The 242,571-nt window shown below is 39.9% G+C and overlaps 2 protein-coding genes and 1 pseudogene across 8 annotated transcripts; 2 read left to right on the forward strand and 1 right to left on the reverse strand.

Moving 5' to 3' along the window:
• Window positions 1-37,148: 37,148 nt before the first annotated feature.
• On the forward strand, window positions 37,149-37,242 carry LOC131505927 (small nucleolar RNA U13; annotated as a pseudogene).
• A 56,982-nt stretch (window positions 37,243-94,224) lies between these two features.
• On the forward strand, window positions 94,225-242,181 carry NEMP2 (nuclear envelope integral membrane protein 2). Of its 5 annotated transcripts, XR_009256744.1 has the most exons (15): window positions 94,225-94,606; window positions 104,211-104,326; window positions 110,328-110,559; window positions 110,698-110,770; window positions 111,808-111,901; window positions 112,976-113,090; window positions 114,892-115,117; window positions 118,942-119,118; window positions 160,870-161,716; window positions 161,966-168,123; window positions 169,542-169,656; window positions 198,757-198,935; window positions 209,295-209,515; window positions 219,126-219,300; window positions 241,178-242,181. XR_009256744.1 is itself a non-coding variant. In XM_058711215.1 (10 exons), exons 1-9 carry the CDS (start codon window positions 94,498-94,500, stop codon window positions 145,978-145,980), a joined length of 1,179 nt encoding a protein of 392 aa, XP_058567198.1. In that variant the 5' UTR covers window positions 94,225-94,497; the 3' UTR covers window positions 145,981-145,989; window positions 150,831-151,898. The 5 variants fall into 5 exon arrangements, 3 of the variants coding, with proteins under 3 accessions (XP_058567198.1, XP_058567208.1, XP_058567189.1); XR_009256743.1 differs by lacking the exon at window positions 241,178-242,181 and having other exon boundaries at window positions 219,126-219,391; XM_058711215.1 differs by lacking the exons at window positions 160,870-161,716; window positions 161,966-168,123; window positions 169,542-169,656; ... (2 more) ...; window positions 219,126-219,300; window positions 241,178-242,181 and adding exons at window positions 145,944-145,989; window positions 150,831-151,898.
• On the reverse strand, window positions 127,366-207,205 carry MFSD6 (major facilitator superfamily domain containing 6). Of its 3 annotated transcripts, XM_058711180.1 has the most exons (8): window positions 186,560-186,580; window positions 178,623-180,231; window positions 153,840-153,937; window positions 133,967-134,128; window positions 132,964-133,062; window positions 131,565-131,845; window positions 129,598-129,622; window positions 129,299-129,442 (listed from the first exon to the last, which is right to left on the reverse strand). In XM_058711180.1, the coding sequence occupies exons 2-8, from the start codon at window positions 180,167-180,169 to the stop codon at window positions 129,432-129,434; spliced, it is 2,223 nt and encodes a 740-aa protein (XP_058567163.1). In that variant the 5' UTR covers window positions 180,170-180,231; window positions 186,560-186,580; the 3' UTR covers window positions 129,299-129,431. The 3 variants fall into 3 exon arrangements, with proteins under 3 accessions (XP_058567154.1, XP_058567145.1, XP_058567163.1); XM_058711171.1 differs by lacking the exons at window positions 129,598-129,622; window positions 186,560-186,580 and adding an exon at window positions 207,067-207,205 and having other exon boundaries at window positions 127,366-129,442; XM_058711162.1 differs by lacking the exon at window positions 129,598-129,622 and having other exon boundaries at window positions 127,366-129,442; window positions 186,560-186,579.
• Window positions 242,182-242,571: the final 390 nt, after the last annotated feature.

Genomic DNA, 242,571 nt, shown 5'->3' on the forward strand with positions numbered 1-242,571 from the left:
GAAGTTGTGGACCTTGTTCTGCTAAAGAGAAAGTTAACAGGTTATGAAATAAAGACAATTTCTTGGAAAGATACAGGTTAACAAATTTTCAGGCAATGAAATCTGCAAAATTCTAGTTTCTGTCTGGAATACTCATGTTTTGCAAACATTGTTGGTTCTGAATAGCTAGAAAAAAATAAGTTTCTTCCATAAGTATGTACAGTTAGTGGTTCACAAGTCATGAAATGAGCAGTCTTAACCTGGACTGTTGAGCCTCCCAGTAGAATTGTTTCCAGAGTTGGTAGAAATGACATTAAATCCTTTTCCTGAGCCTTTGTATGTTTGGCCAGTCTTGAACATGCTGCTGAAAAGGAAATATGTCACAGCAGATATTTTTTCTTCCGACTTGTAACTGCTTATAGTTGTTCCCCCTCACCCATGGGGATATGTTCTAAGACCCCCCAGTGGATGTTTGAAGCCGCAAATGGTACCAAACCCTATATATATTATGTTTTTTCCTGTATATATCTATGATAAATTTATAAATTAGGCACAGTAAGAGGTTAACAACTATGACTAATAATAAAATAGAACCATTATAATAATATACTGTAATAAAAGTTATGGAAATGTGGTCTTTTTTTCTCAAAATATCTTATTGTCCTATACTAACCCTTCTTGGGATGATGAGATGAACTGAGGTGAATGACTAGGTATTGTGGCATAATTGGCCTTCTGATATATCAGAAGGAGGATCATCTACTTCTGGACGATGGATTACTGAAACTATAGAAAGTGAAATCTGGGGCTACCATATTTCTACAGTTAAACACTGAAAACCTTCTTGTTTGTTTTGTGGGCACATTTAGGTAGTCTATTCTTCCATCTTTGCATTGCCTTAAACACTCTATGGTGCTGGGGTAAGTGATGGGAGGAAGGAAAATGAAGAAAAGATAAATTTTTAAGCTTTTAGGCATCAATTTCTATGCTTGTATAGTGTCTATATGACAACTATATAGCCAACTAGTCAGTGTGGCTGCTCACAAAGAGAATTCATCTGTATCTGATAAAGAAGCATGATTCTTGAGGTGCCTGGGTGGCTCAGTCGGTTAAGCATCTGACCTCAGGTTAGGATCTCACGGTTTGTGGGTTCATAGCCCCCTGCTTCTGATGCTGTGTCTCCCGCTCTCACTTTTCCCCTCCCCTGCTCACATTCTGTCTCTCTCTGTCTCTCAAAAATGAATAAATGTTAAAAAAAAAAAAAAGTATGATTCTTACTTACCTCCATACCACTTGTCATCCATACTGCCCCAAACACCACCTCCTGTTCCACCTCCACCCCACCCCATGTCCAGACACACACAGTTATCTTCCATTGCCAGGCCCTGGTGGTTTGTTAAGGGAAGACATTCCATCCCCTATGGTAAAAACTATAAATTATGATTGTTCCATATTCCATTCCATCTTGTAAGTGTGTCTTATACTTCTCTTGAATTCAATACATATGTGTTTAACAGGATCTAAAAAAAAATATGTTATCAGAAATTCTTCAGTGATTGGGGCACCTGTATAGTTCAGTCAGTTAAGCTTCTGACTCTTGATTTTGGCTCAGGTCATGGTCTCACAGTCCTGAGATCAAGCCCTGCATTGGGCTCTGAGCTGAGCGTGGAGCCTGCTTGGGATTTTCTCTCTCTGCTTCTGCCCCTCCCCTGCTTGCACAGTCTCTGTTTCTCAAAATAAATAAATAAACATTTTTTAAAAACCAAAAAAATACTTCAGTGATTAAAGTGCATTTGCACAAATAAAGAGTTCTTTGGACAAAACCATTTCCACATTATGAAACTAAAAAAGTTTTTAGTAAAAAAAATGTAAAGAGTTGGTAGTGGTTCTGACATTTGAGTGAAAAATTTTGCTGAAAGAGCATTACTTTATTACTTTCAGAAAGATTTTTTACTTTAAAATGCCTCAGTGATTCAAAACAAAAGAATTCATAATATATTTAAAATGTTCTTAGAGGAGAGAAAGAATAGCATTATGGCTTATGACCTACAAGATTTAAGATACAATATAATGCTATCCTCCAGATTTGCTATTACTGCCTCAGAACAATTCTATACTTAACGAATTTTCCACTCTATGTGGTGGTGGCCCTACTATTAACTGAGTCATGTGTAATATTCATATAACCAGAAATATAATTAAAACTATCCTTATTTTACAATAAGAAATTTAAAGCTTTGGACGTGTACTATAAATTAAGTAGATTTTTGAATGCGTGAGAGTTGAGTATTTTCTCATTTCAATGAGACTTGAATATTTTAAAAAAACAAGTTTCTTCAAGGTAAGCTAATAGGAATGTGTTTCATAGCTGGTAATTTCAAGAGCTTGCTCTTTTTCAAAAACTAAGCATATTTTTGCACATTGCATTTTATTATAAAACACTAAACAGATCTTAAGATGTAAAGGATTATAAAGTTCACCAACCTAATTCAACCTCTTGTGTATATTCAAAGTATGTTCAAATACCTTGCAGAAACTCAACATACAATTAGTTTAGTTCAAATAGCTCATTTATAAGTTGGTTATTTTGAACTTGTATTGCCATTCCTATTGGGGAAGAAAAAAAAATGAGACTGATTCCCAGCATGGGAATCTACAAATGGTTATAAAGTGCAAGTTAAAATACAGAATTACAGACTTTGGGGGGACAAGGTGGGCTCTTAGAGGTCATCTAACACAATTGACTTCTACAGTTAAAGACATTTACACTATACATTGCTAATATGAAGAGCAGAAAAATACTAATATAATATTAAATAGTAAATACAACCATTTAATTGAATGAAGAGTAATTTTGGTTTTGTTTTTTATTTTTTTTTAATGTTTATTTATTTTTGAGAGAGACAGTGCATGCAAGCAGAGGCAGAGCAGAGAGGAAGGAAGGCACAGAATCTGAAGCAGGCTCCAGGCTCTGAGCTGTCAGCACAGAGCCCAACGTGGGGCTCGAACCCACAAACCTCGAGATCATGACCTGAGCCAAAGTCAGACACTCAATCTAGTGAGCTACCCAGGCGCCCCAATTTTGGTTTTATTTTTAAAAAATTGTGTTTAAGGTAGAAGGGAATGTAAATGTAAAGTTTTGAGAAGACTTTCCAAAGAGAATTTCTGGACACTTTTTAAGGAATTGGGACTGGTTTTTCTTCCTTCTTTATCTTCTCTGGCAGTAGTGATTACAACTCAGCTACTCTTTCTCTTCCTATCCTTTTCCTTCTCTGACATCGTCCATGCAGGATTTGTACAGTTAACTGTTTCATAATGCTGTTTTCAGGTCTCAACACTGACTACTGTCCACCTATCCCTGGCTGTGATGAACTGAGTGTTTGTGTCCTCCCAAATGTCATTTGTTGCAATGCTAATCCCAACTATTAGGAAGTGGGCCTTTGGGAGATGAGTAGGTCATGATGGTAAAGCTCTCAACAATGTGAGTGCCCTTGTTAAAGAGACACCACAGAGTTCTCTTGCCCCTTCTAACATGCGAGGACATAGCAAGAAGATAGCCACCTATGAACCAGGAATGGCTCCTTTTAAGACACCAAATCATCTGTCAGTATCTTGATCTTGGACTTCCAGATTGTGAAGAAATTAATGTTTGTTGTTTAAGCCACTCAGTCTATGGTATTTTTGTTATGGCAGCCTTAATGGACTAAGACACTGGTCACTAATAATTCTCAGCTAACTACACAAGGCAGAGGGTGGAGAATGGGTGAAATACTCTGCTCATAGTCTCTGGAATTTATCCAAATTGTCTTCCATATGCACACCTCATTCTGGGCTTTCTCATTCCTCACAATCCCATGTTTGGCTTCTGCTCTCCACCCAATTGACTGAGACTGACAGAATTCTATGCTCAGTCACCCACCTTTCTCTGAGCTGCTCTCTTACTTCAGGTCTGCACTTTGCAGGAAGGAGACCCTCTTTTTTTTAAATTTATTTATTCATTCAGAGAGAGAGAGAGAGAGAAAGCATGCACACAATTGGGGGAGGGGCAGAGAGAGAGGGAGAGAGAGAATCTTAAACTGGCTCCACACTGTCAGCTCAGAGCCCAATTCAGGGCTCAAACCCACGAAATGTGAGATCATGATGTGAGCCAAAATCAAGAGTCAACTGCTCAGTGCACTGAGCCACCCAGGGCACCCCCAGCTAGTGTACCTCTTTTAAGCATTACATATGAGGGTGGATGAAAGATTTTGGTATTTTCCTTGCCAAAAGTGTGTTGACTTGTCAGCCAAGATACGGGGCTTTTTCGAGTTCATGAAAGGAGGAAGGGAATAGGAATAGCATGTAAGGGAAGAGAGCTGTTCTTAAGGTAAATGGGCAAGAGTTGGAAGAAAGTGGAGGGAGAAAAAGAGACAAAGAAAATAACCATGCACCTGTGAGAAGCTGACTCAAGTGGACATAACTATTCTGAAAGAAGTAGAAAGAAAGAAAGTACTGAAGTGCATGACTCTGCTGAAGAAGAAAAAGAAGAGACAGAGAAGAGATCATCCCGACATAAATTCCACAAAAGAGTGCTCTTGACCTAGGACAAATGGCAATGATGGAAGGGAGCATTAGGGATTGATCCTCAGGAAGTAGGGACAGAGGAAAAGTGGTTTTCCTGTCCCCTTCACTTAAAGAGAGCCTGTACGTTATCTTTGAGTTGGATTGGGAGTGGTGGTGTATATTTTGGGTATATGTATATATCAGAAAAAGAAAAGAAGAACAGAATAGTTTCAAAGAATACCCACCACACCAAGTGCTTTCACCCTGCGATTATTCAAATATAAGGAAATTGAGTGTGTTAATGAGTTGAGCTACTTGTCACAACAAATTTCTCAACACTGACTGCCTTCAAGGAGCAGACACTTTGAAAGGGCAATGCATGTACTGAAAAATAAGAGATTTAAAATTATTGAAATAAAAGTAAATCAAACACGGTTCTGTCCACATGTAATTTCCAAGTTACATCTTTATAGTTTTATAGAATTATATTGTTGTGCACACCCAGACTTATACTTTGTGACCATCAGCTTGCCCGGGATTGGCAATAATTTATGGTAGTCAAAAAATATAAAGACTTTGATTTCCTCATTTTTTGTCAGTATATTTTTTCATTTCCTACTGAAACAACAATCTGTAATAGTGACAGAGTGAGAATTTTTTCCAGCCATACAATATATTCCTTAAATAAAATTCTCCAAATCATCCTGCTCTTGGTAAGGTTAGAGGCTCCTATGCACATGTCTGATAAAAAGGAAAACAACATTTTAGCAGGGCGATTTGGCAAATCGAACCAGTAGTTTCAAAGTGTTCATTCTATTTGACCCAATAGATTCACTTCTAGTATATTATCCTAAGTTTATAAACATTTAAGAAGAGGATATTTATCACAGCATTATTTATAAATTTGAAAGACAAAACACCCCAAATAGTGAATTCGTTGAGTTATATCACATCAATGTGATAGAACATATTCAATTTAATTTAATTCAATTAATATTTAATTTCATTTTAATTTAATTCAATTTAATAATACTGGGAAATGCTCATGATATAATGTTACTATGCAAAATAGAACAGAGCAGAATAATCCACAATCTCTCTACCTCAATACATATGGGAAAAAGTTTACGAAATGTTAGCATAGTTATCTCTGGGTGATGGTATTACAGATAATTTTTATTTTTATGCTTTCTTAATTTGCAAAAATTTCAGCAACAAACGTATTACTTTGAAAATCGGGGGGGAATTTAAGTGTTTAACAAATATTCTGGTTCAAAAGCAGTTTACAATGAAATAAAAATTAAAACAGAATTGTACTATATTTTTCTACTTCTTTGAGGAGGGCAACAAAAATCAGGAACTTATTCAGCAAATATGTATTGAGCCCTTTGTACGTAATCCATCGTGTATAATTATGTCTTGAAAGTCTACCATGTGTCAGATAGATCTAGAGATATAGGCTTAGCTTGATTGCACTTCTTTAATCGGATATTACAAACACAGTCATATCTCTTTGTTTTTGTCTGATTAATCATTCAAGTATGTGTCTGCTTGTGTCTTTTTCTCGTGGCTTCCCCCTACTCCAGAGACTTCTGCAGCCCCAGGCTTTTGTACAGTGATTCAAAGAGTGGTGTTCCTTTCTTTCATATTGGTTTCCACATCTCAAGAGTGACACACTTGGTGTCTGAGCCGCCTCTGTTGTCACTGTTTCTCACTGTCCCTGTTTTGCTGCAGAAAGCTGGCCAGAAAGGGGACCAGGTCCAGTGCTGGTCCCCTGCTGCTTGAGACCCTTCTGTAGGTCACTGTGGTTCTTTAGGGGAGGACGGAGGAGCCCACTCTCTCCAAGACTTCAGTTTGCAGGTCTCTGGTCTTACTTCCTTTCACAGATGCAGCTGTGTCCCAAGAATGCCAGTTCTGTGCTGGCCCTTGCTCACCTCCAAACTTAAAGCCACCCCTACCCCCCATCCCAGGGATCAAACCGTGGCAATGACTCTTTCTCAGACGACTTTTTGATAGATTTAAAATTTATTTTACTGTATCTTTTCTGGATTATATCAGTTTTGAGTCATTCTTCTCATTCCTGTTCTTCGGACCTCTCAGTGTCCCTAACAGTGGAGGTTCATTTGTGTAAGGACTATTTACATTGCTGCGAAGGTTCCTGTGGCAGGCTGCCCAGATGCTTAGGATCCAGATCCTCGGAGCACCAGGGCAGTTACACAAGGCCCTTCTGTGTGTCCCATTTTCGCCCTGCACTCCCACTCACACATACTATGGATGGGTAGGAGTATTGAAGAACTGAACGCTCTACCTTCATTGTATGCCAAGGTCAAGAAAAAGGCAGGTTACTTACGAGGTGGCACTTGGCAAGCAAGAACAGACACTCAGAAACAGGTAGATAGTCTGGGGACAATTAGAGGCAGGAAAAGGTATTGTAAAGAAGTCTGGGCAGTCTGGACTTCCCACACGGCACAAGGGCACAACGCTCTAACAACCAGAAGTCCTGCCTGAGAAAAAAGGGGGGACTCAGGCCAGGCGGGATCGCGCCCTGCCCCCACCCCAGCTGCCTGGAGTGGTGGGACTACTCCTCTCTCCCCAGGGCTCCACAGAGATCTAGGCAACGTCTGGCTCCCCACCTCTCCCTTTGCATTTCACCCTACTGCTTCCATTTGCTTTCCCCTGCCTCCCTGGCACCCAGTGCTCTCCTGACATCTGAGTTTGTTTCCTGACAAGGAAGGACATGATCTAATTCAGATATACCTGGAGGTGTTAGTGTGTAGAGGCACAGATGTTCATGCCTGGAGATTATTTGTTTGTTCAACAATTAAGCACCTACCGAAGCACACACATGAAGCCTACATGCTCAAGAGAATTAAAAAAGAAAATTCTCGGGGCGCCTGGGTGGCTCAGTCGGTTGAGCATCCGACTTCAGCTTAGGTCATGACCTCATGGCTTGTGAGTTCAAGCCCCTTGTTGGGCTCTGTGCTGACAGCTCAGAGCCTGGAGCCTGCTTCATACTCTGGGTCTCCCTCTCTCTCTCTGCCCCTCCCCCGCTCATGCTGTCTCTCTCTGTCTCTCAAAAATAAAAAAAACATTAAAAAATTTAAAAAAGAGGGTGTCTGGGTGGTTCAGTCGGTTAAGCCACCAACTTCAGCTCAGGTCATGATCTCACGGTCCATGAGTTCGAGCCCGCGTCAGGCTCTGTGCTGACAGCTCAGAGCCTGGAGCCTGCTTCGGATTCTGTGTCTCCCTCTCTCTCTGCCCCTCCCACATTCATGCTCTACCAAAAATGAATAAACATTAAAACATTTTTTTTCTAATTTTTTAAAAAGAAACAAAAAGAAAATTCTTGGGGCGCCTAGGTGGCTTAGTCAGTTGAGCATCTGACTTCCTCTTGGGTCATGATCCCGGGGTCTCTGGGTTTGAGCCCCGCATCAGGCTCTGCACTGACAGAACAGAGCCTGCTTGGGATTCTCTCTCTCCCTCTCTCTCTCTGCCCCTCCCCTGCTCTCTCTCTCTCTCTCTCCCTCTCTCTCTCAAAATAAATAAACATTTAAAAAAAATCCTCTGCCCTAATTCCTGGTCTAGGAAGGGGAACAGACATGCAAAAGAATAGTTAATCCACATATAAGATGTTCCTAGTCGCACAATGGAAAATATGATGGTTCTGCTCCAGATGGGGCAGAGGGACAAACATCAGGAGGCTTATAAGAAAGTGACAATTGGACAGGTCTTGAAGGATCGATTTAATAGTAGGACTTGGGAAATACAGGCACTCCCCAGCAAGTACAGAGGCAGTGAAACAGCATGAAGCAGAAGCAGTGAGTTAGGGCAGTAATTGTAAAATGAAACATAACTGGCTCGAAAGGACTTGAGAATGACTTGTGAAGAGGGCAGAGGCAGAAGCCACAGTTGCAAGACCAAACCAGTGTGGATTTTAGTTTGTCACTGTAGTTCTAGGCTTCAGAGAGTACCGGAGTCAAGTAGTGCTAGACATTAGGTGAGTAGTTGGAACTGGGAAGAGGGAGGTGATTGGAAGGGGAACAAGGGGGGGGGTGGGGGGATGGGGGGTGATTCTGAAGCGCTGGCAGGGCACTTCCATGGGTGTTTACTTTGTAATGATTTATTGGGGTGCCTGGGTGGCTCAGTTGTTTGAGCTTCTGACTTCAGCTCAGGTCATGATCTCAGTTTGTGGGTTCGGGCCCCGCGTTGGGCTCTGTGCTGACAACTTGGAGCCTGAAGCCTGCTTCGGATTCTGTGTCTCCCTCTCTCTCTGCCCTTCCCCTGCTCATGCTCTGTCACTCTCTCTCTCTCTCATAAATAAATAAACATTAAAAAATAAAAAAAAATAATTTGTTGAGTTGCATATTTCTGTTTTTGGTTCTTAATGTGTGTTCTATTTCTCAGTTGCAAAAAAGAAAAAAAAATGAAGCTGGGTAGTTTGTAGAAAATGAAATTCCAGGGCTCAGACATTCTGATTGAGTAGGCCTGGGCTGGGATTTAGGAATCTGCATTTTTAAAACAATTATGTTAGAGGATCTAAAGCCAAAAGGGACCCCTAAACCACATTTGAGAATGCTAGGGCTGTCAGGGAGTGATCCAAAAGTTTAGGCAAGAAATGAAGAACAAAGATTTGCCTGTCTGAATGTGCTAGATTAGGAAAAGAAAGATGCTGAGGATGACTTTCATCTTAGACCCAATAGAACTTATAAGTCCTATGTCTCATCCACCTGTGCTATTGAAAGATATGTGACAAATAAGGCATAGCGATTTCTAAGTACTGAATGTATTTTTTTGAGATGTCGTTTCTTTGCGAGGTTTCTTAAATATGAAATTTTTTGACCCCCAGTACATTAATTTATAATAGTCTAATTTAAGGCATGGAAGAAGCCCCTGCAATAGATATTGTGGGACAAGGAGCAGCTTTCAAGAATTTTTTGAATGAATGCATTCCCAGCCTGTGAGTAATAGTTGTTGAGTTACTGACCCATCATCATTGTGGCATGTGCTTAGGGATAGCCGATTTGCAGGGATACAGCTAAATTCTTTTTCTTGTGCTCTTTATAACCAGAGGGATATTTTTGTGACATAAAGCAACCAACATAGTATTCCTCCAAACCCTAATCCCTACAGACAAAAAAAAAAAAAAAAAATGGCAACTTTTGTTTGACAGCTGTTTTTTTCTTTGGTGTTCACAGAGTTGGAAAGAGGAAGGGGAAACTTTACTTGGGACAGTTCAAAAAGCTGAGACAAAATTTGCACATATTTTTTCCTCATAATTGAAGTACTGAGGAAATACCATAAAGGTTTCTAATTGCCACAGTTATTATTTCTTTGTAACCAAAGTGCACCCATTCATCAGATTAGCAAAAATGTCAAAGTCTGACAACACAAAATGTTGGCTAGGATTAAGAACATAGGGACTCATATATTTCTGGTAAGAGTATAAATTGAAACAATCACTTTACAGAGCCATTTGGCAATATTTAGTCTAGTTAAAGGTATGTATACTCTTTGACCCAGAAATTTGTACTCTTGGGTATATTCTGAGATCAACCTCAGGAGTTACGGGCCTAAGCAGATATGTACAAAAATATTCACAGCAGCCTTGGTCTCCATAGTAAAAAGTTGTAAACAACCTACATTAGATGAACAGAAGAATTCATGAACAGATCATGATGTATTTATATAGTGGATATAGTGTGAAAATAAATGAAATAGATCTACATATCTCTCTGGAAGATTCTCACAAATATGATATTGAGTAAAAAATCTAGTTGCAGATGAATATGTACAGTGTGATGCCATTTATATCCAGGTTTAAATTTGTAAATACAAATGTGTGGGAAATTACCTTTGCACTATGGAAGTCTTTAAGTACAGTAACAGGCAAGCTATCCAAGACATCGCCGAACAGAAAGGCTTCCAGACCAAAAGGAGATGATTAAATCTCATGGTTTATTAAATCAATTGAAAACATACAGCAAGATGCAAGGTGAAAGAGATAGGTTAGGTCAACACATTTAAAACATGATGTAGGCAGGGTGGAAAAATGACACTCCCCGGTCTTCAGTCCTTTCTGTCTTCCTTGCTAAGGGTATGCTTGCAAGGACCAGAACTGAGATTTGAACCAAGTAAACACTACACTCAGAAGGTGTTTGGAGTCAAAGCACACACTTCCTCTATAGGTTTGGAATCAAGTGCATCTGCTTGATGGCTGTAGCTCACATGTAAGCCTGATGAGCAGCTATGGATTTTATTTTGCATTACTTGTGCAGCGGATGTGAGGAGCCAGTGGTTGCCTGAATTAAGACCTTGTTAATAGCAAGTGCCTCATATTCCTCATGTTATCTTCAGTGTGTCATGAATATTTGATGATTCACGATCTCATATATGTTTACTGTGTCATGACTACTAGGAATCTCTTCCTCTTTCCATCCCTTTGTAATTATGTTCATTACACAAATGCTCTACTTACTTTACCTAACATATCTAATAGGTTACTAACTTACTTATTGAACATATATTAATATTTTGCTCGCCTCTTTAGCTATTTGCTTCAGTTTTTAGTTTCATTCTTCTTCCTATGTATTCGCTTCTCTTATTTTCTATATCAGAATACAATACTCTTTTTTTTTAATATTTATTTTTGACTGAGAGCACGAGCGGGAGAGGGGCAGAGAGAGAGGGGAACAGAGGATCCAAAGCAGGCTCTGTGCTGACAGCAGTGAGTCCAATGTGGGGCTCAAATTCACAAACCATGAGGTCATGACCTGAGCCGAAATAGTTCACTCAACCAACTGAGCCACCCAGGTGCCCCTATCAGAATCTAGTATTCTTAAATAATTCAGCAAACACAGATTATAAATACATGTGTAATATGGTTAAAACAAATGACTGGAAAGAATAACCCCCAGTGTTCTTTCTTAATATGGGTGGTGGGTATATGAGTATTATGTTATTCTTCATAATTTTTCACATCTATGCTTTTTCCAAGTAAATTTAAGAAAAGTTTGAAATAATAAATACCTGGTGTCTTACATGTAGTAGGCACTTGATACTTATCATTTTGATTTTAATAAAGTTAAAGAATTTGGGCTAACTAAATTGGTATGTCATCTTTCTATAGCTTGTGCATACATATATTTTCCAATAAATGTCAAGTACGCAGTATTTGCAAGGAAGACATTGCCACAATTGACATGGAGGATGAAAATTTGAGTAAAACAAAATTCTTACTTGAGAGCAAAAATAAGAATACAAGGGCATAAAATAAGTGCCTCCAGAGAGGTACAGATTGGGGGGTTAGAATATTCAGAGCCTCCACCAGAGGATGAGATCAGAGTGAAGTGACATTCAATCTGGGCCTTGAAAGAAGTATGTATCAATGGGGGAAACAGTAAGGAAAGCATTCCAGGAAAAGGAAATACAGTGGACAGAGAAAGTAGAGAGCATTCAAAGAGCCAGCAACCTGTCCAAATTGTGTCACGGATGGATATGGAAGAGCAGTACAATAGGGAGTTGGGAAGGTAAGTTAGGACAAGAGTCTTTTTACACAACAGTGGTTATCTATGGTTGGAATTACGGATAATTTGGATGTTTTTCGTTGTAATATTCTATATAGTCAACTTATTCTATGGTGGCCACCTATTGGCACACATTACAGTGACCTTAATAAAACTGATTTCTGATGAAATAGCAGGACAGTTTGAGTATGGAGCTTTGACCATCTGGGAAGGCAGGGACAAATACTTATTCCTGCTCTTTTTGAGATTTACCAAATCTGGTTAAAGCTCGTTATCATATAAGAATAATGAAGCCCTGAAATAAAATTATCTCTAGAAATGATCAGACCTAAGTTGGTGTTCTGGCTTAGACATAAGGGCCTATGCCTTACTGGAGGAAGCTTAGCACACAGCTGAGCTGGAAGTTCCTCAGGACACAGTCACCCTGGCCCAATGTGTGAGTATGTGACTCTAAGAAAGCTGTAAGTATGGGACTCTAAGAAAGCTGTAACTGCAGAGCCCCAGGTCAGGCCCCACCACGTCTGGACAGTGGCCAGAACCATCATGGGCATTGCCACAGCATGGACTGTGCAACAGTGAAAGGGTCTAGACCAATTCCCTCTAGGCCTGGCATTGGAACTATAACTCAGCCTTATCTACATTTGGACTAAGCCCCTGGAGTCTTTAGACAATTTGGGGAGAGTCTGTATTAGATTTTGTGCTGATAGAGCAAGTAAAGATCTAAAAAACATAAAAATAAAAATTATGACTATCGCAATAAAATGGTTTTGTGGATTAAGTCATACAATATTTATTTAAATATTCTGCAATAAATATTTGTTAATTCATAATCAGGTAAAAGTTACTTTTATAAGTCCTACTCTGAATACCAAATTAACTTAAAAACTGCATATGATCTTTGGTGCATAATTAGTATAAAAATAGTAAAATATTAATACGAAGAGTTACATTACATTGATCTAATAAAATCAGTTGATGTTATAAGTGATCTTTGACAGTGTCTAAGTAAGGTTTGTTTCCTTCACATTAAGGACTTTGCTATACTGTAAACATAGAGAACCTGATAAAAAAATCCAACGTGATCCTATCAAAGTTGGAAGTGTACTGTATGCCCCATTCCTTACAACCAGCAGAGGGAAGTTAAATTGTGTGTAATCTGCTTCATCAGGTTGGATGCATAAGCATCTTGAAAGATACTGTTTCTTCCTTGTCTAGAACCCTGCAGCATCCGTCCAAAATCTTCTAAAGAATTTAAGCTAGTCATACCTTCAAAATTCTTGAGATTTTTGTAGCTAATGCTCATGCTTGTCCTCTTGAAATATGAAAATAAAATCTGCAAAGTAGTATTATTATTTCTTTTTTTTTTTTTTTTTTTTTTTTTTTAAATTTTTTTTAACATTTATTTATTTTGAGACAGAGAGAGACAGAGCATGAACAGGGGAGGGGCAGAGAGAGAGGGAGACACAGAGCCGGAAGCAGGCTTCAGGATCTGAGCCATCAGCCCAGAGCCCGACGCGGGGCTCAAACTCACGGAACATGAGATTGTGACCTGAGCCGAAGTCGGACGCTTAACCGACTGAGCCACCCAGGCGCCCCTTTTTTTTTTTTTTTTTTTTTTTTTTTTTTTTTTTTAATTTTTTTTAACATTTATTTATTTTGAGACAGAGAGAGACAGAGCATGAACAGGGGAGGGGCAGAGAGAGAGGGAGACACAGAGCCGGAAGCAGGCTTCAGGATCTGAGCCATCAGCCCAGAGCCCGACGCGGGGCTCAAACAGTATTATTATTTCTTAATCAACACTGAAGTTTTCATTGAGAACGATATTAGAGAAGACTGAATTATCTCACCAGTGTGCATCGGGGAAATATGGCGCACTCTTCTTATCCAACTTCTTCATTAGATTGAAAGCTCCTAGGAGACAGGGGCTGTGTCATGATGGCTTTCAGACCTTCAGCATTTGACCTGATATAGAACATGTAGCAGCTGCCCAATAGATATTTGGTGAATTACTGTGTTTTGAGGAGGGGATAGCTGGAAGTGTTGGGCACAGCTAGGAGTGATACTCTTCACCATTCTGGACCGAAAGCACAGCTTTCTGCTACTTGGATATGTGTTGTGATTACTTCTGGGTTCTTGTAGTTCAAATTCTTGCGAGTTTGGATAATTGAACTTGGTAAAAGGATTATGATTGTGCTTTGTTGTCAAAACACTTGCAAAGTCAATGTTTTAGGAAAGACTTTTTGTTGCATATTAGAGAGGTGAACTTCAGGCCAAATGTTGGAGGCAGCCCAGTATCCTGAGGGACTAGACCCAAGAGCCAGCACGCCCGTAGGAAGCCAGGAAGCATGCTCTCTCTCTTGTTCTCCTCTCTGTTTTTCTCTCTGTAGATTTGTTTTTCTTTTCCTCTCTCCCCTGCAGATGTTTTCACTGCCTTTGGGTGCATAGCCCCAAACACTGCTAATCCACACCTCCCCAGTGCACAGGCAGATGAGCATTTCTGTCTCGATTCCAAACTCCAGTGAGAGTGACTGATCTGCCCAGCTCAGGCCAGGGGACACTCTTTACTCAGTGTTTTGTGTGATAACAGTCTGGGGCAAAAGGCATTACAAACCTGATTTTATATTTTCTAAGGAAAAATGTGTACTGCTTACATTGCTACTTAAAACCATGTTACACTGTTGGGCTCTATACTCTTAGGAGTCTCCAGGATTTCCTTCCTTGCAGGGTGAAGAGCAGTAACAGACAGGCCTTCTCCATGGACTCCATCTCTCCGGGCACCTAGAACCTTCTCTTGACCTCCGCTTTAGGAAGAGGAGGCTAACTGCAAGATATTGCAGCAGTTTGCTGATCCCAGTACCTTCTCTGAGCCCTTTTGGATGATGAAATGTGAAGTCTAAAATAAAGGCAATAATCAGCAAATGTTCAGTGGTGTAAAAGAAGCCAGTCCGAAGTCACTGAGCTCTGACACGCTGTGATGCTGTGATTTCCAGGACACCCAGCAACACCAAGCGGCACGACAGGACAGCCGGAGAGGCTGGAGTGCAGCCGGCAGGGGAGCAGCTGGTGGGGCTGCGGGCAGCTGGGGGGTGGGGGCCCAGGGAGTAGGACAAGCATGAGGGGGGTGGGAGCCTCCTCCCTTCAGTCTGTTTCCCTCCGCTTACTAGGTTGGCACACGGATTGAAAAATGTATGTCTAAATCTATTTCTGGCTTCTAAATGTGTGAAGGAAACACAGAACTTTATTATTTTATTTCTGTCAAGTTAGAGACAGATGCCCCTAAAGCGTATGCATTCTGTAAGAAGTTCTTATTCTTTAGGGGCGCATCTTTGGAAGCAAAAATCTCTAAGTTTTCTGCATGAATACTGGCAGTCAAAAGAATAGAGTCAGCACTGGTAACTAATGGAGAGGAGGGGAATAAAACCAGGGCAGATTGTTAAAAAAAGTTTTTTAAAGAACTTTTAAAGGAAAAACAATGAAGTGTTGATGGAATGTAAATATGTTATTATTTGTTAAATACCAAAAATACTGCAGGTATAAATAAACTTCAAAGTTAGTGAGAAACACTTGGACACTCTAGAAATTCTCTCACCAGAGGTATTTGGAAACCTTCAAAGCTTAATGTATCCTTTTGTGAATGGCCAGTCAGTAACTTAGGAATGGAAGAAATCTGGAAAAATAAAAACACATTGCCAATACAACAGATATATTCCTGGGAAGGGTTTTCATGTTAATTTTAACTTCAACTGTAGTGCCTCACAGCCAAAGAAAATCTTTTAAAACAGAATACGGTAGACATTTATTCAAAAAAATATTTTTGGATAAAAATACTATGTGCCAGATCCTGTGCTAAGCATGGGGAACATACTGGTTAATAAGATGGAGACTGTCCCTACATGCATGTCCCTGTCCACCCTTTGAGATGACCCAGGGAAATATAATCACCAATTCAAATCGCTGCATAGAATCTAAGAGCTCAGTTAGTCCAAAGTTTTATTTTACAATTGAGGAAACTGAGGCCCAAAATGTTAAGTAAAACTGTCCATGCTCTTGGCTTCTCAATTTTTGCTTTCCAAAAAGCATTTCTTGTTTTATAGATCCTTCTAAAATTCTCAGATTGTATGACATATAACAAATGTAGATGCTAATCCATTTCAAAATACTCTTTATAGGTTTTGAATACTCTTGTGCTTTTCTGGAAACAAAACAGGAAATCAACACCCCCCCCCCAAAAAAAACCCCCAGAAAACCCTGAGGTCCATTTTTCAATATCTAGTCCAGTTTTTTTGAAGGAAGTGTTAGCCATGTGATTCTTATTAACATCGAAAACACTCATATTGTGACTTCACTCATTTGAGGACTTTAAGATACAAAACAGATGAACATAAGGGAAGGGAAGCAAAAATAATATATAAAAACAGGGAGGGGGACGAAACATAAGAGACTCTTAAATATGGAGAACAGAGGGTTACTGGAGGGATTGTGGGAGGGGGAATGGGCTAAATGGGTAAGGGGCACTAAGGAATCTAATCCTGAAATCATTGTTGTACCATATGCTAACTAATTTGGATGTAAATATTAAAAAATAAAAAATAAAATTAAAAAAAATAGAACTACCCTGCAACCCAGCAATTACACTACTAGGTATTTAACCAAGGGTACAGGTGTGCTGTTTTGAAGGGGCACATGCACCTGATGTTTATAGCAGTGGTATCGACAATAGCCAAAGTATGGAAAGAGCCCAGATGTCCATCAATGGATGAATGGATAAAGAAGATGTGGTATGTATACACAATGGAGTATTACTCAGCAATCAAAAAGAATGAAATCTTGCCATTTGCAACTACGTGGATGAAACTATGCTAAGCGAAATTAGAGAAAGACAAACATACGACATCACTCATATGAGGAATTTAAGATACAAAGCCAATGAACATAAGGGAAGGGAAGCAAAAATAATATAAAAATGGGAGGGAGACAAAACATAAGAGACTCTTAATTATAGAGAACAAACAGGGTTGCTCGAGGGGTTTGGGAGGGGAATTGGGCTAAATGGGTAAGGGGCATTAAGGAATCTACTCCTGAAATCATTGTTGCACTATATGCTAACTAACTTGGATGTAAATTTAAAAAAGAAAGTAAAAAAAAAAAAAAAAAAAAAAGGAAAACAAAAAAAAAAACCCACAAAAAAACAGTCATATTGTGTGATAGTGACCATCTGTTTAGGATATGACTGACACATTTGGAATATCCAGAGTAATGGGAACTCAAAGCCATCATTGGTTAGAAAGGTTATCAGTCCAAGGAGATACCACTTTGGTCAGATGTACAAGAGGCATTATTAGATGCACCTCCTGGATTTCACGCCTACTTGCACTCTAGACCTCATGCGATAACTCTGTGTCCTTTGGCTATCTGACCTGCAGTTGTATTGCACTGGTTAGCACAGCACTTGCCACCCACAAGGGTGTTGTGACAATTGTCGAAGTAAACGCTATAAAGCATTCTGAGCACTTGAAAAGAAGGGTGCTGCATAACTACCTAAAATCATTATACACCCACAAGTACAGCTCTTTTTTAATATACTCTTAATATGATAATATAAAAGGGCATTCCTCAGGGTACATTTGAATGTGTGTTTCATTCCATTTGTTATTCATTCTAACTTTTAAATTGATTGTTATTTTCAGATATTAACCTGGCACTAAAAGGAACCTATCATTAATTTAATAATTCTATATCACCATATTTGGAAAAGAAACATTTCGGTCTCTAGAGTCCCCCTGTCTGTTAATCTGTGACTAAAATGAATTTGGTCAGGGGCTCCTGGGTGGCTCAGTCAGTTGAGTATCTGACCCTTGATTTGGGCTCAGGTCATGATCCCAGGGTCATCAGATTGAGTTCCATATTGGGCTCCACACTGAGCATGGAGCTTTCTTGGGATTCTCTCTCTCCTTCTCTCTCTGCCCCTCCCCCACTCATGCTCTCTCACTCTTTAAAAAATAAATGAATGAATGAATGAATTTGGTCATACTTTTCTCCCTAAATCTGGATTACTTGGCCATGGACTCAGATATGTTACAAACACATGTTTGAGAATACATTTGGCTGGATGACTTGGATTGAAGCCTCAAAATGTAAAAAGATAAGGAAAGGAAAAAAAGAAGGAAGGAAGGCAGGCAGGCACAACTAAACACAAGCTAACAAATGCAAATACTTGACAGCATTGAAGTTGTTAGGGCTGATGGTGACCTAAATAGACCATCACAGATTATGTACGGCTCACTTTTTCTTTCTTCCTTCCTTCCTTCCTTCCTTTCCTCCCTCCCTCTTTTTCTTTCTTTTTTTTTCTTTCTTTTTTTCTTTCACAACAGGTTTAATGAGATGTAATTCACATGCCAAAAAATCTACCCTTTCAAGTGTGCAATTCAGTGTTTTTGGTGTATTCACAAAGTTGCCCCATGATCAGCACAGATTCCATAACATTTTCATCACCCCAAAAAGAAACCCTGAATCCATTAGCAATTACTCCCCAATCCCCTCTCCCAAACCCTGGCAACTACCAATCTACTTTCTGTGTGTCTCCGTGGATTCTGGAAATTTTATAAAAAAGAAATCATACAATATGTGGCCTTTAGTTTCTGCCTTCTTTCATTCAGAATGATGTTTCAAGTTTCATCCATGTTTATTCCTTTTTATGGCCAAATAATATTTCATCGTATGAATACTGCATTTTGTTTACTTATTCATCAGCTGATGGACATTTGAGTTGTTGCCACTTTTTACCTATTATGAATAATGCTGTTACGAATCTTAGTGTACAAGTTTTTGTGTGGACATATGTTTTCAGTTCTCTTGGACGTATACCTAGCACTAGAATTGCTAGGTCAATGGTAGCTCTGTATTTAACTTTTTGAGGAACAGAAACTGTCTTTCAAATTGACTGTGTCATCTTACATTCCCACCAACAAAGAATAAAGGTTCAAATTTCTCCTTATACTTGCTAACACTTGTTATCGTCCAATTTGTTTATCATGGCCATCCTAGTAGGTGTGAAGCAGTATCTCATTATGGTTTTGATTTGCATTTCCCTAATGACTAATGATGTTGAGCATTTCTTCCATGTGATTGTTGCTCATTTGTGTATCTACTTTGAGGGAATATCTATTCAAATCTGTTGCCTATTTTTAATTGGGTTATTTCCCTTTTTATTGTTGAATTTTAAGAATTCTTTATATATTCTGGTACAAGTCCCTTATCAGATGTTTGATTTTCAAGTATTTTGTGCCATTCTATGGGTTGTCTTTTTATTTTCTTGAAGTGCAGCACAAAAGTTTTTAATTTTGATGATGTCCAATTTATCTTCTCTTGTTGTTGCTTGTGCTTTTGGTGTCATATCTGAGAAACCTAAGTCAAGGTCACAAAAATGTATTCCTATGTTTTCTTCTAAGACTTTTGTAATTCTATTGATTCATTTTGAGGTATCATTCTAAACGGTGAAAGGTCAACATCCAACTTCATTCTTTTGCATGTAGATACCTAGTTGTCCCCTTGAATTGTCTGGCTGGCTTCCTTGTAGAAAATCAATGGTCATATATATGAGGGTTTATTTCTGGACTTTCAATTCTACTTCATTGATCTATATGTTTACCTGTATGCCACTACTACATTGTCTCGTTTGCTGAAGCTTTGTAGTCAATTTTGAAATAGGGAAGTGTCAGGCAATTTCTGCAAAAAGAGCCAGCCAGAATTCTAATATGTATTATATTGAATATGCAGACCAATTTGCAGAGTATCACCATTTTAACAATATTAAGTCTTCCAATGTATGAACCTGAAGTGTCTTCCCATTTAGTTAGGCCTTTATTTCTTTCAGTATTGTTTTAGAGTTTTCAGTGTACAAATGTTACACTTATTTTGTTAAACTTATTCCTATTTTATTCTTTTAGATGCTACTTTAAGTGAAATTGTTTTCTTAGTTTCACATTGTTAATTGCTAGTATATTGAAATATACTGAGATTTGTATATTGATCTTGTATCCTGCAACTTTTAATATTGTTTATTAGTTCTAATATTGTTTTTAATAGAGTCCTTAGGATTTTCTATATACATGATCATGTCATCTACAAATAGAGGTAGTTTTACTTTTTTCTTTCCAATATTATGACTTCTGTTTTTTTTTTTATTTTTTTTTCCCCCTGCCTAATTGCCTTGTCTAGGTTCTTCAGCACAGTGTTGAACAGAAGTAGCAAGAGTGGATATCCTTTTCTTTGTCCTAATCTGAGGGCGAAAGTATCCAGTCTTTCACCATCATGTATGTATCGGAGTTTTTTGTAGATGACCTTTATCGGGTTCATGAAGTTCCCAGTATAGCTCTCTTTAAATTCCATTGATGGGCACAGCTGAATTGCTAACACTAATGAGATCTACAAGTTCTTTTGGGACTTCTTGTCCTTTTCAATATTGTAATAAGATGTGGAAACAATGCCCACTACAGGTTACATATTTTCTCTGGAAAAGGCTGAGTATTGCAAAAGGAAATTTTCTGTCTTTTCCTGTCTTCCAAGCATTCTTTTTTATCTCCCACCACCTGAGAGCAAACAACTGGTTGTGGTAAGTAACTACAATAGCTTCTTTCCATACTCTTCTGATGCTTGTAAGGATACAGTACCTTTGTGCACAAATTTTAATAGCACATATGCCACAGATGTTTATAAAATAAGCTGCAGGAAGTCAGTAAAGGTGTCAACTTCGGAAAACCTTCTCAAAAACCTTCTGAGAAGAAAAGATGCTATCATATCCGACCAAGAGTTTAGTTCTCAAGGGATCTGGCAAATCAACACTTGCTCTGCATCCTGGGAAAATAACCACTGATTTGATGATGATAGTGATGCCAGGTGCCAGGTAGTACCTTTAAGAAGCTGAGGCCCAAGAGCCAACGCAGGACTGGCCACCCAGGCAAAAGCAGTCCCAACTAGGGAAGATACAGAATGACAGAATTAATTGAATGGCTTTGGTTCTATTTTCTAACTTTTAATCTCTGTTTTCCAACTGCCTACTGCCTAATAGCTTGCCCTTTTTCCCAGTGGCCATTATTCATCTCTCACTGTCAGCTTTTAGTACTTTGCTCTTAGTTCTATGCCATACCTAGGGAACAGTAAGTATTGCCCTTGGCTGTCTCCTGAACCTCTCCCTTAGATTGTAGAAACCTGTCTTTTGTTTCTGGAACTGACCCTGCACACACCCCAGGTTTGATTCTGCTCAGCCATGCATTATTTGTGTATGACAATTACGATCTGAAAAGCAAACCATTAAAAAAAATTTTTTTAAGTCCACCTCTTGTGCTTTAAGAGCCAAGCAACAAATGGGTTACTATTAGTCTTAATAGCAAAACCAGTCCTGCTCTTTGAATTGAGAATCAGCTTTGCTACATTTGATAGAAGAGAGATTATTCTTTGCTAACTTTCATTCTACCAACTCCCAACATTTTAGACATTGTGGGGATAATAAGAACTTTAAAAGAATAAAGAATCTTCTATTTTCAGACAACACTATAACCCAGTCATAGATTAAGTTAGAAGTTAATAATTGGGAAGGGTGGGGGTTGGGTGGCTTAGTCGGTTAGGCTTCCGACTCTTGATTTCAGCTCAGGTCATGATCTCCTGCTTCATGGGATTGAGACCCACATTGGACTCTGCCTGACAGTACAGAGCCTGCTTGGGATTCTCTCTCTCCTTCTCTCTCAGCTCCTCCCCGTTCATGCTCACTTTCTCTCTTGCCCTCTCTCTCTCTCTCTCTCTCTCTCAAAGTAATAAATAAACTTAAAAAAAAAAAGAAGTTAGTAATTGGGAATTATCTCCTTTGTTGAAGATGACATCATTTATTCCTATCTAATAACTTCTGCTTGGTGGAAGGGACGAAAGGAATGATGGTGGGAGAAGGAATTAAGATACATAAAATCTCACAGCAGTACTATACCTTTGAAGGGTCTCAATGGGGGAAGTTTGGGTGTTTCTCACGAAGTGCTAATGATCCCTAAGAGATATACTTGTAGTGCTCCATCCTGGCCTGGAGAGTCTAAGAACTGCTTGCTAGAAACTGATGATAAGGACAAAGGAACTGCCTGGAACACCTGGGAAAAGGTGAAGAACTGATAGACAAAAGGAGAGAAGACTAAAAAGAGATTTGTAGTTTGGCCACACTAAGCCAACAGTGGGGCAAAGCCACGGAAAGGCAGGATGATAGTGCTTAAGCCTTGATGAGTTATGCTGATGAAGTTGTTAGCAGAGTGGAGAACCTGCTCAGATCTTGGGCTTCTGACCTAGTTCTGTGATCTTGAGCTTGTAACCTATGATGAGATAGCGTATCCTTGGAGGCTTCTCATGTGACCTTCCTAAGAATCCCAGGAGAGGGATTTTCCATTTAGCTACTTGATACTAAAATTTAAATCCTGATTTTCGGGCAGTTTAAAAAAAGGACAATAGCTAATGTCATTGTAAAAGCCTGAAAAATGGAAACGAGGAAATGATCACAAAACTCTAAAAACCATTTCCAAGATTGAATCATAAAAATGTAGGCTAAAAACTTAATAGCGATAATCATGGTGATGAGGATACAGAAAACTAATGCAAGTGAAGAAATCCTTCAATTCCCCCATGGCTGTCCTAAGAGAAATGAGGCTCTAGTATAAAGGAAATATCAAAACTTGTTTTTAAAGAGTGTATAATCTCGTTATTTTCCAGATAATTTGCATTTGGAGGTCTATTCAGAGTAAATTTCCTCAGAGAAATGTTATTTTTTCTTAGTCTGAAGATATAGACTGCAGTAGAAATAGGGTCAGAGAAAGTATTGGAAATGACACTCAAAAATGAAACAGAGGTCAAATGGAAATTCTGTGCAGGTGAAATGTTTTCAATCAGTATATATATTACTTACCTCTCTTATAGGGGTAATTTAGTTTGGGGCGAGAGTGGGGGTGGGATGCAGTAGGGTGAGAGTGGGGGGAAATTCTGGTATCTTGGAGCCATACAACTAGGAAAGGAAGAGAAGAATATAAAATCTGCATTTTTTTTCTCCATCTAGATTGCCCTAAACCATTTCCAAATAGATAATACTTTTTCAAGAATACTTCTTAGAAAAAAAGATTACTGAACTTCCAAATGAAGTCTGACTTTAGATGACATAAAGGCCTTGGGTAGTGGACTTTCATTAAAACCAAAGAGGAGTAGGTTACCTAAGGGCTAGGAATTGAAATGTTCATAAATCCAATTATTCAAATATTCTAAAACTTATTTTTAGGGAAAAGTCACAAAACATAGTTACACTATACAGATAAGATGACCAAGGGGAAATTTGTATGAGAAGCAAATCTTAGAGTTTAGGATTAGGAACTCAGTACAATAGGTTCTGTATCTGTGAGAGCCAAGGGGCCATGGGAAGGATCCAAAAGTACCCTTTTCTTCAATCTAAAAGAGGATGCACTGTAGTGAACATTCCCTCTGGTGTTTTGGGTTTGTGAGCAGATCTCCATGCTATGTGAACCACAATTTATAAAGCCCCATATTTGTATGTAAGAGTTTACAGTTCTAATCAAATACAACTAGAAATAAAGTATTAACACATTTAAGTTTGAACACATTTTATTATATACTGAAGTATTGTGCTGGATAGCGATTAGACATAAATATTAACTTTGCATTTTTTTCTCATTTTGCCATTTTTTTTTAACATCTAAAACTAAGGTGAATGTTTATTATGTCCCTAACGTCAAGTACTATTTAACTGTCATCGTTTTTCTTCTTAATGTTCTCATCATGTACTTGCTTATTTGATTCAATATCCTCTCCCTCAGTACCTCAGCTCCTGGTATGGGACACTCTGTGCATAAGTACTTTATCCCAACATTTCTCTGCTGTTCTCTCATGCCGTCCACCCATACCCCAGGATTTAAGCAACCACATTCTGCTCCCGTTCCTGCTCATCATGTCTTGAGCAATAAAAGGCTTGAGGTGGAAGAATGCTGGGCCATGACCAACAGGAGGGCAACAGTAATGTTACTGTGTTGTAGGTGGGGAAGAGAGAGACCAGGGATTGAAAAATGAAGAGTGAAGAAGAGAAGGGAGAGAATGGGCCAGCAATAGGCTGGGGATTCCTGATGACCTTAGATACTTCCCTAAATTATAGTAAAGTTCCAGTGGGCCAGGAGCATCAAAGCAAGCAAGAGGAGACCTCTTTGGGACTGTAGTGGATGGTGATATGTCACCCAGCTCCCCTTTACCAGGAGGGGACCAGAACAAGCACCAGGAGACTAAAGCAAGCAAGAGGAGACTTCTTTGGGAATGTAGTGGATGATATGATATGTCACCCAGATTTCCTTCCAATAATGAAGACCAGATGCAGGGAGTGCATGTGGCCAACAGTTTTCAGCTGTCAGCCTTCTTTGGCATTGCCTGGCCTGAAAAGAGCTGCTTTACTCTTGGTCATAGCCCCTTCTGGTAGTACCCCCTATCCAATGACGGGTCAAATATAAAGGCTGTCCCTTTCACCCAAATGAAGGACATCTCTGAAGGTTCTTCTCAGCTTCAGAATTCATTGTGATGATCAGTTGAGTCTTTCCTTGAGCCTTCATCACAGCCCAATTTCTCCTGCTGCCCATGCTCCTTTCCCTTCCCTTCCACAGGTGGTGATACCAAGAGTACTGCCTAAAATACCGTATATACCAGCCTCCATCTCAGTCTTCTCTATGGGGAGCCCAACCTGTGGTACTTTGTGCACACATTTGCAAAACACAGGGGTGATGACATTAAAAGTACAGGCAGCAAAAGAAAAAAATAGATGAAATGAACTTCATCAAAATTAAATACTTTTGTGCATCAAAGGATACTATCGACAGAGTGAAAAGACAATGAGATGGAAGACAGTTATGCTCACCACTATACCACTAATGCACACGACAACTAGTGAAATGGGAGAAAATATTTGCAAATCACATATCTGACAAAGGATTAATAACCATAATACATCAAGAACTTATACAAAAAACCAACAACCCAATTTTAAAAATGGAAAAATTACTTAGACATTTTTCCAGAGAAATACAGGTGGCTAATAAGTACATAAAAAATGTTCATCATCACTGATCATTAGGGAATGCAAATCAAAACCACAATGAGATACTATTTCACACCCATTGGGATAGCTATTATAAACACACACACACACACACACACACACACACACACACTCTAAACAGAAAATAACAAATATTAGTAAACAAGTGGAATAATTGGGGGGGGGGGTGCCTGAGTGGCTCAGTCAATTGAACATTTGACTTCGGCTCAGGTCATGATCTCACAGTTCCTGGGTTCAAGCCCCATGTTGGGCTTTGTGCTGACAGTGTAGAGTCTGCTTCATATTCTCTGTTTCCCTCTCTCTGCTCCTCCCCTGCTCGCATTTGCTCTCTGTCTCAAAATTAAATAGACATTAAAACAAAACAAAACAAAACAAAACAAAAAACTTGTGCACTGCTGGCGGGAATGGAAAATAGTGCAGCTGCTGTAGAAAACAGTATTAAAGTTCCTCAAAAAAATTAAAATAGAATTACCATATAACCTAGGAATTCCACTTCTGGAATTGAAAACGGGGACTCAAATCAATATTAGTACACCCATTTATACACCCTTATATGGGTGTAAGTTTCTGCTGGTGGATGAATGGATCAGATGTGGTATGTACATGCAGTGGAATATTATTCAACCTTAAAAAGAAAGGAAATTATGACACAAGCTACCACATGGGTAAATCTTGAGGATATTATGCTAAATGAAATAAGCTAGTCACAGAAGGACATGTACTATATGGTGCCACTTACATGAGGTACCTAGAGTAGTCAAATTTAGAGACAGAAAGTAGAATGGCTGAGGGAGGGAGGAATGGGGAATTAGTGTTTAGTGGGCACAGAGTTTCATTTTGGAATAATGAAAAGTGATGGTTGGACAACAATGTGAGTGTACTTAATGCCACTGAAAATGGCATACTTGAAAATGGTTAAAATGATCAATTTCATGCTATGTATATTTTTCCACAATAAGAAATTAATTAATTTGAAAAACACAGCTCCCACTTCCCCCATTCTGAAGGTCAATGATTATCACATCGTTACCTTCATAGCTGAATTTGGATTGATATGATTTTGAGGACTAGATTATATAGCAGCTCTCAAATTCAGCTACATATTAGAATCATTTGGGGAACTTTAAAAAAAAAATGAAGCTTCAGTTCCACCCATAGTGGTTTATATGTAATTGTCTAGGGGCCTAGGCTTTGGTATTTTTAAAAGCTCCCAGTTATTCCAGTATGCAAACATAGCCGTGATTTCCCCCGGGCTAGAAGAACCCCAGCCCACATCTTTCCCACCTACTTGCTATTGCCCCTGAGGATTTGGCCACCCGCTTACCTTTTCTAGCCTCATCTTTCTGACTCCCCTGCCCCCGCCTACATGCACCCAGGCTACAGCTGAACCAAATGACTTGTCATTCGTCCTCTCCTGTCAAACCCTGTCTGACTTCTGTCCCCTTTGTTCATGTTTCCTCTAACATGACTGCCCTCCTCTGACTGATTTCAGCCCTCTTGGAACCCTTCTTTGGGAAACTTGCCCTCAGCACACCTCACTATATCACAAAGGTGGGAAATTCCACTCCCCAGTGCTAGGATCCAGTCTTTTTCCTGTGTTCTCAGGTGTGAAGCAAGGCACCAGGGAAGCTTCAATAGATACTAGTTGAACAAATAGGTTTCTTTAATAAGAGATCATGCATTCCATAATTAAATAGCAATTTTTAAAGTAAATACATTGGAAAGAATTAGCATATTGGTATTAATAAGGCAGTCTTCTTTTAACATTAATTGGGCCATTTTTTGTAATGTTTATTTATTTTTGAGAGAGAGAGAGAGAGACAGAGTGTGAGTGGGGGAGGGGCAGAGAGACAGGGAGACAGAATCCGAAGCAGGGTCCGGGCTCTGAGCTGTCAGCACAGAGCCTGACATGGGGCTCAACCCCAAGAACTGTGAGATCATGACCTGAGCTGAAGTTGGATGCACAACTGGCAGAGCCACCCAGGTGCCCCTTAATCGGGCCATTATTATGTGCTTAGGATAGTGCTAATGCTTTATGCACAGTTGTTTGTTTGTTTTTTTAAACTGAATCTCCATGGCAACTCTAGGAGGCAGGTATTTTCATATCTGTATTATAAATGAAGAAACAATTTCAGACAGGTTAAGAACTTGTCCACAATCCCAGCTAGTGTGCAGTAGAGCTGAGAGTTTCAGTTCTGATACAAGTGATGATTCTAGATCCTTCCTGATTTGGAGAAAGGGACAGAAGAAATGTAGGTGGTCACTGGGGATCTAAAAGGAGAGGGGCTGTTACTGATACGAAAAAGGGACTAAAACAGAAGAGGTCACACACATAAAAGACAAACTTTGAAAATCGCCTATTTTGCTCAGGCCTCAGCTTAATCATAAGGAGGTATCTAAATCTCAAATATAACCACTATGAGACCGTTCTTCCTCTGATGCATTCCAATTAAAACTAGCTCAGCGGTATTGATTGAGGATCTACCATGTGCTAGAAACAATGCAAGATGCCTTGAGTTCCAAGCACAGACAATATAAGACCTTTGCCCCTATATAGAGTTCTGTCTCCGGTGGGGGGGAGATGTACTCTATCAACAGACACTCCAAGAACAGTGGTGTATGTTCTTACAATCACTGCATGTATCGACAGTGGTGGAAGGTGCAGAGGGACCGAGTTTTCCAGAGAAGTCAAGGAGGGTTTTATAGCACCACATGTGTATTTGTATGTATATGTGGGAGAAAGAATCTATAGGACTTAGTGGCCAATTTTTTAAAAAGAGAATGACAAAAAGGGGAAAGTCAGGAGTCCCAGGTTTCTAGTGTAAGTAGCTGACTTGATTGAATTAAAGGCTAGGAACATAGGAACAGTGTTGCATTCAGTTTTGATCACGTGGAATGTGAAGTTCCCAAGAGACATTTAGGTGGAGGCAGAAATAATATAGGGGGCATGAGGATATAATCCAAGATTTCAGGTTAGGGAAGCAGCACAATTAAATTGTCAATTTTTAAACAAAAAAATGCCAGACAGCCAGACAACATTAAAAATCCATCTGGGAGTAGACATGGGCTTTATTGCTGAAGACACCCAAGCTTCCTGACTTGGCCACTTAATGTTATGAGCTTGAGGATGTCCCTAGCCTCCCTGAATCACACAGGTGAAATGGAAACAATGTTAGCCTGTCTTGCTGGGATGTTGATGCCTTCTCCACATCTCTTCTGTAACACAACAACCTCTGCCTCCATTCTTGGCCCCAGCCAGGGAATTGCATTCCCTTAGCCACAGTTTGTTCACTGGGGCATGGACTAGAAGAAGATGGGTCAATTAAAGCCTTCACCAAGGAAGCTGGAGAGGGGCGATTTTAGATTTCTGATGACTTGGGGGCACTCTCTGGATTCCGCACTGCTTGTGGTGGTTAATATAGTCTTCCAGGACTGTTTTCAGATTAGCAATATTTGCAGACTCCTAGCAATGCACAGAGTTGGCACATGGTAATTAAAAAAATTTTTTTTTAATGTTTATTCATTTTTTTTTTTTTTTTTTTTAATTTTTTTTTCAACGTTTTTTATTTATTTTTGGGACAGAGAGAGACAGAGCACGAACGGGGGAGGGGCAGAGAGAGAGGGAGACACAGAATCGGAAACAGGCTCCAGGCTCCGAGCCATCAGCCCAGAGCCCGACGCGGGGCTCGAACTCACGGACCGCGAGATCGTGACCTGGCTGAAGTCGGACGCTTAACCGACTGCGCCACCCAGGCGCCCCAAATGTTTATTCATTTTTGAGAGAGAGAGAGAGAGAGCGTGAGCCAGGGAGGGGCAGAGAGAGAGAGAGAGAGAGAGAGAGACACAGAATCTCAAGTAGGTTCCAGGCTTGGAGCTGTCAGCACAGAGCCTGATGCAGGGCTCAAACTCACAAGCCATGAAATCAGATGCTTAACCAACTGAGCCACCCAGGCCCTTCCGGCATGTGGTAGTTTTTGTTAAAGCCCGTGGATGACAAGAGTTGAGTTAAAGTTGGGGGAGGGGACTGGCCTGTGTTCAAAAGAAAGAAAGATATTTGCCTAAAGTGGTTGGGGTAGGGCAAAGTGGACTTACAATCCATAGAGAAATGGATCTCCAAGATCCATAGCTCTTTCAGGTCCTGGAAATAGATGTTTGGTATATGAAAAAGTGCATGACCATCTTTTTTATTGGATGCCTTCTAGTCACCCTCAATGGCTTAAAGTCATTGTACTGTAAGGGGTGCTCTATAGGGTGGCCCTGTCTATGCCTCTTTCCCACGTACTCCCCAAGAAGGAAAGCAGAAACGGAAGAAAGGAGGCACCCATAGATGAGCAGAAGGACCATCCCCATCTGCTTATTCATACCTGGCTTTCCTTTTAGAGTGTAACACATTTTTTCATTTTATAATCAAGAAAAGTCAAATGAAATTCATTAATTCCAAATTATAATCAGTTGACTAATTTACAAATAAAAATGATTAAAATGAGGTTCTTTCCTATTTTGATAAAAGGAAGGAATGGAAAGGGTAGGGGAGATCTGAACATGAAAAAGAGAAATATTAAAAAAGGGAAATTTAAAAGAGGTGAATAGGGGTGGGGGGAGCTGGGCGACTCAGTCGGTTAAGTGTCCAACTCTTGATTTTGGCTCAGGTCATGATCTCATGGCTTGTGAGTTCGAGCCCCGCATCCCTGCTTGGGATCCTCTCTCTCCTTTTCTCTCTGCCCTTCCCCTGCTTTCTCCCTCTCTCTCGAAATAAATAGATTTTTTTTTTAAGGTGAATAGTGGGGATATAGGAAACATACTTCAGATTTTGCCTAGAGTTGGTTTCCAATATTTGGCAGATATTAGCGCACGTAAGATTTTTGGTATAAGCAGCTGCCAGTAATGACAGCTGTGCATTTAGAAATCTGTAAGGCTGTTGTTATAATATTGTTGACTTTGTTCTAAAGGAACTTTGTTTGCTGAGAAGTTACAGAACTATCATAGCATTCTCTATCTTCCTAAATGGCCAGGATCCCCAGATATCAATGTTCAGTTCAGCTCAACACACACGGGTGCACTGTGCTATATGTCAGAGACCACACCAGGGAGTAAGATAAATCAAAAGTAGTCTCTATCCTTATGGAGTGTGTGAGACAAGTGGGGGTAGCAGCCTTGGGGATGGAAGCAGGAGATGAGAGTAGGTGAGGCAGATGAACAATGGCCATATAAACAAATACATTTCTTCATTCCCTGATATGACTGGGGCCTTGACCCATTCGTAGCCATTATGTAATCATTGAAATAAATCCAGCTAAATTATTCAGAAAAATCTCCAAATGCCAATTCCATTTAATTTTAAATAACAAGCATCCCTGAGAGGGATGATTTTTGTAACGATGACTAAGGGAAAATATTTTTCTAGCAGGGTTTCTGCACAGGAAAGAATTCATTGCTTCCATCCCCACATCCCACACCCCACATTCCACACCCGTTGGTGTAAAAATATTTGTATTTAAATAATTTTAAATGTCATGCATTTATAATTAAAAGCAATTCTGTGTTCAGAGGAACAGAAATTACTGACTTCAAATCAATGAGAAAAAGTAAATTTTCCTCAAAGAAAAATTTCATGAGATTCAAAGGTAGTTTAACTCAAGCTAATGTGATACATGCCCATCAGTTGCATTTGATATCTGATGTGACCACTGGAAAAACTGCCCACCTCCAGCTGCAGGAGCATATAGGACATTCCAGCAAGAGCCCTTCTTTTCTCCCAAAGAGTCTCTCCTCTCTCCCTTCTGTTTCCCACCTTTTAAGTACTCAAGGTCTAGATATGCACAAAATGTTTTCTTTTCCTTCCCAAAATGACACTCCCCTGTCCCTTACTTCTGGTGGGTGGGATCCCTCTAATTGAACAGCTCCTGATGCCCTCTCAACATCCCTTCTGTAACACAGCAACCTCTCCCCCCATTCTCAGCCCTAGCCAGGGAACTGCATTCCCTTAGCCACAGTGTTTGTTCATGGGGCATGACTGGAAGATGGGTCAGTGGAGGCCTTCACCAAGGAAGCTGGGGAGGGGTGGATTTTTGATGATTTGGGGGCACTCTCTGGATTCCACACTACTTGTGGTGGTTAACTTTATGTGTCAGTTTGCCTAGGCTGTGGTGCCCAGTCTTTTGGTCAAACACTAATCTAGATGTTTATGTACAGGTTTTGTTTTTTGTTTTTGGGGGGTTTTTTTGTTTGTTTTCTTTTGCTTTTAATGTGATTAACTTTTAAATCAGAGTTTGGGTAAAGCAGGTATCCTCCATAATGTGGGTGGCCTCATGGAATCATTTGAACACCTTAAGAGCAAAGACAGATTTCCCAAGAAGGAATACTTCTCAAGACTACAATATAGAGACACTGCCCGAGTTTCCAGCCCTCTGCCCTGCAGAATTCAGACTCAAGACTGCAACATCAACTTGTGACCAAATTTCTAGCCTGCCAGTCTGCCCTACAAATTGCCTCACAATTATGTGAGCAAATTCCTTAAAATAAGTACATCTCTTTTCTCTCTTGTCTGTCTCCCTTTCTCTCTGTATCTTTGGTTTTTTTCTCCTCCCTTCCTCCCTCTGTCCCCTACCTTCTGTCCTTCCTTCTGTCTCTCCTATGGATTCTGTTTCCCTGGAGAACCTTGACTAATACACTACCTGAGTCCTACTTGCACCCTTGAATTGCCCAGGGTTTTATTTGTGTGTTTGTGGCGGGAGGGCAGGAATGCTGGCTGCGTTGCAGAGCTAGGGACACGTTGCTATGGTCCCTACCACTTGGGTCCATGATTGCTGCCATACAATCCTACAGTAAGCAAGTAATTTCTATTCCAGTGGCCCCAGTCTTGCTCTAAAATGAATGCTGATAACCCTCCCCGTGAGCCCTCCACTAGCAAGTCTCTTTCCCTTCTCCAGTATCTTCTGGTTGCTTTTTAACCTCTCTTTTCTCCCTCTGTGAAAAGAATAACCAAGAAACAAGAATTAGAAGCAACATAAAAAGAAAAGAATGAGCAGAAGAACAAGAGAAAGTGTTTTTAAAAGAACAGCTTTTGGGGTGCCTGAGCAGCTCAGTCAGTTAACCTTCTGACTTCCACTCAGGTCATGATCTCCCAGCTCGTGGGTTCGAGCCCTGCATTGGGTTCTGTGCTGACAGCTCAGAGCCTGGAGCCTGCTTCGGATTCTGTGTCTCCCTCTCTGTCTCTTCCCCTCCCCCACTCAGTCTCTGTCTCTCAAAAATGAATAAATGTTAAAATAATAGTTTTTGTTAAAGATAGCGAATGTATTGTTGTCTGTGCTATCTGCAGCTGGGGTTAGAGCCTCTGAAAAGTAACTTTCTGAGGCTCCAGTTGCTTTGTACCATTCAGACCAGCTAGGGGTGTAGGATGTAGAGGTGTGAAGATGACACTCAGCCATGGGAGAGGGCGGGGGCCGCTGTGCTGCTGCAAACTCTCCATGTTGGTCAGGAAGACACCATAGAGCTGACTGTTGCCAAAGACATTTCTCCCAAGTGATTGGGGAATGGGTCTGGGATTCGGGAGGCAGGAGACCTTGGAGGAGGTCAGTGAGCTTGAGGGGACGGCTTGCCTAAGGGACACCGCAAATAGGCCCATGTGCCATCTTTGTCATACTTGCTATATAGGTCACAGACACCTACTCTTGGAAAGCTTCCAGTGTAGTCCCTGATGCATAAAGAGCTGTGAACACCTGGCTTATATCAGTTGGATAATTTTACATAACTCCCACACAGCCAAGTAAATCAACACAAAATTGGAGACCAGGCACCTAACATAAAAGATGCAGAATCTAAAAGCAAGTAAGAATTAAAGTTAAAATCCTTAAATGCAATAGTAATATTCACACTGTTCCTATTTACTGGTATTTAACATATTATAATAAAACAGTAGCAAATATGGAAAAACATGATGGACAACTTATAGGCCAGAAAGTGTATATTTTTACCAGAACTCACTCATCTGAAATTATAGGCATTTCAAGAGTTTAACCTGTGATATTCTGGGCCTGCCATCTATCCAGAAGAAAATAAAAAGTTAGCCTGAGAGTGTCTGTTTTTTTGTCCACTTAATGCCAAATAGCAAAGTGATAAGAAACAGAATTCTCACCACCTATTCTAATCTTATAATATTATATGTCTGGCTTTTTAAAAACCCAGTCTCCCTTTTGTAGATTCCCTCTCTTCTAGTCTTTTTTAGTCCCGCATTTATAGATGGAGAAAACATTACTTTTGTGGTAGTTAATCTTCACTAATATCAAAATAATAGAGAAAAGATTCATCACAGCACAATTTTAAAAGAAATATATCTGATTTTACTGCAAAAACAAAATCTGCTAAAAACTGGCATAAATCCTTGCTCACAGTCAGTGTTCAATAAATGATGTTGAAATAAATTCTGGAAGGAAAGTCCTGGAGTGCTACCACCAAGAAACAAACACACACACAAAACCCCTCATCCTTTGTACTGTTTTCCTCTCCTTTGGAAGTAAAATACAAGTCAAGATAAGATATAAACACTGAATAAGGGCGTATTCCTTAAGCTTCAGATTAAGGTATATTAATTCTCGTCACATTTACTTAAGATATTAGGTTCGGTCATAAGGTTACTTGGTAAGGTCAGTGTTGTATCAAAGTATAATTTTGCTACTTGCAAAATATTTTAAGACTGTGTGGCAAAATGTCAAAGTGGACCTAGGTAACTATGCCTCAATTACATTCAGATTAAAAATAATTTCTCTCCTAGCAAGTAGACGAAGTGGGTTCTTTGACAAGTGCAGTTAAAAAAAAAAAAAAAAGTTAGTCTGCTAAAATGTATCTTCAGCAATGTATCAAAGTGGTTTGCAAAGTTTGGGGGAAAACCAGAGCACTACTTGATGCTATTACAAGGGGAAGGCCAGCGGTGACCCAAGTTGTGAAAACAACAAATGAATCAACAGCATTCTTCAAGGCAAATGCTTGAATCCATGAAGACATGCTGTAGAAAGCGGTTATGAGTTACAGTTTAAAATAATATTTGCAATATTTGGCTTGTTTGGAATGACAGCAGCTTCCCAAAAACACTTATAAGCATCTTCGAATAATTTCCATAAATAGAGTAGCCCTGAGAATAAGTATCTGAATCCTAGAGAAAAGCCTCATGTTACTCACTCTCTGTCTTTCTTTGCTCTCTCTAAAGATCCTTATCTCAATAAAAAACATTAAAAAAAAAAATTTAAAAAAAAAAAAAAATGGGGCGCCTGGGTGGCGCAGTCGGTTAAGCATCCGACTTCAGCCAGGTCACGATCTCGCGGTCCCTGAGTTCGAGCCCCGCGTCGGGCTCTGGGCTGATGGCTCGGAGCCTGGAGCCTGTTTCGGATTCTGTGTCTCCCTCTCTCTCTGCCCCTCCCCCGTTCATGCTCTGTCTCTCTCTGTCCCAAAAATAAATAAAAAACATTAAAAAAAAAAAATTTTTAAAAAAGATCCTTATCTCAGCCTGAAGTTTTCAACCAAGGGAGATTTTTGTCCCCCAGGAGACATTTGGCAATGTTCAGAAATATTTTTGGATGTCAGGGAAGATGGGGATGCAGGTAAAGAGAAGGGGGAGATAGCACTGGCTGCTAGTAGGTGAACTGAGGCATGCTCACAAACATCCTACAATACACAGGACAGCCCCAGAATAAACGATTAACTGACCAGGGGCACCCGGGTGCCTCAATTGGTTAAGCTTCCGACTTCGGCTCATGTCATGATCTCGAAGTTCCTGATTTCCAGCCCTCTGTTGGGCTGCCTGTTGTCAGCACAGAGCTTCTGTCTCCCTCTCTTTCTGCTCCTCCTCCTCCCCTCTCTCTCTATGTCTCTCAAAAATGAACACTAAAAAAAAAAAAAAAAAAAAAAAAAAAGACTTAACTGACCCCAAATATCAGTAGTTCAGAGATTGAGAAACACTGGCCTGGAGATATAAACGGGGCGGGTGTGTGTGTGTATGTGCACAGTACTGGCACACAAACAGAACACATCCATACTTGAACTCTAAGAGCCCTTTGAAACCCACATAAACTGGTGGCCTTACAGATCAGCAGTTCCAGTAAAGAAATTCTACTTTCAAACTAGATGTAAGGCAAGCTCAGAAAGGATTTTCTTATTCTTCGCTCCACCCCAACTCCTCAAGTAAAATGTCTAAAGAAAGCATTGTGATAAACAATTAGAGGGATTGTTGATTTTATTCTAAGGTTTTAGAACTGTGGCTGAGCCTTAGCCTGGGATTCTCGACCACAGTATGGGGCACCTCTATGAGGGTTTTCCTTCTGTCATGAAAGTTTTAACTGTCTATTTCAGCAGTGACTGACACATGAGCATTCTTTGTGTTATTCCTTTCGGTTGATGTCCATTTTTTCTTCTTACCCTCCAAGCCCTTATTCAAGGCAGCAGGAAATTTTCAGGCAGTGTGTTTCCCTTCTCAAGAGTTGCTCTGTGGATGATGATGAGGTCTCTAGTATTCACAAGATTTACAGGACTTCAGCATAATTTTATTTTCACAAACCACTGATCACTTATGGCAAGTACTTTTTCTCTCTTGAAAACCATACTGCACACTGCCATTTCCTCATCCAGTCCCCTGTCTGTCTGGCCAAAGCTCTGAAGTGACTGTATTCTTCAGTATGGTCTCCCTGAGACAAGTCACCAACCACCCCTTTTATGAACAGTACCATCCACAGTAAACCCACTTGAGAAGGGTTTCAGCCTAAGTCAAACTTCAACCAGCATCAGAGGCTTGCAGACGCAACTGACAGATAACTGGAAACGTCAGTCATGTTGGTAGATACCACACAAGAAATTTCAAGCAGGTAAAGAAAGCCCCATTTAGGAAAACCACCTACCAGCATCCTTCAAACAAACAAAACGACAAGAGAAGAAAATTAGCAGTAACCCATATAATTAATCTGTGCAAAATAACACGATTAATGTATTCATAGTAACAATCATAGAATGCTAGGCTGGAGGGGACATTCTGTACTGCTTAGGGGAGCTACGTGATGTACTAATGCCAACATCTCTCTCTCTCTCTCTCTCTCTCTCTCTCTCTCTCTTGTTTTATTTTGGTGATGAAGAAACAAAGGCTTAAGGAAGGGAAGTGACTTGACCAAACTCATACCAGTTGCTGGGCAAAGTCAGAACCGGAAACACAAGGTACGTCTTCTTCTGTGTATGTAAAAGGCTGAAAACACAAAAGACCGTGGTCTTTATATGCATTTGTGTCCAATTTGTTTCTAGTACTTTTCTTCCCCCACTCTTATCTTTTCACCCAAATTTCCCAACTCCTCACATAGACTATTTTGGAAATTAGAAAACATTTTTAATGCAAATAATGCCTTTTTTAAAAAAGTTGTAAACACCCACAACATCTTTATGCTTAGTGACTTGATGCCAACTATATATACTTATGGGTGGATGGGTATATCTGGATCTATAAATGGCATTTGTATATTCATATACATTTGTATACCAGATTTCCAAATCTAGTTGTTTTCCCCCACCTTCCGGAAAGAAAGCATCCCTGACATTTTGATAGCATAGCCATATCTGTACAGTTCCATCATGGCAGTTTGCATTACATACTTGTTTGTGGTAAAGGCAAAAATAAATCTTGATAGTTTTCTTCCGTTGATATTTTACCATCTTTTGCTAGGGAAGATGAAAGCCCAAGCAATCAGTGCTCTTCTGTGGAAGGGAAGAAGAGTTAATTAGATCTAAATAAAAATAAGCAGCATCTCAGGCTTGAAAAACTTTTCTAGAGAATTCTTTTTTCCCATGCTCTCCAGAAAGCCCCTAGCATGGAGCATGTGTCTGCCAGCTAATAGATGTGTCATGCAAAACTTATTCTGTGCTTTCTCTAATCACCACCTGAAACATAGAACTAAAGCACACAATCTAATTTATTTTAATGTTTGCCCTCATACTTGAAAACAAGCATTATTTTGGAACTTTGATTGGGTCGTCATGCTCTTGTGTGACATGAGGCTCTCTTAAACTTTGTTACTACCTCAGCATATTACTTGTCTGACATAAAATTAATCAATCAATTAATCAAACATTCCTTGTGAGTATACTTGGCAAGTTTTCTATTTAAACTGCACATAGAGACAAAACAAAACAAAAAACCTAGATTATTAAATGCAAAGAACAAATTAGTGGTTACCAGAGGGGAGGTGGGTAAGGGGATGGGTGAAATAGATAAAGGGGATTAAGAGTACACTTACCTTGATGAGCACATGATGAGAAATGTGTAGACTTGTTGAATCATTACATTGTACACCTGACACTAATATAACACTGTATGTTAATTATACTGGAATAAAAAAATAAAAATAAATACATCTCATACCTAAAAAATAAATAAGTAAATAAACTGCATATAGGCATACATGTGAGTTTGGTTCCAGATCACTTCAATGAAGCAAATATTGCAATAAAGCAAGTCAAATGAATTTTTTGGTTTCCCAGCGTATATACAAGTTACGTTTACACTATACTGTGGTCTCTGTGCAATAGCAGCATCTCTTAAAAAACATTGTATACAAAGCTATCTACACATTCAATGCAATCCCAATCAAAATTGCACCAGCATTCTTCTCGAAACTAGAACAAGCAATCCTAAAATTTATATGGAACCACAAAAGGCCCCGAATAGCCAAAGTAATTTTGAAGAAGAAGACCAAAGCAGGAGGCATCACAAGCCCAGACTTTAGCCTCTACTACAAAGCTGTAATCATCAAGACAGCATGGTATTGGCACAAAAACAGACACATAGACCAATGGAATAGAATAGAAAACCCAGAACTAGACCCACAAACGTATGGCCAACTAATCTTTGACAAAGCAGGAAAGAACATCCAATGGAAAAAAGACAGTCTCTTTAACAAATGGCGCTGGGAGAACTGGACAGAAACTGGGCAGAAGGTTGAAACTAGACCACTTTCTCACACCATTCACAAAAATAAACTCAAAATGGATGAAGGACCTGAATGTGAGACAGGAAACCATCAAAACCCTAGAGGAGAAAGCAGGAAAAGACCTCTCTGACCTCAGCCGTAGCAATCTCTTACTCGACACATCCCCAAAGTCAAGGGAATTAAAAGCAAAAATGAATTACTGGGACCTTATGAAGATAAAAAGCTTCTGCACAGCAAAGGAAACAACCAACAAAACTAAAAGGCAACCAATGGAATGGGAAAAGATATTTGCAAATGACATATCGGACAAAAGGCTAGTATCCAAAATCTATAAAGAGCTCACCAAACTCCACACCCGAAAAACAAATAACCCAGTGAAGAAATGGGCAGAAAACATGAATAGACACTTCTCTAAAGAAGACATCCGGATGGCCAACAGGCACATGAAAAGATGCTCAACGTCGCTCCTTATCAGGGAAATACAAATCAAAACCACACTCAGATATCACCTCACGCCAGTCAGAGTGGCCAAAATGAACAAATCAGGAGACTATAGATGCTGGAGAGGATGTGGAGAAACGAGAACCCTCCTGCACTGTTGGTGGGAACGCAAATTGGTGCAGCCACTCTGGAAAGCAGTGTGGAGGTTCCTCAGAAAATTAAAAATAGACCTACCCTATGACCCAGCAATAGCACTGCTAGGAATTTACCCAAGGGATACAGGAGTACTGATGCATAGGGGCACTTGTACCCCAATGTTTATAGCAGCACTCTCAACAATAGCCAAATTATGGAAAGAGCCTAAACGTCCATCAACTGATGAATGGATAAAGAAATTGTGGTTTATATACACAATGGAGTACTACAGGGCAATGAGAAAGAACGAAATATGGCCCTTTGTAGCAACGTGGATGGAACTGGAGAGTGTGATGCTAAGTGAAATAAGCCATACAGAGAAAGACAGATACCATATGTTTTCACTCTTATGTGGATCCTGAGAAACTTAACAGAAACCCATGGGGGAGGGGAAGAAAAAAAAAAAAAGGTTAGAGTGGGAGAGAGCCAAAGCATAAGAGACTCTTAAGAACTGAGAACAAACTGAGGGTTGATGGGGGTGGGAGGGAGGGGAGGGTGGGTGATGGGTATTGAGGAGGGCACCGTTTGGGATGAGCACTGGGTGTTGTATGGAAACCAATTTGACAATAAATTTCATATATTGAAAAAAAAGCATTGTATATAATTAAGAAATAGTTTATCACTAGAAAATGCTAACCATTCCATCATGTGTGCCTTCAGTGGGTCCTAAATTTTTTTTTTTTTTTTTTTTTTTGCTGTTGGGAGTTCTTGCCTGGATGTTGATGGCTGCTGACTGATCAAGATAGTGGTTGCTGAAGATTAGGGTAACTGTGGAAATCTTTTAAAATAAGACAACAGTGAAGTTTGATGCATTGATTGACTCTTCCTTTCATGAACAATTTCTCTGTAGCATGTGATGCCATAGCATTTTACCCACAGAACTTCCTTCCAGATTGGAGTTATTCCTCTCAAACTCTACTGCTGCTTTATCAAGTAAGTTTATGGAGTATTCTAAATCTTTTATTGCCATTTCAACTATCTTTATAGCATCCTCATCAGGAGTCTATTTCATCTCAAGAAACTACTTTCTTTGCTCATCCATAAGAAGCAATTCCTCATCCATTAAAGTTTCATCATGAGATTGGTAGCAATTCAGTAACGTCTTCAGGCTCCACTTCTAATTCTAGTTCTCTTGCTATTTCCACCACATCTGCAGTTACTTCCTCAACTGAAGTCTTGAATCCCTCAAGGTCATCCATGTGGGTTGGAATCAACTTCTTCCAAACTCCTGTGAATGTTGATATTTTGACTTCTCCCATGAATCATGAATGTTCTTACTGGCATCTAGAATGGTGAATCCTTTCCAGAAAGTTTTCAATTTACTCTGCCCAGATCCATCAGAGGAATTACTATCTAAGGCACCTATAACCTTATGAAATGTATTTCTTAAGTAATAAGACTTGAAAGTCAAAATTACTCCTTGACCCATGGGCTGCAGAATCGATGTTGTGTTAGTGGGCATGAAAACATTAATCTCACTGTACATCTCCATCAGGGCTCTTGGCTTAGTAGGTACATTGTCAATGAGCAGAATTATTTGGAAAGGAATCTTTTTTTCTGAGCTGTATGTCTCAGTAGTAGGCTTAAAATATTCAGTATATTATGTTGTAAATAAATGTGCTGTCCAGGCTCTGTTGTTCCATTTATAGAGTACAGATAGAGTAGATTTAGCATAATTCTTAAGGGCCCTAGGGTCTTCAGAATGGTCAATGAGGATTGACTTCAACTTAAAGTCACCAGCTGCATTAGCCCCTAAAAGAGAGTCAGCCTATCTTTTGAAGCTTTGAACACAGACATTGACTTCTCCTCTCTAGCCGTTAAAGTCCTAGATGGCATCTTCTTCCAGTATAAGGCTGTTTCATTTACACAGAAAATCTATCACTTAGTGTAACCACCTTCACCAATTTCCTCAGCAAGATCTTCTGGAGAACTTGCTGCAGCTTCAACAATCAGTGCTTACTGCTTCACCCTGCACTTTTATGTTATGGAGACAGCTTCTTTCCTTAAACCACATGAACCAATCTCTGCTAGTTTCAAACTTTTCTTCTGTAGCCTCCTCACCTCTCTCAACCTTCACAGAATTGAAAAGAGTTAGGGCCTTATTCTGGATTAGGTTTTGCTTAAGGGAATGTTGTGGCTGGTTTGATCTTCTTTCTATCCAGACCACTAAAACTTTCTCCATATGAACAATAAAACTGTTTCACTTTCTTATCATCTGTGTGCTCACTGGAGTAGCACTTTTAATTTCCTTCTAGATCTTTTCCTTTGCATTCACAACTTGGGGAGCTGACACAAGAGGCCTGGCTCTCAGCCTGTCTCAGCTTTTGCTGTGACTTCCTCACTAAGCTTAATCATTTCTAGATTTTGATTTAAAGTGAAAGACTTACAACTCTTCTTTTCAACTAAACATTTAGAGGCCATTGTAGGGTTATTCACTGGTCTAATTTCAATATTGTTATGTCTCAGGGAGTGGGGGTGGGGCGCCTGAGGAGAGGGAGAGAGACAGGGGAACAGCAGGTCGGTGGAACAGTCAAATACACACAGCAGTCATCAATCAAGTTCATCATTATATGGGCACAGTTTGTGGTGCCCAAAAACAACTATAATAGTAACATCAAAGATCACTGATCACAGATCACCATATTTGTTATATTTAATGAAAAAGTGTGAAATATTGCAAGAGTTACCAAGATGTGACACAGACACGAAGCGAACAAATGCTATTGGAAAAGTGGTACCAAAAGATTTGCCCAGTGCAGGGTTGCCTCAAACCTTCAGTTTGTGAAAAATGTAATATCTGTGGAGGGGAGTCTGGGTGGCTCAGTCGGTTAAGCGTCCGACTTCAGCTCAGGTCATGATCTCACAGCTTGTGAGTTTGAGCTCCGCGTCGGGCCCTGTGCTGGCAGCTCAGAGCCTGGAGCCTGCTTCGGATTCTGTGTCTCTCTCTCCGTCTGCTCCTCCCCCACTTGTGCTGTGTGTGTGTGTCTCTCTCTCTCAAAAATGAATAAACATTTAAAAAAATTTTTTTTAAACACAAAAATGTAGTATCTGAGAAGTGCAGTAGAGCAAAAAACAAGGTATGCCTGTATATGGTATAATACCAATTTTTACAATTGTATGAGTGTGAGCATATAGGAAGAAAGTCTAGGTGAGTATTTACCAAAATGTTAACAATGATTTGCTTTCAGTGGTAAGACTTTTCCTTATACTTGCCTATATATTTTACAACGCTTATTGAATTCTTTAATGTTTAGGAAAGTATTAACTAAAAACAAAATACTTATGTAAAAGCCTTTTCAAACGGCACTCCTTATCTCTCTGAAGCACTGGATTTGTAGCTAGTTCTATTCATTTAATAAAAATTTACTGAATACCTACACTGTTCAAGGACCTGTACTAATAGCTATGAGATAAATCGTTTTACTGTTTTACAAAGATCCAGCCTGTCAGCTAACAGATAATTACAGACCGCCTGCTATATGTTCATAGGGCCATGGTGCCTGCTAAGAGCTGTTCACGGTGGTGAACAGTATCCTATCTCCAAAAGCTTATATACTATAAACATGTAATTAAATAATAAAATGATAGTGGTGGTGATGCAGGTGATGAAGGAAATATTTTGGGTTATGTGACTGATGGTGACTGAGAGGTGAGGGAGCTTTGGCTGGAATGTTCATGGAAGACCTCACTAAAGTGGTCACCTTGGGGTTGAAGCCCGAATATTAGAAAGAGACAACTTTGTAAAGATCTGGTCTCTTGAGCAGAAGGAATAGCATAAGGGAAAGAACCAAGATGAGGACAAGTTTAGTATATTCAAGGAAGAACAACAGCCAAAAGACAGTGGCAGAGTACAGAGAAGGAAAAGGAACAAGCAGAAGACAGGAGGGCAGCATTCCAGGCCACAGTCCAGAACTTAGATTTGATTGTCATTGCGAGGAGAGGTTTGTGGTGAGTTCTAAGTAGAGAAGTGATGTTGTCTAGTTTGCAGCTGTTAGAGATTCTGCTGACTTGAGTTAATGGTGGATTTGCAGGAGGCGAGGGGAGAGATAGGGAGGCCAGTCAGGGTGCTTACTGTAGAGGATGCAGCTAGGAGCTGCCACAGAGGAATGATAGTGGGAGAGACATACTAAACACTTTAAAATGGAAGAATGCTTCCTGACTGGGGACTTCCCCCCAAAAAGGGGGGACAGGGGGAGGTTCTGCTCTTCTATTACCTATCTACTCATCTCTTCCAACTTTTCTCTTATGGAGTGTGCATGAGATTGTTTCTCAGGATCCTTTCTCCTCTGTTTTGTAATAGAGCTCCTTGATTTCTAGCTAGGCTCATGGCCATTAGTTTATAAACTACATTTCTCAGCTTTCCTTGGTATTAGGGGTGACCTTGTGACTAAATTCAGGCCATTGAGAAATGAACTAATGTATGCACTGTCTAAATTATCTCCTTAAGGACACAGCCACTTGGTAAGACTTTCTTACTCTTCTCTCTGGCTGAAACTCAGACATGGATCAACCAGCTTTAAGCCCAGGGCATGAGAATATAACCCCAGGGCATGGTAGAGCAACAAGATGGAGAGACAGACTTCCCTGAATGACCTCATGGAACAGCCCTCTGGCTGGCCCCAGTGGTCTGCTTTAGTCTATATCACATGAGAAAAATAAACTTTCTTTTTAGAACTATGCTGTATTTTAGAGTCTTTGGTTAGAACTACTTATTTCATACCCTCAGTAATATGAGGAGCTTTGGGAAAGCCAACAGAAGCATTGATAACAGAGAAGCTAGGGCAAGGCAGATGTCTTGGGGCTGATCAGAAGTTTTAAAAAGATAAGCTAATGTCTTCCCTTCAGTGCCCTCTGGTCTGATGTAGGAAGAAAGCATAGCTGACTGGGAGAAAAATTATTTTGATACGGTAAATCTACACCAAAGCCCTAGAGCCATATCCAACCCTTGGGGAGAGCTCTGACTTCCAGCTAAGATTCAGGGTGAGAGATAAAGGAACATTCCAATCATGAGCTCTGTATAACTTTAAGGCTGTGATATGTTGATAAAAAAGAAACCAAAAGATAATATAAATTTGTTTTCTTTACCCGTTGTTTAAAAGAACCTTTAGCGGCACCTGGGTGGCTCAGCCAGTTAAGCATCTGACTCTTGATTTTGGCCCAGGTCATGATTTCACGGTTCGTGAGTTCAAGCCCTGTGTCTGACTCCACGGTGACAGTGCAGAGCCTCCTTGAGATTCTCTCTCTCCCTCTCTCTCTCTGTCCCATCCCACTCTCAAAATAAATAAATAAACTTAAAAAAAAAAGAAACTTTACATTTACTCTTAATGAGGAATTATGTGTATACTATATGTATATGGAAAATATACCAAGCTCTCGGTTAATTGAGCACATGTATACACGAGGCCTTATTCCATCAGTACTGGATGGCAGTAGCCAACTATTCTCATCTGTTTGAAGTGTACCTGAATTTGGGACCCTTACTAATTAAAAATAACAACAACAACAAAAAAAACCACACCTATCTCAAGGTTATGAAGGGTAATACACACACAAAACAAAATGAATTAAGTAATACTAAATATTATAGTAGGTAATAAAATTATCTCCAATATGGGGAAAACATGACCTCCCTTACAGGGTTTTTTGAAGATTAAAAAAGAGAATTATGTAAAATAACCAGCAAAAAGCATTCTTGTTTCCCCTCTCCTTATACTCACTCAATTATTTGGCTTTCAAACTGCAAAATACCCTGGCCTCTGCCACAAATCCCTGAAAGAATGACCAAATGATGACTCCCAGTAAGCTGGTAATTTGGCTTTTCTACATCACTTAGTACAGGAATAAGGGGTGAATGGTAAGAGGGAAGAGGGACTAACATGTATGGAGCACTTACTTTGTGTACGCAGTAGATTGGTCATTTCCTTTCTTTAAAGAACATTTGTTTATTTTTGAGACAGAGAAAGACACAGAGTGTGAGCAGGTGAGGGGCAGAGAGAGAGGGAGACCCAGAATCCAAAGCAGGCTCCAGGCTCTGAACTGTCAGCACAGAGCCCGGCGTGGGGCTCGAACCTACGGACTGCGGAGATCATGACCTGAGCCAAAGTCGGACGCTTAACTGACTGAGCCACCCAGACACACTCCTGAGACCTCATGATCCTGAGATCAAGACCTGAGCTGAGATCAAGAGTTAGACGCTTAACCGACTGAGCCACCCAGATGTTCCTAGATTGGTTATTTCCTCCGATCCTCATAATTCAGTATAGTGATATAAGCATTCCTACTTTAACAATAAAGATACCAGATTTGACAGAAGTTAATTTCCTAGTCACAGAACTAATAAGTGGTTGTTAATAGTTGAGCTGAAATTCAAACCCAGGGCTGTGTGACTCCAGAGCTCACCTTCCTGCCTGCACCTCTGAGGAGGTCTAAGCCTCATGGTGCACAGAATGCAAAGTTAAATGTAACACTCCCGAACACAGTACCGGACCTCAAAACCACTTTACACTCTCAATTTTCTCGTTCAATCCCAGGCAGAGTTAATCATTTCCACCTCTTTATTCCCATTTAGTATCTTGTATGCACATTCACATGTAAGAATGGTTATTGGTTTACAGGCCATTTAATGGTGCTTCCACTAGATGGACAGCCTTTCATGGACAAATGTTTTAGCATCTGTGTTTTCTTAGTGTCTCCTACAATACCTGCAGATAGTAGGGTTCAAGAATTCAAACATTCAATAAGTGTTTATTGAATCATCCACAAACTCCCCAACAGCACTAATGTACCCTAGTCCAGTTGCCCATGACCATTTCCAGGGATATCGCTGAGCCATCTTCAGTCTCCAGGGCCCTCAAGCTTCATGAGGTTTCCGTGAGCGTCAACAATCACACACACGTGTGAAAACATGTGTAGCACTGTGTGTCAGAACTGTTACGCACTGACTGATATAAACAAAGACCTTCTGAGGTTGTGCTTTATGATAACCGCAGAAGCCTTTCTTAGCAAGTGAGAAAAAAGCTCCTTCACTTTTCCTGGGTTTGAGGAATTAATATGTTCTGAAGGGCAGCCTATGTGCACATGCACGCACGCGCACACACACGCTCACACGGTGCGAGCTAGCATTATCCCTACTGTATCAGGAACCTCCTGAACTGTAATCTCACAGCATGGAGGCTGAATCATACTAGTAAACATACGAGGAGCTTTCACAACAAGTTCTTTAAACATATTCATGGCTATCAGCAATGATATTAAAATTTCAGTTAGGCAACCCTGATTTGAGCTGCATACCATCGTTACTGTAATGAGAGTCTTTGTTGTACACATTGTCACCGCGGAGGAAAGGTCATTAGGAAGCACACTCTCATGTAGATAATCACACCCTGGACCCTGTAAGTGTGATGGTAACTGGCAAAGAAAATCCACAGGTTCTTGTTCTGCATGGTAATACAAAGGAAACAAATAGTGCCTGGATCCTACTCATTCCCAGTTTTTTGTCAAAACGTTCTTAGCATAATCTTGCTGAGTCCGTAAGAGCATGTAACAGAGTCATCACCCTCAGTTTGACAACACTAGGCAGAAAGGTAAAAAACAAGCATCATTTCTTTAGAGCTGTGTGCTGTGAGTGTTTTACAATCCAGACTGCTGTTCAGTGTAGGATAGTGTCAAGGACTATGAAAAGTCTGATGTTGTACCCTACTTGCAAGCTAACAAGTTAGCCTCGTATAATTTCGTTTATTCTAGCAGAAGAAATAAGAAAATAAGAAATCAGAGACAGAAGACGGTTTATTATTTACAGCAATAGTAGGTGAACCGACCAGGCTAGCCTGAGGTTGCCATGAGGAGAAAAGTAAAAGTATCTTAACTGGGAATGGCAAGAGTAGAGTCTTGAGTTTTCTAGTTAGGACTATATAACTTCCTACCCCTTGCATGCTAATCATTACCCAGGAAGCAGCTGAGAGAAAATTATCCCCTTCTGGGGAGATTACATTCAGTGATCAGATTGTCTTACTAATGTGTGTGGACGAGGAGGGGATGAGGGAGGTAGAGATGGAGGTAATATTGAGCCAGTTACTGAGGAGGCCATTCCAGTGCTCAGGATGCAGGATGGCTTTCAGATGCAGAAAGGCAGGGAGCATGGAAGGTCCATCAAATGCCTTGACTGTCAGCTCATTGTTGAATGGCTTGTGATAGAAGACACACCATTGTCAGACTGCAAATGGTCCAGACAGCCAAAAACTTGACATGGATTAGTTTCAAGGGTAACAGCAGTGTGGCTAGAATTGGTTGACCGGACTAGAACAAAAACACCATCACCTGAAAAAGTATCAGTAGAAGTGAGGTCCCGTGGGTAACGCTGAGAGGGAATGAAAGGCCAAAAGCAGTCAGTCTACTAGGAGTGGGTGGAGTCGATGCCCCGGGTGATGTGTCCTCCCTCATTACAAGACAAATGAGTCAACTTTGGCAGGAGCTCCAAGTCTGGCATGCAGCTGTAGCCTCTGCATCAGAAACATAGAGGCCTTTACTTTATGCCCAGTCTGTGATGGTAGATGTGTTTCCATGTCTACTATGGGGATGGATCCAGGCATGGATGGTAGAAATCTGGGCAGTGCAGGCTTAGCTTAGTCAGTGACTTGAGTCCAGTCAGTCTCAGCAGAGACCAGATTCTTAGCCTGGGCTTAATCCAGACAATTCTATCAGCAGCCACAGTTTATTCACACAGTTTATAGCCCCAAAGAGGGGTGTCTTTAATCTGTCAGTCTTTAGTTTCTAAGAGGCAGATCAAATAGCTAGACCATTGACAATGGCCCAAGAGTCAGTAAAAAAATATGTATATCAAAGTTCTTCAAAGACAGTATTGCCCATTGCTATGAGAACAGCCTTGATTTCAGCCCAATGACTAGAGCAACTTCCTTTATTTTGGGCTTGCATCATTGGCACTGAACTTGAACAACCATAGCAGCCCTATGAATTACACCAAGTTTCAGCCTATTGGAATAGTGAGGCTCAGGCATTTAGGGAAACTGCTGTGAATTAAGGGCCCTATAGAGCCAGTGACTTTGCCTTAGTTGGCATAGTGGGGAACAGTTTTCCCCCAAAGAATAGGTACCATTGTTATATGTAAAGTCTAGAAGCTGCTGAGGCCAAGCTGGCTGTGTTCTTGACTATACCATTTTCACTTGACAAGTGAAGCTTGTTGGGCCTGAATCTGAGGTGGCTCACCCAAAAATAGGAATATCACATCAGAGAGTTGTAAGGCTTCTGTGGGTCAGGTGTTCAGTTTTAGCAAGCTAATAGGTATTTGTCAAAGGAATTTTCCTGATCGTTGCATCATGAAGGTAATGAATCTAAAATCCCAAAGGGGCATCTCTGGGTGGAGGCTGCCTCCCTGTGCTAGAGGCTCTAATCAACAAAATCATCAGGCACAGAGACTTCTAGCTCAGAGGTGTCTTTAAAGTTATGGGTTAAAGTTATAACACTTTATGTTGTAACTTTCTGGATAGCTTCCAATGCAGTCTAGTCATTTGGGCTCCACTCAAAGGATGTTGATTTGCAAGTGAACCCATATGAAGAGCCAAATAGAATCCCCAAATGAGGCATTCACTGTCTCCAGTACTCGAAGTATCCAACATGGGCATCCTTTTGATGGCAGCTTGTCAAAGAGATGGCAGTTTTCCCTTGACTGACAGAAAAATTGAATGTTGTGAATCCACCCACATAGCTTCAAGAAACTACTTGGTCAGCAGGCCCCTGAATTTTTTCAGGGTTTATCAGCCACCTCTAAGAGACATATGATAATACTGTAGTCACAGTGGTTGAACTGAGGCTTCTGATTTGCCAATTGATGGAACATCACGTAAGGAAAGCTTTGGATGTTAGAGGCTAGAGGTGCTCACTAAATACATACGTCCTGGCAACTGAATTCAGTTGTTGCCCCCATTACACCACCTGTGCCAAGCATTGTGACTGCCACTGGATCCATTTTACAGACTAATGGCACATCTTACCACTGGCACTTGTAGGTCAGTCTCCAATATGTTTTTAGTGCCCCTCTGGGAGTACCTAAATCCCCTAGGCATCACTATAAAGGCTTGTGTGTCATCTTAACATTCTCTACATGCACCTCTTCTCAACTGAGGAGAATCCTCTCTGATACTTATGGAACAGAGAAGTATAAGCATCAATTCTCATTGACATTAAGATGTAGAAGCAGCGGGGCGCCTGGGTGGCTCAGTCGGCTGAGCGTCCAACTGGTCATGATCTCACACTCCATGAGTTCGAGCCCCGTGTCGGGCTCTGTGCTGACAGCTCAGAGCCTGGAGCCTGCTTCGGATTCTGTGACTCCCTCTCTGCCCCTCCCCTACTCATGCCATGTCTCTCTCTGTCTCTCAAAAAGAAACATTAACAACAAAAAAAAGATGTAGAAACAGCAACAACAGTACATTGAATTGGCTAAAAAGGCAGCACCCACAAAGTCAGGCTAGCTTCCTTTCCCCACTATAAACCCTGCCCAACTCCATTAGGTGAATCTGCATGCCTTTTCCTTCCACTCTTGCAGGTAGGATAGTGAGTTAGGCTTCTGTACCAATAGAGTCATAAAAGTTTTACTTCACTCCAGGACTCCCCAGCTTACCGAAATGGATGTGTATGGCCTTTAATCCTCCTTGGAGATAGGAAGGGAAACGTCAGCCCCTACCTCTAATGGCTTCTCCTTAATGTGGTTGAGGTCAGAGAGGGTAGAGAGAGATCATTTTCTCTTTCTCATTTATTAACATTATAAACCCAATCCAGAGAAGTAAGAGCCTGGACCTTAGTCAGTGCCTCATAAATGGTTTTTCAAACCATTTCAAAACAAGAGTTTTTCTGTCTCAGAAAAAATCTCCCAAAGAAGGCCAGTATTCCCTTATAGTAGCCAGGTTTCACTGCAAAAAAAATTCTGAGACCTTTTACTGTCATCTCCAAATGGATCTAAAATTAGCATTATAGATTACAGGAGGCTTTGAGGTATAAGAAAGCACAGTTGTTGCATTCTTCCTTGATAACCGTTATAAACCCCACCCCCTCATCCCCATGTGACCAGTAGAGGCTCTAATGACCCATCTGGTTTTTGCCCTCGGTGGTAGCGAATTTCCTTCCTTTCATGCTCTTTGTGGATACGTGTCTGTGTAACTTGTCTGCATGGGGGTGGAAACTTCTGCCCACCCAGGATAAATCTTGGCACTGGCTGTTACACATTCAGTGTTGACCCCTCGGTTGGTAAGGAAGTTCCCCCATCCAGGGGAAAGGTAGCAACAATCAAGGCACTTAGGCAACTATCTCTGAAACTACTTCCTGATATTCAGCCTGCAACCACCTTTCTAATTCCTTGTCATTATCAGGCAACAAAGTAAAATAAACAAACATCTATTTCCTAGTTGGCCACAAAATTTAGTCCATTCACTAGTGATTCCCATGGACTTCCCTCAAATCCTGTTAATTGGCCTGTGAGGCACTCATCCGTTCCCTTCCAGAAGGCCGTGTCTTTTATATCAGCACCCACCATCATTGCCAAAACTGTCAAGAACTGTGAAGGGTCTGACATTTACCCGACTTGCAAACCAGTAAGTTAACATGCCATAGTTTCATGGATGCTAGGAAAACAACAACAACAACAACAACAACAACAACAACAAGATTCCTAGGTCAGAGATGAAGGAGTTTATTACAGCAATAGTGACGGCCAGAGCATTGGCATTTTAACATCAGCTCCTCAGTCCCAGTTCTCACAGGGTGAGGGGAATATGCCAGATGACATCACCCTGTGCAGTGCTGAGTTACAGGAGATGAACCCTGAGCCCAGAATCTGTAATGGTCAATGAGTATTCCTGCTACCTCTCACTTTGAAGGCTTTTTGCCGCATAAACATCCTTTAAAACAACAAAGGGCAAATCAGTGCTTTGCTCACAGAAATACGATTGACAAGTATCCAGTAACAAACAATGTGAGAATGGCACTCAAACAGCCTGTGATTAGGAAGTCCACAGCCTATGTCATTCTGTGGATAATACAGGTGGATATGTTGGGAGCTTATGATTACTTAAATAAATTTTCAACCTGCCACAAGAGGTTAAAATAAAAATCCCCACAAGAGGAGGAAGAACATGATAATTTCAGGAGCAGAAGGGACAACAGATGTCAAGGCATGTTAAAAACAAACAAACTAACAAACCACGGTTAAATTCAAGAGCAGCTAAAAACTGTTGAAGCAGGAACATGTGTATATGTTGGGGTTCCTTTTACTAGTGACTCTATGTGTTTAAAATTTTTTACATTAATCTTTAAATTTTTTAATTAAATAATTTGAAAATAGCAGAATTCCCCATTGAAGAGAAAAGTGCTTATGATAAAAACCTTTATTAGTTGAGGTTTGTATAGAACTTTTCTCCCTCAGAAAACCCCTTCTATGATAGAATTGGGGAAAATATGTAAGCGTCTTATCTAAAGGTAAGATTGAAATGGAACTGTTAGTTTTAGAAATACTTAATATTTTTTTTTAGTGTTTATTTACTTTTGAGAGAGAGAGAGAGGAGAATGTGAATGGAGGATGGGCAGAGAGAGAGGGAGAGAAAATCCCAAGTAGACTCTGCACTGTCAGCACAGAGCCTGATGCAGGTCTCGAACCCACAAACTGTGAGATCATGACCTGAGCCGAAATTAAGATTCGGATGCTTAACCAATCGAGCCACCCAGGCGCCCCAATATATTTTAAATATGGGAACAAAGACCTGGGATGAAAGAAAGCTGAACAATTAAATTTCACTGGATGACTGGGTGCAGTATCCAACATTCTAGAAGGATCTAATTACATAACCCATGCGTCACTACAGTCCCAATGTTCACTGAGCAGAACAAGGAGAATGAGGGCCTTGCAAATGTGTACAACAGAGGCTGCTTCTATACAACAAGTGAAACCAAAACAAAACTGACTTTAAGGGGAATCTAGTCATTTATTCTCTCACTGGGTAACAACCAAGTGTCAGGCCCTGGGGTAGATGAGTGGAGGACAGGCTTAAAGCCTTTTTTTTTTTTTTTTTTTTTTTTTTTTTTTTAAGGAAAGGGGAAATAAACTCATGGTCTTCAGTATTTGTTTGTAAGTGGTGTTATCCTTATTGCTAGTCCCTGTATTACTTAGGATTCGAATATGTTTTTGGAAAGGAAATAGAGAATGAAATCAGAAGAGCGACAGGTACAGGTGGTACAGTTCTGCACTGATGAAGATAAAATGAAGAGAGACCTCATCAAGCTCGGGAAATGGATAGAAAAGTATCCGGGAGTTCTCGGTGTGGGCAACAAGCAGACGGTAAGTCTGGGGCAAAGGAATCTAAACTATGACTATAAGATGATCATCTCTGAATTATCCACTTGAAACCCTGGAAATAGAATTTATTATTGACTTGTTGCTCTGGCCTCTGTTTTGTAGCTGCTCTAAAGCCCAGCAGCCTGCTGACAGTCACTGGATCCTGAGGGTCCCAGGAAGAAGGCAGAGAGTGTCTGGGGCTGCTCCTCAGCCTGAACCCCACATCCCAAGAAAGGCAGAGAAGGCTCAATAGCTCTAAATTGGGAACAAATAGGAAGACTAAGATATCTCAGGAAGGCAAAACCGGAGAGAGTTTATTATCAAAATCTGTAAAGTCTTTAAAGGATCTATGTGGTGAGGTTCAAGGCTGCTGCATGCCATTGTACCAGTTGGATGCTGCAAGGGCACCTGGCCAAGAGCATAGTGAGGAATGGGGGACGGAGCAGGGGCCACACTGGTTCTGAAATCTAGCCATGTTCTGCTCACCGAACCATGCCCCTGGAACAAGGCCACATCTGCCTGAAAGGCGGAGCACCCATTCCGAAACTGAGTGCCAGAGGGTGCTTTTTCCTCCTCTGCATAAAGCCCTGTCTGTGCTAGCTGGGGCCCCAGAGTGAGAACATCCTCAAATCCTGGAATGCTGAAACTCAAGGGCACCCATTGAAATTCTATGAAAGTAGTTTAAAGATAAATAAAAGATGGCATTACTTTATACAGTGGGTAGTAAACATATGGAACTCATTATCCTCAAGATGTTGCGTAGTCCACAAATATAAATAGGATAAAGAAAGATTTAGATAAATTCATGCTTGTTAGATTCATATGAGCTGTTAGAGCATTGTTAGAAACACACAGGGAACGTCTCCAAGTGCTTTCAGGGAAAATACCGAGATGTCCTATAATGCCAGTGCCGTGAATTGGATACGCAAAAATAACTGTCCAGGTTTTTCAGGGAAAAATAGCCAAGGTTTCCAGATATCTGAGAGTGAAGCTACTATGTCGTAAGTACATTCTTTATATTTCAAATTTCAAATTGTGTAAAAATCTGTCTCAATGGCAGTATGTACTTTGATGTGATCTTAAACTGAGTTTGTCCAACTCAACTTTTTCTTAAGAACTTGGAGTTTTCATGACAAATGCACAATATTGTACTGGGCTGTAAAAGAGTGCATGTCACTGTTTGACTATAACCTGGTCCCATGGAGCTATTGCATTAATTTTTTTTTTCATTGCTTTGAGTATCTCTGCTTACTTTAGATAAAAGTTTTGATCTTCTTCCCTGTAGTTCAGGCTTCTGTTCTCAGATTGTGATTGGCTTCCAGGAAAAAACCTTTCCTTCCTAATATGCTGCCCTCACCTCTTTGACTCCAGAGGAAAGCGCTCACTCTGTTCTGTGTCATTTCATCTCAGCTGTGAAACAGATCTTCCCTTCATTCACTAGAGCCCCCGGAGACCAGGCTGCATTACTAACAAGCTTAACTGAAGGTTGGGGAATAACAGAAGAGGAGCACATTGTCTAACTGCTGCTAGGTTTGGCTGCCAGATGTGCTTACCCCTGAACTCAGGGAGGCTCAGACCCATTCTGAGTTTATGCCTATTTGGTTCCCACCCCAGTGCAGCTCACTCCAACCGCAGAAGCGGATCTAACAACCGCACAACTCCAAACACAAGCCCAAGCCAAGCTCCAGAGATGGAAAGGAGATGTTTCCTCCTTCCAGTTCAAGGCCAGCCTTTCCAATCATCGCTCATTGGTACCAGTATCTTACTTGTCCCATGGTTCCCAGTAGGATAATGCATCAAAACACAACAGCCCAACATCAATACACTCTAGACAACTCAAACTTATATTGCCCACAGGCACTGATAGTCCTGGCCTGGTTGAGTCCTTTCTGCTCCTTTGTGTGGTCTGTCCACTCATAGGAGGCCCTGCCTGCTCATTCTTCATGCAGTCTCCAGATTTTGCTTCTGGACAACAATGCGCACAAATCTCTAAGTGAATAAGTGATACTTTTCAGGCACAATATAGTCTAAGTTCATATGCTAAAGAAAATAAATATTTGTCTAAGGGAGATACAATGCTCAGAGATGCAACTCTGCAGATTGCAAAACGGGCATTTGTTGTTGAGTTATAACACAAGGATGTTTCGCAACACAGAGTAACCAATGTAAGACAAAGCCTTTGCTTATGTATGAACACCTAAATGACTCATTCTGATTATTTTTCCAAAATACGAAAACATTCTGTCCTGCAGGTGAATTCCAGCTTCCATCTTTTGAGAGGAAAACAACGTATAGCTTTGAAATCACTGTGCTTTTCTTCTTCTTTCTGCTCATCATGTTTTCAGAAATCTTTAAGGCTAAGGTTTAGTCATCCCTCTTAGTTAAGTATGATATTTAATAGGGTCTAAAATACATTTAATCTATTTATTTTGTATATTCAACATCTCTATAATCAACATATCTTACAACCTATGGCTTCTCAAATCACACTCAGCCAAGCAGGATTCGTGACACAGTTGCCTCTATCTGTGAGAAATTAGTCCATTATAAAACCGAGCTCACTGAAAGGATAGTGACTTGGTTTTTCCTGTCAGGGTCTAACTGGACAACTGCACAGCTCCAGACAATGTCATTTGAGGATACTTGAGGTGGGAGTATAAACGTGTGGTCTGAAAAACTTCCATGAATAGCTTCCAGTAGGACCTATAAAGCTCCAGAATTAAAACTTTTATAATGGGTGCCAGTGGTTTGGAAAAAAAGTATTAGAGACAGTAATGGAGCCCTCTTAGGAAATGCCACCTCGCTCATGTTCTTGGTGGCACAGTGTCTGATACGCTGTAGAGATACCAGTTGACTCTGCATCCAAAAGTGATTCAGAGGAACCAGCTTCTACACGTGAAGAAATTTTAGGGAGTAGTTAAACCAAGCTGTTTTGACTAATTTACCCTTTGGTATGCATGATAAATGATTTTCTTAAATCTTTGTCCAGGGGCACATTGGTGGCTCAGTTGAGAGTCCTGCTTTTGATTTCGGCTCAGGTCATGATCCCAGGGTTGTGGGATGGAGCCCTGTGTCAGGCTCAGTGCTGAGCGTGGAGGCTGCTTCAGATTCTCCCTCTCTCTCCCTCTCCCTCTGTCTCCTGTGTGTGTGCTCTTTTTCTCAAACAAACAAATAAACAAACAAAAACCCCAAAAAACTATGTATCCAAATAACCCATTCTATGTTATAATAAAAGCCTTAAGTCATAGTTTAATTGGTATTTTTTTTCCCTCAGAAACATATAATGTAATGGTGTGTGTGACTGGACCAGTGGTGCTTACCTAATATGTTCCCTATGCTTCCCAGGGCTCTTTTAAGTAGGTTGTGCCACATGACTAGTTCTGGCCAGAGGGATATGGGTGGAAAGTGACTTGTGTTATTTCTGGATCAAAGTATATAAAAACCAGGTCTTGACTTTCAAATGACTTTTCTGTCAGCACAGTAAACCCTGAAGCCTCTTATAGAGGTGATGGAGACTTTATCAGCATATGGCTCCTGAGTGACCCAGTAGAGGAGAAGCCCCAAGTGACCCTCATTGTAGCATGAAATAAGCGTTCATTGTGTAAACCAATGATGTTTGGGGATTATTTTTACTATGACATACTATAATCCGCCCAACAACCAATGGTATCTTACATCTGGTGAAATACCGTATAGGCATACTCAGTGGTAACTCAACTGGTAAATGCTTAGCAACCAGCTCTCATGGGGGTGGGAGGAGTCCCTGATTTGTATCATTTGCCTACTTTTGTGGTATAAATACTCCCACCATGGCCAATTTCAAATTACCAATGTGATATCAGCCAGCTTGCTAAATTACTGAAAATTTAACCATTGGTTCTTGCAAACTACTATAAGTAGGCTCCAGCATACCACTAGACATATGCCACAAACATCTCCCCAGTGAACATTTTTCTCATAGAATTTCCTCTTGGTTTTGACACCCAAATTCATATATATATATATATATATATATATATATATATATATATATATGTATATATATATATATTCTATGTTCTATTGAGTTTTCAGTATGTAAATACACGTTTTTCCCATAAATCTTCGGATAAGTGTATATTTACATACTCAACACTCAATAGAACACTTTTAAAAAGCAGTAAGTGGGAAAAGAAACACAACTGATAGAAAGTCAGAATCATGTGTACACACTTTAAAAAGTATATATTGTCAACAAAGGTAATTTTCTCTGTCACGGGTACTAAGAGAGACATCCCAGCATACAAAGCAGCTGTTAAAAACCGTCTCAGTTCTTGGATGATCAACAAGCATTGTTTAGTCATTTTACATCATAACATGTACTATACACATTTTACCATGTTTTCATTCCCTTTTAAGTAATTTGCTGGTGGTTTAGGGCTGATGTGCAACACATTATAATTTTTCCCATTTGAAATAATGAGAAATAGGCTTCCAGTCAGCTTTGTTTACATGGAACATCTTATTGTCACTAATGGATTACTGACATTAAGTGGGAGATACTGATTATATGAATACCAACACCTTTAGCTCTCATGAGCTTTCACATAGGAATTTAATGGCATCCGGTTTGCTGGTTCAGGGAACTTTTTGCATAATTCTTCATTTGTATTGTGTCCTGGATGGACAGTATTGCTGGAGAGCTAAGCTGTGAATGGATGAAGCCAGTAATTCTTACATTTCTGGTATAGTTAAAAATATACGGTATGACATTAGTTGCTCTCTATTCTGAGGTGAGAAACAGGGTCGAATCTAATTATTTCCGATTCATTGATGCAAAATAAATAAGTAACCATTCAGAGAATGGTTAACAATGACTCTTCCCAATACCTACTGCTCCCCACTCCTTTTATCCTGAGTCAGGTCAGCCTGTGGAAGAAGTAAAAGGCTATTTAAGTAAGCCCTCAAAATATACTTTTATATCAAAATATTTTATATCAAAATATACTTTTATACCTGTCATAGTTCTGACATATGCTGATAGAGCTTTATCCTTTTGTGTCTAGAGTTCCCTGGGAAGGGTCACACCTTAAATTATTTACCATCTGAGTCCTTAGAGGAAATGAAGAAAATTAGTTGAGGTCAAAGTCCTGAGGGAAAAGTTCAATGTTCCCTCTTATAGAAAGGTGTGTTCTGAGAAGGAAGAGACAAAGGGTAAGAGGGGACTAAAAAAACCAAAGTTTATCTACTTGACAGAGTAGTCTGGAATTCCCAAGAAATCCCTGACATTTATCCTAATAGATCATACTATCACCACCGTAAGGAGAACCCCGTCTAGCCCACACAGATCTGATACTCCCTCACATAATAAATTTTTGGCCGGTGAAAATAACCAAATTATGTTTTTTAGATGGCTTTGCAAGGCTTTTCTCCTTTTGTACTACTAATTTTGTGATTCTATGGATGGGATAGAATTGAATTTTATCCTTCTGATGCACTGTGTGCCCTTGCCCAGGAAAATATGGGAGTACTTGTAATTTCCTGACAGCCTTCATCCATAGTCTTGCTTCTTTGATGAACATCATCAGCATCTCTTAGAAATAGGATCTTGGGGCACCTGGGTGGCTAAGTGGGTCAAGTGTCTGACTTTGGCTTAGGTCATGACATCGCGGTTCATGAGTTCAAGCCCTGCATCGAGTCCCGTATCGGGCTTCACACTGTCAGTGTGAATCCCTGCTTGGGATTCTCTCTCCCTACCCCCTCCGCCCCGCGCCTCCCCCACTTGCTCTCTCTCTCAAAAAAAAAAAAAAAAAAAAATTAAAAATTTTGAAAAAGAAAGAAACAGAATCTTAGGCCTTACCTCATACCTGCTGATTTAGAGTCTACATTTTAGTAGGTCCCCATGATTAAAATGCACATTAATGTTTGAGAAACCTTATCAACAGTTTTTAGAAGCTAAAGAAGTTCTAAAGAATTCTGTACCAGCTCTCAAGCAAACACCTAGTATGTGTCTGAACTGGGTGGTCAGCAAACATCTGAAAGTTTTAATCACTGAAGAGGAAGCTTCTAGCTTTCTTTCAGTACTACGTAAAGTTGGACTGGATCGCTCTTAGAAACAAACTATTCAGGAATGACTGACGAGAGTTCTAGCCTGTTTTTATTGAATACTTCTCCTTGGTGTATAGCATAGCCTTCTTCTCTGTATTTAGTTTGTTTAAGGGCTACAGTGAACAACTTGGACCTCAGGTTCTCTCTACCTTTATGCTGTACATAGAGCCTATCCAATAACAGTGCTAAACAGAGACAGTCTTTGTTAGTTGATCATTTAATGCTTTGGTTATTCCATATCCAGGGCATCTTAATATTTGAAATAATTCTGTATTGCTTAAAGTACTGTGTAATTCTAGAATTATGGGACACCTGGGTGGCTCAGTCAGTTAAGCACCCGACTCTTGATTTCGGCTCAGGTCATGATCTCATGGCTTGCGAGATAGAGCCCCACGTCGGGCTCTGTCCTCACAGCACAAAGTCTGCTTGGGATTCTCTCTCTTCCTTTCTCTCTGTCTCTCTCTCTCTGTCTCTCTTTCGAAATAAATAAATAACCAAACAAACAAATAAACTTTAAAAATAATAATAATAATTCTAGCATTATAACGTCTCAGAGTTTTTGCATAACTCTTTGGGTACCTTAAGTATCTTAAGTACACCTTTTATTTGCTTCGGGAATTCCCCCTAAATACCTAACAGCTGCTCATCTTCTGTCCGGATACTTCTAATGACATGATGCATACTTTCTCCTACATCAATTTCTCCTAGGTTTGAACACTTCTAAGTAGTACAAGTTCTCTCTCATACTGGATTAAAATTTGTCACCCATCGGTCCTTATAATTATTTCGTCATTGCAGTTATTAATTCTACACCACATTTTCCTCAGCTGGTTGATATACTCTTCCTTGTTACTAGGAAAATTTAGAATCAAGCACAGAAATATTATGGTAGGGTTCCAAAGGCCATCAAAAAGCACACAATGAAATCAAGACTAGAAAGTATTTCTTTCTGATTTACTGTTCTATTCACTAGACTGTCTGCCAAGAAAGGCTGCTCTGTGACCAACGCTGTGATAATACCCAAGCAAAAACATCAGTCCCTGGGAAAGATCATGGATCAGGGTGTGGTAAGAACCCAGAAACTGTGTTCCTCCCTTCATGGGTCAAACATCTGGCAAGATTCCTGGGGTAGGATCTGTGGCCAAAATCCACTGTGGGGAGCCGATCCGTTCCCATAAAGGAGATTTGACTCTCTGGCAGCTGGCAGTTTTCCTCTGTGGAATGGGTGTTCCTGGCACTCCATACAAGTCCTCCCTTGCTCCTCACTCTTTTCTCCCCACCCCCACACTCCACACCCTACTGCACACACCCTCCCACTCCTACCTCAATGAAACCCCTCCCTACCGTGCACTGTGCACACACACACATGCCCCCACAGCTTCCTCTGCAAACACACCCACATCTCTCTCAGACACACGCCCAGGCAACACAAGACTTTGTCTGGGGCCCTCGTCCTGTCTTCCACACAGCCTTTTCCCACACCTGAGCACCATATCGACCAGCCTACTTCCTCTTCATCTCATGATCTCCTCTGCTTTCCTTTCTTTTAGGATTTTCCTTCACCTCATCCCAGCTCACCCCACTTTGCTGCTGGGGCCTGGGAATGCTGGTGTTGTAATCTGGTTCTGCACATTTGTAATCTGGAGCTGTCACAAGCAGGAAAGTCAGCTTGCATGTGCCTGCCTGTTCTTCTCCCACAGCCAGGCTAAGACAGAGTACGGAAAGAAGCTGGCAATACGTCCTATTTCTGGAAACTACAAACACTCTTGGTTTCCCTCTTCAGATCCCCAGAGGAGCCAGTGCAGACTCTACAGGGGTCATCACCTTTCGTTCCACCCTCCCTCTAACTGCTGCACGGTTTTCCAGTCCTTTCTTGAGTTGCTCTCGTACAGCACAGTACCTGTGGTGGTGTCCCTCACATCCTGTTCATTACAGCAAGTTGCCTGGGGCTAGGGGACCCTACAAACCCACAGATGATATAGGGGACAAGAAAAGAGGGGAATTAAGGTTGATTCTGTTTAACCAGAATCTTAGATAATTTAAATATATGTTAATCACCTGGAATCTACCTACAGACAAGACACTGAAAAAAATGCTGAATCAATGGAATACAAAACATACGAATTTATACTGTTTCCATGCTGGGTAGTACTTGATAGCTTCACTAGGATTTAAAAGTGCTCTTCCTGGGCAAATGATTTGCCATGTTGCCTAGGTTTCTTATTTTTCCTTGGTGAGGTGAATTTTCCTCTAGTTTAACTAAATGAATGTTAAGAACAATGGGGGTCCTTTATTCCTTCCATTCTAAGAACACATGAATTGTTAATAACAGCTGCTGTTTACATGGAGTGAGTATTAAGCATAGCCTACCACACTGCATTGAACATTAAACAAGCAAGTAAGATAGATACTGTTTTTGTCCACTGAAAATTTACCATCTAAGGAAAGATTGTATCAACAGGACAAAAAATATGTGACTAAATAGCCAGAAACAGCTCTGATTGCTTTTTTTCCACGTTAAAAACAAAACAAAAAAATCGGTGAGTCCCTTCTTTCCAAAGAATAAAGTCCTAACGTATAACTTTGGTGTTCAGGAAGCTACCAGTTTGAGTCCTCCTTTCCAGCTCTGTCTTCCATTCTCCCCACCAATGTAGTAATCTATAGGCTGAACTCGTTGATTCCCAGGCACAGTGTGCTTTCCCTCGCCATCTCGAGACCAGGACTCCGGTCATTTCTATATTGTATCCCTCACAGTTCCTAGCCCAGTGAGTTATGCATAATTTTGTAGTTGCTGAATAAACATTTGCTGAGGGTAAGCTTCATGAGAACAAGGCAGTTGTAATTAGGGCAGAATTAGAATTTGCAAAGCTCATTGAAAAACATGAAAAGGTATACCATATCCTCTTTACCAATAAAGTGTGTGCTTTCTCTTTAGATTAAGCCATGACCCCTTAAGCGTTCTTGTTCATCAACACTGTTTTTTGCATTACCATACCTCCCCAACATTGTTACTATATTTCATGTCTCTGGGATATGCTTGTTCAGCCTCGCGTGTCCAGGCTTCACATGTCTTTGGACTGGGTTTTACCACAGACTAAGAGGTTGCTATCACCAGACGTTTCCAAAACACAAAAGACAAGTCAGCACAGCACAAGTAGAGACTAGAACCAGACCCTCCCCCCATAAACTAGTTAATTCACCCTCATTTCAGTATGTTGAGGAAATACTGTCTTCAAGGGTGTATACGCATTCACGCTTCATTAATTTCTTCCTTCCTAGGGAATAACTCCCACCTCCCCTGCTCTTAATGTTTAGCTTTATTTTGTTGCTTCCTGCTTTATTTAACAGCAGTAAAATGTATTAGCATCAGTTCTGCCTTCCATCAACAAACTTTGGAAGTTGGTACTAGTTCTAGAAATTATTGTTTCCAGCCATATGATTCAAATAGTTTAAGAGTCTCAGGGTAACAAATAGAACCCAATTCAACAAGTTGTCAATAATTTTCCATGGCCATGAGCATTATAAAAGGTAAATCAGATATTCCCCATAGTAATTGTGAATATAAGTCACTAAAATTCATAAATGATCCTTAGTACTCTTTTTAACCATTAATTTCAAGTTTTGCCTTTCTCCTAACCAACACTTTTTAAAAACCAGGATCATATAAGAGAGCAGCTTTAATTTAATCTTATTTATTTGACCATTATATATAAAGAATTAGTGGTACTAACAAGCTTTGAAAAGGCTCATAAGAGAACAGTGAAAGAGAAAAAAAGATTTTGTGGGTTTTTGGGGGGGTTTGTTTTTAAAGTTTTTTATTTATTTTAAAGTTTTTATTTATTTTGAGAGTGGACAGAGAGAGAGAGAGAGAGAGAGAGAATCTCAAGCAGGCCCTGCACTGCCAGCAAGGAGCCCAACATGGGGCTGGAACTCACAAACCGTGAGATCATGACCTGAGCCAAAATCAAGAGTCAGACAATTAACTGACTGAACCACCCAGGTGCCCCTGCAATGAAATTCTAAGTTTGGTGAAGCAAGCAAAAAAGTTTTTAGAAAAAATTAGTTTTTGTACCAGATACTTCAGAATTTGAGCTTTGAATTAAAAATAATTGAGCAAAGCTTTGCAGAGTTGGGAGTGGGGCTGGGGGTAGGTGGGAGGAAAGATCATTTGTTGGGAGTGGCTGGAAACTGACATTTAGACAGCCATGTAAAAAGAAGCAGAGCCCAGAAAGTAAATTAGTAAGTGCCTAGGGCTGGAGGGTGGGGTGAGGAGTGGATGGGAGGATGGGCGACAGCTAAGGGGTGTGGGATTTCTTTTTGAGGTAATGAAAATATTCCAAAATTGATTTGTGCAATGGATACACATCTCTGTGAATATACTAAAATCCATTGAATTGTAACTTTACATTGTTGAATTGTATGGTATGTGAATCATATCTTCACCAAGCTATTGAAAGAAAGAGTCCATAGATGTTGGATTTTAGAATTTACTTCATCTAATCTAACTCATTCTAATCTGACTCATTGCATTCCAATTTTAAAACTATTTTTTTCCTTTCATAGGCATATAAATCTTAACTGCTGTCAGGTATATTCTCAGGCCAAGAAAAATATAAAGGGTACTGGGGTTCATGAGGTTTCTTCTGGGGAACAAGCAGGGGCTTGAAGAGCAAGCTACTGAACCTTTGTCTCAATTTTTGTTTATCTTGCAACAAGTTTAAGAAAATAGAAGTTTTGTTGCAGAAATACATGCAAAGTTCATAACCAAAGACTGTCGAGAAATTCACACAGTGCTGTAAATAATAATAATAATAATGCCAAAAAAAATCCAAACACAAAGAAAATAGATTAAAATGGGAAGAAATACACCAGGATTGAATTGCAGCCCTGCAGCTTTCTAGCTGGATGATGTCAGGTAAAACACTAACCGTTCTGAGCTTTGTTTCTCTCCTTTATAAAATGGGGACCTTTATAATATGCAACATTGTTTTGAAGATACGTGATAGTGTATACAAACGTCTGGTATATAGAAAGCACAGAATGAATGGTAGTAATTATTATTGCAAAGGACATATATTGAGGCTCTTCCTTTGGTTCAACATCTTGGACCAAATAATAACATGCTTATTATTTTATTAATCCTGAGTAAATCTGCAGTAGTCAGGATAGGCTACATTATGTGGCGATAACAGACAATCCCAAAGTCTCAGTGGCTTAAGAAAAAACAACAAAGATTTCTTTTTTACTCAATTTACATATCCATCACAGCTTGGGGCTCCTCTCTGTGCCATGCTTATTCTAGGGCTCATTTAAGGAGCTAGTATGATCCAAAATACTTCTGACCACATGGCAAAGGGGAAAAAAGAATGTGGCAAATCACAAACAAGTCTTAGAATGTATGCCTGGAGATGACACGTGACTTTTGCTTCCATATCACTGGCTAAAGAAAGTCACATAGCCATATCTATCTTCAAGGGATCAGGGAATTATATTTTTAACATGTGCATAGAAGATGATAAGACAGAAGATTTGTTAATAGCCTTGATGATTACCAGACAATCTTATAAGGGGAATATTTTTATCCTCGATTTTAACGGAAGGAATCTGAGGCACAGGGAATGTAAGTACTGGCCTACAGCTAAATAGCTAGGAAATGGCAGAATAAGAGATTGAAACCCAAGTCTTGGGTATCCTGACCGTTCCAGCCAGACTCTGAAAACTGAAAATATTCTGCCTATAAGGATATGTGACCGTGTCTCCCTCGCCACATTCATAGGAAAAAAAAAATGCGCATATTTCCTTTGGGAACAAATTGGTACTGCCTTCTCAGAAGCCAATTTGGAACAAAAACATTAAGAATCATAAACTGTTCACACACTCTTTTGACCTAGTAATCCCCAGTTCCTGGAATTTGTCCTAAGGGAGTCATCTCAAGAAGATGAAAAAATTATAGTCACAGAAAGATCTATTGTGACATTGTTTTATAACAGTGAAGAAATAGAAAGAATCTACATTTTCAATAATAGGAAGAGTTAAAGAACTTATTGATTATCACTCAATAAATTATTATAAAGCTATTTGTTGCTTATAATTATGAAAATCATGCAGTAATGTGGGGAAAAAAAGCTTTGATATAATGCTAAGTAAAAAACAACATAAAATTGTTTTTACAATATTGCAGCTGTGTGATACAATCGTGTGGCAAAGATTGCTAACACACTCCAACTTTGTCCTCTCCTTCCTCCTTTTAGTAATAGGACCCCCACCTCTAATTTTAGCCATTCAGAGGGACACCCAGCTATGGACCACATTTCCCAGCCTCTCTTGAATCCAGGTATTGCCATATGACTAGGTTCTTGCCAATAGAGTAGAAGTAGGAGGAATGTATGCAGTTTCCCAGTTTTGCCCAGAAAACTGACAGGGCACATGTTCCCTGTGCCTTATTTATCCCCTCCCACTAGAAAGGAAATGGCAACCACTGAAGCAGTCGTCCCGGGTCCAAAGATGAAAGCCATACGTTAATGGAAATATGAACTTTTTATTTTTCTGAAACTTCTTTAATTATTAAAAGAAGATGATTGTGTGTTAGCATAGTTTTAATGCAACAAATCCTCAAAATTTCACTTGAATATTGTTTTTTCCAAAAGGAAAATACATCCTCTCACATTTGTGGAAATGTTTGAGGAAAATCTGGGGAAAGAAAACAAAAATAATAGAGATACACACATGTAAGTGACCTTTTCTTTTTTAATGTTTTTATTTATTTATTTATTTGTTTGTTTTTGATAGAGAGACAGAGCATGAGCAGGGGAAGGGCAGAGAGAGAGGGAGACAAGGAATCCGAAGCAGGCTCCAGGCTCTGAGCTATCAGCACAGAGCCCGATGCCGGGCTCAAACTCATGAACTGTGAGATCATGACCTGAGCCAAAGTCAGATGCTTAATGGACTGAGCCACCCAGGTGCCCCTGGAGGTTACATTTTTGACCCGATCTAGGACATTTATAATTTTTTTAAAATTTTATTATTTTTTTAAATTTACATCCAAATTAGTTAGCATATAGTGCAACAATGATTTCAGGAGTAGATTCCTTAATGCCCCTTACCCATTTAGCCCATCTCCCCTCTCACACCCCCTCCAGTAACCCTCTGTTTGTTCTCCATATTTATGAGTCTCTTATGCTTTGTCTCCCTTCCTGTTTTTATATTATTTTTGTTCCCCTTCCCTTATGTTCATCTGTTTTGTCTCTGAAAGTCCTCATATGAGTGAAGTCATATGATTTTTTGTCTTTCTCTGAGTAATTTCACTTAGCATAATACCCTCCAGTTCCATCCACGTAGTTGCAAATGGCAAGATTTCATTCTTTTTGATTGCCAAGTAATACTCCATTGTATATATATACCACATCGTCTTTATCTATTCATCCATTGATGGCCATTTGGACTCTTTCCATACTTTGGCTATTGTCGATAGCGCTGCTATAAACGTTGAGGTGCATGAGTCCCTTCGAAACAGCACAACTGTATCCCTTGGATAAATGCCTAGTAGTGCAATTGCTGGGTTGTAAGGTAGTTCTATTTTTAGTTTTTTGAGGAACCTCCATACTGTCTTCCAGAGTGGCTGCACCAGCTTGCATTCGCCTAGGAAATTTATAATTTTAAACAGCCCTGAGGCAGTAGGAGACCTCAGACTGCAGGGCTGGTGGGGTGGACTGCCATCAGTACAGTCCACTCAAAGGCAGAAGTGGGAGACAGGGGAGGAGAAAGGAGACAAACCAGTCACGGTTCAGTTTGACCAATACCTAATTCCTCTTTCTTTCTCGCCCTTTCTGTGTGTGTGTGTGTGTGTGTGTGTGTGTGTGTGTGTGTCTGTCTGTCTGTCTCTCTCTCTCTCTCTCTCTGTTTTTTAAGTTTATTTCTTTTGAGAGAGACAGAGTCAGGGAAGGGGCAGAGAGTGAGAGGAGAGAGAGAATCCCAAGCAGGCTGTGCATCGTCAGTGTGGAGACCCATGCAGGGCTCAATGGCTACACCTGAGCCTAAATTGAGATTCAGTCATTTAACTGACTAAGCCACCCAGATGCTCCTCTTTTCTCTCTCTTTCTTTTTCTTTCTTCTTTCTTTCTTTCTTTCTTTCTTTCTTTCTTTCTTTCTTTCTTTCTTCTTCCTTTCTTGCTTTCTTTTTAATGTTTATTTTTGAGAGAGCACGTGGGCAGGGGAGGAGCATAGAGAGAAGGAAGCAGAGGATCTGAAGCAGCCCGCACAGACAGCAGCAAGCCTGATGCACTGCTGGAACCCAGGAAATGCCAGATGAACCAAAGAAGACACTCTGATGCTCAACCTACTGAGCTACCCAGGCGCCCCCCATCTTTTCTTTTTCTTAATGTTACTATGAAACATAACACTTATTAGCTCAAGTAAAGCCCTATGGTTTTACTCCAGGGATCACCGTTTTCAAGCATCTACAAATGTGAAACCAGGAAAGCATTTCATACCTGGAAATTCTTAATGGAGAACCAGATTGTCATAGCTACATATGATTTTAAAGAAAAAGATTTCAATTTAAGTAAAAGATTTATTAATAGCTAAGATTTGTTGAGTACTTACTATATGCCAGATACTACTCTAAGTACATTACATGTATTAACTCATTTAATCCTTCAAATTTCTATCAGATAGGTACTACTATTTTACCTTGACCTTACAAAAAAAGAAAACTAAGGCATAGAGCACTTAAGCAATTTTCTCAAGCTCACACAACTAATAAATGGAAGTCAGACTGTCTACTTTGGAATCTGAGTTTTTATCCCCTAGCTACACTGTCTTCATCATGAATTATTAAATCCAGCAATAATATGTAATCAGGATGTCAAATAATGAATTTCCTAATTCATCTTCCTTAATGCTTATTTCAGCCTTTCTAGCAGTATATATTAAATAATTACTTGACAGATGGTTTTTGTTTGAAATTAATTACATGGCAGTTACTAAAACATGTGAAGACTGCTGTTTGCCTACAAAATAATCATTCTTCTCTCTCTAATAAATCTCCCATTTCAAGCTAGACACACTGCCAACAAGTTAAAAGACCACAGTTTGCGACCATGCTTATAGCTGTGTGGTCATGTGACTAAGTTCCACACAATGAGACCTAAATGTAAATAGGGTGGTAACTTCTGGAAAGTCTTCATAAAAGGAAGAGGGCACACCCTTCTTCTTCCCCTCCATCCTAATTTTTGGGGTGTGGATGTGCTGGTTTGTGCTCCCTGAGCTGAGACTCATGCCTTAACGATGTAAGACCAAAAGCTAAAAGCAGCCAGATCTTTGATGATGATGATGAACCACCGTGCTAGCCTTGGGCTAGCTTTCTCCAGAATTCTTTTTACTGGACAGAGTAATGATCTAATTGCTTAAATGACTGTCTTGGGGTCTCTGTTAAGTTAATTGTAGCTAACCTTGATAATCCCAACTCATACATAAACGTAATGTTACATAATTTCCACTCAGATTTTGGGGACATCAAAAACTCATTTAAAGACACGTAAATTTAACTACTTCTCTTATAAATTGAATAAGGAAGCAACTGAAAAAGACCTTACCTAAATGGCTCTCCATCCTTACAGTGGATTTTTATGGCACCTCTTTAAGGCAGTACTTCCCAACCTTTTTCATGACATGGCACTCAAAGGAAAATAGTAACAATTATACAGTGCTGTATGAAACAGTTAGGCTGATCCTGGCCAGGGGCTGCTGATCCAGGAAGCCTGCCTGCCCCAAAAAATGTAGGGTTCAATTTCTCAATCCCTCACTCCTAACCTATTCGCCACAGCCCAGCTTTAATGTCATTCTACAATGGACGGATTGGTTCTGTTTACTATTAGATAAAATTTGAATCTGGAACTCATTCAAAAATCATTAAAGCTTGAGAAGAGTCAAACTATGTATTGCATAGTTTATTGTTGAAAAAATGGATGGATTGCAAGGTTAGTCAGATTACACAAAGGACATTTATTATTTCACTTAGGATTTTTTTTAAATGACTTCATTATGCACGTGTACACTATTTCTTTTATATTCAAGACATAATGGAAGGGTCCTTGTGAGTCCAGGAAAGAGAAGGGTTTCAAAGAATGAGTTTATACTACTGAAAACTCGTGCCCTGGTTTTAGCTGTGAGAGGGAAAAGGGGAACATTTATTGATCATTTTCAATCTACCAGGAGGTTCCTAATGTATTTTCTCATGAATTCCTTACCCTTTGTAAGGCAGACATTAAAGATTTTAAAAATTAGGAACTTAATCAACTAAGTAGGCAGAGCTAAAATTCAAAACTCTTCCTAGGTGTTTACATGCCTGGATTCATTCTTGCAATTATTTTTATTTAAAATTTTCCTTTAGGGGCACCTGGGTGACTCAGTTGGTTGAGCGTCCAAATTCAGCTCAGGTCATGATCTCACAGTCGCATGAGTTCCAGCCCCACATCAGGCTCACTGCTGTCAGTACAGAGCCTGCTTCAGCTCCTCTGTCTCCCTCTGTCTCTCTGTCCTTCCCCTCCCTCCCCATCTCTCTCTGTCTCTCAAAAATAAATGAACATTAAAAAATAATAATAAAATAAAAATTTTCTTCAATGCAACCTCGTCACAAATCCACAGAATCAGATAGGGCTTACAGTGAAAATCAAATCCAGTCCCACTCCTCCAAAGGAAACCACTTTCAAGCTTTCCCTTTAGCTTTTAAGATGGTTGCCTCCATATCTCAAAAATAATATGCCTGTGCTGTCATTTTTCTTTCTCCAAATGTTTATATTTTCATCTAGGTTAGAAATGTGCAAAGTTTTAATAGCTATGTATCTCTTTAAAGTCTAAAAGAAAAAAAGTAGCCTCTTTCCCTGTCTAACCTGCAAGATCTGCTTCCATTCCCAAAAGCAACCACACTCAACTCTTTCAGCTGTTTCATCTGGTATTTATCTCCACATTTTTACTGCTATTTCTTGATTTCTCAAAGTTCCACATATTATCTGTGACTCTCCTCTAGGGAAGATATGGATTTAGTCTCTTCTCTCCTCTGATTTTCCTAATATGGTTACATACAATGGCTTTATCAGATCACTGATCAGTTTTTACATGATTAAGATGACGTAAATATTATTTAAAGCTGAGGCATATAATATACTATGATTATATTGCTTCTCTGGGCACAAATTTGTTTTCCTGAGAATTGATGATTATCTCATTTTATTCGTATGCTTACTTTTCTGTGTACCTGTCAAAATTAATTCCTTAAGAAAATAAAAACACTAATTTGAAAGGATAATACACACGCCCTGTGGGGTTTTTTATTGCAACATTGTTTACAATAGCCAAATTATGAAGTAGCCCAAGTGTCCATCAAGATGTGAATGTATAAAGAAGATGTGGCATACACTTTTATTTAACATAGTACTGGAAGTTGTAGTCCAATTAAACCACAAAAAGAAATAAAAGGCATTCAAATTGGTAAAGAAGTAGGATTTTCACATTCTGCAAATGATGTGATATTGTATGTAGAAAACCATAAAGACTCCACCAAATAAACTACTAGAAGTAATAAATGAATTCAGTAAAGTCACAGCATACAAAATCAATGTACAGAAATCTGTTGCATTCCTATACACTAATAATGAAGCAGCAGGAAGAGAAGTTAAGAAAACAATCCCATTTACAATTTCACCAAAAATAATAAAATTCCCAGAAATAAACTTAACCAAGGTGAAAGAACTATACTCTGAAAACTATAAAACATCGATGAAAGAATTTGAAGAAGACGCAAGGAAATAGAAAGACATTCCATGTCCGTGGATTGGAAGAATAAATATTGTTAAAATGCCTATACTACCCAAAGCAATCACACATTTAATGCAATCCCTATCAAAATGCTAATAGCATTTTTCACAAAACTAGAACAAACAATCCTAAAATTTGTTTAAAACTACAAAAGACCCAGAATAGCCAAATCAATCTTGAAAAAGAAAACAAAATAAGAAGTTTCACAATTCCAGATTTCAAATTATATTTTATAAAGCTGTAGTAATCAAAAGAGTATGGTGCTGGCACAAAAATAAACACGTAGATCAACAGAACAGAATAGAAAACCCAGAAATAAAACCACAATTATATGGTCAATTAGTCTTTAACAAAGGAGAAAAGAATATGCAATGGGAAAAAGACAGCCCTTCAACAAACAGTATTGGGAAAACTGAGCAGCTACCTGCAAATGAATGAAACTGGACCACTTTCTTACACCATACACCAAAATAAATCCAAAATGTATTAAAGACCTAACTGTAATGCCCGAAGCCATAGAAATCCTAGAAGAGAACATAAGCAGTATGTCGGACATAGCAACGCTTTTCTAGATATGTCTCCTAAGGCAAGGGAATTAAAAAAAAAAATAAACTATTGGGACTACATCAAAATAAAAATCTTCTGCACAATAAAGGAAACAACAAAACTAAAAGTCAAACTACTGAATGGGAGAAGATATTTACAAATGGCATATCTATTAAAAGGTTAGTGTCCAAAATATATAAAGAACTTCTAAAACTCAACACCCAAAAAATAAATAATCCAGTTTAGAAATGAGCAGAAAATGTGAACAGACAGTTCTACAAAGAAGACATAAGAGATGACTGACAGACACATTAAATGATGCTCAGCATCACTCATTATCAAGGAAATGCAAATGAAAACTACAATGAGATATCACCTCACACCTGCCACAATGGCTAAAATAAACAACACAAGAAAAAATAAGTATTGGTGAGGATGTGGAAAAAAAGGAACCCTCTTGCACTGCAAACAGTGGTGCAGCCACTGTGGAAAACAGTGTGGAGTTTCCTCAGAAAGTTAAAAATAGAACTACTCTAAATTCCAGCAACTACACTACTGGGTATTTACCCAAAAAGTACAAAAACACTAATTTAGAGATACTTACATCCCTATGTTTATAGCAGCATTATTTACAATAACAAAATTAGGGAAGCAGCCCAAGTATCCATCAGTAGATGAATAGAGAAGAAATGGTATATATACATAATGGATTATTATTCAGCCATAAAAAAGAATGAAATCTTGCTATTTACAACAACATGGATGGATGTAGAGAGTATTATGCTAAGCAAAATAAGTCAGTCAGAGAAAGACAAATACCATATGATTTCATTCATATGTGGAATTTAAGAAACAAAACAAATGAACATATGGGAAGGAAAAAAAGAGAGAGAAAGAGAAACCAAGAAACAGACTCTTAATTATAGAGAACAAACTGATGGTTACCAGAGGGAGGTGGGGGATGGGTAGGTGAAATAGGTGATAGGGATTAAAGAGTACACTTACCGTGATGAGTGCTGAATAATCTATAGAACTATTGAATCACTATATTATATACCTGAAACTAATATAACACTGTATGTATGGAATTAAAAAACTTAAAAAAACTCCCTATTATCTTCCAGAAATGTAAATCTCTTAATACATTGATATTTATGAAAGATTCTATAAATTTCTTTATTTTCTTGGAGATATCCTTCCAGAAGCCCTTTATCCTCTTGCATCAATCTGAACTTGTTGCTCATTAGGCTTCTTGAAGAGCTGCTGTACCCAAATCACCTTCACCATGACCATGTGGGTTCCCTTTTCATGTCAAATGTAATGGATCTCCTATTTCTTAGATCTAATGTCTTTCTCTTTCTTGTTTTCTTCCCCTTATTTTTCTACACAATCTGCTGTAGTAGCTTGCTACAAAAGATACATGGGAGATAAATTTTCTGAATTTTTCTGTATCTGAAAAGTTTTTATTCTGCTGTCACACTTTGATAGTTTGGCTGGGTATTATATTCTAGGTTTAAAAAATTTATCCTGCATACTTCTTAAAGCAGTGTTTGATTGCTTTTTCTAGTCCAACATTGTGGTTGAGAAGTCTGCTGATTCCTACTTTGTAGTGTAAGAGTCATTTGCTTTTCTATTCCTGGAAGCTTTTGAGGTTCTTTCTATATTCCCAGTGGTCTGACACTTCTCAATGATGTGCCTATTTTCATTTGTTGTGCTGTACTTGGTAGGCACTTTCAATTTGGAAACTTATGTCTTGCAGTTCTGGGAACTTTTCTTGTGTAATTTTTTCTCCATTTCTTCTTTTTTGGGAACTACTTCTAGTCAGATATTGTACTTACTGGACTGAATCTCTAAATCTCGTATCTTTTTTCTCATTGTTCATCTATGCATGTTTTGGTTCTGTTTTCATCAGATTTCCTTGACTTTGTCTTCTGATTCTTCTACTGAAAATTTTTTATTATAATATTTTTCATTTCCAAGAGCCCTCTCCTGTTTTCTCCTTAATTGTTCTTTTATCATAGCATTCTGCTTTTATTTTAATGAGTTTTCTTGTTTTTAATATTTTATTTATTTTTGAGAGAGAGGGAGAGAGACAGAGCGTTAGTGGAGTGAGGGGTAGAGACAGAGGGAGACACAGAATCTGAAGCAGGCTCCAGGCTCTGGGCTGTCAGCACAGAGGCTGATGTGGGACTCAAACTCATGAACTGTGAGATCATGACCTGATGAAGTCAGACACTTAACTGACTGAGGCACCCAGGCGCCCCCTGCTTTTATTTTATATATAAAATCTTTTCATGATTTTTGAGGTTATAAGTTAGGATATGAAGAGTGCTGTTTCTATTCTCTACAGTTTCCTCTTTTATTCTTTGTGTTTTTCAAACTGAGTTCTCTCTTTAAAGTTAGAGGTTGCCTTACATGCCCAGTGGTCTTTTTGTTGTTCCTTTAAATTTAAGAATAGGTGCTAAAAAGCGGATGAGGAACTCTGTATGGGCAGATGGGGTTAGAGAGTGACGGGCTTCACTTGTGGATTGTGGAGAAAACATTTTGTTTCTTCTCTGGGTCAGTTTAGCTTTTCAGAAAGCATTCCACTAATTTCTTGCCAAGGAAAGTGACTTATAAACATTTTTGACAGTAAGAAGTGATTTTCCATCACACTCCAGTCCACACACACATACATATACATAAAGGCAAAAAGCTTTCATGCAAAAATATTTACTTTGTCTACATGTAATGCACTCTGATATTTTCTACCCAGTCTACTGAACTTTATTTTCTTTAATGTTTCTGAGAGACCTTGTGAAGTATCATTCAGATCCCTCTGCAATGAAAGACTGGTTCCCCAGCTGATGAGAGTGTTGCTGGTGGGCAGTCTGCAGCTGTCAGCCCTTTAAGGGATTGCCTCAGTGCAGAGAGCTGCCATGCCCAAGGTCACATTCCCTGGGATGGCCACATCCAATGTGGGGGCTGTAGTAATTTGTTCTGTTTTCTTCTACAGGTATTGATCCCAGGGGCATGCCCTAATAAATATTCTGAACTCATAACTGAATCCTAGAGTCTGTTTCCTGGGGAACTCAACCTATGACGGTGTTGGTTATGATCCATTAAACTGATTTCATAATCCACTAATCATAACTGATTTCATAACTCACAGTTTGAAAAACACTGGCCTAGAGGTTAGTTGCTTGATTAACTGTTCTTTGATTGTGTGGCAGGGGAGAGAACACAGATAATCCAACCATTCCCAATGTAGACTTCTTTTTTTTTTTTGTATTTTTTAATGTCTTTATTTATTTTTGACAGAGACAGAGAGAGAGAGAGAGAGAGAGAGAGCGAGGGAGGGGCAGAGAGAGAGCAAGACACAGAATCCGAGGCAGGCTCCAGGCTCTGAGCTGTCAGAACAGAACCCGACACAGGGCACGAACTGATGAACCATGAGATCATGACCTGAGCCGAAGTCAGACACTTAGCAGACTGAACCACCCAGGTGCCCCCTCAGTGTAGACTTGTAATTTGTTCCACTGTTTAATCGCCATGCTATATCCATGTCATCTGCCAGGCCTGGTTTCTCTGATGCTCAAGCCTTTGCTACTGAGTATCTCCAGGAAATAAACCTTCTATCTCCTCCTTGGGTGAGGGGGTAGCATGGCTGCTGATTTTCTGTGCTGAAAGGTACAAAAGCAGTTGTCTGTTCTTTTCAAGCTTTCAACTTATCTCATGCTTTACACCACACATCTCACTCCCACTCTGCCAAATCTGGTGATTCCAAGTCCTGAGCCTCTTTTAGGTTCTTCAAGGCAAAATATCTTGCTTATCTTCAGTATGCCCCACTTTACACACTTTAGACTTAGAGGCTTCCTCCCCAATTGGGCCATTAACCCTTCTTAATTCTCTTTCCTTCAAATATTTGTTGAAATCTCTCACCTATTCCTATCCCCTCTTCTGGCCTCTACTGAAAGGACATATATGCCTGGGTTCATTTACCATCTTTTCTTTTTTTTTTTTTTTAATGTTTATTTTTGAGAGACAGAGACAGAACGCAAACAGGGGGATGGGCAGAGGGAGAGAGGGAGACACAGAATTCAAAGCAGGCTCCAGGCTCTGAGCTGTCAGCACAGAGCCCTACGTGGGTCTCAAACTCACGGACTGTGAGATACTGACCTGAGCCGAGGTCGGACACTTAACCGACTGAGCTACCCAGGCTCCCCCATCTTTAGCTGGAAGCCAGCAAGTAGAAATTTACTGGTAGTCATATCACCACTGTGGCTGCAGGAGGTGCAGTGAGGTATTTGCACCTGGCTCACATCTTTTTATGCAAGAAGCTTTTTATGTAAGAAGCCTTGCTTTATGTGAGCATATGAAGTTAAATCATATAGCACTCTATCTTAAAAGTCCTTATGAGCCATGAAGAGCTCTAAGATTAAAAATGATAAAAGAGAGAAAATGATGACTACTTAAGAAAACAGGTGCAGTGTTGTGAAACAAACAAAGAGTAAATTAGTTGTGTATATAAAGTAGAATAAAATTGCCCCCAGGTCTTAGTGATGACAAGAGAAATTACCAGGGACAGGAAGCAATTTTCCAGTCATGGGCTGAGTGCTACTATATGTCAGGTATGGTGCCACACCTCAGAGAGATTAATGAAGAGGAGAAATGGTCCCAGCCTTCTTTCAAGGAGTTCATATCAATTATAACATTGGAAAAGCTAAACAACAAAACAAAACAAACCATACCAACACAAATTCAATTGTGCGCTCCTTATTAAAACCCACTATTATGCTCATATTTCCTATTAAAGAGTAGATTTGTGGCATTGCAGAATAGATTCTGTTTATGCCACGTAGTATATAATGTGAACTCTATGAAAAGATAAAAACAGTTGTCATGAATGGAAGAAAATCCAGCATCTTTCTAATTCGTCATACTATAAATGCTGAGAAGGTTCAGGAATGGCTCTTTAATGCTGGAATTTTAGGCATAGCAACATAAAGGTGAGGATGATTTAGGGAAAGCCTTTCTGGTAACCTTAAAAACATATATAAGTAGCAGAGACGGGCCTTTCTGCCTCCCCCAGGGCTAGCCCCACGGGGTGGGGAGTTCTTGGCAGGTTTTTGATGAGTGGGCTGGCCCTTATTTCTGGTACAGGCTCAGGCATAATTTGCAGCTAATTAATCTTGTCAGACTGCCTATTGATTTCAGCTATAGCTCAAACACTGTCGTTGCAAATAACCATCCCAATGAGCCATTGTCCCATTGGTACACCCATTCACTCGAAAATGTGAGTAAAACATTTTACTTTGGATAAAAAATAAGAGCATCTGTTTTTGCTGAAAAAAAGTTACAACACTCAATGTGTCTACATTTTGGTAGAGTTCTCGAAAATAGAAAATCCAATTATTGTGTATGAAGGAGTTTTAAAAAAATAATCTAAGAATAAAAGAATTGTTTATCAACTAATTTGTGGATAGAGCTTATTAATTAAAAAAACAAACCATAATGGTCATTGGGAAAAAGTATTCTTCTTCCTCCCCACCCCCAGGCCCTTATTTGGCTTTGGCTGCTGAGCAGTGGGAGTATGAAAATGTCTACCTGTATGGAGGAGAGAAGGTGAGGGGGTGGATTTGTGGGAGAACAAAAGAAAGGGTGGGTAGCGGGCACCAGGTCACTGAGCACTTGTGTGGGAAGAGGCTGGGCCCCTGAGTCAGCAAAGAGTAGGAGGCCAGGTTTGTGTGGGTGATGAGAGAGCCAAGCAGAGAAAACAAAGCCATTTTACAAATGTGAATGTCTTAAGAAAATATCCATAGGACGGTAAAAAGAGCATTAGAAAACAATTCATTAGCAATTCTAATTTTAAAAAGCAAAACTTGCTGATGATGCCATCTTACAGATAGTAATTTTGAATTTTAAAAATTACCTCTTCGAAGAATGTTTCAGTTCATATGCAGTTTTATGAGTGATCTGGGAGTTGCCTTCATAAACAAGAGTGGCCCAAAGCAGAGCAGAGGAACATGTTGAAGGTTCATGGTTAGGTGAACTTAAATTTTCCATCTAAAACAAGCGTGAAAACTCTAGGAAGAAAGGGATACCTTTCTTTCCTTATTTGTTAGCCCCAGGCATTTATATTAAGTTTCTTTTAAAAACTGTACTTGGGATTATTTAAACATCTGCATTAAAGTCTGAAACTGAAGCACAGACTCCTATAACATGAGGGTAAAGACAGATCATAGAGGTCATCTTAATGCACAGCCAAGCCACATTTACTGCATGAGCCACACAGATTCCACTGCAAAGGACTTGGCCAAGGGACAGGGTGGGAAGTCTGTAACATTTGATGAATCAATCAATCAATCAATCAATCAACAAACAAGGTGGGATGAAAGGGCACTGGCCTCCACCCATAGCAGCTTCCAGAAATAAGTGTGGAGTGTTCATGACTCCCTTGAGAGGCACATGAACCGGGACAGTGGGATGCAGAGTAGAAAGTGCCCACTCTGATGCTACAGTGCATTTCTTGGGCAACTAGGAGGGGACTGGAGACACCTAGTCCTCTATTTAACAATGGGAGCTTCCTGGCCAGGAAGTAGTCTTCTCAGACCAGAGCTAGTGAAGGAGTTTGTGTCCCATTTCTCCTGGTCTTTGCCTGTGCTTTCCCTTTGAGCTAATTCAGGTCTGCTGGGCTTGGTCCCTGATGGACTTGCCAAAGAGGGAAAGGACTGTTTGAATTTTCTCTTTTAGGTCAGCCCAGTGAATCCCAATTCAAAGATTTGTCTTTCTCTTCCCTTTTACTGAAATCTCTTAATTACCCTTTAAAAACTAGGTTTTCATACAAAATTTTTCTATGTGTTGAGGACATCCAGTCAAAGGCAAGATGAAACAGTTGGGCAGCAGTGGCTGCACAGTAAAATAAAAAGTAAGACCCTCTTAGTTTTTAAAAAATAAAGTTAATAGCCTCTAAGACTATTCTAGAGGTCACTAAAATAGGAAGTCTATCTATAATGTACTTAAGTAACTGACCTCATTATATTATGAAGAATGCTGTGATGTTATTTGTAATACTGGTATTTTGACATTTATTTTGTAGAATACTAAAATGCCTGTATTTTATTTTTAAGAAATAAACCTATTTGGTGCTATGGACTGAATTGTGTCTCTGCCCCCCAAATTTATTTGTTGAAGTCCTAACCCTTAGTACCTCAAAATGTGACTGTATTTGGAAATAGGACCTTTAAAGGGTCAATTAAGTTAAAATGAGGTTTTATGGGTGGGCCCTAGTTCAACTCTATTAGTCTCCTTAAAAGAAGAGATTAGGACCCAGACACACACAGAAGAAAGACCTTGTGAAGACACAGGGAGAATTCGGCCATCTAGAAGTCAAGGAGAGACCTCTCAGAAGAAACCAACCCTGTTGACATTTTGATCTTGGACTTCTAGCCTCTAGAACTGTGAGAAAATAAATTTATGTCGTGTAAGCCACCCGGTCTGTGGTATTTTGTTATGGCAGCTCTAGCTATCTAATACATACAGTCTTCATTCTGTGCCACACTTTGCTCTCAAGTGTTCTCTGAGAGAAGACTGCTGTTTAAGGCAGGGATGACCCTTTCCCACTTTTTGAGTCCTCTCACATAGGGTGATTGGAGAAGGGGACAGGATGTAAGAAGATGAACACTACTGAGGGGAGCAGAGAGAATCCAGCCCCTGAGGAAATGGTGGTATGGGGTCTGGGAACATCCCCTCATCTTCCTGCCCAGTAGCAACTTCTAATCCTCCTGGAAGAAGCATTAAAATGTTCTTAATGAGTACAGTTCTGTTCCATTTGCAATAGTAATGCAGTGTATAAATTCTCTGGATACCTGTTGCATAAATTATCCAGATTTGTCATTTTTTTTAAATACTACTGATATTGTAAAAAACACAGTATTTCAGTACTTAAAAATTGCTTGGAATACAAACACTGACAATTGGATCCCTAACTTTACCCAGGTCCATTCAGGTTATAATTGACAGGAATAAGTCAATTTAGTGGCCATACCTCCTATGTATGTTAACGATCAGCTATGTGAATGAACTGAATTCACAATACAGTAGAACCTTGGATTGCGAGTAACTTGTTCTGTGAGTGTTTCTCAAGACGAGTGAACATTTCCAATAAATTTTAACTTAATAAATGAGTGATGTCTTGCAATACAGGTAGTATGTGACACCGAACAACACATGATCACAACTGAGCCAACGGTTCTTGAAATTTGCTTTGATATACAAGTGCTTTGGTTTACAAGCATGTTTCCAGACAAATTATGCTTGCAAACCAAGGTTTTACTGTAAATGAATGGCACTTATAAATAACAGCCAAATTTAACAGTTTTTGGGGTGTGCGTTAATAAATATAAACTCCTTGCCCAGAGCAGGCTCTCCATAAATAGGTATTGAATTAAATATAAGTTATCACCTAAAATCACAATAACACCAACACGTACGTGGCATATTTGTCCTGAAGTTCAAAGACTTAATCCATATGTCCAATTTGTTTTTAAAAGAAGGTGATCAGGGGCGCCTGGGTGGCGCAGTCGGTTAAGCGTCCGACTTCAGCCAGGTCACGATCTCGCGGTCCGTGAGTTCGAGCCCCCCGTCAGGCTCTGGGCTGATGGCTCGGAGCCTGGAGCCTGTTTCCGATTCTGTGTCTCCCTCTCTCTCTGCCCCTCCCCCGTTCATGCTCTGTCTCTCTCTGTCCCAAAAATAAATAAAAAATGTTGAAAAAAAAAAAAAAAAAAAAAAAGAAGGTGATCAGTAATGGAGAACAAATGTCCTATTTTTTTAAATTTTGGGATATGCATACCATTAAAGTATAATTTTCAAAAAGATAAAATGACCAACATGCAAATAGCATATGAGTATGTAGAAAGATTTGATTCAACATGTTAAAAATGAGTGAGCAGGAAGGACGATGCTCAAACCAGTTCAGTAGTACTGGTGGAGCAAGTGTCTATAGGCAGCTGAGTAAAGGAGGGAGAAGTGTGATCGGAAGGTGCCCCCAGCCCGCCCGAGCCGAGCTGCAGCCACTGCATTCTTCACCTGCCTCCTGCTCCCAACCCCCTACAGTATGCTTGTGTCAGCGGCAGGAACTGCTGGACTACGACCTGCAGGCTCTTACCTTAATTCAGAGTTCCTTCCAGGCTGAAAAAATGCAGTTCTTGTCTGAACACTTGCAGGACTCAGCATTTAAGTCACCTGACTTCCCGCTTTGCTCTGAACCTTCCACCCCATGTCCTGAGTCTGGCCCACCCAATGTACACTAAGAGTGGGTGGCTGCCTTAATCTCTGTGCCTCAACCACAGTCGAACCTGGCTGCAACTGTCACCTGCTTAGGATTCAGGTCCTGCCTCATGCTGACCATCCTCCTTTTCAGAAACCGGTGACTTACCCCTGAGACACAGCGCAAGTAAGTCTGCAACTTGCTGTCTGCTTTCCTGGGTACCAGCCAGTTACCTCCCTGAAGCGGCCAAACCTTGCTTGCTCCCAGACCCTCTCAGGGATCAGGGTACCCTTCTCCACCCACTTCCCAGGACTACCTATAATTTTTTGTGAAGTGTCTTTGCTAAGCATTTATGACTGCTTGCCTAAATCACTACCCCCTTTTGTTGCTATCTCTCAAGATAGAATGCCCTTCTGGTTGCTAAATTGTATCTTATTAGACTTTCCTCCTGCATTGGACTCTGCTGACCACTCCTTCCTTGAAAATTCTTCCTTTGGTGCAAGTGACCCTCTGCTCTTCTGTCTGTTATCAGTTTCTGTTGCAGGCTCTTCTTTTCTGCCCTCCTTTTATTTATTTTTATTTATTAGAAAATTTTTTAATGATTATTTGTTTTTGAGAGAGAGAGAGACAGAGAGAGAGAGAGAGAGAGAGAGAGAGAGAGAGAGAGAGAGAAGCATGAGCAGAGGAGGGGCAGAGACAGAGAAAGGGAGACACAGAATCCAAAGCAGGTTCCAGGCTCTGAACTGTCAGCACAGAGCCTGACACAGGGCTCAAACTCACGAACCTCAAGATCATGACCTAAGCTGAAGTCTGGCGCTCAACCATCTGAGCCACTCAGGTGCCCTTCTGCTCTCCTTTCAAATGAAGGTGTTCAGGTTCTGTCCTTGGCCCTCCTCTCATTTGACTCTTCCCACTTATCCTGGCAGTCTTGTCCCCATTCCCCGCCTTGAATTAAGACATCTATGCTCAAGAGTCCCAGATCTTTCTCTCCTGCTCGCACCTCCTTCCTGAGCTCCAAATCTCCTACCCAGCTACTTACTAGTCTTGCATGTACTTCAAACTCACTTCCAACTGGAATTTATTATTTTTCTTTCTGAACTTGTATCTTTTGTTTTCCTAGTCTCAGTAAATAGGATGGACATTCACTCAAAGCAGAAACCCCAAATCACTTTCGTGGGCAATTAGTAACCAATTTCTGTGGATTCTAAATGCATCCCCACTGCCACTGCCTTGCTTTATATCCTGATTATCCTGACCTATTTACACTTTAAGTGGTCCTAATATCTCCCTTCCTCCGTACTGCCACCAAAACGATTTTTAAAAAAAATTGCAGGGGCGCCTCGGTGGCTCAGTCAGTTAAGCGTCTGACTTCAGCTCAGGTCATGATCTCACAGCTTGTGAGTTCCAGCCCCACTTTGGGCTCTGTGCTGACAGGTCGGAGCCTGGAGCCTGCTTCGGATTCTGTGTCTCCCTCTCTCTCTCTGCCCCTCCCCCACTCACACTCTGTCTCTCAAAAAATAAACATTTAAAAAAAAGTTTTTTAAATAAAAAAATTAAAAATTGCAACCAGTTTAATGAATTGCATTAACTTTTTCTAGATGAAATAGACTAGAATGGGAAGTATTAGGATAATGTTTCATCAAGTTTTTGTTTCATATATGTGTCTATATACACATTCATATATGTGTATATGCACATACAGTCTGCATATGAATCGCCATGTAAAATGTATTTCTTACTATAGGTGATGATCATAGAAGTTCAAAGCCATTCCTCTAAAACACAAAATTGACCAGGTCAGTTTCTTTCTTAAAATACGTCATTGGTTTCTCAGTGTCTACAGAATAAAGCTCAAACATGTAGCAAAACCTTCAAACTCCCATGGTAGAACTGCATGCAGCCTTCTTCTTCCACTTCCTATGAAGCTTTCAAACTTTAGGAGTATGTGGTTATATGCCAGGGGGCACCAAGGAGCCACCGGACAAACAGTCTAGGTTCTCCGTATAGCAACGATTTTACTTGCTGGCAAGTATGGGAAATGCTCTTTTTGTATTCAAATAGCACAGATATATTGCAAAGTAAAATTTTAAAGTTGCACAAATTTTAAGGTGAAATACTAGGATGTAATGAAAGACTTCCTGAAGGTTTGGGACAGGATTCTCTTGTGAACATTGGAGAAGTGCTGCCAGAAGCACCAGAAATGCCCTAGCCCTGTCCGTTCACATCTACCTTGAATCGAAGTTATCCAACAACATGCAGGTACAGCGAGGCCACACTGAGCTACTCAATGTGCTGCGGGTCACACAAAACATACGGCTGAAACTGATGTCAGCTGGCAGAAAAAAGCAAACCTTTCAAGGGGTCTAGAGTCCTAAGTTCAGGTGCCACTGTGTCGTTTACAGGCTGTAGACAGGCTCTTAACAGGACTGTGGGAGAGAACCAGACTGTGAGAGACATCCACCTGCATCACCTGCTACCCCTGGGTCCTCAGGAAATATGCGATCCCTAGAGCTGGCTAGGCAGGTTCCTCTTCCTTTCACGTGCCCCGCAGGGATCTCTCTGAGGCTGAGGCCTTGGTGGAAGAGTAAACCCTTTATACGTAGATTCTGTCTGCGAAAAATCTTAAGTCAAATCATCGAAGTCCTCTAAGTTCAATTTCTTCTTCTGAAGAGTGGGACTCATAATAACATTACCTCCCTAAGGTTATTTTGAGGCTGAGGTGAGATACTTTTTGCAAAAACACTGTAAACACACCTCCTCCTATACAACAGTTAGAATTATTACTTTTATTATATTCAGCTTATAACCTGCTTTGCGCTGAAGTTTTATGTGAAGTTGGATTTTCCATTAATACCTGGAGCACTTAATTTCTTAAACTGGGTTGAGGATATGGAAATTTTCTCTCTTTAATTGTGTGAGGAAGTAGACACAAATACATGCCTCTGAAGCTCTCAGAGGATTTTCTAACATTGAGAAGACATTCCCTAAACCCTACTAAAATTATAATAAAATTATCAGAGCTTAGGAAGTTATTAGCACTACCATTTCCAATTCGTGTCAAAAGGTAGATTCTACTTAAAGAAGAGAATATTTTAAATCTGTTTGGTGGGTTCTAAGAAGATGACTACAGAGGCAGAATAATTTTGAATCCAAGTCTCAACATAAAAACACACAGAACAACTCAATAAAATCAAAAGCCCATGGACAACATTTACACTGATGCTAGGTTACAAGGCATCCACAAAGACTTCAAAATACATGTGAGTAAGGACAAACCACCAGCAGCCACAAGACCTGAATCATATCAACCTCTGAGCAGGAAAAGCAGAGAGAAGCAGGGAAGCTTGGCAGACTTTGACAGACTTGAGACTGGGAGAAGTCCAAAGTAGCAACTATTTCTGGAAAATGTGGGTAGGTTTTGCCCAATCCAGTAGATGGTGAGTGCACCAGGTCTGTTACAAAGACTGAAGGTATTTAAGCAGTGCAGGCCCTACGAACTCTCTCTAGACACCTTCCAGAGCTCCCATCAAAGGACTGAGCGTCACACAGAAGAGAAATGAGAGCGGAATCACAATTGAGCTGGACAGAGACAACAGAACAGAGATAGAAGGAGGCCCAAATAAAAATGTCTTGGGAGGGAGGCAACAGGACCAGGAAATGTCATAAAGCAAGCTGATCCTTCTTAACTTCATGAAAACAGCAGACGATGGAGTTTGTGAAGTTAGAGAAGCTACTCAAAAACCACATCTCCTACTAAAAGTTCTAGAAAAACATTTTCACATAAAAATGAGAAACAAAAAAAGTATTGAGGCCAAATCCTTTGCAAAGTCATATCTGAGAAAAGTAATTAGTAGAATAGTATCCCTATGCCAGAAAGAGACCCAGAGAACAAATCAAAACTATAGCCTTCTATCACAAAAGAAGCTAAAATACATTAAGAAAATGATAAAAGACATGAAATAAAAACAATCAAAATTTTTTAAACTCAGAAAAATTTAAAAACACTGCCACTGAGGTGGCAGAACTCAGGAGACAATTAGAAATTGAAAAAAAAAATTTCAGGGGCGCCTGGGTGGCTCAGTCAGTTAAGCGTCCAACTTTGGCTCAGTTCATGATCTCACCGTTAGTGGGTTCAAGCCTGATGTCAGGCTTTGTGCTGACAGCTCAGAGCCTGGAGCCTGCTTCCCATTCTGTCTCCCACTCTCTGCCCCTCCTCTCCCCCATGCTCTCTCTCAAAGATAAATAAACATTAAAAATAATTTCAGAAGTGACAGTAAACTAGAAGGAACACAAAAGCAAATATAATTAAACAGATTATGCCTAAGAGAAATAAAATATAAAAAGGAGAAAATTTTTAACAAATAAAAAATAAAAAAAATTTGAGAGAAAGTGACAAAATAGTGAAGATTGATAAAAGGATTCAAAAACAAGTGACCAGAATCTTTGAAGAAGAGACACAAAACAAGGTGACAAAACAAATACTAAACACAATAAAGAGAACTTTTCATTAAATAAAAAACAATTTGAAACTATGTGTTGAAAAAGCACACCAGGTAGCTGAGAATATTGACCCAGAATAATCAACACCAGGACATAGTTCCAGTAAATTGAATGAACTTTAAAGAAAATGAAAATATTCCATTGAGTATGCAGTCAAAACCACCAAGTAACTTACAGGATAAGAAAATTAGATTATCATCAGGGTTTTGTTTTATTTTGTTTTGACAGCTATACTTTATGCCAAAAAGAAAATGAAATAACATGTTTAAGAGATGCAAGAAATAAAATGTGAACTGAGGATTTTATATCGTGCAAAACTGACTTTTTGCTGTAAAAAGCATAGACCGGCAGTTACCAATATGCAGGAACTCAGAGAATATTGTTTTCATTAGCCCTTCCTGAAGAATCTAGTAGAGGATGAGTTTTAGACAAAATGATTAGGGTGACATCCATATAAGGATGGGTCGTATATAGTAAAACATAGTTATCTGAAGAAATATTATTAAATGGGAGCTAAAAGAGAGTATATATGTAAGAGCTATATTCTTGCAGAATATAGAAATAATATAACTATAAAAAATTGAGTGAGAGTGGGGAGAGCATATAAAGAATATTTTAAGCTGTTCCTTGTAAGTATATTGGTGGCAGTAATATGTATGTTGTTATTCTAGGCCTGTCATGTGTACAGTGTGGATGAGTAATTATTAAATATTCTACTTCCATCGTCTCCTATATCCTTGGGAACCAGAAATCTTGTTATGGAGTATTAGAGATACAGATGTAGTAAAAGGATAAAAAAGGCTAAGTAAAAAACCCCACAGTTCTGAATTTTAATTGGAAATATCAGTATACCAGGTATTTTTATGTGTAAAATCATATCAATCGCATACTTATCAATAAATAGATTTCCTAGCTCTGCCACTGGAAAGGCCCAGAAACAATAACCACCCCTGGAATGATAAGTATTAGCACCTAGATTATGATCTTGAAATTGTATAAGAAATCAGAACTTTTGGAAACATGACTGTGATTCCATGTCTGGGACAAGTACAGGATGAACTGACCTGGACCACTGATATAAAATATCAAAGAAGGGGTACCTGGGTGGCTCAATCAGTTAAGCATCTGAGTCTTGGTTTTGGTTCAGGTCATGATCTCATGGTTTGTGAGTTCGAGCCCCAGGTCAGTGCAGAGCCTGCTTTGGAGTCTCTTTCTCCCTCTCTCACTGCCCCTCTCTCCACACTTCTCCAAACAAATTAATAAACTTTAAAATAAAATTAAAAATCAAAGAAGTTATCCAAAATTAGTATGGTGTGTGGAAAGGGCTCAGAAGCCAAACTGAAGAGAATCCTCTTAGCCAAAGGACAATTTGAGCTTCAAACAAGAAGTAATTGCCATTGATTGAAACCTATCCAATATGTTGAAATCATGAGTTCATGATAATATTTTTTAAAATATAGAGTCACCTTCAGAGGAAGGTAAGAAACCAACTTATTCTCTTAAAAACTAGTAAATAGGGGGCACCTGGATGGCTCAGTCAGTTAAGTGTCAGACTCTTGATTTCAGCTCAGGTCACGATCTTACAGTTTGTGAGTTTGAACACTTTGTCGGGTTCTGCATTGACAGTGTAGAGCCTGCTTGGGATTCTCTCTCATCCTCTCTCTATACCCCTCCCCCACTCTCTTTCTTTCAAAATAAATAAATAAACATTTTTAAAAGACAACAGAAAAACCTAGTAAATAGAAAGAAAGAACCAAGTACTTGTCCTACCTTTTCTTAATGAACTGTACCACAGAGTAACCACATAATACATAAGGAAATATATTTCCTTATTAAAGTATCCCAAACAATAAGTGACAAAGAATTAATGGAATTTGAATATCACCATTTGCAACCCCCCAGTGAATTAATGGATCCAGAAGATATCAACAGTTAGTAATATCACAAAAAGAGAATCAACCAAACATCGTATGTCTCGTGATGAAAGAACACAATACAACCTATCATCTTGCTGAAAGAAATAAAACCCAAGTCCAGTGAAGCTTCTTAAGCCAGCTGCCAGTTTTCAGGAAATACTGAGGACAGAGGAACATGCTGTACTGCACCATGAGTATGAAAATAGCAAATTTCCAAATGGTGGAAGGATGAACCTGTAGAATGAGATTTTAAAGATATATTAAAAATATTTAATGGGCATGGGTGGGTGGGTGACTCGGTTAAGCATTAGGCTTGATTTTGGCTCAGGTCATGATCTCATGGTTCATGAAATCGAGCCCCATGTTGGGCTATGCTCCTATGCTCTGACAGAGGGGAGCCTGCTTGGATTTCTCTCTCTCTCTCCTCTTCTGTCTGCCTGTCCACCACTCATGTTCTCTCTCTCTCAAGATAAATAAACTTAAAAGAAAATTTAATGGGGGGTGCCTGGGCGGCTCAGCTGGTTAAGCATCCAGCTTCAGCTCAGGTCATGATCTCACGGTTCATGAGTTTGACCCCCCACATCGGGCTCCATGCTGACAGCTTAGAGCCTGGAGCCTGCTTGGGATTCTGTGTCTCCCTCTCTCTCTGCCCCTTCCATGCTCATGCTCTATCTCTTTCTCTCTCAAAAATAAGTTTAAAAAAAAAACATTAAAAGTTTTTAAATTTAACGGGCAGAAACATAATGTCTATGGATATGCACTTCCGCTATATAACGATAAAGAAACACATGGAAATAATTACTACAAAGATTAGGATGGGGGGTCCTTTGGGGAGAGGTAGGTGGTTTGAAATTGATGAGGCACATGGAAAGCTTCTGGAATAGCTGGAAAATTCTGTATCTTGATTTGGGTGTTGGCTACAAAAATGTCTGCCTTGTAATAAATAACTCATAAAGGTATACATTCATTTTGTGTTGCTTTATATAGTTTTATTTTATAATAGATATAAGGATTAAAACAACTAAAACCTATCTAACATAAATAATACCTATCACAACAAAGGGAGAGTTTCAACAAAATTCTTTCTTGTCTATTATTCAAGATCGATAAAGTGTTAAAAAGAAGCTATAATATTTCTGATGATTATAATATCTGGTAAGGAGTAGAAAGGGGGAAAACTAGGAAAAAGCAAAAAAGAACCAGGTGAAATGGTAACATGGAAGGCAGGAGGAGTAACCTCTCAATCCTAAAACAAATTCAAGAAATATTAATGGGTTTATCTTTAATTATTGCAGAAACAAGTTAAAAGCCTTAAATATTTAGATGGATTATTTTAAGCATTGTTGTTGGGCAAAATATCTGTAAGTGAAAAAAAGAAAAAAAAAAAAAAAAGGAGTGCCAACCTATATTAACATGCATTTCCAGGGACACACCTGTGGTTGGGACAGACAAATTCTAACCTGCAGAATGCATGCCTGAAAAAGGAATTAACTCCCTCCTCCTTTCTCTCTATTTCCTACAGAGTCTTAATGGCTCATCCTGCCCTTCATTCCAAGTGGCAAGTGACCTAGTTAACTGAACTCTCTCACATTAGACCATCCAGAATAGTCACTGCTCAGTACTCTACCCTTCCTTGTTTTTCTTTATCTACCATTCTTATTACTGTCCCCTTACTCTCCCTATAATAACCCATACTCCTTTGTTTAATCTTTTTCTCTTTCATTATTAGAATAGGAAATATTTGCTATTTAGGAAATTCAGTGTTTTAGAATAAAGATGTTATGTAAATCTACAAAAGAGCGACAGAAAGAAAAATACTTGATGTAGAAGCAATTCCCATTTTGAGTCCATGTGTAAATTTCAAAAAGAAAATACATTTATCAAAGTTTGTGATAATGAATAAAACTTGTTTATTAAGTCAGCGTAAATTTCAATTACCATCTTCAGAAAACTCTGAAAGCATTTGGAAACTGTCAGAACTATCACCATAGTGATTTTATTCCCTGTCTATTGCTATTCCAGTTTTTGTCTTCTGTGAAACCACTTCCCACCATGGAGGCTGAAAATGCCAGATACTCACTCCACCCCATTTAGCAAGGGCATGGGCTAGTCACTTCTAATAGGACCAGCAAGAGACGCTGCAGGGAGGGTGAAGGTGAGGGTTTCTAAGAATGGCTTTACTCCCCTATTCAAGAGATGGAAGGGGAGTTGGTGCCCCCTGCCTTTGGTCATGGTTGTGTCAGGACCCAGCAGCAGGGGCATTGGCAGCCTTTTTCCGTTATGAGGAGAAAAGCTTAAAGACAAGCTAAGAGTGGTGAGTGAAGTAGAGAGCTGAAAACAGTCTGAGACCTTGATAGCACACTTAAGCTGCTGAATTAACTTGCCTTGGGACTTACTTCCATGTGACATAATAAATGTCTTCATGGTTTAAAACACTTTTAGTCGGAAATCCTGTTACTGGTAGTTGGGAACATCCTAATTAATACATACTCTGATAATATAGGTGGAGTTTTTGACCCAGTCAATAAGGACAGAGCCCATAAATCACAGCGAAGAAATATAATTGAGTGAGGGGAAAAGTTCCTGAAATGTATTGAATAATAATTTTTTTCATCTAGCTTTATAGACTTTGCTTAATGTAAGTAAAATTTCAGGCACATAGGCTTTATGGGCAAAATATGATCCATAACATTAGCAAAAACTAGAAGCAATTAATTGAATTATTTCCACTTTCCATAATCTCCACTGAAACATGACTAATCTAGAAATTATGATTGTGTTATAGAAACAGTTCAGAACAGACTCTCTTGTGTCAGTTTTCCTCATAAATAAAATATTGTTTTCATTATAAATAAAACATTATAAATATCTTCCCAATAGTTGCTTACACTTTGTTTCCACTCCCATGATCAACAATAGCATTCTGGAAAAACAAAGGAAGTCAAATATTTTTACAACAATTCCATAATATACTTGGATCTAGCCCGATATAGATACAAGGAGACAGCAATATTGGAAATAGAAGTTATTTATATCTGATTTGGAGAGCAAGAGGGGGTGGGGAGAGAGAACATACACGCAGAAGAGCAAAATCTGAGACTCTGTTATATTTATCTTCATCTCCCAGCCCCCACATGCCCTTTTTAAAAAATATTTGAGTTCTTTCCAAAAACACATGAAAATAGATTGAGGAATTTTCTGGATAGACTGTGACCACTGGGGGCATTCTGAAGTAAGTACATGATCAAGAACTGAAAGCAAGAAGAGAAAATCCCTTTTAACTGAATGGAAGGGCTCCTAAATCTTACACAGATTTTTTTTCATTGTCAATAAATAACCAATAGAGTCAGTTAAGGAATATAAATGAAAAGGACATCTGCAGTTTACAGCTTTCCTGGAAAGAAAAATTGATTTTGAAATATAATGATCTCACTATAATCGTTTTATTTTTTTTTAATTTTTTTTAAACGTTTATTTATTTTTGAGACAGAGAGAGACAAAGCATGAACGGGGGAGGGTCAGAGAGAGGGAGACACAGAATCTGAAACAGGCTCCAGGCTCTAAGCTGTCGCACAGAGCCCGACGCGGGGCTCGAACTCACGGACCGCAAGATCATGACCTGAGCCGGAGTCGGCCACTCAACCGACTGAACCACCCAGGCGCCCCTCACTATAATCGTTTTAATAGAAATTACTCCAGTGGAGCGGGGGGAAGATCTAGATTATAGAGAATGGTCAAATTAAAAATGCTTCCTAAGGGTGTTTTGGCAGCAAAGAAAATTTTGGTAGAATTTCCTTAGGACTCAGGTGATGTGGAGTGGTAGGATTGGATGGTGTCCAGGTGAGAGATTGCTCTTTTCTTTGAAAACATAATAACTGGTTTCCAGTTTTCTATATCTTGGTTCTTTAAATTAAGTCTTAGAAAGTTCTAACTCTTCCATCTTCTTTGTTTTCAGATAAACCAAATACATTATTTTTTTTCTCCCACAGATACTGTTTTCTAACCATCATTTAGTCATCAATCACTTTTTAGTATTTTTTCTTTTTTTCTTTTTAAAGAACAGAACTTTAATATAGTATAGACAAAAGACTATTTGACTCAGAATTATCAAGATTCCCAGGCCATACACTGGACCTACTGAATAGCAATGTTTGGAGATGGATGGGGCCTTATCCACACGACAACTTGAGAACTACTGTCTTTAAAAAATTTTTTTGTAATGTTTATTCACTATTGAGAGAGAGAGAGAGAGAAAGAGCAAGGGGCAGAGAGAGGGAGACACAGAATCTGAAGCAGGCTCCAGGCTCTGAGCTGTCAGCACAGAGCCAGACATAGGGCCCCAGCTCACAAACCGTGAGATCATGACCTGAGCCAAAGTCAGGCGCCCAACCAACTGAGCCACCCAGGTGCCCCAAGAACTATGATTTTAAAGAATTCCACATCTCTCTATTTGAATTGAAACATTTGAATTGAATTTGGCAATTATTTTTTACCATGAGGTTTACTAATTTAGTATAGAAGACATATTATCTTTCTTATAAATTATATTTATTCTCATACTTCCTAATATCACTTAGTCATACTGAAAAGTTATCTCCCTTTTAGTTTTGACATGAGTTATTCCTAAAATTACTGAACTAGTATATGGCAAGTCAATTTCAAAATATCTCACAAATGAAATCTGCTAAGAAAAACATGATCCAACAAGTCAACTTCTTTCTTTGTTTCTTTTATGGAGAGGTCTTGAACAGCCTGTTGGTGGTGGTGGTTTCTTTTTTTTCTCTTATATGTAGAATTCTAAAACTGGGAACTTCTAAAAAGAAGTTATGAGGGCACCTGGGTGGCTTAGTCATTTGAACATCTGACTCTTGATTTTGGCTCAAACCATGATTCCAGGGTCATGGGATTGATACCTGTGTTGGGCTCCATGCTGATGGCAGAACCAGCTCAAGATTCTCTCTCTTTCTCTCTGGGGTCCTGAGCGTCTGACTTCTGGTTTCGGCTCAAGTCATGATCTTAGGGTTCATCGCATCAAGCCCCAGAGTGGCTCTGTGCTGACAGCGCAGAGCCTGCTTGGGATTCTCTCTCCCTCTCTCTCTGCCCCTCCCCCCACTTGTGCTATCTTTGTACCTCTCAAAATAAATAATAAGCATTTTAAAAAAATTCTCTCTCTCTCTCCCTTGCTCCTCTCCCCTACTCATGTGCTTGCGCTCTCTCTCAAAAATAAATAAATGAAAAAAAAGAAGTTACGACATATAGCCTATGTAATCTTTATGACATTGGCAGGTATCATTGCAGTAATACACCAAATCTTTCTTTATGAAAGAGCCCAAAGTAGTAGAACTTTATTTTATTCTAATTCGTTTAATTAAATGTTCTACCTACCTAGAAACCAAGTGAAAGTTCCTAAATAATTTCTGACATGAGCTAAATTTTACTTCTGATTCATAATGACTGATTATAACACTATGACAGTTACAGAAAATTAATTAGTTATGAAGAACAAGAACTCTAGAAATAAAAATGCAGAGGCTGAAAATTGAATTATAATCTTTTTTATACCGTGTGAAAATAGTCATATGGAATTTAAAAACTCAGGTCATGGGGCGCCTAGATGGCTCAGTTGGTTAAGCATCCAACTTGGTTTGGGCTCAGGCCATGATTTCACAGTTCGAGAGTTTGAGCCCTGCATTGGGTTCCACACTGACATCTCAGGGCCTGCTTGGGATTCTCTCTCCTTCTCTTTCTGCCCCTCCCTTGCTCTCTCTCTCTCTCTCTCTCAAAATGAGTTAATAAAATTTAAAAATAAAATAAAATGAAAATAAAAATTCAGGTCATTAAAATAATACTAAGGAAGCTCTTTGTTACACATTTTCCCCCCAAATATGTCATGTTAAAGCAATATGAATTACATAAAGTACACACACACAATATTTTAGCTGTGATTACAAACTTGCTGAAAAAGCCACTTCCTGTCAAGCATGAAACTTATAAAACTCAAATTTTAATTCTAAAGATTTTGAATCATTTGGGGTGCAGATTAAGAAGGTATATTTTGGGCTCTCCCCAGATGAACTGAATCAGTCTCTAGAGGGTATGTCTTGGGAATCTGCATTTTCATTGCTAAACATTTACTTATTACCCACACCAATAATAGCATTCTGGAGAAAGTGCCAACTTCTTCATTATCTGTGAGATCCAGACCCCCAAGCCGTAGTGCTTCATCCCATCTTAGAGGTGGACATGGGCTGTTTACCAGAAGTCCACAGCTAAAATCTGTGCCACTATTGGGCAACTGCCTTAGGAGGCAATGATTTTTTTTCCCTTTTTTAATCATCTCTTTTGGTGTAGAAATTTATGAGCTGGCGTTATTATCCAGTTACAATTGTTTTACATCCTCTTGGCAAGTTTAATGGTGATTTCAACTACAACTTTCTCACTTCACTGACCTACTGATGGACAAACTTTTTCTCTATTTTCTGATGGATGGAAAGATAGAAAGCAAAAACTTTTGTGTATGATGCGAACTTGTAAGATCTACTCATAGCAACTTTCAGATATACATTACAGTATTGTTAACTTTAGTCATCACACTGTACATTTCATCACCAGAACTTATTCCTAATTTAAATATTTATTATACTGCTGCCTGCTCCTTTCTCTACCAGATGCTGCTGCAGGAAAACACATGTATCTACCTGTTTCTTTTAGCCACTTTTTATAGTGCCATCCAAAATTAAATCAAAATGAATGTGGTTAGAAAAAAAAGTCATTGTGCAAGAGGCGAATGCACACCTCACACTTGGACAGTCTGCAGCGTCAGACAAGGTGGCAGTTTCATTAATAACAGTTTATTTGTAAAACTCATCCCCTTGAAGAATTCCTTATAAGGAGATTTCTGAACTTCCCAAACCATCTGTGGGTGCACACACGGTGCCAGGGGTTTGAGGACAGTTGGTTAAACCTTACTTTGAAGCCAGGGTAAGTCTAGTCCGTCCTACTCATACCTTTAGGGAAAATGAAGCTAAGTTATTTTTAGAGGATGATTTCTGTCACAATTGGCTTCCCTGAGGTACATAACCAGAAGACCAGAGTTAGAAAAGAGGAAATGAACTTTTGTTCTAATAAGTGTTTGGTATGAAATATTGAATCACCTTCATGGGTTTCTAGGGCCTGAGAAAGTTCCGTTCTTTAAAAAGAAAAAAAAGCTACAGTATATATATATTACTTAACTGCAAGTTCTCTACTAATTATCAATATTAAAGCCACTCAAGATATTTTTCCCAGTTTTATTGAGATAACTGACATATAATATTGTGTTAGTTTTAGGTGTACAACATGATTGATATATGTATATATTGCAAAATGATCATCATAGTAAGATACATCACCTCACATAATTACAAAGACTTTTGTGTATGGTGAGAACTTTTAAGATCTACTCTTAGCGAATTTCAAATAGACATTACAGTATTAACTTTAGTCATCATACTGTACATTTCGTCACCAGAACTTATTTATAATTGTAAGTTTGTATTTTTTTGAACTGTTTTGCACATTTTGCCCTCCTTTCCCCACCCCCTCCCTGTGGCATCCATCAATCAGTTTTCTGTCTTTTTCTTTTTTTAAATGCAAGCTAATTTAAGACATGCTGTATTGGTGAGGGACCATTTTACAGCCTCTTTATACTGAAGTGTGGTGTGTTGATAAGCTTGGACATATAAGTATTACTTAAGCAACCATATTGCCAGTTTGTTATTGTTACATACACAAAGGAAAATGGGAGAAAAAAAAGGAAAAATAAAGAAACTTTGATTTGTGAAAAAAAAAAAAAAGGTGTGGGGGGGGGGCGGGGGAGTTGTTCCTGAAGGGCCCTTCAAGAGGTATCGCTCAGGAGACCTCTGAGAACTGAGACCTAAAACGCCGCAGGTCACCGGTCAGGGAAGTTTTAGGCAAAATTCACAGAGGAGCTCCCACCCCTCCCCCCGCCGCCGTTTCCACCCTGGCGCAGGGACCGACGGGACTGGGCCACGGCCCAAGTGCCTCAGGGGAAGACGAGGCCCGGAAGCCCCGAGGCCGGTAGGGGCCAGAAGAGGGTTACAGGGAGCCCCCAGGCCTCTACCAGCCGTCGCCCGCAGCCTAGAGCTAACTCCTCTGCCCCGGAAAGGCGGGGCCTCCGCCTTTCCCGCGTACGGGTCTCGCCGCCCCGCTCAGCCTCCTCGTAGGCCTTGCGCCATTGCTGCTACTATCGGCCGAACGGGGGCGCGGAGCTGGCCCCGGGGCGGGATGCGGCCTCCCCTGGGGCGGTGGTGGCTGCTAATCTGGCTGCAGCCCTTGTCCGCGCCGCCCGCTGGCGCGGTGCGCGGAGAGGAGGAGGTGGCGGCGGCGTTGGCAGGTAACCGCGGGCACTCGCGGCCGGCGCGCACGCGCGCTCCCGGACTCCTCGGTTCGTAGGTCTTGGCGGCTCGAGGGCGCTCTCCCTGCCCTCGGCGGCGGCGGTAAGGCTCAGGCAGCCCGGTGGGCGCTTTCTCGTCCCCTAAGGCTCGCCGGGCGTGGCCGGCGGCAGGCCCAACATCCCTTATCGCCTGCTTGGGTTTCCCTGGTCTTCTTGCTGTCACTTGGACACTTTTATGATTTTAGGAGTAGAAGCAACCGCCAAGCTCAGTCTAGCCCAGTTTCCTCGTTTACGAAGCAGCAACCAAAGCTCCGAGATGTTTTGATTTGTCTGAGGTCACACAGCTTGTCACTGGCACAGCTGACCCTAGCTAGTCTCCCGACTTTCAACACAAGACTTTTGTACAGTACATCGATTTGTGTTGAAAACCTCAGTATTTCTCTATATACCTATTACTTTGGACTCAATAGAAGAGCTTTAGCTTTAGAATTAGACCGAAATTCCCTTGCCTCTGACTCGCTCTGCGACCTGGAGCAAGGCACGCTACTGGTCACATGTAAAGCAGATCCTATCTGACGGGATTGTTGTGATGTTTAAAGTGTGCACGATGTTACATAGGAAACAAGAGATGGTAGCTCCTCATATTGTTTTTAAGGGCTATCTGTGGAGTGCTCTCAAGATCCTGGCACAGAAGGGAGGTCGCGAGTGCCGACTCCAGAACTTCTAGTAATATGCTATGAGCTTAACATTTCTAGCTCATCCCCACTCCTCGCGTAAAATCCTTTAAAAGATTTCCTGGAATTTCTGTCCACCAGCTTCTCCTCCTCTCATTGGTAACCGCTGTTTGCAAGGGAGGCACCCAAGTGTGATCCTTTAGCCCCTCCAACGAGATCAAGGTTCTTTGTCTAAGGATGAAGACAGTTTTCCGATTCTGCCAGAGCTGCCGACTCATGGGAATCTTGCAGTGCGTTAAACACTTGGGGAACTGTTCGGTACCAGTTTTCATTGAATGGACATTCCTTGAGTGCTTCCTATGTGTTAAAAGTGCTTTAAATGCATAATCTTTTTTTAATGCCCACAGTAACCCTATGGGCTTAAGTACCATTTACATACCCATTTTACAGATGAGGAAAGTCAGGCTTTAGGAGTAAGAAATGTAACCAGTCTATATACCGATGAAAAAATAAATGACAGATGTTTCTAAGAGGGAGGGTTTCTGAGCATAGCAGCAGCCAGAAAATTGTAAGTAGCCTTGGACCAACACCCAGAACCTTGAGTTCTAGTTACTCATTACATTTCCCCACTCACTTGCAGAATTTACTTTGGTCCCGGCACATAATCTTTATGGACAATGGTTTTCTCATGAGTAAAATAAAGTTCTTCTGTTGCTGAATGGCTTCCAATATTTTCCTCACTTTTTTATTTGCTTCAGTCCACCCAATATTTCTCATATTTCTATTACATTTAGTATTAACTATTCTTCCTTCTATTTTGTTAGCCAAAGACCCACGGAAATGCTTATCAGAGCTACTGTTCTGCCCAAGACATGCAGGATGCCCACTGAGTTGATAGAATTCTAGCCCACAGCTAAGAAAAATGGCAATTTACATAGCCTTATAGTAACACTTGCCATTCCAGATATACTATACAGCAGAGGCTATGGAGCATCCTGGATCCTGTGAAGGTTCTAAAGACACCACACTGGAACCTCTGGACTAGACTAGGTCTAAGGAACATTGTTGCTCCAAAAGTGGTTTTATGAGTATCCCTGCGGTCAAACAGCTGGTACTTCCTTTCATGAAATAGGGCCCATCTATAACATGAGAAGCTTGGATTAGATGATACTTACTGTTGTAAAATTCTGTCTTGAATGTACACACCCTTCCGTACAATAGAGAACGTTTAGAGCGAGGCCAGCTTTCTGTCACCCTATTTGGATGAAAGTCAGAGGCAAATGACACAGGAGAAGCAGATAGTTGTCTGGCTGAAAGGAAGAGTTATTCATAGTTTGCAGCCAGTGGGAGAGGGCCCTAGAGACCACATGTCCTATGATAAAGTTCAGGCCATTGGGTTGAATTCCCAGGCTTGAACTATATAGCAATAGGCCATTTGAAACTACAGCTTTCAAGGTTCTTCTCTAAGGAGAAGAAAAATCAGTTCTCAAAGTTAAAATTAGCCTGAATGTACATCAGCATGTGCTAATTTCAGATTCATTCTCTATGCACATTCTTGGAGAAATAAAAATCCAGATTGATATTCAAGTCCGGTTAAAAAAAACTAGGGTTACTAGAATAGGAAAGTTACCTTTGTAACTTTGGTGCTCCATGCTAACTCCTTTGAACCTAGGAATTTATAAAATAATACCCAGAAAAGTCCTTCTTCCTTTGACCTTTCAGGAGCTAAGTTTTGTTGGTTTTCCTTTTTGTTTTTCCTATTCTTCTACCTCCCCTTCTTTGTCCCAAAAGAAAAGCAGTGATAGGCCAGATGGAGAAAATGGCAGTCAATTTAATAAGTGATTTTATATTATAGTTTCATCTGAAGATATTTATTTCCCATATGAGGGCCATGTAAGGTTAAATTTTTAGGAAGAACGTTGCTGAAATATTTTTATGTTGGAGGTTGTTTAAGATCTGCTAGGATTTGAGGAGTGTTTGTGCTTTTTATTTTTAGCACATGCTATAAGTAGGTTTAAGTACTACCTGCCCTTTTCTGAAGTTTTGACTGAATATTTTTACCTTACATATGACTAAATTCTTTAACTTAAATATATCCTTTTACATTAGGAAAACTAAAAAATGACAAAAGTAGTACAAAGGAGTAATTTTAAATGTAATTTATTAGTTAAAGCAGGTGATACCCATCTGTCCCTTTTTTATATAAGCTATGTAATGTTAAAATTAGATTCATTGAATATTTATAAATTGAGTGGACTTTTTAAAACATTTTTTTAATATTTATTTATTTTGAGAGAGCAAGCAAGCACACATGTATGAGCACCCACACTGGCAGGAGAGGGGCAGAGAGAGAGAGGGAGCTGTCATGACATAGAACCTCCATCTCAGGAACTGTGAGATCATGACCTGAGCCGAAACCAAGAGTCTGACACTTAACGGACTGAATGACCCAGGCGCCCCTAAATTGAGTGGTATTTAAAATGAACTAAGGGGGCACCTGGGTGGCTCAGTCTGTTGAGCCTCCAACTTCGGCTCAGGTCATGATCTTGTGGTCTGTGAGTTCGAGCCCTGCGTCGGGCTCTGTGCTGACAGCTCAGAGCCTGGAGCTGCTTCGGATTCTGTGTCTCCCTCTCTCTCTGCCCTCCCCAGCTCATGCTCTGTCTCTCTCCCTTTCTCTCTCATAAACATCAAAAAAAATTTTTTAAATAAAAAATAAAATGAACTAAGGAATCTCATTGGGTAAGGTAACCCTGACTCAGATCCTTTGGTAATGTAAATAATTGCGCTTCGTCTTAGCCGTTTGGGCACAATTGTCCAGAAATATATTCTACGGAAGTCAGGTTTATTGCAGAATCAAGAGAACCTGCTGAGGACTGCATAGAGTTACAGAAGGCAATGGTCATTTTGCGACTTAGAGTTGCAGACTTGCTGGGGTAGGCATTGTGATGATGGCATGCTGGGCTGGCCCTGTAGATACTCCCTAAGTGCTTAGGAGATGAGGCAGAGCTGGGATAGCCCACACTTCCAGAACTTTCTCTGCATCTGGAATCAGGTGTGAGGATGTGAATACCCAGGTTATGGGGCACCTTCTAGGGTGGAAGCATATTTCAGCCTCAGGTGGAAGCAGTAGCTGTCCCTAGGCAGGTATTGTTCTCTTCTGATCAGATGAATGATTATTATTAAGTTTTTATGAAGCCCCAGAAATTCCCTTTTGTTTTCTTGATTATATTGTGAAGGGATTTTGTCGGTATCATTGTGATATTTTTGGGTTTCCCTACATCTGCCTCCAGGAAGTTCCATCCTAGCAGAATGAACCAGCATGACTGAGGCCACATAAATAAATGATACCTATAGACATCTGGCAGCTTCACAGAGTTCAGGTCTTGAAGTGTCAGGGCTTGAACAGCCAATAGAGTTCAGATTAGCTGGCTATGTTTTCTATTTCCACCCTTAGGTGGAGATGGAGGAGGAAGAAACTGAATAATGAAATGTTTCTAGAAGATTATTTAAGGGAGGAGAGACCTAGGAAAGATAACCTTTATAAACAATCTAAGATTAGAAGATCTTGTTATCTCTAGGAAGGCAGTAGTCCAGCCTACTTAACAATCTCTATTTATTTATTTATTTACTCGCTTATTTTTTATTTTAGAAAGAGTGTGCACACTTGGGCAATAGATAACAATCTTGATTGCTACAGTATCTTACGCTTAGCCTAGCTAGCCCATGGCTTATGGTTTACATGAACTCACTTGAAGTTAGGCATGTTCTTCCTTAGATATTTCGGAGTTCTTGTGTGGATTCAATGAAATTCAGCTCAGAAGAGAGTTAATAACAATGAGGGCAGCCAGTGGACACCATGAAATACAAACACCTTATCTATCATATCTCATGTATTGTGTAAATTCAACATCAACTTGACCTCAAAAGCCAGAGGCCACTCTGGAGAATTCCAGGGGGAACACTTTGCAACATGCTTTTAGTAGTGTTTCTATTGAAATCAATAGCCAGAGCAACCTACCTCCTTCTATACTTTACTTAATCCTGTTGAGGACCAAGGAGAAAGAGCAAGTTATTCTCTTCTAACTGGGAGGCCTCCTATGTAGAATACACTGATGTACCATATATGATAAAACAAAAACTTATTGCCTCTTGCATCTCTCTGCCCTTCTCTAACCAGTGAGGACAAAGAAGAGAGTCCCTAGTCCAAGGGATCTTAAGGATTACAGCTCTCAACCCTCTAGTTAAGGTATATTGATGATGGAGTAGGGTAGGTTCTGTAGGTCCTGTGGGTTCTGTAGGTGTGATGGCAATGACACAGACTGGATAGGGTGTTTGTTTACATCATGTTGCTTCAAAGGGAGGGACAAAGTGTACCTCCTTTTATTGTGCTGACTGGTGCTGGCCAGACTTTTACTAAGATTGGTCAGGCTTTCACTGTCTGGGCTATGCATGCCCAAATAACTCACCCTCTGGAATTACAACACACACACAGAAGACAGATATTTAAAGGCTGGAGATATGGTAATGAACTTGCTGTCCCTAACTTCATGGAGAGACAGAGTATAAACGAATAATAACATGAAGAAAAAATAAAGCAGAGTGAGAAGAAAGTAGATAAAAGGGGCTGGAGTGTGCCATTTTAGACAGTGGGGTCAGAGAAGGTCTTCCTGAGAAGGTGACATTTGGGCAAACATATATTATCAGAAGGAGCAAGCTCTGCCAAAATCTGGGGAAGGCAGATTTCAGGTCAAGGAATTGGCAAGTAGGAAAACTTGAGGCAGAAATGGTTCAGCATCTTGAGGATGGGAGGATTGGTGTGGCCTGAGTAGCTGAGAGGGGGAGGGGTAGAGGAGAGAAGGTCAGAGTACTAGGTCCTTGGAAGGGAGGGTGGATTTTATTATGAATGCAATGAGAAGTCATTGGTTTTGAGCAGGTAAATAATCTGCTCTGATGGATGTTTTTGAAAGATCTATATGCTGATGGGGGAATTGGTCTAGGGAAATGTCATAGGAGCAATTCTGGAAGCAGGGAAACCAGCTAAATGGCTATTATAGTAATCCAAGTGCAAGAAGACTGGTTTGGACAGCAGAGAAGCATTTACTTCTAAATTCAGATCATTGCACTATATTTAAATTGCACCATCTTGCTCTTAAAAGTTACAGATACCAAATGATTTAAGGAGACAGTCTTAGGACCAAGGGGGAGCAAACTCATTTGAAGGCAGTATTTGTTTGTAAAGCTCAGGTCCCAGAAAGAGGATATTCCCTCAAACTACTAACAAGAGTAGTTCACTGTTCTTACAGGAATTGATTCCTTGAAGTAGTGGAGCCCACTAGGAGAGGCGATGCAGGGAGAAGCTCCTGGCATTGAGCACAAGTGTCGTATTAGGAGTAGCCCTGAAGAAACAACTGGCTGGAAGTTAACATTCTTACAGTGGTCTGGGGCTGCTGGGGTCTGTGGACCTTAAGCCTCACCCCCTTTACCTGCCTGGTTGGAATGCACTCCCATTTCAACAATAGGTAGGGATTCCCCTCTTTTACTGAGGAATATAGATGTCAGTATAAAGTTGTCAACTCTAGCCACCCGGTAGAGACCTGTTCCTGCTCAGAGAGCCAACAGGAGGGCTGCGTAGAGGCAGAACATAGGATACCAGAAGGCCAGTCGACAGCCCTCCTTCTTTTTTTTTTTTAAATTTTTTTTTCAACGTTTTTAATTTATTTTTGGGACAGAGAGAGACAGAGCATGAACGGGGGAGGGGCAGAGAGAGAGGGAGACACAGAATCGGAAACAGGCTCCAGGCTCCGAGCCATCAGCCCAGAGCCTGACGCGGGGCTCGAACTCACGGACCGCGAGATCGTGACCTGGCTGAAGTCGGACGCTTAACCGACTGCGCCACCCAGGCGCCCCTCGACAGCCCTCCTTCTAATGCTTGTTCTCACTAGCTGAGGGCTTTTATGTGTTTCAGTTGCTTAGGTGCTCCCAGGTTCTACACTGACTTTGACATTGTCTCTTCTACAGCTAGCTGCCAGCTCTTCGATGTCCAGGAGTGCTTTCTCCCCTGTGTAGCCCTTGGCCAGGAGTCATTTGCATCTCAGATATATCCAAGAATTCGCCTCAGCAGTTGGTTGCTTTGTGTGTTGGTAGCACTGGTTCTGCATTCCCCTTTTGGTCTTGTATATAAACAGGCTGTGCCGAGGGATGCATGTTTTAAAAATGTTTAAAAAATGTTTATTTTTGAGAGAGAGGGAGAGACAGAGCGTGAGCAGGGGAGGGCAGAGAGAGGGAGACAGAATCTGAAGCAGGCTCCAGGCTCTGAGCTGTCAGCACTGAGCCTGACATGGGGCTTGAACTCAGAGACAGTGAAATCGTGACCGGAGCTGAAGTCAGCTGCTCAATGGACTGAGCCAGCCAGTGGCCCCCTCACCCCCAGGGCATGCAGTTTTAATTTTTAGTAGTTTGTATTTAGCAGAGAGCTTCTAGAGCTTCCTTTACGTGCCGTTTTGAGACCTGCCTCTTCACCTGGATTCTTGTATTTCCATCTCAGACTCTCAAACTCTGCAAATTTGTTGGTATATTTAAAAAACTGTGCATTTCCTCACAATGTTAAGAGTATAGATTCGGGGCGCCTGGGTGGCTCAGTCGGTTAAGCGTCCGACTTCAGCTCAGGTCATGGTCTCGTGGTCTGTGAGTTCGAGCCCCGCGTCGGGCTCTGGGCTGATGGCTCAGAGCCTGGAGCCTGCTTCCGATTCTGTGTCTCCCTCTCTCTCTGCCCCTCCTCCATTCATGCTCTGTCTCTCTCTCTGTCTCAAAAATAAATAAAGGTTAAAAAAAATTTTTTTTTAAAGAGTATAGATTAAATGATTTGACAGTGTCACACTGGAAGATACTGGGTTCTCATGTGACTTTCCTGCTTTGTGTAGCTTTGTGACTTCCATGCAGTTGCATTGGTGGGTATTCTCTGCATCTTCTCCCCAAGTCTGTCTTCACTTCCTTTAAGCTTAATGCTTAGGATGCTTCTAGCTAGGACACAAACCTATGTGGGCTTATTCGATATCATTCCCTGAATGGATGTAATTGTTGACTAGTTTTTAGTTACTCAGTCCTTCCCCAACTGTGGTGCAGCAGATTATTCTAACTTCACTTGATGTTTTTATGGAGCAGCTGACCACACTCTCCTTAGAGGAGTTGGGGGATGGGCATGAGGCCCATTTCTCTGTGTGCCCATAACATTCTCTGTGCCTGTTTCCTGTTGACACGTGTAGTGGTGACAGACACCCTGTCCTGGATCCAGAAGAATTTATGACTTTCATCTCACTTCACTTTAAATTCAGATACGGAGGCAGCCACAGAATAAAATGAATCCCATTACTTTACAGTTTTCATATGGCATTTATCCTCTCATAAAGCACCTGTCTCTCTTCCTCTGTATATTAGATTATGTTGTGTTGTATTAAATGTTATTTATATGTTGTATATAACATACAGATGCACATATATTTATATATGCAGACACATATGTATCTACTTCTGTCCCCACATTTCTCCTGTGTTGTAGATCTATCCGTCTTCACTTAGTCCCACCAACCAAAACTCAGTTATGTCCCAAATTGAACTCATCCCCCTTTCCCTGCACAGGCTTGCATCTTCTCCAGTGTTCCTTTTCTGGGTGAGGGACCTCACCATCTTTCCACTCACCAGAACTTTCAGGTCGTCTTCTTGCTCTCCCTCATCTAATGAATCTCCAAAGCCTGTTGATTTCAGTCCTAAGTGGTCTTTTATCTGTTCTTTCTCCCTCCTACCTAGTTCATTTCTTGCTTGGACTCCTTGAGTAGCCTCCTTAGTGGTTCTTCTACTTTTAGTCTTCCTCACCTCTAAAATTGCACATTGCTTTAGAATTCTTTTTCTAAAACACAACTGTGTACCTGTTATTTCCCTATTAAACTGGTTATTCTCTGTTCTCACAGATCCGTTCTGTGCCCCTCTCTTCCCTGCTCGGTGTCTGGAAGTGGACATCTGTGGACTGCATCACCTGGGCTTCTTTGCCCTCCTGCTTCCCATTGCATTTGGCCAGTGAGAGGCACTGATGGGAGGGCAGGAGAGAGAGGTTGAAGTAGTCATACCTTCATCCCACCGTTCCACATTTTGGCAGGGATTGCATCCCATGACGCTACTGTCCTCTGGGCTTCAGCAGCTCTGGTAACACTGGGCCCTCCTCCCTTTGCCATTTCAGGCAAGGATGTTAAAGGCTTCCTGCTGTTGTTGATGTGTGGGAAGTTCACAGCGCCTTATTGTTAATGCCTTAACTCTGCCCACATCCTCACTGAACTCTTCAGTTAAACCCTTTTGAGTGTCATCAGTTTCCTGCTGAGACTTTGATGCTTACCTAAAATCCTTCAATGCTCTGCTTTCAGCATGAAGTCCATACTCCTTAGAGTAAGTAGTAACTACTGCTTACCTCTCTAGCTGCAGGTGTTGAAGCTGCCACCAATTCTTGCCCTCTACTTCAAGACTGAAGTGCCCATTCTGAGTCCTTTTTTTTTTTTTACTTTCACTTTTTATTTGAACTCCAGTTTGTTAACATAACAGTGTAATATTAGTTTCAGGTGTAGAATGTAGTGATTCATCACTCACATACAACACCTAGTGCTCATCACAAGTGCCCTCCTTAATACCGATCACCCATTTAACCCATCCTCCTGCCCACCTTCTGTGTTCTTATAGTGCCTTCCATATATCACAAGAGTACTGACACTAGACTAATTTTTTGTCTGTCTCCTGTAGGTTGGAAAGACGGAGGGACTATACTTACTATGTAGGAGAATTCATTTAGAGAATGTAAAATGCATTATTATTGTGAATAAAAGGAAAAAAAAGATAAGATTGCGGGAAATTAAATATTTAGGAAATATAATCGCTTTTCGATCTCTCAGTTCCAAGGTGTAAAGCTCTGAAGGAAATGGATTTAATTAAAACTTCTGAGTCAGACTGTTACTGCTACAATCGAAATTCCCGAATGGAGTGGAAATACATGTGGTCAACTCTGCAGGTAAGAGCCTATGTTTAAATTATGTCTGAGGACTATAGATGCTGGAGAGGATGTGGAGAGACGGGAACCCTCTTGCACTGTTGGTGGGAATGCAAATTGGTGCAGCCGCTCTGGAAAGCAGTGTGGACGTTCCTCAGAAAATTAAAAATAGACCTACCCTATGACCCAGCAATAGCACTGCTAGGAATTTATCCAAGGGATACAGGAGTACTGATGCATAGGGGCACTTGTACCCCAATGTTTATAGCAGCACTCTCAACAATAGCCAAATTATGGAACGAGCCTAAATGTCCATCAACTGATGAATGGATAAAGAAATTGTGGTTTATATACACAATGGAATACTACGTGGCAATGAGAAAGAATGAAATATGGCCTTTTGTAGCAACGTGGATGGAACTGGAGAGTGTGATGCTAAGTGAAATAAGCCATACAGAGAAAGACAGATACCATATGGTTTCACTCTTATGTGGATCCTGAGAAACGTAACAGAAACCCATGGGGGAGGGGAAGGGAAAAAAAAAAAAAAAAAGAGGTTAGAGTGGGAGAGAGCCAAAGCATAAGAGACTGTTAAAAACTGAGAACAAACTGAGGGTTGATGGGGGGTGGGAGGGAGGGCAGGGTGGGTGATGGGTATTGAGGAGGGCACCTTTTGGGATGAGCACTGGGTGTTGTATGGAAACCAATTTGACAGTAAATTTCATATATTAAAAAATAAAGAAAGAAAGAAAGAAAGAAAGAAAGAAAGAAAGAAAGAAAGAAAGAAAGAAAGAAAGAAAGAAAGAAAGAAAGAAAGAAAAGAAAAAGAAAAAAATAAATTATGTCTGAGGAGCTGGGAATTAAAATGTACTTCTTCAAGAATACAAAATAGCTTTTATATGACATAGAGATGTGTATCAGTATGAAAGCTAGCTTGGGAATCACATCCAGTGGCCCAAGGGAAAGGGATATGTGGAAGGGTACATTAACTCTTCATACGCTTCATCAGCCCTTCCCCAAACTACTCCAAATAAATATGGTTTCTAAGTGAGCACAGTGTGCTTGCTATTCAGATACATACTTTCCAAAATCATTGCTATCCCAAGCCCCTCTCTGATTCTAGGTATGGCCAAGATAATAGTTAATCTCAATAGCCCAGTACTTTTCCTTCATTAATAATACTTATTAAGCACTAGTTAAGTGCCAGGAACTATTATAGGCTCTTAGGATACATCAGTGAACAAAATAGATCGCTGCTCCTGTGATGTTTATACTCCTAGGGATAGGAGATAGGCCATAAATGTAATAGAGAAGAAAATTATAAAACTAGTAAGTGCTATGAGAAAAGAAAATGTAGAGTAAGGTAAGCGGAATGAGGAAGGTGGGGAGCAGTATAAAAAGAGTGATCAGGGGGCGCCTGGGTGGCGCAGTCGGTTAAGCGTCCGACTTCAGCCAGGTCACGATCTCGCGGTCCGTGAGTTCGAGCCCCGCGTCAGGCTCTGGGCTGATGGCTCGGAGCCTGGAGCCTGTTTCCGATTCTGTGTCTCCCTCTCTCTCTGCCCCTCCCCCGTTCATGCTCTGTCTCTCTCTGTCCCAAAAATAAATAAAAAATGTTGAAAAAAAAAAAATTAAAAAAAAAAAAAAAAAGAGTGATCAGGGTAGTTCTTGTAGAGAAGGTGATATTTAAGAAAGACTGTAATTTTTATAAATGTTTATTCGTTTTTGAGAGAGAGACACACAGAGAGAGAGACAGTGCAAGTGGAGGAGGAGGGGCAGAGAGAGAGAGACACACAGGATCCAAAACAGGCTCTAGGCTCTGAGCTGTCAGCACAGAGCCCGACGTGGGGCTCAAACTCATGAACCAGGAGATCATGATCTGATCCAAAGTCAGACACTTAACTGACTGAGCTACCCAGGTGCCCTGAGAAAGATTTTAATGAAGTTAGTGAGTTACCAAGATAATATACCAAGAAAGAGCGTTCTAGGCTGAGGGAAAAAGATGGGACAGCATATCAGAAGGCATATGATGTTGATTTGTACTATTACTGATAATATACACCATTTTGATCACCTGCTTAAGGTGGTGTTGTCAATTTACAATTTTACCACTGGAAAGTGACCATTTTCCCCTTTGTAATAAATGAGTATTTTGAGGAGATACTTTGAAACTATGTAGATACTCTTTTCCTTACCTTTCACCCTGTAGTTTTATCGTCCATTGATGATGCTTGCATGAACCAGTTATCATCATGCTGTTTTATCAAATGGTGATTTTCTAATTCCATTACTCTTTCCTCATTCATCAGTATTCTTCAAGAAGGAAGACTTTTTCCTTCTCCAGTTTATTTATATTCATGTAATATTACAGATTGCCAATTCATTCAGTGGATTAGAATCCATTACCTCATAATTTATTTTGATATTCAGATTATCCTAGATTTTGCCAGTAGGAGTTCCTTCAAAGTATCTCATGTGGGAGCACCTGGGTGGCTCAGTCAGTTAAGTGTCTGACTTCGGATCATGTCATGATCTCACAGTTTGTCAGTTTGAGCCCCGTGTCAGACTGTGTGCTGACAGCTCAGAGCCTGGATCCTGCTTCGGATTCTGTGTCTCCCTCTCTCTCTGCCCCTCCTCCACTCACGCTCTCTCTCTCTCTAAAAATTAAATAAAAACATTAAAAAAAATTTTTTTTTAAGTATCTCATGTGTCCTTTTAATTTGTGCCTATCATTTGAGCATCTCTGGCAAACAGTATGCTCCAGGCTTATCTTGTAATTTCGTAAACCCAGCTCTGGAATCCTACATTTTTTCAAGGAGCATTCAGAGTTAGGTGTGTTTATTAGTGCTGGGATACCATTGTCATATGCATACACACAGAGACACAGAGACATATACACCCCTACACCTGCACATGTATCTATTTCTGTCACTGTTTTTTTTTTTAATATGTGTTTTTGCAAGAGAGAGAGAGAATCCAAAGTAGGCTCCACACTATCAGCACGAAGCCCACTGTGGGGCTTGAACTCATGAACCATGAGATCATGACCTGAGCCAAAGTTGGATGCTCAACCAACTGAGCCAACCAGGGGCCCCCTGTCACTCTATCTGTTAAAAAACATGCATTCTGGGGCACCTGGGTGGCTCAGTTTGTTGAGCTTCCAACTCTTGATTTCAGCCCAGGTCATGATCCCAGGGTTTTGGACCCGAGCCCTGTATCGGGTTCTGTGCTAAGCATGGAGCCTGCTTGGGATTCTCTCTCCCTCTCCCTGTGCCCCTCTCCCTCACACACACACACACACACACACACACACACACACACACACACCACACACACACACACACACACACATATTCTCTCTCTCTCTCTGAAATTAAAAACAAAAACAAAAACAAAAAAACATGCTTTTTGATATCTCCCATACTACTGGGTTCATTCTAATCCCTCTCCTTGTCGTATTTGTAACTTTCTTCTCTGATAATGGGGAACCTGGTTTTCATTATCCTCAGTATATTAATTTATTTGCTTAATGCTAGGGTAGTAATTTGTTTATTTATTATTTATTTGTCAACGTTTGTTTAGAGTGTGTTTTATCTCTAGTTTAAGAGTACATAGTCTAATACTATGCTCCAAAATTACTTAGGTTAATTCATTCCCACCCATCCTCCTTCAATATGGTTATATTATTCATTTGAAATATATTTGGTTTCATTCATTTCCATTTTCATTTGAAATATATTTGTTTTTATTTTTAAGGGTTTTCCCCATCCTAGTTGATTTTCTTATAATTATTTTTTAGTATGTGCAATATTAGTATGGTTTAAAATCACAGGTCTACACAGAAGTATCCTCAGAGAAGTATCACTCCCCCTCATTTCTCTATCATTCCTATCCAACCCTTGTGGGTAGTCAATATTACTAGCTTCTGTCTTTCCTGTGTTTCTTTTTTCAAAAGTAAGCAGTGATGCATGTTTATAGACAGTGCTAAGGAGTGGGTTTAGATGGAGGACCAATGGCTGAGCCTGGGTCAGTCTTATATGAAGAGGTCAGGGAGGAGGAAGAGGCCAACAGAGGAGAGAGAGAGAAGGAGCAACAGGTGAAGATGTCCAGGACGCTGTGGGAAGAAGTGTTACAAGCAGGGCCAAAATGCCATTGGTAGATCAAATATGATGACAGAGAATGCATTGGCCATTTGATTTAGCAACATGGAGGTCCCTGGTGACTTTGTCAGGGACAGCCTGTTGGAAACGACACATTGGAAGAGGGTTAGAGAGAGAATGGAGAGGAGAAGAACTGAAGACTGCAGGTATGGGCAACTTTTTAAAAGAATCTGAGTGCACTGGCAAGCAAGGGGATAGCTGGAGGGGAAAGTGGCTTTTTTGTTTTTAAATGGAAAAGCTTCAACATGTTTGTGTCCTGATAGGAATGGTGTAACAGAGAGGGACGAAGTGCTGGTAGGCTGTCCTTGAGTGGACAGAGGTGGATCTGATTCTGTGCCTTGAGAATCTTCTTTAAGTCTCCTCTGTGGCAGAAAGTTCCTCCCCACAGGCAGGAAGCGGAGCACGTGCCTGCAGGTGCTGCCGGGTGGGTGGAGGTGGGGATAGGAACCTGTTGATGTTCTCTTCTGGCTTCTTTCATTTTCAGTGGAGAGTGAGGAAGGGGAGGAGGTATTGGTGTTGAGGAAGGAAAAGCTGTGAAATCTTTGTTGAAGAGAGTGGAGAGTAGATAGGAATGTGGTGTGATCGCCTATAGCTGCAGGTCCCACTTCAGGTTCCCATTCAGGGGCTTGAAGTCAAGCTACTGTGTGTTTATCTAGCACCATTGGGTGGTACAAATGCCAAGAGTAGAATGGGTGGAGAGTTGGATTTTGCAGGTGGATGTGACAAAGCAAGAGCAGTGCAAATGAGTCGGGTACCTGCAAGAGAATGATTTGTAATGATCGATCATGGAATTTAGCTGGATTAAGAAGGGGCTAAGGACATCAAAGGGGTGAGGAGCAGGGGAAAAATGGCTTGATCCATGGTGGGGTCAAAGGCTTAGTGGGGTCGAGGTACTATACAGGGCATGCTAGAAAGGTAGGAGTTGGTGGTCAGCCAGTGGGATGCATGAAACAACCTGTAGAGGGGCTGTAGTTTGGTATGAACAAGGTCCTGGGTGTGGCCGTGGGAGTAGTTAGCTGAGGTGGGGCAGAGAACAGGCATAAGAGGGTAGGAGCTCAAGATGCTGAGAATCAGAGCATTGGAAGGAGTTTGGCGTACATAATAAACACATTGAACCCTGAGAAATATGACAAGAAATAGTATTAGAGAGAGAGCATCAGTGAGCCAGGAACTAAAGTCCAGGAGAAATGAGTGTAGGTAATGGGTTATATCACCTGATGCCCTGTCTTCAGAGTTGGTGATCTCACTATCCTTTTCAGGCTTGCCTTACTCTTGGACAGAGAAGAGGAATAGAGAGGGAGAAAGGCAGCAGCAGAATTGTTCTTTAATGAACACTGGATTGTCACTGTTTGCTTGGTACTGTAGCCAGTACTTTGTTGTGAGACTGGAATAGGACCTGTGGTTGGATTCTGGTCCTTCTTCAGGAGGCATGGGGAGAGAAGCCTGAATTACATATGCTCAGCTGATCCAGAAGGAAGTGCTTTTTCTCACAACACAGTAGAAAATGGTAGAGACATAATTCCTGTTCTCATGTTTATAACCAAATAGTTGGCCACCTATTACTTTTGTCATTCTTTTTCACATGTCCCTTGACCACAACAACTTGCTACAGGAGGGAGTTAAGTCACCTACAACTCAGGGGAAGAAATAACCACTTTCAAAAGTCTCTGTGCTCAGTGCGTTTGAACTAAACACAGATCTGTAGGTCCATCCCTGGGATCCCTGGGATCCCTGGGATCGTGTATATCTGAGTGTTCTTTATCCAGTTATCTTGGGCTCTCTTTACTCCTCTGCTTATGATTTGAAGGAGCTTATGAGAAGTTTTAACTTCTGTGTTTATGGATTTCTTTGTTCTTATTTTATAGGTGAAAATTACCAGTTCAGGCCTGCTCAATATTGCATATATCACAGGAAGACATAATTGTCAGTATCCAGAAACCATTCTATCTTTTATCAAATGTGTGATTCATAATTTTTGGACACCAAAGGAGTCTAATGAAGTTACCATAATCATCAATCCATATGGAGAGACCATGTGCTTCTCTGTGAAGCCTGTCAGGAAGATATTTATCTATACAATTAGTGTGAATCGAAACAGTAAGTCTGTTTTCATTATACTTGATTTTATGGATTTAGTTTTTCTGGAGTGACATTTCAATAAAGTGACTTTTCTTTTACCAACTACATTGACACAAAGTCTTTGTTGTGTATGTGTGTGTGTCTTTTTTATTCCAGTTGTGGATTTCAAACTCTTCCTTGTGTTTGTAGCAGGTATTTTCCTCTTCTTTTATGCAAAGACCTTGAGTAGGTAAGTATCCCTTTTTATTGTGTTAATTTTGTAAATTAAAAAGAGTATAGGACAATTTTGACCCTATGCTAAGTATTTCCACACTAGTTTGCAGTTCTTGCTTTAGGTTTTACAAACAGTAGTTCTGAAGATAGTGCTTGAAAGGCCTTTTAAAACCAGAAACAGTACACATGATATATAACGTATATATTACAGCATGCTTTTACATGCATCATTTTGTGTTATGTATTAATGTACGTTTTTTATTTGATCCTCTTAATTATGTGAACTTTGCTAGGGCCGAGATTTATATTCAGGTTTTCTGATGCCAGATGCTTGCTCTCTCTATTAGATTCAAGCTGCCTCCAAAATTTGTGGCTCTGATACAAAAGGTTGAGTTTAACAAATATTTGACTCTTGGATAAACATAGCATCCTGATATTTTGTTTATTACAACTTCTCTCATGAAAAAGGAGTCCTTTGCCAATAATATTTTACTTCTTAGCTTGCTATTCTTAATATTGTTCATCTTTCTTGTAATGCAATTAAGTATGTTTAATGTAATCCATGGCCTTTATAAAACCAATATTACTTACATAGCCTGAAGAGTAAAGCTTGGACTCAGAGGAGCTGGGCTATAAGCCTGAATCCTCCAATTGGCAGATACTGACTTATGGAAGGTCTTTAACTTCTTGGTGTCTTAGCTTCCTCCTCTGTAAAATTTTGACATGGATAACTATATTACAGGGCTGTTGTGAATGCATGCAGAGCTCTCAGACAAGTGCCTGCTACATGGTAGGCACTCAGTAATTATTCTTGGATCAGATTCTAAACATAGATAACTCAGACATTTTGTTTTGAGTTAGTGGCAAGCTATTGACTATAAATTTCAAGTATAGAAATTTCATTTTTTTAAGAGTATAGGATCTAATTAAAACTAACATCTGAGTTTTTCTTCTTAGTATTCTTTATAGTTGCTATCATCAGGTTAAACACAGTTTTTAATACTGAAAGTGCTGCTTGGCATTTAAATGGCTTTTATTTGCTTGTTTTGACAGAAGTCCTATTTTCTTTTACTCTTCTGGGACTGTGCTAGGTGTTCTAATGACGTTAGTCTTTGTCCTGCTTCTGGTGAAAAGGTTTATTCCTAAGGTAGGCATACTGTGTATAAATGAATAAAAGAGGGAAACCATGATCTCATAGACATGAAAAATGGATCAAAGTTAATCACGTTGATTATGACAGTTCCAAATTCAAACTGTATTTCTACACTGTATTACAAAACTGGCTTTAAAATGTATCTTTTTCTAGAGATTCCATTTTTATTTGTTATTATGTATACCCTTAAGTAAATAACTTTTGGTGATACTTTTTTGAGACCCCATTATTTAAAAACATTTTTTTTAATGTTTACTTATTTTTGAGAGACAGAGAGAGACACAGAGTGTGAGTGCGGGGAGGGGAGGGACAGAGAGAGAGGTAGACACAGACTCTGAAGCAGGCTTCAGGCTCTGAGCTGTCAGCACAGAGCCCGATGCAGGGCTCGAACTCAGAAGCTGTGAGATCATGACCTGAGCCAAAGTTGGACGCTTAACCAACTGAGCAACCCAGTTGCCCCAAGACCCTTTTATTTTCAGGTAGTAGATCTTTCTTAGGAGTGGTGGGGGCTGATTCTATGCTGAGTAGAAATTTCTCTTATCTTGACAGAGCTGAGGAATGTCGTGATGCTGAACCATCAAGGCCTTGAGTAACAGTATTGCTACAACTGGGGATTTCTTCATTATTATTAGTTCCGCGAAACACCTTTAATGAAAGAATTCCCTGCACTTAGTTGAGGATAAATATTAGTTAATGTTGATAATGTTGCAGATACTCTGATTAAAGCTTGCAACACCAGCATTATTTTGAGATAAATTTATTCTTTAAAACAGTGCCTCTCCACCTCCACCTTTAGTATACATGCAAGTTACCTGAGTATTATCCTGCTGAAATGCAGGTTGTGATTTGGGAATCTGCCGTGGGGCCCAAGAGTCTGCATTCCAGCAAGCTCCCGGGTAATGCCAATGCTGCTGGTTCATGGGCCATAACTTTAACAAGACACCAGAGAGCACCTTGAATTGACCTCAGTGCAGTGTGATGTAGAAGTTTCTAATAATTTAAAGGGTTTATTTGTTTCCTCCTATTTTTGTGAGAGTGAATGTGTCATTTATTCTCTTTTATACACAGTATAGCACCTTTTGGGCTCTAATGGTTGGTTGTTGGTTTGCTTCAGTTTATGTTGTATGCCATTTGATGGAAGATCTGAAGTGGCTATGGCATGAAAACAGAATATATATATTAGGTAGGTAATTAAAAAAATATATATATATATATACATGTATTATTGACAAAGCTGAAAGTATAACTAAGAGGCCTTCCTTTGGAAGTATGTTTCTCTCTAGCATCTAAATTTTCCTTTTGAACTAAGGAGAAGTGCTGTTAAAAACATTTTATTTTATTCCCACAGTTGATGATTTCAGTTCGTTAGATCTCTCTTTTTCTTTTAAGTTTGTTTATTTATTTATTTGGAGAGAGCATAAGTGGGGGAGGGACAGAGAGAGAGAGAGAGAGGGAGGGAGGGAGGGAGAGAGGAGAGGAGAGAGACAGAGGGAATCCCAAGCAGGCTTCTCCCTGTCAGCACAGAGCCTGATGGGGGGGCTTGAACTCACAAACGGTGAGATCACAACCCGAGCTGAAATCAAGAGTCGGACACCCAACTGACTGAACCACCCAGGTAACCCTTTTAGATCTCATTTTAGTCTATTTCCCAATGACATCTTTCTTAGTTTTCTGTACTAATGATGAAAAGAGCAAAAAAGTATTTGTCCCTTTTGACTGCTTTTATGCTTTGAATCATGACTCTTTCTTTTTCTTAATGTATTCAGCATGAAAGGTGAAAAATCCTAAATATAAATTACTAATGAAAACTTGAATTTTCAGAAACAGAGAAGCTATTAAGAAACCACTTGTTCTTATTTCCTGAAAGCAAAAACAAATGAACAAGTTTTAAAAATTATTTATTTGTTTTAATTGGGGAATAATGGAGAATGGGAGGGTCAACTTTCTCCTAAGCCCTTAGTGCCAAACTTCTCACATAAGTCCACCCACCCAAAACAGAAGCAATCAATTTTTGTTTTAATTGAAGATTTTTATGTCTTTAGCTCATTTTTCTTTTTATGCTTAAGTATTTTTAAAGTAAATTACAGATATCATGGTATGTTCTTCTAAATATTTCAGTAAACATCTCTAAAAAAAAGAGCATTTTCTTCTATAGTTAAATAACTGTTAAATCTTAAAAAAATCAATAATTACATAAATTACACAGGCCATGTTCAGATTTACCCAGTGTCCTTGATGGTTAGTCTGTATAAGGTGGGATATAGTCCAGTACCATATTTTGCATTTATTATGTCTTGTAGGTCTTTTTTAATCCATAACAATTGCTTTTTTCATCATAGTGCTCTGGTGAAGAGACTAGTTGTCCTGTAGAGTGTCCCAACTGTCTGGATTTTTCTGATTACTCCTTTGTGGTATAATTTAACTTGCTCCTCTCTCCCCTGTATTTCCTAAACTGAAATTAGATCTTGAGGCTTTCTTAGACACAAGTGAACCATTTTTCATAGTATACATCAGAGGAGATGTGTATTTCACATCAGATCAGAGGGAGGATGCAGAATATCTCATCATCCTGTCATTATTAATGTAGAAACTGAGCACTGTATTAGGGGGGGATATAGACTGATCCCTCCACTATATTTTCCTTTTTTGACTAGAAAGTAAAAATGAAAAAATAGGGTTTGTAGCCAACTGTGACATATGCTGAGGCTTATTCCTGACCAAAGGAACTATGGTAACATTTGCCCATCTAGGACTCTGAACTAAAAAATATACATATCATAATAATTTATTACTAGACAACCTTAATTATCACAAAAAGCACAGTATCTCACATTGAAGGAATAACTACCCCTCTAGTGTTTTTCAGCCTTACTTCTTTGGAAAAAGAAAACACAAATGAAGGTTTTCTGCTTAAGTCAAGGCTCTACCAGGATCTTTCACATAACTTTTCAGGTTCAGATTTTCAAGTTCTTCTGCTTTTACAGGCTATGTTTTGGTAGCTGGATTGCTCAGCTTTGCTGTTTGTTATAAGCATGGGCCCCTGGTTGATGAAAGGAGCGTGACTCTTTTGACGTGGACACTGCGGCTCCTCGCCCTGGTTCTGATCTATTGTGGAGTCACCGTGCCCCAGGGCTCCTATGCAGCTCTGATCCTCATCCTGGCCTCCAGGAGTCTACGCTACCCACTGAAGGCGTTCACTTATATGAGGTGGTGCGTATCTTTTTTCTCCTTGTAAATGTGACATTTTGAGTTCTGGTTTTCTTTATTGTTTGGGGAAGTTTCTTGGATGTGTCCTATTTAGTCTCACAATTAACTACATTTCATCTGGGGATTTGGGAGAGAAAGCGGATAGAGAATTTAAGCATCTAATCCCATCTCCATTTCTAGTCTTCATTAATCTTTCAGAGGTCTCCCCCCAAATACTAGGTAATTACAGCTCACCTAGAACTTACTGAGATCAGGGGCAAAATTACTTGGGTTCTGGGTTGCCTACAATTTCTACTTTATTCTACATTTCCTTTCATTAGGACCCAAGATTGCTTTAAAGGTATTTGTTGTGCTTATGAAATAGAGCTAAATGAATGTATTGTTTATGCTTAGGACTTTTTGGGTTTTTTTAGGTTTAAAGTTAAGGCTTAAGGGGCGCCTGGGTGGCTTAGTCGGTTAAGTGTCCAACTTCGGCTCAGGTCATGATCTCCGGTCCATGAGTTTGAGCCCCACGTCAGGCTCTGTGCTGACAGCTCAGAGCCTGGAGCCTGTTTCAGATTCTGTGTCTCCCTCTCTCTGTGACCCTCCCCCATTCATGTTCTGTCTATCTCTGTCTCAAAAATAAATAAACGTTAAAAAAAATTTTTTTTTTTAATAAAGGCTTAAGCCCTTGAAAAATACAGAAAGAGAGATGAGGTAGCTTCTGTTGTCACAACTGTATTATGTCTCTCCTTAGTCACTGAGCCTGAACACCTGTTTTTGTGTCAGGTGCACAGATGAAGGAGATAGTCCCTACCCTTGAGGTGTACTTGCTGCTCCATCAGCATGCGTTTCTGTATCTTTGGAGTGTTAAAAATATGCCTGTTCAGGGACTATGGCACATAGAGTTCAGGAGAGTTCCTGAAAGAGATATTACTGGGCTGAATCTTAATGAATTAAAACAGCCGGGTGAATAAATGTGGGAAGGACCTCCCTGACAGGGGGAAAGCCCAGTTTGGTAGCATCATGAGGCAGGCAAGGGAGGTGGCCGTCGGCCAGGTTGTGGAGGCATCACAGGCTGTGTTAAGGAATCTAGTCGCATCCTGTGCACAGTGGAGGCAAGAAGCCATTCTGCAATGCAGTCAGCATTCTCTGCCTGCTGCCTAGACCAGACTTACAAATCCAAATGCTTGGGGCTGGTCCTGACTGGGTGATGCTGAGCAGGGGTGAGTCAGTGGGGCCATCATGAGGACTGTGAGAAATTCTACAATGCAACCTCATCAGTAAGGGGGCAGTTACTACTCAGCTTGAGCTGATTATTACCACATAGGAATATGGGCTCTGCCTTGCCAGATCTTTTGGGTTTTTTTAGAAAAGCTGGAAATATGGATTTGAATGTGAATTCTTATTATTTTTAAATGTTGGCAACTAATCTAAAAATAAAAATACAGTTAACACAATCAAAGCAGAGACCGTGAACCTCATTGGGTGGCAGAATGTGGCCCATCTGCCTTCTGGCACAGAGGGTGGATGTAAGCGGGAGGCCCTGGGACAGTGACATCATAGCAGTCCAGGCAAGAGGTGATGAGGGCCCAGAGTCGGGCAGAGAGACAGTGAGGGAGTGAGGGTGTTAATAAATATTTATGAGGTAAACCTGGCTGAGAGGAAGGAGACTCTGGTAACTATAGTCTATGGATCTGCTACTATACATCATAGCCAGTGACAGGACAGGGCCCTTGTGCAGAGAATGTTGGCAAGACTGCAAGGTAGCGAGGCTGGGACAGAGGGGCTGCTGCTAGCTGCTCTCTGCACTGCCTCAGAGGCCAAAGGTGCCTGGGACTACCAGAGGTCCCTCTGCTGGGAGGAGGCTAGCCATCCACATTCCCCAGGCCTGGGTCCTTTGCCAGGCTTGTGGCTTGAGGAACGCGGGTTAGCATTTGGGCCCCTTTTGTTTTAAACCTCCAGCTGCCTCACCAAGTGTAAGGTGTGTCCTGTTACCTGTGTGATGGTCCTTTTATGCATTTGCTGTGCGTTCTGTTAACACAAACCTAATAAAATGTTTTGTAACTTCTTTAGCTTTTCATTTTGCTAATGAATAATTATGTGAACAAGTACAAGACAAAACAACAACAAAACAGGAACATAAATAACAAACCAGAGAAATAATACCTTGATTTGTACAGTATTTTAGTTTTACAAAGAGCTGTTTGAATATATCCTAATATATGGTAGCTACTCTCTTGATTATCCTTATTGAACACTTACTATAGGCCACTCGCTTTACACAAAATATCTCATCTAACCTGTATAGTGACCTAATGAGGTTTAGATGTTATATTTAAAAAAAAATTTTTTTAAGTTTATTTATTTATGACAGAGATGGCAAAAGTGCACAAGGGGCAAAGAGCAAGGGAGACACAGAATCTGAAGCAGGCTCTGGGCTAAGCTGTTAGCACAGAGCCCAACACGGGGCTCGAACTCACAAACCACGAGATCATGACCGGAGGAGCCAAAGTTGGACACATAACCCACTGAGCCACCCAGGTGTCCTGTGAGGTAGATGTTGTTGCTTTCACTTTGTTCATATGAGCCAAGTGAGGGTCAGAGCTGTTAATAGTTGCCTCAGTTGATACAGTGGGTGAAACTCAAAGCCAGGACTGTGTCCAGTCTTCTGCTCAGAGACCAGAGGTTTTCCTCTAGGGAGACCAGGCTAGGTGTTCAGACAAGGAAAAGGAAACAATATTGGTGGTTCCTCAATCCGACTCATCATCCACCACACAATCTTTAAAAGACTTTTCAGGTCCCAACACTCCAGAAAATATATGTTTAACCACCTCCTGGTAATTCTTGTACTCATCCAGATTTGGGAATCTCTGGTTAAATTTTAAACCACCCAAGAACATTTTTAAAAACTCATTGATAAATGTAACATATGTGTTAAAACCTTATCATCATTACCATCTTTATGAGATTCTCCCCTTTAGGACTTTCCTGATTCAAAAAGAAAATTCCAATAATGAGCCCCTTAGCATGTAAGCAAAGGAGGAATTATAAATTATTGTACACAAACGACCTTTGTATGGTATTTACTCCCTGTCTCTAGGATTAGTCAGAATCACCACCACTAGGTGGAGGTGATATCCCACAAATCTTCCTTTTTTTTTTTTTTTTTTTCCTTTAGGTCTAGCAAGTAAGTGGCCATGAATTCTACCAGGTCTCTGTAAAACGGTATCTCAAAAGATTTGCTACTGTTCGTGCCCAAGATAATGAGCAGGCCAAGCATAAGGAAACCAGACTTTTAAATTTTTTTTTTTTTTTTTTTCAACGTTTTTTATTTATTTTTGGGACAGAGAGACAGAGCATGAACGGGGGAGGGGCAGAGAGAGAGGGAGACACAGAATCCGAAACAGGCTCCAGGCTCCGAGCCACCAGCCCAGATGCCTGACGCGGGGCTCGAACTCACGGACCGCGAGATCGTGACCTGGCTGAAGTCGGACGCTTAACCGACTGCGCCACCCAGGCGCCCCAGGAAACCAGACTTTTAATGGTCTGATTGTGCGATTAAAAATTACTGAGAATACAATTAACATGTCTATCAGAAATTGAGTCGCAAATTCCTAAGAACATTATTTAGGATGGTCCAGGAAGAGAAGAAATGTACTATTAGCCCAAACTGCATGTTCTGTATTCCATAGTCACAGTAAGAACCATAAAAAAGTATAGTGTGGTGTCAAGGAAGTTAAGTATTACTGTTACTTTCTAAGAAATGTAGTTTTATAAATCTTAAGGGTTGAATTGAGCAGTCAAATATGACCAGGAATCTAGCAACCAAATGCCACATGTTTTAGGAAAATGAAGAAATGGTGGACATCCAAGAAGCCAGTGTTTAAGTATCTTACTGAAGATGAATACCGGGAACAGGCTGATGCTGAGACAAGCAGTGCCCTGGAGGAGCTGCGTGGAGCCTGCCGCAGGCCCGACTTCCCCACGTGGCTGGTAGTCTCCAGACTCCAGGCTCCTAACAAGTAAGCCCAGCTCAGCTGCCGGGACCACACTGGGGTTGGGATGATTGTGAAAACACTGTGACGGTTTGCTACAGGTACTTCACATTAGGAACAGACTGCTGCCCAGGAGAACCCATGATGCGGAAACTGTCAGTGGCCCTGCTCTTTCTTCAGTGCTCTGACTTGCACAGAGCTGCTAATGTCAGGACAAACAGTGACCTGATGTTTGATAGGGAAGGTCATAAACATAACTTCCACATGAGAAGTGACCGGTGTTGAAAGTAATTGTCAAAGCTTACCAGGAAAGACATCTTTGTCCCAAAATCTTTTTCCTTACTGCTTCCCTTCCTTCATAGTTTTATCTAAATAACAGTGCCCTCAAATTAAACATTGAAGGGGGAAAGTATTGATGTACTAAAATAATGAATGAATAATGACTCTAATAAGAGAAAAGGAATTAGAAAACAGGACTCGTTAGGAAAGGCAGCAGTCAGTGCTCGTAAGTCGGCCTCCTTCTCTGCTCTTTCTCTGAATATCTACAGAGGGATCACCTAAGCCATTCCCATTTTTACACCCAATGTATAAATGCCATTCTCTATTGATGTAAAGTCAAATTTAATTAAAAAGAGGATAAATAGCAAGAGAACATGTTATCTTCCACATAAACCTTTCTGTGATAACATTAACTTTATTTAAAACAAAAAAACTACTTATTAGATTTGCAGACTTTGTTCTTGGAGGAAGCCACTTGTCGCCTGAAGAAATTAGTCTGCATGAAGAGCAATATGGTTTTGGGGGTGCCTTCTTGGAAGAACAGCTTTTTAACCTGAGGACTGCTTGATGACCACTGACTTCATTCTGGACAAGAAATGGGTTAAGGGCAAGGATCCTATTAACATTGGGCAGAACGGTTCTAGGGAACAGTGGCAAAAGCATTTGCTATGGAGAAGAGTCATACTGGAAAGGAAAACTAAACACTATTGAAGATAACTTCTCGTTCTTGGTGAGTTCTGCTACTTATTGTAGTCATCAAGATTTTGTGAGAGTCATTGCCACTTCCCTTGAATGAAGACTTTCATTAGGAGCAAGAAAATCATGTTGATCTTCAAAGAGCAAGTTAACATGAACATCTGCCTTGTCAACACCAGGCATTAAATCTTAACCTCAGAACCTGTGTCTGAAGACTGCATATAAGTGTTGGAAGAGACCTGAGATATGCTGGACCAGTGTTTTCCAAAGTATAATCCACAGGGTGCTAATAAGTGCTAGTCAGTAAAGGGTTTGTGAGGTCAACTAAGATAGAAACAAAGTTAAACAAATGTACCGCAGGACTTCTCAGAGCCTTTAATACTGACGATGCACATTGTCAATCTCCTGGATAGAAACTGTGTGCTGCCATTTCTGACTCAATTTGACCACAGAACCCTTTTCCGTGAGATTGATATTCCTTGGAGCAGTTTGGAAAATGCTAATGATGGCAGAATTGAGATTTGGGGAGGTTCAATAACTTGTCCAAAACTACAAAGCTATTTAGAGGCAGCACTGGGACTAGACATCAGCCCTAATGTTACCTACAACTCAGGGTTAAGAAGAGACCTTCAGAGGTAAGCCTAGGGGCCATCTCCCCACAGCCTTGGATCTCACAGTATTGGTGACTTTTTTATTTTTTAATAATGGACAACTATCTATTTGATAACTATGATAGAGAAACATTTCCTAAGATTATATTTTAAAGTTTGATAAGATTTTTATAGACATATAAATTTTAGAAAGAATTCTTTTCTATAATTTTTTGTATATTGCAATTGAAGACACTTAACCTCTTGTGACATTTTGAGTTGACTGGTCCATTTTTAAAATTTAGTTATATATATTTGTAACAGTTTCCTACACAACAGACTTGTGATCTTTCTTCAGAGAACAAATATTTTTTTTCTTGATTCTCCAGAGTGAAATGACCCTGAGCTTTGACCCTGGGGAAAGAAGGCCAAAACTAAGAGCTGAGAAAAGATCTGAACATGGCAAAACAATCTAAGGGTTAAGATGTGCTAAATTGATTCACTTAAAGAAGGTTTTGCTGTGTTGAGTTCTTAAAGAGGCATACAGAATGAGGAATCTCTTTTTACTAGGAGGGATGTGGATACGGAGGAAGGACATTACAGAAAATTTAGGAGCTGTTTTCCTGAGCCAAGATCAGTAGAGTGTTTCTAATTGTTAAAACGAGAGCATGGCTACCCATTTGGAACTTTCTAGGTTGATTTTCAAATAATATTTTCTCTTTGAAGCAGTGTGTCAGTATTTTAAAAGTTCCTCTTTTTACAAGACACCTTTCATTATTAAGAGCTCTGCAGTCTTTGTGAAATGCACTAAATTCAATCTGTGCTTTCACATAGATTGATTTCAAATATCAAAGAATCTTCCATTCAAATTTATGATGATTATGATGATGACTGTTTTGTAAGTGTAAACAGGTCTGACACTTTTGTTATAGTTTTATCTGAATTTTTTATAATTAAATTTATTGTCAGTATATTATGAATGTGTCAGATGCATCAGTGCTGTGCTCACCATGTTCACCTCCCAGGAGGCAGTTTTTGGCAGAATGTGTGTCTGAATGATGTGTGCACAGTCAGCTGCAGTCTGGGCCTTACCTATGCCATGTTGAAGAGGGGCTGGCTGCAGAAGGAGGCCCTAGTGGGTCAAGCTGGGTGGGACCATCACAATAAAAACAGCTAAAGAGAGGAAGAGTACAAGAGTCTTCTGGGATGCTGTTTTTCAGGTTTATTTTAGAGGAAATCATGGATTTGTCAGTTTCTGTTATGTGAGTACTGTGAAAAGCAAAACAGTTACAAGCATTAGTTGTGATACATTTGGTGTATTTCTGTTGTGTTCATTTGATTTGGGGTTTACTATAGTGCTGATCACAGTTCTAATCCCTGTGAAGCAATACACCGATGACTCCCATAGGAGAGCTTTTTTCTCTTCTTTCCTTTCTCCCTTCCCTCCTCTCTCTTCTCTGTCTTCCCCCTCCCACCTCCCTCTCCCTCCTTTATTTAAAGTCCTTTAAAAAAAAAAAAAAAAAAAAAAAAAAACGTTGAAAAAAAAAAAAAAAAAAGGGGCACCTGGGTGGCGCAGTCGGTTAAGCGTCCGACTTCAGCCAGGTCACGATCTCGCGGTCTGTGAGTTCGAGCCCCGCGTCAGGCTCTGGGCTGATGGCTCGGAGCCTGGAGCCTGTTTCCGATTCTGTGTCTCCCTCTCTCTCTGCCCCTCCCCCGTTCATGCTCTCTCTCTGTCCCAAAAATAAATTAAAAAAAAAAAAAAAAAAAAAAAAAACGTTGAAAAAAAATAAAGTCCTTTAAACTGTTTAAATGACCATTCAGTAAAATGGCTCTGCCCTTCACGGTTAAAAGTTGGCTTCGTGCTTCATATCGCCATAGGTGTGCAATTATGGAACAGAACAGACGCTTTGTGTTAGTGCTTATGCAAGGTGCCTCATAAAAGCTTACTGTTGTTAGCAAGTTGGGGCTATTTGACACCAAAATGTGTGGGTGAGATTTAGCGTAGGGGGCCATGCTTAAACAATTATATCATTCAAATGTTATTTTTTAAATGTTTTAAAACACATTTTACATATCACAAAAATTGCTTTGTGAATTGGTTGTACACTTTGCCAATAATACTAAGGGCTGAATCAGAGGGGAATGTCCATCTGATGTTTAGGACAGTGTTTCAATTTATGACCTTTTTTTAAAAATCTAGAAATTTAAGAGATTTCAGTTTTTAAGAGGCTTGGAATAGATGATGGATTATATCAATATATCGAAACAAGTTCATAAATTAAGACCCCTGCAGTTGTGTTAAGAAAAGAAAAAGGATTATTGTGTATGAGGTTATTTCCTAGAGAAGTACAGTTTTTTAAATCAGCCTTTTTTGTCCAGCTGTTGCATAAATAACATAATGGGTGTAGAATTTCGAAGATGCCTGCATTAAGATAGAGAGGTGTTTGTAGGTGACCCCACTGCTGCCTTCTGAGACCCCCACCAGGAGGTATGACACTGATGAGTTTACCACATGAGTTAGCCAATTCATATAGTGTATTTAGTGACTCACAGCCAAAAATAAAACTAGCATAAGGATAAAAACACTTGAATTCATAAGACCAGCAGATTCTCTCCCAGAAGACAGATCTATGAGGGGTCAAATAGTAGGAATAAGGTTGCTTGAGCAGAAAGAGAACAAAGGGAGTTTGTTACATAATTCAAGTGTTTGATGTCACCAGGCCAAAAAGTCTAATTTAATCCCTCAGTGGGACTATCCTAACGTGATGAGGTACTAAATCTTTTGGCACAGGCCTCCTTTATGCGGACCCTGCCAGCTTTTCCTCTCTGTGCCTGTTGTCACTGACCAGCATCTCCACCCCCTTCTACTGGGCATGTTCTTCATTCAGATACATTCTTAAAATCTTCAGTCTTTCTCTGGCTTAGGAATCTAGTTACCATTTTAAGGTAACTGCATATTTTTGCTATGGTCTCTGAATGTGATGCCTTCACAGGTCACAGGAGATTTGGGCTGAGTGTATATTTAGTAGGATACATCTTGGAAGACACATTCAATGGGATAGCTGCTCTTTGTTTATTGTTTCAATTTTTTTTTAATATTTTTAATGTTTATTTATTTTTGAGAGCAAGAGAGACAGAGCGCAAGCAGGGGAGGGGCAGAAAAAGAGACGGAGACACAGAATCTGAAACAGGCTCCAGACTCTGAGCTGTCAGCACAGAGCCCGATGCGGGGCTCAAACTCTGGAACAGCGAGATCAGGACCTGAGCCAAAGTCACTCAACCTACTGAGCCACAGAGACACCCCTTGTTTAAATTTTTTTTTTTTTTTTTTTGAGAGAGAGTGCGAGCACACACACATGTGAGCACAAGCGGGGGAGGGACAGAGGGAGAGAATCTTAAGCCGGCTTCATACCCAGCAAGGAGCCCCACAGGGGCCCCCCACACAACTGTGAGATCATGACCTGAGCCGAAATCAAGAGCCGGGTGCTTAACCAACTGAGCCACCCACTATTTTAACCACTATTATTTAAATAATTTGGGAGAATCTATTTTTTACATTTGGTCCATTTTCCAGAAAGGAATAATCAAAAGGAGAAAGGGGAGGAGAACCAGCATTTATTGGTGATCTGTCAAGTACTATACTGGGCACTTTCTATGCCTCTTCATTTTGACTTACAATCACTGTAGTATACTTTAGCATTATTTCCATTTTTCAACTGACGACAAACTCGGAGAAGGTTGCTAAAGGACATAGGTAGCTAAAGTGGTATAATCAGAATGTAAGGCTCAGTGTGTCAGGGCCCGTGCCCTTGCTATTTCCTTTCCTGCCATCTTTAAAAAGACAAAGTCAAGTTAAGTGGCTGATCAGTTGAAGAAAAGACTACATCTCCTGAATTTATGTGTGTGCCAACTCTGGGGCAATGGACCAATTCCCCCGCCTCCAAACTACTGCAAATCTGTACTTTTGTACACTAAAAGTAAATTAGAATTGAGTAGCACTGGTCTACATGTTATTTTTTTGAGACCCTTCCCCCCCTACCCCCATTGAGATTTTCAGGGAACAAAAAGTTCCTGACCTTTTTAAAATACAAGTTTACAGGTGAAGAGAATAATATCAGCTGACAATTTGGAAAGAGGGTATGTAACTTGTTAAATGATTATAAAACTCTTGCTTACATCTTTTTGACACCTCTTAGACAAAAAAGAAATATTGAAACTGTGGAACAGATATCCTATAACCTCTCCTGTCTATGGCTTTTGCACACGATAGATTTGGCCCTTGTTACTTGTCATTCTTTCCCAGCTCAACTTATATTTTGCTTAATTTTGTCCCTTAATGAACTCATATCTGCAACCAACTTAATGATTATAATTCACGTTGGAACCAAATGCTTGACTATACAACTTACTAGGTGTCGGCAAACATCGTAACATAGCACTGTAGTCCGGGGGAATGCGATCTTATTATAGATGTCAGTGTTAACAAACTATGAAGAGAACGGGGTGCTGGTTGGGGAGATGAGACTGCACTCCTCTTGCCATGGGCTCTTGGCCACACAACGATGGCAGTATCTATAGTGCACACTGTGTGTCAGGTACCTCTGTGTTTCAACATCAAAACAACCTGAAGGCAGATACTACAATCACCGTCATTTTACAGTGACTCTGAGGCACAGAGAGGTTGTGAATATATGTAAATTTCCTCTGGCAGAGCTGAGACTCAAGTCCAGACAGTGGCACTCCAGAACCTGCAATTTACCCCCAGCGCTGTCAGGTTCCTGGGTTGCCATCTAAAATCTTCCTGGAGCCACAGTGGTGCAGATGGTCTTGCATTAGCCACTTGAAGCAGATGAGAGCTGAGTGAGAGCCACCTGGACTGGGCTCATTTCTCCCCCAGTCCAGACATCAACATATTTCCAGTTACTCTCTTAAGCCACGGTTTGTCTGGCATAAGGTAAATTACTTTCTGACTTGAGAAACCAGTCTCCCTTTCTCTCACCCCTTTATTTGGTCCCACTGTCTCCCCATCTGCTTGATGGTTTGGAATTCTTGAGTCAGGTAATCTTAGAGCTTTGCGGAAATGGCACAGGAGCGTTTTGGGGCTTCCGAAGTAGCTTTGTCTTATCCCCACGCACCAAAGGACAGAACTTCTAAAGGGAAAATCACTTTTCACTTCCCTGTAGTCAGCTCTGACACAGCATGCCTCATCTTCACAGAATAACATAATTTTAGGGTCCAGCCTCTCATACTGAAGATGAGAGAACGGAGGCCCAGAGATCACCCCAAAGTGATCTCTTCCTCTAGAACTACAGTGTCCAGGTATGGTAGCCATGAGCCTCATGTGACTGTTTAAATTTAAATAAAATGAGAAATCTAATTCCTCAGATGCACTAGCCACATTGCAAGTGCTTAATAGCCACCTGTGGCTAATGGCTACCATACCAGACGGTGCTGCTTTACCAAAGCCGTTGCTCCTGGGTACTGGCTTGTCTTTCCTGACTCCTGTGACATGGGCCTTCAGGGTCCCGGCCAGCCTCCCAAATTTTGTCTACAGAGTTGCCAGACTATCCAAGTCACCTCCAGAGTATAAGGGGTCTGACACTCATAACTAACAAAACACCAGGGGTTTGAAGTTACTGGATTTCTAGGTATCTTGGAATATCTAGAAATCCTAATGGAAATAGAACCACATACACGAATCAGGCACAGGTGCAGGCCAGGGCTGCTCTGTAGCTTGTTCTACCACAGCAGAAGCATGGAGTGGCCTCCCCACCTTCTGGGGGAAGGTGCTGGGTGGACCTGAGCTTTGGCATCAGGCAGGTTTCAGTTTGAATCCTGGCTCTGTGATCTCGGTTCCATGAGGTAAGCTCTATTAGCTGCAGACTCTTCCTATTATAGGAGTTCCTATTCTAGGAGCTACACTGGGTTGTTTTAAGGACAAAAAGTTAAATCTCCTCGGCACACAACCAAACCCAGTAACTGTAGATGTGGTTCTCCTTTTCCAAGATTCACTGCTTAACTCCAGATTGGCTTGAAGGAATACTGCTTAGGTAATGGTCCCAGTACCACCAGCAGCCCCCACCCCACTTTACTGGAGGAACTGCAAATCCGGGAAGTGTTGAGGCAATCACTTCCTGTGGCCCATGGCGAGAGTAGTAAGCCAGTAAAGTAGTGTTGTTCTTCCTATGAATAACTTAGGCTATTCCTGAGGTTTACCGGCTAGTGGATCTATGTGTGTTATAATCATCTAATATTCTACTTAAGGCTTTGAATAAATAGTTTGATAATTAGCAACTAGCCTTTTTGGATCCACACAAGCTCAGGACTCCGGTAATTTACTCTTTCTACACTCATAAGAGAAAGAGTATGAAATAAGACTTAAGACAGTGATCATATCAGCCCAGGTTTTGTGACAACTCTGGGGATTCCCAAGGAATCTCAACTGGGGTTATAAAAGTATCAGAATTTAATTTGAATACACTTTAATATTTTTTAAAATGCCACATGGCACTTTGAGGACAGCAAGAAAAAGTTACAAAGTGCAGAAACCCATGAAGGTATCTTCCCTAAAAAGGCTAGAAATTACTGCATCAATGCATCAGCGTTCATAGTAAATGTTCCATAACAAAGGCCTGTTGAATTTGGTCTCAATTATTCCAGAGTAAAGGGCTTTTATTTGTTTGGTCACATCTTTATCATTTAAGAAATATTTAAAAATGATATTTATTTTTATTTCAACATGTCAACTGTGCATTTCCAAAACAGCAGGCTTTTCAAAGGAATAAATCAGAACTGTAAACACAAGACACAGTATAAGTTTTTGACTTCCTAAAGTCAGTGTCACAAATCCACATACTGTACATTCATAGGTGAGGTTCAGCCTGTCAGCCACTTCTTTATTTCTATAGTTACATAAGCATAATAAATACATCTGATTTTAAAGGTCACTTAAAATGAGTCATGATAATTTACAGTACAGTACGTTTCAGTTCAAGTGCAAAAATAACTATTTGCTTAATTCTATTTCTTTCCATTATTTTATTTTTAAGCTGTGTTTTGTGGCAAAGCTAAACATCCAAGTATAGACTTTCTTCTCCCAGATGCAGTATTGGGCAGAAGTATGGTGTCGTGGAGAGGCCCTCACTTTACAACTGATCTTGTCTAATCAGGGTCAGGAGGTAAGGTGAGTTTCTCATTTTTAACTCTGTTCTTTTCTTTCCTCTCTCCTGTGCTCACTCACAGTTATTACACATACCATTGACCTTCATTCAGCTAAAGCAGTGCTTTTTCCACAGCCCTCCCCCAAGGCTTCTTAGTATCCTTAGCTTTTCATTTTTAGCAGCAAGCTTTATGCGTGAGTCACCTAGCCACTGTTCTGACTGTAGGTATAATATTTACAGTAGCACACCCCTGTCTCATCTGTCCAGTGTCTGACTGTATCTTCATGAAAAGGAATACACTGAGATTATTTCTTTAGTCATTGGAAAATATAGTTACTTCTTAATCCTTTCCATTCCTGGCTTCCTGTTCACCACCTTTTCCCTTCACCAAAAACAAAACAAAAACTTACCCATTGTGTAATTTTTAAAAATTATAATCCCTCTCCCAGGCACTTAAATCTTATACTGTTATTTGTAAATAGTACTGCTTAATTAAAGAAACCCTTAGGAATTCAGTGATTTTTTTAAAAATTCCATCAGCTATTTAGAGCCCAAATCACTATAAAATTGTGAAATAGTGATAGAGGCTATTTACAGTATCAATATATTTGGTAAACCCTTGTCTGTCAAGCCATAGGATACTGAGTTGGTTGGTTTATTTGAAATATTCTGTCCTCTTGTCTTAAAGCCCATTTAAAAACAAAAGGCATTTAAAGCTCAGCTTAGTTTGTGGTAGTCAGTACGGCTTTTGCTGCTCAAAGAATGGACTATTTTCATTATATACGACATACATATAAAAATATATTTGCTAGAGATATGCCAAGTTTCTGATGAAACTTTTTCCTGTTTCTCTGTTTTGTTTTTTAAACAAAAGCATATAAGCTAGTAACTTTTATCTGGCTACTTCTTAAATATGTCTTGTAATTTTTTAAATAGCTCTCTTCAAGAGAAACAAAATTATAGATATATTTTATTTCTTCCCAGTTTGCATTAAGAACCAAATAATTAGAATAAATAATCAAAAGAGGGAAACTGTATCAGCATTCACCTTGAAACACTTTCTTTCCCTCCACTTACTTAGTGTAACTGCTGCTTTCAACCCTAACTGCCCTGGCAAAGAAGTCCTACAGTTCTTAACCTAACCAACCAAAGAACTGAAGTCCTTACCGAACTCTTATTTCCCTTCTGTGATTCCAGTGGGATTATAGAAATTTACCTGTTTCTGCCAATATGTACTGTAGCTTCTGTGTGTGTGTGTGTGTGTGTGTGTGTGTGTGTGTTTCCATGTTGATGAGTTCAGGTATTTAGAAGAGTATATAGTGCTATGCTTCTCAAGGTGAGGCATGTCTTGGGTTCAGGGAGCCTCTCCCTCTGTCCTGGCAGAGGGGCCCAGTTCCATGCAGGGTGGGAGATGAGTGGGAGCCCTCAGTGTCCCCCAGCGGCAGGCTGAGCCTGCTGGTCCTCCTTCTCCACACGCTGGTCCACACTGGGGTGAGTGGGGCTGCTCTGTGTCCGAGATGCTGCTGCTTGAGGGGATGGCTGGTTTCTGGATGGGTCAGAATGAGTCTCACATGGGACAGGCCGGACTCCACCAGCTAGAGAATTTTCCCGATTCTCACTGGTCCCCTGGAAGGAAAAAAGAAAAGATGTTTTGTAGTCGGTGCTAACAAATAAATCCAACACTTTTTATATGCTTTCAAGTAAGATATAGGAAACATGGGGAGATCATCCTGAAGTAACTTCAAGGAACAAGTAAGAGGAATAAAGATAGAATGTCTTACCTTTCATCTCTTTTCCTATGTGCAACTGCCAAAGCCGCATGAAAAACACAAACACTGTAAGTAGACGTATCTTGTGGATAACGGAACATCACTACCAAAATGCCTGTTACTACTAGGAAAATAATTTACATCGACAAATGTTTACTGAGCCTCCATTACTGTGATAAGTCACTGAGCAAGCAGCATAGAATTGAAACTCAGGTCATTTGCTGAGACTGCAGAATTCAAGAGCTGGAGGCACTTGTCTGACAGAAAGTAAGTAAGGCTTCTCAGCCTCAGACACAAAGCCAGGAAAGAATGTCCTGAAATTAAGAGTCCTGATGTATATTTGGGGATTTAAAGTGCACGCTAAAAGTCAAACAACACAGAACATCTGCGTGAAAAAAGAGAATGGCAACAACCACTTAGGTCATACACTATAAGAAACTAGGAGTACACGCATACCCCAGCGCATCACCCACAGCATGTCTGTAAGATGTCATGTTGCCACATTCCGTGATACATTCTGACTTATACAAATCAGGAAACATGTTTTTCTAAAAACAGATTTTCCGGGGCACCTGGGTGGCTCAGTCGGTTAAGCGTCTCTTGATTTCGGCTCAGGTCGTGATCTCATGGTTCCTGGGATTGAGCCCCGCATTGCTGGGGATTCTCTCTCTGTGCCCCTCACCTGTGCGTGTGTGCTCTCTCTCTCTCAAGATAAATAAAGAACCAAAATGGATTTTTCTCTGAATTAGTACATATCATTTCAAATAACTGAGCACCAAAAAAAGTTTTATTTCTGTGATTGATTCTAAAATGTAAAGAAATCTTAATATAATGACTTCTTATTCATAAGAATAACCAAGCCATACCAGCCAGTTTTTATTGATCCTAACATGCCAGAAAAAAAAAAGTGCAATGATATATAAGCCTAATAGGCTTCCATAAAAATAAGGTTGAGTACCCAAAGTAATGAAAACATTGCTATTCAACCAGAAGATCTCATCCTTTCTCCTGCTTCACATCCTTTATATGCACCTCCCACCCTGATACTCTCCATTTTGACTGGGCAGGGGATTCATGTGAGTTTATAATCTTGATAAATGAATAGGATCATGTATACACCAGGATGCATTATGATTATGGGTGAAGAAATCAGATTTGGTTTAAATTATAGAAATATTACATGTTACATGTTTGCAAAGTCATGAGAAATTGAACATAGTTCAAACTATTTTTTAAAAAGGAGATTATCCAAATTACTCTTTATTTTTGTCTTTCTTATGTGTCCTCGGAAGCTACTCTAATATATATAGCTGACCATGACTCATCAAGTAAAAGGACATGATTAAACACAAGGAAGTAGACTCATTACTTTAGCCAGACTATTCATAGAAGTCACACTTAATCATTTCCAAAGGCAGTATATAGCTTTAGTTATGATTACCCCCAGTTTTATCAACATGATTTGACTTTACTCAGGAGAGACCACGTCTCCAGGGATAAGAAAAATCATACTTTTTATTTTTCACATGAGGCCACCAGCAAAACACTTCCACTAAGTTGCGTATCCCATTAGACTCATACAGAATTCATTAATTCATCACATTATTTATTGAAGTCCTATTATATATAATGTCCCCACTAGAATTTTAGAATTACAGAAATTAATAGTTAACGGTCTCCCATGGCAAGAACCATATATGCTCACTGGAACTGGTACGTGTCAACACTGAAATTTTAAAGAAATCTACAATTTATTGGATTTTTAAAATTTTCTTTCAAGAAATGTCTTCTCTGTGAAGCCTTCCTGTGCTCCATAAGGTGAAATTTTCCCTCTGCACAAACTTGTATACACCTCTATGATGCACTTGTCATAGAATACTAAAATTATTTGTGTGTCTTATTTTGCCCACTAGACCTACCATAAATCTTGGTGAGTGAATAATTAACACAACTGAGCCCACTTAAGGTAGGGACTTTACCTGCAAAGGCTGTATCTCAGGAGCACGGTTGTCTCTTGTTAGCTGCATCATCTCTTTAATTTGGTACAGTGCATAGACAAAGGTCACCCAGGGGGAGGAGCTCACGCCCCAGGCTGGCTTGTTCACGTCCTCCTGTTCTTCCTGGTGCTTGGTTTTCTTGGGAGGAAGTCTGGGCTCAATGCGTGGCATGACGTCTTCGGTCTGTTGCTGTACCAAGTCAATGGTGGCTATGGGAACAGGACTAGAGGGCACGGGAATCCTTTCTGCCAACATTGTCTTGTCTGGAGAGAAAATCATGTTTAAATCATTTTTTGGAGTTTTCGTCACAAAATAAGCAGACAATCCCATGAGCCCATGCTAGTGTACTTGGCAACATTAATAAATTGCTATGTATCAGGGGCCTCTTGGTGCAGGTACTGAGCAACAGATGTGATGTTCATCTTGCAGGATCTCTTTATAGGGATTAATAGACATTAACTTGTATTTGTTTATGAAATATATTTTTCATTAAACTTAGATATAACTTAATCTGTGGGCATGGGTTATAATGAATGTGGCCTTAGGCCCACTTACAGGACTGAGTTTTTAAAGATAAGCATCAAAACAGGAAATGCCAGAAATAGCTGCTCCTGTTGGCCTTTTACTGGAGGCATAGACCATTTAGGATCATGAGGAAAAAAAATGTGAGAAAGACCAGTATTGGTCCTCTTTTCTGTATAGCTCGTTAGCATTAAAACCGGCCTTGGAGTTTTCTGTAATAAGCTAGTTTTTCCCTTTACAGAAGCATTTTAGGTACTTGAGGCAAACAAATGCCCTTCAAAGGATAGGACAAAGAAGATGAGCCTTGTTCTGGGACCCATGAGTTACGCAAGAATATTTCCATTCTACTAGTTGGCTTTCTTCATTAAAAAAAAAAAAAAGTTGATTCAACTTGTACATTATATTTGATATAACCTCCTTTGTATATAACAATTTTAATGAAGGCCATGCCTGGTTAAGGGAAAACTTCAAATTTAAATTTTAAGACACTTTTTTCAAATGAAGGCAAAAACATAGTAAGTAATACCACTCCCTATCCCTAGTAGTAAAATTACTGCATAGCTTTATATGTGCAAAATCCCTTTAGAATACCAGAGAAATTTAAAACCAGTACTTCCTATACTACTTTGTACTATAAAACAAAACAAAAACAAGAAAACCCCCAAGCTACTTAAAATGGCCAGTATTCTTTTCAACATAGGACACAGCTTCTCTCTAACAATGGTACACATCAATTCATTTTCTCATATACCACTGAGAAAATCCAGCCAGGCAGGTCTGCTGTGTATTCTGTGACCACCTCTGGGTTTCTCCATGGCTTCAACCTTTAGAACCATTCAGAAAGAATAGACAGGTTTACCTTCCTCCTCACCGGGCACTGCCAGCCACTGGATCAGGGCAAAAAGCAGGAGGATCACCAGGCAGGCCATGCCGATTCCTCGAAAGGTTGCGGCAGCCCCTGTGAAAACAGAGCACTGCATAGAGTAATTCCAGGAACTGCAGAGAGCCCTCATCTACAGCTGTCAATGTGCTGAAGTTCAGGGCAAAGGCAGCAGAGCTTAGGACAAACCAGAGAATGACAAATAGCCAGTGGCTTCATAGAGTGGAAAAACACAGGCCTGGTAGGTCCCAGGAGACCCAGATGCTGGTATTGGATTGGTCACTCATCAAATTTTAAAACTATATTTATAAAGGATTATCTCTGAGTGCCTCTTACCATAAAACTCAGTGGTGCTCTCTTCTTTGAGCACCATTTACCTAACTATTAAACAGCCCTACTAATCTGTACTTGGGATAGCAGAGCTCAAGTAGTGCTATAAATTCAGATACCCTGGGCCCACCTTCCATAGATGACTGATCAGTCCAGATCCCTTGAGCAGGGTAATCTTATCTCCACCCCACCCTGTGTATTTCCGATAAGGGAGACCTGACAGGGCAGACAGATTGTGTTATCAAGAGATGTAGTGACATTACCAAAGCCAGAAAATAGCTAGATTTTTCTGGAATAAGGATGAATTTTCTTTCTTCTAGCATTAATATCAGCAAGGTTAGGGTACTTTGCTTCAATCCAAAAGCACATGCTGTCCATTCATTTGTTTGGCTACTTTGAGGTATCTGTAGCATCTCATTAGGCTGTTTGTCACAGACGTGTGCACAGTTACAGGCTGGCTCTAATCATCTTAATGACTTAAGAACTCAGCTTTACAATTATGACTACCATGAAAGTGAGGAAGATAATATGAATACTGGAGTTTTAACTTCTGGCAATCTTCAGTAATAATTTAAGTGTTTACTGAGGTGTTGCTAAAAAAAAATCATGTTTTCAACAACGAAGGAAAGGAAAAAGAGAAAGTCATTCTTACCAAAATAATTGACTAATACGCCTCCGATCATGGCACCACAACCTCTCCCCAAACCTAGGTGAAGGCCCTGCAGGATGCCCTGAGCAGACGTCCTCAGCTCAGGGGGAACTGCTGCACTGAGATAAGAAATGCACGCTGCCCAGATGGCAGCATGTGTCACTCCTGGAGAGGAAGAAGAGTGGGAATGTCTGATCAGCATTGCCTAGCCAGCATTACTCTTTTGTGGAGAGTGAATTATTTAATTACACACACACACACACACACACACACACACACCCCTACCTAATAAAGACATATATCTGATTTATGGTAAAATATACATAACATAAAATTTACCATCTTTAACCACTTTTAAGCATTAAAGTACATTCAAAGTGGTATGCAACCATCCATCTCCAGATGTTAACACTGCAAACTGAAGCTCTGCACCCATTAAACAATAACTGCCTCTAGGCCCTGGAGACCACTATTCTACTTTCTGTCTCTGAATCTGACTACTCTGGGTACCTCATATAAGTGGAATCATTTATCAGTGGAATCGCTATTTGTCTTTCTGTGTCTGGCTTATCACTTAGCATAATGTCTTCAGAGTTCATCCACGTTTGTAGTAGGTGTCAGAATTCCCCTCCTTTTTAATATTCCATTGCAATATTCCATTGCAATAATTTAATATTCCATTCCATTCCATTTGTTTACTCATCTGTTGATGGACATTTCAGTTGTTTCCACCTTTTGGCTACTGTGAATACTGCTGCAATGTTTATGGGTGTTCAATATCTGTTTGAGTCCCTGCTGTCAGTTCTTTGGTGTGTTATACCTAGAAGTGGAATTACTAAGTCATACAGTAATAATATGTTCAACACTTGGAGGAACTACCTGTTTTCCACAGTAGCTGTACCATTTTACATTCCCGTCAGTAATGCACAAGAGTTAGTTCCAAGTTCTCCACATCCTCACTGGCACTTGTTATTTTCCGTGGTTTTTTTTATAATAGCATTCCTAATGGGTATGAAGTGGTATCTCATTGTGGTTTTGATCTGCATTCCCTACTAGCTAGTGAAGATAAACATTTTTTTTTTTTAATGTGTTTACTGGCCATTTGTATATCTTCTTTGGAGAAATGTCTATTCAAGTCTTTTGCCCATTTTTAAAAATAACTTATTAAAAATTATTTATTTATTGATTTGAGAGAGAGAGATAGAGCATGAGTGGGAGAGGGCCAGAGAGAGGGAGGGAGGGAAAATTCCAAGCAGGCTCCACACTGTTAGAGCAGAGCCTGATGCAGGCTGGAACTCACAAGCCACGAGATCATGACTGGAGTCAGAACCAAGAGTTGGATGCTTAACTGACTGAGCCACCCAGGCACCCCAGCTTTTTTTTAAATGTTTATTTACTTATGAGAGAGAGAGGGAGAGAGAGAGAGAGAGAGAGAGAGAGGACAAACAAGTAGGGGAGGGGCAGAGAGAGAGAGAGAGGAAAACAAAGAATCCCAAGCAGGCTCCACAAGATCATGACATGAGCCGAAATCAAGAGTTGGATACTTAACCAACTGAGCCACCCAGGCGCCCTGGCCAATTTTTGAACTAGGTTGTGTGGGGAGTTTTGTTGTTGAGTTATAGAAGTTCTTGATATATTTTGGGTTTTAACTCCTTACCGGACACATGTTTTTACCTAAAATTATTTCCATTATGATAAGCACCAAGAATAACATTCTTAGTGGGGCGCCTGGGTGGCTCAGTCAGTTAAGCGGCCGACTTTGGCTCAGGTCGTGATCTCGCGGTCTGTGAGTTCGAGCCCCGCATCGGGCTCTGTGCTGACAGCTCAGAGCCTGGAGCCTGTTTCAGATTCTGTGTCTCCGTCTCTCTGACCCTCCCCCATTCATGCTCTCTCTCTGTCTCAAAAATAAATAAACATTAAAAAAAATTTTTTTTAAAGAATAACATTCTCAGAGATACAGCTTTTTTTTTTTTTAATTTTTTTTTCAACGTTTTTTTTTTTTTATTTATTTTTGGGACAGAGAGAGACAGAGCATGAACGGGGGAGGGGCAGAGAGAGAGGGAGACACAGAATCGGAAACAGGCTCCAGGCTCCGAGCCATCAGCCCAGAGCCCGACGCGGGGCTCGAACTCACGGACCGCGAGATCGTGACCTGGCTGAAGTCGGACGCTTAACCGACTGCGCCACCCAGGCGCCCCAGAGATACAGCTTTTTACATAATCTGAGATTATTTATTTGGCTATAGTTCTATAAATAAGGCTAATGACTCAAAGGATATAACAATTTTTATACCTTTTATATATAGTTCCAATTGGTTTTCTGAAAGAGCATAGAGACCATTTGCAATGCCTCAATACCAGTTTCATTATATTTTCACCATTTGTCGGAGGGAGGAAAGGATAAAGATAACAGGTGAAAAATAATTTGGGTCATTATTTTAAATGTACAGTAACTGCATTGTCTAAATTTAAATCTCTATTAGAACACTGCTTTATATTTAATAAAAAAATAATAAATAAATAAATACATGTAATAAAAAGATACTGTCACAACAAGTTTTACTGAGAAGGGGTTAAGAAATCATCTGATTCTGCCTAGATTAAGTAATGAGCTTGCTGCCTGAAAAATAATCCTAGTTGGAGATACTGTCATCAGAAACTCATAACCTAGGTTTTGAAAAATTAAACTAGAAGATTAATAATCACTTAATATTTAATCTGACATTAGTCTGCTTCTGACAAAAACGAAATAATGGACTGGATTTGCCCTCCTTCTGAAACAACCAAAAATTGGACACAATATATGAAATATAGTTCCCAAGACACTGGATATCAACAATAATGACTGATCTCTGATTGATGGGAAACAAATGAGGAGCCCCAGCTTACTGCCTGGTTAGAGTTCAAAAGCCTCAAGGCAGGGGCGCCTGGGTGGCTCACTCAGTGAAGCGTTGGGCTTTTGGTTTTGGCTCAGGTCATGGTCTCATGGTCATGAGTTAGAGCCCCACTTTGGGCTCCACGCTGGGCATGGAGCCTGCTGAGGATTCTCTCTCTCCCTCTCTCCCTGTCTTTGTGCACCCCCCCTTCCCTGCAACAAATAAATAAACTTAAAAAAAAATAGCTGCAAGGCATAGAGGGGGAGCTACTGAGTTGAGATGAAGCTAACAGTCTGGAGAGACCAAGGCAGCTAGAGTTCTAGGGCAGAGTACCAGAGAGGAGAGAGCTTTACAGAAACTAGAGGGATTGGCAGGTACCCTCAAGGTACTTGAATACCCTCAAGTATTCAGCAGAGTGCTGCAGCAAAAACATAGGTACAAACTATCCACAGCCAGGGAAGAACCATCCAAAAGCACCGCAGACAACAGTACTCAGAACCCATACAGGGCCAGGAATAGTACCTATTTCAACCACACAGGGAAGTTCATGATTGGTAGAGTATTCAAAAGGGTCTTGTGTTAGTATTATGAAAGAATTAGAATTACTGGGAACACTGCTCTGGTCCCACCTAAGTAATCTTCAAAAGCAAAGCCCAAAAGGATCATACTATTTCCAAGTAATTTATCTGTGTCCCAGAACAAAGCTGAAGAATATTTATAAGAAATACAAAAATATCTAGCACCCAAAAAAATAAAATTCGCAATGTCTAGCATACAATTAAATTACCAGGGATGATCTGCACTTAAGTGGATTCCACTATTCAATAATGGAATAAACACTATTTTTGCTGGATATGTTAGATTATATGCTCTATAGTTAACTGAAACAATAGAAATAATTTTTATGAGGTTTATATATGTTTCAGTAATCATTTCAACCAGGTTATTTAGATGACTAGAAATAGTATGCATACTTAATTTCCACAGAAGTCAAATGAAATATTTGCTTTATCTGACTAAACAACTGCATGCAGTACCTTAGATAATGCCAGCTTTCTCAGAACTGAGTAATTCCTGGATAGTCTTAATTATAAATGTTGACACAGTAGTACACAATGGAAATACTTTTAAATACTTCCCTTTATATTATTAAAGATCCTGCTAAACTCCATTTCTTCTCAGATACATGTTTTTCTTCATTAACAACACTAAGGAAAAACTCCTATATTCCAAGAAATAAAATGAATGTATTCAAAAAAAATTTTTTAATGTTTATTTTTGAGAGAGCGAGTGAGCACATGAGCAGGGAGGGGCAGAGAGTGAGGGAGACAAAGAATCCCAAATAGACTCCATGCCGTCAGCACAAAGCCCGATGTGGGCTCAAACTCATGAACCACAAAACCACAAGATCATGACCTGAGCTGAAACCAAGAGTTGGACACCTAACCAACTGAGCCTTCCAGGCACCCCAGATATATTCAAAATTAATTAGATTCAATGGTAAAATCCAACACAGAGGTGGAAATCATTTCTTAAAAATGAATCATCAAAGATCTGAAACCACATCAAATGACTATAAATTAACTTTAATAGTGAAGCCAAATCTATCGTTTTGTCTGTGTCTGAGCAATCAACTGCAGGATTTACAAGCAGACAGAGATGGGCCTATGTATTTATGTGACCAAAACAATAGCAAATATATTTTTGCTGTAATTCTAGATCAACTTTAAGTCTAGCAGTAAATAGGGTTTCTTTCTTTTTCTTCAAAATTCTAAGTGTTTTCTAAAACGCTGACTCTTCTAAGATAATTAAAGCATCTTCCAGCAGGATGACTTAAGTCAGGATTCTTAAAGGTTCTAAACTATTAGAATTTAGGGGGTGGTATTAAGTGGCAGTTGTAAAAGCTTCTCTATAGTTAGATTTCTAGAGTTTCTTTACTGTTTTTGAGGACTAATAAGATAATTGGGAACCACATTCCGTAAAGCAACTCAGGGCATTAACTTAAGGCAAATATAGTAAACCATACAGTAGAAATTTTTTCTTTGGAACCAAATGCAAAAGAATGAAAGCCATTCTGCCTGTATGCTCCAACATTTTCCAGGGAAGATATAAAACTAAAATTGGTTTCTCTGAGATACCTTATTTCAAAATATCATGTAAACAGAAGAATCCATACCACTTCCTAGAGAAGAAACTAGCAAAACTAAAAAATCCACAAGAGGGGACTGGGTTGGTTAATAACACCTTTGTATATAAAAGACAATTATGGAGTTGTGATTCTTATTCTTAAATTAAATATGCAAACTTCTAGTAATCATATTAATTATCTGAAACTCTTGACAGTGTTTTTAACTACAGTTGTATTCTGGCCCTCTAATTTCAAAACAAGGAAAAAGCAATCTAGAAACTTAAAAACCCTCTGCCATTTTTCTTATTTGTAAGACAAAGAAAATCGTAGCAATTGTGCTACCTGAAACTCTCCTGTAAGAAGATTTAGGAGGTAAAAGATAGAAGCCGAGAAAAGAAAATGCTTCCATCCATTTTACCTTTTATTAGAGAACTATGAAAAAAGTAGTAGCTGATTATTCTCTATATGATGAAAAAAATTATTCAGTGGCATGGGTAAAAGTGTTTTCACACTAGAGCTTTTATAAGTTTTTAAACCTTTTAGTATGAGATAACTAGGTTGATGGATTAGTCTAAGAATAAAAAGATGTTGCCCCCTGACTGGTAATAGTAACAAAGGTACTTGAAGTGACTCTCCTTCCTTGGCTACTTGTCAGAAAACTACTGATATTTGTGAATGGCAATTCAAACACCCAACTCACATAAGAGGTGCTTAATATATATGTTTGAGTGGCAATTCAATACCATATGTTAACTGGCAGTGAATGACTCTCAAAGACCACACAAGTCACAGAAGCTTCTTAGTCTCTCAGTCAATTCCTTACCTTTACTAGCGTCCCACACGATTACTTACAAGGCCTAACAGAAACACAGACATAGCTTCACAGGACCTACATCCAAGACCTTAACTGTTTGGGAATACACTACATTTGAATAACCAAGAACCACTGGAAATAAGTATGACTCACATTAAATTTTTTTCATTAATGATATAGTAGTCTACCAGGAATTGTGCTGTGTTTTTTTTTTTAAGTTTATTTATTTTGAGAGAGAGAGAGAGAGAGAGAGCAAGAGCATGCGTGGGCAGAGAAAGAGGGAAAGAGAGAATCCCAAGTAGGCTCTGCACCATCAGCACAGAGCCCAGCGTGGGGCTCAAACCTACAAACCGTGAGTGAGATCATGACCGGAGCCAAAATCAAGAGTTGGACACCCAACCAACTGAGCCACCCAGGTGCTCCTGTGCTAAGTGTTTTATATAGATTATCTCATTTATTCTTCCCAGTAGTAAGTACTATTTTTATTCTCCCTTTTCTAAAAAAGGAAAGTAGGCACAGAGAGATTAAAGTGCCTTGTCCAAAGTCACATAGACAACAGGGTAGTAGAACAGGATTTGAACCGAAGGTATAGTAGTGCTTAAGTACTATACTATATACCCTCATAACAACTATTGTAAGTATTATATAGTAAACATAACTATCTATTTTGAGAAGCTTTTTGATAATATCAAACATGCCCCCAAAAATCTACTAATTAAAAAAAAAATGTATAATCTTACCACCTACTTCCCCTCCTTTTCCAAAGAGCTCAGATCATTGATATTATCAAGTTTTTTATATGTCTCAAATAACTCTTTACCTTATAATAGTCAAGATTGGTATCTGATCCTGTAACATGAATTTCAAGATTGTTCAGTCTTGTCCCAGAAAAATGCTCTACTGCAATAAATGTATGCAGGTATTAGCAAGAAAAAAATCCTTCCTTCACCAGTAGACAGCTGCTCTTTGTAAAATGCTGCCTGGCTTTTACAAAGCCATCGTAATGGCTGGGAGGGGTGAGAACTGACAATCAAAATACTGGAGAACTGGGATTTTTTCTTTTGTTTTTCTTGCTCTGCCACTGACTTATGCTCACTAAACAAAACATAAGTATCCCCAAAGCACTGGCACACCGAATCAGTTGTGACAGACCCTTTCCATTGATGGACCAAAGCATACATGTCCGTTACTTCAAGGTACTTCTCAAATGCTGGGCTTAAAAAAAAAAAAGTTAAAAAAAGCTTCTGAAAGATCCATATAGTGAAAAGTAAGAGACTGCTCTTTCTAAAAACAACAACAACAACAACAAAACAAAAACCAAAAACCAAAATCTCCACTGGGCTGGCAATAAAAGGAGTCTGTATTGGTTAAGGTAATGATAGCTGTTGTAATGGATAAACCTTGGAATCTTAGTGGTTTCATACATTAGATGTTTTATTTTCTTGCTCATCTAAAGCCCAATGGGCATGGGTCAGGAAGAGTAACAGCTGTGCTCCATGTAGTTGTTAGGGATGCAGCCTACAGAGCTTCAGCCATCTTCAACACCTGGTTACCCTGGGTACATATATCCAGCTGGCAGAGTAGGGAGTGGAGGAAGGCACATGGAAAATTTTATGGTCTGGGTTTAGAAGTGAAACATATCATTCCTGCTCACAGCCACTGAACAGAATTAGCCAAATGGTCATACCTAACTGCAAGGGAGGCTGGGAAATAGAGTCCAACTATGTGTCCATGAAGAAAAGGATACATTTCTTATCAGGTGAAAAGGATACATTTCACATCAGGTAAAAAGCAAGCCCAGTGTCTCTTCCAAAGTAAGGGCCACCAACAACAATGGACCTTTTATTTTATTTTATTTTATTTTTCTTCAACGTTTTTTTTTTTTTTTTTTTTTTTTTTGGGACAGAGAGAGACAGAGCATGAACAGGGGAGGGGCAGAGAGAGAGGGAGACACAGAATTGGAAACAGGCTCCAGGCTCCGAGCCATCAGCCCAGAGCCTGACGCGGGGCTCGAACTCACGGACCGCGAGATCGTGACCTGGCTGAAGTCGGACGCTTAACCGACTGCGCCACCCAGGCGCCCCAACAATGGACCTTTTAAAAAGCACAGAACCTTACAGAGAGCAGTTGACCTATCAGCAGCTGCATGAACCATATGTGTGTTGCACAAAAGACACTTTAAATATGACATACAACAACATTGTTAAAGATCAGTGCTCCCATATCCACCAACATATAGCACTACAAGAATCACCTTCATGCTATTCATTCAATAGCACTTACTGAGCACCCAGACTATGTGCCAGAACCCCTGCTCTGCTTTGAGAATCTGATAATGTACACATTAAAACACCTCTTTAACCACCATGGAGTTTATAGTCTAATGGGTGAAAAGGGCCTGGATTTACCTGAAAGAAAAAGACATTGAATTCCTTGAGGAGAATAAACATATCCAGCACCTAGCACAGGGCTTGACACACAATGGCAGCTGAGCAAAAGAATGGTGAAATGAAATGAAGCAGGCAGTGGTCACATGTTGCGGTATAAGGAAAAAGCATTTGGAGATAAAAGGTGCCCTGGGTAAGGTTGGAGAAAGATTCCAAATCCCATGTATGAGTAAAAATGAACAGAGGAGGGGCGCCTGGGTGGCCCAGTTGGTTGAGCGTCCAACTTTGGGTCAGGTCATGATCTCATGGTTTGTGAGTTTGAGCCCCGCGTCAGGCTCTCTGCTGTCACTGTGGAGCCCACTTTGGATCCTCCATCTCCCTCTCTCTCTGCCCCTCCCCTGCACATGTGTCCTCTCTTTCTCTCTCTCAAAAATAAATATTTTAAAAAAGAAATGAAGCTTCTGTAAGTCTCTATAAGCTTCACTTTACAAGTTAAAAAGACATGTGAGTTGCTTTTTAAAAAAAAAAGGTCTATAACTGATATAACAATATTTTATGGGCCCTTGTGAATTTCACATGGAGGCACCATTGCCACAGCATACCTTTAAAAAGGTTTTAGGAGGTTACCACCAAAACTGACTGTGTTTAATGTCAAAACTTGCCAACCAGTGTATGCCTCATGCTCAGTGATTCCCCATATCAAGCTACACATGAGAACTGGTGTTATATCAAAGACAGTAAAAATTTCACTTCCCAAAGAAAGCTTTAAGAACAGTGTGCAGTGACTAATCATTTATGGCCAGGCTTTAATGCATAATTGCAATTTAACCTCTTTGAGGAGAATCTTCTAAATTATATTTCCTTTGGTCCTGATTTTTATTTATTTATAATTTTTCATTTTACTTTTGTTATATTATCTAACATTTATTGAAGGTAACTGTGTGCCGTGTAATATGCCAAATACTTCACATGCATCAGTTTATTTAATACTCATATGAGTTTGTTCCATAGCACAAGAGTCTAAGGCTTAGCATCTTGCCTCAAAACACATAGTTTATAGGTGAGAGCTGGAATACAAGACAGTCTAATTCAAGCCTAAGCACTTTATAGTTTCTATATATTATTATATTTTGGTAAGTTGTCTTAAATAATTTATAGAATGAGGTGGGAACATAAGTAAATGATTAAAAACATACTGATGTTTTTATAGATATGCAATGGAGACAGGATGGTATTCTAGGAAAAAAGTTATCATATTGAAGATTCAGCTTTTAAATTTAGTTTTCAATTTTTCTTTACATATTTATAAATTTTTGACATAGAACTTCCTGTATTATTCAAGAACTTTAAAAATTAGAAAATACAATTACAGTACATTTTGCAGATTATAACATCAAGTGTATCTTCCTATGTGCGTGTTTCTTTGGAGAATTCAAAAAGTGTCAGCATGGTCTTTGAATTTAAGATGTAAACAATATATCTGAACAAGAATTTAGAACAACAGTCATAAGACTACTAGCTGGGCTTGAAAAAAGCATAGAAGACACCAAAGAAGCCCTTGCTGCAGAGATCAAAGACCTAAAAAGTAGTCAAGATGAATTAAAAAATCAATAGCTGAGATGAAAATAAACTAGATACAGTGACAGCAAGGACTGAAGACAGAGGAGAGAATAGGTGAAATAGAAGATAAAACTGGCAAATAATGAAGCTGAAAAAAAGAGGGAAAGGAAATTACTAGATCACTAGGGGGCGAATGAGAGAACTAAGTGATTCCATGAAACAAAGCAATATCCGTATCATAGGAGTCCCAGAAGCAGAAGAGCAAGAAAATGGGGCTGACGGTTTATTTGGATATAACTGAAAACTTCCCTAACCAAGCATCCAACTCCAAGAGGCACAAAGGACCCCCTTCAAAATCAATAAAAACATGTCAACACCATGACGTGTCATAGTGAAATTGGCAAAATACAAAGATAAAGACAGAATTCTGAAAGCAGCCAGGGACAAAATGTCCTTAACCTTTTGTAGTGTAGTGTAGACACATAAGGTTGGTAGCAGACCTGTCCACTGAAACTTGGCAGGCCAGAAGGGAGTGGCAGGAAATACTCAATGTGCTGAATAGGAAAAATATGAAGCCAAGAATCCTTTACCCAGCAAAGCTGTCATTCAGAATAGAAGAGATAAAGACTTTCCCAAACAAAACCTAAAGGAGTTTATAACCACTAAACCAGCCCTGCAAGAAATTCTAAGGGGGACTCTGAGTGGAAACCAGCAAAGACTACAAAGGACCAGAGAACATCACCATAAACACGAAATCTACAGATAGCATAATGGCACTAAATTCATATCTTTCAATAATCACTCTGAATGTAAATGTACTAAATGCCCCAATCAAAAGACACAGGGTATCAGAAGGGATAAAAAAACAAGATTCATCTATATGCTGCCTAAAAGAGGCTCATTTTAGTCCTGAGGACACCTGCAGATTGAAAGTGAGGGGATGGGAAAAAAAAAAAAAAGTGGGATGGAGAACCATCCATCATGCCAGTGGATGTCAAAAGAAAGCTGGAGTAGCCATGCTTATATCAGACAAACTAGATTTTAAAACAAAGACAGTAACAAGATATGAAGAAGGGCATTAAATCATAATTCAGGGGTCTATCCAACAAGAAGATCTAACAATTGTAAATATTTATGCTCCCAACTTGAAACACCCAAATATGTCAATTAATCACAAACATAAACTCATTAATAATAATAACATTATTGTAGGAGACTTTTAATACTCCACTTACAGCAATAGACAGATTCATCTAAGCAGAAAATCCAACAAGGAAACAACAGCTCTGAATGACACACCAGACCAGATGGGCTTAGCAGATATATTCAGAATATTTCATCCTAAAGCAGCAGAATACACATTATTCTAAAGTGCACATAGAACATTCTCCAGAATAGATCATATATTGGGTCGCAAATCAGCCCCCAACAGATACAAAAAGATAGAGATCATACCATGCATATTTTCAGATCACAATGCTACAAAACTTGAAATCAACCACAAGAAAAAATCTGAAAAGCCTTCAAATACCTGGAGGTTAAAGAACATCCTACTAAAGAATGAATGGGTTAACCAGAAAATTAAAGAAGAAATTAAAAAATACATGGAAGCAAATGAAAATGAAAACATGATAGTCCAAAGCCTTCGGGGTGCAGCAAAGGCAGTCCTAAAAGGAAAGTACATTGCAATTCAGGCCTATCTTAAGAAGCAAAAAAAGTCCCAAATACACACTCTAGCCTTACATCTAAAGGAGCTAGAAAAGGAGCAGCAAATAAAGCCCAAAGCCAGCAGAAGAAGGGAAATAATAAAGATTAGAGCAGAAATAATAGAGAATCCAAAAGAGCAGAACAGACCAATGAAACTAAAAGCTGGTATTTTGAAAGAATAAACAAAATTGATAAGCCCCTAGCCAGACTTCTCAAAAAGAAAAGAGAGAGGACTCAAATGGATAAAATCATGAATAAAAGAAGAAAGATCACAACCAACACCACTGAAATACAAGTTATAAGAGAATACTATGAAAAAACTATATGCCAACAAATTGGACAATCTGTAAGAAATGGACAAATTCCTAGATACTCACACACTACCAAAACTCAAACAGGAAGAAATAGAAAATTTGGACAGGCCCAAAACCAGCAAAGAAATTAAATCAGTTATCAAAAATCTCCCAACATCCCTCTCTAACCTTTTTTTTTCTTCCCCTCCCCCATAGACTTGCGTTAAGTTTCTCAGGATCCACAGAAGAGTGAAAACATATGGTATCTGTCTTTCTCTATATGATGGGGGGTGGGAGGGAGGGGAGGGTGGGTAATGGGTATTGAGGAGGGCACCTTTTGGGATGAGCATGGGATGTTGTATGGAAACCAATTTGACAATAAATTTCATATTTTAAAAAAATGCAAAAAATAAAAAAATAAAAATAAAAATCTCCCAACAAATAAGAGTCCTGAGCCAGATGCCTTCACAGGGTAATTCTACCAGACTTTTTTTCTTTTAAAGTTTATTTATTTTGAGAAAGAGAGAGAGAGACAGCCAGTAGAGGAGGACCAGAGAGAGAAGGGGATAGAGGATCCACAGAGGTTCTGTGCTGACAGCAGAGAGCCTGATGTGGGGTTTGAACTCATGATGAGATCATGACCTAAGCCAAAGCTGGACACTTAACCAGCTGAGCCATCCAGTTACCCCTTCACCAGACATTTAAAGAAGAGTTAACACCTATTCTCCTTAAACTATTCCAAAAAAATAGGACTGGAAGAAAAGCTTCCAAACTCATTCTATGAAGCCAGCATTACCTTGATTCCAAAATAGACAAAGACCCCACTAAAAAGGAGAATTACAGTCAATACCCCTGATGAATCTGGCTGCAAAAATTCTCAACAAGATACTAGCAAATGGAATTGAACAGTATATTAAAAGAATTATTCACCATGATCAAGTGGGATTTATTCCTGGGCTTCAGGACTAGTTTAATATTCACAAATTAATCAACATGATACATCACATTAATAAAAGGATAAGAACCATATGATCCTTTCAATAGATATAGAAAAAGCATTTGACAAAATACAGCATCCATTCTTGATAAAAATCCTCAAGAGGATAGAAGGAACATACCTCAACATCATAAAAGCCATATATGAAAGGCCCACAGCTAATATCATCCTCAATGGAGAAAACCTGAGGGCTTTCCCCCTAAGATCAGGAACATGACACAGTTGTCCAGTCTCACCACTGTTCAACATAGTACTGGAAGTCCTAGCCTCAACAATCAGACAACAAAAAGAAAGAAAAGGCATCCAAATTGGCAAGGAAGAAGTCAAACTTTACAGATGAAATGATACTCTACATGCAAAACCCAAAAGACTCCACCAAAAAACGGCTAGAGCTGATCCATGAATTCAGCAAAGTCGCAGGATATAGAATCAAGGTACAGAAATTGGTTGCATTTCTATACACCAATAATGAAGGAGCAGAAAGAGAAATCAAGGAATCAATGCTATTTACAATTGTACCAAAAACCACAAGATACCTAGGAATAAACCTAACCAAAGAGGTAAAAGATCTATATGCTGAAAACTACAGAAAGCTTATGAAAGAAACTGAAGACAACACAAAGAAATGCAGAAACATTCCATGCTCATGGATTGGAAGAACAAGTATTGTTAAATGTCTATAGTACACAAAGCAATCTATACATTCAATGTAGTCTTTATCAAAATAGCACCAGCATTCTTCACAGAGCTAGAACAAACAATCCTAAAATTTGTATGGAACCACAAAGGACCTCAAATAGCCAAAGTATTGTTGAAAAAGAAAACCAAAGCTAGAGGCATCACAATTTCAGACTTTAAACTGTATTACAGCTGTATTACAAAGCTGTAATCATTAAGACAGTATGGTACTGGCATATAAACAGACCCATAGATCAATGGAATAGAAGAGAGAACCCAGAAATGGACCCACAGATACATGGCCAACTAATCTTCAACAAAGCAGGAAAGAGTATCCAATGAAAAAAAGACAGTCTCTTCAGCTGGGAAAACTGGACGACAACATGTGGAAGAGTGAAACCGGACCACTTTCTTACACCATACACAAAAATAAAGTCAAAATGGATGAAAGACCTAAATGTGAGACAGGAAACCATCAAAATCCCACAGAAGAAAACAAGCAACAACCTCTTTGACCTAGGCCACAGCAACTTCTTACTTGACATGTCTCCGAAGGGAGGTAAGGGAAATAAAAGTAAAAATGAACTGTTGAGACCTCATCAAGATAAAAAGCTTCCGCACAGTGAAGGAAACAATCAACAAATCAACAAAACTAAAAGGTAACTGAAGTAATGGGAGAAGATGTTTCCAAATGACATATCAGATAAAGGGTTAGTATCCAAAAACTATAGAGAACTTACAAAACTCAACACCCAAAAATCAAATAATCCAATTAAAAAATGGGCAAAAGACATGAATAGACACTTTTCCAAAGAAGACATCCAGATGACTAACAGACACATGAGAAAATGCTCAACATCACTCACTGTCAGGGAAATACAAATCAAAACCACAATGAGATACCACCTCACACCTGTCAGAATAGCTAAAATCAACAACTCATTAAACAACAGATGTTGGCAAGGATGTAGGAAAAGGGGAACCCTTTTGCACTGCTGGTAGGAATGCAAACCTGTGCAGCCACTCTGGAAAACAATGTGGAGATTCCTTAAACAATTAAAAATAGAACTACCCTATGACCCAGCAATTGCAGTACTAAGTATTTATCCAAAGGATACAGGTGTACTGCTTCAAAGGGGCACATGCACCCTAATGTTTATAGCAGCACTATCAACAATAGCCAAATTATGGAAAGAGTCAAATGTCCATGGACTAATGAATGGATAGAGAATATGTGGTATATCTATATCAATATCAATATAGATATACATGTACATACATACAGTGGACTATTACTCAGTGATGAAAAAGAATGAAATCTTGCCATTTGCAACAATGTGGATGGAACTAGAATGTATCATGCTAACCGAAGTAAGTCAGAGAAAGACAAATATGATTTCACTCATATGTGGAATTTAAGAAACAAGACTGATGAAGATAGAGGAAGGGAAGGAAAAACAAGATAAAAACAGAGAGGGAGGCAAACCATAAGAGACTCTTAAATACAGAGAACAAACTGAGAGTTTCTGGAGAGGAGGTGGGTGGTGGTGGGCTGAGTGGGTGATGGGCACTAAAGAGGGCACTTTTAGGGATTAGCACTGGGTGTCATACGTAAGAGATAAATCACTGGGTCCTACTTCTGAAACCAAGACTACACTGTATGTTAACTAATGAATTTAAATAAAAAAAAATAAAGAATTAAAACTAAATCATGAAGTTCAACTAGTATTTGTAAAATAATTGGATAGCAATTAAGTACTAAACTATATAACACAGTCCATAAATCTAAGAACAATTCAGAAAAGGAAGAGCCAAGTATGGGATAAAATGCCCAGAAGAGGATTCTAGAAGCAGAAGACATTTAAAGTGAATTTTAGGTGGACAAAATAATGCCTATTTCAAAGAAAAAGTTATTTAAGAGTTTTAGTAACTAAATAAACCATGGGAGTGACACAGAATAAAATTGCTCTACTGAAATTTATAAGACAATTCTGATTTAAAAAATGATTTTAACAGTTAATACCAGTGACTTTTATATGTCAGTTTATCAACTGAAAAGCTAAACCCAGAGCATTTTTTCTATCCTACATATTCATGTGGCAAGCGACTTGTGTTTCAAGGGTTAAGCCAGACAGACAATTTCCAATATTGATGCTAACAGACTAGAGTCATGTCTAGAATTGCTGCTGTCAGATAAGGACTGCACTATCCTTTCATAATGTCTCCATGATCTTCCAGAACATAAGAGGAAGGAAAACACAGTTCTTATTTGGCTGAATTGGCATACTAAATAAGAGCAAAACTTCATAAATATCAGTTCAAGCCCTCCTACTGGTAAAAATGAAGAACATCTTTCATCAAAATCTTAACCCAGCTCCCACTGATAGAGCATCCTGCAGAGAAGGACCTGACACAGACCTCATTTGCACCTGTCAGTGCTTAAACCATTCAAGTACGTCGAAGGACCTCTTTTGTTACAGCAGCCCTACTACACTGGCCTTACTCGCCTTAAATGCATTTTATAGCAAGAATAATTTTGATCACATTCATCTCAAAGTTAGTAAGGATTCACAACCAATACCTGCATAGGAAGGAGCATAAAATATCTGTTTTTGATCTTTATAACAAATAGATATGCTTGATCACAACCATGAATGTTTAAATGTTTCTTGTACAAAAGTAACAGAGAAAATTCCTATAGGTCTTTAAAAATGAGATCTTGAGAAATATACATAAACTCTCCTACTCCTTCCACTGTACCCAGCAATACTTTTAGGGACTTAGACCCACTGTCTCTTTTTAAAATAAATGGCAGGCTCCTTATGGGCAGGAAATATGTCTTCTGCTTCTCTATATGGTGCTGCCAATTGCTTACAGAACAACATGTTTGCTGCAGATGGTAGCTGAACTGCTAAAAGGATAAGCCTGCAAGAGAATACAAGAATACTGGCCACTAAATATAAAAGATCTTGGGAAAAGAAACATCCTCACAATTCCCACCATTATCCAACAGTCTTACCTGTTACATTCAGTCCCAAAGAGGGAGAGACAGGCAGTGGAAGATAGGGAATAAAGCACATCCCTTGTCTCCTCCTATTCTGTTGTCCACTAGGTGATACTAGTTCTCATGGTGTTCTGGGGATGAGGCAAGGGGTAACAGGATGAAGAGATAGACCTCACCTCTATTTTTTTTTAAAGAAGATTGTCTTATATGGCACTGGCTGGGAATGGAAGTGCTGACTATTCACTGTCAAGATGCTCTGCCCCCCCCCCCGCCCCCACCCCCCCCGGCCAAGACTAGGTCTCTGGTAATCATCAGTAACAATCGCAGTCAAGGAATGAAGGAGCATCTATTATGATAGTGGGCTTGTCCTATAATTAACTCAGTGTTTTTTCATCATTTTTTCTTGTCTTTCCTACATCCTAAGTAGAGCTGCCTTAAGCACAAAGACTTGAAAGCACTTGGACGACACCTGTAAAGGTGGAAGAATCCAGACTGGCAAAACAAACCTCTTCAGTCAGAAGTGCATTTCTGTGATGCAGGATTTATTCCACGTGGGTGATCCACTATTTTCTGTGGGGAGCGCATGGGTCTAACAAAGGCAAGGGATTTTGTTTCCATTGTACAACCAAAACACACTCAGCACTCACTTCTGCTAGGGTATCAAACGGTCTCCTCCAGTCTTAGACACAAAGCACTCTTAGAAGTGGTCACAGAGCCCTCTGTGAGACAAAGTGACTCTAGGTATTTACAGATCCCCCTTTCACTTGCTTCAGATCAGGAACTAGATTTCTAAGAGCACAGGGGAAAATAAAATGAACGACAGAGGTATAAACTATAGCCTGCCATGGGAAGCAGAATTCCTGTTTGGATTCAAACATGGCCAGCTCCCTAAATCCTGGGATAACCACTCTGAGGTATCCATAGTATTATGTAAATATGTCCTGGATTGGCAGTTTGGGATGATGATGATAAACCCATCAAGCTCTAGCCATGGCATACACTTAGTTTCCCTGAAGTTGCCATTCTGCTTTCCATGTCTTAGCTCTGACACATGGCTCTGTGACATTTTCTCTATGCCAGAGTGGATTCCTATGCACCCTTCAAACTCCAGCTCATAAGTGATTTCCTTGGGAAATCTTTAAATAATATCTTTATCATTCCACTCCCTGCTCCTTCCAAGGAGCTTCTCTGTTACCTGGTACATTTTTCTGATTCCATCTAACATGCTGTGGTAATTATGTGTTTACATATCCAGCTTCCAGAACAGATGGGGAGACCTTGGGGCCCTAGTTAATATATTATTTTTTATTACATTTTATTACCTTTATTACATTCCCAGCATGCTACCTGACTCTTGTAGTTATTTAATATACCTTTGATAAATTAATAGGAAAAAAGTTTTTTGATTCATAACATTTATTTTTTCCCTTTTATAAAATTCCTCTTTTGTTCCTTTAACCATTTAATTAAAAAGCTTCTCTTCTGCTCTCTTTTCTTGAGTCACTTATGTAAGTTAATTCACATCAAGTTAAAAGGAGAAAGAAAGATATATGCATATATTATTACAATATGCTTTGTTTTCTGCGGGCATACCAGTTAGCTTTTTAATGTAGAGTCTGCACACTGTGGCATACCAATTAATGAAGAGGCAAGAATCCTGCCTCATACAATAGGACTAAAAATGGGATATCAAAGAACTGTGTTGCATTTGCCATGTTATTACACAAGTCTTTCCTGCAGTCCATATTTAGTGCTTTGTTATTCTTAAATGACACAATGCTGAGATATGTGCTCTGCCTCAAGACTTTCAGAGGAGCACCTGTGTGGCTAAGTTGGTTAAGCACCTGACTTCAGCTTAGCTCATGATCTCATGGTTTGTGAGTTCGAGCCCCTTGTTGGGCTCTGTGCTGATAGCTCAGAGCCTGGAGCCTGCTTTGGATTCTGTGTCTCCCTCTCTCTCTGCACCCACCACCCCCCCTCTCAAAAATAAACATAAAAAAAAAAACTCTTTCAGAGTTCTAATTATTATGAACAATAATTTCTTATAAGACCAAATTTCCATTTCCTATTACAAATAAAATCCCCGGGGCGCCTGGGTGGCTCAGTCGGTTGAGCGTCCGACTTCGGCTCAGGTCATGATCTCACGGTCCGTGAGTTCGAGCCCCGCATCGGGCTCTGTGCTGACCGCTCAGAGCCTGGAGCTTGTTTCGGATTCTGTGTCTCCCTCTCTCTCTGACCCTCCCCCGTTCACGCTCTGTCTCTCTCTGTCTCAAAAATAAATAAATGTTAAAAAAAAAAAAAAAAAAAATTAAAAAAAAAAAAAAAAAACAAATAAAATCCCCTTTCATCAATTATACTATTGCGCCAGACCTGAGAAAAGCACCTTTAGATTATGTATATATTTTAATTTTATTATAATGTGAATATAAATTATGTTCCCTTTCAATAAGGATAGTTTTTTTTTTTTCAATGCCACAATGGGATTTGGTGTTTGCATTTTATACATTTTGTTTCATCTTACAGATCATGATGAGAAATTATGTTGATTGTGCTATATTTGTATCCTCAGTGTTGGAAAATAATAATGGCGGTCTCTAAAGCTAATGAAATTGTGTATAATCACATACTATTTAGTACAATTAATGATTTAGGAGCCTGGGATGTCCCAGAAGACCTCAACTCCAATCATCTTGTCCTGAACCTTTATTTTAATCATAATGCCAACCACCAAATGGCTCAGCCAAGCAGCTAACAAGGGTTTTCAATACACAGTCTAGATTATATGAGCTAATATGGCAATGAACTTTGTATAGAAATCCAAGTTTTCATTGCTCCTAAGGCATATGGCCAGAGCCTCCTAAAAATTTTTTTTCGAAGTTGTATGTTGAAGGGAAACAGTCCAATGAAGCAAAGAGAAGCACTCACATCAGGATATTTGAGCAAAGCTTTTAAAAGTTCATGGGAAAATAATAGCTTGACTGTAAAGCTTTAGTTGTAAATCACTAGATGTGATCAAAGTAACTGAAGAAATAAAATAATTATGACAACCTTTTCCAGTATCTATAGTTAACCTACAAACACCAAAATACCAAAGTCTTTAAAAGATAAATCCTTTTATACTTAAAACTACCTTTGGATGTGCATGCCTAACAATTGTACATAACAGTTTATTCCAGAGTTCCTTTTTCTTTGTTTAATCACAAGGGTGTGGGACAAATCCAGCTTTGTTTGGCTCAACAAACACAGAACACTCAGAGTAACTGAAGAGCCAACTCCCCTGATGTCACCTCTTCCTTAACAACCATTTCAAAATCCTATAAAACAGTAGGTCTGCCCTTCCTTCACAGAGTCACATGCCGAAGGCCACTCAACTTTTACACAGTCATAGCACAGTCAGGTAGAAAAATAATTCTAATTCCAGCTGTTAACTTACCTTGAAGAACTTCCATGGGGAGAACAGTCCAGGCATTTTCCAGGTAGGAAATATAAATATAGCGAGCCGTATTGCAAGCCAGGCCAATGTACAGAACCCTAAAAAAAAGGGGGGTAGGGGAGAAGAAGTTGAGGCCCTGGAATGAGGTATAAAGCATGCAAATATTACCTACGTCTTCCCCTGCCCAAACCATCCATCATCCATCCAGCAGTGTTCAAACTTAGGAGTGGGCAAGCTAAAAGACAATTCAAGTTAACCAGGAACTCTTAGGAGAAAGAAGGCTGCTTCTAACGTATCTGCCGTCAGCCTTTTCAAAAACACTTGTTAATATAAAAGTGACCATCACCCTTCCTGAAACTTAATTAGGAGCAGAGCTGATGCTTTTTTAAGATAGCCTGGGCACACTGCCATGTCTAATGACATTACTGGCTTCCTTCCAGGTGGCTGTAGGGTAAACATGCTGGGATTATAGCTACTTCACTCTGATGGGGGAAGGACAGGATAAAAATGAGAACATGAATATGAACTTGGTCTCACATGCAATATCGAAGACACCCAAGTTTTATAAGGAGACTCTCAAGGTCATCGAAAACTATCATCCGATGATGAATAATAAACGATTTGGAGATCAAATACTTTTTCCTGTCAGTTCAATTGACACATCTTCATTATTTACAAATAAATCCATGATATCATATGCTTACCAAACTAATAAATATATATCAACATCACTTTCCCCCCTCATAAGTACCACCACCAAAATTGTGAGAAAAACAAAATAAATAAAGGCCTTAAGTGGTACATTCTTACATTCAGACATACAAGACATTCAGACATACAAGACATTCAGACATACAAGACATTCAGACATACAAGACATTCATACATAAACGATTTGGAGATCAAATACTTTTTCCTGTCAGTTCAATTGACACATCTTCATTATTTACAAATAAATCCATGATATCATATGCTTACCAAACTAATAAATATATATCAACATCACTTTCCCCCCTCATAAGTACCACCACCAAAATTGTGAGAAAAACAAAATAAATAAAGGCCTTAAGTGGTACATTCATACATTCAGACATACAAGACAGAGAAGGTTACATTCTCTGTCTTTCTGAACTGGATGAGCTGGTTTGGAAGTAAATGGTGGTTGTTTCTTTGTATAAAACACAGCCTGATGGTAGAGATTTCTCTCTTTTTTTTTATTTAATCTTTTTTTTTTTTTTTTGAAGTTTAGTTATTGATTTTGAGAGAGAGAGAACAAGTGAGCACACACAAGTGGAGGAGGGGCAGAGACAGAGGGAGAGAGAATCCCAAGCAGACTCTGTGCTGTTAGTACAGAGCACCATGTGGGGCTTGATCTCACAAACCATGAGATCATGACCTGAGCTGAAATCAAGAGTCAGATGCTTAACTGACTGAGCCACCCAGGCACCCCTAGGGATTTCTCTTTCTAACTTGTTTTCCATTTTCTTTAATTTTCTAATCTTAATGCTTTTTTTTTCTTAATTCAAGTGAATGAAAATTCAAAGGTAAAAGAAATAAGCCGATATAACAGTCAGTGGTATTTTCCTCATCTTGCTCAACTATATTTTTATATTAAAATCATCCAATAAACATTGTTCTCTTTTCCCAACACTGGATCAAGGAAAGGAAATGCTTTGAGGCATCCAGCTGATATTAACCACAAATAGGGAACAGAAGGATGGGAAGAAAGACAAAAATGGTTGAGGGGCAGGGATGGGATAGGAAATAGATATTAAAAGAGATTTAGGAGATCTTCAGTGTTGAAAAGGTCTGGGTTATCATATTCTGTGGACATTATGTTCTTTGTATGTGAATGTTTTGAGGAAAAAAGCATATGTTTAGATCCTGTTTGATAAAAATTTCCTGAAGAAACTTGCTATACAGATCCATCAACAAGGGTCCTTCTGCTGGGAAACAACAACAAAAAGCCCACAGGAAATTAAAATGCAAAATACATCACACAAACATACAAATGACACAACCCATGTCTCCTTTTTAAGTTCTAATCTAACTCTGTTGATGACCTTGACATTGCCTCAGGGGTCAGTGAACATTTTCTGTAAAGGGCCATACGATAAATAGTTTAGGCTTTGTAGGTCTGTTGCCACTACTCAACCTTGCCACTGTAGTGTGAAAGCAGCATGGACAATATGTACATAAGGGAGCATGGATGGCTGTATTCCAGTAAGATTTGAATTATGAACAGTGAAATCTAAATTTCATAGACAGCTGACCTCTAAACAATGCAGGGATTAGAGGTGCCAACCCCCTGCATAGTAGGAAATCCACATATAACTTTTGATTCCCTTAAAACTTAACTACCAATAGTCTACTATTGACTGGAAGCCTTACCAATAACATAAACAGTCAATTAATGTATTTTATATGTTATATGTATTATATACTATATTCTAATAATAAGATAAAGGAAATGTTACTAAGGAAAACATAAGGAAAATACATTTGCAGTACCATACTATATTTATTGAAAAATTCTGTGTATAAGAGGACCTGTACAGTTCAAACCCATGTTGTTGAAAGGTCAACTGTAGTTTTTATGCAACACAAAATATTATTCTTCTTTGACTTTTTTCAACCACTTAAAAATACAGAAACCGCCTTTAGTTCTGGGCCATACAGAAACAGGCAGCAGGCCAGATTTGGCCCAAGGGCTGAAGCCTGCTAAGCCCTGATCTAGCTCATTAGTTCTTGGCTATACATCAGATTTACTCAGGTAACTATTAAAAATGACAGATGTCAAGGCCCATGCTAGTCTCAATAAAGATCTCTCTGGCTGGAACCCACGCACTGTGCTTTACAAACCTCCCCAGTTTATTCAGATACTAAGCCAGGGTAAAGAACCACTGGTCTAGGTCATGCCACACAGCTTCCCAGTGATATGTCAGTTTAAATATCCCTTTCACGTATTAAAGAGATTCTTAGGTTGCTTTTCAGTGACTATTCAACAAATAACATATCTAATTATTTTCCCTTTTCATGGGTCAAAATGCTGCCTTTCTGCTCACAATTCACAATTTTACTCTTGCTGATTTCTTGAAGCAATGGCTACCCCAGAATGGTTGATGAGGACGAAATGATAGTGTTCCTCTCTCTTTTGGAATTCTGGAATAAAAGTACTGTCAGAAAACAAGAGGGTACTTGGATGCTTTTCTTTAAAATAATTACTACTACTACTACTAATAACAACAACAATAATAATGCTACAATTTATTGAGTGCTTATTTTGGGTGATTCACTGTGTTGTAATTATCACAACAAGCCTGCAGAGTAGATGTTATTACCCCTGCTGAAGTCAGACGTTCAATTTTAAGATTAAAAACAGGCAGGGGCACCTGGGTGGCTCAGTCGGTTACATGTCCAACTTTGGCTCAGGTCGTGATCCCACGGTTCGTGGGTTCGAGCCCCGCATCGGGCTCTGTGCTGGCAGCTTGGAGCCTGGAGCCTGCTTTGGATTCTGTAGTTCCCTCTCTCTCTGCCCCTCCCCCACTTCTCAAAAATAAATAGACATTAAAAAAATTTTTAAACTGACATTTCATTCACTGTTATGGGCTGAATTGTGTCCCCCTGAATTTCATATGTTGAAGTCCCAGGTCCTAACCCTCAGTACCTTGGAGTGTGACTATATAAGGAGATACGGCCTTTAAATACGTATACGTATCATTAAATACATATCATTAAATATGACATTTAAATGATATCGCATGGGTGGGTCCTAATCCAGTATGACTGGTGTCCTGATAAGAAGAGAACAGAACAGGTCAGAGACAGGCACAGAGAGAAGGCCGGGATGAAGTCAGTGGAGAGTTCCTCAGAAGAAATAAAACCTGCTGACATCTTGATCTTGGACTTTTAGCTTCCAGAACTGTTAAGGAAATAAATTTCTAGTTGTTTAAGCCATCCAGTCTGGGGTGCTTTATTGTGGCAGCCCTAGCAAATGAATTCATGCACACCTATGAAATTAAGGATTTGGAATAAAAAGAAATTAAATATGTTTTACTAGATCATCTTCTGGATGGTCAAATTCTTTATACTGAATATAGAGCACATGTTCAGAGTCCTAGAATATTCCTGAGCACTATGAGGTCTGGAAGTACAGAAGAATAGGGTGAAAAATGCTTCTCACTGAGATACAGATACCTAATGAGCATCTATAATGAAGAAGCTCAGAGACAGCCTCATCATTTTCCTATTTCACAACAGGAAGTCAGTAAGCATAAAATTAGGCAAGAAATAAAGGCTATTTTAGAATAGGTGGTTGATATAAGTGAACTTCTCTATAAAGAGGATGAACACGATTGGTAGGAAGCAAATGCTTTAGCAGAAAACAACTACACCATGGAAAACCCAAATCACTTGTCAAACGTGTGACAAGTGTCACCTTGACAAAGTGCCCCTGCACCTTGATTCTGTATTTGAGCAAAATATAACAGGAGAAAAAAAGTGTTTATGACATTATAATTTCTTATACAACCACAATTCACAGTATTGGAAGGAAAAATTGGTGGTTATTTTATAAAAAAACTAGTACTTTTTTGGGCTCCTGGGTGTCTCAGTTGGTTAAGCATTCAACTCGACTTCAGCTAGGATCATGATTTCACAGTTTGTGGGTTCAAGTCCCACATTGGGCTCTGCACTGACAGTGTGGAGTCTGCTTGGGATTCTCTCTCTCTCTCTGCCCCTCCCGTTCTCTGTCTCTCAAAATAATTAAAATAAACTTTTAAAAAATTATGAAAACAATATGATATCCTAGCTACTATTCAATATTATTGCTATCTTTTGAATTTGTTGTGAGATTGAATGTAAGTAAACCATATAGACACAAATAGTTAAGAAAAGGACATAAAAAATCAGCATCACCATTATTGTATTCTTCCTGGACAAAGGAAATGGCAGTCTCTCTCTAGAGACTTCAGGAAAGTGCTTATTTACTTCAAGGACCACTTGGATCATCAGAAAATGTATGTGACACAATGGGAACCTTTGAAACAAAGCAGCTGATAGAAACAAGATTCTATTATAAAACATGTTTCTCTGCAGCCTATCTGGTACAATGTTCTGCTTAGCTCTCTGTCCTCCAGCCACACAAATGCCAAATGGACCCACTGGGCTATTGTCCCAACCTATCCCTCAATATGACCTGATGTCCGACCCTTCCTTCTGATCTCACTCAATTCCTTTATATGTGACCACAGCTGTTACCATGTGCCTCTCCTCATAATTCTTATCTCAGTTGTACCTGTGTGTCAACAACCTGGCTGTATGCTTCATGCAGGGTGAGATCAATCATGTAATATTGGCTAGGTTTTATCCCCAGTGCTTGGCACACAGTAGGCACTCAATAAATATTCAATAACTAGAGGGAAAATATAAATACTTTAAACAGAACATCACTCAACAAATATTTACTGAACACACTGTGCTAAGTGCCAGGGATACGGTGATGAACAAGATAGGAACTATGAAATATATTATGCTTATAATTTTATGTGTGTGTGTGTATGAGAGATAGGTATGTGAAAGAATGATTTGATTTATAAAAAAGACCTGGAACTAGGATGATTAAAAAAATGGATGTCCATATTTGTCACCATTTGTGATTAATGTTAATAGACTATGGTTGAAGATAATATTAAGTCATTTCTGTGAACAAGCAATAGTTCAATGAACAGCTGTCTGTTGTTTGCTTATCTGAGGGCCTCCTGAAGCATCATGCAGTGAATCTTCAACACATGTGCACTAGCAGATAACAGGGTTCTTGGGTACCCACAGACCCATCTCACTAGAGGACTAAGAGTTAGCATACATGCCACAAAGCTCAAAGAATCAGTGGCACTCTCGTACCAAACACAGCACAGCCAAGGGGATCATCAATAGAGACACCAAGTCACCAAGCTCCTATCACTAAACAGGCGTAGCTGGCTACGGACCCATCCTTGTAGAACAGAGCATAAGAACCATATTGTATGTCCGAAGAGTGATTGAAGGAAAAAGACTATTCATTTACCTATGGTTTGTACAGCTACCAATACTTCCTTTTTTTCTGCTAGAAAAAGTGAAGTCTGAGCCTCTGTTGGTGTTAAGTCATTTTTTATTTAGCTGCCTTCAAATATTTCCTCTCTCAGTGATTGATAAGCTAAGAGTATAATTATGGCAATCATCAGCTGGCTCACTGTGCTGGTTCCTGGCCATATTTACTCCTCTCTATTGTCCCTTTAGTTTATCTGTCTACTTTTTCTTAAGGTTGTGTGTATCTTAGGTAGAAAAATAAGGATGTTCAAAGCAAAACAGAACCTTAATTAATGGAACCCAACTACTTGGAAGACACAATATGCTGTTTTGTTCTAGTTTCCATTTGGGTAAAAGTTAGATGACCAAACACACACACACACACACACACACACACACACACACACACACACACATACACACACCCCATATAAGTTTTTGTTTAAAAATTTTCCATGAGATGACCTGAGGTATATATAAAATACAAATTCTATCATTTCCAAACAAGAATCATTGACATTTAGTATAGCAGTTAATTTGAAAAAGGCCTCAAGAGTTTTAGTTGACCCTAAGCTAAATTTGAGGGAGTTAAACAAGTTCATCAAAATTCAGGCAGAAGGAGTATCATGACCAAACCAAAAGGAGATAACAGTCTCACTGTTCTTGACTTTGGCCAGACCACAGGAGGAAGTGGGAACAATTAAAAAGATCACTGGAAAAAAAGAAAGGAGCCAGAATAAGGAGGGGAAAGAATCGTGGGGAGTCTGGGATAAGATGCTCCGTGGAAAATCCATGAGAGAACTGGAGAGACAAAGCTGTATGAGGGACATTCATAAAGGCCTTTTCTGCTGAGGAGGGAAGGGGCTATGTTAACCCTAAGTCAGACCTGTGAGCAGTCAGTACAATAGAAATTGTTTTAGCTGCTAAGCAGAAACTAAGAAAATAAAGCATTCTCTCTTTTCAGCTGGATCTGATCCTGGACCGACCTGGGACTTCCAGCATAGGCATAGGAAGCCTACCCAGTAGAAGGCAGAGCTGGTAGACGAAGAAACCCAGGTTCTGACTGCACCATATGAGCTCCGATTAAAGCTACCCCTACAGGTATCTGCTAGACTTTGCAGTTGGACAATACATTCCTTGTTTTCCTTAAGCCCCTTTGAGTAAGGTTTTCTGCTTCCTCAAGTGAAAAGAGTCCTAAGTGAGACAAGATCTTAGCTACCTTGTGAGGTAGCAAGTTCCACATCACTAGAAGCGGCCAAAGACTAAGTAACCATCTGCCGAGGATTAGGGGGAAAGAAATCTAAACTGGGCTCAAGCTAAGCCTATGTGATGGTATTAGTTTGCTAGCTCTACCATAACAAATACCTCAGACTGGGTGACTTAAACAGCAGAATTGATTTTCTCACAATTCTGGAGGCTAGAAATCTAAGATCGAGGTATCAGCAGTATTAGTTTCTTCTAAGGCCTCTTTCCTTGGCTTGTAGATGGCTGTCTTCTCCTTGTGTCCTCACATGGTCTTTCTTCAATGTGTGCCTGTGTCCCAATCTCCTTTTCTCATAAGGACACCCATTATATTAGACACTGGTCTATGCTAATGACTTCATTTCAACTACCTTTTAAATTTTTTTAAATGTTTATTTTTGAGAAAGAGAGAGATAGCCCAAGTGTGGGAAGGCAGAGAGCAAGGGGGACAGAGGATCCGAAGCAGGCCCCACGCTGACAGCAGAGAGCCCAACATGGGGCTCAAACCCACAAACCACATGATCATAACCCAAGTCAAAGTCAGACGCTTAACTGACTGAGCCACCCAGGTGCCCCTCAACTTAACTACCTCTTTTTTTTTTTTTTTTAATTTTTTTTTCAACGTTTTTTATTTATTTTTGGGACAGAGAGAGACAGAGCATGAACGGGGGAGGGGCAGAGAGAGAGGGAGACACAGAATCGGAAACAGGCTCCAGGCTCCGAGCCATCAGCCCAGAGCCTGACGCGGGGCTTGAACTCACGGACCGCGAGATCGTGACCTGGCTGAAGTCGGACGCTTAACCGACTGCGCCACCCAGGCGCCCCTTAACTACCTCTTTAAAGACCCTGTCTCCAAATGCAGTCACATTCTGAGGTATTAGAGGTTAGGAGTTCAGTATATGAATTTGGGGGAGGGGACACAATTCAGGCCACAAAAATGATCTCCAAGGTTACTTAGAATTCCAACAAAATTTAGTATAGAATGCCGTGCTTTACTCAAGAGCTATTTATTCCGTGGATCAGAAATAAAATGTATGATGCCAGTGGTAGCTGCCCTGGGCTTCTGAAGTCAGCATGAGGCTGCACCCTTAGAAAAGAATTGTTAGCAGTTTGTACAACCCAATCCAACTATATTTATTCATTTATGTTATCTAGGGGACTGCTATTTACTTTTCCAGTGGTTGATGTAGAGTGAAAGGCTTTGACAAACAGTGCTAATTAATACGTTTTTACAACAGGCAGCATGGTGGGGCCTAGGCTGCACCTTGTCTGAAGTGATGTCATCCAGGGCACAGACATACTGGCAGTAGACTTTTCTCAGGAATGGTCATAACTGCCTTCACTAGCATTAAATAAAATGCAAATAAAATAAAATGCAAACATCTCAGCAAGGGCAGCCAAGTCTTTTACAAATTCTGAGCCAGTACATGGATAAATGTTCAAGTTTTATAGTTCTAACTTCCATTCAAATCTACTGGCCTTCCAGAAAGAAAATCCTCTATACAGATCCACTATCATAAATCACATTGCCCATCTCTGACCAGACAGTCTGTTGTCACGGCATCGCCTGGATGAATTTGCATGAATGGCAGTGTGCACATTTCTGATTTCTCAGCAAAACCCATTCAGAGTCTGAGTCCTTGCAGGGGTGGGCAGGGAGCAGTGAGGTCTGATGTGTGGTTTTTCACATACTAAAACCAACCACAGTAGAAAGTTAGATCATTAGAGTCAGAACTCAAAGAAGCCACAGCCATTAAGTCCAACCGTCTTATAAAGACAAGGAAATAGAGGTCCAGACAGGCAGAATGGGGGCCTCAAAATCCATTAGCCAGTGAAAGTCAAGGTCCCTGCTCCCTTGCCCTTTGGCTCTTTTGGTAGATAATAACAATGTGCTGTGTTCCTACTCCAGGGTTCCTACATGAAGTCAGACCTAGACTTCTTCACAGGGCCTGAAGAAACGCCTGTGGATTGGACCAGTAACGACAGGGCCTGGTGACGCTAGTGTGGTTATGCCTATGGTATGGTATGGTTACCATACCATAGCTATGGTAACAGCTATGCGTTTGGATCAAGGAAGTGGGATATATGTTTGAGTTGACTTTAGAAGACAGTTAACATTTTAAACTTTGATGAATCATTAAGAGGAATGGCATAAGAGGAAAGTAGTAAAGCAAATGCCAGTCAACAGCTGCCCAATATCCTGGATCAAAAAAGAAAAGTTAAGAGGAAAATTTTGTTATGAGATAAAATGGGTCAAAAACCTATTTCTCCTGAGGTAGCCCGAGAAAGTTCAGGTGTCAATGCTAAGGCAGCACACAAGGTGAGCCAGGATTTCTGTCCCCAAGCAGACAGACTTTGAAACCAAATAATCAGAAATTGACTATCTGGCTTGGGCTGGGTAAGGAACAGAAATTAGGGAGGGGCACCCCCCCCACACACACACACACCCCTAACAGGATTGTAAGGGGAGAGCAAAGACAGGGGCTAAGAGTCTCCATCTTGTGTAGGTCCAACCGACTCAGGCTGTGTTCATCAACACTTCAGGTCTCTAGACCCGCCTGGGAGGTCTTTGAGATGGGCTTAGCCCACCAGGGGGTTGAAAGTTGCCCGGATCTTTTCCTTTCCTTGATCCCTAAAGTAGCTCCACAGAACCCACTGTGAAGAGTCAACTACTCTACGTACCAACACTGAATTTGAGCTATCTCCCTCTCTTTCTCTCTTTCTTGAACTTTCACTAGCTTTCAGACTTAATTCAATGTAATCCCAACTCACAATGCTAAACACTTTCCCTGAAGTGAAAATTAGGTTATGGGTTTTTCAAGAAAGAACAAAAAAATACAATTTCAGTAAACTCCTGCCCCAAACTTGTCAATTAATACATTTTTATGACTAGAAATTTTGTTCCATTCTTTTTCAAAATAGGAAACTGTAACTGAATATTAGATTCTGTCCAAACCCACTCCTCTTCCCCCTCTTTTGTGACATTAAGGAAAAAAGACCATCAACCTCAGTGGCCTTGAGACCTCTGCTTACTGCAGGCCCCTCACCATGCCTAACCCTTCATACTAGTGTTTCTATAATGTTCTCCAATTCTTTAGCATTTTTCCCACTTACTATCTCATTTGTTCCTGCCAATAATCTTCTGAAATAGGAAGGGCAAGAGTTCTCATGAATCCTATTTTGCAGCTAAAGAAATCAAGGCCCTGAAAGGTGAACCAAGTTGCCAGAGTCACAAAACTAAACAAATCTCAGAACCAAGACTCAACTTGAGGACTTCTGCTGTCAAATCCTACACCCTTCCCATAGTCAGCAGATCTCCTCCACCCTGACCATGAGGATTTGAGGCAAACAGAGAAATTGAAAGGGTACTCTTTTACACACACACACACACACACACACACACACCAATGACCATTCTACCTTAAAAATCTTGTTTCACAAAAATTTGCTGTGATATTCTACTTGCATTTGAAACATACTAGATTTCTAACAAAATCTTGTTGATAGAACTAAGAATAACTTAATAGTAATAACTTAGTAGTAACGAAAGAGTATTCATAATTAAGAGTAACTTGGTTAAGAGTAATCAAGTAATAATGAAACTAGTCTTCATCTACTTTGATGGATGCCAACATTATTATCTGATTCACTGAAAAGAGTATGGGATCTACCAGCCAGAGACCTGGGCTGAGTCCCCACCCCACCATTCAGAAGGGCAGACCTTGGGCAATCATAGCAAATCTGTTCCTTCTTAGTCATGCATGGTGGATCTGCCCATCCAACCAATGTAAACGCCACCAGGAATGGAGTACACATGCAGAAAAAGAAGTTTACCACTGCTTGACTCACTCTCACAGTCATCCCAATGTTAAGCCACACATCACTCCTACTCCAGTATCCTCTGACTCTTAGAATCTTTGGGAATCCCAGCCCTCTCTAACCTTCTCAGGCTCTCCTTGCTCTGTTAGGACATAGTCCATATGATAGCCTTAGTCACCTCAGGCTATCATAACAAAATACTACAGAATGGGTGGCTTAAACAAGAGAAATCTATTTTCTAACAGTTCTGGAACATGGAAATCTGAGAACAGGGTGCCAGCACTGTTGGATTCTGCTGAAAACCCTCTTCTTGACTTGCAGATGGCCACCTTCTCACTGTGTCCTGCCATGGTGGAGAGAAAGAGCCAGAGCAAGCTCTCTAGTGTCTCTTCTTATAAGGGTACTAATCCCATCATGAAGCCCCCACCCTCATGATTTCATATAACCTTAGTCACCTCCCAAAGGCCCCATCTCCAAATACCATCACACTCGGGGTTAGGGCTTCAACACATGGATTTCAGGGTGGACACAATTCAGTCCATAGCAACAGGACTCTCTGTTCTTTTTTTTTTTTTTAATTTTTTTTTTTAAGGTTTATTTATTTTTGAGACAGAAAGAGACAGAGCATGAGCAGGGGAGGGTCAGAGAGAGAGGGAGACACAGAATCTGAAACCGACTCCGGGCTCCGAGCTGTCAGCACGGAGCCCGACGCAGGGCTCGAACTCACGGACCGTGAGATCATGACCTGAGCCGAAGTCAGACGCTCAACCGACTGAGCCACCCAGGCGCCCCTGGGCTTCTCTGTTCTTAATACCCATGTTCTCTGACACAATTAGGAACCTACCCTGGGGCTCCATGAACCCTGGCTGCAGGTTCTCAGGTGCTCCACCCCAGGCCCCCAGGGAGTCAACATGTCTTTTCCACCAATGGAGATTATCCGGCTCTCATCAAGCCACTGTAAAATGAATATAACAAAACTTAACTGTTTTGTCAAGTGGCTATAACAATAAAAATATTTATGAAAACTGTATAAATTGTAAAGCCTACAATATTATTTCCATTTATTTTTATTGGTGATCTAGAAATTAGAAATGGAAATAATGATTTTCTAATGTAGTCTAATTAGGAAACTGAGAATAAAATGGTTCCCTCTAAAAGATACAAGAATCTGTGGAATAAAGTATATTCCAGTTATCAGTGGCATTCCTCAGTTAAGGCAATAAAAAATAATTTTACCTTCAGGCATGTGTATTAAAAAATAGTAATTGATTTGTTTGCTGGTCTTGGTTTGCTTTCTTAGTTTAAATTGCACTTATCAAGTAAGCCCTAAGCACAAAAAATCACACCTAAGCCATTAGGCTATTTGGGGCATCATATTCCCTCCAGTACTATGTTTCTCCAGTCCCATGGAAATGCAGGGGCCACCATTCCTAAGGGTTAATAGTGGCTCACTCTAGGATGAAGGCCTTGAGTTATGAGTGAATAACATCAAGAGAACATTAGAGAAATAATCATCAAGACTTCAGGTTCTGACTTTAGGATATAATTTTCATCCCCATCTTAGAAGCACTACGTTTGCCTCTTTTCAATAGTCCTGCTCTATGGTAGGCACTGCTTCCAGAAGTAACACTGATAGTAACACGTTCCTTATTTGGGGTAAATGGTTTCCCAAAATGGATCTACTAGCTGAAGGGAGGTAGAGAAGGAAGATGGTTACAGAAAACTGAAATCATGGGATGGAGCTAGTTGTCCTACTTACATGCCAGTCAGTGTTCCCCAAAAGACCTCTCTCCAGCCTCCTCCTCTCTTCCAAGATCTAGACTTACAAATACAACAGTGGGCATCTCCACTGTCTCAGAGGCTTCACACAAGGTCCATACTCCAGTATCCTCTCCCCGCCTCCCTGGGTTCCCTTCCTTGGTGGGTAGCACCACCACCTATGTGGTATCTAGCTCACAAAATAACTTCTCCCTTGCTCCAGCTACAGTAAATCCTGCCCAAAAGAACTTTCAGTTTTACTTGCTTTATTCTTTTCCCATTCCCAATGTCTTAGGTGCTTAAGTTAACATTTCCGTAGCACCCAACACTTTTGTTTGTTTTATGGTCTTCCACACTATGTGAGCCCCCATGATAGAGGTGCTGTGTCTATCTTGTTCAACATTGTATCCTAGAACAGGATCTGGTCTTTAATAAAGCCTTCTTTTAAAAAAACATTGAGTGAACATAATATTTGTGAATTAACTCTATATGATACACAGCCATCATGAGAAACATTAGTTTTTTCCACTTATATTCAGTGTGAGTTTTATATTACTCTGATCCTCACACTACTGAAAGGCAGCTAATCTGGAGAAATGTGACTTTCATCGGGGGTAAAAGGAATAATTTGAGAGAATGGGGCATTTTAGAGGAATGGAGGTCTTACCAGGAAGATAAAGGAAGGTACTTGAAACAGGTGAAAAAATTGTACTGACACTGGTCATCCACAACAGAAAAGAAGAAGACTGAGAGGTAAGACTGGGTTGCATAAAGGGGCAATACTTGCCACTCTAAGTCTGTGCCCATGAATCTATAAAGTAGCTGAGATCATGAGCTTTGGGACCTGAATGGCTTGGGTTTGGATCTTACCTCTGCTGTTAACTAACTGTGTCACCACGGGCAACTTTTTAACTACTCTGAACCTTTCCTCTTTGAAATAGACCTACCAATGCTTAACTCACAAGGCCACTAAAAGAGTTAAATGAGGGTGTGGCATAGAGTATTTAGCACATGCCTTCGTAAGCACTTTTCTATAATAAGCACTCAAATGGTAGCATACCAACTATTATTATTTTTGTAGTATCATCCTATAATTATATTTTTGTTAAAGTTGGAGATTTTTAAATGTTTAATGTTTATTTTTTGTTTATGCTCTAGATTGCATGGCTATTCTGAATTGTGAAGTTGCTAAAAAAAAAAAAAAAGAAAGAAAGGAAAAAAAGAGAAGAAAAAGAAAACCCCACAAAAACTCAAAACCTTCATCTGGATTGGTGGAGGGCATTAAATCAACAAAGGTAGTGCATGGATTACCAGTTTATGACTCAAGAAGAAAACAACTTATAATTTCTCTGTAACTCAGAGACTGAAGTAAATTGGGACCCTTCTAAAGTAGAACAAGGTAAATAATGATGATAAATTTACCACTCATATAGATATTTTTAAAAAACACAAAAGCAGAAATCTGTTCATATCACCACTTGCTCAAACTCGCCAATGGCTCCCACTTCTCTTAGATGTGTCACATGCTATCCTTTAATGTGGTCCTCAAGGCCTTGCAGGATCCCTGTCCACCTTGCTGACTTCCCGTTAGTCCTCACTCTCACATTAGGCCATTCACACTTGTGGTTTCCTCGGTGCCCCAAATCTTCACTGGGTGGCTTCTATTCAGGACTCTACTCAAATGTCACTTCTTCAGAGAAAGTCACTTCTCCTAGCCCACCCAAGCTAAAACAGTCTCCTCAGTCACTCTGTGAACCCTCATCCTGTGTTATTTTTGCCATATATTACTCATTATCCTCAGAAATAAAATAATCTGTTAACTGCTTATTGTCTACCCCAACCGTATGTTAGTTCCTTCCATGAGGAGCCTGTGTTTATCTTACTACACGCTTGATATAGCTCCAGGGTCTAGAAAAGTCTCTGTCATCTAGTATGTGCTTAATAAATACTTGTTGAAGGAGTCAATTAATAATAACAGTAACAATACGACCTACTGTTTATAGTTGAGCACTTAGCATTGCTATCCATTATGTCATTTAATCTTAATCACAATGCTATGAAGCTAAGTACAATTATTAACCCCATTTTATAAATGAGGAACCTAAAAGGCTTAACAAAGCTAAATTGCTGCTTAACCAAGGTCAGACATACAGTAAGTGTGAGATCTGAACCTAGGTCATGCACACACACACACTCCCTATAGGTAGACTGGCAAAAAGAAGAACAAAAGGAAACAGGATAGCTACCAGACTACCCCACAATTCTACCAGGGCTTGAAAAGGTGACTGAAGTCAAGGCTAGACCAATTTGCTCCCTTCTCTTTCTCATTCTTTTTTTTTAAATTTTTTTTTTTTCAACATTTTTTATTTATTTTTGGGACAGAGAGAGACAGAGCATGAACGGGGGAGGGGCAGAGAGAGAGGGAGACACAGAATCAGAAACAGGCTCCAGGCTCCGAGCCATCAGCCCAGAGCCTGACGCGGGGCTCGAACTCACGGACCGCGAGATCGTGACCTGGCTGAAGTCGGACGCCTAACCGACTGCGCCACCCAGGCGCCCCTCTTTCTCATTCTTCTAAATGGAATGAAATGTCTGGCCAACATTCCACAGTCACAGCCAAGGACTATGGCCAACACTTCATCCATGAGGATTCCTCACGGTACCCAGTGGTCAACTTCAAAACACCGCGGCATGGTTCAAAGATACAGTACCTAGACAAATGTAATAACATTTACTCTTTTTGAAAATGTCTGAGCTTCAATCTGTGGATTATCTTTTTCAGGAAAAGTTAACAAATTACTGTTTGTCTGCTTATAGATTACTATTCAGAGATGCTATTTTCAGCAGAGAAAAGGTGAAGAAAAGACGCTTACTACTTCAGCAATAAGAACGGAGCAGTATTCTTCCTTCCAGTTGGAAAGGCTTTGGACAGGTATGCTTCGTAGTAAACTTCTAAGAAAATTTCTTTTCTTATCCACTCTTGAAAGTATCCTACACAATTATATAATTGCAGTCTGGTAAATATTTCCATGGAGAAGTAGAAATATAATTAGATTACTTAGATTTTTGACTGCACACAAAAAAAGGCAGTAAATGGGCACTGTATGACTCAAAATAATTAAACTGCTGGTACAAACACTCATACTTGGGCTTACTGCCTGTAATAAACTTTATGGTCTTTGGGATTTCACTTGTCTTTTTGGTACCTTAATTTCTTTTTGTATATAAAGAAATGTACTTGCTACCCAAAACATGGTTGTTGGGCAGTTTGATATTAATTCCCAATAAGATAGTATAAATTTGCATCTGATCTCATTTGAAAGACCTTAGGCCATGATACTTATATAAAATACACTTTTAGTCATTTATATATATGCTACTTAGGAGTAAACACATGGGCAATGTACATATCAGGGGCACAAATTCTCAATGTTTGACATATTGGTATATAATACGTGTCTATAAAATATATACAGTTACACTAACACACAATTCTATATAAGTATAATTATAATGATTCACTATAAGTAGACAAGCTTTCAGCCATTTTCCAACAGAAAATCCAGAAAAAACCTGCAAGGTATATATCTAGCACCAAAAATGGAAAATTATGAGTATTTTTCCATATTTTCTTTAAAAATTAAATATTATAGATAGAGTGGAGGTTCTTCTTGTCCTCTTTGTTCCCCATCCCAGTCACCTCCTTTCTACATCCTGTCCAGGGCTAATAGGAATTTGAAATATATTTTTCCTCTCCAAATTTAAATGTCTTTTGATATAGATATACCCATAAAAATGTGTAGCTTTTATTTTTTTTAATTTTTTTAATGTTTATTCATTTTTGAAAGAGAGAGAGACAGCGTGCCAGTGGAGGAGGGGCAGAGACACACACACACACACACACACACACACACACACACAGAATCTGAAGCAGGCTGCAGGCTCTGAGCTGTTAGCATAGAGCCCGAATCTGGGTTGAACTCATGAATGGTGAGATCCTGACCTGAGCTTCATGAAGTCAGATGCTTAACCGACTGAGCCACCAAGGCGACCTTAAAATATGTGTAGCTTTTAAAATGCATTGTGAAGGGGCTCCTGGGTGGCTCAGTCTGTTGAGCGTCCGACTTCGGCTCAGGTCATGATCTCACGGTCTGTGAGTTCGAGCCCCGCGTCGGGCTCTGTGCTGACAGCTCAGAGCCTGGAGCCTGCTTTGGATTCTGTGTCTCCCTCTCTCTCTGCCCCTCCTCTACTCATGCTCTGTCTCAGAAATAAATAGACATAAAAAAAAAATTAAAAAATAAATAAATAAAATAAAATGCATTGTGAAGATATGCATAAATGTACCAAACTATGTATCATTCTGAAACTTGCTTTTTCCCCATTCAATATATTTCTTAAAGATTTTATTTAATGTTTATTTATTTTTTAGAGAGACAGAGAGAAAAAGAGAGAGCCGGGGAGGGGCTGAGAGAGAGGGAGACACAGAATCTGAAGCAGGCTCCAGGCTCTGAGCTGTCAGCATAGAGCCCTATGTGGGGGTTCACAAACTGTGAAATCTTGAACTGAGCCGAAGTTGGACGCTTAACCAACTGAGCCACCCAGGCACAACCCCCCCATTCAACATATTTTTGAGAGCTTTCCATGTTGGCATATTGATCTAGTCCATTCCTTTTACCTTTTGCATAGGCTTCTATCTTATGACTATACCATATTGAACATATTTATTCTCCAGTTGATAGATATTTAGACTCTCTTTTCCACTGTTAGAAAGCTGCATAAGCAAGTAAGTGTCCATATACATGTCTTTCTGCATGTGTTTAAGTTTTTCCAGATAAGGCTATACCTTAAAATGCAATTTTCATTCCACAGAAAATGTCTCACTTGAGCACCCCAGGGGCTGCAGAACTGGTCCCACAGTGTGGTCTAGGTAATGAATTTGCAGGAGCGGTGTTTACTCTTGCTGGTGCACACCCTGACAGACATCACCTCAGCCTGTGAGATTGCAGGGGCAGGAGGCTGTCCACAACCACAAGTTACAGCTCATACAGAGTGAGTTCTGTTCTCTTTAACTTAGTGAGCACCTGGGTCAACCCAGCCACCAGAAGTAGAAGAGAAAATAAACCAAATATGACACCAATAAATAAAAGTCCTGGATTCACTTACACTACCTTACCATAATGGCCTTTGTTCTGAACTATGAATGGCTCAATTATCAGTAATGCTGTTATTAACAAGTCAGCCTGGTAGCTATAACATGGTAATGTATTTCTTTGCAGAGTTGCTCTTTTCAAGGGACTATAAAAAGCAAATTACTCCCTTTCAACTCTTGATCGTAAGTTCTACTTTTGAGATTCTATAGCTCACAGCTTTTTAATAATGAGAATCTATACTTGCTTGTAACAGCTCTAAAAGGCTTTTCCTATAAAAATGGATATCAATGTCTTTGAAGGTAAAGTGGGAGAGAAATAGAAAAAATAGAAATCTATCACATATAAATAATGACAGTTACAATTATAATCACTCTGTATGTCAGCTATTACAGAAATGGTAGCTTATACTTACCAAACCCTAAAAAATGGCACCAGAGAGTATATAAACAGTCTATAGTCATAAAATGGGGAGGGGGAGGCGGAGAAAAACTCAGTTTGATCAAAATGTTTTTGAAAAGAGTGTTAGTTTTGAAAATTTTGAAAACCACAAACATTTGGGCTTTGCAGGCTTAATGACCTGTACACTTGTGATACTGTGCTAAGCCCCTGCGTTTTTGTCATAGTCAATGGCTCTTGTATAAGCAACACGATATAGCCGAGGATTGACCAAGTAATAATTTTAAAAAATCAACTGAACTCCTAATATATGCCAGCCACTGTGCTAAGCACTTGCCCTACTTTATCTCATTAGTCTTCATTAAAAGAAATAAAAACAACAATTAAGATGTAGGTACTAAAAGTATCCCTATTTACAGATGACAAAACAGAGATGCAAAAACTTACATAACTTGTCCACAGCCACACAGTTCCAAAAGGCGAAGCCGGGCTCTGAAACCAGGCAATGGGACTCTAAGCCTGTGTCTGGAACCACTATGTGGCAGTGCCTTTCATGAATAAGGACAAGAAGAAACCATCCCCTCCCCTCGATAGAACAGCATTTCCTTTCTCTACTTTTCTTTCTTTCTATTTCTGCTCCTTACATTCCTCTCCCTTTATTTTTCTCTCTTCCTTGTTTATGTTTTAAGTCCACTTATAAACACTCATAGAGGGTGCCTGGCTCAAGAGATGGGATTGGAGAAGAGCTCAGAAGGTCATTTCCTCCTAAAGCAAGATGGAAAAAGGTTACAGTGAATACCATACCGCACACTCGCCCAGCACAAAATATTCTTAAGCATGAGAATACACACTTTAAGCTATAGAGCATAGACCAACATTTCAATAAGAATAAATCTTGGAGACCACCGTAATTGACTTTCCTCAGCCCATTTCTCTTCTTTGACCACAAAATTTCCTTGCTGATCTTATCTGTGTTCACAGTTTCAACTGTCCCAAATTGATATCCCCAATCCTAAGCTTGGAGATACAGCTTAAGCTTCAGGCTTGGAATAATCAACTCTCTGTTAGACATTCCCAAATAGATGTTCCAATTTCAAGCCCAATTATGATTCAGATTGCATTGCCCCGAATCTGCATCTCCTTCCTGAATTTCCTGTTGGATTTAGAGGAACCACTAAACTGGACACTGGATACCCAAACTGGAAACATGGGGAACTCTACTTTATTTCCCACATACAAACCATTCTGTTAATTTTACCTCCCAAATCCATCCCTTCCCTCAATTTCTGTTGGTGCTGCTGTAGTTCAGGTCTGTATCATTTCTCCCTGTTCAGCTCTCCCTTGGACTATTTTAAGAACCCTCTCAGTGGGTTCCCTGCTTCAAAGTTACCTACTGCTTTGCAAGTAAATAAAAATCTATGACGCTCCCCTGCTCTGAACCTTGCAGTGATTCCCTACTGCCTCCAGGATAAAGTTTGCATTCCTAATCCCAGCACCCACCTGGCCTCGAATCTCCCAGTCCTTTCAGTGGTAGGCCCTACATCCCATGAACCTGCAGTTCTCTAAGCCTAAATAGCCGTTCCGCTAAACTGAACAAATATGCAGGGTTTTGATCTTTAAATAAGAGAAATACTTGCTCCTGTAGAGAATATATTACTTAACTACAAATTTACTGTGAAAATTAAGTCTCCTTTAAAAAATGAGAAGACAGGGGCACCTGGGTGGCTGCGTTTGCGCCCCACGTCAGACACTGCACTGACATTCGGGAACCTGCTTCGAATTCTCAGTCTCCCTCTCTCTGCCCCTCCCTCGTGGCGTTGGTCGGTCGGTCTCTCTCTCTCTCTCTCCCAAAAACATATGAACATTGAAAAAAATGAGAGGAGAAAAAAGTTGCTTAAGGTCCACACTCTTTTTTGCATTTTCACCAAGAACTGCAAGGAAGTGTTGAGAAGCCCAGGTGAGGGAACTCAGGCAGCCTCTGGCAGGCCCATGGTGGAAGGCTGATGGAATGGGCATGTTAGCAGGGGTCAGGGCCACCCATGGTGGTGGGCCACAGGGAGGTACAGCAGCTCTGAGAGACGCTGCCTGACAGGGCACAGGGGTCTTCAGAGCTGAGGAGAAAGACTGAGAGTCTGGGGGGCAGGGTAGAGACTGAAGAGGGCTGTGCGGAGAGCCACAGTGGCTGAGCACTGATCTGCCTCTGAGGAAAGTCCCCAAAGCTGGGAAAGATCCACCTGAAAGGACTGAAGAGAACAGTTGCCAAAACTAAACAGAAGACACTGCAGGAGCTAAAAAGAAGGAAATTCCCTGGATTTTTTCCCTTCCTCCCTCCCTCCCTCTAGTCCTCCACTTGTGCCTCTCACCAGCTTGGTGGTTAGCAATCTTGGTCACACGATGAAATCAACCAAAACCAACCAGGGAACTTGAAGAAGTGTGAATGCCTGGGTTCACCCTAGGGAGCCGTAAGTAACAGGTCTGAGTGCAGCCTGAGCAGCAGGAGTCCTGAAAGCATTCCTCCTATGTCTGCTGGTTGAGAACTACCGGATGGGCTGAACCCACGCAGAAGCCAGGAGACTAGGTCCTGGGAGAAGCAGCCTGCAGAAATCAGCACCCTGCCACGGAGGGTGAGAATAGGATCTGACAGCCAGCAGATCTAGACTTAGCTAATATAATGGTAGAACAAGGGAGAGGAGAAGCAGTGAAACTTAAGTAAATAAACACGATCTTCTCTAAATCCTTCAATGGCAGGCTCAAATTCCGCCTCCTCTGTGAAGGCTTCCCCGAGCACCCCACCTCGACAGTAGTGTTTCCTCCTTCTTATAATGCTGATTGCTGTTCCTCCAATGACAAAACTTCACGTCCTATGTCCTGTGTCCTCAGCTGGTAGCCCAGCGTCTTGTTCTCTGTTCTTGGTCTTCTTGCACCAGGAAAACCTGTGCTTTCTTCCTCTTGCTGTTTGCTTCTTTCCCAAGCTGACTGGCTAGCTCGTTGGGATACTTAGCTACTATTAAGTAGTAATTAATGGCTAAGCATGGTTAATCTATAACCCCTTCCAAATGACATTTGAATGGCAAAACTGACCTTGAGTGCAAGAATTTTAGGGCAAAGTCAGAGTTGATTGAGTAGATTTTTGTATCCCTTAAAATTTAAACAAATTTAAATCAAATAACATACGTGATGGCCTAATACTGGATAGCAATGATTTACAAATTTACAAATGATTAATTGCAATGTATTTTGATCTCAGCTCTACTCACAGCTGTTAAAACATTCAGCAGCATAAATGTATCCTTAAGATACATTTATATTTCTAGTTAAAGAAGTCTAGTTATCACCTTTGCATAAATTAGCCTAGAAATATACTTGCTGTAAATTCCAAAGTCATGTGATTTCACATCAAAAGAAATTTACCTCTTTTAGTGGAAATAGTCAGCATTATCCTATTTGCCTGAGAAAGCTACTTTCCAGAGAAGAACAAAATCCAAGATCAAAACCAGAAATCACTTCTGTGTGTGTGTGTGTGTGTGTGTGTGTGTGTGTGTGTGTGGTTAGACTGATAGTTTATCCCCTGAAAAACTGGACCCAAACTGTGTAACTATTAAAATGCTAAGTACTTCAAAAGCGGACATGTTATTTTATTATTTTTTACAATATTTTTCTTCTAATGTTTATTTATTTTTGAAAGAGAGACAGAGAGAGAGTGGAGAAGGGACAGAAAGAGAGGGAGACACAGAATCTGAAGCAGGCTCCAGGCTCTGAGCTGTCAGTACAGAACCTGAAGCAGGGCTTGAACTCACAAACTGTGAGATCATGACCTGAGCTGAAGTTGGGCACTTAACAGACTGAGCCACCCAGGTGCCCCTGGACATGCTATTTTAAAAAACTGTTTTCTGGTATGATATTTTTCTTCATTATGAATCTATATTAAAAAGTTGTGGAAAATCCACTTTGCTACATTAGGGTATTTACCATCTTTATGGTGGTTCAGACTCCTAAAAACAAACAATAAGACAGTCAGAGTATTGAAAAAAAAACTATATGTGCATACATAAGAGCCACAGGGAGATCCCTCCTTATGATCCTATAAGGAATACATAAAAGACTATCAATTCATAGAAACATAATCTCTTTGTCAACTATTGACTGTATGGCAGAATTCCAGTGAAATATTTACAACTGTCATCATCACACTTTCAAGCCCCCAAATCTCAATCACCACCACCTGACTGGGCTCCCCAAATTCTCATCAAAAGAAACATATCTGTTTACTTGAACAGTGAGCATAATCTCGCTACAGCTATTAGGATCTTACAAAAGTAGTGAGGATAATACATTTAATGGACAGAATCAAAACCCAAAAGAGGTAAATGACCACAAATTAATGAATGGAATCCCAGGAGACTCTTGGGGGCAGCAATGTGACCACAAGAGCCTTTTTCTTCCATCACATCATTAAATAAGAAAAGGAAGATGTTTTCTGTACATAAAAGCCAGAAAATTAAGGTTAACTGAGCTGTAGGTTTTTAAGTAATAAGTAACTAGTAATGCTCAGGAAAAAAGGAAACACAACTAAAAATGCTCAGGAAATACAAGGGTAAGTTTCATGTAATTACCAAAATTAGTAGTAAATCTCCCAGGATTTTATCATGAAAATATACACCTTAGACAAAAGGCAGAGACAGAGAAGAAACTTTTCTTAGCATGTGAGAAGAGCCTAACAGTTTTTTTGAAAATAGAATGCACACTCATACTCTGTACTGAGTCAATATTCAATTATTCAAATTAATATTCAATATTCAAATTAATTGATTAAACCATGACATCTAGGAACACCACTCACTCATAAGGCCTGAGTACCTCTCTGGGAATAAATGACTGTTATTTTTTTTTTAACATTTCACCCACCCCCCCACCACCCCAGGGGGCCAGAGGGGAGGAAGGGAGGCCCGGGTGGCCTCGCCTCCTGCCCACACGTGCCCAGTCCAAATGACTGATTTTAAAGATGCTATTAGTTGAGGAGAGAAGTCACTCATACACTCCTGCTGAAGACAAGTATCCTATGCATCATGGTGAATCCACACAGCTCAGAGAATGTAAACACTACCTGGACAAAGTTAAAGGACCTTCCAAGTCTTTAATATTCTAAGACTCTTTTCACATTGGACCCACTGAATATGCCTTGGGGACCCTGTGGGTCTGGGAACCATCTATACAATGCTTGGCTTTGTTTAGTGACAACAAAGGGGTCAAAGATTTGAGAAACAAAAGCAGTAGGACACAGCCTCCCAAAGCAAAAGCAACCAAACAAGAAAAAAATATTCACAATTGTTTGGGGGAAAAGAATGATTCTAGGTTGAAACTTTAAATCAAATTACTTAAGTTATTAACTAATTAAAATCTTCAGTTAATAGAAGAGAAAGGAAAGGAAAAAAGGTCACTGTTTCTCAAATCTTGTCAGTGCCTATTTCTCCTTTTTAATTTCTCACAGAAATAGATTTAATGATTACCACACAGACACACGCAAACACGCGTGGTTGCTCTCTTTCAGTCATAGCAACTTCAAATTTTAGGGTCAGACATGCCATACTTTTCTACTTAAGAAGGCTTAAGTGTAGCTAGCTGTACATTTTAGACCAACAACAGAGAAGAAAGACTTATAAAGAGCAAGGTTCAATCAACTTCAGACAAACATTAATGGTGAGGAAAATTACACAAGAAACAGCAGGCATTTATAGATTTTTTTTGGCTAAAAAGATCATACGGGAAATTTAGGTGAAAGAAAGATTTTTAAATGTCCCATGTCTTCAGGGCAGACAAAAATGCAGAGACTGATGTAATAATCAGGGAAAAAAATCATGTAAGAATCTTCTCTATGTAGTATCATGGATTAGGGATTATGATGGGTCATATCACAGCCTAATTAAATAATTTGGATATCTTCATAAAACACCATATATAACAAGGGCTGAGAATAACTGAAGGCTGAAAAAACCTAATCCACTTTATCCACTTAAACCCTCCTTCACAAATGCCTGGGACAAGTGGACCCTTCGGGGTCCACAGCATAATCTAGTTCACTACATTGGTGCTCCTATACCTGAAAACATTTATTCCAAGAGCCTCCTGGCATACAAAGAGGAAGCAGCATTTTTTGTTTGTTTTAGATAATCCAAGTAGGTTCATTACTTCCTTCATTTTGTTTGTATTTTGAGGAGGAAGAGCAACAGGAAATCTCATTCCCGTTCCAGCCTTACCCCAACACAAATTACAGTTTCTATGTGCTAAAAAGAGCTGTGAACTAAAAAGATGAGGTTCAGTTGCTGAGGGGCAGCAATAATAAGCATGTTCTTACCTGATATGGCCAATCAATTCAATAAGCTTGTGACTAAAAAAATAAGCTGTCAGCTCAGACACATGACTCAGGACTGAACAGACCCCAAAGAGAGTTGTAGTTCCATTCAAGTCTTCCAAATGCCAGTAGAGAAAGGTGAACACAAAGCCATATCCAAAACCCATAAACCATGCCACGAACAACACCGAGCCATACTGCACACTGCAAAGCAGTCTGATTAAGTCCCAAAAGTTGAAGGCTTGTGAGTGGCTTGTGGTGGTTGGTGTCTCCTCAGAGGACTCTGTAGAGCTGTTTCTCTCCACTTGAGGGATCTCCACCTCTTTTCCTTTATTTTCATTGTTTTTGAAATGGTTGTAGCGGAACCGGAACTGAGTGGCAACAATCAAAGCCATGGTCATGAGAACCCCAAAGACAATAAAGACGATCTGGTAGTTCCGATATTCAGGGGGTTTACACCCCTTTCCATCAATGATCACTTCTATGTGTGTGTAGTCAATCCCAATGCCCACAGACAGCATCGCCAGGCCCCAGCCCAGGGAGCCCCACATACGCTGCAATCCATAGCGATCTCTGTGTTTTCCCAGATACTGAAGTGTTACAGTGTCCACAATGGTGACAGAAGAGGCACTGAAAAATTCTCCTATTATGACAACTACCAATATCACCAAGAATATAGCCTCAACTTCTTGTTGATCATAAACAAGAGTGACTTGATCAGAAGGTAAAGATTTGGTGGTAGTGACAATAGCGGTGGTCGTCTCTCTGGTTACATTTCCCAGGAAGGCAGGGGTTGCCGTGCTCGGATTCAAGGTCAAGTCCATAATATGGTCAGTAATTTCATCTGTCTGAGGTTGTGGGGTGGGTGCACTGGTCTTGTTTGGAGCTGTCGAAAAGATGACAGTTTCGGTGACATTGGGCTCTGTTTCTAATATCACTGGCCAAGTGGAAGGGAGCAGGCTCCTTTTCTCACGCATTCTTGGTGATGTGGTAATGGAAGAATTGGTTGGCGGGATAGTTAACAGATGACTTGAGTTGGTGGGACGAGACGTTGGGGGAATCTTTGGTACACATCTCAAGGTAGCAGGTTTGACAAATCCAATGCCCAAGTTGAATAAAACCCAACACAAAAGAGAAAAGAGGAGGACAATTTTGCCTTTTCTAAAGCGATCTGCAACTACACCCCAAAATGGGGCACTGCAGAATTCAATGAAGTATCGGATACCTACTAGCAATCCACTCTGGCTTGGTGACATTCCCAGCTGTTTATAATACACAGGCAGAAGTGGGTAAAGAGAGCCATATGCAGAGTAAAAGAAAAAATAGAAGACCTTGGATATCAGAAGATCATTGTTTATTTTAACACAATGTTTCTCTATCCAGTCTACTTCCTCCTCAGGAAGAGCAGATGTTTCTGTGGAGGTGGGTGTTTCATTTGAAGGTGGTTCGGGTTCCCTGGAAATACCATTAAAGGGATCAGCAAGCACGTATTTTCTCTTCTGTTCCTCTTCATCATCGGTTAAGATGGCAACTTTATCATCTGCCGCCATGGCTTCTCACCACCATCAGAAAATTTTAAAGTTTTGTGACTTTCAAAATTTTTATTGTTGATCTGTAAAGTAAAATTTAAAAGATGGCTTAGTATGAAAATAACATTTAAGCACAGAGCTTCATCTTGCAAGAAACTGAGGAGTTTCAAACTACTAAAAATAATAATTATGAGAGAGAATTCTCCCATTTGTCACTTGCAGTCATACAATACTAAAAAAGAAAAATAGCTTTCAAAACATCAAATACTCTTTGTGGCCACTGACTGACAAATTACATGTTCTAATGGCAAGTTTATGGCTCCGGTTCAATCTCAAATCTTTTTCATCGATGTCTAGTGAAAATGTACAAATGACAGGGATTATGTCTAAACCAAATATAGAGAATTGAAAATAAATAGTCCTTATAGTTTATTGGTTTTACTTTCAAACAAATCCAATGCACTATGAGGTACAGAATTTTTAGGAAATAAAGGTAGCTACAACCATTAAGTTTCTATAGAAAAGTAGAAATAAGCTTTTAACCACAACCACAAATGTAATGAGAATGAGGGAGCAAAATGCACATTTGCAATTGGAGTTGGTCACTACAGCTATGACAGATACCCTGGTAAGGAGACAGTCCTCACACTGTTTATACTGCATATGTTTCTCCAGCTGTGCTTTTATGGATTATAGTTTTAAAAAATGTCAGGAAAAAAATGGCAGATACCATTTATTGAGTGAGCACTTACTCTATGCCAGGCAACACATAAAGATCTTTAAATGTATTAATTCATACTGATCACAAAGTCCCTACTATCTTCTCCATGTTGCAGATGAGAAAAATGAGACATGGTGAGCTTAAACAACTTGTGTAAGTGGTAGAGTGAGGATTTGAACCCTAATATTATGGCTTTAAGTGTGTGCTCTAATAACCACAATAAACTGCCAAATGTTACATTCTGGGCAATAAAATGTTGCCTTTTTATAAGACAGAGTGTTTCATACAAAAGATAAGTAATATATCAATAGTATAAATTTATAGGAACTGTGCCACATTCCACCAGAATTTCCCTTTCTTCCATTATACAGAGAATTAAAGAGCCAAAAGGTCCTGCTTGCATCAAGATCTGTCATGCTGCAATGAATATATTCTGATGTAGGAGGCATATACATTAAATACGTATTACTTCCTTTCACCTTCTAAGCCGGAGAGAAATAACTTCATTTGGCTACCCCTTGGAATAGATCTTGCTTTCCCTTTTCCCAAAACGAAGACTAACTTTCTGAAAATCTTCCAGAATCATGCCTGTAAACATTTTAAAAATAGCTCCTAGGCAGACAATAGAAACACAACTTAATGAGACCAGTGTAGTAAGTCAACTTATCTTTTACCCCCAAAAGCCAGGTGTCAAAATAGCTGTTAAGTTTTGAAAATGTTTGTGTGTTTCTTATGTTTAGATTTAAGAAAATTTTTTATTTGAGGTAAAATTCACATAACATAAAATTAACCATTTTATGTAAATGATTCAGTGGAATTTAGTGCATTCACAATGTGGTGTCGCCCCCACTAGTTCCCAACTCATGTTTTTCCTGGAGTGAAAGGGACCTTTTTTCCCCGCAAAACTTGAAGGAAAAGCAAAATCCAATCTTTTGCTGTCCAGCTGAAAGACTTTCCTCAATGTTCTATATTTATTTTTTTTTCATCATTAGTGCTTTCACCCATCCCAGTCGGTTCCAATTCCATCTCATCACCTGAAAATAACAATAATTCTCCTTTGGACTTATTTTCTAAATTATTTTCATTTCTGAGCTCAAACTTTAAAGAAATATTTGTTCTTTTTCAAGTGTATAAAATTTCATGGCACTTCAGGGTGAAGATGGCAGGTTGTGTACATCTGGCCTCCAACCCTAAACCCCACTAAAATGACCACACACACACATACACACACACACACACACACACACACACATATTTTTAAAGTCAAAATCCAATAGTCCAAGCTAGGAGAATTAAAGCGCCTGTAAATGGAAAAATAAAATAAGATTCTGGAAGCCAGAATACAGTTAGACAATTGGTAAATAACTTAGTAGACCTAAGAAAACAGAAACCTTGGCTGACAGTGGAATAATTTATTACTCAGAATCCTTCAAAAGCTCATAGGTTGGCCATATCAGGTTGAAGTGCAAGGAAGTGTGTGTGTGTGTGTGTGTGTGTGTGTGTGTGTGTGTGTGTGTATAGAGGCAGGGAGGGGAGGCTGCTGTCAATGGAGTTGACTGAAAATCTGAACACCAACTCAGGACACCCAATCCCCTTCTCCACTCCATGTGGCTCACCAAACAAGTAGAGGTTTTTTCCTCTGGAGAGGATAAAACAAGTTCTGTTGTCATACAGAAATAGCTGGAGTTGAGAGTAGGGGTACCATACTGAAAACAGGGCAGGAAGTGAACATATACATGCTGATTCCAAGCCTTAGACCTGTCCCAAATCTCCATCCCATTTCTCTCAGAAGGTTCCCAGAAGCTGGCAAGGCTTTCATCCTCCAGGCAGGAAACTGGAAGGTTCTTCTCTGGAGATGCTGATACTGAAGCCTCACTAACTAAACATCCCACCAAATCCCTCTACATGGAAGCCCAGCATCATCAAGCCCTGTCACTAGATATGATCAGTCACCCAGAATTATAAGACATTTGAGGAAAGTACCTTACATGAAAGATAGAACCATGGGGACGCCTGGTGGCTTAGTTGGTTGGGCATCCGACTTTGGCTCAGGTTATGACCTCACAGTTTGTGAATTCAAGCCCCACATTGGGTTCTCTGGTGTCAATGGAGAGCCTGCTTGGGATTCTCTGTCCCCCTTTTTCTGCCCGTCTCCCACTCATGCTCTTTCTTAAAATAAATTTAAAAAAAAGAACCAAAACAAACAGCAAAAACAAAAAAACACATGGGGAAAATAGGAGCTATGTGGGGAGGAAAATACTTCTAAATATGTTATCTTCAGCAATAGGAAAAGAAATGCAACTATGAAAAATAATACATATTTTTATTTTATTTATTTTTTTTTTTAATTTTTTTTTTTTCAACATTTTTTATTTATTTTTGGGACAGAGAGAGACAGAGCATGAACGGGGGAGGGGCAGAGAGAGAGGGAGACACAGAATCGGAAACAGGCTCCAGGCTCCGAGCCATCAGCCCAGAGCCTGACGCGGGGCTCGAACTCACGGACCGCGAGATCGTGACCTGGCTGAAGTCGGACGCTTAACCGACTGCGCCACCCAGGCGCCCCTGAAAAATAATACATATTTTTAAAGAAGGAAGAGGAGGGGAATGAAAGGAATGCCTGAATGAAAAAGTTATGGAAATGTTTTTGTGGAAAAAAGAGCATAAATGTCAAAGTAAGGGATGATATAAAAGAAAAATTTGAGGCAACTTCTTAGAGAAAAGAAAAAGAACAACAACAAACAGATCTTCCACTTCACTTCATATACAAAAATCAATTCCATATGGACTGTATATCTGAAAATAAAAGACAAGGACGCCTGCCTGGCTCAGTTAGTAGAGCATGTGACTCTTGGTCTCAGAGTTGTGAGTTTGAGCCTCATGTTCGAGTAGAGTTTACTTTAAAAATTTTTTAAATAAAACATAAATAAAAGTAAAAGATAAAGTAACATAATTTTAGAATAAAACAGAAAAATATCTTGAAGAGTTTAGGATAGAAAAAGACTTATTCATAAATGCAACAATACAACATATTCCCCAAATGGCTAAAATAAATAGGAAAGATAATACCAAGTGTTGGTGAGGAGGCAAAGCAACCGGAATGCTCACAGATTGCTGGTAGGAATGTAAATGGATACACTACTTTGGTAACAGTTTGGGAATAGCTATCAAACCTGAATGTATACCTGACGACAAGTCCTAGATACGTATTGAGTAGTAATCTATTCACCAAATGACATCTACAAAAAATGTTCACGGCAGAACAATTTTAATGGCTCAAAACTGGGAACAACCTGTCTACAGCAGAATACACAAAGTATGTTATATTCACATAACGAAATACTGGATAGCAGTAAAAATGAACAAACTACAACTTCATGCAATGACCAGGATGAATGTCACAAACGTAATATGGACTGAGAAAAGAAAGAAGCAAAAGAGCACACACTGTATGATTCCATTTATACAGAGTTACAAAAGCAGGCAAACTAACTGATGGTATTAAAGTCAGGATACATTTTTGCTTCCAAAGAGATGAAGTAGACACACTTTTCCATACTGCTCCTGCTGAGTACAACTGGGACATTATATATAAACCAAATACAGAAGACTCTGAAAGACAGACAGAAGGCAGACCTGCTAGGGACCTTGGTACCCAAAGAACATGGGGATGAGTGGGGCTACAGAACTTGGAAATACCAATGAATGCAAACCAAAACCAACCAACCAACCAAACAAACAAACAACAAAAACCAAAGTCCTCTCTGGCTTAAGGATGAGGGAAAATGCAGCCTAGAAAAAATAGAAAGCTTTAGGTAATAACTGCTCTACTCCAGCCAAATACCACAGAAGGAGATCAGGGTAATGTGGCCTTACTCCCACCTCCACCAACAAAGGCTGCACAGGAGCCCAGACTTCCACCCTCACCAGGCTACAAGAGGGCACCTCAACCCCTAAGCTGAGGTGGCATCAGAGAACACCAAGTAGGGCACTGGGACTTTCATCACTGCTAGGTGGTGATGGGATACTAGGTGGTGATGAGATCATATCCCCACAACAGCATCAGTGGAGAACACAGGGGGATCCTGGACTTCCACTCCCACCTGTTAGTAACAAGATACCCCTACCTTTCCCACCTGAGGTGGTGTCAGAAGAGGTCTAATAGAGACTCATGACTTTTGCCACCACCCAGCACTACGGTGTCAGTGGAAGCCACACGGGGAGCAGTAACGAGGCATTCCTATTCCTTCCAGCCAGGAAGGTATCGGTGGACACCTAATGGGGTGTCAGAACACCCATCTCTACATCACAGTAACAAGGAGCTCCTTCACCCTCAGGTGTCATGAGGGGCTGAGTGGGGAACCTGGACTTCTACTTCCATCTGGCAGTGCTGAGGCAACATCTCCAATTCCCTTGCTAGCGCATGTCAGAAAAATCCAGCTGGAACAGAAGGCTTAAATACAACCCACAGTTTCATAACATAATACCCAAAGTGTCCAAATTTCAATAAAAAATAATGCATACCAAGAACCCACGAGACTTCAAAAAATGCTTCAGCAAGTGATTACAAACACACTTAAAAAAATGAAAAGAAGAAAGCTGAAGCACAGAAATAGAAAGTCCCAGCAAAAAATGTAATATATAAAGAGAGACAAAATGGAAATTTTAGAACTGGAAAAGACAATAACCAAACTATAAAAAACTCAATGGATGGACTCTACAGCAGAATGGAGGAGAGAGGGAAAATGAGCAAACTGAAAGACAGAACATAGAAATTACATAATCTGAACAACAGAGAGAATAGACTGGAAAAAAAAATTAACAGAGCCTCAAGGACCTGTGGGATCATGAAGATTGAACATTCATGTCATCAAAGTCCTGGAAAGAGAAGAAAAGGGCACAGATGAACTACTCAAAGAAATAAAAGATGAAAATTTTCAAGCTGGCAAAAGACCTACAGATTCAAGATACTGAATGCGCTCCAAACAAGAGAAACCCACACCAAAACACATCATAGTCAAACTGGAAATCAAAGACAAAGAAAAAATCTTGAAAGCAATGACACAGGACTCACAACTTACCAATATTGGAAAAACAAATGATAGCAGATTTCTCACTAGAAACTATATACACCAGAAGGAAGTGGCATGATATATTTTGTGAAAGAAAAGAATTATCAGGGTGCCTCGGTAGCTCAGTCGGTTAAACATCCGACTTCAGCTCAGGTCATGATCACACAGTTTGTGAGTTTGAGCCCCACGTCAGGCTCTGTGCTGACAACTCAGAGCCTGGAAGCTGCTTCAGATTCTGTCTCCCTCTTTCTCTGCCCCTCCCCCACTGGCACTTTGTCTCTCTCCCTCTCAAAAATAAACAAAACATTAAAAATATTTAAAAAAAAGAATTATCAACCCAGAATCTTATATTAAGACAGTGCAAACACCAGAAAACTACAGACCAATATTCCTTATAAACATAGACACAAAAATCCTTAGCAAAATATTAGAAAAGAAAATTTAGCAATATATAAAAAGAATTGTACACTTTGACCAAGTGAGATCTATTCCAAGGATACAACGCTAGTGCAATATTTGAAAATCAATCAATGTAAATCCACATTAAGCTGAAGAAAAAGAGTATCATAATGCTGTTAGTCAATGCAGAAAAAGATTTTGACGAAATTAAATACTCACTCATGAAAAGTCTCAGAAAAACAGGAAGATAGGGAAACTTCCTCAATTGGATAAAGATCATCTACAAAAACGTACAGGTAACATTACACTTAATGGTGAAAGGCTTTTTTCTCTAAAGGAGCAAGGCAAGATCATCTGGTCTTACCACTCTTATGCAACATAGTGTTGCATATTTCTTTTTTGATCTGTCAAAAATCAAATGGCATTTCAATAAGGACAAAAAAGAAAACAAAAGGTATACAGATCAAAAAGAAAGAAAGAAACTGTCTCTATTTGCAGCTGACATGAGACTATGTAGAAAATATCAAGAAATCTACAAAATCTCCTAGAAAGAAGAAATATTTAAATATAAATTGATGCATAGGACTATATGTTAAAAACTACAAAATGCTGATGAAAGAAATAAAAATCTAAATAAATAGTGGGGGCCTGGGTGGCCCAGTCATTAAGCATCTGACTTCAGCTCAGGTCATGATCTCACAGTCCGTGAGTTCGAGTCCCACAATGGGTAAGCTCGAGCCCCACTTTGGGTGAGCATGAGCCCCGCTTCATGTGAGCTCCGCTTCTCTCTCTCTGCTCCTCATTCACTTGCGCCCCCTATCATAAAGAAATAGGTTAATTAATTAATTAATTGGAGAGACAGACCACGTTCATGAATTGGAACATTCAACACAGCAAAGATTTCAATTCTCTTAAAATTTATAACAGGTTTAACACAAACCCTACCAAAATCTGAGCAAGGTTTTTTTGTTTTTGTTTTTGAAATAGACATGATTATTCTAAAATTTACATGAAAAGGGAACAAGAGGGGCGCCTGGGTGGCTCAGTCTGTTAAGCGTCCGACTTCGGCTCAGGTCGTGATGTCGCAGTCCATGAGTTCGAGCCCCGCGTCGGGCTCTGTGCTGACAGCTCAGAACCTGGAGCCTGCTTCTGATTCTGTGTCTCCCTCTCTCTCTCTGCCCCTCCCCCCCGTTCATGCTCTGTCTCTCTCTGTCTCAAAAATAAATAAACGTTAAAAAAAATTTTTTTTAAATAAAAAAAAAAGAAAAGGGAACAAGAATAGCTAAAGCAATTTTGAAAAAGAAGATTTATTATGGCTACACAGTAATCAAGTCTATGTGGCATTGGCAGAAGAACAGACACACTGATCAATGGAACAGAACAGAGAGCCCAGGAATAAATCCACCCAAATATGCCCAACCGATATTTCACAAAGATGCAAAAACAATTTAATGAGAGAAATATAACTTTTTCAATAAATGGTGCTGGAGCAATTAGACATCAATAGGCAAAAAATGAACATCAACCTAAGTTTCATGCCTTTTATGAATATTATTAACTCAAAATGGATCATGGATTTAAATGTAAGATGTAAAACTACATAACTTTTAGGGAAAAAACCTGGGAGAAAATCTTCAGGCTCTAAAGCTAGCCAAAGAGTTCTTAGACCTAACACCAAAAGCATGATTTATAAAAGGGAAAATTGATAAATTAGATTTCATCAAAATTTTAAAAATTTGTTCTGTAGAAATCTCTACTAAAAGGAGGAAAAGACAAATTATAGACTAGGAGAAAATATTTGCAAGACACACTCAACAAACGGCTAGTATCTAGAATATATAAAGAATTGTCAAAACTCAACAGTAAAAAACAAAAAACAAAAAACAAACCCCAAATAATCCAATTAGAAAATGCACACAAGACATGAAGAGACATTTCATCAAAGTGGAGATACAGGATATACAGATGCATATAGATAGAGGAAAAGATGTTCATGGTCATTAACCATCAGGGAAGTGTAAATTTAATGAAAAGGTATCATGACACGTGTTAACAGTGGCTAAAATACAAATAGTGACAACATCAAATTCTGACAAGGATAAAAAAGAAACTAGATTACTCCTACATTGCTGGTGGGGATGTACAGCCACTCTGGAAATAAGTTTGGCAATTTCTTAACAATTTAAACATGTGACTACCACATGACCCAGCAACTGCACTTTTGGGCACTTATCTCAGAGAAATGAAAAAATTTCACACAAAATACTAATACACAAATATTGATAGCACCGGGTGCTTGGGTGGCTCAGTCGGTTGGGCGTCCAACTTTGGCTTGGGTCATGATCTCACGGTCTGTGAGTTCGAGCCCTACATCAGGCTCTGTGCTGACAGCTCAAAGCCTGGAGCCTGTTTCAGCTTCTGTGTCTCCCTCTCTACCCCTCCCCTGCTCACATTCTGTCTCTGTCTCTCTAAAAAATAAATAAACATTTAAAAAACCCCAAATATTTATAGCAGCTTTATTTGTAATACCCCCAAACTGGAAATAACCAGATGCCCTTCAATGGACTAGTTCAACAAACTATGGTACATCTATACCATGGAATATTATGCGGCAATAAAAGGGGAACAAACTATTGGTTCATATAATAACCTGAACAGATCTCAGAGAACTGTAAAGAGTGAAAAAAGTCAATCTTAAAAGATTACATACTGTATGATTCCATTCCTGTATCATCCTTGGAATGATGAAATTACTGAAATGGAGAACACATAAGAGACTTCCAGGAGTTAAGTAGGGAATAGAGGCAAGAGGAAAGTGGCAGAGTGGCTACAGAAGGGAAGCATGAGAAATCCTGGTGGTGACACAGTGTTCTGTATCTCGACCATATAGATGTATCCTGGCTGTGCTACTGTACTAAAGTTGTGCAAGATGTTACCATTGGGGAAAAGTGAGCACAGGATACACAGGCCATCTCTGTATTATTTTTTTACAACTGTATGTGAATCTACAGTTATCTCAAAACAAAAACCTTAGTTTTAATAAAAGTTTTCTTTTTAAAATAGTAGTTACCCTTGGGGGAGGTAGTGACTAGAAGGTGCTCTAGGGTGCTGATAATTTTATAGTTTTTGATCTGGCTCTTTATTATATGGATGGGTTCAATGTGTAAAAGGTCACTGATTTGTATGATTCTTTTTCAACAAAAAATGAACTTGACCTAAAATCTGAAGAAGAAAAAAAGAAAACAGATGAAAGTAGGACAGAAATGACATGACAAATATAGGATCATCCAGAAAGTCAAGTATCTACAAACATTAGAACTCCAAGAAGAGAAAATAGAGAAAATTAAGAGAAGGAAATTTTTTTAATTTGAGAAAATTTCTCAGAACTGAAAGCTATGAATTGTCTGACTGAGGCAACCCACTGAGCACCAGGCACAGAGAATAAAACAGACCTGAGCCAAGGCACATCATTAAAATTTCAGAACACTAGGACAAACAGATGACCCCACAAAATTTCAGAGAATAAAATGTGTCACATACTAAGGATCAAGAACCAGAGATGGCTTCAGATTTCTCAACAGTAACACTGGAAGCTATAGCCAGCTAAATTATTATTCAAGTTTCTAGGTGAAATAAAGAAAGACATTTTACATATGCAGTTTCTCAAAAAAATGTACCTCTCATGTTTCTCAGATTGTGTGTGCCCCGCCCAAAAGGGGGGTGGACTAAATGAAGAAAAAGACAGGGGATATAGGACATTAAAGACCTGATGTGAGGTTGGCACCCTGCATTGGGCTCTGTGCTGACAGGCCTGGAGCCTGTTTCAGATTCTGTGTCTCCCTCTCTCTCTACCCCTCCCCTGCTCATGCTCTGTCTCTCTCGGTCTCAAAAATAAATAAACATTTTTAAAAAATTAAAAAAAAAAAAAAGACCTGATGTGGGAGACAGGCAAAGGGACACAAGCACACTGGTGACCACAGATCCCGGCATGACAGCTGTGCACCAGATGGAGAGGGCAGCAGGTCTAGCAGTGGCAGGTCTGAAGGCTCCCCGAGAGCTCTGACAGCAAAAGGACACTGACAGAATAACAAGACATCTGAATGTGTCAAGAGGAACTCAACGGTGAAGAGACTGGGGATGAATTAGTGGTAAGCAGAGAGAAAGTTAGGTAAGCAAAACATCACAAGAAAACAAAAAGTGGCACAGGAAAAAAAAATAACCATAGTTTACTACATGTCTCAGCTATGATTACACAGTCCTACTAATGTAAAGTCCAACAACAGTGGGAAGATAGGAACTGAGAAGATTGAACAGGTATAGAGAGCTGAGGCAGGAAACAAGAGTTAGTCCCATACCTTCCAAGGTGAGAAGACAGTAGATAATGCCTACATTTAAAAATCAAGAGGGGCGCCTGGGTGGCTCAGTCGGTTGGGTGTCCGACTTCAGCTCAGGTCACGAGCTGGTCTCGCGGTCCGTGAGTTCGAGCCCGCGTCAGGCTCTGGGCTGATGGCTCAGAGCCTGGAGCCTGCTTCCAATTCTGTGTCTCCCTCTCTCTCTGCCCCTCCCCGTTCATGCTCTGTCTCTCTCTGTCCCAAAGATAAATAAACGTTAAAAAAAAAAAAAAACAATTAAAAGAAAAATCAAGAGCTAAGAATACGAGCATTTTATTTAAAAATACACAGATAAATATCAAAATAGTGGCCTAAAAGGCAAGAAAGTAGTTGCCTCTGGGACAGGAAATGAGGAAAGGTATAGAATCTGGTGTTTTACTTTATAAACTTGTTCATTTTTTTAAAAAAATGTTCATCTTAAAAAAAAAAACACTTTGTATTCTGCTTTAAAAAATAAAAATGAAGGTGTGCCTGGGTGGGTGGCTCCGTCGGTTAAGTGTCCGGCTCTTGGTTTCAGCTCAGGTCATGATCTCACAGTTCATGAAACTGAGCCCTGCGTTGAGCGCTCTCTCTCTCCCTCTCTCTCTGTCCCTCCCCCACTCACACTTACTCGTGTGCACACTCTCTCTCTCTCAAAATAAATAAATAAAAATAAAGAAAAAAGAAATACACAGTCATATGAGCTTTACCTTTACAAAAGAAAGTAATTTAAAGCAGCTACTTGTACCCTTCTATGACAAACTAAAGATAGTTTTCAGAATTGTACAAAATGCATTCTGACTATGAATTCTAATCAGGTGGCCTTTAATTAATTATCTTCCATAAATCAACCACTGAGTCTTTAACAAGGAGGTCACAGAAGGACACAAAGTCCTTTTAAAAGGGTACAAGTCTCTGAATTGTCCACGTGATGATGAGAACTGATGCCCAAATGCTAATTCCACGCTGCAAAATATCTTACGTTAGTGTGTTGATTTAAACCTTGATGAGGGACTTTCTTCCAAAGCATTCTTTCCTCTCTATCTTATTCAAATGATTTTTTATTATCATAAGGTTATGCAAGGTGTCTCCTGTTACAGGAGTCCAGATGTTAAGTAGTCCTCAAAGTATAAACAAATGCAAAGTAGGTAAGGGAATGTTCCTGTATTATAACACCCTGTACCTTTATATGAATGTCACATTCAGTAACTTTTATAAGAATTTGAAATCTAAAAATATACACAAACAAAAACTTTCACTTTCAATTCAGGACATTAATGTTTAGACAATATTTTCAGGTTATACTTAGATTTTGAGGAAAAGGAACCAAAATAATCACAGTTATTTTTTTTAACTTTTTATTTTTATTTACGTATTATTTTAAGTAGGTTCCGTACCCAATGTGGGGCTCAAACTCACAACCCTGAGATCAAAAGTCACATGTTCTACTGACTGACCCAGCCAGGCATGCCAAAAATAAGCACATTTAAAACACAGTGACAAAATACAGTTTAAATATATTCATCTGTGCGATCATAGGATCAGGGACAAAAAGAAGCATATAAACGAAAACAACCTCTGTATTTTAGTAAAATTAAAATATGTCCCAAAGTAGGCCATGCTTTGGCTGAATTAGATTACATTTAATTTGCTATAAGGATTGATAGAGCAAGTATAAAGAGCAGTAAAAATATTTATATGTTGGATGAAGTACTTAATCTCTTTACAAACCAAGGAGGGATTTTGTTTATTAAGTAGTTTAACAACATGAACCCATTAAACTAACATTTTGTTTAAACCTCTGAGTCTTAAAGATTTGTTTAAAAGAGGGGCGCTCAGGTGGTTCAGTTGACTGAGCATCCAACTTCAGCTCAGGTCATGATCTCTCAGTTCGTGGGTTTGAGCCCCACATGGGCCGGGCCCTCTGCTGTCAGCACAGACAATGCTTTGGATCCTCTGTTCCCTTCTCTCTGCCCTTCCCCTGCTTGTGTGCTGGCTCTCTCAAAAACTAAATGAACATTAAAAAAAAAAAAAAAAAAAAAAAAGCTCATTTGTTTAAAAAAAATGATTTGTTTAAAAGAAACTTTTTAATGTTTATTTATTTTTTAGAGACAGAAAAACAAAGTGTGAGTGGTGGCGGGGCAGAGAGAAGGACACAGAATCCAAAGCAGGCTCCAGGCTCTGAGCTGTCAGCACAGAGCCCAATGCAGGGCTTGAACTCAAGACCGTGAGATCATGACCTGAGCCGAACTCAGATGCTTAACCAACTGAGCCACCCAGGTGTCCCTAAAAGAAACTTTTAAAAAGGAGAGAAGACATTTCAAATAGTACACGGAATTAAAATTTATTAACTTCTCTGGGAAATCTCTATTGTAGGATTGCTGTTAAGCCAGCTTGGATAAAAAGGGCTTTTATCTATTAGGAAAGCAGAAAAGTTTTCTCATTTAGCTCTCTCTAATGCTGGTAACAACACAGCCTTTTAAAACCTGGAAAGACATTCTACCAGTACCTACCCTGAGTCATTCAAATAGCAGGTATTTCTGAATTATTGATGACAGGTGATGAAATAATCCTTGTTAAAATTGATAGCTTTCTTCATTATGTATGTAAATTGAAACTGCTTAAACTTATATTGAGTTATCCACAAATATATGAGTATGGAAATGGATTCAACTTTGAGGGGGGAAAAAAACCCTTAAACTTGAATATGTTCTTTGGAATAATAATTATCAAAGGTCAGGGGCACCTGGGTGGCTCAGTCGGTTAAGCATCGGACTTCAGCTCAGGCCATGATCTTGCTGTTTGTACGTTTGAGCCCCGTGTCGGGCTCTGTGCTAACAGCTCAGAACCTGGAGCCTGCTTTGGATTCTGGGCCTCCGTCTCTCTGCCCCCTCCCACTCATGCTCTGTTTCTGTTTCTCTCTCGCAAAAATGAACATTAACAAAAAAAAATTTAAAACAAATTGCCAAAGGTCAGACTTGCAGGCATTATAACGTAGCAACATAACCACAAGCGATGGAGAGGAAATAATCCCTGGATGACACAGAAAGGACATTTCCCTGGCACCATTGCCATCATAACTCAGTATTGCCCAGAGACCCGTACTGAAGCTGCAAAATGGGAAAATCCACTTTCTGGACCCTCAGAGCTACCTCTACACTGTCAACTGTTATTGATCATTCTCTCTAGCATTGATCAATGTGAGTCCCAGGGCAGGTCTCTAACTACTGCTGCAATCTATTATGAGCACAGACATAGAGAAACCACTCTAAACAAGTCTTAGAGTCCTGGTATTCAGGCACTACATTCTTGAGCATTCAGTTCAACCCCCAGAATTTTCCAGAAAGCGCTCTCCTCAGAGGACAGCATTCAATGTCAATTCCAGCAGATCTTTTTCAATAAGGATTGTTTTAGCATCTGCTAGACCTTTTGCCAATGTCATGAAAAAGAAACATAAGGTTGGTTTTATAACAGTTATATAAGCTACAAGGGCATTAAGATGTACAGAGGTGAATGTTTTAGAATCTTTCTCTCTCTTTTGGAGCATTTTGACATGGCTCCTTAATGGCTCAGCCAAACTGTAAGATCAAAACTGGTTCTAGTCCTTCCAGCCCAGCTTGATTCCCCAAAATCCAGCTTGAACCCTCCAGATACTCAGTGGTCCCCACAGTTGCTGCCAACAGTATTCCACTTGGACTGAAACTCCTTCCAGAATCCAGAACCTGCCATCCCTGTTATTCCTGGCGGACCTTTCCCAGGCTCATAGCAAAACCTGTCTGCTGGGTGACAAGCAAACTGATCCATACAGTGGCTAATGCATACCTTGTGGCTGGCCATCTTGACAACATATTTTTACTTTAATAAGGGCTCAGCGGGCTATGTTATCATCACAATTATTACTAACTACAACACAACAACACTTAAGTAATATCTGCTATGGGTTTAAAATGTATTAACTCATTTAATCCCAATAGTTCTCTGGGGTGAGTATGATTACTCTCCCAACTTGACAATGAGGAAAATGGGCCACAGGGAAACTATATGATTAGCCCAAGGTTAACAGGGAGTAAGAAGGAGAGCTGGCATTCAAATCCAGACAGTCTGTGCTCTTAGCATGCTATGTCTCAACTAGACAGGGATGTCAAAAATGTGGTCTTGGGCCTCAAAGACTTGCTTTATAGTTGCTTTATAGTTGAGCCCAAAACACAAGGAAGATTTAAATAAGTCACAAGAATAACAGACGAGAAGCCACATAGCACCCCATAATTAACAGAAAATGTTAACAGACAATGGGATGCTTCTGGGGCTCACAGCAGAGAGCCCAAACTTCAGACCGAGGTTGTAGAGAGAATGAGGGACTTAACTTGAACCCTGAAAGATATGTAGGATTTGCCTTGGGCAAAGATGAAAGGGAAAACTACTCCAGGATGGGGGAAGAGAAGAGATAACAGAAGATCCTTAAAATGGTAACACTGGGGCTGAAGGGCATCTGAGGCTAGCAGATAGCAACAGATCACAGATGGCCCTACAAATCATGCTGAGGGATGACAGGAGAGAACACAAAATACCATATTAGACACTTACAATGAAAATTAAGATGTTCTTTTTTTTTAATCCAACAAATACAAACTTAGCACCAACAACTGGATGGGATGCGTGTTTGGTGATCAGTAATTCAAATGAAGACCCAGTCCCTGCTATCAAGTCCAGTGGTAAGAAAGAGAGAGGGGTAAGCACAGCCAAATACACGATGCTATATGTTAAAACAGGAGCAAGCAGAGTTGACACAGAAGTCTCTGGGTGGGGCCTTAAGGAAGTCTTCAAGGATGAGAGAGTAATCCACAAGAGGAGCAGGGGAGGGCCTAATCAAGAAGGGCCTTCTACCACTACTAACAGGTCACTGAGCAGGGGATTAGGGACTGTCAGAGATTAGAATCCTAGCTCTGCCACTGACTAGATCAATGACCTTGGAGAAGCTACTTCTCAAAGTCTCCCCATCTACAAAAGGAGGAATGTAATGATATTTTTCCGTTAGGGTAGCCAGGGGGGATGAAAAAGCATAATGCAGTTCAATCTTAGCCTAGTGCCTGATATAATATATAGAACTTGTTGGTATTATTTATTTCGAGAATAGGGAGCCACTGAAGAGAATGAAACAGAATAGAATACAATGGTCACATTTGTATTGTACAAAGATTATTATAGCTTCAGTGCAGAAAACAGAATGGCAGGATTTTGCTACTGCCACCCTACTAAGGTTTTCCTAACATTTGACCTTTTAATGTACTGTTCTTAACCAGTACATTATTTATAAGTACTAATATTCTGTGATAGAATTTACTTTGGATAGTACTCTATGAATTGTACCTAATGCAATATTTTATAACATCTGGAAATAGAATAAACTTAACGATATTTTCCTGACTCCTTTCTCTGCTTCTGGAGACTGGTCTCACACCTGAGCTGTGGTAAGACTTGTGGATAATTTTATGGCTCTTTTTATAAATACTTCCTGTCTTTCGAACTAGATTATAATCTCCTTGAATGAGGAATCTAGTGCTCAGCATATTGCCCTTTACTCTTGTAGGCTCCAATAAAGATTATTTTTGATTATTACCTGATGATAATATATTATATATATAATATTTTACTAAAGTTTAATGTGACAGATTAATTTTAGGAAGTACAGAGACAAGTCCCAATTGCTCTCCTGGCTTTGACAAATCAGTGCCTCTTTGAGCCTCCCTTTACTCGTTATAAAATGGGGATCAAAACACAAACCCAAGTCAACTAACTCAGAGGGAATTTAGGGCATAAATGAAATAATGTATTGAAAAAGTATTTTTTCTAACTCAAAACCACATATGTTGCTGGTGATGATTGTGATCATGTTCCTCAAGCTGTGATATTTCATTGAAATGCTAGGCCATATTTTACAATTACTCTAGAAACATCCTTCCCAAGTGAGTATTCTAGAATTTTTGGCACCACCCATGAAGTAGGCTAGAATTTTATCCATCAGTGCTTATGGATTTAAGTTTATATCCACTTCCATGTCCTCAGCCTAGTTTTTGCAGGCGATCAGGTGGGAGAGGATGCACACTGACTCACTAGAGAACACACTGTTGGAGGAGTGTCTGGGTGGTTCAGTCGGTTAAGCTTAAGTGTCTAACTTCGGCTCAGGTCATGATCTCGCGGTTTGTGAGTTTGAGCCCCGCGTTGGGCTCTGTGCTGACAGCCCTGAGCCTGGAGCCTGCTTCGGATTCTGGGTCTCCCTCTCTCTCTGCCCCTCCACTACTTGTGCTCTCTGTCTCTCAAAAATGAATAAATGTAACAAACAAACAAACAAACAAACAAACAAAAACACACTGTTGGATTAGGGACTGGAATGATAATTAGGTATCTCCAGACCAGAAATACCTTTTCATTTAAAATATAGTCACCTGGGGGCACCTGGGTGGCTCAGTCGGTTGAGCATCTGACTTCGGCTCAGGTCATGATCTCATGGTTTGTGGGTTCGAGCCCCCATCGGGCTCTGTGCTGAAAGCTCAGAGCCTGGAGCCTGTTTCGGATTCTGTGTCTCCCTCACTCTCTGCTCCTCCCTTGCTCACACTCTGTCTCTCTCCCTCTCTCAAAAATAAATAAACATTTAAAAATTTTTTTAAAAAATAAAATAAAATATAATCACCTGAAGGAACATTTTAATTATATTTGTAACATAATAAACATGAAAGATAGGAGCCGAAATCCTACTTCCCTTCATACTGCTAACATACTTCCCTTCATACTGCTAAGAGGGTGAAAGGAACAAGTTATTCTCACCTCTTCTGGGTGTGGATGTGGAGGAGGAAATAGTCTTTAATCCTAAATGTGGCTTTAGTAATAAAAAATGCCAAGGGGATTTTCACTTTCACTTTGCTTAAGACCCAACTAAATGTCATTTAAAAATTGGTAATTTAGGTCCTTAGACTTCATCAACCATCATGGAAGCAGATTCTTGTTTTAGGCTTCTGATTAAATACTGTGCCAGTAGCTTCTAGTATATAAATTTGAAGCAGGCCCCAGAACCTCATTTCCTTCTACATTTCAAATAAACTTCCTGCCTTAAAACAAGCCTAGTGTGAAGAACAAGTAACAGTTCAAATCACAACATGAACAGAATGTTTTTTAAAAGATATTTCGATCTTGTGAGTTTCTCCAACAACAACAAAATCCAGTGGATGTTTCAAAATAGGGAGTGAAAGTAACTGAATATGCTGCTGCTGATACTCAAGAAGGAAAATAAAGACGGGTGCCTGGGTGGCTCAGTCAGTTAAGCATCGGACTTCAGCTCAGGTCATGATCTCTCAGTTCAGGAGTTTGAGCCCTGCCTTGGGCTCTGTGCTGACAGTTCAGAGCCTGGAGGCTTTTAGATTCTGTCTCTTCTCTTTCTGCCTCTCCTCCATTCACACTCTGTCTATCTGTCTCTCTCTCTCAAAAGTGCATAAACATTTTAAAAAATTTTTAAAAAAGGAAGGAAAATGAAGAGATTTAAGGGGGGGGCAGGGTCACAGAAGGTTTGTAAAAACAGAACCGAAGTACAGTCATCTCTCCCTAAACAAAGATCAATAGCCAGAAAGGGCAAGGAAATTGCTTGTGTAGGATAACCATACTAATGAATAGGCTGGGTTTCCAATATTCGTTGCACTTCAATTGCTGACACTTAGAAACCGTCTCCCCACTGAACTAATATTCCACACAGTGGCAGTACCCAGATTACTGAAGCACGAGTGCTGAAAGAACCTGGGCATTACAGAGTTCAGAACTTTTATTTACTTTTAAAGATTTTATTTTTTAAGTAATCTCTACACCCACCGTGAGGCCCAAGCTCACAGTCCTGAGATCAAGAGTCGCACGCTCCACCGACTGAGCCAGCCAGGCACCCCCAGAGTGCATCACGTTTAAGTTAGAGGAAATTCTATTTTTCAATTCTGGAATGCCAGCAACATGTTTCCCAAGACAGGCCCGTCCAGAGCCTCCCTACTCACCACTCCCCTCTACCCACAGCAGTGGGCACGGATGGAATCCCAGCCACTCGCTTCCTCCAGAGTGACAGTTCCAACCTGTGGGAGCCATGGAGTCTTTGCCAGAAGTCTTTGAAAGCATTAAAACGAATGGGCCATGCCTATGCCTTCTACTCATTTTTGGATGTACACTGATGCTACCATCATGCACTTATTTCTCTGGTAAGTGTTCATGTGATTCTTCTTAGCTTTCTATGCATTTTCTCAGACAAGGGACCCTCCAAGCGTAACTACTTTCATGCAACCCGGTCAGCACCAGAGCCGGCCACGGTGAACCTGGCCACCACCACAAGTCAACACTTAATCTTACGGAATTATTTACTAGTTTAGTGGCTGTAAATGCAATCTTTGTTTCTTTGCCAAGAAGCCAACATGAAAAATCTTAGACTTATCTTTTCAAAGCCTGAAACAAAAGATTTCTAAAAGGTTGATACTGAAAGAAGTTATTTGCTTAAGGTTTTAGAGAAAGATTTTCCTCAATAAATTTTTGCTTGCTATACTTGAGGAGCTACTTATATGGAAGATACAATAGTTTAAAAAAAGATGAATTACAATACTATTAAAATGCTTCTTGGTTTATTTTTCAATCTAGTTATGTGAATGCCTGTTTTATACACAGAGACAGATACAATTTTTTTCAAATCTTTTCAGAAAAGGACTCACTCAGGTAAATATATTGGTATAGGACTATAGGTTCAAGATCTAAAAATACTAGGAACACTGAAAAAGCAGACTGTGTAAAAATAAGAATTATAAGGAGAAATAAAAACACAACTCCAAGTATTAGTAATATAACATTAGGTTACAGCACTAACATGCACACACACACACACGTAAAATAATGTTATAATTACAATGGGTATTTGATGAAAGCTTATTCAGTAAAAGACTGGTGTCATTACTTGACCATTCTGACACCATTAAGACACCGAGGAAGTTAAGAGGGTTACAGAAAGTATGATCTACCCATAAGATAAGGCATTTTAGGAATTTCTAGGTGCTCAGACACATATTTTATGAGTTTACACTTTGGATCAAAATATAGACTGCGAGATTTAAAATACATTTTTCTACAGACATATAGCTATTATCTATGATTTGTATTTATATCCCCTAAATGCCATTATCTAAAGCAACAATTTATATCCTAACACATTCCAGTATATATAATCTAAAATTGTTTCTTATGCTGTTAGAACTCTTGAGAGTTAGCATGAGCTATAAATTTCTTTCAGAAAATGACTTATTACCTAGCCCATTAAATTTTTTTTTTTTTTTTCAACGTTTTTTATTTTTTTTTTTTTATTTTTGGGACAGAGAGAGACAGAGCATGAACGGGGGAGGGGCAGAGAGAGAGGGAGGCACAGAAGCGGAAACAGGCTCCAGGCTCTGAGCCATCAGCCCAGAGCCTGACGCGGGGCTCGAACTCACGGACCGCGAGATCGTGACCTGGCTGAAGTCGGACGCTTAACCGACTGCGCCACCCAGGCGCCCCTTACCTAGCCCATTAAAGTAAAAATACATACATGCCCTACCAATACTTTTGAAAATGAAAATATTCAGTGCTGGTAAGGATGAAGATTGACAGGCACCCTCATTGTAATTCTCTCATGAGAATGCAAGGATTTAAGTGTAAGGATGTTCATTTCTGTACTTTTCATAATAATCAAAGCTGAAGCACAGGAAGCAATGAGTAACAGGAGCAGTTAAATAAATGTGGCATATCCAGGTCAGAGAAAAATACAAATTTATATCCATAGGATAAAAAAATAGAACTTAATAGAACTGAATAGAATATGGAGAAATGCTTATGATATATGCATCACATTAAGTGAAAAAAAAAAAAAGCAGGATAAAAACCCCTATGTATTGCAAGAGTTTATACTTGTAAGTCTATGTGCTTCATATGAAATATGTTTAAAAAAAAAACTTGAAGAAAATAACAAAATGTTACTAGGGCTATTTCTGTGAAGTGAGGAGTACTTTAATTTTTTTTCTTACACTTTGCTGGATTTTCCTCCAATAAGCCTTTATCACTTTTAAATATGTTTTATTTTATTTTGAGAGAGGGAGCGTGAGTGGGGAGAGAGGCAGAGGGAGAAAGAAAGAGAGAAAGAGAGAGAGAGAGAGAGAGAGAGAGAGAGAGAGAGAGAGAATGAATTCCAAGCAGGCTGCATGCTCAGTGAGGAGCTGACACAGGGCTTGAGCCCACTACCCCAGGATCATGACCTGAGCCAAAAATCAAGAGCCGGACACTTAACTGACTGAGCCACCCAGGTGCCCTGAGCATTTATCACTTTTTTTTTTTTTAACATTTATTTATTTTTGAGACAGAGAGAGACAGAGCATGAACAGGGGAGGGGCAGAAAGAGAGGGAGACACAGAATCTGAAACAGGCTCCGGGCTCTGAGCGGTCAGCACAGAGCCCGACGCGGGGCTCGAACTCACAGACCGTGAGATCATGACCTGAGCCGAAGTCGGACGCTTAACCGACCAAGCCACCCAGGCGCCCCACATTTATCACTTTTAAAATACATATAAAAGAGGCATTATTTTAAGTACAAGGTAGCTGACTGACAATCAGGGCACCCTTGATTCTATAGTTTGTAAAAAGTCACAGCAAGTTGCTAAATTGAAGTCGGCTTCTCCTTGGGCTGCTCCTGCTCACTTGAAGAGACAACTGAAAAGGCCTGTTTTAAGGGCTTTGAGACATTCTTTTTTTTTTTTTTTTTCTTAATGTTTATGTATTTTTGAGAGAGAGAATGAGCAGGGGAGGGGCAGAGAGAGAAGGGGACAGAGGATCCGAAGTAGGCTCTGTGCTGACAGCAGAAAGCCCATGTGGGGCTCAAGCTCACAAACCATGAGATCATGACCTAAGCTGAAGTCGGATGCTCAACTGTCTGAGCCACCCAGGCACCCTGGCTTTGAGACATTTCTTAAAAGATTTTATATCTTTGTGATGGAAAGAGGGGAACTCCTGTGCACTGTTAATGGAATGTAAATTGGTGCAGCCACTATGAAAAACACTGTGGAGATTCCACAAAAAACTGAAAATAGAATTCCCACAGGATCCAGTAATTCTATTGCTGGATGTTTACCCAAAGAAAATGAAAACACAAATTGGAAAAGATATATGCATGTCTGTGTTTACTGTAGCATTATTTACAATAGCCAAGGTATGTAGCCCAAGGGTCCACTAATGAATGGTTAAAGAATATATATAAGTGAAATATACAATATATACAATGAAATATTACTCAGCCGTAAAAAGGAATGAGATCTTGCCAGTCCCAACAACAAGGATGGACCTAGAGGGTCTTATCCTAAGTGAAATAAGTCAGACAGGAAGACAAATACCATATGATTTCACTTACATGTAGAGTTTAAAAAACAAAACAAATGAACAAACAAAAATAGAATCATACTCATAAATACAGAGAACTGGTGGTTGCCAGAGGGGAGGGATGTTGAAAGGATGGACAAAATAGGTAAAGGGGATTAAGAGATACAAATTTCCACTTATAAAATAAATAAGTCATGGCAATGAAAAGTATAGCATAGGGAATATAGTCAGTAATACTGCCACAACTTTGTAAGGAAGCACATGGTAACTATACTTATCGTGGTAACCACTGCTTAAGGTACAGACTTGTTGAAATCACTACGCTATACACCTGAAACTAATGTAACACTGTATGTCTGCTATACTTCAACAAAAAATAATTTTAAAAAAGATATCATACCTTCAAAATATAGGGAACCTGGGGCGCCTGGGTGGCTCAGTCAGTTGAGCGGCCGACTTCGGCTCAGGTCATGATCTCACAGTCCGTGAGTTCAAGCCCCGCGTTGGGCTCTGTGCTGACAGCTCGGAGCCTGGAGCCTGTTTCGGATTCTGTGTCTCCCTCTCTCTGACCCTCCCCCGTCCATGCTCTGTCTCTCTCTGTCTCAAAAATAAATAAACGTTAAAAAAAAAAAAAAAAAAAAAAAAAAATATATATATATATATATATATATATATGGAACCTGATTATGTAGTAAATAAAATTAAAATGTGTGTTATCTTTACCCTATGGAAGCATAACAATAAAATCTTTTATTTTTTAATTTTTAAAAAAATTTTAATGTTTATTTTTGAGAGAGAGAGACAGAGCGTGTCTCAGAGAGAGACAGGGGAGGGGCAGACAGAGAGGGAAATGCAGAATCTGAAGCAGGCTCCAGGCTCCGAGCTGTTAGCACAGAGCCTGATGCGGGGCTGGAACTCACGAGCTGTGACAGACATCACGACCTGAGTCAAAGTTGGACGCTTAACCAACTGAGCCACCCAGGCACCCCAACAATAAAATTTTTTATTCAAACTCCCTCACAAAGGTGAGTTTGGGTTCCATTTGTCCAATAAACACAACTCCACATAAATTATCTTAAAACAGAATTACGAAGGCACTCATAATAGCTGCAGAAGCTTAACTATGCTGGAGACAGGCCTTGTTTACCTTGGGGCCAATTCTACCTTAACCTTGTCCCTAAAGTACCCAGTGCAGTTACAAGAGAAGAATTTGCCACATGGCTCATAGGGCCCCACTCCTCCACTGTTCCGGGGTTCCGGGGTTCCTCTGCTGGCCACATCCCTACGCTGCACCCCATGGGCAGAAGGGCCCACGGGGAGGCAGCTTGTGGAAAACAGAGGGCACCGAGCTGTGCAGTGGATGTCTGTCTACAGAGCCACACAGGCAGCTAACTACCACCTCAGGCTCCTTACTCACTTTCCCTTGGCACAGTTAACCCACAAATCAGGCTTGTTGAGACAACACCAGTTCCTCTTTCTAGTTCTCCTTTTATCCTCCACAAAGCCAGGCCAGAGCTCCCTCTGGCCTCTGCTGACTCATGAGGGCCAGTCTCCCACTCTACCCCAATCCCACTCTTGGCCTCAGATCAAAGCGTACCCTCAGAGTTATTCAAGTTGGACTTTCCGGTTTTCTATTTGCAAAATGTTCTCTGAATTTGTCTTCTCAAACACACACCGCGACAAGTGTCAAAAAAGGTGTCTTAGCCCTCCTTTATTCAATCCTCTCTCATACCTCTGGAATATGGTTTTTCTCAGAGCCTCAATTTCACTCCATCTGGCCCATCCTCTCCCATTCCACCCCTCCCCCGCTGCCTAAGTGCAGCAGCACCACCAGAACCTAAGGGAATACAGGGTTCTCTTTAACATCTCTGAGCCTCAAACCTCCCTTCCACACAATCATCAGCACATCCCCTGCTTAGCTGCATTTACATGACATTAGACCAAGACAGAGGGAGGCTACTTTTAATACAACACTCTGGGTAGTTTTTGTGGGTACTGAGGTAGGGGTAGGGGTGTGGGTGTGCTGGGAGCTATTTAGAGCCACTGACTAGCAAGACAAGTTTCAATATCTATAGCAAATACATATTAATATATAGGCTCAAGGTTTAGTTGTTTAACATTTCAGTTATTTGTTTTGGTTTGGTTTTCTGCTTTGGGCTCTGCACCAATAAATCATTATCATAACAAATGACTCTGAGAGTTTCCAAAAGCTTCCTGGCCAACTAAATTAAGACAGTGCCACTTCACAAAGTGATAAATAAGTGTCTTCTAAATACGGAGAATGAAAACCCAACTACAAAGCAAATGTTAACTGAAATCATCGCTAGGGCCAAGTACTACACACAGTGTGTCCTTCGGGATTTAGGGCAAAAAAAATCAGGCTATACAGGCCCTTTTAAAAAACCCAAACATAAAAATAAATAAATAAATAACCCAAACATAACCTCATAAGGAAAAAAGAAAAGCACCCTCTTTCCATCACCCCATCCCACTTCCTTCAAGTAGTCAATGTCAATGGTTTGCAGACAATGAGGCGAGGCGTATGTGTGCCTGTATGCACCGTTAAGTATCTGCATATAAATCTTTTTCAAATGCCTTTTTCACTTAACTGTATCTTGATTCTTCCCGACAATGTATCAAAGTGGCTAACAGACACATTTACATTTATTCCATCTCTCCCTTTCCCTACAATGCAATTGCTAAGTCAAGACTTACTGAATATCAAAAGTAAAAAAAAAAAATCCTGTCTGCCTAAAACTAAATTTATCTTTGATCATTTTCATGTACTTACACTTGCCTCCAACCTAAAAATGGTGAGAAATGGGTAAATATATTTGCATTAATATGCCTGCAATATAAATATTGATCTTACATAGAAAACTGTTACCATATGTAATACACGTACATTGAAATGTAGCTAATTTTCAAAGGCAGAAAGCAAAAGAGGGCACCCGCTTAGGTGGTGAGGCCCAATGGGTCCTGAATAAGGAGGCACACATTGTGGAAACTTCCCAGGCTTTGGAGCCAGAAACATGGAGTCAAACCTAATTCCACCTCTCACCGATTATGTGGTTTGTGTACATTCTTTAACTCTTCTCAGCTTCCTTTTCGTCACTCACAATGCTGGGGAAAAGACTCATCTCTCAGAGATCTAGAAATTAAGTGTGTAAGATTGTGTTTTGAACATAGTTAAGTGCTCAAAAAATGCCTTATTACTGTCAACAATCCAGATGGACTTGGAGATCCAATACCTTGTACCACCGAACACATGCAAACCTTGCTGTTTTACCTTTGTGTTTTAGTTTGCCTTATTTGTATAGAAACAGAAAGAGCCTAAATTACTGTAAACATGCCTAGTAGCTTTAATGCCTTATTGAAACAGGATCCTCTGTCCTACTCCCCCAGTGTCATGCACTGGGCTAAACAGCAATGTCCCAGCCTCCTCCTAAGCAATCCTAAATTTCACTTCCAACCTGTGATAAACACAAGCCATCTGACTATCACTAAATAACTGAAAATATCTTGCATGTCTGCTAATGACCAGCAGCTTAATGTGTCAAAAGTCAATCTTCCCAATGACTAGGGTTCCTATCCTCTCCTTTTAGTTAACAAACCATCGATGATGCATACACCTTTAGCTGGCTAGCTCCCAGTGTCTTAGGGAAGGGATGCCCTGCAGACACCAGGAATCTACTAAACACACATATGTTGTTGGTTAACTGTCCACCCATCCCTTATATCCATCTATATTGAAAAGGCTGGATTTCCACAAAATCCTGAACTTCTAGAACAATTAAAGGCAAACCTGGCCACCATACCACCCAGCCATCTCCTTCTACATGTGAAAAAACTGAGGCTGGGGAAGATGTGATGTGCCCAAGGACATACAACTATGTAGACACCAATAGGAATTAGAAACTCAACGCCTTAATTTAAGGTTTTTTCTTACAACAATTAGGCAGGGTTTTTTCTGCTCCAGGAGCTCTGTAAGATGTTTACTAAATATTTTTGGATGAAAAGGAAATGTTTGTGGCTGTGAATGTGTATGGGAGAGGCAAAATGCACCGTGTACCTGCCTTAAGGGTAATTAACCCACCAGTCTCTCTACGTGGGGAAGAGGTAGATGAAGGGGTAACTTGCGTTTGAAATTTTTCAGTATCCTACTTAAATTTAACAGCGAGCTATGTAGGGAATAAATAGGACCGAGAAAGGCTAGTAACCCCCATTAGCACCTCCAAGAGCTCTAGGGACATGTTACACCATGTTAGACTTTAGTTAAGTAAAGAAGCAGGAGGTGGTAGCAGGCATGGGGTGGGGTGCGGGGGGGGGCGGGGGAGGTATATTTTTGTATTTTTTTCACCTGGGGAATTAGACGCTGTCAATTTCCTCCCCGCACACGGGCGGCCACTTTCTTTCACTGGGGCCGTCCGGAGGTTCTCGCCTCCTCGTTTCCCCCAAGGATGTTTATGGCAAGGGCGCCGGTGGGAGCGGGCGGAGAATGGCCTGGCCTTCGGGGCCCAGCCCTCTGCCTGCACCCCCACCCCCACCCCCTGCTGCTGCCTGCGCCCGGCTAGGGCTCCCTCCGGCAGCGCCTTTGTTTTCCCTACTCCAGTTACGTTTGCGGAAGTGCTGCCCGCGCCGGGCGCCGGGGGTGCCGGCTGCTGCCTCCCCAGCGCCCTATAAAGATGACAGCCGACACAGAAGCCGAGGGGAGGGAGGCTAGGAGGGAGGGAGGGAGCGACGGGCGAGCGGGACTGGGAACCGGGACACCCACACCTGCCCGCCCCGGGAGCAGCGCCTCCGAGGCCCCCTTCCCCCGACAGCAGGTGTACGCGCGCCGGAGGGGGGCTCTCCGCCCTCTGGCCCGGCCCCCGCAGGGGAAAGCTTGGGTGGGGCTGCTGGGCCGCCCCCGCCGAGCGCCCCCTCCCCGCGCACCGGGCCCCGACTCACCTGCTGCGGGCGGCGCTGGCGTTCAGCTGCGCGGGGCGCGGGGAGCCATCTCCCCCCGGCGCGGGGCGGCGGCTCGGGGCGCCGGGGCGGCGGCTGTCGGGGCGTCGCGCACCATCTCGGGCGGGTCGCTGGCTCCTCGGGGGCTGCCTCGGGCGGGGCGCGGCCGAGGGATGCGGGCCGATTGGGGCGACCCGCAGCGGCGAACCGAGCGCACCCTCCGGGGCGACCTTTCCTCCTCCTCCTCCACGGCCGGGTGCCTCCTCCGCTGGCTACCAGCTGGACCCGCTTCAGGGCTGAGCGCCGAGCACCCGCCGCCAGGTGCAGCGCTCCGCCTCCTGCGGCGGCGGCGGATGCGTCGGCGGCCGCTCCTCCCGGCCTCCCGCCCGCCCCGCCGGCCCCGGGGGACCCCCGGAACCAGCCTTGCCGGGGAAGCGCGCAGGGCTGGGGAAAGCAGACGCAGGTTCTATCCCCGGACCCCAGCCGACCCCACCCCGCCCCGGCTCCCTCCCCAGGCTAGTGATGCAGGCCTCGCTCCTGGGGGAGGTTGCGGGGAGGAGATGGCGGCCTGCTTGGGAATCTACATCCTTGGCGTTTATCGAGCGCTTATTAAGCGCAGACACAGTGCTGACGCTCTTAGGGAGCTATCTCAGAGCCTCTGGTCCCGAGCGTGGCAGACTGTCCTCAGTTGACCAGGGAGAGAGGAAGGGGGCAGGGGACTGGAGGCAAACGGCATGGGTTTCTGGACTCGCGGGGGTAGGCTACACCGGAGCTACATCAGCGTTTCAAATTGGGAAGGTGTTACTGAGTATCTGGCGCGTTGCTGAAGGAGGTAACCGCGCGTGTCGCACTAAGAACGTAATGCAAGTTGTATTTCTGGTTAGACCCGCTGGGAAGGTGGGGAGAGTGGAGTGGTTGTAAAAGGTACCATTCCCTCTGTAAGTATTTTTGTGAGCCCTTGATGGGCTCTGGGGGTGCCACGTAGCGTTCGCAGGGAGCTTCTGGTCTTGTCCTGGCAATAAACAACAACGATAATGGCAACTTACATTTATGAACATTTCTAATATATGAAACACTGTTTAAGGGCCATGTAACCTTACCATAGTCCTAAAGGTACAGATAGTACTATTACTTAGAACTGATAAAACCGAGGCTGAAATTTAATGTGACCTATCCAAAAATCACTAAATAAAAGGGAGAGAAGTCTTCTTTCATTTCCAGGATTTAACCACGAAATCCTATTGATGAGATATGATGAGAAACTTTGGGATTTGAGGTCCCTATTTAGAGATAAATTAATAAAACAAAATTACGAATACAAGTCACTGTAGCCCCTCCTGGACCCCAGGAAGAGTTCTGAAGCCTAAGCAACATTAGCCTCATGATAAATCTAGTCGCAGTACTTTTGCAGAAAAGCAAAACAAAGGCCGTGAATGCTGAAATTTCAAATGAAAGGGATTAGGTGGTTGTTAGAGAATGAAATATTTGGGTCTAGCATGGCCTTTAGACAGCTTCCTACTGCATTATTGGAACGGACAGCTCACAAAGTATCCAGTTGGTAGCTATCGTGATAGAATTACCATCCTCTTCTGTCTAGCTATTAAAGAAGCAACCTTAAAAAGTGGGGAGAGCAAAGTGAACAGATTCCACATCTAACACCGTTCACGTTCTCTCCTACATGTGGAAGGAGGGGGAAAGGAGAACAGGAACAAATTGTAGGAAAATAGGGTAGTTCTTAAACCAAAGATGCTCAAAGGCAGGTCCATGTTGAAAAGTGAAGCCAAATCATCCTAGAGATGTAAGCTGGTGTTTCTATATCAAGTAGGACGGGATAGCCTCAAGGGTCAGCATAGCAGAAAATCTTGTTTTCATTGGCCCTGTTTGGGCAGGATTTTTTTTTCCTGGCAGCCCCTTCCCTTTTCAGTATAAGATGCACACATGCACCAAAGAAAAGTCTGCTACCCTTCATCTCCCTACCCCCGTGGGGTACCGAATGGGTGTTGTGGTTAGCCTCCAAGTACACTGCCAGGTGGGCTATCCCAGAGGTCCCTGCACAGAAAGGTTCCCCAAATTAAGATGTTGATGTCACATGCTTTTTGAATCAATTTACAATACAGGGTAAGAAACCAGGGGGAAAAGAGAGGGTAGATTAACACACGTAGGATAGGGTACACGTGAGGTGGTATGTTTTATGAAATGTGCCTTTCTCTCCCCATCTCTCCTTGATTCAGCCTTCCTTGTGTTGTTGGTGGGGTTACAAGGACCATCACTGAGGTGCAACAAGGGGACTTGCCAGATAGGAGATGCCTGGTGCCAGAGCCAACATATGCTTTCTGTACTGAGGCACAGGAACCAGGTGTCTGGCCACCGTTCCTGCTCACCATTTAGCCTGACCAGTAGCTATGGCTTTTAACTGCATTTGTCAGGCAAAGAACAAGTGGAAGCCATGCAGGTATTACCAGTGAGTAGTGATTTTAGCCTTTTTAACCATTTTAATGTATTATTCCTAATATTGAGTGTCTCATGTGCTTCCTGAAGGTTTACTTCATCAAGAGTATTTGGTGCGTACTTGGACCTTCTATCCTTTCCTCTGTGTTCAGTTCACATACATACTATGTACTTTCTCTCACAAACTATTTGCTTCTACTTCAGTTTTATATTTCCCCCTTATAACGTTTGTGTCTCCTATTTCCTTTGGCAGAATTTATTATTCTTAAATAACAAAGCAAACACATCACTATATGTGATAATAATAATAATAGTTAATACAGGATTTACCCTGATGCCAGGCACTTTCCATATATTCATTCATTTAATTCTTACAAGAGTCACATACAAGTAGCTACTGTTATTATCCCATTTTACAAATGAGAAAACTGGTGCCTGTAAAAGTTAAGTGACTTGACCAAGGTCACACCACTAAGTGGTGGAATTCACATGCAAACCAAGGTCATCCAGCTTCAGGGCCCCGGCTCTTAACCAGACCTTCTTCACTCTTAGAAATATTTAGAAATAACCTATATTCACATGTGGAGGGTTGGGGTTTTACATACATGCAAATGGTGTCATCCGCTTTTCTCTGTCCACCTGTTAGCATCATTGGACACAACAGTAGTCCCCCTTATCAGCGGTTTTGCTTTCCTGAGTTTCCATTACCCGAGGTCTAACCAAGGTCTGGAAGCACATGATTCTTAATAGTAGCCTATGGTACGTTGCAAGGCCTACATCGTTCACCTCACTCTGTCTCCTCACTTAGGCATTTTATCATCTCTCATCATCACAAGGAGGGTGAGTACTATCCAATATTTTGAAAGAGACACCACATTCACATAACTTTTATTACAGTATACTGCTCTAATTGTTCTATTTTAGTATTGGTTAATGTTGTTTATCTCTTACTATGCTTAATTTATGAATTAAACTTTATCATAAATTTGTATGCATAGGAAAAAACAGAGTATAGAGTTTGGTACTATCTGCGCTTTTTTTTTCACCACTTTTTTTTTTTAAGTTTATGTATTTATTTTGAGAGAGAGGGAGAGTAAGGGAGAGAGAGAATCCCAAGCAGGCTGTGTGCTGTTAGCACAGAGCCAGATATGGGGCTCTATCCCATGAACCGGGAGATCATGACCTGAGCCTAAATCAAGAGTCAGATGCTTAGTTGACTGAGTCACCCAGGGCCCCCATCTGTTTTTCAAGCATCCATTCAGGGTCTCAAAGTTTATACCCTGTCAATAAGGGAGGACCTACTGCATTGACTATTCCCTCCTTGAAACTCTCCCTTCCTCTAATTTTTGTGACCCACGTCCCCTGGGTTTTTCTTTTCCTCTTTAGCCACTCCCCTTTGTATACAACACTTGTCTTTTGTTCTAGGCCTTTCTTTCTTCTGTTTTTTTGTTTTTGTTTTTGTTTTTTCCCTGTGCTTGCTCTTCCCTATTCTTCTCTGGGGCAGCTTTTCTCCTGAGTGCCAGATCCATGTGGCCAATTGTCCAGTAGGTTGTTTCACAGGCCCTGAGTCCCACATCAGCCCTTCGTTGGCTTCTGCCCCTCCCCACTCACTCTTACTTCTGGATTCCCAAATGGTCATCCACCCAGTTGTACAGGTGCCTCATACTTGATGCCCCTTTCACCCTTACCCTCATATGCACTGTATTCGTTTCTTACTGCTGCGATACTAAATTACCACACACTTAGCAGATCAAAGCAACACAAATTTACTGTCTTATAGTCTAGAAGTCTGAAGTCCAAAATGGGTGTTACTGAGCTAAAATCAAGGTGTCTTCAAGTGTCTTCCATCTGTAGACTTTACGGAAGAACCCCCTGCTTTACCTTTGCAGATTCTCAAGGTTGCTCACATTCCTTGGCTTGTGGAAGGAGCCTTCCTTCCATCTTCAGAGCCCCCCACTCTAACTTCTGCTTCAGTTGTGACATTGCTTCCTGGCTCTGACCTTCCATGCCTCCTTCCTTTAAGGACCCTTGTGATGACACTGGGTTCATCCTGATAATCCAGGATAGTCTTCTCCTATCAAGAGCCTTAACTTTTTTGTTTTTTGAGTTTTTATTTAAATTCCCATTAGTTAACATGCAGAGTAATATTAGCTTCAGGTGTAGGATTTAGTGATTTATCACTGGCATATAGCACCCAGTACAAGTGCCCTCCTTATTACTTATCACCCATTTGGCCCATCCCCCCCCCACCTCCCTGCTGGTAACCATCAGTATCTTCTCTACAGTTAAGAGTCTATTTTTAAGAGCCTTAACTTAATCACATCTGCAAATTCCTTTTGGCCTTGTAAGGTGACATATTCACAGGTTCCTGGGATGAGGACGTTGGCATCCCTAGGGGGCAATGACTTTGCCTGCCACCCCCAGTCAACACCAAGCCCTCTGGAGACCATCTTTCAGAATATCTCAGGAATTTGTCTTCTGTTTTCTGTCCCTGTTTTAAGCTCATCCATGAGGTTCTCTCCTCTACCTTATAATAACCATTTATTGGGCCTCTTTGCTTTAATGTGTGCTCTCATCCAATCAGTTTTCCTATTGCAACCCAAATAATGTTTAAAAACATCTGACCTATGTCACTTCTTTGCAGTCCCACGGTGCTGCATAATACCATGGGAGACCACTCATATTGTGTCAGGCCTCCTGGATGTGCTACCAGCAGACCTTACTCCTCTACTTAAATCCCATCCAAAGTCCCTTGACTATAACAAAGAGATTCAAAATTCTAGTAGTTAAATATGATTAAAAATTTTTTTTCTCATGTAACCATCTATAAGTAGGCAGGCCAAGGTTATTAGTGTGTCCCCACCATCCATACAACACATGGATTCCATCTCTCCAAGGTGACTCCTTTAGGTCCCACCATTCCCAGTACATGGGATGGGGAAGCATAAGCCCAGTCACTTAAAGGGAAGCCCCAGTGTTTGTACACATCGTATCCATGCATTTCCCCTTGGCGGAAATGGTCACATATCTACATCTAGGTGCAAAGGAGGGAAGTCTAGTTTAGCTGAGCAGCCATATGCACAGCTAAATTCTATTACTACAAAAGAAACGGTGAGTAGATTTGGGAAGTCAACGAGCAGTCTTGCACAGGCAGGAAAACAAGGTACTATGCAAAAGAAAAATGGAGGGGTATAATTTAGATTGGAGGATATGAAAGTCCTCTGAGGAAGTAGTAAACTAAGACCTGAGGAGAGGGCCGGGAAGAGTTCTGGGCAGACCTTGCTCCACAGAATGGGCAGCTCTGAGGCAGCAAAGAGTTCAGCTTTGGTGTTTATAGCAGCACTTTCAATGATAGCCGAATTATGGAAAGAGCCTAAATGTCCATCAACTGATGAACGAATAAAGAAATTGTGATGTATATACACAATGGAATACTACTTGGCAATGAGAAAGAATGAAATATGGCCTTTTGTAGCAACATGGATGGAACTGGAGAGTGTTATGCTAAGTGAAATAAGTCATACAGAGACAGATACCATATGTTTTCACTCTTATGTGGATCCTGAGAAACTTAACAGAAGACCATGGGGGAGGGGAAGGAAAAAAAAAAGTTAGGGAGAGAGCCAAACCATAAGAGACTTAAAAACTGAGAATAAACTGAAAGTTGATGGGGAGTGGGAGGGAGGGGAGGATGGGTGATGGGCATTGAGGAGGGCACCTGTTGGGATGAGCACTGGGTGTTGTATGGAAACCAATTTGACAATAAATTTCATATTAAAAAAAACAGTGAGTGGGGAGCTAAAGGTAAATGTCAAGAGATTAGGTTGGAGAAGTTGGCCGAGGCAGTTTAGGCAGAAACCTGTGCCTCCTGTTAAGCATTTTGGATTTCAATTTACATTCAATGGGATCCATGGAGGGACATTTAAGAGGTCTGATTTGTACCTTTAAAAGATCCGGAAGTGGCTATTATGTGAAGAATGGCACTGAGAGGACAGAAGGAAGTGAGACTCATTTAGAAAACAGCCATTGGTGAGAAGAGAGATTAACAGTAGCTTAGAGCAGAGTGGTAGCGATGGGGCTGGAGAAAGTGGATGGATTTGAGACTGAGTGTTTGGAAATGTATCAGCACACTTGGTGATGTTTTGGGTGTGGGAGGCAAGGGAAAGGAGGCGGCAAGAATGACTCACAAGTTTCTGGCTCACGCAAACTGGGTGGATGGTGATAACCTTTACTGAGAGGGAGAAGACTGTGGGAGGAGCGGGTTGGAGGGAAGAAAAGAAGAGTTCACATTTTGGCATACTGCATTGAGATGCTTGTAAGACATGCAGGTGGAACTGTGAAGTAGGCAATTAAATATATGAGTCTAAAGCTCAAAAGAGAGGGCTGGACTCAGCAGGTATCAGCACTGAGGTGCTGTGTATAATCATGGGAATGAAGGGGATCACCTGGAGAGAGAATATATGCGAGAATCTGAAAAAGTCAGTTGGTGTGGGAAGAGGGACAAAGAAGGATCAGCCATAGAAGGAGGAGGAAATTCAGAAGGGTATTGTCACTGAAGCCTAGAGAAGTTTTTTTAAAGCAGGATTGAGTAGATACCACTCCAGCTTCCTTCCTTCAGATGCCATATAAAAACATTATATCCCTGTAGACTAGGCTTTTTGCCCTTTAAGGGCTTCATGTACCTGGTGCCTTCTCTAATATGGCACTTACAAAATAGAATTTTAATGACTTGTTTGTCTTCCATGGTGGACCATGAGCTCCTTAAAAACCGGGAACAGGGGCGCCTGGGTGGCTCAGTCAGTTAAGCGTCCGACTTCAGCTCAGGTCACGATCTCGCAGTCCGTGAGTTCGAGCCCCGCGTCGGGCTCTGGGCTGATGGCTCAGAGCCTGGAGCCTGCTTCCGATTCTGTGTCTCCCTCTCTCTCTGCCCCTCCCCCGTTCATGCTCTGTTTCTCTCTGTCTCAAAAATAAATAAAACGTTAAAAAAAAATTAAAAAACAACAACAACAAAAACCGGGAACAACATGTCTTGTTCGAGAGTTGTATTATTTGTGTTAGCATAGTAACAGTCAACATATGGTGGTTCAAACACAATGAAAGTGTTTCCCTCCCTTATAAAAGTTTACATAAATAGGTGGCTCAGTGGTGTTGGGGACCAGGAGGTTTATGTTCCTTTGATCTTATTGTTCTGTCACTTTCAACATAAAGCTCTCATCTCAAACTCCAACATGCCTTCTCCAACTCTTCCCATCGTATTCACATTCCAGTCATCGAGAAAGAGAAACAAGAAGGGGAAGGCATGTTCCTTTCTTTTAAGAACATGGCTAGAAGGTACATATTACACTTAAATCCCAGTGGCAGAACTCAGTGTTCAGCCATATCTAGCTGCAAGGAAGCCTGAGAAATATAGTCTTTAGTGGCATATGCACAGATTAAAATTCTATTACCATGACCAGTGGACAGAATAGATACTAGATGCAACTAGCAGCCCTCCCATACCCCTGTTACTGCATCACAGAAGCTGACTCGTAGAATTGGCTTGTATGAGCATAGAGAAAGGTGGGAGGATAAACACCAAGCTTTGGAGATTGGTGGTCTCATGTGGGAGGAAACGGAAGGGCCATGGAGGGAGAGGTGATAAATATTTGTCAGATAAATGGATGATAATAAATGTATAAATTGTAGGTGACAAGTGTGATGAGGTTGGTTCCTTTTAGCTCCCGTTGCCACCATCCCTTCTTTCCTTGGCTTTGGCTTCATGGAGAAAGTGCTATTTATACTAGACTCAAAAGATGGCTGAGGTGCCTGGGTGGCTCGGTTGGTTGCACGTCCAGCTCTTGGTTCTGGATCAGGTCATGATCTCATCGTTTCATAGTTTCAAGCCTTGTGTTGGGCTCTGTGCTGGCAGTGCCTGCTTGGGATTCTCTCTTTCTCCATCTCTCTCTGCCTCTCCCCCACTCTCACTGTCTCTCTCAAAAGGTAAATAATTTAACCCACTTATCTATATGTACCTATTTTTTTTTTAAGTGGCCTAAAATAGGAAAGATGGCTAACTTCTAGAAATCCTTTATTATGGTATCTTTTTGCTTAATTCTCAGAATTTTCCAGGTGGGTAAGCATATCAACCTACAAATAATGATACTGTAGTCTCTTTTCCAATATTTATATCTGTTTTTGAAAATATCATTACATTGATGAAACAATCATAAATACTCATGATGATCAATAGTTGTCCCCTTGTGTTATTACTTTTTTTTTTTACTATGAGGGCCCCTCTTGCTTCACTATTGAGAATAAGACTAGCTAGTACTTTGAGGTATATAATTTTTCATTAGGTTACTAAAATATCCCTCTGTATATTTATCAAGTTTAAATAAGAGTTTATGACATAGTAAGAGTTTTTTAAATTGTAATAGGTGTTTGAATGTAATTTTCTTCATGTATTTTCAAAGATGTTTTCTTGTCTGTTCACAGTCCAGTAGCACATCATCATCATACGTGTTTGTTAGACAATAATAAATTCACTGTAGTGTACCATAAAGTTAAGCCCCAGATATACAAGGAAACATAAAATTCAGGTCTTTTCCATCAAGAGGCTTGTGATTTACTTACTAGCAGAGACATGGCTTAAAAAAGATTGATTATAGGGGCACCTGGGTGGCTCAGTCAGTTGAGCAACCGACTTCAGCTCAGGTCATGATCTCACAGTTTGTGAGTTCAAGCCCCGGCATCGGGCTCCGTGCTGACAGCTCAGAGCCTGGAGCCTGCTTCTGATTCTGTGTCTCCCTCCCTCTCTCTGCCCCTCCCTCACTCATGCTCTGTCTCTCTCTGTCTCAGAAATAAATAAACATTAAAAAAAATCTAAAAATAAAAGATTATTATAGGAGGTAGCATATCCTATGAGTGGCACACAGATTAACATTTCAAAAATATGACTTCCATCTTGTTCCTTTCCAATTAAGAAAAATTCATTAGATTTTTATGGCTTAATGCATAAAGTTCCAAATTTTTCAACACCTTCAGTCAAACAGTAAGTCTTGCCAATTTTATTTCCTTGTCATCTGTAACATGCTTCATCTTGCCCGTCCCTACCTATACTACTCTAAGGTCTTCATGAAAAAGTGTCCAAAATGGCTTCCCTGTCTCCAGCCTTGAAAATCTGTCCAACACAAACCAAGGCACTAAATGTGGATCACAGTTACATAATTTTTTTAAAGTATACATATTTCTTAATCTTTTTTAAAAAATCATTATTTTTATTTATTTTTTGAGAGACTGTGCATGCACACAAGCAGGGGAGGGGCAGAGGTAGAGAGAGAGGGAGGGAGGGAGGGAGGGAACGAGAGAATCTTAGGCAGGCTCCACGCCCAGTGCAGAGCCTGATGCAGGGCTCAGTTTCATGACCTTGAGATCATGACCTGAGCTGAAATCAAGAGTTGGTTGTTTAACCACTTGAGCCACCCAGGTGCCCTTTATTTCTTAATATTTAAATCTTTTTCTTAGAGTATATGACCTGTAGAAGGTCATAAGGGTACAAATTCAATAAACCATAAGAGTAAAATTCAGTAATTTATAATAAATGTAATAAAAACTCTGTGTTATCACTACCACTAGCAGGAAATTGAATATTACCAACACCACAAAAGGTCCCCCTGTAACCCTTACAAATTACCACCCCACCCTTCTCCCCAAAGGTAACCATCATTCTCATGTGTAATCCCACAGATTTGTTTTGCCTGTTTTAGAACTTTATATAAAAGGAATCAACGTATGTAGTCTTTTATATTTGATTTCTTTTGCTCAAAATTACATTGCTGTCTGTAGTTACTTCATTTCCAGTATACAAAGATGCCACATTATTTTTTTTATTCTTGTTGCTGGACATTTGGATTATTTACATTCCTTCTCAATTATAAATAATGCTGCTATGAACATTGCTGTACTTGTTTTTTGGTTCACATATATATGAATTTCTATCCTATATACCTAGAAGTGTAATTGCTAAATTATAGAATATGTAGGTTTTCACCTTTATTAGTTAGTACCAAAAAGATTCCCAAGGGGGTTGCAGGAATGTATACTCCTTGCCCTGACTTGGTATTTTCAGTCTTCTTCTTTTTTTTTTTTAATCTTTTATTTTGAGATAAATTTTGAAATAAATTTATACTTACAGGGAAATTATAAAAATAGAACAGAGAGCTCAACCAGCTTCCTCCAATGCTAGCATCTTACATAATGATAGTACAATGATCAAAACAAAGACACTGACATTGCTGAACCCTGATACAGATGCTATTTGGATCTCACTGGTCTTTCCACCAACATCCTTTTTTCTGTTCCAGGATCGAATCCCGGATTGTACATAACACTTGAGTCTCCCTAGTCTCCTTCAATCTGTGATTGCTCCTCAATTTTCCCTGTTCCTTCCTTTACCTTGTTATTAGTACTAGGATACTAGTCAGGTAGTTTATAGAATGATTCTCAATTTAGTTTTACTGATACTTTCTCATGGTTAGAGTGAGGCCATATCTTTGGAGGAAGAATGTCACCGAGGTATGTGCCCTTCTCAGATCATATCAGGAAGCACACACATCCTATGATATTAATCTTGATCCCTTGAGAAGGGTGATGTCTACTAGATTTCTCTCTTTCACTTTCTAATCAACAGTATTTGGAAGGAGACACTTTGATGCTTAATGCAAATATGCCATTTCCTCTTAAACCTTTGTTCATTCATTTTAGCTTCCATTGGTTGTTCCTACTGGCAGCTTTTATTACTGTGATGTTCTAATGGAGATTTCCTATTTTCCTTATTACCTATACACTTATTAATTGGAATTCTCTTGCAGAAAAGAGTTTTCCCTTCTTCTCCACTTATTTACTTATTTATTTATATCAGTATTGACTCATGGATATTTATTCTATTCTTTGACTTAAAATTCAATTTTTTCATTATTTATTTTCATTCTCAAATTGTTCTGTATTTAGCCATTGGGTATTCTTTTCAGGTTGACTTCTGTGATTTTTTTCAGGGTGGAATTTGAGTATAATTTATTATTTACAACAGAATTTTAAACATATAAATAACCATGAACTTCGGCAAAATATTTTCTAAAATCAGTCCTCACGTTAGGTGCTTCATAAACTTATTTTTTTTAATTGTGGTAAAAAATGCATAACATAGAATTTACCATTGTAACTATTTTAAGCACATGGTTTGGTAGCATTAAGTGTGTTCACATTGTTGTGCGACCATCACCATCATCTGTCCTTATAACTGTTTCATCTTCTGAAACTGAAACTACAAACATATTAAGCAATAACTTCCATCTTCTCCTCCTTTCAGACTCTGGAACCCCTCATTCTACTTTATGAATTTGACTACTCTAGGTACTTTATATAAGGGAAATCATACAGTATTTGTCCTTTTGTGTCTGGCTGGGTTCACTTAGCATGATTTTCTCAGGGTTCATCCATGTTGTAGTGTGTGTTGAAATGTCTTTCCTTTATAAGGTTGACTAATATTCCATTTTAGTATATACCACATTGTGTTTATTTCTGTGCCTGTTTGTTTGTTTGTTTGTTTATTTATTTATTTATTTATTTATTTTTAGGAGCTTCGGCATCACAAGATGCTCTAGACCCATCTCACTTATTCCAGCACTAGAACCAACTTCTCCAAAGAGCTGTCTTTTTGTTGAAGGATGGTGTTTAGAAACCAACTGATTGTGGCCATTATAACTGGGATATCACTGCTTCTAGGCCCTATCAGTGGACGGAGTAGGAAATGTATGTATGTTTACTAATCCATTTATCCATACATGTCTGCATTTATTTCTGTACCTGTCTAACTGTATATATAATTAAAAACAAAACAGCACATGAGTTCATACTGATACTTTCAATTCCAATCCAGCTTATTTATAACTATTTTTGCTTATTTATAACTTTCTTTGCCAGCGAGAAACCTGGCTTGCTTTATCTACAAGAGACTTACTTATTTATCCCAAGTCAGTATGCATGATTCAAATAGTTTAAGTAGTTTCACTAATACCCCAGAGAAGTAAGTTTACCAACTAGAGTATAGTGTGTGTGTGTGTGTGTGTGTGTGTGTGTGTGTGTGTTTTAATGTTTATTTATTTTTGAGAGAGAGAGAGAGAGAGACAGACAAAGAGACAGAGCACGAGGGTGGGGAGGGGTAGAGAGAGAAGGAGACACAGAATCCAAAGCAGTCTCCAGGCTTTGAGCTACCGCACAGAGCCTGATGCAGGGCTCAAGCTCACAGTCCGTGAGATCATGACATAAGTCGAAGTTGGACACTTAACCAGCTGAGCCCCCAGGTCCCCTGAGCACAGTGTTTTGGAAATTTTTTGATTAGCCTTACAACATCCAGTTAAAACACTGTTTTCCAAAGCTCCTTAGGTCAGTTCCTTTCTTACTCAACCTTTCAACGTGGTTACTCGTGTATAACGCGATTAGATTAATTTGTAATGCAATTAGAATCACTTGCCAAAATGTTGCATTTTATCTTGAATTGCCCTCCCACATTCTATTTTTTATTTACATACAGTAGGATTCATTAATTTTGGTGGATTGTTCTGTAGCTTTTTAAAAAATGCAAAGAGTCATGTACCTATCAGCTCAGCAACGGAAAGAACAGTTCCATCACCTTAAAAATGCCCTTGTGCTATGTCACTTTGTACTTAACCCCCCTAACTCCTGGCAACCACTTATCCTAACAGTGCCTATAGATTGCCTTTTCTAGAATGTCATGTAAATGGAATCATACAAAATGTAACCTTTTAGGTCTGACTTCTTTCAGTTAGCAAATTCTGTTTAGAATCCACTGAATCAATCATTTATTCCTTTTATTGTTGAGTAGTGTTCCATTTCATCCACTCACTGATTGAAGGATATCTGGGCTGTTTCCATTTATTGGTTATTATTAATAAGACTTCTGTAAATGTGTGTATACACATTTTGTGTAAAGAAGGGCTTTTAGTTCACTCGAGTAAATTCGTAAGAGTGGAGTTGCTGGGGCACGTGGGGCACATATTTAAGTTTATAAGAAATAGCCAAACCGTTTTCAGTGCAGCTGTGACATTGGCATTTTTTGCCAGCAATACGTGGCAAGACTTTGCCAGCACTTGTCATTTACAATGTGTTTGTTTTAACCCTTCTAATAGGTGTGCAGGGCATATCATTACGGTTTTCATTTGCCTTTCCCTACAACTAAAAATATTGTGCATCTTTACATATGCTTATATTTCTCTTCTTTGGTAAGGTGTCAAATCTTTCACCCATTTTTTAAAAATTGAATACATTTAGGCAACTTTATTTTTATTTTATTTTATTTTATTTTATTTTATTTTATTTATTTATTTTTTTTTATTATTTTTATTTTTATTTTTGGGACAGAGAGAGACAGAGCATGAACGGGGGAGGGGCAGAGAGAGAGGGAGACACAGAATCGGAAACAGGCTCCAGGCTCTGAGCCATCAGCCCAGAGCCCGACGCGGGGCTCGAACTCACGGACCGCGAGATCGTGACCTGGCTGAAGTCGGACGCTTAACCGACTGCGCCACCCAGGCGCCCCTTATTTTATTTTAGAGAGAGCGAGCGAGCATGCAAGTAGAGAAGAGGGGCAAAGGGGAGAGACAGAGAGAGAGAGAGAGAGAGAGAGAGAGAGAGAGAGAAGAGAAGAATCCCAAGCAGGCTCCATGCTCAGTGCAGAGCCCCCATTGTGGGGCTTGATTCCAGGACCCTAGAATCATAACCTGAGCCAAAATCAAGAGTGGATGCTCAACTGACTGAGCCACTCAGGCACCCCGAGGCAACTTTTATTAAAATGAAAACAAACAAAAAAAAGGCTTTCTAAGTACCAGGCACTTTGGCATACATTAGTAAATTGGGAATGGGGATAGGATACAGAAATGAATTCAGAGGCATGGTATCTACCTTCAAGGAACCAATTGTCTAATGAGGGAGGCACTATATAAAGAAATCACTGTAATTATAAGCACAAGAAGGTTTTGATTGCTACCACCTAGTTCCCAGGAACTAGGACCTATGACAGGGACTTAATATATACAGATGCTGATATATATGCACAAACTCTAATTTTTACAACATTTTAAGGTAGTTACTACTATTCCCATTTTGCAGAAGAAAAAAGTGAGGTCACCGATTTTAAACTCTCTAAGGTCACATAGCTAGATTGATGAGAACATGCTATCCGTTTTATCTTGTTAGGTTTCTTTTGAGGCTTAGGAACATTTCTGTTGGAAAGTTTATTTAAAAGAAATAAATATTTCTTTTTTTAAAGTGAAGTATAATTGACCTACAATATCCTATTAGTTTCAGGTGTATATCATACTCATTCAATATTTTTCTGCATTATGAAATGATCCCCATGATAAATTTAGTTACTATCTGTTACCTTACAAAGCTATTACAATATTATAACTATATTCTTTATGGTGTAGATTATATCCCATGACTTATTTATTTTGTAAGTGGAAGTTTGTACCTCTTAATCCCCTGCACATATATTACTGGCCCTTCCAATCCCCTTCCCTTCTGGTAACCAGTGGTATCCATGTTTGTGTATCTATGAGTCTATTTCTGTTTTGTCTTGTTTGTTCCTTAGTTTTTAGATTCCACATATAAGTGATGTCGTATAGTATTTCTCTTTCTCTGACTTATTTCACTTAGCATCATACCTTCTAGGTCCATCCTTGTTATCACAAATGGCAAGATTTCATTCTTTTTTATGGCTAATATTTCATTATATATATATTCACATTTTCTTTATCCATTAATCTATTAGTGGACACTTTCTCTTGCCCATTTTTATTGGGTTGTTTATATTCTTATTATTGAATTTTGAGAGTTTCTTATATATTCTGGATATAAGTCCTCTACCAGATATGTGATTTGCAAATGTTACTACAAGTCCATAGGTTGTCTTCTCATTCTTTTAACAGTGACTTTTGCAGGGCAGAGTTTTTAATTTTTATAAAATCCAATTTATCAACTTTTTAATTTTATGGATTATACTTTTGGTGTCCTATCCAAAAAATCTTTGCCAAATCAATAAAATTAATGGTTGGTTCTTTGAAAAGATCAATAAAATTGATAATCATCTAACCAAATAGAACAGGAGATAAAAAGAGAAGATACAAGTTACCAGTATAAAAAAAAAATGAGAGGGTATCATTACCAATCCTATTGAAAGGATAATAATATTATGAACAATTATATACTAATAAATTTGTCAACTTAAATGAAATACACAAATTTTTTCAAAGATATAAACTATCAAAGCTACTTGAACAAGAAATAGAGAACACAATTAGACATATATCTATTAAAGAAATTAAATTTGTACTTTAATACTTTCTCACAAAGAGAATTCTAGGCCTAGATGGTAAGTTTAACCAAAAGTTTAACTAAGAAATAATACCACTTCTATACAATTACTTCCAAAAATCGAAGAGGAGGGAACTCTTCCCAACTCAATTTATGAGGCTAAAATTACCGTGATCCTAAAACCAGACAAAAATATTATAAGAAAGTAAAACTACAGGCCAATATCCCTAACACAGATGCAAAAATTCTTAATGAAATTTTAACAAATTGCATCCAGCAATATATTAAAAATCACAACACACTCTGACCACTGGGGTTTATTCCAAGAATGCAAGGTTGGATCAATATTTAAAATCCAATCAATGTAATTCATTATGTGAGCAGAATAAAAAAGAAATGTGATTATCTCAACAGAACAAGCTGACAGACTCCAACAACTATTCAATTTAATAGTTCTATTTAATATAACGCTAGAAAAATAAAAAGCATGACAGTTGGAAAGAGAAAAAAGTAAAACGGTCTTTATTCATAGGTGACGTTTGTCTATATAGAAAATCCTAAACAATCTATAATGAAAGAACTGAAAGAACTAATTAGTGAGAATATCCAGTTTGCAAGATAAAAAAATCAACTTAAAAATGAATCATATTTTCCTGTATGAGCAGTGAATGACAAGTAATTTACATTTATGAGATAATACCATTTATATGACATCAAAAATATAAAATACTTATTTTTGACCTGTTAAAAACTTGTTGTTAAAAAACTTTTTAGTGTAGGGGCGCCTGGGTGGCTTGGTCGGTTGAGCGTCCGACTTCAGCTCAGGTCATGATCTCACGGTCCGTGAGTTCGAGCCCCGCATCAGGCTCTGTGCTGACAGCTCAGAGCCTGGAGCCTGTTTCGGATTCTGTGTCTCCCTCTCTCTCTGCCCCTCCCCTGTTCATGCTCTGTCTCTGTCTCAAAAATTAATAAACGTTAAAAAAAATTAAAAAAAAACTTTTTAGTGTTAAAGATTACAACACACTACTGAGAGAAATTAAAGAAAATCTAAATGAATGGAAGTAATCAACCATAATACTGGATTAGAGTCAGTATTCTTAAGATGTCAGTTCTCCCCTCATCTACAGATTAAACACAACTCCAGTCAAAATCTCCACAAGCTTTTTTGTAGGAATTGACAAACTGATTCTAAATTTACACAGATGTGAAGGATCTAGTATGCAGAACAACTGTGAAAAAGAACAAAGTTGGAGACTTATACTATCTAATTTCCAAACTTATTATAAACCTACAGTAATCAAGACAGTGTGGTATTGGTATAAAGATAATGAAGAGACAAATGGGATAGAATGGAGAGTCCAGAAAGAGACACACACATATACAATTGATTTTCAATGAAGCTACCAAGGTGATTCTATAGAGAAAGGATAATGTTTCCAACACAGGTGCTGAAACAATTGATTACCCACATTTAAAAAGTGCTCCTGGGGGCGCCTGGGTGGCTCAGTCGGTTAAGCATCTGACTTCAGCTCAGGTCACGATCTTGCGGTCCGCGAGTTCGAGCCCCGCATCGGGCTCTGGGCTGATGGCTCAGAGCCTGGAGCCTGCTTCCGATTCTGTGTTTCCCTCTCTCTCTGCCCCTCCCCCGTTCATGCTGTGTCTCTCTCTGTCTCAAAAATAAATAAAAACGTTAAAAAAAAAAATTTATAAAAAGTGCTCCTGGCTTGCTCAGTCAGCGGAGCACGTGACTTTCGATCTTTGAGTTGTGAGTTCAAGCCCCACATTGGGCATGGAACCTACTTAAAAAAAACAGAAGTAAAAATAAAAAAAATTAAAAGTGGGCCTCAACTTTACCTCATACCCCCTATAAAATTAACTCAAAATCAATTATATACCTAAATATAATAGATAAAACCATAAAACTTCCAGAGGAAAACTTCATTTACATTTAATTTGGCAACTTTTCTTAAGTATAATATTAAAAATACAAACTATAAAATAATAAATTGGACTTTATCAAAATTAAGAACTTTTGCTCCCTAAAACACAATGTTCTAAAAATGAAAAGGGAAGGCATAGGATAGGGGAAATATTTTCAAACATATACCCAACACATGACTTGTACCTAGAATATGTAAGAACTCTCACAACTCAACAATATCAAGACAATCCAATTTAAAAATGAGCAAAAGATTTCAAATATACTTTACCATGGAAAATATGTCAATGGCAAATAAGCACATGAAAAGGTGCTCAATATCGTTAGCTGCTAATCTTTTTTTTTTAATGTTTATTTTTGTATTTTGAGAGACAGCGTGCACACAGATGGGGCAGAGAGAGAGGGAGAGAGAGAATCCCAAGCAGGTTTTGTGCTGTCAGCACAGAGCCCAATGTGGGGCTCCATCTCAAGAACTGCAAGATCATGACCTGAACAGAAATAAAAAGTCAGACACTTAACCAAGGGCCACCCAGGTGCCCACTTAGAGCAATCTTTGAACTGGGTACAATTTTGCCTCTACACCCCAGAGACATTTGGCAACTTCTGGAGACATTTTTGATGGTCACAACTGGGTTCAAGGGTACTACTGGCATGTAGTGAGTAGAGGCCAGGGATGCACAGGACAGGCCCCCACACAAAGAATTATTTGGTCTAAGATGTCAATAGTAGTAAGGTTGAGAAACTCTGCATTAGAGAAATGCAAATCAAAAACTCAGTGATATACCAGTATGCGTGTAATAGAATAAGTAAACAAATAAATAAATGGTGAATTAAAAGACTGGACATACCAAGTGTTGAAGGGAATGTGGAGTAAGCAGAACCTCACACAGAGCTGGTAGGAATACAAAATAGTTAAACCACTTTGAAAAATAATTTGGGGGCACCTGGGTGGCTCAGTCAGTTGAGTGACAGACTTTGGCTCAGGTCATGATCTGAGGGTTTGTGAGTTCGAGCCCCACATCTGGCTGTGTGCTGACAGCCCGGAGCCTGGAGCCTGCTTTGGATTCTGTGTCTCCCTCTCTTTCTGCCCCTCCTCTGCTCATGCTCTGTCACTGTCTCTGTCTCTCAAAAATAAATAAACGTTAAAAAAATTTTAAAAAAAGAAAAAAAATAATTTGGCAGTTTCTTTAAAAGTTAATCGTAAACCTACTCCAGCTATTCTATTCCTAGGTATTTCTCCAAGAGAAATGAAGACATATGTTCACATAATGACTTATACATGAATGTACATAGCAGCTTTATTTGTAACAGCCAAGAACTGGAAACAACCTAAATGTTCATCAGTACGAGAACAGATAAACAAATTGTGGTTTATTCATACAATGGAATACTACTCAGCAGTAAAAAGAAACAACTACTGATATATGCATTAATAAATATATAAACATATATGGATGAATATCAAAAATAATTATCTTGAGTGGAAGAAGCCAGACACTCCCCTCCAAAAAAGGAGAGTCCAGTAGAGCTCCATTTATAAAAACTAAAAAATGCAAACTGACCTATAGGAACAGAAAGCAGATCCATGGTTGCCTGGGAATGGAAATGAGAGGGGAAGGAAGGGAAGAATTATAAAGGGGCATGAAGAAAAGTTGGAGGATGATGGATATGTTCATTATCTTAATTGTGGTGACGGCTTTAGGAGTGGTTTACAAAAACTTATCAAATTGTACACTTTAAATATATGCAGTTTATTGCATATCAATTATACCTTTGCAAAGCTGTGGAGGCAGGGAGGCTGTGACTCATGTTCTGTGTGAACAAGTAAAATCACCCCTTTCCTCCTGGCCACTACAGACTGGACCACAGTCCAGTCTTATTTTATAAGCCCAGTGCAACTCTTCAATACTGGACTGAAAGGGAGTCGATGCCTCAGGGTATTCATGACTTAAAACTCTGTCCAAGAGGAGTGCCCCAGATTGGTTGCTTCCAAAGGACTCGAGATATTATACAAGAAATTAGGAAACTTCCCTTCCTTGCTATATAAAGTTACCATTTATTTTTAGAATAAACTCTCGTTACTAAGGCTAATCTGTGCATGTTAAGGAGCCAGAAAAGTACACCTACTCATAATCATCCTCCATATGCTTGCTGAAGTGTTCTTCCAGAACTTCTAGCCAATGCAGTAAGAAAATAAAAGATGAGCTATACATATTGGAAAGGAAGAAATGAAATTGTTTTATGTATACTATTTGATTATATATCTAGAAAATTCAGGGGAATCAAACTGAAGAATTATTAGAACTATAAAATAGGTTGTTATGTAATATGGCAAGGTATAAAATTGATATACAGAATTCACTATTTCCTAAATACCATTTAAAGAATAAACACCATAGTATGGGGGGGGAAATGACACCATTCAGAACAACAAGAAAATTCTCACTATCTTGGTCACTTTCTCTGAACATTTTCTAGTTCTGTATCCTTCGCAAAGTGTTATCTTGGGTATCAACTGGAATGTATTTATAATCCTAAAGCCTTTCTAGAGAAGCTGTTGCTGTGATATCCAAAGTGTCATCATTTCCTCTTGATTCATTGTAATGCCCCCATTTGTATTTCACTCAGCACATCAGTTGAAAACAATGTTCTGCATGCCACAGACCATAGCCCAATCCATCATACCATTTGGTTGTCTAGGAGTTTACTAATGAGTTAATTTATATAAAATGATCCTTCTTCATATTGAATATTTTTCTATATGATGGTGGACTTACTATAATTCAGGAGAGCTGTGTAGGTAAAACAGTATGTTTGTAATTATGGACTTAAATTAAAAAGACAACAGAAGTGCCTGCATGGCTCAATCGGTTAAGTGTCCAACTTTGACTCAGGTCATGATCTCATGGTTTGTGAGTTAGAGCCCCACATTGGCCTCTGCACTGACAGGAGCCTGCTTGGGGTTCTCTCCCTCTCCCTCTCCCACTGTCCCTCTGCACGCCAAATAAATAAATAAGCTTAAAAAAAATAAAAAGACAACAACAAAGAAACACATATTTGTATACTCACCAACTTGCACTAAAATAGAATTTAAAACTTTTGCTATATGGTATTTTAGAATATATGTCAAAACAAAAGTATGAAATAATTGAACTATTCTGAATGATTTAAAGTCAAATAGTATTTTTGTTTCTGTTGATTTTTGCTCTTATTTTTTAAGTTTTTTTTTTTTTTTTTTTAATTCCAGTTAGTTAGGGGCATCTGGGTGGCTCAGTCAGTTGAGTGTCTGAGTGTCTGACTTCAGCTCAGGTCATGATCTAGCAGTTTGTGAGTTCGAGCCCTGCGTCGGGCTCTGTGCTGACAGCTCAGAGCCTGGAGCCTGTTTCCATTTCTGTGTCTCCCTCTCTCTCTGCCCCTACCCCCCTCATGCTCTGTCTCTCTCTGTCTCAGAAATAAATAAACCTTAAAAAAAATTAAAACAAAAATTCCAGTTAGTTAATATACAGTGTAATATTAGTTTCAGATGTATAATATAGTGATTCAGTACTTCATACAACACCTGGTGCTTATCACAAGTGTACTCTTTTTTTTTTTTTTTTGAAGTTTATTCATTTTTTTTTTTTTAATTTTTTTTTTTAACGTTTTTATTCATTTTTGAGACAGAGAGAGACAGAGCATGAATGGGGGAGGTTCAGAGAGAGAGGGAGACACAGAATCTGAAACAGGCTCCGGGCTCTGAGCTGTCAGCACAGGGGCCCGATGCGGGGCTCGAACTCATGGACCGCGAGATCGTGACCTGAGCCGAAGTCAGCGCTCAACCGACTAAGCCACCCAGGCGCACCAGAAGTTTATTCATTTTTGACAGGGAGAGAATAAGTGTGAGCAGGAGAGGGGCAGAGAGAAAGGGAGACACAGAGTCCGAAGCAGTCTCCAGGCTCTGAGCTGTCAGCACAGAGCCTGACACAGGGCTTGAACTCATGAACTGTGAGATCATTACCTGAGCCAAAGTCAGATGCTTAACCGCTTAACTGACTGAGCCTACCCAGTGCCCCACAAAAAGTGTACTCCTTAATCCCCTCACCTATTTCACCCAGATATCTCCCCACCAACCTCCCTTCTGGTAACCCTCAGTTTGTTCTCTATAGTTGAGTCTGTTTCTTGGTTTGCCTCTTTCTTTTTATTTTCTCTTTGCTTGTTTGTTTTGTTTCTTAAATTACACATATGAGTGAAATCATATGGTATTAGTCTTTCTCTGACTGGCTTATTTCGCTTAGCATAATACTCTCTAGCTCCATCCATGCAATTGCAAATGGCAATACTTTTTTATGGCTATATATATATATATATATATATATATATACCACATCTTCTTTATCCATTCATCTATCGATAGGCACTTGGGCTGTTTCCATAGTGGACACTTGAACTTGAGCTCTTTTCCATACTTTGGCTGTTGTGGATAATGCTGCTATAAACATAGGGGTGCATGATCCCTTTGAGTGGTGTTTTTATATTCTTTGGGTAAATACCGAGTAGTGCAATTGCTGCGTTGTAGGGTAGTTCTATTTTTAACTTTTTGAGGAACCTCCATACTGTTTTCCAAAGTGGCTGCACCGGTTTACATTTCCACCAACAGTGCAAGAGAGTTCCTTTTCCTCCACATCCTTGCCAACACCTGTTGTTTCTTGTTTTGAGGTTTTGTTTTGTTTTGTTTTGTTTTTGGATAGGCTTCATGCCTGGTGCAGAGCCCAACACAGGGCTTGAACTCACAACCCTGAGGTCAATACCCAAGCTGAGATCAAGAGTTGGACACTTAACTGACTGAGCCACCCAGGCACCTCTCTTGTGTTTTTTATTTTAGCCATTCTGACAGGTGTGAGGTGATATCTCATTCTAGTTTTGAATTGTGTTTCCCTGATGATCAGTGATATGGAGCATCTTTTTTTAATGTTTATTTATATATTTATTTATTTTAAGAGAGAGAGAGAAAGAGAGACAGAGTGTGAGCAGGAGAGGGGCAAAGAGAGAGGAAGACACAGAATCGGAAGCAGACTCCAGGCTCTGAACTGTCAGACACAGGCCTCAAACTCACAAACTGTGAGATCATGACCTGAGCCAAAGTCAGACACCTAACCAACTGAGCCACCCAGGTGCCCCTTGAGCATCTTTTAATGTGTCTGTTGTCCATCTGGATGTCTTTTTGGAAAAATGTCTATTCATGTCTAATGCCCATTTTTAATTGGATTATTTATTTTTTGGCTGTTAAGTTTTATAAGTTCTTTATATATTTTGGATACTAACCCTTTATCAGATATGTCATTTCCAAATATCTTCTCCCTTTCAATGGGTTGCCTTTTAGTTCTGTTGTATTTATTATTAAAAACGTCCCAACTGTTCACTCTGGGACCTTAAGGCCTGAGGACACTGAATTCCCTCACTTTATGTAGATAACTGAACCTCTATTGTTATAAGAGTCTCTTATATAAAATGAATGAACTTGGAATTGGTCATCTTTAAGGTCTCTTTATATACACATTGTTGTGTTTCCCTGTAGTCTGTACATATCAAGTGTTTTCATCTCTGCTTTAAAAAAAATATGCAGTAAACAATGTTTCTCTTTAAAACAAAAGGCCTGGGAGGGTAAACAAGTTTTTTGTCGCTGTTGTTGAAAATTTTATTGGAATAAATATTGTTAAAATGTCAATACTACCCAAAGCTATCTACACATTCAGTGCAATCCCAACAAAATTGCACCAGCATTCTTCTTGAAGCTAGAACAAGCAATCCTAAAATTCATATGGAACCACAAAAGGCTCCGAATAGCCAAAGTAATTTTGAAGAAGACCAAAGCAGGAGGCATCACAATCCCAGACTTTAGCCTCTACTACAAAGCTGTAATCATCAAGACAGCATGGTATTGGCACAAAAACAGACACATAGACCAATGGAATAGAATAGAAAGCCCAGAACTAGACCCACAAACGTATGGCCAACTAATCTTTGACAAAGTAGGAAAGAATATCCAATGGAAAAAAAAGACAGTCTCTTTAACAAATGGTGCTGGGAGAACTGGACAGCAACATGCAGAAGAATGAAACTAGACCACTTTCTTACACCATTCACAAAAATAAACTCAAAATGGATAAAGGACCTGAATGTGAGACAGGAAACCATCAAAACCCTAGAGGAGAAAGCAGGAAAACACCTCTCTGACGTCAGCCATAGCAATCTCTTACTTGACACATCCCCAAAGGCAAGGGAAGTAAAAGCAAAAATGAACTACTGGGACCTTATGAAGATAAAAAGCTTCTGCACAGCAAAGGAAACAACCAACAAAACTAAAAGGCAGCCAATAGAATGGGAAAAGATATTTGCAAATGACGTATCGGACAAAGGGCTAGTATCCAAAATCTATAGCTAGTATCCAAAATCTATAAAGAGCTCACCAAACTCCACACCCAGAAAACAAACAACTCAGTGAAGAAATGGGCAGGAAACATGAATAGACACTTCTCTAAAGAAGACATCCGGATGGCCAACAGGCACATGAAGAGATGCTCAACGTCACTCCTCATCAGGGAAATACAAATCAAAACCACACTCAAGTATCACCTCACGCCAGTCAGAGTGGCCAAAATGAACAAATCAGGAGACTATAGATGCTGGAGAGGATGTGGAGAAATGGGAACCCTCTTGCACTGTTGGTGGGAATGCAAATTGGTGCAGCCACTCTGGAAAACAGTGTGGAGGTTCCTCAGAAAATTAAAAATAGACCTACCCTATGACCCAGCAATAGCACTGCTAGGAATTTACGCAAGGGATACAGGAGTACTGATGCATAGGGGCACTTTTACCCCAATGTTTATAGCAGCACTCTCAACAATAGCCAAATTGTGGGAAGAGCCTAAACGTCCATCAACTGATGAATGGATAAAGAAACTGTGGTTTATATACACAATGGAGTACTACAGGGCAATGAGAAAGAATGAAATATGGCCCTTTGTAGCAACGTGGATGGAACTGGAGAGTGTGATGCTAAGTGAAATAAGCCATACAGAGAAAGACAGATACCATATGGTTTCACTCTTATGTGGATCCTGAGAAACTTAACAGAAACCCATGGGGGAGGGGAAGGAAAAAAAAAAAGAGGTTAGAGTGGGAGAGAGCCAAAGCATAAGAGACTCTTAAAAACTGAGAACAAACTGAGGGTTGATGGGGGGTGGGAGGGAGGGGAGGGTGGGTGATGGGTATTGAAGAGGGCATCTTTTGGGATGAGCACTGGGTATTGTATGGAAATCAATTTGACAATAAATTTCATATATTAAAATAAATAAATACCCCCCCAAAAAAATACATTGAAAATTTTATTGTAATATCACTAGTCTTCTGTGTATCCTATATTGAAAATATTATGACATGGCACATAGAGAATGTAAAAGGAATCATAATTCCATCTATTGTCACTTAACTAGATTGGAATTTGACTCTCTACTAAATTTAATATTGCTAAGGGGTGCCTGGGTGGCTTAGTTGGTTAAGCTTCCGACTTCGGCTCAGGTCATGATCTCACGGTTCGTGGGTTCGAGCCCGGCGTTGGGCTCTGTGCTGACAGCTCAGAGCCTGGAGCCTGCTATAGATTCTGTCTCTGTCTTTCTCTGCCTCTCCCCACTCACGCTCTGTCTCTGTCTCTCAAAAATAAATAAAATATTTAAAAAGAAATAAAAAAACTTTAATATTGCTAAAATAAAATAGGAGTAAAGTTTACATCCTTAAATACCAGGTCATCATTTTTATCACTGACAATAAGTAATGAAATACCAATTGTTAAAAGTTTTCTTTTTAAGTTTTTATTTTTACTTATTTTGAGAGAGAGAGAGAGAGACAGAGTGCATGCGAGTGAGGAAGGGGAAGAGAGAAAGGTCAAGAGAGAGAATCCCAAGCAGAATCCCATGCCATCTGCCATGGCAGCATGGAGCCTGATGTGGGGCTCGATCTCACAAACCTTGAGATCATGACCTGAACAGAAATCAAGGGTCAGACACTCAACCAACTGAGCCACCCAGGCACCCCTGAAATATCAATTACTGAACAATTATTTAGTTAATATTTATTGGGTGCTCAAAGTTATGGTACAGTCCTTATTGAAATGGAATAATACAGAGCACACATACACACACACAGAAACAAAATAGGCCATGATATTAAAATTTTTTTTATGTTTATTTTTGAGAGAGAGAGAGAGAGAGAGAATGAGTGGGGCAGGGGCAGAGAGAGAGGGAGACAGAATCCAAAGCAGGTTCCAGGCTCCAAGCTCCAGGCTCTCAGCTGTCAGCTGTCAGCACAGAGCCCAATGTGGGGCTTGAACCCACAAACCGTGAGATCATGACTTGAGCTGAAGTTGGACACTTAACTGACTGAGCCCCTTAAAATATTTTCCCATAATACCACATGTATTGCTCTTTTGGAGATTACTAGATATAGGAAGATAGCTCCAGTGTCTTAACATTCACGTCAAATACTTCTGGACATACTCATTCATTTGACCAATATTTACTAAGTGCCCATTTTGAAACTCACACTGTTCTAGGTGCTGGGAATCCAGCCACATATGTTTAAAAAGTCCCTACTTGGGGCGCCTGGGTGGCTCGGTCGGTTAAGCGTCTGACTTCGGCTCAGGTCATGATCTCACGGTCCGTGAGTTCGAGCCCCGCGTCGGGCTCTGTGCTGACAGCTCAGAGCCTGGAGCCTGTTTCAGATTCTGTGTCTCCCTCTCTCTCTGCTCCTCCCCTGTTCATGCTCTGTCTCTCTCTGTCTCAAAAATAAATAAACGTTAAAAAAAATAAATAAATAAAAAAAATAAAAAAAAATAAAAAGTCCCTACTTTCATCAAGCTTACATTCCAGAGGGTATATATGACTTGTAGTCCAAATGTTACTTTTTTCTTAAAGAAATGTTGTATCAACTTTATTTCACTGTTTATCCTAATTATAAAATATATAATGCTTGTATATTGGAAACAAAATGATACAGAAAATGAAGATTCTTTTATAATCCTATCCACTGGCATAATTACTATGAATAGTTTGGTGTATTTGTTTACAGACCTTTAGAATAATTTTTTTTTTAATTTGCAAACGGAATCACTTTTATAAACTGTTTTCTTCACTTAGCAACACTGTGCACCATTACCCTATACCATGAGTATGTTTGCATAACAAGGCATCTAGACATAACTCTTTCTTTTTATTGGTTGCATAATATACTGCGCAATATATGTAGACTGCAAGTTATTTTAGCCATTCTTTTATTAATAATCATTGAGGTTATTTCCAGTTTGCCCACTATGATTAGTGTTTTGCCCCAAAATCTTTGCTTACCCCAAGGTATTCTCAAATTCACCATGTGGGACCTAGAGACAGAGGGAGCTCCAGCTTATGGCTGTCTCACTGGACTTAGGGAGACAGAAATTGGAGTTTAAGGATTGGGCAGCCAATATCTGAGGGCTTAAGAGCCCAGAGAAAAGAATAGAGAACAGTGAGTCTGGTGCTTTGCATGCAATTTCCCTTCAAGGCTTTCTTTTGCGATGCCCATACATGCTATGGGCAAAATGATGAGACACCCAGCAAAAAGCAGCTACATGCTAAGAGTCTCAAAATCTAAGAAAAGATTTTGACAGCCTCTCCTATTTTCCTTCATTTCCTTTGCAGGGGGTAGGGGGGAAGCAGGAAGAAAGTCTTGTAGACAAGCTAAAGCCTAGGAGCTAACAGAAAGTCACCAGAGGGTTTTGAGGGAAATGAGAGCCTGACTTGGAATCAATTGTACAGTACTGGCATCAAAAGGGCTCCTTGTGGGGGTGCCTTGGTGGCTAAGTCAGTTAAGCATCGACTTTGGCTGTAGTCATGATGTCACAGCTCATAAGTTCGAGCCCCACCTCTGTGCTGACAGCTTGGAGCCTGGAGCCTGCTTCGGATTCTGTGTGTCCCTCTCTCTCTCTGCCCCTCCCCCACTCACGCTCAGTCTCTCTATCTCTCAAAAATAAATAAAACGTCAAAAAAATTAAAAAAAAAAAAAAGGGGTCCCTTGTGACTGTCCTGCCAATGAAGAGACTGCAGCACAGGGAGTGGTCCCGCCCACAGTCACGTATCACCCACAGCTGCAGATTTAACTCTGACCCACAGTGTAGCTTTTCTTGAACTATACAGGTTCCTCAAAGCCATGTTGCAGTATGTGTGTAAGAGTGAGTCAGAGGCAAGGAGAGGTCTGGCCCAAAGTGGTGACCTGGAGGTTTGAAGGATAAAAGGGTGCTAGAGGCCAGGAGATGGGGAGAGACTGGGAAGAAAGAGCTCAAGGGTGAAAATGGGACTCCAGAGTTTGTAAGGGCAGGATCTGGAAGAGGAGGCCTGGACTCAGGAAATTAGAATGCTAGAGGAAGAGGGGGAGGGCAGACTGGGAAAGAGGATCGCTTTGGAAGTGGCTGAGTTCCATGGCCTGGCCAGGCATGGAGGTGGAAATGGCCAGCAGGCACTGAGAAATATAGGTCCAGGGTTTGAAAGAGAGATTAGGATTTTTCCCTATTCCAATCCATGCCCTTTCTTTATTCCCTCCTCTTTTCCATCTTTCTGTTTAGAAATTTGGGAATCAAATACATAGTTGAAGTTGCAGAAATGAATGAGATCTTTAAGTGAAAAACTACATAAAGAAAAGAATTTTTTTTAAGCATGGTATGTTAGAATTTTATAATTTAAAAAACCCAATATAGGGGCACCTGGCTGGCTTAGTCAGAGGAGCATAACTCTTGATCTTGGGGTCATGAATTTGAGCCCCATGTTGGGTATAGAGATTACTTAAATGAATAAATTTTTAGAAAATTTTATAAAGGAAAAGAATTACAAAATTGTGAAAACTAAATTACTAAAAATCCCACAAACCATAAAACAAAACAACAACAGAAACAACCAATATAGATGATCTGATTCATCATGAAAACTAGGGATCATGCCTCAAATCCTAGGAAAAGGGTCATCTAGATTTTACTAGCCCCTGCCCAAGGCCTGTAGGATAAATGGTAGTTAGAGTGCAGTTCCTTCATGGCGCCCGGGTTGCTCCGTCGGGGAGCATGACACTGGCTCAGGTCGTGATCTCACGGTTCATGGGGTTCTCTTGAGTTCAAGCCCCACATTGGGCTTCGCATTGACAGCACGGAGCCGGCTTTGGATCTCTTGTCTCCCCCTCTCTCTCTGCCCCTCCCCTGCTCTCTCTCTCTCTCTCAAAAATAAACATTAAAAAAAAAAGAATGTAGTCCATTCCATGGTTGGACATCTCAAATCTTTCAAAATGCTTTTTGAATTGAGTTCAAACTTGCTTCTCTGTAATGTGTTTGCTGGTTCTTTAATACAAATAGTTAAACTTTTTTTTTTACTTTGCATAATAAAATGGTATAATTCAAGGAATACAGTAGACTTCACTAATTACTTACAATTGGCCAATTAATCATCAGCATGTAGTTAGTTCTAAAGAAGAGCAGTAGAATATTAAAACAACCTGATTTACTTTTTTCACATATTAGATTGGAAAATTGATGTTATCTAGTGTCGGCAAGGATGTGGGAAATGAACATTCTCATCCTCTGCTGATAAGGTGTCATTTGGTATACCTTTTCTGGAGGACCCTTTTTCAATAGGCAGCCAAATTTAGAATGTCCATTTTTCATCTAGTAATTTCGCTTCTAGGAATTTATCTTAATGGAATAATTAGAAAAATGTTCAAATATACACATTCTTCAAGTATATTCATTGGCTTTTTGTATTGCAGATGTTTTAATTGAAGTATAACATACATATAGTAAAATATACAAAATTTATACAGCTCCATGAACTTTTACAAAATAAACACTCCTGTGTACCTGCCATCAAGGCATAAAACATTACTGGCACCCCAACAAGCTCTCTCCTGCCCTTCTCTAGTCATGGAGTCCTCAAAGGTAACTACTACTCTCATTTAGATTAGGTTCCCAAGGAGGCAGCCTCAGATATACTGTGTAACAGGGACAAGTGATTGTGGGAGGAGAGAAGAGATGAGGAGGGGAGGGAGGGGAAGGAAAGAAACAGGACTCAGCGGAAGTAGAAGTTAGGTTGAATTGCAATGTCAGCAAAGTCTTAACTAACTCTACAGGAGCTCTGAAGCTCAGAGCCCCCAGGACTGGCAATGTGATCTTCAGTCAGTTGAGGCATTTCCTCCTGAGGAGGGATCTTGATGGTGCTTTCCCTTAGTTTTGCTTGGTTTTGAACATCATATGAATGGTATCATATAGTACATGCTTTTTCTCTGTTGCTTCTTTCATTCAGCATAATGTATGTGAGATTAGTCCATACTGTTTCATTCTATTTCAGTATACAGTGACATATTTACTTATTCTACTGTAGTTGAGCATTTGCTTAGTTTTCAGGGTTTGGCTATTTTGAATATTGTTGCTATGGATATTCTTGTAAATGTCGCTTGATGTATATTTACATGCATTTCTGTTGGGCATATACCTAGAAAAGGGTCATAGAACACACATATGTTCAGCTTTATTAAATATTTTTCCAAAGTGGCTGTTCAGATATGTGTTAAATATTTTTCTAAAGTAGTACAAATTTATGCTCCCACCAGCAATGTAAGAGACTTTTAGTTGTTCCAAGTTCTAATACATATTATTCTGCTGGGTGTAGTGGCATGTCTATGTGGTTTTTATTCTAAGTTTATTTTATATAGTTTACTAATTTTGAGAGAGAGAAACAGAGACAGAGAGCAGGGGAGGGGCAGAGAAAGAGGGAGAGAGAGAATCCCAAGCAGTGGAAGCCCCTTAGGGCTCCAACTTACAAACCCGCAAACCCAAGAACCCCGAGACCATGACCTGAGCTGAAATCAAGAGTCAGAGCCTTAACTAACTGACTGAGCCACCCAGGCGCCCCGTGTCTATGTGGTTTTAATGCATTTTCTTGGTGACTAGTGATGTTGAGCACTTTTCATATATTTATTGGCCATTTAAACACTCTTTTGTAAAGGGTCTTGTGGCCATTTTAAAATTGGGCTTTATTTTTCTGGTTGATCTGTAGGAGTCCTTTATATCTTCAGGATACAGGCCCTTTGCCATATATATATTACAGCTATCTTCTCCCCCCTCTGTAGCTCATGTTTTCCCTCTTCTCTGTACAGAAGGAAAACCACTCTAGGAAAATTGACTAAAATGTCAGCAGTAATTGTGTCTGGGTGTTGGATTTTCCTCCTTGTTTTTACTTCTTCATATATTCCAGTTCTTTAAGAAGCATGTAATGAAAAGAATACTTAAGACACAATAAAAGGAATGAGTTGTTTTAAGAAAGCAGCATATTTAAAACATAATGATGTAATTTAAAGGCAACCCTTTGGAAAAAGTTAGCCAAGACAAGAACTTTGCTATAATTTGCCTTTGATATTATGTTAAGTGCCTGCACAAATCTGCTGGAGACACCTGGTGGAGAGTGTCAGTAAGTTTATGGCAAAAGTGCTTGAAATGTCACAGCACAAAGGGCCCGCTTACTTCCCAGGTGAGAAATGTACACAAAACATAGTTTGGTTCCCTTATCATCTCAGTTTGGGGATAAACTAAAAAGACCCTTCAACTCTCAGTTAGGGTAGACCTAGCTCACTGGTGGGCTGGCTCCGGGACTGGCCAGCAGATATGACAAAAATTCAGATAGAGAAAAAGACAGTGAGGTTAGAAGTGGAAATGAGACCAATTTGGGGCCAGCTACATAATTTGTGGCACCTGGTGCAAAATGAAAATGGGGGGCTTTTTTTCAGACAGCAGGAGAAAAGGTAATAAAACACAGTACTAAAGTACTTAAGTACATACAGGTCTAAATAAAAAGACTTTTCCTTTCTTCCACGGTCTCTCAGCCTGTCGTGATATTGTTTATTTGCTATTTAATGTCATTCTAGGTAAAGAAAATTTTAAAACTTCACTTATTGGCATGAATTTTATTCATCTTTATATTATGTCATGCCAGTTTTAAATGCAGATAGAAGTGTATTTAATATTTATATGGAATCACTAGAATTACATGATCCATTTTCCATAGCTCTACATGAATATATATTTTATTCTTACCACAGTAGTGGAAACAGTCCATGATACTAGCTCAACTGTTTTTATTTCTTCTCTTTTCTTGGTACTCACACATTCTGCCAGCCCTCTCTACCTTCAGCTTACCGGCAAGGAAGGACTAGAAAGAGAAGGCACTGTAGGTGGCCCTCTAGTTCCCTTTCCTTCCATGCCATGATCTTCAGCCTATGCAATTTGCTAATACAGGAAAAATACACAGATAAGAAAGGGGTGATAGGTTTTCTTGGTTATTCATTCAGGTTCCTCAGAACACCATTGCCTTCCTTTTTCATTGGAAGCAAGTTCTGGCTCTCGGGGGCTGTCAGTGCCCCCACTTAGTCATAAGTGTAACACACTTGCATTCAGTTTGAGTCTCATTGAAGTCCTGTACATCATGGGCCCATGAGAATTCTGTCCTCACCGGGCACTGTGAGCATTAGGTGAATGGAATGGGGGCAACAGGAAGAGGGACAGACACACATTGTACATCGTGCCCCTGTTCATGCACGTGCTTCACTGTCCTTTCCACTTAACTTACAAGTTCAAAGATAATTTTGTTGTTGTTGTAAGAAGAGGATTTTATTTTTTTCCCTCCAAGTTTTTCTTTAAATTCCAGTTAACGTGCAGTGTAATATTGGTTTCTGGTGTAGAATTTAATCCCTCACTTACATATAATACCTGGTACTCATCACAAGTGTCCTCCTTAATCCCTGTCACCTATATAACCCATCTCCTTGCTGGCCTACTCTCAAAGAAAAAGTTTTTAAAAATTTCAAGATGACAATAGCAGAACCAGGGTCAGTGCCTTTCTGATGTGGAGCCTGCTACAGTTGCACAAGTCACAAGGCCACGAAGCCAGCCCAGGAATGGTTCTGCCTTTTTGCTTTTCCTTCCTTTCCTTTTTCTTTCTTTCTTTCTTTCTTTCTTTCTTTCTTTCTTTCTTTCTTTCTTTCTTTCTTTCTTTCTTTCTTTCTTTCTTTCTTTCTAATGGGTAAATAAAGAAAACTCTAAATCCTGCATAGTCATGGCTCAGGATCAGGAATATTGAATATTCCTGAGAATTGAATATTCCTGAGAGCCAGAATTTTGGCTAGGCTGGTTATCAGAAATAATAAACAAATAAAACCTTTTAAGAAAGTTCAGCTCAAAACAGCTACTTCCCTTGGATCAGTTTCAAAGATTTACTTGTGCACAAACCAGACTTTAATGGAGTTCCCTGCCATTCTAAGGGGATACGTGCTGTTACTTAGGCTTGCTTTATGAACATGTGTTTCAACCAGTCTGTACCAAGCCAGATACAATTAGAGGTGTTCACTATGGATGTGAAGGTTACAACTTAGTGTTTTTACTCTGTCTTTGCATTTAGCACTTGGAGGAAAAAATGGAAACAAAACTGGGGGACAAGAAGGAAGCTGTAACCTCTGCTTGCTTTTTTCCCCTTGGAGGAATGCAGCAAATGTGTGCATGTGTGGTTTGACTTTCTGCCATGGAATGGGCAGTGCTGTTTTTGCGTGGTAGCTGTGTAAGGCCGGTTGCAGCAACACACTCTGGGCTGTGAATGCAGGACAGGGAGTTACATCCAGCTTCTGTGGACTGGGCCAAGCTGACTCCTAAGTTGAATGGCTAAGCAGAGTATAGACTGGACACAAGCTTGTCTGCATGCTGTGCACTCAACAGACAGAGGCAGGGGGGCTGGTTTGATAGGAGGAGGTGATAGGGAAGTTGCTCAGAGATTTATCCCAGATTTTGGGAGAGGAGTCACTGCTTATGTTTGTCTTGTATTTTCATCTGTGCTTTTATTGGCAGGAGGTTCACTTTCTTCATCATTTTGATAAATGCATACATTTATGGCACTTTTAATTCCTTGGGGATGAAATAGATATGTACATTATAACTAGATAAGTGACCGTGGCTAAAGGTTGGAATGATCTGACTATAAAGGTCATGAGACATTAGTGATAAGAACAAGTGATGTGTGATCAGCAGTCAGACCAAGGCCAAAGCCTGGACAGCTCAGTTGGACTGAGTGATAGAGATTACTGGTTGTTCTCCATTGCCTGTTTCCTATCTTCCCAGGGTGATAAAATGCCTGGTTTGGGGCTGAGTACATGGCTGGGTGCATTCTCCAGCTTCCCATATAAGTATAGTCACGTGACTAGGTTCTGGTCACTGAGCTGAGAAATCACCTACTCTTTCCTATCTTTTCCTCTCTCTTGCTACCTGCAATGCAGATCCTGTTGTCTTAGACCATGAGAAGAAGGGCCGTAGTCTAAAGATGGAAGGAGTCCGAGTCCCTGAGGACATTGGGGTAGAGCCACCATTCAGCTTACCCAACCGCTTTCATCGTAATTGAAGCCACCGTTATTTTGTCATTTTGCCACTCATAGTTAAGGTTAATGCTTACTGATATAAAGTATTCCTGTAGGCTTAGCTTGGCTGGACTTCTTCCGGTCAGAAGGGCCATCTTAAAGACTTTATACATAGATGCAAAAGTCTGTTTTTATACTCCCATCATTATAACATAGCAGAAAGCCCTTTACAATATATATGTCTCTTGGCATTTTAAAATCTCATGCAGGGAACCAGGGCAGAAGATTGGTAACATACGAAGTGTATTAAAAGGCAATGATCTTTAGGACCCTCCTCAATGTGGGAGCCAGTCCTTAAGAATAGTTGGGCTGAGTTAGGGGTGACGGTACGAGGAAGCAAGTGGCTGGTAGAGGGTAACAGGTGAGAGGCATCTGTGGAAAATGTTCTAAAAAGAAAATCTTGAAAAATAATTAGCTTAACTAATTTAGCTTTTTAAATGTAAGCAAAATATCTAGTTAGGAGGAAAAGACCGTGTTATGCCATGGCATCTAGGGATACACAAATTTGCTTATTATCTTAAATAAAAGAATGCAAGTAAATATCTAACACAGCACTTGGAATCTAGCGATCAATGTGTTAACTGCTAATATAGTATTGTTACTATATTAAAACAAAAGAATTAAGCTGCCCAGAGACTGCTCTTACTGTGGTGCAGTAGAGGAAGCCCTCTTGTTATCACCATCCATCTAAGTGACCTGGCCCATTAGTCTCTATTCATTAACCAACTGAATTGCTGACTGAATAAAGTGAGGTCTCTCCTTTAACTTACTGTTTAACTTTTAACTTATGTCTTGTTTCCTGGTAATTTTTAGGTTGACTGCATCATATAGGAATAATAAAAGTATTAGTAGCTTGTTTTATTGAGCATCAGTCTACTGTGTTAGAGATGTACATATGTTATTTCATTTCCTTCTCACAATATTCCTGAGAGATGGCATAAATCATTTTACCAGATGAAGAAATGGATTCAAAGAGGTTACATGGCTTAGTATTTTAGCTTAAGATCACATCGTAAGTGATCCCAGTGAACCCAGCCTTGTTTACGCTAAAACCCATGTCCTTTCCCTTGTACCAGTTTTTACTCTTCCAAGATATATGTCACGTTTCATCTGTGGTTCACTTTGGCCTATTGAAACAAAGTGGTGGACAATAATTCCCCCACAGTCATGTTATTTTTTCTTCTATTAAAAAATGTTTAAGTTTATCTATTTTGAGAGAGAGAGCCTGGAAGAGAGAGAGGGAGAGAGAAAGAATC

Source organism: Neofelis nebulosa, chromosome 2 (genome assembly GCF_028018385.1).
Source record: "Neofelis nebulosa isolate mNeoNeb1 chromosome 2, mNeoNeb1.pri, whole genome shotgun sequence".
Taxonomy (NCBI): Eukaryota; Metazoa; Chordata; class Mammalia; order Carnivora; family Felidae; genus Neofelis; species Neofelis nebulosa.

Excerpts from the sequence above, each read along its gene's own strand:
- NEMP2 (XM_058711206.1), top strand. The coding sequence starts at position 94,498 with ATGCGGCCTCCCCTGGGGCGGTGGTGGCTGCTAATCTGGCTGCAGCCC. Across the intron at positions 94,607-104,210 it reads GGTGGCGGCGGCGTTGGCAG|TTCCAAGGTGTAAAGCTCTG; the intron begins GTAACCGCGGGC and ends TCGATCTCTCAG. Across the intron at positions 115,118-118,941 it reads GCGTTCACTTATATGAGGTG|GAAAATGAAGAAATGGTGGA; the intron begins GTGCGTATCTTT and ends CACATGTTTTAG.
- MFSD6 (XM_058711171.1), bottom strand. The coding sequence starts at position 180,169 with ATGGCGGCAGATGATAAAGTTGCCATCTTAACCGATGATGAAGAGGAA. Across the intron at positions 133,063-133,966 it reads CGTATTAGTCAATTATTTTG|GGGCTGCCGCAACCTTTCGA; the intron begins GTAAGAATGACT and ends CTGTTTTCACAG. Across the intron at positions 129,443-131,564 it reads CTGAGATACAGCCTTTGCAG|GGGACCAGTGAGAATCGGGA; the intron begins GTAAAGTCCCTA and ends TTTTCCTTCCAG.